Source organism: Canis lupus, chromosome 1 (genome assembly GCF_048164855.1).
Source record: "Canis lupus baileyi chromosome 1, mCanLup2.hap1, whole genome shotgun sequence".
NCBI classification, from domain to species: domain Eukaryota; kingdom Metazoa; phylum Chordata; class Mammalia; order Carnivora; family Canidae; genus Canis; species Canis lupus.
The window spans coordinates 69,411,660-69,692,416 of NC_132838.1; the positions used below are offsets into that span (position 1 = coordinate 69,411,660).

Consider the following 280,757-nt stretch of genomic DNA (forward strand, 5'->3'; position numbering starts at 1 on the left):
TTCTAAGACTTAAAGATTGGGCAAGGAAGAGTTCCTAATAAAGCAGACTAAGAAGAGATGGGAAAGATAGAATGAAAACCAGAATATAGCATACCAAAAAGAGGGAATAGCCAGCTGTATCAAATATAAACTAAGTGAAAGAAGGACCCATTGAATTTGGGAAAACTAAAGTCATTGATTCACTTGGCAAATGCAGATTTAGTGGGCTGCTTGAAGCAGGATTGGAATGTGCTGAGAAGTAATGGTGGGTAAACAAGTTGAGTCTATGAGCGCACAATATCGTAGCAGTGGTAGTTGGAAGGAAAGAGGTTTGGCAGATTTTGTTGCTATTGTTTGTCTGCTTTTTAGTGTGATTGTTTTGTTTTTGTTGTAAGATGTGTGATATCAGGACTGAAGGGGGGTTGAATAGGAGAGAAGATGAATAGGAGAGAAGGAGAGAATTGATGGATGAGCGCTCTAAGGCGTTGAGCAATGCCATCCAAAGGAGAATGGGAGGATTGGTGTCTGACACTTTAAAGAGGCTAAAAGCAGTGGAAGGTGATAGGTTTAGGATGGATAAAGGAAAGAGGCCTCATGGTAGAAAGTTTAAGGGTCAGATTATGGGACGGGCTCATATCCAACTTCTTCCATTTACTAGCTTGCTCAAATCGTGCTATTTCTGGACTTCCAATTTCTTCATCTCTAAAACAGAGAAAAAGTATTCCCTATGTTATAGATTTGTTTTTGCGACTTTTAAGCGAGGTAACATTTTTATTTTTATTTTTGAGGTAACATTTTTAAGAGCACTTAAAAAATATCTGGCCTAGGGATCCCTGGGTGGCTCAGTGGTTTGGCACCTGCCTTCAGCCCAGGGCGTGATCCTGGAGTCCTGGGATCAAGTCCCACATCCGGCTCCCTGCAGGGAGCCCACTTCTCCCTCTGCCTGTGTCTCTGCTTCTATCTCTCATGAATAAATAAATAAAATCTTTAAAAAAAATATCTGGCTTATAGCAAGTGCTGTGTAGGTGGCAGGTAGCACTGTGTTTTGTGGGATGATAAAGAAGGTGCTATTTGATGACTTCTGTATTCTCCATGAAATGGGACAAATATAAAAAACATTATTAACCTCTCTAAACTCAAAGTCATGCAAACAACCAAGAAAACTTTTTTCCTGTTTACTAAAGATTTAAAAAATGTAATATCCACTATTGGCAATGGAGAGTGAATCAGGCCTATCCCTCCGTGTCTGGTGAAAGCAGAACGTATACATCCCCTCCAGGAGGCAATTTGGTCATAGGAATCACAAGATTTTATTATGCCCTAACACAGAGGTCCTCAGAGGAGGCCTGTGTGCCTAAAGAGAGGGTGGGAAGTCCTGCCCCCGGAAAGCTAGTTAGTTACCTCCGTTCCCTGATTGGTGAAAGGCCCAAGTCATCCCCCCTCCTGGTTCCTGTTAATTCCTAGGTTTATGCTCTGTGGTGTAATTGGCCTCGGGCTCCTGTGTTTGTATGCTGTCTTTGTTTCTCTTTCCAACAATTCAGCTTCTTCACCAGTCTCCAAAAGAAATCCACTAAGAGGGAGGGCTCACATCCTTAGAGCACGGAGTCTTACATCTTCTTTCTCTCTTACTCCCCACCCCTCATTACCTCAGGGGGCTCAGAGTGCTTCTCTGCTCTGTAGAGCATTTCAGCTCTTCCAAATTTCCAATTCCACAGTTGCATGGTTGCAAATCCTTCAGCCCATCCACCGGAGTGTTCTAAGACCTACTATTACTGGAAGGCTCATCAATGGCAAAATCTTAATACTACCTCAGCGATTCCACTTCCAGAACTAAATAAATAATCAAATATTTATTTCAATATCACAGTTGCCAAGACACTGTAAACAATTTAAATACTCAATACAAGGGTTAATAAATCATCATATGTGTCATATGATGGAAAGTTAAGAAACTATTAAAATGCTATTTTGAAAAGCATTTAGTATGGGGAAATCCTTGCAATATGTTTTTTTAAAAGACACTAAAGGTACAAAGAATAAAACAACCAAAAACAAGTAGCCTCTAATCCCCCTTCCTGTAACACTTTAATAAAGAGCAATGCATGTATAAGGTTATAAAATTTCAGCAATGCAGAAAGTTACAAAATGGAGAGTAAAAGCTTCATTTCCCTCCTTCCTCTCCCCTATCCTCTCCAAATGAACAATTGCTTATACACTTCCTAATTTTAAAAAAGCATATATCTGCATAAATTCACATCTATATTTTAATTTTACACAAAAGAGTATAAAATTTACATTGTTTTATAACTTTCTATACTTATAATACACTTTAGAGCTCTTTCAATAATCAGCATATATATGTACATATATATACACATTTTAAAATATGACATAGATAATATCCCACATTGTTCTATCATATTGATACATTCTAATTTATTTGACAAGTACCCTATTTTTGGAAACTCTGGGTGCCATATTTTCTTCCATAAGATCGTGCCAATTTACACTCCAATTTATAGAGTTTTCCCACATTTTTATTGCATCCATACCGAGTATCATTAAAATTTACAATATATATTTAAAAGGGAGGGGGGAGCCCAATATAAAAATGTAAATAAAGTCATTCAACTTTCAGTTAAAGAGCAACTACTACGTGAATTTAAAAATCATGACATGATACTACCCTGTATAGAACAGAGATTAGTGAGATAAGGTTCTCAGTCTCTATCTTCGATCTAATAATATGGAGGGGAAGAGAAGATGCAAACAAATGAGAGTAATACAAAGAAGAAAGAACAGGAAAAAAAAAAAAAGGAGAAACAAATGCCCTACTAAAACTAAAGTGAAGAGCGGAGCATGGAGGAAGAAATGATTTCTTTCCACTGGGCTTAGGAAAGTCCTCCCCACAAGTGCCATTTTAGTTGGGATTCAAAAAACATAACAGCGACAATGGGTTGATGCTTAGCATGTACCAGGCGCCATGGTGACTTAGTTTAAGTGCATTTTCTAATTTAATCTCCCTAAAAATCGGAGGTAGCCAAGACGTGCATAGGCCTCGAATAGATAAGAAAAGGGAATCTAAGCAAGATTAATTGCTTAAAGCCCCACAGAAGCTGCCATATACCTTCCACGTACAGCTCGTTTAATTCGCATCATGTTCCTCGGAGGTGAGCATGGTTATTACCCCCTTGTGCAGGTGATACAAATAAGGCACAGAGGGCTTCTTTGTTCAAGGTCACAGGCCACACAGCAGGGACACCCGGGGAGGGATGTGGCTCCCCGTGGCACTCGATGGCTGGGGGAGGGCGTCGGAGGAGGGCTGGCTCCCTACAGGCCGGTGTCGGGATGCTTCTGCTAACGTCGCCATCTTGCTCGGGCCGGGCGCAGGCTTGAGGAAGGACCACGCATTTCCAGGAGGTGTCCTCCATCCGTCCATCGTGCCCGGGTCACGGGGTTGGGAGGTGGGTATGCAGAGGGTTGCAAACGAAAGAGCCTCCCACCTTCCAGCACCTTCCAACCGGGGCCAAGAGACAAGCCCTACTGCACAAGGTCGGGCTATCCTTACGCTCGTTGTGCAGCGTTGGACACACCGGGCTGTTCCCTCTCTGCTCGACTTCCAGCTCTGGGCCGACCGCTGCGCCTCTGGACACCAAGATGGGCTCACCCGTGTCAAGCAGACACCCGTGTCAAGCAGTGACCTGTGTCAAGCAGTGACCTCAGCAGCCAGGGGCCTCACAGCAAGGCTGGATGCAGCTGACGGGCACCCAGAACCGATGGATGAGCAGCAGGACCTGAGGGGGGCTGCAGGGGCCCAAGGCGGTGACACCCCCACACCGGGGGCATCTTGGCCACCACGGTCGGACCGTCCTAACTCTGGCCGGGCCCCCGCCCCCCACGGATCCCTGAGCCCCGCGGAGCCCCGCCCGGGAGCCCTCCACCGCGACTTCCGGGCAGGAATCTCTCCCCGCCGCCGTTGCACCTTGTCAGGGGCCCAACTGGGCATCGCGCATGGCTGGGGGTGACGTCTGTGAGGCCAAGGTGAGTGCGTCGCAAAATGCCGTCCGGGTTGGACTCCTGAATGTGCTTTACGTTAACCCTGGTTTACGACTGCATAAAAGCGCCCCCCTCCCCCCTCCCCACCCCCCCCCCCCCCCCCCCCGGCAGAGGCAGGGCACATGCGCAGTGTGAGGGCCCACTGGCCTCCCCCCCGCCCAGCCGGGGGTTGCCAGGAGTCGCCATCTGCCCTGCACCTGCCGCGGACAGCCCGCCCGCCCAGGTGTGTCCAGCGCCCCCCAGGTGTCCGTCTGTCTGCTTCAGCTGCACTGGCGCATAAATTCCCGTGGAGTGTCTCAACGGCGCGCGCGGAGACAGGAGCCCGGACCTCTCCCCGGTTCTTACAGCTGCAGCAGCTGGTGTCTCGGGAGGTCGCGGGGTCAGCTTCACACCTGCTCCTCTCGGCAGAGCGGATGGCCGCCTGCCTCCGGCCGGGGCCTCTGAGGCGCTGCGCCCGGCTCAGCCCGGCTCCCGTTTTCTGCGACGGTGGCATCACCCGAGGACCCTTATGAAAATACCGACACCTGCCCCCCACCGCGGAGCGCGGATTCAGTTAGGATGGGGGGTGCGTTTCAGACCCCGGATGGTCAAAACGCTTACCGTGATTCTAATGTGCAGCAGATTCGGGAACTACCCTCTTTGGTGATTCCCACCCCCCGTTACTCTCCGGAAGCACTTCGGAAGGACTTTTAAAGAAAAAAAATACATAAATATATGACTTCTGGGTCCTACCTGAGGCCTCCGCCAGTGGAACTCCGTAACCTTTACTTGGTCTTGAGGCTGCAGGTGAGCGGAAGCTGAGACGGATGCCAGGCCGCAGCTCGCAGTGGCCCTTTGTACCTGGGTCGGTCCTGTCTTTATTCGAGTGTTTTGAATGGCACGTAGTGGGACCGGCCCCTATATCCGGAGAATGGTCTAGAGCGTCTGTTCTGATCCATGTTTTGCGCTCAGCTCTTCTCTACTAGATCCCAAAGACATCTGGCTGTCATCCCACGTACACTGCATTTCCAACAACGGCTAAAATTGAACTCATCAATTTGTTTACTTTGTGTTGCATTTCTCTTCTCTGCCCCACCCAGGTGAGCATCACCCCTGTCTACACTGGCCTCCAAGTCCCAAGTCCAGCTTTGGACTTTCTTCTCCTAAGCCCACAGCTAATAGTAACCAAATCTGCTGCGCTAAATTCTGTCCTGCGGGTTCTTTCCATTTTGCAGATTAGAATCCGGTTCAGATCCATATTATCTCCCACCTCCCACGCCGAGTACTGCTAATAACCTAACTGATCTCTGCAGCTGATGTCCTGACTGCTAATCTCAGTTCCCTTCTAATTCTTCAGGGCTACTTGAATGAACTTTAGAAAATGCAAATCTTTTTTTTTTTTTTTTTTCACCAGCTGCTTAAAATCTCTTAATGGCTCTACCTAACCGTTTGCATAAAATCCAAGCGTTTTAGCATACAAAGCCCTTCCTGAGTTTTGCCTCCAGCCTCGGTCCTTCTTCGGGACAAAGTTTCCCTTTCGTGTGAGTCACCTGGGGCCCCTCTCCAGACCTGAACCACATTCCATGCAGGAAGAGCCTTAGAGATCTAATATTTAACAAGCCTTAGGTGATTCTGCTGATCTCGCAAGATTGAGAAACACAGCCCTCAGACACACCCATTCCGCTCCTCGGTTTAGAGAGCCCATTTGGGTGAGCCTTCTTGCGCAGGCTGCACTGTGTCCTAGGCCTGAGCTTTTCCACCTGGCTCGCTTCTACTTATCCCTCAACATTCCTGTTGGGGTGGAGTCTCCTGACACCTCAGGTGCCCCGCTTCTGTGCTCTTCTATTATTTCTAGAACACCTTGTGCCCCTCCCTATTCCACTACTTGCCACCTTGTTATTTTCTCATCTAGCTTCCCCACTAGAATTTGAATTCTTTGATGGTAAATACTGTGTCTTGGTTTTGTTTTTTTATCTTTTTATCCCCAGATTCCAGCACATTGTTCTGCATAATGTTTGTTGAATGCATTACTAGAAAATGAAAACAGAGGAGTCCATTATTAAGTAAACAGGGCTGTCAAAAGCCTAACAGACTTAGCAACACAGACAACTATCAGAATTTGAATTTAAGGCTGCAGGTCCTGTACTAACAATTTAAAACACAAGTAGATCTACACAGAGAGAATCATAGTGTGAGTACAGTGTCAGTCAAAATTTTTAATTGCACGTAGTAGACACTGATACAGGCTGATTGGAATAGAACAGGAATTTATTGAAAGGTTATTGGGAAGCCTGCAGAATTTCTAGGAAGACAAAAATGCCAGGCTTTGAAAACAGGCAGGAACAAAGGAAGGCTAAGCGGCTAGAATCACAGCCACGGCTGAACAATGGAGGCTGCCTGTCTCCCACCTGTCTCTACCAGCACAGGGCGCGATGCTGCCCGTGGCACGGCTTCTAGTAACTGTTGCTGTGGCTGCTGCCTCTAAAATAAATTCTCCACTTACCCTCCTCTTTGCCTCCCTCACTCCAGATTCAAATCTCAGAAGGATTCTAGGGACTGGACAAGTTTAGGTCCAGGCGTGTAGGAGAGATGGGTGCGGCAAACGCATGCCTCTGGACTTCATAGCACCCACGGGCATGTGCAGCAAGGGTTCAGACCTTGCAGGATTTTTCACATAAAGGCAGGAGTTCAGATACTGGGTAGACAATTGAAAAAAAAAAAAAAAGAAACCAAACCTTGTTTCTAATTTTACACAGTATTATAAAATGGTAAAATTAATTAAAATCCTAGGGTTCTGTTAAATTAATTTCTGAGTAAAATAACAACAGGCACTACATGCTGTGTGTGACACCAGACTCACATATTCAGGCAGCAGAAACCACAGCACAGATTCCTTCCAGGACTCCTGAAGAACGAATAGGAACCCAGAGGAAAAAGCGAGGTTCCACATACTGGGGAGAGAGAGGACAGGGGTGGGCTCCAGGGTGTGTGTCAAGAGTTCTGAAGAGTAACTGGAGATGGAATTGAAGCCAAAGAGCGTGAAAAGAAGCACAGGTTGAGGATGATTGCCCCGGACATGGGGGAGTATCCAAGGTTCTTTTGTTCATTTAGAATGTTATGTCTCATTTTCATTTACAGGAAAATTTTCTTTTGTAAAAAGAGTGTATCATCTAAAAAAGGTAAATGATATTGAAAAATGCAAACATGAAAGTTTAAACAATCACTTCCAATCCTGCCCCTGAGAGAGAGCCGTTAACACTAGGGCTACATCATTCTAATCATTTTTCTACGCATGCTTACAGCTAGAAGCACCTGGGCTGCGCATTACACTGCTGCAGGGGTCCCCGTTCGTGTAGGATGCATATGACAAAGGTAGACAACTGGATGGATGGATGGATGGATGGATGGACGATGGACAGACGGACTTCTGTTATGTTAATGAAAGTAACAGGTTTAATTCTAATTAGTAAAGAAAACATTAAGAAATTGATGACTTCAAATATGCTTCATCACAAAATACGTAATTTCCTCTTTCAAAAAATCTAACATTAAAAAAGCAATGGAAATTGTTATTTTTTTTTGTTTCCACTAAGTGTTTGGTTTTAGATGCTGTCAGCAGACTCACTGCTATGAGAGATGAGAACGTCAGCACTCTTACACTTCTTGTAACCTGCTCCTCTCAATTTTGCCATGTCTGTGAGTTGTTTTACGTTTATACTGCCAAAACTTCCTCTAGTTATACTTGGTTGTTATTTTCCAGTATTCTCTATGGAAATGGATTAATTGCTCCACACATGCTCTTTTGCCATCCACTTATCCATGCCTCAGTTTTTTATTTTGATTCGGTTTTTTATACAGTTCAATCTTAGTTGTCAAATAAATATATTTTTCTTTACAAGAAAAGCTAAGCGTGTTATATTCCCTGAGGTCTTTCTTATTTCAATATGTTTGTTTTTACTAACATGACACCATGCCTGGAAAAATGTTCTTTGGTCCTGCTTTCTTTTACTTCAGAACTCTTTATGTTTCTCCATGGTCTCTGGCATTGAATACTGCTGTGGATAGAAGTGTGATGCCAACCTTTTTATCCCTCCCCCCTTTGTAGGCTACTTGTTTTTTTGGCCTAGATACTAGACTATTCATTTTTATACTTTTAAATTCAACAAGTAAACCAGAAGTTTCCTGGAGCTGAGAATTCCTTATCTAATTATTCTCATTACAATTTGAGGTACAGGTATTGCTCTCATGACTTTTGCAGTCGTGAGAAACAGTCTTCCAGCAACTTTGAAAAGTTAGGGATGTGTGTCAAGAAGATTGCCAGATGCTACCTCTGATTCTGATTTTGTGTCTAGCTCCATCCCCTTTGGGTTTTGTTCCTTCTTATATTCAAGCAAGTCCTGTAGCTCTTCTACAGGACTTCGGGTAGCTTGAAGTGATTCTCTGCACTCAACAGTTGCTGGAAAGACAGTGAAGTGAGGAAATAACAGGAGCAGAAAGTATCGTCACTATGGAAGGGAGTGTGTGTGAGGAGGTGGAGGGCTGTAGTGAGTTCTGCACATAGCAAGTGTGGTAGATCAGATGTATTTTCTGGAAAATGGGTTCTATGAGATTCTTTCTACTTGGCCAGTGGATAGAAGGGTCTGAACAGAGTTTTCTTTATAGAATGAGTAGATGGAGTGGATGGGAGTCCATGAAGGCAAAATACTTCTTCATAGACCTCCCATGCAGAAGTAATGTGTGTTGCTTTGGTGAGGGAATTCCCTTCCACCAAGATGATGGTGAACCTTAGGATAGAAAAGGGGAGCAGCCAGTGATAAAATACCTGGTGATATTATCCCCAGAGATGCTTGTGGCTCAAGGGGCTTGAAATAGTCCAGACCCTTAGAACTATTTTCCTATGTGCATGTGACATAGGAGTTTGTGTACTAAACACACGTACACCAAAGTTGAAGTCACCAGAAATTCCAAAGGATCATTTCAAACGCCGTGGTGGCTGCACATGGCAGAAGCACAGCTTTCGTGGGTGTGCATCTCGTGCCAACACATGTATCCAGCTGATTAGGTGAAGAGGTCTCTCCCCTGTCCCTGAACCCTACAGCTAGAGGCTCTGGATCTCCAGCAAATGCTGTGCATATAGGCGTTGGTTGACTTTCCTTGGGTTGTCTTCCTTCACTCTGACTGAGGCTGAAAGATCGCAAAGGGTTTGCATCAGGATGTTTCTTGTGATCGGCTGGCCTTGTGCTTGTGTCTGTGGTTGTCAGAGCTCCTGCCCCTCGTTAGCAATACAGAGTGCCAAACAGAGCTCCCCTCCTCAGAAGCGAGGTTGCCTGACCTACTCACAGCCTTTAAGCGAGGTGTGGGCCTATCTCGGGGTACTGAGCCCCTTTAATTGAGTGGACTGCCGGAGTGCCTTGAATTGTCAGTAGTTCTTTAACCCTCACCGGGGACTTAACCTTGGCTGGCATGAGCTTCCCTGATGGAGAGAAACAGGTCAACTGCGTTGGAATCCTTTTTATGCCCAAATAGTATCCACAAAGATATTAGAAAGTGAATTTAGATCAGAGATGTCAAGCCATAAGCCTATAGTGTGAAATCGGCCCACAGCCACATCTTCTTTGGCCAAGTGTTTGCCTATACATAAAGACTGTGTAAGGGGTGCCTGGGGGCTCAGTTGGTTAAGCATCTCCCTTGGGTCAGATCACGATCCTGGAGTCCTGGGATCTAGTCCTGCATTGGGCTCCTGCCTAGCAAGGAGTCTGCTTCTCCCTCTGCCCTCCCTTCCTCATGTTCTCTCTCTCAAATAAATAAAATCTTTTCAAAATAGACTGCATAATTTTTAAAAATTAGTTACCTATTTTTTTAAAAATTTGGAAATGCCCTGTAAATGTTCATATTTCCATCTTTTCTAATAAAATGAGAGCTATGATAATCACACCAAGTCTACACTTCCAATGGCAGCCCCAGATCCGGAGCTGCTAAGGAGCACAGAGAAGCAGGTGTCCTCCTGACATAGGGCTGTGCTCTCCAGGTATCAGGGTCCCCACCAGTTATTACCCTCTGACACAGTGGCCTGGTGTCAGTTCCCATTTATTGTTTCACTGGAACTTTTGTTTTTCTTGCAGTAGAGTCAAGAGGAAAATGACGTATTTCCTAGGTTTTACCTCCACCATAAGTGAAGACACGCAAGATAAACTGAGAGGACAATGGATTTCTTTTTCTCAGCCTGCTTCATTCATTGACATGACCTGATGGGAACCTCTGAGCATCTGAATTTACAACTGTTGCTTTAGAACCGCAAGGTGGACCAGGTGGGCCAAGATCAGGATATCTGTAAACATGACGGTTAGTTATGGAAAAGCACGGTTCCTTCCCGGTGACCAGTACTTACCCTGGTCACGTAGATTTATTGCTTAGGAGTAGGGATGAGACTCCTTGTGGGGAGATAAGTCAATGGTAATGAGGGACTACTGGATGTCTTTAACTGTTTACAGTCACATACAGCTTTCTGATTTTCCTCCCTGAGTTTTATTATTATCAAATTATGATGTGATTTATTGCAAGTTCCCTGCTTACTCTCCATGCCTGAACTACTATACCAATTAGCAGTTTGTGTGTGAGCCTCACCAATGACTCTAGGCTAAGCATCCTTATGGGCCGTGGTTCAAACTCATCTGAGTTCTTTTTTTTTTTTTTTTTCATCTGAGTTGTATACCAGCCAGCCACTCTGCAACTATGCAGCCATGTGGAATATTATCCTTGTATAAATATGAGTTGTCACCTCACTTTCCTTGGTCCAGCTTTCAAGTTTCTTATGGTTTTGAAAATCATTTTTAAATTTATCTTGGAATGACTAATACATTCCCTTGGTTCAAATTCAAAAAGTAAAAAGGGTATGTAGTGAAACATCTTCCTCCCACACCTGTCCCTCAATTATCCAGTGCTCTTCATTGAAGGCAAATAATATTGCCAGTTTCTAATATATTACTTCAAAAATTATTTATGCAAATATTTCCCAAAGCATGATCTGTGGACTCCTGGGGGTTCCCAAGATGCATATAGGGGGTCTGTGAGAGCAAAACCATTTCATAATGACATCCTTTGCCATGTTCACTGTTGGCATTTTCCCTGGTGGTGCAAAAGCAGTGGCAGGTAAAACCACTGGCACTTGGCGTGAACCGAGGCAGTGCAAGCAACTGTACTGGAAGTCCGTGTTGTCTTCCCTGTCATATCCTCACAGATAAGAACATGCAAATCTCACTTAAGAATGTCTTTGATGAGCAAGAAAAGCTAATAATTTTTAAATCTTGAGTCTGTCAGATGCAAAAGGGAAGTACATATAAAGCACTTTTGCTGCATATCAAAGTACCAGTTTATCCCAAGGAAATGCACTTGCCGGTTGTCTGAGTTGCAAACGCAACTAGCTGCATTTTTCACAGAACACTATTTTTACTTGAAAGAATGACAGACAAACTATGGTTATTCATACAAGTGTTTGGCGAACATTCCCTTAAAAATGAACAAAATGTGCCCGTTACTTCAGGAAAAACAAATGATGGTATGAGCTGCAAATCACAAAATTTTAGCTTTTAAATAGGAATTAGAATTTTGGAAAACTTGTACCCACCACTGTGAGCTCAATAGCTTTTCAATGTCTAAAAACTGTTTTGATGAAATTGGTGGTGAAACAGCAAATGCAATTTTTTGATATTGTAGAAGGAGAGGTATCAACATTTAAAAGATCCGTATAACTCAGTGGACTGATAGTTCCCAAATGATTGAAGCATGATCTTAAAAAAAATATGCATGGGCCAAAGAACCCTCCAAAGTGGAAGGCAGACTGGTGGAATTTAACATAACAGGATACGAATAGCTCTTCAGTAGAGGTTCAGATACTCTATTGCAATTAACCTTTAAGAAACTACTAGCTGTTGAGTTTTGGTGTAATATCAAAGAAGAATAGCTACAATTATCTGGAAATGTTTAAAATACTTGTCTGTTTTCCAAGCTCTTATCTGTGTGAAACTAGAGTTTTCTTCTTCTTCTTCAATCAGAATAATGTATCATAATGGAATGAATGCAGAAGCAGTTACGGGAATCCAGATGTCTTCTATTAAGTCAGACATTCAAGCAATTTGCAAAGAATGCCACTCTTCGTTTCTGTTTTGGAAAACCTAGTGATTTTTCATGAAAGTATGTTATTTATGTTAACATGCAATGGATTTATTGCTGTGCCCTCACGTGACAGAAGTGGGGGTGAGGGAGCTCTCCAAAGTCGCTTTCCTGAGGACACTAGTCCCATTAATGAGGGCTCTGCCTCCAGGATCTGATCCCACTCAAAGGCCCCACATCCTAATAGCATCTTATTGGAGGCTACGTTTTAACATATAAGCTTTAGGGGGACACAAACATTCAGTCTATAATAGCATATATACATACATATATGTTTTAAGACTTTATTTATTTGAGAGAGAGTGAGAGGCAGTGCATGCACAGAGGAGGGGCAGAGGGAGCCGGAGAAGCAGGGAGCCAGATCTGAGGCTTGATCCCAGGACCCCGGGATCATGACCTGAGCAGAAGGCAGATGCTTAACCCACTGAGCCCCCCCGCCCCCGTCGCCCCTATAGTAGCAAATATATATTAAACAAATAACTATCTGCACATACATACACATAGACCTATTCTTTACATATTCTCCCTTTCTTAAACAAAGTGTCGGGATCCCTGGGTGGCGCAGCGGTTTAGCGCCTGCCTTTGGCCCAGGGCGCGATCCTGGAGACCCGGGATCGAATCCCACATCGGGCTCCCGGTGCATGGAGCCTGCTTCTCCCTCTCCCTCTGCCTTTGTCTCTGGTGCTCTGTCTCTCTCTCTGTCTCTCAGTCTCTCATGAATAAATAAATAAATAAAATCTTAAAAAAAAAACAAAAAAACAAAGTGTCTACACTCATGGATGCTGTGCCTTGCTTTCTTTACAACATGCCTTCAGCATTATTCTGTATCACCTTCGTTACTCTTTTTATGGCTACATATTATCTCCTTGTAAGAATTAACCATAATTTTGGGGGGGGACACCAGGGCTCAGTGGTTGAGCATTTACCTTCTGCTCATGGCGTGGCCCTGGGGGTCCTGAGATCGAGTCCCACATCGGGTTCCCTGCAGGGAGCCTGCTTCTACCTCTGCCTGTGTCTCTGCCTCTCTCTATCTCTCACAAATGAATAAATAAAATCTTAAAAAATAACAGAATTAACCATAATTTTTAAAACTAGTCTCATATCAATACATTTTTATTTAAGTTATTTTGTTCTTCTGCAGTAAGTAAGCCTCTACCTATGTGATATCACACATGTAAGGGCATGTCTAGAGGACAGAAATAGAAATGCTGGTCAAAGATTGAAGTGCATTTGTAATCCCAATATATGTTGCAAAACTTATAAACTCATGTTTGTTTTTTTTTTAACAAAACGAGTAATTTATTATAGCTTTATAGAAATAGATTACAGTGTTATGATCAGGTAAATATAACAGAATTGAAAGGTATGCACACACACACATATGCAATTTACATGTTTGGGAGCAAAAATGGATTTCAAAAAATAAAAATTAAGAATGGTGTAATGTCTATTATCTAAAATATACTGTCACTTGTCCATTAATCTCCTATATCATGGAAATAATTTGGGAGAAGTCACATGTTTTTGGCATTTGTTCAGTAGATAGTTGACACAATTTGGCAACTTTTGCCGGCAGCCTGGAGGCAGCTGGCACTAACAGCACCAGTGAATGCGAAGTCCCACCATTTGTAAATTCCAAGTTCACGGTGGCTGGCGATGGAGGTGGTGCTTTGTCATTACAGGGGCACAATTTCAGAGCCAGGTGGAGATGGATTCCAGGCAAAAACTGATGATGATAAGCAGGGTGAGTTCTTGAGTTCTTGTTTGGACACTGCAGGTAAGTGCTTGTAGCTCATACGTACATGCTGGTAAGTGATATAAGAAGCATCTTGGTGTGGGGACGTAGGACTTTTTTTTAAATCTTAACATTTTAAAATAGTTTAAAGAAATGAATGTTCTTAGTTCCTTCCCTTTTGTCCCCAAATAACTATCACAATTTTTATTTTGGTACTTATAGATCCTTTGCTCATTACAGGGTGTCCCATATCTCCCATTCTGTCTTTACATGTCAACTTAAATGCCATCTCCTCCAGAAAAGCCTCACAAATTTCTCTTGAACTCAACAAAATTATTTTCCTTCATACTCCTGTAGCACTTTGTACTTTCTCTACCATAGCACATATTATGATGTATCATATTGTCTATTTATTGACAATATCCACACTACAACTTATAGCCTAGGAGAGTGCTGATATGCATCTTATTCAGTGCTTTGTTCCTAAAACCTAGTATAGTGTCTGGCATATAGTAGGTACTCAATAAGTATTTGTTGAATTAATGAATACATAGAAGGATGAATTCAGCTGCAATACAGGCTCTGGAAATTTTAATTTAAAAGCCCCAAGTCTCTTTCAACAGTGCTACTTTCACATCATTCATTTTACTGCTTCATATAAAATTTCTAGCAAAATAGATACACATAATATCTCTAATGTGGATATTCTATAGTTTGATGTAATGTAGAAAGCTATTTTCTCCTCTGTTTTCTCTTCTCTCCCTAGTGATATTAGTGCTATTTGCCTGATTGGCCATCAGTGACATCTTGGGCCAAGGAGAAAAATGAATTCTCCATGAAGCACTAGGATAAATCACTTAAGAAAAGTAACAGTTAATAAGTTGGTATAATATGCACGTACTGAGCCAGTGAAAACATTCTTTAGATAGTACTGTTAAGTACGAGATTATTTTTTCTATATTGACCAAAATTGATTCATTGTCCTTGGTTTCTCAACTCCCCTAGGTCAACCAAAGAAAACAGAACCTCAAGATATGGGGTTACTTGTTGCTATCTTTCAGTTCCAATAAAGCCTCCGATGTGTCAAATTACAATGATCAAGGATCAAGTGAGGGATACTCATGAAAGGAGGGAGCTTCAGGAAGATGCTTCCTGCCACCTCCTCACTTTTCTGAAAGGCCAAATCCTATTCATTTCTTTTGAGATTTCTCTTGTGTTTCCTTCCTTTCTTTCTTCCTTTCTTTTTTTTCTTTTTTCTTTTTTTTAAGAGAGAGCATGTGTGAGTTGGGGGGTGATACAGAGGGAAAGGGAGAGAGGATCTTAAGTGGGCTCCATACCCAGCATGGGGCCCAATGTGGGGCCTGATCTCATAGGCCTGAGATGATGACCTAGGCCGAAATCAAGAGTTGGATGCTGGATGTCTAACTGACTGAGCCACCCAGGTGCCCCTTGTATTTTCATTCTACTCAGAATTCATTATTCCCTCTTCTGTGTGCTTCTTTATGGTTTTTTCATATATGTTCATAATTTTGTATTCGATCTTGTGTCTTTTGATAGAAAATGCATTCCTTGGGGTCCACCTTGAGTTTTCTTGAGCCATCCAGCACAATGACTTACAAATGCTCATCCTCCATAGGTGTTTGTCAGATGCCTTAGCATCTCTGTAGGAACTTGCCCTATTGTCTACATGGACATATGATGTAGAGAACGAGGGTATGCAGATCAAGTGGAAGGAAATATGAAGCCACTTAAACTCTTAAAATTGCAGAAAAGTTTCAGTGGGTACAAGAAGATTTAAATGAAGAAGGTAAAACTCATTTCAAGAATATTACAGCTTAGCCTAAGCACTGGTGACAGGCCTGGTTCAAATCTTGACGTTAATATTTAGAAATTTGTAATTTTTGGCAGATGACTTAACCTCTCTAAACTTTAGTGTATTCATCTGTAAACTGAGGATAATAAGAGTAACTACCTACGTAAGGTAGAATTATGAGATGGCCCCCAAAGGCTCTGCCAAACTGGTGTGTACTCTCCTGTTATGATCGCCTCTCCTTGACTGTGGGAGGGAGCCGTGATGGGGTTTTCTCTGGTGATTAGAGCATGTTAGGTGACAAAAGTGAAGGGATTTTTCAGATGTAATTAAGGTTCCTAATCATTTAACTTTGAGCTGATCAAAAAAGGAGTAATTCCAAGTGGGTCTGACCTAATCAGGTGAGCCCTTAAAAGGAGGGCCCTGTGTTTTCCTGAAAGGAAGGAGATTTTGCTGCCCTACTTGAAGAAGCAAACTGCCCTGTTGCAAGAGGCCTAGGGATAGGGTCATGTAGCAGAAATTGCAGCTCCCAGCTGACAAGAGGCCATCCCCCAGTGACAGCAAGCCAGAAAAAGGAACCCAGTCCTAATTGGAATCGTGCCAACAACCACGCAAACCTCAGAGAACTCCTAATCTCAGGGGTGAGCTTAGCCCTGGCTGACATACTGACTGTAGCCTTAAGAGACTCCCAACAGGACCTAGTTAGCGATGCCCAGGGCCCTAACCCATAGAAGCTGTACAGTAATGAACATGTGTTATTCGCCAGCAGCCACATTTGTGACCATTTGTTATATAACAATGAAAAACATATATGCTAACTTATTGGGAAGCTTTTTAGGTTATAAGCAACTGATTCTAACATTGAATTTTTTAAAAAGCGGAATATATTGGAACAAAATTTGGTTGGTCAGAGTTGAAGGAAAAGGTTAATGATCAAATGATCAGGCCTTGGGGTAACAGACCAGGGCTACTCTTAGGTTATTGTTCAGGAATTTTGCAGGTGGGGCGGGGCGGGGGGGGGGTGTACTTTGAAATAACCTACCTCCAGCCACCATACTTTTGTCACTTGGCCCATTAATCAGATTCTCCTCACAGTCTAATTGGCCTCACTTCCATTACCCACCCTTCCTTGATGTCAGGAAGTATTAGAACAGACGGGCCCCCAAGACCACATGGAATGAGGCTGGGGGCTGCCTAGGGACCAGGCGATGATGTTAATGGAGGAGGAAGGAAATCTGGGGAAGCCACTCACAAAAGAAATCCACCTTGCTCCCTATAGCGTTGTTGAGAAGAAGACATGAGATAATACAGATAAAGCGTGTAACACAGTTCCTGGCACTCAATAATCACTCAGGGAATTTTAACCATAATTATTAAGCACCAGGGTGCCTAAACCTCATCTTGACAGTAAAATAAAGAACTCTGCCTCTGAAGATGAAAAGAGAAATCCCATCATGATGAGGGAAAAAATTTTCCTAGCACTCAAGAAGACAGGCTTAAGTGCCTGTTACTACCTAGATGATTTATAAAGGGTTATCAGAGGATAGAAAGTTCTAGATTCCTAAGTGCTATTTGTTCTGATTATTGCCATGTACTCAAAACCCAACCAGCTCTGAGGCAGCCTGCTCCAAACCCTGTGGGTCAGGGAGGGAAGCCAGCTGATGGTGGCTATCTCTCCTCACAAAACTCTTTAACGGTTGGCTCAGAGCTCAGATTGTAAATATGCTGCACAGTGTCCAGGCCCAACCATCCACGTTTGAGTTACGGCTTTCAATTTGAAATTTTAGAAAATTAATTCAGAGATGAGATGATAGCCATATTTACTAAGGATCATATGTCAAGTCTGTAACAGCTGTGAGTACCTGGTATTGAGGGATGTAGTGGTGTTTTCGAGTTGGGCTCTGTTTTGATCTTTTAGTTGGCAAATGCCATTGGTTGGGAAACCCATTCTGAGGAAGGCCCGTCTCATCAGGTCATGTCATTTCCAGCCCGGAACATCACTGATGGCTGAATTTACCTTCCATTCCACTCTGTCCTACTCTACAAGTGTTTATTGAGCTCCCGTTATGTGCGATGAACTGCATTAAGTGCTATGATGAATAAAAAAAAAAGAAAATGGATGCATAAGACAGAACTCCTGACCTTAGGTATTTTATTACACCAAAAGAGAGCCAAGAGCTTACAAGGACCAGACACATTACAGAGCAGAATGTGGCAAGTGCTAGAATAGATACAGAGACAGAAGAAAGCTTTGCATTTCCCGTGTAATCACCTGGAGTTTCGCATGGTAGAGGTAGAATTTGAGACTTTCTCAATCTATGCCCCTTGGAGACAGTCCGCACTTTATTTATTCATCTACTATTTGAACTCCCAGCACCTAAACTAATCCCTGGTACTTCATATATGAAACTAAAAATGAATTAGGAAAAAAATAAGTCGTGGTAAAATATACATAAGATTGGCCATTCCTGATTGTACAGCACAGTGGTATCAAGCGCACTCGCGCTGTTGCAAGACCATTACCACCAACCATCTTTAGAACTTTTGTCACCTCGCAAAACCGACGGTCTGTACCCATGAAACGGTCATTCCCCGTCTCCCCCTCCCCCTGCTCCTGGCAACGGCCAGTCTACTTTCTGTCTCTGAATTGGACTGCTCTAGCTACCTCCTATTTGTGGAACCGAATACCGTACAATACCCCTTTGTGACCGGTTTATTCCACTTCACGTGTCTTCGAGGTCCACCTACGTAACAGCGCAGGTCAGAATTTCCTTCCTTTCATAAGGCTTACTGCCGTTCCATTGTGTGTATAAACCACATTTTGTCTGTCCATTCTTCTGTTGAGTCATTTGTGCTGTTCCCACCGTTTGGCTATTGTGGACATGCGGCTAGAAATGTGAGTGTACGAATATCTGTTCGAGAGAGAAATTTTGATAGGTCGAGCAGGGGCGGGGACAGGACATGTCAAGCTTAGGAAACAGCACGAAGAAAAGCAAAGACAAGTGACCATGCACCGCAGTGGCTTGGTACGGCCTCCTCAGGGATTTGTGGGGTGTATTGGCTGAAGACGGAAAGATCGCTCTATTCTGGTGCTTGAAGGGCACTAAGTACCCTACTGAGAAGATCAACTTTTTCTAAAGTTATGAGGAACCACTTAGGGATTGGAGCAGGGGAGTAACATTACCAACGCTCCGCTTGAGGAAGATAATTGTAGTGGAAAGCCTATAGTTAGAAATATAGAGTAGTAATCCTGGCAGGAGACAAAGTAGGGCAGTGGCAGTCAAAATAGTAAAAAAGCAGGACAGGGCGTAGAGGAGAGATTATTACAGAGGAACAATCAATAGGATCTGTTGACAACGGGATGTGGGTGGCAGGAAGAGGAAGATGTCGTTCAATCATTGACTGAGAAAACAGTGACATTACAAACTGAGAGGAGGAATGCAGAAGGAAGAAGCAGCAGACCAAAGACAGGAGTTACCGTTTATCAAGCTCTTACATTCCAGGCATTATCTCATTTAATCTTGATAAGGGCCCAGGGAAGTAGGGATTATTGTAGGTGGGAGGAAACTCAGTGTAGGCAGGTGAAGTTGCTAATATCTGGTTAAGTGGTAGAACTGGGTAGAACTCCCACCGAGCTGGATGGGACTGGATGGGACGGCAAAGGTGAAGCCTTGGCCCTTGAGACCACCACACCGTTCCGTTGTCTTCAAGCTCACCTGGTATCCACGTGGACTTACCTCTCAAGTAATTGGACATGTAAATTGAAGCTCAGGGGCATGCTCACGTAAAAAATGTAGCCCAGGAATCGCTCACACAACGATGAGTTCAACTGATGCTGGGTGAGTACATGAGTTCACTCAGGAGAGAGTGTGGAGACAGAGGGGAAGGCCAGGAGCTAATCTCAGAAGCACTTGTATTTATCAAATGGGTGGAGAAAAAAGGACTAGGTCTGAAGGACTAGAGAACATTGGGAACAGGGAACTGGCAACAAGTTTGAATGAAAAGACAGTTTCAAAGAAGGGATTAGTCAACATTGCCAAATCTAGACTCTTCAATAGGAGGTGGACTGTGGCCACTAGATTTGACATTTAGGAAGTCCTTGGCAACTTTACAGAGAAGAAAGCATATATGGCAATGCCCGTGGGTTGAAGAATGAATGGGATGTAGGGAAATGAAGAAAGTGAGCATAGACTAAATTGTTCAAGAAGTTTGGCAGCAGAAGAAAGGAGAAATTATGGCACAGTATTTAAAATGGTGTAGAGTTGACAAAAGGTTTTCTTTTTCAAGATCGAGCAGAGAAGCATGAGTATGGTTTTTGGCTGTGAAAAAGCCAGCGCAGAATAATGGACCATAAATATTGGGAGAATCATGAAAATTCGCGGAGGACTAAAGAGAGAGTGCACAGCCTGGGGAAGATGTAGGGATGTTTTTCATTGGAAAAGGGAGAGGAGAGAGATTTGTATGTTAAGAGGAAGGGCTGAAGGAGCTTGCATGGTGAGAGAGGAACTCTGGAGCACAATCTGACCTCGCCGTCAGTGAACGGTTGATTTGGCCACAGAAGACACTGTCAGCCGGAGACAAATGAACAGATTATCCAGCTTCACTGGGGACTCCGTTGAGTTAGGGTTTCTTGTTTCGGTATGGCTGGGTTTTGCTTTTTTTTATTTAAATTTTTGAAGTATAGTTGATATCCAAGATTATGTTAGTTTCTGATGGACGGCATACCAGGTCGACAATTACACACATTAAGTGTAGTCAGCGTGGGCCCCCACACAAAGTTATTACGATATCATCGACTATATTCCTGTGGTCAATCAGCTGAAATGGCAACCAAAGTTCAGTATCTCTTTTTTGGTCCAATACATTTCAGCCTTTCTTGAAACTCCACAGGGGCACCTGATTGGATTTTGGTATTTCCCAAATCTCCTTAGGCCTTTTGTAAACCCTTAAATTAGATTACTCTTGACCGATTTCATCAATGGTATACTGATTTTTTCCTCACTTCATTCCTCACTGTCTCCGAATTCTAAGGGCACACATGCAGAAATCCTCACCACATTGACACTAGGAAAGAACTACTGTCTTGAGATTTTCATAGAAAAAGATTGTGCAATTACTGAGATCTTGTGAAATATTTCAATCCTGAATTTCAAAATTTTATTCTTTAAAGACTTCAAACCCATTGAGAAACCTCAGTTTAAAAACCTTTCTATTGATGGTAGTTTCTGAAATAGAACCAAGGGAAAGGCATGGCTGGTGTAATTTAAAGTGACAGATTGTCTTCTTCTCAAACACTGACATTCCATTCGGCATTCTACAAGAACCAAGTAATGTTCCAGATTTTATATATACACACACACACACACACACACACACACACATACAGTTGCACTTACTGTATTTATGCGATGACTTCAATTCCAGATATAGGTATTAACGATTGGAACCATGCCTCAGTTACCTCCCTCAATGAAAGATAACGTAGGAATGTTATAACAAATATTTAGTTAAAAAACTGAAAAGGGCTTTGAAAATGTAAAAGTGTAATATAAATGCTAAATAAAGATAATATATTCCGAACAGCAGGCTCCTTTGAAATAGGGCCTATGAATTCCATTAACACTCTCTGTTTACATGCTTTTAGGAACTTTTAGGAGGATGTTGCCCATGAGCACGGCTGTGACATGGCACCTATGGCCTAGTAACCAGCTGGGAAAGGGGTGAGTAAAAGAGCAGATGTCATAATGTGTGTATTAATATTCCTTTAAGTCATTCGACAAATATTTTTCTCATAGTTAACTGTGTGCAGGTAGAGATCCGAAAGCTAGCAATACCGCAGAAAACTAAAACAGGCAAAAATCCCGACTCCCGCTAATATTTACTGATTGCTGTCACGTGCCAAGGTTTAGTCTTGCATAGGTCCATTAAATCCTCCTAACAACCCTACGAGCTAGGGGCTAGTCATATCCCCATTTTACAGATCTGGAGAGTGAGATAAAATTTGCCTCTAATTTTTTGCAAGTCTAATGGGAACAAGTCAAACTCCTTGCTGTAGGCTGGGTTCTTTTGTTTATCTACTCAATTAAAAAAAAAAAAAAAAGACTCAATTTCCCACCAGGGATGGGGAGTTACTAGGCCAATACTAGCGAAGACAGAAATCCTAGCCGTGTAGTAGTCTTCATGGTGACCACAGAGTGGCCAGGCCTGTCCAAGATTAGAATGACCTTTGGGAACAGGAGGTCACGCAGGGCCCAGTGAAGCCCTGGCACCTTTATCTCTGGCTGGCTGGCGAACTCCTGCTCCGCTCTCTACCTTATGATTTCTATTTATGCATAGTTTCCCAGGCCTAATAGCTAATGAGCCTGCACTCTACCTTGTTCTCCCTGTGAATCGTTTAGTTTTTATAATGCCTATCAACTAACTTTATCTTCAGTATTTCCAGTTCATATGGCCAAGTTTAAGACTATGACTGGTCCATTTCATCACTTTTATTCATATGGGAAAGCACTCCCTGCTGACTCACAGGCCACCCCTTGCTGCTCAATTCAGTCTTGGGATTAAGTGCCCTTTGCTGGACCAGTCAGCTGTGGTCAGGAGGCCAGGTCAAATGGAAAGAACATTCTAGAACCAGGTTCTCAGAATATCCAAGACTATTCTTATAAACGTGGTCTGAAGTCTGGCCTGTGCCTTCTAACATTGTTTAGTCATAAGGCTTTTAGATTTAGGCTTTAGATGAGTAAGTATATTATGCAAAAATATAAATGATCTTTTTCCTTTAAACCTAGAAGGGAGTTTACGGTCCCATATTATTCTACTCTTTTGGATACGTGTGTCACATTTCTACCTTTACTTTTGTATCTAAACAAAATGATAATAAGCACTCACATCTGTCCAGAAGCTCTTTCTATATTAATTTCCTTAGGATGTGGAGCATGTGATACACATTATAATGCTTTACCTGATGAGTAATATACCCTTTCTCTTTCACCCTTAGCATTCCAATGACATTTTACCATCACAAGCCCTGTGCCAGGAATGTATGCAGATGTGTCACAATGAAGATAACCAGGATTCAAATGTGAGTACTTAATAAACATTTCAGTGTTATCTAGAACACTAACAAGAAAATCAAACTCAGCTCTTACAAATATCAATAATAAGAATCTTGGCCAAATCAATGTTAACGTCATTTTCATACTTGGAAAAACATGGAGCACACAATTATGTAGGCTAAAAAAAATCAATAACTTGACTCATACTTAAAAGTAAGATAATACATTAAAAGGATGATCCCAAGTATTGTTCGTTTAGAACATTTCTGTGGGAAGATTCAGTTTTACCTCGAGGCTTGTGACCAGGAGCACACAGTATAACGTGGGGGACTGGTGTTAGAAAAGCGGTTTGTGGCTATGAAGCAGATCAAAACTAACTAGCCGTTAGGGAATGGAACCCATGACCTTGATCTCATTAGTACCAGGCTTAACCCAACTGAACGAGCTATAAACTGATAACATTCGGGTCCCCAGCCGATGGATGGATTTTTCACTCCTTAAAATTCCTTTCTTGGTTCCATAGTATTTGTACCAAAATGTGACCGTGCTCCCGTTCTGTGGGAAAGATGGAGAAGGACATGGATTTCAAAGAGGCCTCAGAAATCAATTACTCTGTTTTTTTTTTTTTTTTTTTTTTTTTGTCTAGCTAGTGAGAGAATTGAAGCCCTGAAATGTGAGGTGACCTGCCTAATGGTTCCCAGTGGGTGGTGGCAGGACTGGATTAGAACGCAAATCTCTTGGACTTCACTCCAATTTCAATTTGTGAGGGCCGGCCCATGGAGGAGGTCACCCTGGAACTGTTCTGGGACAGGAAGAGTGAGTCCTACCAACAGGAGGTGGGACAAGTTTAGTGTTAGGAAGAAGAAGGAGTTTAGCTTTTAAATTGAAGTTCACGCAGAGTGGAGGTAAGACAATGGAGTACAGTGAGAGAGGTTTTATTTTTACTTTTTATTTTCTTTAAATTTTAATTTAAATTCAATTTAGTTAACATACATACATCGTATTTTTAGTTTCCGGGGGTGGAATTTAGGGATTCCTCAGTTGCACGCAACACCCAGGGCTCCTTACGTCATGTGCCCTTCTTCATGGCCCTCACCCCAAAACCCCATTGCCCCTACCTACCTCCCCTCCCGCCGCCACCCTCAGTTTGTTTCCTAGAATTAAGAGTCCAGTGAGAGAGGCTTTACATGACCTTCACTGAGACGTGATAGGATGCCTTGAAAGACCTCTAAAGAATGAATGCGGTGACTTGTTTAAAATGTTTTCCATGTAAAACCATTTTAGCTTCACAACATTTAGGAATGGAGGGATCTGAAGTCATTTGGGGGCAATAAGTTTGGGTTTAAATACATCACTACGAAGGATAATAAAGGAATGAGCTAATACTTTAGTTTGAGGTGCCAAGGAAATTGAAATGCCACGTGAGGGACAGATTTGGTGGTTGGTGGGTGTCAAGAGGGTAGAGCAGGGTGGCCCGGGAAGAGGGCAGTGGTGGAGGGTGATGAGATTAAGTGAAGCTGGAAAGAAGGGATTCCTCATGGAAATGAAGCAGTGACCACGTGGTGGAAACGTGAGGAACAGCGAAGCTTCTACTGGGATGGCCCCCTTTGGGGAGCAGGTGCAGAGAGGTCCCGGAAGAGTACTGGCTTACTGAGCGTCGTCTCCAGTCCAGGACTGCATCCGCCTCCGTCTCGGCTGGGGGCACCGACGGTTTCTTGGCCCAGATACGTGGTAGTGGTCTCGTTTTTACCTGTGAGTGCCCGCGGAAGATCTCCCGCCCTGAACTACAGCTTGGGAACCGCCGACACGAAGTTCTTGAGGCTTCATGGATGATCTCTGCAGGACGAAGGCCAGGTGTTGCTGAGAGCCTCCACCGGTCTTTCTCTGATTGGATCATTTTCCCAGAGGAAAAGTGGAATGACACACCAGGGATGGCTGTCCTTCAAGAATCTGCTAGGCTGTGACTTTTTCTGGAAAACCTGTCCGTATTGCCATAGGGGCTCCTGGCCCGCACTTGCTCGGCCTACCCCACCACGCCACGCCACACTGTAACGCAATGCCCAGCTCGCTAGACTCTTGCCAGACTGAATTCCTCGTGGCCTAGTTTTCCTCTGTTGTTACTCCCCACCACCTTGCAGGGGATTGCTCAGCACAAGTAGGCCATTAACATAAGTTTAGAAATCAGAAATATCCAGAAGTTATCTAGAGAGAAATATCATCCAGAAGTTAACATAAGTTTAGAAATAAGAAATATCATCCAGAAATTATCTAGAGAGAATAAATCTAAAATGGATTTTTAGAAAAAAAAAATCTAAAATTTAAGGGTTGTGGTTTTTTGTTTTGTTTTGTTTTTTTTTTTTTTTTTTTTGCATGGTCTTAGTTTTGCACATAGTTCACGGCCTTTCTTTTCTGCTCCCCTAGTCTGCCTTTGACCATTTCGCTGCTTATTATTCAAGGGCTAAGGAGAAAAGGGGAGAAGCTGAAATTCAGATCAGTTAATTAGGCTGTTTGGGAGCAGCTCGGAAAAGGGTTGGAAGTGGTGGGTGAAATCAATAGTTAACCGGCGGTCTGAGATTATCTATAGCTCTTACCCACCCAGCCTGCTCTTCACACCCCCTAAACCAATGGCTGCCCAGCATATGAGCAGATTTTATTAGCTCATTTCACCTTCATGGGGTTTGTCCCTTTGTTCTTGAGTACGCGGCAAGCCATGTGTCCTGATTTTTGGTTTGGAGAATTTGGTCACTATACCAACGGAAGAAACTGTGGGGTGGTCAGCTTCTCTGGGGGTAATCTCATGGTCCTAAGGAAGGAAATTTAACAGTTTATTTTCTGAAACTGGTTCAAGGAATATTCCTTAAGTAAAAAAAAAAAAAATTCAATCAAGAAATAATATTACTTACATTTTGAAGCAGGATTTTTAATACAGTATTTCCATCTGTGATATATTTAAATTCTAGGCCCCAGGCAGTAATTTCGGAAAAAGGCCTCCTTTACCTTTTACGAGATGCAAAATAAAGTCCACTCTGAGGGCCAGCGGGGCCTCTCCCCGACTTTCCCACCCTTGCCAAATGTTAACACTGGCTCCTGCCATTCTGGAAAGCGCACATGCTACTCTTTTTTTTTTTTTTTAATCCCCCCCCCCCCCGAACTGCAAAGTGTTACTGACCTTAACAATGTCTATCATAACTTCAATCACTCCAATTCTTTTGTGATACTTGTATCTGGTAGGAAAGGAGCACTTGCATCTGATAGGAAAGGCGCTTGCATCTGGTAGGAAAGGCGCTTGCATCTGGTAGGAAAGGAGCACTTGTATTTGGTGGAAAAGGAGCACTTGCATCTGGTAGGAAAGGCACTTGCATCTGGTAGGAAAGGCGCTTGCATCTGGTAGGAAAGGAGCACTTGTATTTGGTGGGAAAGGAGCACTTGCATCTGGTGGGAAAGGAGCATTTGCATCTGGTAGGAACGGAGCACTTGTATTTGGTAGGAAATGAGCACTTGCATCTGGTAGGAAAAGAGCACTTGCATCTGGTAGGAAAGGAGCACGGCGGCGGCCCCAGAGGAGGCCTGCAAGGGAGGGGAAGGCCGTCCCTAGCGCACGCGCATGCGGGCCTCCTTGCTGCAGCCTTGACGCCTTGTGGAGGCAGGTGTCGCCTGGGCTGCGCCTGGGCCTCCTTGCTGCAGCCTTGACGCCTTGCGGAGGCAGGTGTTGCCTGGAGGCCACGGCCATGCAGAGGGGCTGCCCTGGGAGGCCAGGACCGGCTCTGCCCGCCGCCCGGGTCCCGACACGCGCACTCGCAGAAGCTGGTGCAGCAACCGAGCCAGATTCCACAGCAGAGGCCTAGCGCGTGGCAGCTCCCACGAAGGCCGACCCTGGAGGGAAGGGAGGAGCGCGCGGGTCGTGCCCCCTGCAGTCCTCGAGCAGGGGAGCGGGTGGTGGTGGTGGTGGGGGGACGGCTCCAGGAGCTTCAAACTTTATTTCCCATTTTTCGTGACCTGTGGCACGCACTTAGCGGTCCGGGTCGCGTTTGTGCAAGAGCTGGGGAGGGGAGAGGGGAGGGGAAGGGAGAGGGGAGGCCGCGCTCCTTAATGGCTGCACGGGTCCATTTGCACATTTGCAGTGCAGCCTTGCAGCCCGGATTAGCTGCTCCGAGCATCGCCTTCTCCCTTCCCCAAAAAGAGAAAAAAAAAAAAAAAAAAAAAAAGTAAAGTGCCAAATAGACAAAGAGATGCATGACCTGAGCGGCGTTTCCCGGCGGGTTGGGCCGTGGCGGGCGCGGCGGGCGGCGGGCGCGGGGCCCCGGGCGGGATGCACCTGAGGCGGCGCGCGCGGGAGCGGCGGGGGCGCAGCGCGCGGGCAGGGCGGCCGGAGCGAGCCTCGCGGCGGCGGCGGCGGCGGCGGCGGCGGCGGCGGCGGCGGCGGCGGCGGCACCGGCTCCAGCGCAGCTTCCCTCTCCCCGGCCCTGGCTCCACGCGCACATGCGCACTGCGCCCGCAGCCCTGGACCATTTGTCAGGACTACTCGGGAGACGGAGAAAAAAAAAAGCGAGCGAATTTGGGGGTAAGGAGCGGCCGATCGGGTCCCGGCGCCCGCGGGTCGCCAGGTCGGTCCGCGCGCTCGGCCGCCCGGGCCCTCTCCGGGGCGAGGAGGAAAGTTGGAGCGACCTCGGGGGGGCCGGAGGCGCACGCCGCCCCGCGGAGCAGCCCCGGGCAGGGGGGGACACGAGGGGGTTCCCCCCGCCCCGGGCGCCGCCGGGAAACAGCTCAAAACTTAATCCCGGCGAGAAAAAGTGGGCGAGGGACTCGGGGACGGCGGGGGGCGCGGGGGGGCGCCGCCGGGCATCTCCCTGCGCAGGAGTGAGCGCGAGTAGGAAAGAGGAACAAAAGAGCGAGAAAAGAGAAAGGAAAAAATGGGGGGAGGAGAGACTTGTATTTTTCTGCCTGCGCGCACCCGGGGAAGGGTGTGGGGGCCGCGCGGAGGGCGCCGGGCGCGGCGGCGGCGGGGGCGCCCGGGCGGGCGGGCGGGGTGCGAGGGGGCTCCGCGGCCTCCCCGCGGCCTCCCCGCGGCCCCCGCGCGCGCACCGCGCGCCCCGCGCCCCCCGCGCCCCGCACTCGGGTCGCGTTCGGGGGCAGCGGGCGCGCGGCGGGGAGCGCGGCGGCGGCGGCGGCGGCGGGGAGCGCGCCCGAGGGCGCAGGGGGGGCGCGCGGGGGGGGGCGCGCAGGGGGGCGGCGGCGGGGGCGGCGCGGGGGCAGCGCGAGCCCCGCGCGCCGCCCCCCTGCGCCCCCTCCGCCCGTGTGGCCTTTGTGCCGGCGCGCGGGGAGGGCGGGCGCGGGGCGCGGAGCGCGGGGAGGGCGCGGGGCGCGCGGGGGGCGCGGGGAGGGCGCGGGGCCACTTGGCGGCGGCGCCCCCGGCTGCGGGCCCCGCGTGGGTGCGCTGCCCCCCGCCCCCGCCCCCGCCCGCGCCCCGCGCCCCGCGCCCGGGGCCCGCGCGCACACGCACACCCGCACGCACGCACACTCCCGCGGACCCGCGGCGGGGCTCGGCGGCCGAGAGTTTGCGCCTCCCTCCGCGCCGCCTCCCCCTTCCCGGCCGAGCGTGTGAGAATTTCATATAGATCGGCTCCAATTTCCGCCATTTTGGGAAAGTTGCACAAAAATAAACCCTCCGGTTTATTTCTGCCCGAGGCAGGAAAGTGCTCGCGGGAGCCAGGCGGCGCGGGCCCGGCGGGGCCGTCCGCGCGCGCGCGCGGGGGGAGGGGCGGGGGCAGGGGGGAGGGGGAGGGCGCGGGCCGCGGGCCGTCGCGGCGTTGGGTGCGGGGCGCAGGGGCGGCGCGGGAGGGGGGGCTCCCCCTGCAACTTGTTTACGCCGCCCTCCTCCCGGGGAGGCCGCCCCCCCGCCGCGTGCGTGTGCCGTTCCGGAATAATGGGTCTTGCACACTCGCGCCCTGGGCCCGGCAGGGGTGGGGGGGGTGGGGACCGGGAAGCGCAGGAGCCCGGGCATCCGCCGCGCGCCCCGCGAGCTGCAGGGGAGGGGGTCGGGGAGGGAGCCCCGGGGGCGCGGGGGGCGCGAGGGGGCGCAACTTTTGCGCCGGGGCCGAAACTTTAATTACCTTTAAAGAAAAAGGCCTTCGGATCGCCTCCTCCCTCCCCCCCCCTTCTGGCCGCGGCGGGGCCCACAGCGCGACCGTGAGAGAAAGTTTCAAAGCGGGCGGCTTCCTCCCCGCCCCGCCCGCCCTCGCCGCCATCCGTGTGTCCGTCTGCGCGCGGGCAGAGGTGGGGGCGGCGAGCCGGGGCCCGCTCCGCACCCCTGCACGGGCAGACCAAGGTAAACGCCGCTTCGGTTTCCCTCCTCCCCGCCTCCCCCTTCCCCCCCTCCCGCTTCCTTTTCCTCCCCCTCCCCGCCGATTTTTATTTTTTTTTTTTAATTTTTTTTTTGAGGGGGACCCAAAAAACGGAGTGTGTCTCCTTATGCAACTTCCTCGGGCGCTGCGAGCCCGGCCCTTCCCCCTCCCTGCATCCCGAGGCCCCGCTCCTTTCCCACCTCGGCGCCGCCGCCAGACAAATGCATCCGAAAAGCGAAGTCCAGAGAAACAAAAATAGATTTAAAAGGGGGAAAAATTATTTATTTATTTATTTTTTTGTTCTAAGTTTGAGTGAAGGGAACCTGAGATGAGAAATAAGGTTTTTTGGGGGCGGTGGGGAGGGGGGGGCGGGGAGGGCGGCCGGGCGAGCGCGTCCTCCTGTTGGTTTTTCCGAGAGCTGGTGTGCGGCACCTTCCCCGGCCCGGGGCGGGCGGGGGTGGGGTGGGGGGGGCCCGACGGCGCGTGTGCTGGCCGCCTCGGTCGCGTGGATTTTTGCGCAAGTTTTCAGAAAAACACTGACTCGAGTAGAGAGCATTTCTCCGGAAAGTTTCAAGTGCAGCAAAAATAGCGAACGTGCAAAACTGGCCAAGGGGAGACCTCTAGTGGTTACACGCGTCTTTAAGTTAGGGAGGCCGAGAGCAAAGTTTGGCCTTTGCTCGCAGCTACGTAGTCTGTTCAGACGTGGAAGTAATTAGACGACCTGAGCGAGCGGCCAGATGTGAGCGTAGATGCGGCCCCGACCGCGCAGCTGCCGGGAAGGCCCGACCCGGAGCCCCCCCGGGTCCCTAACACGGTGGGGGGGCGGGGGAGGGCGCTTGCCTTGGATCCCCGGGTCTGAGATAGGTCTGTAAGTGGGTTAGGCACCGTTGTTTGCTTTTATGCTCATCATTTTTTGTCTTTGACCAACTTTTAATCGGGGGGGGGGGGTGGTGGAGAAGAGGGGGGTGTCCACAGTGAGTCGTTTCATTTCTGAACGTTCACAGAAATGCAGAGCGTTCAGAACTTGCGCACATAAAAAAAAAAAAAAAAAAAAAAAGATCCTCGGGTTGGAATTTGTCTTTTGTAACAAGCCGGTCATGTTTATCCCCTAATAAATAGGATTAAAGGCCGGCGGTTAGTCTCTTAACCGTGCAGTTACATAGAGTCATAGGATAAGTGGTCCCTCTCTGGTTCCAAGAGTATAATTTTGTTGCGCTGGTGAAAACGTTGTTTCTGGATACTTTGTATCAGTCGTGATTTAAAACGTTCGCCTACGTGGGAAAGAACTGCTTACATAGTATCTATCCGTTTGCCAGTCCGAGTAACTTTGATTTTAAAGATAAAAGCCCTGCAAGAAATTAAAGTGGAGTCGAAGGATGCCTGTAACTTTCACCTGCTGGTCATAGAAAGGGGGAGATCTTCAATTTAGGGATTTAGGATAAGGGGAGGGGATGAATGATAAAACCCTTTTCATCTCATTCAAGACTGGTTTATTTTTAATATAAGGAGTGGTATTGTGTGAAATTATGCCATAGGTCAGTGATTCAAAATTAAAACATATTAATGGGGGATTTGAAGGCTTTTTCTTTCTTTTTTTTTATGACAACGTATTGATTTTTACTTTTCCTCTCTTTCAACTAATGCTGGACCTTTAGGAGACGTCTTGGGGGTGGAAAAACAATCCTAAAGACCACCAGAGAGTTATTTCTTCACCGCCACTAGGTAAGATTTGCTTTTTGAAACAAATTGCTTGGTGTATTTGCAAATGTTGAAAGCTGTGTTTGGAGATCGGGAAGGAGAATGTGGGACAGGGTTGGCAGCAAAGCATCGTTTTGTGGGGGCTGCTTTGGATGCGTGAAAGTCTGGACATGAAGTGTGACGGAGGCTCAGATAAAACATTAGGAAAGGTTCCGAAGATTGTCCCGGATAATAATTTGTGGACTGGCCCTTTTACTGGATCCTTGATTTGCGTTTCAACTCTGTTTTCTACCGAAAGTAAATAGTTTTATTACTTGGAATGGAAAAGATGGGAAAACTAGAACCAAGCACTTGTGAGCTAACATTAACTGTTGTAACACAGTGGTATGGAGGATTCTGGAACTTGTTAAAATTTTGTAGGTGAAATTTACAATGAGAGCTTTGGGGCGTTCAAGTTATTTGACTTTGTGGCTTAAATCCAGCATGGGCTGAATTGTGCCAACCATCATGTCAAAGGGCTGTGGGGACTTTCCAGCATATGAGCATAGGCGTGTCAACTTTTGAACGTATCTCGACAAAGAGTATAGCCATTGTCCGATAAGATCCCTTTGGTGATTTTGGAGGGTGCCGGTTTATCTCCAGGAATTCAAGGCCTCTTTTCGGGACACAGGTTGTTCTCAGGCAAAAGAGGGCAGCCCTCTGAAGGGAAAGCATCTTAGTGATCAAAGTGTATTTGTGCTCCTCTAGTTCTATTTATACCTCCCCACCACCCGCTACTCCCCTACCTTATTTTTTATTTTCCTCTCCTTTTTTTGCTTCTTTTCATTCTGTTTGTTTTCAGTACTAAAGGAGTTGTTGATTCCTGTTTGGCAAAAAAACAAATAAAACAAAATCAATCAGCCCTACCTTTTCCGAGTAGGACTAATAATCCTCCCTGGGCTCCCTTAGAACTGAGGTGGGCATGCCCTGGATGTCAACACCGAATCATTACTGATGTAAAAAACGATTGTTAACAGGAGCTTGTTGTCATTTTCTGCTCGTGGATGGTCTTGAGTGGTGTCATTTGCAAGGTGAATAGAGGGGGGGTCCACGTAGGTGATGCAATGCAAGAAGATCACGCAGGCGGAAGGAGAGGGCAAGCAGAGCAGAGGATCAGGTGTTGCCCGGGATGCTGAGTTTCACATTTACACATGCTGAGTGGAGGGCAGTGCCTGTTTTCCTTCACTTGGGGAGTCCTTGTGGCTGTGGATGGAGCAATCAAAGACAATTCAGCCTCTAAATGTATCGCATTGTGTGAGTCATTTTACCTGGTTCAGCCTGGATTGATCTCCCCATCTGGAAAATGGAGCAACAGTGCTGACCTTACTTCCTTTGTTGAAAGGAGAAAAGTAAAATACGGTTGTGAGAACTATAAAGATGGATTCACGTGTTTGGTAGTCATATTACCATTTTACCTTAGTCAGGTTTCGTGAAGGGCAGGAAGGAGGTTGTCAAGGGCAGAACAGAGTGATTTAATTCCTGGCTAAAATTATTAGATTGGTTTCTGGTATATATATTATGTGGGCTTGTCACAATACTTCAGGGGATATTTCTTTTCTTTAGGAAAAAAATAGTTTATCTTGAATAGCATTAGCTCATTGCAAGAAGGGACCGTGTTTTTACATGACGCTGAATATAAACTGTAATTTATTTATCCCAATCTAGTCATTTAATAGGTAGGAGTAAGTAAAATAAATCAAACTTAAAATGATGCCTAATTGTGGAAATGTGAGGGTACTGAAAGTAGAAGGGTTGGTGTGAGGGGAATTCGTGAGCTGTAATTAATATTTTAGTTGTGTGAGTCTGTTGGGAAATGAGCGTGAGAAAATAGGTAACTGGGGTAGTGATATTTATACTCTAGGGGGTCAGAAAATGGGTCCGCAAATGACTGCGGATTTAGGGAAAGGTCCACGCAGGGCCTGCCTCCCACCCCTCTTATATTTCCGAGACCCCTTTGCTACTTTATTCTAATTATAACCAACTGTCTATGGTCTATGATCTAGACAGAAAAAAAAAAAATCCTCAATTTGCTGATACTGAACTTGACAAACCCTGACAGGGTTTAGTGAGTTGTAGTTCATCTCCGTTCTCCTATAGATCATCCAATCAATGTTGTGAGAATTCAAAGACTCGATAGTAGACGAAAGAAGAAATATGTATCGTGTTGAATTAGTCCTTGAGTAATTGAGGGCTGCTTCTTGAATAATTTTCCACTGCTCTGTTTGGTAGTTTATTTCTAAGAATCTGTGTTTCAACCAAGGCTTTTTTTTTTTTTTTTTTTTTTTTTTTTTTTTTTTGTGGCAGGTAAAGTTAGGATGGGAAATTTATAAGATAAGTTACTTTCTGTGCTGTGGGACAGGGGTGTACCCTGGGTTTCTGGGGATGGGTGCCCTGAGTGATCCCTCTTGCAGTGTGTCTACCAGTTAACTAGATTTTATTGAGCTCTTACAGTGCTGAACACCAAAGGACTAGGCCTCTGCCCTTGAATTCCCTAGACCCAATGCCAGGAGTGGACGCGACTCTCAGCTCTGTTAAGAAGAGTAAAGCAGCTGCACTTGGTACCAGTAGGAAAGAACAAGGGACCCACCCTCTTGGGAGCCAGAGTCAGGAGACGGATTCCTGGGTTGAGTGATGCAGAAATATGCCATTTGATCATATACACATGGCACAATGTATGCCCTCCCTTTTCCAGTGCTTAACCTTCAGAAATTATTCAGGAGCTCTTTACCTCCTATCACGGAATTTCCGAATTGTATATCCAGTGAGAGTGATGGGTTTGGGGCTGATTGTTTTCTTCTTTGACTATGACTTCCTGGTGTAGATTATTCTACTTGCTCCCATTGAGGATTCCTCATGAGAATTTGGGGGACACTGTGTTCAAAGAGGACCATTTATTCAGGAGGCACTTATTTAAAGAGAACTATTTATACCTTCCTACGCGTGTGTATTTGTCTATGACATCTTGAAATTCAGGGCATCCGTAGAAAACACATTTTGTAAAGGACCTCATCATCCAATGGGGATATTCTCAGGTTGTCTCTTCACTACGTTATTTTACTGACACACGAAGATATGAATAAATAGTCGCACACTATGAACTGGCGTGTACTGATCATAGCATTGGCTATGCAGCAAGTGGATGAAAGCAAAGCACCCGGAAAAGGGTCCCCGTGCCATGTAACAGAGTTTGATTGATGAAGTCAGATTGAAGAAGATGTTTAAGAAAATCCCCACTGAGGAGACGGGGTGGTTTGGGGGAAAGAACGAGGACTTTTGAGAGGAACTCGAGTGAAGTTGGGTGATCCTGGATGAGAGAACTTCTGATGAGCGTGGTGGACCTGGAATTGGTTTATTGCATGTGTATTATACACACTAGGAAAATGCTCTCTTTCTTCTCCTTTCTGTACGCCAGTGTTTTGTCAGTCGACAAATATTTATTGAGCACCTCTTTTTTGGAAGTCTCAGTTGAGTGCTTCACCTCATCCACGCTTAGACCAGGGTCGGATGAATGAACCGGTTAGGGCTACAGAGAAAGCAGCAGACCTTGGTCTCCATGTGTCTGACTTCTAGTTGAGGAAATGCCCCCCACACAGTCCAGTAGAGAGGTCATCAACAACACAAAGCCACGGTTCAGTGCTCCTGCTCAGGAAAGGTGGAGGTGAACACAGTGAGTGTCACGGCGGCACCACTGATGTGGCGTTAGCCGCATTGCTCAGGTAAGGACCTGGGAGGTGGGGCGCTCTCTGCCAAACCCTTCCACGTGTTGATAAGTCAACTATAAATGTGCATTGAGGGCCTCCTGAATGGCAGGCATTGAGCTAGCACTTTATATTCATTCAATAATTCATTTATTTATGTATCCAACAAATACCGAGTGCCTTCTGTCTGCCCAGGTGCTGCTGTAGGCCCTGAGTGCTATCTCAAATACTTTCACTAACCTTGAGCAGTTGGTATTCATATTTCACTTTTCGAGCAAACTGGTGCTTGGAGATACTTAGTAACTTGTCCAGGTTCATATCCTGCAGTTTGAAAGGGGTGGCATCAGGGAAAACGATACTGGCTTATGATTGTTTTGTTATGTCTTTAGGTTCCTAGTTTCTTTCTTTTTTTTTTTTTTTTAATAAATTTATTTATTTATTTATGATAGTCACACAGAGAGAGAGAGAGAGAGGCAGAGACATAGGCAGAGGGAGAAGCAGGCTCCATGCACTAGGAGCCCGACGTGGGATTCGATCCCGGGTCTCCAGGATCGTGCCCTGGGCCAAAGGCAGGCGCCAAACCGCTGCGCCACCCAGGGATCCCTAGGTTCCTAGTTTTGAAAAAAAGTAATTCTTAGAATATTTTTGAGAAAACCCACTTCTGGATTAATATATTTGCTCTTATACATTCATTTACTAGGATAAGCAAATAGCAAACAGGTATCAGAAAAAATAATGGCAACACAATTCTCTCTTCACTTTTCTTTCTTTTCTCCCTTCCTTCTTTTCTTTCTTTTCTTTTCTTTTCTTTTCTTTTTTCTTTTCTTTTCTTTTCTTTTTTCTTCTTTCTTTCTCTTTCTTTCTTTCTTTCTTTCTTTCTTTCTTTCTTTCTTTCTTTCTTTCTTTCCTCTCTTTCTCTCTTTCACCAAGAATTAGGAAAAGACCAATTACTGAGTTACTGAAAACAACACCTTGGTCTAGTTTATGGCCTTGACATGATCACAAACTGTTAAGAAAACATAACTCAGATTAGGTTTGAGAGTTACCGGGCTGATTTATAAAGTGGTTTCACTTGTTCTGTCTTTACAGGAGGCAAAGGCAGTAGGGTTAGTTCTCAAAAAATGTAGATCAGTCAGTCAATAGAAATATTGGGACCTAAATTTCTTAAAGTGAACACAAAAGATGATGGGATTTACTCAGAAGGCAGGATTATAAAAGGAAAGAAGAAAATTAAATGGAGGGGTAGAGATATTGGTGGGGAGAAGCTAGGGCCAGGGCTGACTGTAGAGTGCTGGAATCAAAATAAAAAAAAAAGAAAACAGGAAATATGACTAATAATACATTCAGCAACAGTGCTATGGTTACTGTTATACTCCTTAACCAGAAGAGTATGCTCATGCTTGCCAGATGAAGTGAAGAGTCTTTATTCATTGGGTGGTTCCCTGTTGCAGTGGAACTCAGATAGTATCTCTGGTGTGTGAGTTACGGCCCATCAAGCAGAGCTTTAGTGTGACTTAGAAGGATACCACTGCGTGCGTTGATCATTGGGTACCAGACGGTTTCACTTTTAATGAAGCTCCATCACCTTATAAACTCTTTTGAGCACTTAGTGCATGCCAGGCTCTTTGAAGATCGGACCGTAGCTTTATGTTATATGTAATTTTGTACAATTGAACTACTTCAGTAGTAGAACATTTTGAGTAGGATTGTTCAGGCACCAAAATCATTTGATTATTTTCCCTTCATCTGTTATGCTGTCTGAACCCTGAACTATGAATCGAAATTCCCGAGAGGTCAATGTACTGCTCAGGTTGTTGAGTGGTCTAAATAATTCACCTTATTGCTGTGTGTTCTTATTTGGTGGATTTGAGGCTTGGCTGTTCAATCTATTGATAAGGAATTTAGCTACCAATGGTTATCAAGATAAACCTGTAGACTTGACTTGCGCAAGAGAAATAGAATCTGGTCATTTCTACTTTATTAGATACAAAAGAGAAATTGAGTCTAAATCTCTTAATTTTAGCTCTGTGTTCTATAAAAATATGAAGCAGAGTAAGAAAATAGATACTACTTTTAGCTTTCAAAAAATTATGAAATGAAATAAGAGAAAAGAACAAGATACTACTTTTAGTTTTTCTTTTTTGAGTTTATGCCTGTTTTGCATACGTATGGACATATCTGTGTCAGACAGGTTTTTGTTCTTTTTATGCCCTCTGAGTCCCTTTAATGGGTGTAAAATTTCTATTATGACTCTATTAGTGTAGCGATGTTGATGATATGATAGCACTTGTCAGGATATTTTTGCCTCAAACTGAGATATCTTAGACTCTGTACACTGAAAATGAACTTCCAATACAAGCATTTGATGAGAGTATATTAAATGTGCCATAGGCCTGTTAATGTCAGTTTGCGATTTCATTTTGTATGTACGTTTTTTTTTTTTTTCTTGAAAGGCATTATTCATTTTCTGTTCCTCCTTGAGAGGAAGTAAGTAGGTTAGGCCACAGAATCTCAAATAATTCATCCTTCTTACAGTAACAAGCGGGAAGACAGGAAGTTGAGATTTTGTAAAGGTTGCTTGTGGTGACTCCCCCTTTTGTATAATCTCCATGGCAGAAAAGGGAGCAAATGAGATAAGCTGGGGCTGCGTTAATAGGATCATTCTCATTAAAACATGGCCAGGAGATACAGGTTTTGAGAAAGTATCAGTAAGAAGGACCCGTCCTAATAGCTAAGTTCCTGTTTAAAGGAAGCGTAGATTAGCTGCCACTCCGGCGTCTGCTGTATGCGGGGAGATTTGGACAGAAGAAGACCCAGATTCTCAAGGATTTGTTCTTGAGGGGACTGAGATTTCATTTCCCACATTGAAATGATCTGGAGTTTTGCCTGCCTAAAATCTATGTACTTGGGCCCGGCGGCAAAATCCTACATCTCTCGGCCCTGGGATCTCCATCCCTCCGGCGTGTGTGTGTGTAATTCCGAGTCCTTATCAGGAGGGTGAGTAGAATATCAAAGCTGGTATCTGTCATGCTTGATTTGAAAGGAAAATTTTCCTTTGTAGCAATATGTTGAGAGATGCTTCAAGTGTGAGTTTAGATTTTTCTCTTATCCTTATTCCTGCTTAAGAGGTTTGAATTTAACTTCTTCTGATGTGTCCTCCACTGACACTTAAGTAAGGAGAGTTTCTTGGAGCCGCAACGGTCCGTCTCTGCCAACGCGGCGCGTGAGCACTCTGTGGCCTAGCTGGTAGTTAGAATTTCCCTGGGGCCTATGAGATGGGTGGACGGGTGGGTTAGATCTTTTTTTGTGATTTCCCCCCTCCCTCATTCCAACCTACAGCTAGTCTGTTGCATTTCCCCTTCTTTTTTTATTCACTCATTGGATACCTCTTCTCCTACGGTGGATCTTCATAAGGGATAAGGAAACGAAAAAAATCAAGGTCTCTTTCCTCCAAAGCCTTGTATAAGTAGGTGATCATGACGCAGTGTCCGCATTGTTGGGATGGGGGTATTGATTCTCTCTTCCTCGTCCCTCTTCCGGCATGTGACATCCACATCCTCCGGGGCCTGTAAACAGAAGGACTCGTTCTAGTCTCTGTCGGGGAGGAGCCACAGCTTCCACCTCTTTCTCCTACTGACCTTTTGCAGGACCTGGGACCACAGTTGGTATGTGAGGAAGCTCTCCTGCCTCCTCAGCAAGAATATCCATAAGGTAACCAGTGACCTACTCTTGGGTCCTCACTCAGAGATTAGGTCCTTTTGGCTTTTTTTGGTTGCTGTGACGTTCTTTTGTTTATGAGAGTGTGGTAAAACGAATAGCTAGTGAATTTTCCAAATTCATTTTGAAGTTTTATATATCTGTGAAATCCGGAGTCTTCCCATTGTTCTTCACCTCCCGTTTTTACCTTCACCCCTGGACTCCTGAGAAATCATTTAGGGCTTTGTGGTGCAAAGGTCTTGGCCTCTGCAGTTCTCATTCCTCTGCCCTGGTATGCTTCAGATATTGGGTAAACTGGTGCCTGGAGGGAGTGTGGACACTGGAGAGTGATTTTTTTGTTGTTGTTTTCTTCAAAATAGCTGAAGCTCCATGTACTGTCTACCATGTGCAAAACACTCTTGGCATGCACAATCAAATGACAAGTTTTTACGACTTTGTAGATATTCCCATTCCATTTTGTTGGTGAAGGAGCCTAAGGCTCAAGAGAGGTCAGGTACCCTGCCCAGGATTACACAGTAGTTCATAACTAATGAGGCCAGGATTCAAACCCAGGTGCTCTGGCTGCAGAGCCCACGCTTGTCACCATCACACTAGATTGGCTTCTGTGTTGACTAAAATGCGACGTGCTGGGCCCTGTGGAATATAGTCTGAGGGACACCGTCCTGGGAGATAAAACTTTGTTTCTCGGCTGGATGACCTCAATTTTCTTGTCCATAAAATGTGATCAGTCTTAAGAGGTAGTTGTGAGGGTCCAATAGTCTGGTATTGGTGAGATCCTTTAACATGACGACTCATGGAAGAGACCCCTCTGCTCCAGCCTGTCTGCATCCTCTTCGTGTCTTAGGCTTTGTCCCATTTCCCCTTCGTGGCCTTGCATCTGTGCGTGTGTGAGCTGTCCCCTGACAGGCTGTGTACTGCCCCTCTGCTGTCACGAAGGTACAGGCCGTCAGAGACTAAATCAGAAAACCGTACACAGGCCTAGGAGTCAGAGGCTGGATCTCTCAGGATAGCTGTCTCCGGCCTGGACTTCAGGGGCTGCAGGTCCCCAGGGCATCCTCCAGGCGTAGACACTGTGACTCTCAACGCGTGGATGCAGGTTGGGACCTAGGGCAGAAGGCGGCACTTGTAGTTGAATCTAACCTGAGGATGAATACATGTTATTCCTGCGGAACCTTACCTAGGTTCACGTTATTTCCTGAATTTATTTTCCGTGGCTTGGCGTTTTCCCAAAGGTGGGGGGTAGTGGGGTTGGGGAATCCATGGGATTCCGTGTACTGTGATGGAGGAGCCCTAAGAGCCTGGGAAGCCGCTGCCGCTGGGCACAGGTGGCCTCGAGGCCCTGATGCGGTTATTCCACGTCTTGGTCAATGAAAACTTTTCATCATGGAGCAGGAGTAAGAGGGCTCCTAAAAGTGGTGTTTTGAGGAGCAGACTGGGAAACATCACCTGGCCTTTCATCGGGCTCTGTCCCAAAGCTGTAGCCCGGTCAGGAGGGCACCGTCGAGAGCGCGGCCTGCAGGCCCAGCCCCTGCTCCTGGCAACTGCTCCTCTGTCACTTGAGAGGTTTTGTGCTGTTCAGAAAGGGAACAGTCGAGGGAAACAAAAGCAAAAATGAACTATTGCGGCTACACCGAATAAGAAGCTTTTACACAGGAAGGGAGACCATTAACGAAACAGAATGGCGTCCTATCGAACGGAAGGAGATAATTGCGAGCGATGTATCCAGGAAGGGGTTAATGTCCCGTGTGTAGAAAGAACTTCTGCGACTCCACTCCGACAAAACCCATTCAGTTAAAAAATGGGCAGAGGACGCGAATAGACGTTTTTGCAAAGCGGGCGTGCAAGTGGCCCATAGACAAATGAGAGGTGCTTGACATCACGAACTATCCAGGGAATTAAATCAAAACCCCAGTGAGATAGCAGCTCATACCAGTCAGGATGGCTAGAGTAGAAAAGACAAGACATCACAAGTGGTGGGGAGAATGGAGGGCAAGGGAAACCCTCATGCGCTGTGGCGGGAATGGGATTTGGTGCCGCCAGTGTGGAAGACCGTGTGGAAGTTCCCCCCCAAATTAAAAAGAAAACAGAAATGCCATACGATACAGTAATTCCACTACCAGGTATTTACCCAAAGAAAACAAAATCGCTAATTTAAAAAGATGTATGCACCCGTGTGTTTACTTATCATAGCTGAGTTACGGAAACCACCCAAGTGTCTATCCACAGATGATGGAGGACGGAGATGTCCCAATGGACTACTGCTCAGCCAGGAATGAGGTCTTGCCATCAGCAAGAACACGGATGGACCTAAGGGGTATTATGCTAAGTGAAACAAGTCAGACAGAGAAAAAAAAAAAAAAAAAAACATGATTTCACATGTATGTGGAATCTAAAAACTAAAACAAATGAACAAATAAAAAGACTCTTAAGTATAGAGAATAAACTGCTAGTTGACAGCAGGGAGGAGACGGGGGTGGGGGGGTGCAGGCAAAATAGGCAAAGAGGGTCAAGAGTACAAAAAAGACCTGGTCATCTCTCGTGGAGCCATGTAAATAGGAGATATTATATTACTATTAACAAAATATCTGCTTTTATGGAGCGACCTTGAATCTTGCGATATTAAGATTTCGAACAAGTGGCCTACCGTAAGAGCTACTAAAAGCAGAAATAAAATTAAATGAAAGGAACAAAAGTCACTGTCTAATTTTTTAAGGCCACTTGAGCATCTTTCATGAACTCCAGTAAGCCGTCAACCAGGTGATTATCAGAAGCTGACATTTTACCGACTGCTCCTGCAGGAGAGGCCCGGGGCTAAGGAATCCTCTGACTTATCTCAGGGAGTCTTCCCTGTTGCCCAACGAAGAAAGGTTCCATTCTCCAGGCTTTTGGGGGGGGGGTTGGGCCTTCCAGAGATTAACTGGCCTGAGGTCACTGAGTAGGCCCTCATCAGATTGTGCAAAGTGAAGTGGAGAGGGGGAGGGCAGGGGGAGGAGGAAGGGGAGGGTGGGGGGGCATGGTGAGGGGGAGGGCAGGGTGAAGGGGAGGGCATGGTGAGGGGAGGGGAGGGCAAGGCAGGGGGAGGGCAGGGTAAGGGCAGAGGGGAGGGGGAGAGCAGGGTGAAGGGGAAGGCAGGGGAAAGGGGAGGGGAGGGCAAGGGGGAGGGCAGGGTGAAGAGGAGGGCAGGGGGAGGGGGAGGGAGGGCAGGGTAAAGGGGAGGGGGAAGGGAGGGCAGGGGGAGGAGGGGAACTGGCAGGTCTCAAGGGTGACCTTAAGAAGTATTTGATGGGTGGCAGGGAGCAGGGGGGTGTAGGGGGGCGCAGAGCCCCTTTAGAAGCCCCACGAAGCAGGTGGTTGGCCGCACAGGGGTGATGTTACCGAGTAGTGACCTCAGGACTTTCTGTAGGTGGCGAGCGGGAGAGAACATCCCGTTAGCCACGGGCGGTTTCTGCAAAGCAAACAGAAGGCCCTTTCCGTCGGGGGCCGGAGGGGGCCAGAGGGGGCCGGGCGGGCCAGGGCCCTGGGTTCGAGCACACCGACTTTCCCGGGGTGTCCCGGGCATCTCCCGCACAGCCGGCGTTGGTGTCCTGTCGTGGTGCCGATTTCAGGGTCAGCGTCCTTGGCTCTCTACAAAGGGCAACCTACCCTTTGAACCCAAACTGATTAGCACCAGGTGCTGCTGTCTCAGTTGTCATCCGAGGGACAGAATTTTAATCCGATTCTGCGTTCGAGGTGGTGTCTGTCCCCATTTTATAGCCCCGCCCGACTGCCGGCCATATGGTCCCTGTACCTTAGTTTTGGAAGACCTGTGCCTGCTACCTGTGACGCAGTAACCTGTAACTCTGGGAAAGCAACCGTAGGATCATTAAAGCCACTTAACTGCTCTTGGTGAATGTTAAGTAGTCGTTCTTTTAAATCGAACCACTTAACCCTTTAAGGCAGGAATGGCCCGGCGCTTGCTGAATGAGCTTTATTTCCCACCCTGTCTGCAGACCCAGACTCTGGGCTTATAGGGAGGCGCCAGCTCTTTACTGGACTTTGAGCCTCCTGCATGGGGTGGCCTACCTCTCCGGAGACTCGTCTTCGTCTCAGCCCAGCAGGTTCCTCGCCTGGACTCTGGCCTAGGAGCTCAGCACTGGGGGGTCCTTGCGCCTCCCCCGGAGCCACCGCTCGTTCTGCCCACGCGGTGGCAGATGTGAATGAAGGGCTGGTATGAAGGGGGGGTTGTGAAGGACACGCAAACTCTGCTTATCTCTAGTCAAAATAAGATAACGATAGATTCTTGACGTTTGGAAGGATGTAACCCCAAGGCAATTGCCAATTCTCAACCTGGGGAAAAAAAATCATTGTAACGTACAATTTCTTCCTTCAGATTAGTAAAGTACAACCGAGAAATGTAAATGATCTCTCTAGACCTTAACTACTTATCTTGCTTGATGAGCAATTTTTGTACTGTCTGGAGCACTTATTGAAACAAATTCACACATCTTTTCTACTTACTTCCTTTTGGAGCATTTGGTAGTTCTGTTCACACAATGTGTCTGAGTCATCACTGCTTTTGACATTTCAGTCTTTAATTTATCTGAGACTTCTATTTTGTGGCCGGGGCCTATCACTCTCATGAACATTTCCATATTCCCCTCATCCTGTCGTCAATGCGACAGTCAACTAGCAGTTAGTTTTGTTTGTTTCATCTCTTAACATGAAACGACGTCTCCTCTCTCTCCACAGTGGCCGTAGACCCAGAGCTCTTAGCATAGCCGGGCCCTGGCTGGTCCGGGCGACCTGCCCTTGCCCCTCGGCGTCATGGCACGTCACAGAATCGTGTCTCTGCCAGCTGAGGACTTACTAGATGTCATGGGAACTTCAGACGCTCCTCAGGGATGGTAGAAACCATAGAAAGTCTGTGAATACCAGCGATCTGCTCTGTATTTCCCATACGTGAGTTGTACAGAAGAGAACCCGACCCTTCCTCCTCTCCTCTGTCTCTGGGGGCTGATGCATTTGCTTATATAGTTAAATAGTGACTATTAAAATTACCCACGAGCTTTGGGGAGGTTGACGTCCCGTAGTGACTTCTATGCTCTAGCCTCTGTGGTGGGCAGCGATAGCAGACTAAATATCTTCATGGGAAGACCTGTCTTTCGTGATGTGGACTTTTTTAGACAGACAAGAAAAAAGATTTTAAAACATTTTTTTTCATTACCTTTTTTTCTTTAAGAGAAATTTAAACAGTCAACAGGTATGAAGGAATGTCCAGAGAGAAGAGTCTGTCTCATGGCTCTCTTTCAGCAGACTGTTGGCCTTTCCAGGAGGCCGTGATGGATGATCATCTGATGGATCATTGTGGAGAGCATGTACGCATGTATAAATAATACACGTTATATATACATATATACACATCCCCCCCTTTTATTTTATAAAAACGGTAGCACACAGTTTCTAAACCTGGCATAAAATTAGAATATCGGTAGCGTCTTGTCATTTTTAGTCATTAGTAGGTTTTATTGAAGATTTCAGAATCTGCACCTCCCTTTTCAAGCCAATGTCCATTTATTTGGGAGAGAGTTACATTTGTTCTCCTTTCAGGATAGGTTCAGGTAATTAACAGCCATGAAAACATAAAATTTTGGGCCTAACTAATGAGTCGGTTGGTCATTGGAGCTCTTTCTCTATCGGAATGTAAAGAGCGTCCTCGTTTTTTTATGATGGCTTTAGATGCCGTATGGATATACCGTGGTTGTTCTCAGCTGATGGGACTTTTGGATTGTTTCCAAATTTTTGACCTTATAAACCAGACCTGTAGTCCGTGAGTAACATTTTACCTTTTTTTTTTTTTTTTTTTATGTATGTGTGAGTTATCTGTGGAATAAATTTCTGAGGGGAACTGCTGAGTTGGAGGATGTGTTCTTGGAAATTGATCTCCGGAGAGCTTGTTTTCATTTATAATGTCGCCATCAATGCACGAGAGGGCCTGCTTGCCCATATTTGCGTAACAGAATTTTTTAATATAAGATACTAACTAATCTCCTGATTGCCTGATGTTTCTTGAAAACCAGTGGCATGCGGTCAGTTGGAGCTTCCGGGGATTTATTTACATGAGAGACCGGGCAAGTTCATTCATCAGATGTCCCAAGGGAAAAGCAAGCTGCACAGCTTTGGTTTGGAGGCAAGGCATGGTGCAAGGGAGAGAGCCAGAGAAGGTAATTCTGAGGACGGTGGTGCGTGCCGTCTAAGGTCTCCTAGCCCTCTTGTTGGAGGTTTAGGGCAAGAAGATTGTACTAAAAATGAGTAAAAGCTAAAGTAAACTGTTCCATAAAGGTCTAATCTGTTTGAATTAGTGCCAACGGTCATGGTCTCTGCCTTGGGCAAAGCCGTCAGCTGCCGACGGTGGCGTCGGTAGGAGCACATGGGGCTTCCGAACCCCTGACCTCGGCCGCTCCCAGCCTTGTAGGGAAGCCAGCGGGAATTGAAAGATCAAAAGCTGCAGTGGTGTGTTTGCCAGGTATGTGAACCCCACCGTGGTCCTCTCTGCCGTTGGCCTGTCGGTCGGCAGTGGCGGAGATGTAGGATTCAGGGGAGGTTGGGACCCGTCACGGCGCACTTTCGAGATGCTTCCTTGGGAAACCTCAGCACCGTGAGCGACTCTCTTCCCTACCTGCTTCTTATGGTCCGTGGAATACAGGTTACACACGGGATTGTGGAGCAGCGCCAGGTGACAGTTAAAGAAAACATAAAGCAATTCTAAGTTCTAAAAGAAAAAAAAAATGCTTCATTCTCAGGACCCCAGGGGTCGAAGTGGGAGGGCTTGGTGTGTGTGCAAGTGTGCACAGCCCCAGACTGGAAGCTAGGTGGGAAGACTCTAGGTGCTCTGCAGAAGCAGCTTCTGTTAAAACAGCTCTGGTTGCTGGCTGTCCTGCCTGGTGAAGAGGTGATGGGAAACATTCTGGGCGCTCAGACTTCTTGCGAGAGCGCGAGTGGCCATCCGGCTTCAGAATCCCATCATGGGAGACGCAACCTGGTAAATATTCTCAAGCTATGATACTTGATACAAAGTGTTCACAGACCTTAAAGCGAAACAATGGATAGAAAAAAAGTGTCCATAGATTTTAGGTGTGTGCTTGTAGAGTGTTTGTGGAACAAGAGCAAATTCTAAGTATTTCCAAAAAACGTGTCACCTTCTTACTGCAGGTTTCACACAGTGCGAACTTTTAGGTTTCTCCAGCTTTCTGGTCCTTCTCCGAGTCACAGACTTTACTGTTGTGAATTTTATGCATTTTTATGCTTTTTAGGTGGTAAAAGACTGAAATTCTATTTCTGTTGTATATGGGTCTTAATGACACTTTGTCACTAAGCGTATATTTGATGGTATTTAATTTAATTTAATTTGATTTATTTTTTTATTCATGAGAGACACACAGATAGAGGCAGAGACACAGGCAGAGGGAGAAGCAGGTTCCCTGCAGGGAACCCGATGCGGGACTCTATCCTGGGACCCCAGAGTCACGCCCTGGGCTGAAGGCGGAAGCTCCACCGCTGAGCCCCCCAGGCGTCCCTTGATGGGATTTCATTAAAAGGATACACGCTGCTCTGATACACATCAAGAGCTTCGGCCCTAGTAAATTGATTTCTGGATTTGTCATGTCTACGTAGTAACATAGGAAAAAGTAGGTTTAGCCAGATTCTTAGAGAGATGACACTCTGGGACCAGACAGGCCAATGGTTGAGAATGATGCCTGGGTTGGAATCAGACTGACCTGGCTTCACATCTAGGCCGGGCCACCAAATATATTTTTGGGTGAATTATTGAACTCTGCAACTCACTTCCTTCAGTGTAGACTGGAGGGATACCCAGTCTTTTTGTGGGAAAGAAATAAAGGAAATGATGTATGTAAATTGCTGCTCTCAATCCTTCTCTGGAAGAAGGCGAGATTGTATTAATAAATTCAACAGCATACGTATTATGTTTGACACTGAGTACCTGGTGAGTAGATGCGAGTGTAATTAGAGAGAGAACAAACTGTTTTCAGTGGATCACTCAGGTTTTGCTCAGTTTATACACGGGGCGGGGGGGGGGGGCGATTATTCTGTCACTATTGTCTTATCAAGAAAAAGTTGCCACTCCTACCACACTTACTAGGGAAGTCGTGAGGTACAAGTCAGAGGATTTCAGCCCAAGTGTTAATTCACTTAGTATCTTCACCGTGTCTTAGATTAAGCTTCCTCAGGCCTTCACGTCTTCATTCCTGTTTCAAGGATTAAGACTAATGGTACTGAAATCTGCTTCAAATTCAGACCGTATAAATCTTGAAATGATCAGAAATAGACTTACTGTGTGACATTCGAGGGATGCCTGGGCGACTCAGCGGTGGAGCATCTGCCCTCGGCTCAGGGCGTGACCCTGGGGTCCTGGGATCGAGTCCCGCGTCGGGCTCCCTTGCATGGAGCCTGCTTCTCCCTCTGCCTGTGTTGCTGCCTCTCTCTCTCTCTCTCTGTCTCTCATGAATAAATACATAAAATCTTTAAAAAAAAATATGTAACATCTGACATTTTCTCATTTAAAGGGGACAAAGGAGGAAAGAATATGGAAGTATTTAATAAGCTTCAACAAAGCCAGCTATGATTCAGAGAAACACAGGTTTTCTTTTGACTATTTAAAAATAAATGTACATTATGTATCTAAAGAGACTGCACTTAAAACATATTTCTAGTACAGAATTTTTCAAGCACGTACAAACCTAAGATGTAGTATAATAAACTGCTGTGGGCCCTTCCCGCTTCTTGAGAATTACCAGCACGTTGCCTGTTTATTTCACCACTTCAGCCTTTTGACTTCTTTATAGCAAATTCCTAACTTAATCATTCCATCTGTCAATTTCAGTTGACAGGGATGAAGTCCTCTTTTGAAAATACAGGCCATCACCATCAGCGTTTTTGTATATCATCAAATAGCCAGTTGGCATGTATGCTTCCCTTCCTGTCTAACCATTGTCGTCTTTAAAAATAGTTTGAATCAGAGTCCAAACAAATCTGTGAATTATGATATTGTGATTTATTAATATGTCTCTTAAATCTCTTAATCTAAATTTCAGATTTCCTTTTCCATGTATTTTTTTTTTTTACTCCTTGCTTTGTGTGTGTGTATGTGTCCACATGGCAGAAAGCCAAGTTCTTATCCTACACAGCAGAGGCCCTCAAGTCTCTTTGACACTCTCAAGAATTCTTGAAAACCCCGAAGAGCTATTGTTTGTGCGCGTTGTATCTATTAATATTGCCTATATTCAAAATCAGAGTAGATTATTTAAACTAGTTACTTAAAAATAATGGCATCCATCAGAAAGGACAAATACTCACCATTTGCATCGATGTGGATGGAACTGGAGGCTGTGATGCTGAGTGAAGTAAGTCAATCGGAGAAGGACAGTCATCATATGGTTTCACTCCTATGGGGAATATAAGAAATAGTGACAGGGATGATAGGGGAAAGGAGGGGAACTGAGTGGGAAAAATTAGAGAGAAAGACAAACTATGAGAGACTCCTGACTCTGGGAAATGAACAAAGGGTTGCTGGAGGGGAAGTGGGTGGGGGGGTTGGGGTGATTGGGTGACAGGCACTGAGGGGGGCACTTGATGGGATGAGCACTGGGTGTTAGACTGTGTGTTGGCAAATTGAATTTAAATGAATTTTTTTTAAATGGCAGCAAACCTATCATATTAATATATGTCTGCATATTTTTAATGAAACATAATCATAGTTTCCAAAATGGAAAAATGAGAGAGGGGGCACTGTTTTCCATTTTTGTAAATCTCTTTAATGTCTGGCTTAATGGAAGATGACTGGATTTTCATATCTGCTTCTGCATTCAGTCTGTCGCAATATGTTGTTTTGGTCGAAGTGTAGGAAGAAAATCTGCTTCGCACAGATGTGGGGTTGGAAACGGGGAGGAGCATGTTAAGCTTTCTCATGAATGGTGGACATTCTGCTGTGATACTACACCAAAAGTTGACAAGTGGTAGTTTGTTAAAGGTAAGTTGGGCAATTTGAAACTCTGACGATGAATTCTTTATACTCTGTTAAATTAAAAATCCATTGGTCTGTCATGCACTTTGAGTGGATCCTTTCCCTGCATAATTTAGTGACATCAAGCATGGTTATTTGGAAAATACTGCTTCACTGAGTTATGCAAATCTCCCAAATGTTGACATATGTCAAGTATAAAATATTTTAAAAATCTTATTCATGAATATCACCACCCATCTCCTTAGAAGAGTATTTAGCTACTGGGAAGCTGTCAAGCTCATGGTAGTAGATACACATTTTCCCAAATCATGGTTTTTCCCTCGAATGCTCAAACTGTATCTTCAGCAACAAACGCTGTCAGTGTTTTCCTTGACGTTGACAGGCTCACTTTATTTATCTTTGACAAAGTATTTGCCCAGTATCCAAACCTGAGTGAACACAGTTTGTTAAAGAAATGGCATTCCATGGAAAAAGCCGCTTGTTCAGCTTGCGTCGCACATGCTTCACAGGTGCTCTTCCTTGGTGATTTGACACACCCGAGGCTTTATGTGTGCTTCCCGTTTCATCACACAGAATATTAAAAAGAGATGTATTCAAATATCAAGACTTAATGAAAGTTCTGCTTCATCAAGGGATGATCTGTAGCGAAATGGGCATTCGTTTCCCGTACGTACGTGGTGGTAAAGGATGCAATGATGCCCCCTGCTGTGGGGTGCCCCCCGCCACTCCAGGAGTTCCACAAAACCACTATTGCTTTTGTACCATCAGAGCAGAGGTCAGCGTAGGGAAGAAGGCAGATGCTATTTATGAAGATAGTTTTGACTCCTTGGGTCTTTTGAAAGGGCCTCAGGTCCTCCCAGGGTCTGTGAGAAATGTTGCTAAAGAGTTTCTGACTATCTGAATTTTACTACTTACGTATTTTTATGGTGTGATTTCACATGGCCCTTTGTCTCCGGTATTTCCTGTAAATAGATTTGATCCGACTGGGCATGATTTTGTTTTTTTCTCGGCAAGACTACTTCATAGGTGGTGTTGGGTTTCTATTCGTAGTGGTCAGTGGTGGCCATTGCCAAAGCCATGAATTGATCGAGGACTCAAAATGATTCTGTCTTTCCTTCGTTATTTATTAGCAGGAACTCTCTAACTTGACACTTCTCTCACCAGTGAATGATCTGGTTCCCCTGAGATACGGTTCACGTGGGTCTCCTGCAATATGGGGGCAGGGTAAATCCTTATTTATTTTTCCAGGTAATGAGTTGTCTTATCCCAAAAGGTGATCACTTGGTTTGTTTTGTTTTTTATTTTATTTTTTTTTAATATTTTATTTATTCATGAGAGACACAGAGAGAGAGAGGCAGAGACAGAGGCAGAGGGAGAAGCAGGCTCCATGCAGAGAGCCCGATGTGGGACTCGATCCCGGGGTCTCCAGGATCACACCCTGGGCTGAAGGCGGCGCTAAACCGCTGAGCCACCTGGGCTTCCCACTTGGTTTGTTTTCAGTATCAGTATGAACTCCCGGATTTAAACTTATTTGACGTGTTTCAGTTCATTGCAGGAATCCTATCCTTGGTTTGGCCAGCAGGAGCCTCTTCTGCTCTTGTTAGTTGGCCTCTAAGACCTTTTGATATGACCTCCGTTGTCTTTGATAGCTTCCTTGCTTTTGGTTGACAAGATATTCCAGACTCCTCTTGCACATTTCCTGTCACCGAACAGAAATCAGCCCCTTCTCTGAGAAGACCTCAGAAAAATGGTATTTAGAGATCACAGTCCGAGCACTTAGCTACTCATTCCTGTTGACCGGTGGCTATTTCCAGATTTTGTCAGTGGGCAAAGCTAGGAAACATGCATAATTTTTAAAGATTACAGTGCATTATGAATTCATACTGATACTTTCAATCAAATTTTGGACTTATCCATCTTTCATTGCTTATCAGTGACATCAGCGTAATGACTTACTTTTTTTTATCCCATGCCACATAGACAATGGTCTCAGAATGACAACATCAATGTGACTGCTAACAATGTGATCATGGAAAACCATTTTGCAATTTAAAAAAATGCAAATAAAAAGCATTATCACAATTTAGGTGGCTGACTTGGTTATCTTAACGTAGCCTTAGTATTTGCTGTATATTTTAAGACTACTTCCTTACTTTTCAGAACATCAGATTGGCAGGTATCTCAGCTGAATTAAATCAGTTTACTGAAAGAATCAATCACACTGTGAATTCATTGAATTGATACAACAAACCTAATTGACAAAGTTACTGTAGATGACAGTCCTAATGGACTGGAATTTTCTTGTTCTTTTTTTTTTATTATCTGAATGGTTTTATTTTATTAACATTTAATATTAATCCTGTGCTTTATCTATACCCCTTCTCTTTTCAATATCTTAAAGCAGCAATAACAACAAACTACTTAATAGGCAAGAAATTCTATTTTATTTATTTATTATTTTATTTGTTTGTTTATTTATTTATTTTTAAAGATATTATTTCATTTATTCATAGAGACACAAAGAGAAAGAGAGAGAGGCAGAGACACAGGCAGAGTGAGAAGCAGGCTCCATGCAGGGAGCCCGATGCGGGACTCAATCCCAGTCTCCAGGATCATGCCCTGGGCTGCAGGTGGCGCTAAACTGCTGTGCCACTGGGGCTGCCCTATTTATTTATTATTTTAGAGATTTTATTTATTTGACAGCTAGAGCCAGAAAGCATAAGTGGGGGGTGTGGCAGAGGGAGAGGGAGAAGCAGGGAGCCCAATACAGGCTGGGTCCCAGGACCCCGGGATCATGACCTGAGCCAAAGGCAGATGCTTAACTGACTGAGCCTCCCAGATGCCCCCAAGCAATTCATGAGTTTTTAAGTGACTATATTGTGAAACAGTGAATTCGTTTTTAAGAATAGAAAAATTGACACTTTTTAGCTTCTACGTTTTAGTAATATTTTTTCTTCTGTAATTTACCAGGGATTGCACTAGAGAAGAATGATATTTTTGAAGCACGTATTTTTAGATCTATGGATAATGGGGTATTGTGATAAAGAAAATTATGTGGTTAGGGGAAACTGAGGCCACGGCCACTAGAATAAAAACCGATCTGTATGTAGACTATTACATGATCAGCCTTCTTTCCCCTTCCAGTTTCAAAAATAAACCATGACTGAATCTGCGTCTAGCGCAAGTGGCCAGGAGTTTGACGTCTTCAGTGTTATGGACTGGAAAGATGGAGTAGGCACATTACCAGGAAGTGACTTAAAGGTAAGAGGTCTTTATTCAGTACAGCTCCGTCTGTGTGTGCAACTGTGTGTGTTTGTTAAAATAAGTTTGACTGCACATGTGAAACGAGAAGTAAAAGCATCAAGCATAACGCGCTGGGTTTCTACGATGCTGAGATCTCTGCTACAGTAAATTTTCAAGACAATTCGAAATGCTGGCAGATTGGCAGAAGCCTTCGCCACTTGGGGTGGCAGCGTGTGCTTACGCCGCAGGAGCTGAGTTACAGCTTCCAGAGGATCACCCAGGTTTGACTTTGTCATGATGGACAATCAGCACGGAGGCGGCAGGCTTAGAAGGCCCTGCTTCCTGGGTGTTGTAGTAGTGAACTTGATAACTTTAATGAATAACCACATTCCCTGTGCCCTAGTTTTCTTGTTTAAAAACTGGATAATGTTAAAATATTGAATAGACAGGGCTATTCTCCTCCCTTAAATTATTTATACTGTAAATATGGATTTTTTATGTAATCACTTGCTCGAAAGCTGGTCCTTCCTGTAAACCAGGTTGCTTCTATATAGATGAGAACTCTTCTCCAGAGAATGCTGCTTCGAGCTCCTTTACTGCGTGATCACCCAACCCCCTTCCCCAGGCCTCCCGTAAGCCCACCCCAAGACCGCATCCACTGCCCTATAAAACCTAGTTATGCAGGTGCTCATCGGGGAAGCCAATCACCCCCACCTCTCATTTCTAATTTGTTTTTGCTCTGATCCTATCTGCGGGACCTTGAACCCGTCTGTGGCCTTTCAGACTTTGTGTCTGTCCTTGGTCACTCAGGTGTTTGAACGTGGAATCACCCGAGCTGCCTGTCACTTGGCTTTCCTCTGTAGCACTCAGTGCTCTGGCCTATCTTGACTAGCAAGTCCTGCCCCCCTCACACTGGCTGCCTGGAATCCAGTACCTTTTATCTTTTTATTTTATTTTATTTTATTTTTTTTGAATTTCATTAAAAAAATTTTTTTTAAGATTTTTATTTATTTATTCATGAGAGACACAGAGAAAGAGAGAGGCAGAGACACAAGCAGAGGGAGAAGCAGGCTCCATGCAGGGAGCCCGACGCGGGACTTGATCCTGGGTCTCCAGGACCATGCCCTGGGCTGAAGGCGGTGCTAAACCGCTGAGCCCCCCGGGCTGCCCAATCCAGTACCTTTTAGTGGCTACGCCACGAGCATCTCCATCAAGCCCAGTCTAGTTCATCCTCAGTGGTGAGACTTGGACAACCTGTCACGGGGAAAATACTTAGATTTCAGTTGGGTTACGTTGAATTAACTACACTGTGCCAACATATCTATTTATGAGTCTGGCTTAACAAAAAATATTGCAGAGAGGTTCAGTGCAATCTGGAAAGGAGATACGGGTTTTAGTTCTGTATGACCTTGAACAAGTCCGTTAGTCTCTCTGGGCCAGTTTCCTCTTTGGTAAAATAAGGAATTAAATGAATACTAAGGTTTTTTATCAGCTCTAACGTTCTCCAAATGTTCATCTGGATTAGATACGATGGGAATCGAGTGCTGAAAATTTGTGAGAAAGCAAAACTGTTCCAGACGCTCCTAATGTCAGCCTTATAGTAGCTGCATGAGCTTTGTCAAGTTATTTAAATTTAAATTTTCTAAGTTTCAGAATCTTTATCCATAAAATGAGGAAATAGGATCTATGTCACAAGGTGGTTATAACGATAGAAAAAAATAACATATGGAAAGCACTTAACAAATTGTATCTTTTCTGGCTTTGTGATATATTATGTAAGCTGCCTTTTTTTTTTAATGCTTTATTCTTGTATTTCCTTGTATATTTCTGCCCTTCTCAATTGTTTTGTGTGTGTGTGTGTGTGTGTATGTGTGTGTGTGAGAAGGTAGATGATGAAATTTATAACTTTTGTTTTTTGTTCAGTTAGATTTTGAACTCTCCATCCCTAAGAAATTTAAATTGCCTGAAGGTTTTCTAAGCAATGGATTTTAAGAATTAACCTATTACTTTTATTAAGGTAATCAGGCAATTAAGGCACTTAGTGGGTATTATAATCTAGTCTTTTATTTGACTTTTAGGCTCATCTAATTACCTGGGTAATTGCCATGCATCCAATTCACTGTATGTACTGTAGACAGTTTGAAAGCCCACTTCTAAAAAAAAATAAATAAATACATAAATTTTTTTTCTACTTTATAACCATTTTTATCTGCAGAGATTCAGGGGTGAGCCAGTTGATTGTGAGGATTTCTAAGTCGCTTAGGGTTTCTAAGTCGCTTGCTCCTGATACTACTGAGTTGCTTAAGAGGTTCTGATTGAGAAATTGATCTTCCCAAAACCAAGATGTTAAGAAAGAACTTCGAACAAAACAGGTCTAGTCCCTCACATGGTGCCTTGGCCATCGTACGTCACTGAAGCTTGTGTCTCTTCGAGGTGGCGGCATGTGGGTCCCCAGCAAGCGGGGTGCTCTCCTGGACAGGCCGCATGATGGGTGCCCGCCCGGGGGTCCCTGGCCGATGTGGGGACACCTTCTAGGTGCTTAACTCACTGCCGATTTGAGAGGACGTTGCTGCGTAAAAGCCTCAGGCCTGCCGGCCACCCCGGCCACCCGGCCACGGCCCCTCTGTGGTTCCTGCCGCCCCAGTCATGGCATTGGGCCTTGGCCCGTGTGCACTGCGCCATGTCGCCGGGTCACCAGGGCCCTCGCTGGACACACCGACTGTGGACACGTACCACTGACTCCACTCCATCTGCATCGTTCGTTGAATCCCTTGGAGGTCTTTCCTCTCGCTGTCGTTGCTTCATGGAGGGGGACACCGAGGCCCAGGGCGGCTCCGTCGTTTACTCAAGGTCAAGGTGTTGGCAGAACTGGCTAAGGCTGGGCCTTCCTGGCGCGGGAATCCGTTCTCCTGGCGCTACTTGGCCATGGGCTGCAGAGGAGACATCTTCACGGCGGCAGGGATGGCGTCGGGCCTCATCGGCAGGACACCTGCTCGGACCGGCTTCGCAGACGCCACACTGCCCACCACTTGGGAAAACGGCACAAGCTGGTACCGGTAGATTCGTTTCTCGGGCCAGCCTCCTGGTGGCGGGAGGGGCTCGGGGGACTCCCTGCCCCCGCGTCCCTCGCTCTGAACTTCCAAGTGATGTCTGAGACTGACCCACGCAGAATCGTTCCTCTAGGTCACGAGGATTTAGCCATTTGGCATCTGCAGCAAAGCGCGCGTGCGCTCCCGAGAGCGACAGCATCTCGTCCAGTGAGAAGAGTTGCCACTGTTACGCCGAGGAACCGAGTCAGCAGAGGAAGCCTGCTCTCCTACGACCTCGCTCATAGGAGGAACGTGAGGGACAAAACGGAGGGTCCTAGGGGAAGGGAGGGAAAAACAAGACAGAATCAGAGAGGGAGACAAACATGAGAGACTCATAGGAGACAGTGAGGGTTGCTGGAGGGGAGGCGGGGCGGGGGGAGGACGGGGCCACTGGGTGACGGGTACGAAGGAGGGCACAGGATGTGATGAGCTCCGGGTGTCACGTACAACTCATGAGTCACTGGACGCTGCCTCTGAAACTGGTAATATATGTTAATTTGTTGAATTTAAATAAAAAAACAATAGTTGCCGCTTAGCTGAGAGCAAGACCCTACAACAGCAGCGCAGAAACCCAACTGGAACATTCACAGCATTCTTGGTGTACAGTGTTGCCTTGTGATTGAGGCTCCAGGATGTTTAGTTACCAGGTGTCTTTGCTCTTAGACTGGTGAGTAGCACTCACATGTCAACGTTGAAACGAATAAAACAAAGCTAGTGACCTCAGCAGCGTCTCTGAATGATCTGTGATTAAATGGGGGCAGAAATCGGCGCGTGATCCTTGGCCTCCGCGAGCAAAGGTGAAGAGGAGGATGGAATCAACTGAAGGTAGTTCCAGCCAAGCCAGATGAGCGAGACCTCTGCCACCCCTCGCGTGTTCCAGGCCCGATTGTTGTCGGATTGCCCCGGACGCATCCCCCAACAGGGCAGGTCACAGCGGCAGCTGATGTGTTTCATGTGCTTTACTAAGTCTCTTCTGTGTAGTTTATAATTCCCGATGTTCTCCGTCATGGATCGGAGCCACTCGACAAATTTTTATGCGGCTTTTTAGATGTCTGAGTTAAAAGAACTGGTAACTTCGAAAAAAAGAAATAAGGTGGAGTAATTCAAGTTTCTGTGGCTCTAAAACTGTTCATAAAAGTGTTCCCCGTTTCAAAACCTAAGTGTTTTATTGGGTGAAAAAAAAAACGTCAGGGAATGTATCAGTCAGTCTTCCTTGAATTCCGTCTGCGGAGCTCCAGTGACGTGGGCGGCACCTAACGGCCTGTGTTATCCAGTGTTCCTACAGTAGTGACATCGTGGAAGATGATAAATCCCAATTGAGATGCCAGGGAAAAGAAACAAAATTGATCCCTATGTCTTTTTGCATATGGTAGGGTACTTCGAAAATACTTTGAGGTTGATTCTGGAGGTAAAGTCACTTTGGTGAGACTAGATGTTCTTTACCTTTTCAGGGTTATAGGATGCTTTTTGGGATATGATGAAAACCCCATATACCAACCCCACCCCCAGAGAAATATATATGTGCCCGTGACATAATTTTGCAGGTATTTCACGGGATTCACGGATTCCCCCGAAGTCCCAACTGTGGATCCCTGGCTTGCAGGCCCTAGTTTTGTCCCTCATTGTCGTGACAGGTTTACTTCATGCCTTGGCTGTGGGTCAGTTAATGGCAATAAATATTAAATATTAGAAGGAAAAGATAACTGGGATTGGTTGTTGTATTGTGGGAATATTACCTTTTTAACTTGAGAGTAGTTGAGCCTAAAGCTTCCAAGGGTCATAACTCTGAACTGTTACTTAAGGATCCCACTCAGGGGCACGCTCCCGGGGTGCCGGGAGCGCAGGCTGCCTCGCAGGTTTGGAGGCTTCCACCCAGGACAGGACACTTTCAGTCAAATGCAAACCGTGCTGTTTCTCACATTTTGTATTTTTCAAGGAGGTGTATAAATCAACATCAGCGTATAATAAAAGGAAAATCACTCACCTGGACTGAAGGGCACAGTTCATGCCTATCGTTTTGTTGAACTTTCATGCAGAATTGATTTTCTGTCTTGTTTTTTTAATATCATTAATTAGTAATCGTTATGGCTTGTTTTTTCTACCCTTGCCCAGTAGATGGTACTGTCAGCTTTAGGTTGAAATATTCCCTTTTCAGAGTGGATCATGGTAAACTTTATTTTTTTTCCCAAAGAGAAGAGTTACCTTTAGCTCTATTCCTTTCAATTACCTTTTTGCCACTTCCTAGACTAACATTTTTGGGTGTGCACACTAGGTGTAGTACGCACGTGTTACCTGAGAACTCGTATCTGAAATATGTAGTAGGAAACATTGTCACTTTTCTTAAAGCATTTCAGCTTTGTCAGGTCAAAAAGCTTTTAATCATTGTTGAGTATGTGCATAACATTTTTTAAGGTGCTGTGTTTTCCTGGTGGAAAAAATAGTAATTTTCGCTTCAGCTTTTTCCGATGTACATGCACAATGTGAGTGATTAAATGAATTATTTTTTTGGCATATTGACTAAGCAGATATTTTAGACTGGAAAATGGAAGGTCCTAAGTTGACATATGTGCACGCTCACATAGATTTCTGCAAAAGATCTAGAAACTTTAAGCGAAAAGTTTTACGATCTTTTGAATTTCGAGCTTTCCGGTTTTTCACCTCGCTGTCAAAACGCGTGGATCCTCAATGCCATTCTGTTTTATGGAAAGACAGAAGAATATGCGAGACTCTGGACTTCATCAGTAGGAGAGTGAACCTAGTTGTCTCCGCGAGGGTGGGAGGGGTGGTCCCTGCACATGGGTGATGGTTAAGCCTCCAACACGTGCACACTACAGCCAGGCTGTTGCAGAAACGTGATTGGTTTGAGGCTTGTCTTGAGGTGAGAGGAAATTTTTAGTATTTGGGGTCAGAGTTACATCAGAATGTCTGTAACTTTTAGTGATAGAACTGGGCTGTGGCCTACGGGTTTGCTCAGATCTCAGCTCCTGTTGTGGCGGGTGGAGGGGACAGGACGGAGGTTCTAAGGACGGTGGGAGAAAGGGGCGCTCGGGCCCGTAGCTCGGCCTTCAGCCCGCCTGGCCTGGTCTTGGGGAGGCAGGGACGCGAGTGCCGGTCATTATTTCTGGAAGAGGGATTTCCTTCTCTAGGACTAGGTGACCTTGGGGGAGAAAAGTTGATTCCTGGGAAAACAGTCATTCCTCTTTTACTAATTTTGATGGCTAAGCCAGTAGGAACACCAAGGAAGAAAACCAGTCGCCGCAGCAGCTGGTGTTAGAGGTGAGCGAGCACGTGGCGGGCCCGCAGCGGCGCCAAGACCGCGGCTCCCGGGCAGCACTCTGCACGCTCTGTTCCGGCTCCCCCCATCCACACCCTCCCACCCCCGTCCCCATGTCAGTAGACCCGAAGGACCTGGTGTCCGCCGAGGCCTCCCCTAGATGCGATCGCCTCCGCGGACTTGTAGGGCGACCCCGCGCTTTGCTTAACTGCCTGTCTCCCTTGTCGCTAGTTTCGGGTCAACGAGTTCGGAGCCCTGGAGGTCATCACGGATGAGAGCGAGATGGAGAATGTTAAAAAAGCAACAGCTACCACAACCTGGATGGTACCGACGGCTCAGGAAGGTAAGAACGGGTCGTCGGCGGGGCCGGTTCCTCCTCCTGAGTGCTGTGCAGTAAGAATATCTGGGTTTTGTAATAGGCTGGAGCTTTGAAAATCCGGGGTGATTTTCATGTCCCGTGTTCTTAGGTAAATTTCTATGACAAGACTCATATGGAACCAACTTTTGCATTTTAAAGTAACCGTAAACTGTCTTCTTTCCTAATGCCAGACCTGTACTAGCGCAAGGTTAATTGGAAATTACCAAGTAGAGCCAGTGTCGTAATAGCCTGCCCAGGTGATTTAGCCAAACGCCTGCCACTTTTTTTTCTCATCTACTCCGATGGTTGTAACTAACACCTATATGCTGATGACTCCTAAATCTATATCTCCAGCCCCGACCTCTCCCCCGAGTGCCAGGCCCGTATTTCCACCTGCCTACTGGACATCTCCACCTGGATGTCCCACAGGTACCTCAAACTCCACATGTCTGAAATGCGATTCATTTTCTATTTCTTTCTCCCCTTCCCCCAAGCCTGCTCTTTCTTCTGTAACCCATACTTCAGTTGGTGGTAGCACCATCCACCACCCAGTGGACAAGCAAGAAACCTAGGAGTCATCCTGAGTTTGTTCTCCCCCCCGTCCCATGGCCTATATTACTCAGTCCTCTTGGTTTTTATTTCTAAATATGTCTCAGATCTGGCTTTTCCTACTAATAATCACTGCCACTGCCTTCATGTAGCCCCCGACCAGCTCTCACCTCAACTGTTGCAGACTCCACCTAGAGAATCACTCTGCTTCTAATCCCACACCTTGAAATCAGAGAAACTTTGGTAGATCGCTTCTCTGACACTTCACTGATTTCTTACGGTCTCTGTAACTGAACATACAGAGACCCGGGGGGCGTGCCACCCCCCCCCCCCCCCCCCGCCTGCTGTGTCTCTTCGCTCTCTGTTCTGCTCTCTGTACCCCGTGGGCTGGCAGTGCCAGCAGCACTGAGTTCCACGTAATTCTCTCAACACGTCATGTGGTGTCATGCTCCTTTGCCTTTGCTCATACTGTTTTTTTTCTGGCTGGGAAGCCGTTTCTGTCTTTGTCCAGTTGGTAAATTCCTCCAGGCTTCAAAACCCACTTGAGGCTTTATATCAGAAAATCCTTCCCTGATCTCATCCCAGGCTGAGTGAATCACTTCTCTCTCTTTACTACTTCTGGAACTTGTTCATGCTTTAACTGCATGTATCACATTTTATTATAAATACTGGCTTTCTTGCCTGTCTTCTCTTCTAGACTGTGAGCTCTCTTGGGCAAGGTCTGTACTGTCATTATCAGTGTCTAGCATAAATTGGTGCCTAATAAATGTTTGCTGAATGAATGATTAGCCTTACAATTCAGGCAAAAGGAAGTCTGAGTTCCTAAATGGTTTGGATAATTACGATTTAGAAGATCTCCCACCTGAAAAGCCACATAGATGATGATTTAACCAATTTAGTAGAACAAAACCACTCATCAAAAGGTGAATAGCATAGATGATCCTTCTTAAATTTTGTCAAAGATTCATCTATAAAATAGGATTCTGTAGGTTGACAGTTTCATCTTCTGGATTTAGTAATGAAGTTTTCTTTATTTTACTTTGAATTCTGTAGAAAAAGCTTTGGGTGAACTTTTTATCTTTTCTACGGAATATTTTTTCTTATGTAAATGATTTGAGCAGTTCCTGCCCACGCCCCTTTCCTTCTCCCTCCAAGCACTGTAGATTGGTAATCATTCATTCAACAAACATTATTCTCTTATTGTGTCGCTAACAACAAGATTATTAGAAGAAAAAGTTTAAGTGTATTTTGGAATGTTTTCTGTCACGATTCTAATTCTTTTATTTTGTTTTGTTTTCTCCTTTTCATCTTCTAGTCTTTTCAGAGAAGACCGGGATGCCTTTCAGGTTGAAGGATCCGGTGAAAGTAGAAGGGCTTCAATTCTGTGAGAACTGTTGTCAGTATGGCAACGTAGATGAGTGTCTTTCTGGAGGAAACTATTGCAGCCAGAATTGTGCCCGACATATCAAAGACAAGTAGGTTTTTGCCCTGTTCCATCTACAAAATGGGTTTCAGAGTCCAAGGTCATGGTCTTGAGAATACAGAGGCTCTCTGACAGCTGTCACCCATTCATGCCCCTTTTTCATCTCAGAGGCACATGGACCCTGACCCCATTACCGGACCTACGGGCTTCAGTCACATCCACTCTGAGTTGTACTGCCAAAGTCCTGCCTGCAGCTATACCCCCTGCCTCTTTTCTTTAGCCTTTGAGTCCATCCAGCACTCCCTCGCTGAGAGCACTGGAATTTCTCTGAGCTACCTACATTTTAATGATACTGATGTTTATGGAAAAACAGTTTTGTTTGTCCTTGGGGGGTTCTTAGGTAACTCAGCCCAAACTCCACAAATGAAACAAAGCCACCACAAATTGGGAAGCAGCTGAATGAAGATGGCCTAGGGAGTTGTGTAATGAGTTGCACCACCGCAGACCTCAGGGCACAGGGTGGATTATGGGACAGCAGCGTCAGCTCTGGCTGACGGTACCGTGTGACTCGGCCATTTGGGGACTGGCTGACAAAGTTCAGCTAATCATGTGGTGTATTTTTTCATATAATCGTGGACCACAAATAAGTAACCAGCATAGGCCTGGAAATTGTCTGTTTTTGTTGGCCAACGTTTATTTTACAAAGTTACACTTGGCCTTTGTCAGTCGCACTTGTCATTCTTAATAATTACTAGATCTTTGCCTTAAAGTCGCTCTGAAGACCAAAACATCTCTAAATAATTGATTCTTTTATTAGTATGGATGGCAGATGTGAAAGGCAAAACGTTTTAAACTTGTTAGAGCCTGTTTCGCATATAATGCTGATCCCCTTTTGAAATTAATACATAAGCTAATTTCCATTTTCTACTTGGAAGTGTCATATGAGACGGTGGTTTCAGCTGTTCCTTCACTGTGCTATTTAATGCCTACCTACATGCTTATGCTGGTGGTTAGTGTTTTTCCTTTGGAGGATGATTTTTTTTTTTTTTTAATTTGTGAGATGATCAACATGTAGATGTTTGATAGGTATTGTTTCCTGTCACTATTTTGGTTTTATAAACACAACAGAGATCAGAAGGAAGAAAGGGACATAGGAGAAGACAACGAGGAAGAAGATCCTAAGTGTAGTCGGAAGAAGAAACCAAAATTATCTCTGAAAGCCGACTCCAAGGAGGATGGAGAAGACAGAGATGATGAGATGGTTAGTATCCTGTGCACCCAAAGAGCAGAGGGGTGCTTCTCAAGAGAGTAGCACCCTGGTCAGAGGCGCTGGCCCTGCAGCCAGCTACCTGACATCCAGTGCTGGTTCCGTGACTCTGTGTCTCAGTGTCACTGTCCCCATTTCAAAATGAGAATAATAAATAATAGCAGCCTTCCCTTAACCTGAAGAAGTCAGGTGTGTTGAAATTTGTCACTGGAGAGAGAGGGAGGGGTAATAAGAGCAAAATCTTCAGCTTTGCAGATGAATCTTCGGCTCCTCTCGATGCCAAAATGTGAGTCCCGTTTTGGTAGATTGCAGACGGATCTCCGAGGACTATGAGAGTAGGTAGACAATGGCAGATAAACGTCGGGTACATTAGGGGAAACTAATCCACAGTGTGCCAGTTGAAACATAAATATCTTATCCCTAAAGTATATGTTAATGGCCCCATATGAAATGGGAACTTGGAGGTCTTGGAGCGTTTCCCTTCAGATCAGTGTTGAGCAGCCAGTTATTTGCTGGTCTCTCTCCCAGGAGCCAGACACAGGGATGTATGGCAGCAGGACAACAGGGTCTCCTCTCTTAGGGGACTTAGAATAAATAGGAGATGATGCAGCCTGTGGTAAGTGCTGTGCTGAGAAGTACCGTAGGGCGTGAGGACTGGCTGACTTCTTTACGTGGACGCGTCAGGGAGGCCTCCCGGAGAAGGTGGCACGAACAGTGTGATCTGGGTAAGAAGAAGGAATCAGCTTTGTAAAACTAGGACTGAGGAGTCCCCCTGGGGAAGGGGATGGCTAGCGTCATGTCCCTAAGGTCAGAACACATGTGACATGTTTTGTTTGTGGAAATAAAGACGATCTAGTTGAGCCTTACAGGTTGAGGGAGGGTGGAGTAAGAGGTCCAGGCCATGAAAGGCTTTGTGAGAAACTAGGGCAGCGGGGTTTCATGCTGTTTTGTGGTGACAGGAAGCCCCTGGAAAGTTGAAGGCAAGAGAATGCAGTGGTCCGATTGTATTGTTGGCATGTGAGAGCGAGAATGCGGTCAGGGAAGCCCACAGGTGATTGCAGCAGACTAGGAAAGAGGGCTCTGTAGGGTAGATGTCCCTGTATTCAGAGTCGATGTCGGAGGCAGGGTCATCAGGGTGCGCACGGGAGAGAGAAGAATCCGGGGTAACTTGGGTTTGGGCTTGAACAGTTGACTGGATACAGATGCCATTTATTGAGGATGGGGAGGCACGACCGGAGCACAGAATGTGGCGTCCTTTGGCATCGTCAGTTTGAGACGCTCGTCAGGTACCCACGTGGAGATCCCAGGTGGGCAGTCGGGTGTGTGAGTGTGAGTCAGGAGGAGGTCGGGGGCCGCGGATTGGGGATATCTGGGCAACGGATGATGTTTAAAACCCAAGAGGAGGGATTCAGCAGAGAGGAGAAAGGAACTAGGCTGGGGGAGACAGCAGCCAAGGGATGGAGAAACGAGGCCGGTGGCGTGTGGGGAGAATCCGAACAAAGTGGTCAAGGGGCCCTAGGAGGAAAGTGTTTCGAGAAGGCAGGAGCAGTATCTGTGCTGTTGCAGAGTGTGATTCTTGGAGAAGTTCTTGTTTTGTAATGAGCTTAGGCCAAAAGCAACACAGTTCTCAAATGACCTGTATTCTTACTTTCGTTAAAAGTTATGGAGTGAAATTGAAGAAAGGTACAAAAAATAATAACGCTTTCTGACAGCTCTCCAACTTTTCATTGGTGCCAGTTTTGTGAGCCTTTAAATTCCATAATTTTCCTTTCTTGCTGTAGGAGAACAAACAAGACGGGCGGATCCTGAGGGGTTCACAGAGAGCCCGAAGGAAAAGACGGGGTGACTCGGCTGTACTGAAGCAGGGTGAGTTGATGAAGGAAAGGCTTTACTTGTGACTTTGTGAAGTGGAAAATACCTCACGCGGGTAGACGTTTTCGTCTTAATTGCAACGTATGCTAGGGCGGCTAAGGCATTGTTTCGGGGGTTTCTTTCATTAAATTCTGTCAGTAAAAATCAGGGTTTCAAAGAAGTAGACAAGGAAAAAAATGGAAATCAGTAACTTCTGAGTACTGTTGGCGCAAACAGGAAGACATCTGCCTATATTTTTCCATCAAGTAGGTTTTTTTTTTTTTCTACTTTTGCACATTCACTAGAAGCTTTGTTCATTTCCTATGATTCTATGTTTTTAATGTTTCCTCTCAAACCACAACCCCCTGATGTGGAACCTTTTTTGTTTCCTTCATTGTTCCTCAGGCAACACTTTATTTTCCTGACGAGTCCAGTCCTCAGACCCTTGCCTTCGATACTTGCCTGGATGACCTTCCCTCCTTGTTGATCCGGGCGCTCAGGTCTCCTCCAGAGAGGCCTCGGTGTCCTCCGCTGGGTTTTGTCTCGCCGTTCTGACCCGTCCCATGTGCCTGCCAACCCCTCACGTTAGGTGTCTGCCGTGCGTGCGGCTGCCCTGCTGACCCATCCCGTCGTGTTGTCCCTGCAAACGGGGCCGTGGAGCCCGTGCGCCTCCTCCCTTCGGGGACGCGTTCCTTGCTTACTCGTCTCTCAGGTTCTCCTCGGAGAGAGCTTCAGCTCTTCCTACCTGCCTCGGGCACACGGCCTCCCTGTCCTGCCCTCGGTTGTTGGGGGGGTGACCTCCTGTTTGACATCACAGAGATGACAGGGGCGAGTCCCTCCCTCTGCCCAGGGCCTCACGGAGGTCCTGACCATCCTCTCCCTTCCGCTTGTCCACCTTCAGGGCCCGGCTCTTCTGGGGCCTTGTTCCTTCCGTCATTTATTTCTCCGCCCCCTTGGATATTCAGCATTCTTCTCTTCCAGAGCTCCATCTTAGCCTGTTCAAATCCCATTCCCCTCATTTCGCCCATCAAGCTGTTACGCTCTTCCTTTCATGTCTGTTGTTTGTTAAATTAACCCAAAATAAAATCGATCCTGGCTGACTGCATGTCTTTATCACTTACATGTTCTTTTTCTGCTCAAAATCTGGCCCCTGCTAAATTGAGCACCCACTCCGCCCTGCAAATTAGCAGCCGTTCCCTCGGCACCTGGGGCAGTGACCTCTTCTTAGTCCTCCACTGCTTGGTCTCAGGAAACATGTTTTGTTTTCTTGTTTTGTCTTATATATATATTTTTTAAGATTTTGTTTATTTATTTGACAGAGAGCACAAGGAGGGGGAGGGGCAGGCTCACCCCTGAGCAGGGAGCCCGAGCTGGGGCTGGATCCCAGGACCCCAGGTCATGACCTGAGCCCAAGGCAGGTGCTTCACCGACTGAGACACCCAGGCGCCCTCAAGAAGCATTTTTGATCATCTTGTTGCATGGCCCTGTCCTATCTTGTTTCCCGCGTTGTCTCCTTCACTTAGTCAACATTCTGCTGCTGCTCTCTTCTCCCATCCTACCTGGTCATGCACTATAGCTTACGCCTTAGCTTTTGCTTCCTTAGAAGAGAGGCCAGGAAGAGACTGAGCAGTCCCAGCCAGGAAGGACAAGAGGAGCCCGGCATAGTTGTAGTTAGGGAAAGGAGACTCCGCCGGATGCACGTATGACCTCTGAGGTTTGGGAACCCGGTCCTATTAGTCTCACTTGCTTTTCAGGTGTGCCTCCGAAAGGAAAGAAAGCCTGGTGCTGGGCATCCTACCTGGAGGAGGAGAAAGCCGTGGCTGTGCCAGCGAAGCTCTTCAAGGAGGTACGGGCCCTTCTGGAAAGCGTTGTCCCTCGGGGCGAAGGTTCTGGAAATCTGATGTGGAATTAGCATTGCCGTCTCCATTGTTGGTTTAGGAACTGTGACTTGGGATGATTTCTCAGACATACTGTTCTCCATGAGTGTGTCTACGTGGGGGTACGTCCAAGGGCGGCTGACGTGGACGCGTGCTCACCGTCGCCTGGTGCCGCCCGTGTGGGCACACGCCGCCGAGACACACGCTCTTTCCTCTCCACGTTTACTGGGCTTTCTTTCACTCGTTAACTTTAAGAGCAGTGGCTCCACTACTGCCGAGAAGCTCATAGATAAAGAAAAACTGGCATGAAATTTCACGTCCACATTGTGGCTTTGGGAGAAATGAAAAATGAGTTACTGAGCTTTATATGATCTCACGTCAAAAATCTAAAAGCAAGCCACGGTATTACATTAACTGTGATGAAAACACGTTGTCACGAGTGACTTAACATCAGGTACGAGTACAGGGACCAAGGGCCACCCCTGGGCTGGGCCTGGGGTCATTAAGTGCTTCTGTACCAGGACCAGATGGCGTGTAGTTCAGACGTCGTGGGGCATCTGGTCTCGGTTGCAAGGACGCAGCTCTAGCTCTGTTACTGTGTTGAGAGCAGCCGCAGACCAGGTGTAATGGGGGGCCGTGGCTATATTCTGGTCAACCTTTAGTTATAAAACAGGGTGTGGGCTACGTTTGACCCATTGGGTGTAGTCAGCTGGACCTTGTTTTAGATTATTTAATCATATTTAATCGTGGGGTGTAACCACGATTAAATGTACAAACAGATATTTGTATTTCAAGGTACCTCTGTGAAATATTTCAGGAAAAATTGTCCAAGTCTATTCATATGTGTATCTTACTTTGCTGTATATGCATTCGCGTAGGCAGTCTAAGAAAATGATGCACAGTGAATGTTGTGATGGTTACATCCACGTTACGGATATTTAATTTAAACGTAATTGTCATTACATACAAACTTCTTCTATATAATTATTTTCTGCAACTTTGATCCTTGGTAGAACAGACTTTTTTTATTTTTTGCATTAAAGAAAAGTTTAAATACAGCAAATTCCTCAAATCCGTGACACAGGCATGTAGTTCACACCGTAGAGGGACCAGAAGAATGGGAGGGATGTCCCTCAGACCCCTGCCCCCGCCCGGCCCCCCCCCCCCCCCCCCCCACATCCCACATTCGCCTCTCCCAGTAGTAAGTGCCTACTGTCACCAGTTCTCCTCCTGGAAACCCATACGTGCAGATAAGCCTAGACGTTCACAGATCCTGTCCTACCCGACTTCAGCCAGAGGGGTAACAGGTCACACACACTTCGCTTTTTTTATTTTTTTATTTATTATTATTTTTTTTTAAGCTTAGTTTGGAAATGATTCCATCTCAGTCCACGGTTCCCTTCATCGTCCTTTTGTATTAATTCACGACACATCTTTGGTCTCTTCTGTAACAAGTGAAGCTGCTCCCCGTAGGCTGACAGGTGTGTGTTCATATGTGACACACGTATGACACACACACACACACACACAAGTGTTCTGGCAAGTGACCCGGGAGGCCTGTCGTCTTGCACACGATGTGGGCACCTGTGTTTGATAATGTCCTAGAAGTAGAATTACGGAGACAAACAGGACGGATTTCCCGTCACCTGGAATTCCGGTTCATCTTGTTCCCCCGGCATGGGTGCCCCTCAGCCATAATCAAGACCCTGTGCTTCACCGTCCTGATGTCTGCATCTGCTCCCTGCTCTCAAGCTTGCCCCCTCCACTCCACCTGCCTCATCATCTTGAATTAAAAACTTGAGGTCTTCTGAGTACTTACTTTAACTCTGCGAAGGCTCTTTTATATGTAAGGTGGTGGGGCATCTGTAAGAAAGCACAGAATTATTAGATAGATTTGGAGAAAGACCTCAGTGCACACCTGCTAACATCCCACCAACTCACCCAGAGCATCGTTCCCTGCTTTGAGGGTGACACTGAACCGCCGTTAACAATAGCGTAACAGATAAACGAGCAGCTTGGACATCACTGCAGGTCTGTCTCGAGCCAGACTTCTTTGGACTCTTGCATTTATTCGTAAAGATCGATGTGACTTTTAAACCATCGTCTGTAATATTTTTGTGTTTTTTTTTTTAAAGATTTTATTTATTCGTAGAGATGCAGAGAGAGAGGGAGAGAGAGAGAGAGGCAGAGACACAGGCAGAGGGAGAAGCAGGCTTCACGCAGAGAGCCTGACGCGGGACTCGATCCAGGGTCTCCAGATCACGCCCCAGGCTGCAGGCGACGCTAAACCGCTGCGCCACCGGGGCTGCCCATATTTTTGTGTTTTAAGAAAGAAAATTGTATTTCAGTTGACGACCACATACGGTTGATATTCTCAAAATGAAAAGCAAAACAAAACAAAAACCAGGATGCGCTGTTTGTACTGATGTTGCGAGGTCGCTAGAGGCTGTGCCATCTGCTCGTGATGAACGTGTGTCCCGGGGGCCCCCAGAGCCTTGCCCACACTGTGTTGATCAGACTTTTTGATCTTTATGAGCCTGATTAGGTGAAATAACATGTTAGCATGATTTTACGTCAGATGACTCCCATGGGTGAACTTGAGCATCTTTTCAGATGTGTAAAGGCATTTCCTTTTCTGTAACCCGCTCATAGTCTTCGTTCATTTTCCGTTGGATTACCTGGTGGTCCTTTCCTTTTGGATTTTTAAGGATTATGCGTGTATTCGGTTAGTCTTTACTTAAGACTCATAGTCTTTACTTAATTGCTCACATTGTAACTGGGCCTCAGGATCAAATACTAACACTGCCGTCCTTCTGCCTTTCAGTATCAGTCCTTTCCGTATAACAAAAATGGGTTTAAAGTTGGCATGAAATTGGAAGGTGTGGATCCGGAGCATCAGTCTGTATACTGCGTCCTCACCGTGGCCGAGGTAAGCTTTGCCTTGTCTTTATCCTTGCAACAGGGTGATGATGATGGGGTGTTAACAACGGGAAAAGGTCCCATCGGTTGAGTGCTTACCTCATACCAGGCATCATACCTACTGTTGAGTGCTTACCTCATACCAGGCATCATACCTACTGTTGAGTGCTTACCTCATACCAGGCATCATACCTACTGAATACTGTATGTATTCATACATACAGCGCACTGAATCTTTGTAGGAATCCTATGCAGGCCGTGCTTTTTCCTTCCTGTTCTATAGATAAAGGAGCTGAGGCTCAGAGAGCTTAAGTGATGAGTACAAGGTCACACAGCTCCCAAGTGGTCGAACCTCGATTTGAACCCCAGGTCCTTCCGACTCCATAGCTTTGGTCATGCTGTGGGGCTCCTTAATAGAAAAAAACAGACCAACAGATATTTGTGCATTTTTTTTTAGTATTTCAAGGTACCTCTGTGAAATATTTCAGGAAAAATTGTCCAAGTCTATTCATATGTGTATCTTAATCTCGTTTGTTATTGAGAGCATTTCTTAGAATTCTTTTTTTTTTTTTTTTTTTTTTTTTCCTCCTGTGCTGGCCTCCGCCTTCCTCCCTCTCTGGAGTCAGGGATCCGTGTCTTTTACAAATGGGATCGAGACTTGCATCAGGCTCTGCACTCAGGGTGGGGTCCGCTTGAGAGTCTCCCTCTCCCTCGCCCCTTCCCCTGCTCTGTCTCTTTCTCTAAAACAAAATAAATTAAAAAAATCTTTAAAAATTCCCCCCAGAAGCATAAGATGATCCCTTGTGCACTAGTTTCAGTTACCCTGGTCATCTTTCAGTGACTTAGTCCATAAGAAGCTTGGCTCCCATGGAACGCGGAAGCATCTGGTGTGTTCCACCTCTTGTTTTTTTTTTTTTTTTTTTTTCCACCTCTTGGTTTTGAAGATTTTAGTTCGTCTAGCTTTTTTATTGTAACAGTAATGTTTGCTCACCACGAAAACCTCAACCTGTATAAGAGTATATGTTAGAGTCTCTTCTCCCTCTCCCTCTTCCTCTGCCTTTCAGCTTGTGCTCTCACTCAACTCCTTTTTACATGTAGATGGAATAATACACAATTTATGGAGCTTTGATGAGAGTATATCTTATATTTTATGTGCATATTTTTAAGCATTGGCTAGTGTTCCATTTTATGAATTTGCTGTAATTCTTGTACTTTGTCTCATATTGATGAACAGTTGAGCGGTCTTTGCTTTCTCATCATTCTCATTATTACAAACAGTGCCCTTGCGAGCATGAGTAAAATTTAAATTTTTGATGCATGCTACTACTCGTTGCCAGAAAGTTCACCAGTTGTTCTGTTCTTACCAAGGGTAAGGGGGCATTTGCTTGCCTAAGCCTGGGAGACAGTCTTTATTTACTTTTCCTTTACTTCCCTCTCTTTTTTCCCACCTTTTCTCTCTCTTTCTTTCTGTTCTTTTTTTTCTTTTTCTTTTTTCTTTTTGCAATGGGAAGAGACTGGAGAATGCCGTCTGAGAAAGCAGCTAGGGAGTGGAGGATTGGAAGGCTCAGAGAGCAGATAACGGATGTGGAGGGCTGGGGGAAGATGGGATCTGGGGTGTGAGCGGGCAGGTGTCCTCTTGGCCGCCAGCAGGGTGGAGGGGAAGGTGGGGGCCTGTCGGGGCAGATGTTCAGGGAGCTACGTGGCTGCAGAAGGTAAATCCCCGAGAGTGAGGACAGAGGTGCGGGGCTGGCGGCCGAAGGAGAGGGAGGAGGCTTGGAGGCTGTTGTGAAGGCAGGAGTGGGAAGCAGGCAGGGCCTTCTGGAAGGATTGCTGCAGGATGGGAGGAGCCCCTAGAGGCGCTCGTGCTCACCCTGCACCGCCGTGGTGTCCTGCGAACAGCAGATCCTGACCTTGGCTCTACGGACGGACGGACCGGGCTAGGCTCCCGGGAGCTCGGGCTCATTTCTGTCTGCCGCCTGGTCCAGCTCCCTGTGCTCCAGCACCCTAACACCCTGTGCTCCAGCACCCTAACACCCTATGCTCCAGCTAGCTCCCCGTCCTCCAGTGCCCCATGCTCCAGCACCCCACGCTCCAGCTCCCTGTGCTCCAGTGTCCCATGCTCCAGCTCCCTGTGCTCCATTGTGCCCCATTCCCAGCACCCCATGCTCCAGCTCCCTGTGCTCCAATGTCCCATGCTCCAGCTCCCTGTGCTCTAGCACCCTATCACCCCGTGCTCCAGCTCCCCATGCTCCAGCACCTCGTACTCCAGCTCCCTGTGCTCCAGCACCCCATGGTCCAGTGCTCCAGTGCCCCAGCACCCTAACACCCAGGGCTCCAGCTCCCCGTGCTCCAGCACCCTAACACCCAGGGCTCCAGCTCCCCGTGCTCCAGCACCCTAACACCCAGGGCTCCAGCTCCCCGTGCTCCAGCTCCCTAGCACCCAGGGCTACAGCGCCCTGCTTGGAGATCATGTTAATTAGCAAGATCACCGACAGCACAAGCATGAGAAATGTAGCCGTAAGGAGACCGTGCGAAGGACGGGTGGCTCGTGGGAGGAGATGGGCCACAGGAAGGCGGAGCATTGCTGTCCTCCACCTCGTCCTCCACCTCGGCTGGGACGCACACGTGGGCCGCTCCGTCTTCCGCCCTCAGTACCTGCCTCCCTTCCCGAACACCATCAGTCCTCTTCTTGGGCTCCAAGTAAATTCCATCAAGTGGGTGGGTTTGCAAGCAGGGAGTCATGCACAATGAGGGCTAACCGTGTGTCGTCCCTCCCGTCAGTGACTGTCCCCAGAGCAGGGCAGGCGAGGCGAGGCCGGTGGCCAGGATACCGGGGCTTCGTCGGGTGTGAGCTCTAGGAGGGATGCGAGGGCAGCCAGGGAATAGGCCCCTTTGGCCGCCTCTCCCCGGGGTCCCTGCTGAGCTCCGCCTGTGAGGCCCTGGGGGCTCCACGCAGGTGGAGGTGCGCTGGGGGCTGCCCACAGTCCCCTTCCCGGGCCCCCCCCTCTGCTTGGCCTCGGTCTCCCGAGGGCTCTGTCGGCCTCCACACGGCACCCGTCATGATGTGCTCACGGGGGAGATGCGACCTCGGCACGTGCTGTGCCCAGCGCACCCCGCCGCCCGCCAGGGATCCTGGTTAGGGTTTCCGCGTGGGTTCCCGGGCCATCATTCACTGCGAATTTACATTTGTGTAAGTGTGTGCGCACGTGTGTATGAATACACCTGCTGTACGTTGGCAAATTTAATTTAAATTAAAACAAAACAAAAGGATTTCCCATGGAACTCCACCTCAAAACTTGTGCCCTACACGAAGGTGCCTTGCTGTCCTCGGGTAGCAGATGCGTGTAAAATGCCGTGGCTTCCAAGGGGGAATCATGCACGTGCTCACGGGCACATCACACCCTGTCAGTGCGACTGTGATGCCTGCGTGGGTCACACGGACGCTTGGACACGTAATATTAGTCATAAATGGACCCACCCCATAGTTGTGCCGCTTAAAGGTCAACCGTGGGCTTCAGAGGACGTGCCGTGGCGGTGGGTCACAGCTGCCGGGGTCTCCGGGGGGCGTCCACCGCCGGGCTCGGGGCTCGGGACCTGGCTGCCGCCCCAGCTTCTGTAGGACGGGCGCCCCTGGGGTGTCTGCAGGGTGACGAGTCGTGGGCTTCCCATGCTGGCTGCAGGGGGACCAGGGCCGCAGCTGTCCCTGGGAGCCCAAGGCAGGGAGCCCAGGCCTCTGACCCCATGCACCCCTCGGCTCAGAGCTTCCCGGGAGGAGCGCTCTCAGCAGGTGCACGGCCTCAGCCCCGGGCGAGCGCTACAAGGCGGGTCCCCAGGTGCTCCAGGGACCTGCCCCGGCTCCGTGTGGACCGAGGCGGCAGTTTCCCTCTCCCAAGCCAGCTACCGGCAGACGGGGGACGTTGGCGTGCTGTGTGCGCTGTGTCCTGTGTCCCATGTCCCCGTCTGCGGAGCTGCACGGAGGAGGGGGTGGCGTGTCCTGGCGGGGCCGGCGTTCCGTGTACCCCCACTCGTGCAGCCGCAGGATGGGGAGGATGCACGTCGGGGGCCGTGCTTGCCCCGGTGCCGGGGGCTCCTGCTGCCACTGGGAAGGGTGCAGAGCGCAGCGCAGCGCTTCTCCACACGTCGCTGTTGCCTTTGGGTTGTGTCATTTGGTTCACTCGCTTTTCTGTTGCCGTTAATCACGGTGCCTTGATCACCACAGGCTGCACCACATTGGGTGTTCACGGTTATTTTTGCACTTACATTAATGAATTCCGTTTTATTTTGTGAATCCATTCTGCGCACGGACATTTAGATACTTCGGATTTTTGCTTTTGAGTCCGTCATCTTGCTTTACCTGTTTCAGGTTTGTGGCTACCGGATAAAATTGCACTTTGATGGATACTCTGACTGCTACGACTTCTGGGTAAATGCAGACGCTCTGGACATTCACCCAGTCGGCTGGTGTGAGAAAACCGGCCATAAGCTCCATCCGCCGAAAGGTATTGTCCGCTTTTTTTGTTTCGTATTTTAAATTCTGTAAAAACGTCTTTCCCTATGTGGTGATTTGGAATTTTTAAGAATTCAGACTTTATTATGGTCCAGATAGGTCCACATTCAAGCTTATTCTTTATGAAGAAAAAATATGCTCATTAAAGGAAAGGAACGTAAAATGTAAAATTCTATTTGAGAGAATAAATCATATCCATGTATTGTACATAAAATAACATTAGATCTTTATTTGATTTTAACTGCAAATTTCAGCCACAGATTTCTTTCACTTCCACACCCAGAGCTGACCCCGAACAACGCAGGGGTGAGGAGCGCCGTCTCCCAGCACGGTCGAAAATCCACATGTGCTTTTCGACTTGCTAAAAACTTAATTATTCATAGCCTGCTGTTGACCAGGAGCCTTACTGGTAACATAAATAGTCAATGAGCACGTGTTTTGTGGGTTACATAAATTATATACTATTATCCCACAATGAGATAAGCTGGAGCAAAGGAAATGTCATTAAAATCACAAGGAAGAGAAGAAATGAGTAAGTGGACCTGTGCCGCGCGAACCCGGTGTTGTACGGGCTCAGATGTATATACCCTGGAAAAACAGATTGGAAGGTTTAGATCTAAACCATTTATACGACGAAGTTTATTTACTGATATTTTGTTACATAGAAAATCTTGAGAAACCATGCACTTGAATGCATGAATTTTAATATTTAGGAGATCGGAAAGGAGAATATAGCATTAAGAGCTGGTTTAGGGGCAGCCTGGGTGGCCCAGCGGTTTAGCACCACCTTCAGCCCAGGGCGTGATCCTGGAGACGCTGGATCGAGTCCCACGTCAGGCTCCCTGCACGGGGCCTGCTTCTCCCTCTGCCTGTGTCTCTGCCTCTCTTTCTCTGTCATGAATAAATAAATAAAATTAAAAAAAAAAAAGAGCTGATTTAGGTGGAGGTTGAGTTGATGGCAATTAGTTTTTCGTTCTGAGTCCTTGATAGCACAGCCTGCCAGTGATTCCTCCGGCTTTGTGTTTACATAAAGATCCGAGAATAACTGATAACCATCTTTTCCAGTTCATCCCTAATGTGTTTAACAATATCTTATTTCTTTCCTTTTCAACTGTTACAGTCAGTATTGTTGACTTGATGTCAGAGATCCAGGTGACTACTTTGATATTTTTGGCCTGTCTCAGGGCTCTTGTTTTTTTAATGGACTAGCTAGCCATTTGGTTTTACGTGAAGAATTAAAGGCGGAATGGTATCTTCAGATGGCTGAAGGATTAAACAAAATCACATAGAAAAAAATGAGGGTGACAAAGAAAATATATATTTTAAAGATTTTATTCATTTATTCATGAGAGACAGAGAGAGAGAGAGAGAGGCAGAGACACAGGCAGAGGGAGAAGCAGGCTCCATGCAGGGAGCCCGATGCGGGACTCGATCCCAGGACCCTGGGGTCACGCCTTGGGCTGAAGGCAGGCACTCAACCACAGAACCCCCCAGGCGCCCTGAAAAAGAAAATCTACCAGCCTCTATATAAACTGACCTCTTAGATATGGCGAATTATTAGATGTTCTTTTCATGCTGCCTTCTGGACCTCGATGGAAGTAGGAGAGAGCCCAGGAGCTCTCAGATAGGACAAGATGCTCAATTTCCTTTTTTTATAAAGGAAATGTTGGCTTCAACAACATTAAATGTGAAATTGTGAGCATTAAAGCAAGGACGTTTCCATTATTGTAATTTGCCAACGTGCTTGCTTCATAAATCTTCCATTGTCATTCTTACGGTGACAGGCTAAAGAGATTTTATCTGTTTTATTACTGTTTTCTCCAGCTTCCCACTTGTTCCTACAAGTGAGTCTCCCAAAATAGAACAAATGAAGGGAAAACAAAGGTTTTGGCTCCCCAGCTCACTAGTGTACTGCTGAATAGTTCGGCCTAAAACTCATAGAAATAGTCTGGTAATAGGAAGAAGCAGACCTGAGTATAACAGATATTTACTTCCTCTTATCTTTTCTTTAGATCTGTCGTATTCATTCAGAATTGAAAAATCATGCAATTTGTTGGAAATAAATGCAGCCTGTGTAGAAAAAAAGAATCCATAGTTATGAACTATGAGTTAAAGTGCAGAAAAAAAATCCATAGTTATGAACTATGAGTTAAAGCTTGTTTAAAAAAAATCAATTGTTTGATTTCAGCATGTTGGAGTCATAGCTAAAAGTGGGCGTGGAAAATGACGTGTGAAATATTTTGACATTTTACTGAGTCTGTGTATATGTGCTTATCCAAGGTTATAAGGAAGAAGAATTTAATTGGCAGACCTATCTTAAGACATGCAAAGCTCAAGCTGCTCCCAAGTCATTATTTGAAAATCAGAATATAGTAAGTACATCCAAAATTTTTCCTTTCCAAAGAAGTGACTTTTGAGTGTTTCAGAGGATAAAAGTGATAGCAGGAGACCATCGTAAATTCTATTGGTTTGGTAAATAGAAGATTCTTAATTAAACCTTTAAAGCTAGCTTAAAATCATCACGAATGAATATTCCACAGGCAAACCATGGTTATTGGGTTTAATGGAACGGCACAAGGCAATGTCGTATGAAACCCTCGTGCAACCTACCGTAAAAAGTACATAAAAAATTAAATTGACGGGGATAGTTTATTGTTAGCGCCACTTGTTTAGAGGTCTCATCACATGGGAGTCATGCAGTGTGATGTGCGGAGCCCTGCTTGGGTTTGCATGCTAGGGACGACCATCTACCTCATGCCAGCCTGCGGCTGCACTTGCCACATAACAAGGCAGCGTCTGGCTGTGTATGCATTTCCCACTCCTTCGACTTGTATCCCCACTTTCCCTGCGTGTTTCCTGTTGCTTCTCTACAGAGGCCCAACATGTCCCCCTCTTCTTCCTGGTTCACCTTCTGATCTAACTGAAATCAACAGAGCACAGCAGGTGGAAAGCCAAAATACCATCTTTACGACAGATAAGGCCTCAGTTGGAGTGACATGCATGGCCTCTTATCTGTTGACAGTGAGCTTTTTTGATTTTTAAGATTTTATTTATTTATTCATGAGAGAGAGAGAGAGAGAGGCAGAGACACAGGCAGAGGGAGAAGCAGGCTCCATGCAGTGAGCCCGATATGGGAATTGATCCTGGGACCCTGGGGTCACACCCTGGGCCGAAGGCAGATGCTAAACCCCTGAGCCACCTGGGCACCCTGACAAATGAGCTTCTTGATTGTGAGACCGAGGACTCAGGAAGCCCTTCTGCCCCATCACTGAACCTGGACCGGGGCAGCCCTACAGCCCCACAGGCCCCGGAGGAGCAGAGCACGGACTGCGTACACTGTCGGCCAGCTTCCTCTTCAAAGAGCGTAACCAGTTCTCTTTCCAGGGTCCCTGAGTCCAGTAACGATGAGTGAGAATGTAGAGAGAGACAATAATATTTCGAGAATGGGATTCCCTCCCATGGAGGTGAATATCAGGAACAGGCAGGAGCTTTCTCAGCCACTCCAGGTACCTTCCATTTGGGAGATGGTCTACACCAGTTGTTTTGAGCGTTGGTCTGATGGCTCAGCATCTCCGGTCAAATGGATCGTAAGCCAGGTTGAGTCAGAGAACCGAAGAGCGGGGTGTGTGGTGTTCGGGTGACTCGTAGGGCTCATGAGCCGGGTCATTATTTCAAAATCTCTTAATTGAGAGGAGAGCTTAATTACCGAAATATGAATACTACGCCGTTAGTGGGTGTTCTCTGTCAAGACCTGCCCAGGAGGGCGATCTGTTGGGTGGAAAATTCAGCGGCCTGCTCCGAGATTCCTAATCCCTGTCTGGTTCTCTGGAGGATAAGTTTGATCAGGGATTTGATTAACTGCCCTGAACTGTCATCCTAAATTCTGTGTGTTGCTAGCTAGCACATGACTTAATCTGGGCCTACGTGTCTGATAGCCAAGAAGCAAGTAAGTTCATCCATTTCTAGAGCCTTCTACTGCAGAATATTCAAATAGTTGTGGTCAGGACCCTGGTAAATAATTTTGGGGACTGCCACGTATCGTCAGGGTGTCTGTGTGGTGTTCACGCCGGCCCCTGCTGTTCCTATAGGACATGCGCTGACGCTTTTAGGTACGCGGCTGTCTACGTTTCTGTGGTGGTGGCTGGATAATTACGGTAGAATGGACTATAGCATGTGCTTTGCTTAAAGTAATTAGAATGGTATTCTGAAAAAAAAAAAAAAAGAATGGTATTCTGTATACTCAAGTCTGGATAGAGGATTTTTTTTTTTTTTTTAAGAAGTGCAGAAATGGCTTGTGTGTTGATGGGCGTGACTGGTATCCCAGGACATTCCTCCAGGTTAGGATGCTTTTTCTCACACAAGATGCGAAGGCACGTTTATATCTTACGGCACCTCAGGCACTACAGCTTCCTGAGCTGCGGTCTTGGGCGCATGTCCTGGATGGCCGGTAGTGTTTGGCTTTCCTTATATTACAAACATTTTTTTTTCTTTTTTTTTGTAATTAGAAACTATTTTGAATGGCTCCCTGTATTTTGCCATTTCTTTTGGTGCTTTGGTGAATAGTATCTGTCGTGGTAGGTGAACATTGCAATAATCTGCAGGCTTTTCGTGTCTGAAGATGACCTACTTTCAGTGGAGCGCTCTTTAGAGAGAGCTTTCCAGAAATGGGAGTGAACTTGTACTGACTCATTCACATTTTTAACTTGATTAAGTGCATATTTTGCCTGAAATAATTTTCATTGTTCAGTCTGCCATCAAGGGCGAGAAAAAACAAAGAGTGGGCTGTGCAGCGGATTAAACTTGCCCACCTCGGATAGTTGTCTAACCATGGTGCCAAAGCACATCCGGAAATCAGTTGAACTCCATGAGGCTCTGGGTGTTTTTGGTCTTGAGGTCCAGGTTTGCAGATGCACATAGTTCCTCAGGAGTTTAGTTCCTTTTTTTTTTTTTTTTTTTTTTTTACCTTTTTTTTTTCCTTATTGCTGCTCGTTGGAAAGCGACCCTGCTGTAAAACTCATCCATGCTCTTTAAATAATGTGAATGCCGCTGATGGATGCCAGGCCCTCGAGCAGGAGGTGTAGAGAGGGTGTAGAGCTTGCTGTTAAGTGTGTGCTTATCTCTAATTAAATCTGTATGTTTCATAGACAGTGATCCCATCAGGCTTTCGAGTTGGAATGAAGCTTGAAGCTGTAGACAAAAAGAATCCTGCGTTCATCTGTGTTGCTACGGTAACAGATATGGTGGACAATCGTTTCCTGGTACATTTTGACAACTGGGATGAGAGCTATGACTATTGGTGAGACCTTTTCTGTTGCTCTGTTGCTTTTTGTAATGTGTGTATCCAGGTAATAAACCGGGCACGTGGTTCGAAAACAACAATAATGCAGAGCTCGTAGCAAAAAATAACAGTGCTTCGGCCCAGTCTTTCCCACTTCAGACTTTTCACTTGTCACGCATCTCATATGGCACATATTTCTAAATAGTATCCTTTAGTTCGACTTAACGACTTGTATTTTAACTCACTTCCTGCTGTGGAAGTGAGTTGACCGTCCTCCCAACGTATTTCACATGTGAGAACGCAGAGGTGCGCATTTCTTCCCTCCTCCTGGGTCTTGTCTATCGTTCACAGAGAAATTAGCTTAATTTCCCTTCATATTTTTATTCCCAGTACCTAACATAAGCGTTTTTACTTGCCAAATGCGAGTAAATATTAATTGAGGAACACTGTTTTTCATCCTTAGAGTTTGGGGACATAACTGCATCCAGTCGTATGAGCAACCTATTATAAAATATATAACCATGATTATAGTAAAGCCATCGTATTTTGATTAATCAGTGGAAATAATGATTTTGATTCCTAGTTCATGTTTGTTGATCATTACAATTCGGTTTTCAGGTGAAAGGCATTTCTGGAGTGTTCAATTCCTTCCTAGAACAGTGCAATGAGGGCATTTCAGAACATTTATCATGACACGTATCTTGATAAAATCTGGCCAGTGTTACAGTATCAGTTGAATATCAATTTATGTAGGTGTTGCCACATTTCAGGGAAGCTTGTTTCCTGACCTTCCTTTTTAGTATGCATAAATTTAAAAATTCAGTAGAACCATCAGTAATTTCCATTACTCCTTAAATTGGATTCTTCATCACTCATCAGTTTTACTTACGTTGTCTTAAAAAGGAGAGGCATTGGAAGCCATTTGCTATTCATATTTTTTTAAATGCTTTCTATTATACATGTGCTTTTTACAGAATATTTTTTTAAGGGCAGACAAGCAGTTCCATGATTGCACAACACAGAGTCCAGTACTCCTGAATATTTTGGTGTGTTTTTCCTCAGCTTTCTGCAAAGCATAATTTTCCCCATAGGATGTCTTTTCATTCGGTTCGCAGTAAAAATTTTTATTTGAAATATAGACCATTTCAAGCATGTACAAAAGCAGGATAATAGTGACCCGCCTGCAGCCATTATACAGCACCAGTAATTATCAACTCAAAATTCACCTTTTTTCTCTGTATTCCTTCTCCTGAAATCCCAAACCCAGGATCATTTTGAAGCAAATTCCAGATAGCATAGCATTTCGTCTGTATATAATTCAGAATGTATTCTTTAAAGATAGGGATTCTCTCTCTTTAAATACATAATGTTATAAATGCCCTAATGTTACTAACATACTTAAACATTCTTCCCAATTGTCGTAGTTTTGTTTTCTTGTGTCTTTTTTTTAAGATTTTATGGTTTTAAGTCCAAATAAGGTTATGTTTTGTGATTGTTTTGATGTTTGTCTTGATCTCTTTTCATTTATAGATTCCTATTCCTCTCTCTCTTCCCCTTGTAACTTCTACTGAAGTAACCAGGGTGTTTGACCTCTTGAGTCTCCCACAGTCTGGATTCGCTGATTGGATTCTCCTATTGCTTACTGTGTTCATTTGTTCCTCATGTTTCTTATTAATTGGTGATTTTTGTGTCATCCAGCATTATCCATACCTAGTTTGTGTGAGGGAATAGATAAGAAAACATTATTTTTTATTTTTTTAAGAGGTTATTTATTTATTCATGAGAGACACGCAGAGAGAGGCAGAGACACAGGCAGAGGGAGAAGCAGGCTCCATGCAGGGAGCCCGATGCAGGACTCGATCTCAGGACCCCAGGGTCACGACCTAAGCCAGAGGCAGACGCTCAACCACCGAGCCACCCAGGTGCTCTGATAAGAAAACTTTAAATTTAGTAACCGTGTAAATCTGTTTTGAGGTCAAACGTGATTTTCCCCTCCTGTGTTTGATGTGCTGTGATGATGGCAGCACCAGAGTGAGGACTGCATCCCGTCCTCGCTGGCTCAGTCAGAAGAGCCTGTGACTCTATCTCAGCAGGGTCCCAGCTCCATGTTGGATAGAGATATTTTTTTTAAATACTTATTTTTCTTTAAAAGTAAGTGATACTTTATAGCAGTTACTAGAATTTGTTAAAATAGGTGCTTTTTAAAGTTCTGATTCATTTAGGGAGATTTTTACTTTGTAGCTTTTATCTGATTTAAACAAAATTGGTAAATGTTGGCTTGTCAGTTTTGTGGTGTTAGAAGTATTAGAGAGTTTTAAAAGCATAAGTTGTTTATTTGACATAAGATGTGTTTCCTTTAAAAACATTCTTTTGGAAAGAAGTAAAGTCAAGTCTAGAAGACTATCACATTCAATTTTCTTTGATGCCAAATGCCTAGGGAATAGGAAAGATCCTAGGTTCTTTTTTTTAGAAAGAGCAGAGGGGAAAAAAAATCTCTTTTAACGCTGATTTTTGTACTTCTATGAGCACAAACTAATTATTTTTAGGACGGAATGTACTTTGAAGATTTACTTATACTTTTAACTATTGACATGAAATCATATTTTGTTAATTGTCAGAAAAAGTACATGTGTTCTCTTTCTCAATATGCAATTAAGACACATTGAAAATTGCTTAAATGCACTGGAATTTCTCCAGCTCTATTAAATATTATGTTCTTTGATCTTTGAATTTTGGAATGGTTTTTATCTGCATAAATTACTTGTTTAGGTATGTAATTGAGGCTATAAATTAGATTGCTTTCCCAATATAAAATAGTTTGGAAATAAAGTCTTTTTTCCCCGTGGTCTTACTTCTTTTTGCCTTAGTGGGAATTGGAAAATGTGTATGGTTGACCTTTGAACAATGTAGAGGGTAGGGGTCCCCACCTCCAGTGCAGTCACAAATTTGTTAGAAGTTTGGACTCTCCAGAGACTTCACAGCCTACTGTTGATTGGAAGCCTTAGTGATAACATAACCAGTTGACGAACTTGTATATTTTTAATGTTATAAGAATTACATATTGTATTCTTACAATAAAGTAAGCTACAGAAAAGATGTTATTAAGAAAACCATAGGGACACCTGGGTGGCTCAGCAGTTTGGCGCCTGCCTTCAGCCCAGGGTGTGATCCTGGAGACCTGGGATCGAATCCCGCATCGGGCTCCCTGCATGGAGCCTGCTTCTCCTTCTCTGCCTCTCTCTCTTTGTATGTCTCACGAATAAAGAAATAAATAAAAATCTTAAAAAAAAAAACCATAAGGAAGAGAAAACACATTTATCGTATTGGAAAAAATCCACATACTAGTGGACCCAGTTCAGACATGTATTGTTCAAGGGGTCATCTGCGTAAATCCGTGTACGTTTGTGGCGGTACAAACACAATAAAACATTTCTTCCTAACAAAGAGGAGAACTAAAATTTATGCAGAATTGAAATAGGTTTTTAGGAAAGGAAAATAGTACCTATTAGAATGGAATTTGCTTTACCTCTGCGTTTCCTATGTGCTTTTTATTATGCTGGTAATTGCTAGCTGCTTAATTCTGCCCCCTTGACAGTCATTAGACTTATTAATAATCCTAAATAGCCCCAAACAGTAGAACAGGAAAGGACTTGGAAGATGGGGAAGGACGCCAACGAGGTGGAGGTGGTGTTGTCCTTCAGAAAAGTGTGCGTCCAAGGTGTGCGTCCACGGTGTGTGTCTGACATGTGCATCCAAGGTGTGCATCTGCCATGTGCATCCAAGGTGTGTGTCCGACATGTGCATCTGTGGTGTGCGTCCGAGTTGTGCATCCAAAGTATGCATGCGAGGTTTGCATCCAACGTGTGTATCCAAGGTGTGTGTCTGATGTGTGAGTCTAACGTGCACATCTGATGTGTGCATCCAAGATGTGCATCCGATGTGTGGATCCGACGTGTGCATCCAATGTGTGCATCCGATGTGCACATCCAAAGTGTGTGTCTGATGTGTGCATCCAACGTGTGCATCCAAGGCGTGTCTGACGTGTGAATGTGGTGTGCGTCCAAGGTATGCATCCAAAGTATGCATCCGAGGTGTGTGTCTGACATGTGTATCCAAGGTGTGCGTCTGATGTGTGCATCTAACATGCGCATCTGATGTGTGCATCCAAGGTGTGCATCCGACACGTGTGTCAGAGATGTGCGTCTGACATGTGCGTCCAATGTGTGCATCCAACGTGTGCATCTGAGGTGTGCATCCGACGTGTACATCTGAGGTGTGTGTCTGAAGTGTGTGTACAAAATATGCATCCAAGGTGTGCATTCCAGGTGTGTGTCCAAGGTGTGCGTCCGACATGTGCATCCAAAGTGTGTGCCCAATGTGTGCACCTGAGGTGTGCATCCAGAGTATGCATCTGAGGTTTGCATCTGACTTGTGTGTCCCAGGTGTGCGTCCCAGGTGTGTGTCCGACATGTGCATCTGAGCCCTGTGCGTCCAAGCATCCCCGTCCTCCCCCCGGGGGACCAAGGAATCTGCCTGTTACACAGGGTCGTTTGCCCGCAATCTCATCTCCTGGGAACTGCAGCCATGGACGGCTGTCACCGGGTGGCTGCAGCGTCAGTGGCTCAGGGTTTTGTCTGGTGTCCCAGGTCTATGCAGGCGAGAAGCACCGAGCTGTGAACTGAACAGACCGGGCTAGGGCCTCTAGCTCTAGGTGTACTTGGTGGCGGTGGCGTCATGTCATGTTCATAAATTCAGAGTAGTTGTCACATTCTGTGTTTCTCCAAAGTGACGCTGGAAAGTTGGCAGCGTCCCGCCAGTATCTGAGAACAGAGTCAAGGGGACAGGTCGGTCACTGACTGGGAAGCGTGGGTGGTGGTGCTTACGTTCGCAGAGGTGGGGGGACCCACTGGCCCACGCCTGGCCCCGAGGCTGGGGATCCGAGGTGGAGAGGAGCTGGAGGCTGCCTGAGGCCACGTGCTCGGTGACTAGAACCAGGCCCGCTGCCTGGGGCCCGGCAGGGAGGGACGAGGGCTCCTGGCGACTTGCTGGCGGGCGTGGGCTTTGAGCTGGAGCGGGACGGGGGACTCAGTGCTTGGAGCGCGTGTGGTCGGCGGGGGGCGGCGCACCTGCCCAGGGAGGGCGGGAGGGGCCTGCACCACTCTGAGCCCTCGCTGCCCGGTAGCAGGAGGACGTACAGGAGCACGTGGGTCACTGGGCACGGGTGGGGGGGGTTTACAGTGAGCGTGAGGAGCTGTGCGGCAGGTGGTGGCCAGCCTGGGAGGCCTCCAGGCCGGGAGGGGGTCTGCAGGTGCCCGAGGGCTCAGGCGAGGGCTCAGGCATGGGCTCAGGCGAGGGCTCGGGTGAGGGCTCGGGCGTGAGCTCGGGCGAGGGCACCGCCAGCCCAGCAGGTTTCCCAAGCGGGGTTTTCAGGCCGGGGCGGTGAGGTGACCTGACGGGCACCTGGCCCTGGCGCTGGAGCTAACCTGGGGGCAGCCCCGGGACATGGAGACAGTCCGGGACGGCGCTTGACAGCGGCTGCTGTGGGGAACAGGGTTGGGAGGAGTCACGGAGGAGCATGAGCCCCGGCCCGGCCTCTTGAGGCTTGGGGTTCAGCGGCGAGGCCCCCATAACAGCTCCTAAGGGGGCGGCGTGGGGAGGTGGGTGGGCTGCATGGCACGTGGTGCGAGGGCCTCGGGGGCCGGGAGCATCGGTGCCGGAGGGGAGACCCAAGGTCAGCGCTGGGCGAGCTCCTGGGAATGCGGCTCACGCCGCAGGTCCCGCCCAGGTCCTCGCTGCCGCCTGTGCCCCTCGGGAGGGCCGGCTGGGGAGGGCCGGCTGGGCCCGGCTGGGACTTGAGCAAACTGGCACCCCTTTCCCGTCATGGGAAGGCCCAGGGAAATCGACCTCGCTCCCTAAAACAGGTATCTTAGCATCGCTCACCTTCTCCCTTACAAACGTGGGTTTTCCGCGAGTGGTTTCTCCCGTCCGTCCCCGCCCCTCGGTCTACCAGTCTGGGTCTCAGTGGATCCTAGTGGCCTTCGTGGATAATCTGTGCTCACCAGGGCAACGCACCTTTTTTTTTAAGATTTATTTATTTGAGAGCGAGAAAAAGCATATGCACGTGACGGATATGCATGGACGGAGGGAAGGGAGGGGGGAAAGGGGCCCCCCAGAGACTCCCCCCGAGACTCCCCGCTGAGCACAGACTAGACGTGGCCTCGGCCTCGCGACCCCGAGATCGTGACTTGAGCCAAAATCAAGCGTCGGATGCTTAAAACCGACAGAGCCCCCCTCTCCCCCCCCCCACCCCCGGCGCCCCCGTGATGGACTTGAACAGAAAAAAAAAATGTTTGGCTGGGACTTCCCGGATGACTCGTGTGAAAACCCAGACGAAGGGACGGTGATCAGCAGCTTAGGAACTTCCGCGGCCGTTGGTTCAGTCGTTCTGTCCCTCTCTGCTTACATTTCTGCTTTTGGACACTAGATGGGACTAAGAGATGAGCTGTTGGCAGGAGCAGCCGCCGGAGGAGTTTCACAGGCTGCAGCCTCCTTCCGCACGAGGTGCCATGGCTGTGGGGTCGGGGTTGGTGCGACCCGTGGAGCGGGGCTCTTTGTCGTCTCCGCTGGGGCAGCCGCCTGTTGACTGGCAGAGGCGACGCCGGCCAGCACGCAGGACGCTGGCACCTTACGGGAGAGTCTGGTGGTAACGGGAGCAGCAGCCAAGACCCGCCGCGGTGTCTCCCTTGGTTGCAATCTGTAGAGAAACGCAGTGAAATCAGAGAATTAGCGACGTCCCTGTCCCTGGGTCACCGCGGGCCTGGCAGGTGACCGCAGAGACTGCTGGCGCCAGGTCCAGCCGGGAGGGGAGGTGCTCGGCGGGCGTCACATGTGTTTTCTTTTATCACTAATGGGCTACGTGAGCGAACGTCTCTCCCTAAAATAAAAGAACGTCCCTGAAATAGAGGCGGCGCGGCCGGTCACCCCCGCACGGCCTGGCTGTCTAGGGGACGGTCGCAGGCAGCCAGCCGGCTCTGCGCCTTGCTTGGCGCCTGGGATGAGCGTGCCTGCCCTGGCCCTATGCCCGTTCCTGGCCCTGACCCCATCCCGGGCCCCAGGCCTGGCCCTGTCTCTGGCCCCGGCCCTGTCCTTGGCCCCGGCCCCGTCCCCGTCCCCGTCCCTGTCCCTGTCCCCATCCCTGGCCCCGGCCCCGGCCTGGCCCCCGTCCCTGTCCCTGTCCTCAGCCCTGGCCTCGGCCCCGGCCCCATCTCTGGCCCTGGCCTGGTCCCGGCCTGTCCCTGTCCCCGTCCCCAGCCCCGGCCCCGGCCCCAGCCCCATCCCTGTCCCTGTCCCTCTCCGACAGCACTCTGGGCTCCATCCTCAACATCCTCCTGTTTCTCGGTCTGCCTCCATTTCCCCCTTTGTTTCTCTTGAATTCCACCCGTAAGTGAAGTCACGTGGTCTCTGCCTTTCCCAGACTGGTTTACTCTGCCTGGCGAGGTGCCTTCCGGGTCAGGCCGTGCTGTGACAGGCCGGGCTCACCCCTCACGGCTGGGTGTGTCTGGCCGCGCCACCTTCCCTGCTGGGTCTGCAGCGGCGGCCGCGGCGGGTGCTGTGATGAGCAGGGGTGCGGGGTGCCATATGAACCGGTGTTTGCACCTTTTGAGTCATCACCCGCCGGCAGGCTTGCTGGATCGCGTGCCATTTCTGATTTTGTGGTTTTGGGGGACCTCCATGCTGTTTTGCACAGGGGCCGCTGCAGTTTGCATTCCCTCAACAGAATGCATTTTATGGAATCGTGTATTAAAATGACCTTTATGAGGGCACCTGGAGGGCTCAGCGAGTGAGCACCTGCCTTGGGCTCAGAGCGAGACCCCGGGGTCCCGGGATCGAGTCCTGCGTCGGGCTCCCTGCATGGATCCTGCTTCTCCCTCTTCCTGGGTCTCTGCCTCTCTCTCTCTTTCTGTGTCTCATGCATAAATAAATAAAAATCTTAAAAAAAAAAAGAAATAAAATAGCTTTTATGAAGTTACGTCATTGTAAGAAATGTACACGTTTTCCTTTCCCATTTCTAAAACAATGACACACGCACGTATGCGTGAAACTGATACGTAGATTAAGAGGAATAAAAGTGTGGGGCAGGAGATAGCAAGTGAATAAAGCAACAGAAAGGAAGGAGCGTTCAACTGTAAATTTAAAGGTATTTTTCACTGAAATAACCCTGAGAAAAAGCAACGTGAAGTCGGACCTGTGTCAGCTCCCCTTGACGCCGTCCAGGGCTACTGATCTGAAAGTTGGTTTGAAAAGACGCGACCGTGTGCTGACCTCCTTCACGTGGAGCATTTTTTAGAAAGTTCTTTGCCGTTCACTAGTCGTAAGATGCTCTGACCACAGTTTTCCGCCCCCGGGGGGTGGGTGGGCTGTGTTGAGGTGCCCTGACCTTTCAGGACGACCCACTGGGTGTGGCTCTGTGGGGTCCTTAGAGCGACAGTCCCCAGCTGTGTTCCCCGAAGGTGAACTCTTAATGGTTAAATATCCTCAGGGAAAGCGAGGTTGCCTAATTTAAGGCTTGTCTGTTTATAATATAACCTGACAGTCATGAATATGCTAATGATGCATTAGATATTTTGACCATTTGGCCCTGATTTTTTTTAAAATGTTTTTTATTAAAATTTTTTTTTAATTTATTTATGATAGTCACACGCACAGAGAGAGACTGAGAGAGAGAGAGAGAGAGAGAGAGAGAGGCAGAGACACAGGCAGAGGGAGAAGCAGGCTCCATGCACCGGGAGCCCGACGTGGGATTCGATCCTGGGTCTCCAGGATCGCGCCCTGGGCCAAAGGCAGGCGCTAAACTGCTGCGCCACCCAGGGATCCCCTGATTTTTTTTTTTTTAACATTTTATTTTTTTATTCATGAGAGACACAGAGAGAGGTAGAGACACAGGCAGAGGGAGAAGCAGGCTCCATGCAGGGAGCCCGATGTGGGACACGATCCCGGGACCCGGGGGTCACGACCTGGGCCAAAGGCAGCGCTAAACCCATGAGCCACCTGGGCGGCCCCTGATTTTTTTTTTTAAGCTCCATCGTACCCTTTGACTTTTGGGAACGCCAATGGGACCTGATCCACCAGTTTTGTTTTTTTGTTTTTAACAGATTTTCATTGTGCCGTGTCTCTAGTGTCCTAGATGCCGGGACACGTGTCTCGCGCCGTAACTGCTGCCTCCGAACGGTGTCCTCCACTGCCTTGTACTGTGCCCCCGGCCACGCCGCAGCCCCGGTTGGACTCCGTGTGCGCCTCCGGCCTGTGCCCGGCCGGCTGCGTGGGCCCCGGGATGGCACCGCGTGCCTTGGCGGGCCTCCCCACCCGGACTGCCTCCTCACGGGCCCGCCCGGCGCCCAGAGCCGCCCCTGTCTGCCCTCACCCCTGCCCGGGCCTCCGTCTCCACTGGCAGGCTTCTTCCCTGGTCCTCGAGGAGAAAGACCGAGGCAGCAGAGCGTCCGTGCGCTCGCAGAGGCCTGCCCGCTGGGGTGCGGGGTCCCGGCCCGGCCCGCTCCTGAGCGGCTTCTGTCCCCGCGTGAGCAGGCCATCCTGCGGGGCTGAGTTCCTGCTGTCCGTGTCCAAGCACTGGGAGAAGGGGCCTCGGGGCTCTCTGCCGGCCCCTGTAGCCCTGGCCCTAGAACGCCCTGCCCGTGGTGCTGCTCTGGCTCAGCATGGGTGTCCTGGGTAAATGAAGTCAGACTTCCCATCGTTTAAAAGCGTTTTATCTTAAAACAATGCTAAACTTGAAAAATGGTGCAGAGGAGGGTGCCCGGCCGGCTCAGCCAGTACAGAGTGCGACTCCTGGTCTCACAGCTGTGACTTTGAACCTCGCACAGGGCCGGGGCGGGGTGGGGAGGAGCTAGAGTTTACTTAAAACTTTATGTATGTATGTATTTATTTATTTATTTATTAAAGATTTTATTTATTCATAGAGACACAGAGAGAGGCAGAGACACAGATAGAGGGAGAAGCAGGCTCCATGCAGGGAGCCCGATGGGGACTCGATCCCCAGACCCCCAGGTCACGGCCTGGGCTGAAGGCGGCGCTAACCGCTGAGCCACCGGGCTGCCCGCTTTGGTTTCCTCTTAAACCAACTCCTTAAGCGTGTCTCCTCTACCGGCCGGCTCTGTGCGCGGTCCCCGTGTTTTTCTCTCAAACCCGCCGTATTCCGGGGGCCCTGGGCTGGCCCTGGGCTGGCCCCGCATGAGCGTCCGATTCTTGCTTTCAGCTCAGGTCGTGACCTCGGGATCATGGGATGGGAGCCCTGGGTGTGCAGTCTCCTTGCGTTTCTCCCCCTCCCTGTGCCTCCCCACCCCACCTAAAATAAATAAGCGAATGTATGTCTGTTTGTTAAAAAACCAAACAACACCCCACCCTATTCCGGCTTCTTCCCTTCTCCGTCTCTGGCTCCAGCCCCGTGGGAATGCCCACGACTTTTGCATTGGTCCATCCCCGGATCAGGTCTCATTTCTTCTCTTCTCGGATCCAGCGTCCGCGTTGATTTCTTCCTTCTTTCTTTCCTTCCCTTATTTTCTAGACATCGCGTCTTGGACTTCGTTGCCTCCTCCCTCCCCTGCTGTCTCTGCTCATTCTCTGGATGGCCTCACCCCTGCTCACGACTTTAAATATCGTCCCACATGCTCCTGACTCCCACATGTGTGCTTTTTCCCTTGCTCTTGTCTCCGAGCTCCAGATTTTTTATGCTCGTGATCTCTGACTTGTTGACCTGCTGGTCAAACCCGTGTTGAGAGCCAGACTCTTCACCATGCGCAACGCGAGAGACGGCGTCGGCGGCCTGCCCACCTCAGGACGAGGTCCCGCTTCCTCCCAGCGGCCCAGGGCTGGGGACGTCCTTGGCTTCTTCACACCCCTCACCTTCTGCAGCAGATCCACCTGTTGCTTCTTCCTTTAAAACCTAGACCTGAAAACACGATCACTTCTTACCATCTTTTCCACCAACACTTCGGCCCGGGTCACCACCATCAACTCTGGCGAAAGCCTCCTAACAGCCTCATCTCGTCTCCAGTGTGGTTAATTGTCTGCAAAGCGGTCGGAACAATGACTTCAAAACAGATCAGATTCTGCTGCTCTTCTGCCTAAAAACCCCCTGCGTGACGTTCTAGTAAATGTTACTTTATTCTGAGCAAAATCCCAAGACCTCCCTATGCCCGAAGGCCCTTCCTGGTGTTACTCCCTTGGCCGTAGGCCTGCTCCCGACAGCCATGAGACGCCCATCTCGTGGCCTTCCTATCTGTTGTTCCCTCTGCATGGAATGGGCTTTTCTTTTTTTTTAAATGTATCTGAGTGGCTCGGTTCTCTTCCTTCACTTTCTTTAGCCGTCCCCTTATCTGAGAGGCCACCTTGCCTTTCCACTTTTGCTCCCTGCTTCTTCCTTCCACTACCTGTCTGCATCCTGTTGGGCCCCCAGACTGCGTATTTTGTTGACTTCCCGTCTCTCCCGTGTATATCGCGGACCCCACAGAAGCGGGAGCTTTGTGCATGTCGTACGTGCTGCTGCATCCTCGTCCTCGGCATCTGTGCCAGTGCCTGGTGTGCCGTAGGCGCTGTGTTTGCATGAGGGAAGGAGCAAACGAATGAATGAAGTGCGTTGCCTGTGAAGATGAGAGATACATAGATCGAGTTTGATTAGGAGCAAGAAATCAGATGCCACATAGGCAGAGTGATCGAAGGTCTTATGGAAATATGTGCTTGGCCGAAGCAAAGGCGACAGGGAGGAGACGAAAGGGGGGGACAGACGGGTGATGGAGCTTCCAGCCCCTTGCAGGTCTGCCCTTAGACATGCGGAGATAATTTCGGCTTGTTCGTGATGATGACTATTTATGCGCATATTTATTTGTATTTCAGAATTTATCCCGATAATTAACGGTTTTGTGATTTACATGCCCTACAGGTGTGAAGCTTCAAGTCCGCACATCCACCCCGTCGGCTGGTGTAAGGAGCACAGGAGAACACTCATTACGCCGCCAGGTTTGTGCGCATTTTGTGCCTCGTAACCTTCTTCACATACATCAGGAGTCCACGAACCCTTTCTGCCCGGGGCCAGAGAGTTCATATTTTCGGCGTGGGAGTCCGTGCACTCTCTGGCACACCTACTCAGTTCGGTAGCACGAGGGCAGCCCCGAGTGCACGTGGTTGTGCTGGGGTAAGGCTTCATGTGCAAAGCCTGCAGGCCGGGGTCTGCTGCCTCTGATGCCCCTGGAAGTCTACGCAGTGGCTGAGTCCCTGACAGAGTATCAGGGGTTGTCTTCTTTGGAAAATAAGTTCATTCTTATTTGTATGTATTTATCTATTTATTTATTTCAAAGGTTTCATTTGAGATAAAGAGAGTGCACACGTGTGTGAGCGTAGGGTGGGAGGGAGGAGCAGACGCTCCGAGGGGCAGGGAGCCCGACACGGGGCTGGACCCAGGACCCCAGGATCATGACCTGAACCCAAGGCAGACGCTTCGCCGACTGAGCCCCCCCCAGGCGCCCCAAAAAGTTCTTTTTCCAAACATCTTCTATTTCTCAAGTTGAAATTCATTTCTAGACCTTATGTGAATAGGTGAATAGGCATTTAAATTTATCGTCTGGCAGAAGGGCGCTGTCTGAAGCTTTAATGAATAAGGGGAATGGCCTCGGGGGCAGCGTTTGCGGATGGAGCCTTGACCCCATGTGTGAGTCGATTCTGACGAAGGCACAGTGTTCACGGTTAAGGGGGATCTTGAGGCTGCAGGTATGTTCCCTTCGTGACCTGGATGGGAGCTCACATACTCACTCTCCCGTTTTCTTTCGGGTTGTTGGTTCCAAAATAGACCTTGCACATCTGCTGGTAGGACCGCTTCTCTGTGCTCTGCAGGTTCGGCTGCCTCGCCGTCTGCCCCATTCCCATGGGCCCTTCTCAGCTCCCTCCCTCGCTCCCTGGCAGGGAACAGTGTGACTGCTGGTAAATGACGGTCGTATGTCACGTTGAGTGTATCTCCATGTGCATCAGCCTCCTGAAGGCACCGTGGCTGCCACCTGGCCGAGAAGGCAGGGTCATCAGCTGATGCGGAACATCCCTGCACTGCAGGTGGTCACTCACGGGGACTTTTTTTTTTTTATTGGTGTTCAATTTGCCAACATATAGCATAACACCCAGTGCTCATCCCACCAAGTGCCCCCCTCAGTGCTCGTCACCCCCCACCCACCTCCCCTTCCACCACCCCTAGTTCATTTCCCAGAGTTAGGAGTCTTCATGTTCTGTCTCCCTTCTGATATTTCCCACTCATTTTTTTCTCCTTTCCCCTTTATTCCTTTTCACTATTTTTTATATTCCCCAAATGAATGAGACCATATAATGTTTGTCCTTCTCCGATTGACTTACTTAGCATAATACCCTCCAGTTCCATCCACTTGGAAGCAAATGGTGGGTATTTGTCGTTTCTAATGGCTGAGGAATATTCCATTGTACACACAGCTTCTTTATCCATTCATCTTCTGATGGACACCAAGGCTCCTTCCACAGTTTGACTACTGTGGACATTGCTGCTATCAACATCTGGGTGCAGGTGTCCCAGCGTTTCACTGCATCTGTATCTTTGGGGTAAATCCCCAGCAGTGCAATTGCTGGGTCGTAGAGCAGGTCTATTTTTAACTGTTTGAGGAACCTCCACACAGTTTTCCAGAGTGGCTGCACCAGTTCACATTCCCACCAACAGTGTAAGAGGGTTCCCTTTTCTCCACATCCTCTCCAACATTTGTTGTTTCCTGCCTTGTTAATTTGCCCCATTCTCACTGATGTGAGGTGGTATCTCATTGCGGTTTTGATTTGTATTTCCCTGATGGCAAGTGATGCAGAGCATTTTCTCATGTGCATGTTGGCCATGTCTATGTCTTCCTCTGTGAGATTTCTGTTCATGTCTTTTGCCCATTTCATGATTGGATTGTTTGTTTCTTTGCTGTTGAGTTTAATAAGTTCTTTATAGATCTTGGAAACTAGCCCTTTATCTGACACGTCATTACCAAATATCTTCTCCCATTCTGTAGGTTGTCTTTGAGTTTTGTTGACTGTATCCTTTGCTGTGCAAAAGCTTCTTATCTTGATGAAGTCCCAATAGTTCATTTTTGCTTTTGTTTCTTTTGCCTTCGTGGATGTATCTTGCAAGAAGTTACTGTGGCCGAGTTTAAAAAGGGTGTTGCCTGTGTTCTCCTCTAGGATTTTGATGGAATCTTGTCTCACATTTAGATCTTTCATCCATTTTGGGTCTATCTTTGTGTCTGGTGTAAGAGAGTGGTCTAGTTTCATTCTTCTGCATGTGGATGTCCAATTTTCCCAGCACCATTTATTGAAGAGACTGTCTTTCTTCCAGTGGATAGTCTTTCCTCCTTTATCGAATATTAGTTGACCATAAAGTTGAGGGTCCACTTCTGTGTTCTCTATTCTGTTCCATTGATCTATGTGTCTGTTTTTGTGCCAGTACCACACTGTCTTGATGACCACAGCTTTGTAGTACAACCTGACATCTGGCATTGTGATGCCCCCAGATATGGTTTTCTTTTCTAAAATTCCCCTGGCTATTTGGGGTCTTTTCTGATTCCACACAAATCTTAAAATACTTTGTTCTAACTCTCTGAAGAAAGTCCATGGTATTTTGATAGGGATTGCACTGAACGTGTAAATTGCCCTGGGTAACATTGACATTTTCAGAATATTGATTCTTGATTCTTCTCATGGGGACTTTTGTGAGTGATGACGGCTTCTGTCGTCACAGGCAAAGGGCAGCTCCTTGGTCTGGTTGGGGCTGACGCGTGGACGTTGCCAGCAGCATGGAGCAGCAGAGGCTCAGCTTGGGTCTCCAGCACATGCCTGTCACTCCCTTCTGACGGCTCACTTCGTCTGGGGCCTTGTCTCCAGTTCCGTGGTACCATGTCTTAGTGTCTGGTCATTTCCTCACCCAGGGAGCCCTTTCCACCATCCCGGGGATGGGAGAGTCCCTGCTGCTTTCTGAGTTTCCTCCTGCGTTAAAACACAAAAGCCCCTTTTTCTGTACTGATTTATGGAGCTGTTGGGAAGATGCAGGAGCCTTAACGCGAACAGTAAGGTGTTAAAGCAGGATATCAACGCTTTTGTGGCTCAGATGTGGTGCAGCCTGGAAGACTTTTTTCCTGTAGAGCGCTCCTGTGTCCTGGGGTCTGCGTCGCGTCACGAGCCGGTGAATACCGACCGCGTAGTCACCCGTGTGCCCCTCTGGCCATCGAGGTTGCTGTGAGGATTCATGTGCGTTTCCCAATTTGGCATTGATCCTTTCTTTTTTCTTCTTTACCAACTTTATGGCCATAATCAGAGATCTGGTCAGTAAACAGAGAACCAGTGAACAGTAGGTTCCAGTTCCATCTTCATGGCACTGGGAAGGGTTGTGGGAAGGGGTGGAGCAAGGAAGGTGTCATCGTTGCCTCGAGTGTCCGGTGAATCACCGAGTCCTCCATCTCCCTCCACGGACTTCTGTAACTCAGTGGAAGAGCAAAGCCATAGCTTTTTTGACAATTTTTTTTTTTTAGCCATTTTATTTTATTTTATTTATTTTTATTTTTTTAATAATAAATTTATTTTTTATTGGTGTTCAATTTGCCAACATACAGAATCACACCCAGTGCTCATCCCGTCAAGTGCCCCCCTCAGTGCCCACCACCCAGTCACCCCCACCTCCGCCCTCCTCCCCTTCCACCAGCCCTAGTTCGTTTCCCAGAGTTAGGAGTCTTTATGTTCTGTCTCCCTTTCTGATATTTCCTACCCATCTCTTCTCCCTTCCCTTCTATTCCCTTTCACTATTATTTATATTCCCCAAATGAATGAGTTTTTTGACAAATTTAAAAGAATCCAAATGTCACATCCAGAAGTACCAAGCAGGGCAGCATGAATACTTATCACCACTGCTTATACACCTAAAAATGGGTAAAGTGATAAATTTTACGTGCTATTTCACCTCGCACACATACAAAAAAAGCTAGAAAAAAACAAAACAAAACAAAACCCTGTCAAGTAACGGTTTGCAGGGCCTGTACTGAGGTCAGTCTTCGGCCCCATGACAGGAAAGATGCTCTTTCTCCAGTCCCCGCGCTCCAAGGGCGGCCTCCTGGCTGCATTCCTGATGTCCTGTCTGGAAGGCTCCCCGTCACTCTCGGTCCCGAAGAAATGGCGCAGGTGCCACTCTCGCTACTTCATGGGTCAGTCCCCCTCCAGGAGCCCTGCTACACACCCCATGTTCATGCTTTTTTCAAAATATGTAGCATACTTACTGTTCTTTTTCCAAAATTAGAGTCTTCGTGACTTTTTAGATGATCTTATTTTGAATTATCTGGTTGTACATTAATACATGCCTCTTCTGAAAAATTCAGAGTGAAAATGGAGGTAATAGCTATTCTTTCTCAAAATAGTTTGACTTTGTCCCAGAAAAATCTTTTTTTTTTTTTTTTTTAAGATTTTACTTATTTATTCATGAGAGACCCAGAGAGAGGGGCAGAGACACAGGCAGAGGAAGACGCAGGCTCCAGGCAGGGCGCCCGATGTAGGACTCGGTTCCAGGACCCCGGGGTCACGCCCTGGGCTGAAGGCAGACGCTCAACCGCTGAGCCACCCTGGGATCCCTCCAGAGAAATCTTTGCCTTTATGTACACAAACTTCCATGTGTGTGCAGTCAGCTTTAATGTTACTGAAACTGCAGGATAGGGCCCTTAAAAATGTGTTGTAAAAGGTTTGTATTCAGAGAAATATGTGTTTGTATACTTACTCTTTAAACTTTTACTTTGAAACAGCTTCAAAGGTATAGAAAAGTCGCAAAAATAGTACAGAAGTCATCTATGCCCTTGACCTAGAAACCCATTGAAGTTCATCCGTTGGTCAAATGATGCCACTTGTACCAAGAGGGTCAGTCATTGCACTGGGTTGTTCTGTCCCTCTGCTCCCCTTCAGTCAGGCTTTCCTTGACTGTCACGACCTCAGCATATTGGAGGGTAACAGATTAGCCATTTGGTTGTTTTGTTTTTTAGGTATTTTATTTATTTGGGAGAGAGAGAGTGTGGGTGCATGAGCCAGGGGAGAGGCAGAGGGAGAAGCAGGCTCCCCATTGAAGTTGGAGCCTGATGCCGGGCTCGATCGCAGGACCCTGAGATCGTGACCTGAGCCAAAGTTAGGTACCCAACTGACTGAGCCCCCCGGGCGCCCCACAGGTTCGTCGTCTTGTGGCTTGCTGCTTAATTTAGATATGCTTGGCGTCTCTCATGGTTGGATCTAGGTTATATGTTTTGGCAGGAATGTCACAGAAGCAGTGCTGTGTTGTCGCTGCATCTTCTCGGGGACTGATGCCAATTGTCTCACTCCTGATCTTTTTTTTTTTTAATGTTTTATTTATTTATTCATGAGAGACCCAGAGAGAGGGGCAGAGACACAGGCAGAGGGAGAAGCAGGCTCCATGCAGGGAGCCCGACGTGGGACTCGATCCCGGGTCTCCAGGATCACGCCCTGGGCTGAAGGCGGCGCTAAACCGCTGTGCCACCCGGGCTCCCCATCACTACTGATCTTTTACCATTAATGGATCTAGGTGCTGTTGGCCAGGAGCGCCTGGTGGCTCAGTCAGTTAAGCATCTGACTCTTGATTTCAGCTTGGGGCATGATCCCTGGGTCCTGGGATTGAGCCCTGGATTGGGGTCCATGCTTTGCTTGGAGGCTTCTCTCTCTCCCCCTGTTGCCCCTCCGCCCCCAGCTTGTATGTGCAAGCTCTCTCTCCCTTTCTCTCTCTCTCTCTCTCTCTCTCTCTCTCTCAAATAAATACATTTTAAAAATCTTAAAAAAGAAAAAAAAGATGGTGTTTGCCAGGCTTTTCCACCAACAGTCACTTTTTCTCTGTTATTAGTATCTTGTGGGGAGATGCTTTGAGGTTGTATGACTATCATGGACTTCATCCCCATTGTCACTCACTACTTTTTAAATTTTTTTATTTTTAATTTTTTTTTAAAGATTTTATTTATTTATTCATGAGATACAGAGAGAGAAGCAGAGACACAGGCAGAGGGAGAAGCAGGCTCCATGCAGGGTGCCCGACGTGGGACTCGATCTCGGGGCTCCAGGATCACACCCTGGGCTGCAGGCATCACTAAACCCCTGCGCCGCCAGGGCTGCCCGCTCACTACTTTTAACATCCGTTGATATTTCTAGTATGAGTTACTATTTTGACAGCTGCTAAATGCTATTTTTTTTTATTCCTTGTACATAATTAGTTGGTATTCTTCTGCAAAGAATAGCTTTCACATCTTCCCATTTATCCATTCAGTTAATTTATTTGTCTCTTACTGTTTTTATCCATAGGTTATAATCCGTAACCAGTATTATTTATTTTTAGGTCCAGATTTTCTCAGATTTGGCCAGCGGGAGTCCCTTTAAGCTGGTTACTATGTCCTTTGATGTGTTCTAATCATTTTTCGAGAACTTCCTACTTTCTGGCACAGCTAGGCTTATCTTGTACTTTCCCTCGTTTAGGACTCCCATCCAAGCAGTAGATGTGCTCCTTGCTGTGGGCTGATGCTACTTCAGTCTCTCAGAGGATAGAGTTAGGAAGTGCATCCATGCGAAAGTATTAAAAAATTATGTATGTTTCTGTATCTGTTTAGACATTGAAAACAATGAGTTTGTATCATTAGCCAAGACCCCTCAGTTTATTCCGGTTTCATGCTTTCTCTATTTATACTTCTTTTTATGGCCAGTGAGAGACCTGCCTTCCTGTATCTCAGTATATTTACTTATGTTTTCAATCCTCTTTATTGGCCAATTTCCCATGCCTCTGAGCCACTGTTAATTCCTGCTCATGCCTGCCTAATGGATTTTGAACTCAGAGGGAAAACATGGGGGCAGGAGGAAAGAGGAATAGTTATTTCTACATGTTTTATTAATACTCTTACATGACTGGGGCACTTGGGTGGTTCAGTTGGTTGAGCATCTGAGTCTTGGTTTCAGCTCCGGTCATGATCTCAGGGTCATGAGATCGAGCCCCCCTCAGGCTTGGAGCTCGGCACACGGAGTCCCCTATCAATTAGTCTCTCCCTTTCCCTCTCCCTCGCCCTCTGCCTCTCTCTCCACTCACACTCTCTCCCTAAAGATAAAATAAAATCTTAAAAAGAAAATACTATAGCATGACTTGATTTTGGTTGTTTGACCTAACAATATGATGACATTGTCTGGAATATACCATATTTTAGCTTATGTAAATCTGCCTCATTCATTTTTACTAAATGCTTTCTATTCCATATGTACTATATATATTATGTATAATATACATATTTATACATTTTGTATATTATGGTTAATAGACTTGTTTTTACATTTTTATGTTAAGCAGCTGTGCATTGTCTGTGTGCACATGAGATTTTCCTAGATTAGTAGGAGTAGAATTGGACATTACAGGGTACTTTGGTTTGTGTGTATCTGTATATGAGACTTACCTGAGAATATAAATTATACACCTATATGTTATAGGTTAAATTCTTATTTAATGTTAAATTCTATATTATGTTAAATTCTTATTTAAAAGGTAATAGAAGAGGAATTCCTGGGGGGCTCAGTGGTTGAGTGTCTGCCTTCGGCTCAGGTCGTGACCCTGGGGTCCTGGGATCGAGTCCCACGTCGGGCTCCCTGCATGGAGCCTGCTTCTCCCTCTGCCTGTGTCTCTGCCTCTCTCTATGTCTCTCACGAATAAATAAAATCTTTAAAAATTTTTTTTTAAAAAAGGTAATAGAGGAGTCATGATCAAGATGAAAGCAATGTAATTATTATAATTTGTTCTGGGTGTGTTCAAAGTTATGTGGAATACGAACATAATTTTGTAGGTCATAATAACAATATATCATAATTTTACAGGTCCGTTTATAGTTCTCACTATCATTTTGGTTAAACCTGACAGGATTTACTTCTTTCTTTCTTAGGTTATCCAAATGTGAAACATTTTTCTTGGGATAAATACTTAGAAGAAACCAATTCTTTACCTGCCCCTGCAAGAGCTTTCAAAGTGGTGAGTTAATCTGTTTTACACTTTTTGATTAATTTGTGTCGACAAGAGTGTTCATTCATTGACATTTAAGAACAGAAAGAGCTAGTACTAGCGAGCCGGACTAGGAAGGGGAGGGAAACAAGACCACAGGACAGGTTTTTGACCTCTCACAATTTTGAAAGTCAAAATTGTTACTGGGGTTTTTGTTGTTTGCATCCAGAAAGTATTTTCACCTTGGTCTTGTCTCCTTTGAAAATTTTCCCCTTGGTCTTATCTCCTTGGAAAAAGAAAATTCTGCTTGAGTTGTTATGGAATGAGTTGCAATCTTACGACAAACTTCTGTTTTTCCAGCTAGATACTCTGGGAAACTGAAAAAAGACAGGATATTTTCTGATGAAAATTGTTTTAAACAATTGCTTTGGATTTGTTTATGGCAAGCTGAGATGCTAAGTTTCATGCTCTCAACCCACATGTTTAATCATCAAAATACAAGGTCACCTGCTTTTGTTATAGTAACTTTCTAACCAGAGTCATTGCATCTTAACATAAAACTGTTAAGTTTTATAATCTTATAATCTTAACTGTTGTTAAGATTCAAAGTAAACCTCATTTCTTTGCAAGGGAAGAATAAGTAATGAAATGTATTTAATTTTTTTTTTGAATCTCTAACAACTTCCTTTATAATTTCTATTTTTCTGTAAATTCAAGGAAAAATCTTTAAATATCTCAAAGATAGTTTTGATGACGCACAATCTATCATAAACAACGTTTGTCTTTAAAAGTGATTTTCTCGGGTATAAATTGCTAGAGTTTTTAATGATGGAGTTAATTAGAAGTGTGGGCCCAAATATAGAAAAGCACATCAAAAATTTTGGGGAGAAAAAAGTATATTTCATGAAGAAAAGCAACATAAAAGAATGTGCATGAGTCCATCTGATCGTAAACCTAGGAATTAAGAACAAATAGAGTGAGGCACTCTTTTTCCTGGACTCCCTAGAAGACGTGCGTCGCACTTTGCTTTGGACGGGATCCCATCACTCAGTCTCCTGTCTCCCGTCGCCTTGATGCCTCTGCTTTCTCTAGTGTGGCCTCAGGGCCCTTGCACTGTGATTGTTTTTTCTCTTTCACAGAGTTTTCACGCTTCATTTTCAGGGCCCGAGTTTTGTTGCACCCACTTTCCAGAAGGGGGGCAACTTGACTAACCTGGCCGTCACCTTGCCTTCTACAGCTTGTCGCCTTGTCGGAGGTTTCTGGGTTTGTGCTGAGCACGAGGCACAGGCGGCTCAGGTGTAGGACGGATGCTGCCCCCTGCTCAGTCCCGCTCTTACAGGCCGATTCCGTCTTGCGTGGCCTCGTTTCTTTTTCTTTTTTCTTTTGATTTATTTATTTTTCCTATTTATTTATTTATTTATTTATTTATTTATTTATTTATTTTTGTTTCTTTTTTTTAAAGATCCATCTTCTGCGCGGTCTCGTGACCATTTCTTTTTTTTTTTTTTTCGTGACCATTTCTAATCTCTGTGTCATTTCTCTGTGTCACTTTAAAGTTCGTTCCTCTCTCTTTTATAGGCTATTTTTATGCTTGTTGGGTTTTGCCGAGACACCTCCTTCTAACTCATGAGAAAACCTCTTGCCTTCCCTCTGGCTAATCAAGGTTTTGAATTTTATCTGAAGATCTGGTGCTTTCTGTTTGCTCCTGTGGCTGCCGGCTTCTGTCGCCCCAGGCTTTGGCCGGAGCTCGGGATTGAGGTTTCTGACAGGGAGGGTGGGGTCCAGGGCTGCTGTGGGGACTCCAGGTTTGAGGTTGTTCTCTGACCCCCCCTCACGTCTGTGCGGCTCAGCCCACCCTCGCTTGCTCCGGATCTTACCGTGTCGTCTTTTCTCTACGGCAGAAACCTCCGCATGGATTCCAGAAAAAAATGAAGCTTGAAGTCATAGACAAAAGAAATCCTGTGTTTATTAGAGTTGCGACAGTTGCAGACACGGATGACCACCGAATAAAAGTGAGTGTTCCCCGCTGGGGTTTTGTCTGGTCTGTTGCCGCCGAGGTGTCGGGGGCCGTCAGCAGAGCCCGGACTCGCGAAGTGCGGCCGTTGAGCCCCTAAGACCCGAGGCTGCGAGCGGAGCGGTGTGGGAGGCTCTCGGGTTCGTGCCCGCCGTTCCGTTCGGGAGGTCGCGGGTCCTGCCTTCGCCCTCTGGCCCTTGCTCGAGCATCAGGAGTCTGGTCCCTAGTAGCCTGTCGCTGCAGGCCCCGGGGCCGCGTCTTCTTAGCGGTCCCGATGGGGCCGAAGGGGAGGTGACCTTCAGAAGAGCGGCACAGAAGTGCAGTCGAGTCAAGAGCAACAGTCCCGGTGGGGGAAGCCGACTGGGCATCTCGGGGGCAGCGGGGGGGGTGCAGGGGGGGTGCAGGCACCAAGTGGGGCCTCCCTGCTGCGTCTGGAGTCTCTCTGTGAATGACGACAGCGGTAGAAACAAGGTGTCACCTTTCCGTGGTGTTTACGGGTGGCAGTGTCCTCCCGTGGTCTGACACTGGTGGCGATGACTGTGCAGGAGACTGGGGTCACTATTCTTCTATCTGAAGCCGAGGCCCGGGAAGAGGTCAGGAGTTAACGCGGAGCGAAGTCACACTCCTCGGCTCTCGGATTCTAAACTTACGCTCTTAAAAAAAATCACATATTCAGCTATCTCTAATTAGAGAATATATAAAAAATTATAGCATGAAAAATTATAGCATGTGTTGCATAATGTGGAATAATGTGTATAATAGGAATTTCACTGCTTGATTCAGTATTTTGAAGATTATGTAATCAGGGATCCCTGGGGGGCTCAGCGGTTCAGCCCCTGCCTTTGCCCAAGGGTGTGACCCCAGGGTCTCGGGATCGAGTCCCGCATCGGGTTCCCTGCATGGAGCCTGCTTCTCCCTCTGCCTGGGTCTCTGCCTCTCTCTCTCTGTGTCTCTCATGAATAAATGAATAAAATCTTAAAAAAAAAAGATTATATAATCATACAAGATTTTAGAAATTATAAATAATGGAGGGCCGGTTAATCTTCTTGAGTACATTTTCCTGTTACTTGTCCTTGGTGTGATAATGTGAATCATTAAAGCAATTGGAGTATTATAGGACTAGAATATTTTTTTAAGTGATCAAGGAAATGTAGAACTAAGCAAAATATTATTTTTAATAATCAAATTGGTCAGAATAGAAAAAAAAATGTGTGTTTTCATTTGGGTGCATGAAAAGTTTATTCTCTTACATGCCTGGTAGGAACATAAAGCGTCTCAGCCCTTTCTAAAAAGCAGTTTGGTTAAGGGATCAAAAGTCTTGAACGTCGCTTACCCATTATTTCAAGAATTTCGATCCTAGGGATTTGTATTAACAATGAACCAAAGGGGAATTTGCAAAGATAAGGACTACGAGGAAAATAGAGCCGTGCTGCTTACAGCATTTACGATGAGGAACAGCCACAGTAGGATATAGGTGAAATAAATTACTGGTCTATCTGTACGATGTTAAATATTCAATATTGGCAAGTGAAAAGCCCCACATGTACTATTCTGTGTATGATGTCTGGTATTGTGTTTTGAAAGACTATTATGGAAAGAAACTGGCCAAAATAATGACAGTGCTTCTCCTGGGGTCCTAGGATTAGGAGTGACTATGAATGATTTTTTATAATTATAAATGATTAGGTTTTCTTAATTTTTTTTAATTTTTTAAAAAGATTTATTTATTTATTTATGATAGAGAGAGAAAGAGAGAGAGAGAGAGGCAGAGACCCAGGCAGAGGGAGAAGCAGGCTCCATGCAGGGAGCCCGATGGGGGACTCGATCCTGGGACTCCAGGATCGCGCCGTGGGCCAAAGGCAGGCGCCAAACCACTGGGCCACCCAGGGATCCCCCTGGTTTTCTTTTTAATTACCTGGTTTCAGGAATACATGGAATTACTTTCATAAAAAAAAAAAAGTAGATGAGCTCTGATTTTACATGCGAGAGCATTTTGGCCTGCTGAGGGCAAAGACTCCAGAATGGGTAGGGAGGGCAGGGAGCGGGTCAGACAAGCGCAGACTGGATTCCAGCTCTTTTTGCTTCTGGCTGAGTTCTCTTTCCAACACAGCGTCTGGTGGTTTAACACCCAGAAAAGATCTGGTTATAGGGTGTGTAGTTGGCAGTTTTCTTTTCACAGCTCGCGGTGTGAGTTTTATAGCTAAAGGTGAACCACTGAGCAAATCCCTGTGTGTTCCTGAAATCCCCGGAAGGTCAGTGAGCAGGTGATGGTGACCCAGGTGTAGGATTCATCAGAGGCTCCTGAGAATATCAAAAGCTTTCATTAGTAGGACTTTTTCTAATCCTACGGGAGATGATGCAGCAAGAACGTGCCTCTTCGTGTTCCGGGAAGGAAGAGCCTCTAGGGACTGAGGCATTCGCGTACCTTAGTATTTTCTTAGGGACGAAATCAGTTCTTCAGCTGAGCAAGATCCACCTTCTTTGAGTTAGTACAGTTGAAATGTTTAGGACGTTCACGTATTTCATCAGACACTGCAGGAAGACAAGCGGAATGTTTTTGCCCTCCTCCTTACGTTTTGGGGGTCTGTGTCCTGCTATTTCTCAACCCGTCAGTTTTAGGTCTGATTTCCTTCCTTCCCGTTTGGATCATTTAGGATCAAGCTCTTGGCCACACCCGTCCCTTCCCTTTACCCTTTCGGTAGTCGTCTCATTTAAAGAGTTTTTTTCTCAATGTTCCGTGTTCATGTTAGTTTAAGTAAATGAGCATTGTTCACTGCTGAGCAAAGTAGTCTTTTTCTTAGGACATTTGGTTTTCCTGGAGTCGGTAATTTCTTGTGTCTTGATTTTTTTTTTTTTTTAATTTTCTGCGCTCATCGTAACGTTCGTTCACAAGCGCTCCGAGGAGTCTGACGTTTCTTTCTGTTAAAGGCCCAAGTGTATTTTTTAAGCCTTTTTGTCCCCTTGACCTGTTCTTCCTACCACCTAGCACCGGCCCCGGTAATCTGGGCGCTTCTACTTGGGGCCTCGTCCCGACCTTGCATTCTGAAACTGCTCTTTTGCTGACAGACTATGTCGTATTTCATTTTTTTGACTCACGTACTTGTTTTTCTTAACGTATTCTCTTACCTTGTTCAAACACACCTTTCTGTGACTCTCTAAGAGAGGGTGTGTAGAGGCGCCTGGGGGGCCCAGCGGCTGGGCGTCTGCCTTGGGCCCAGGCCGTGACCCCGGGGTCCCGAGATCGAGTCCCGTCGGGCTCCCCGCGGGGGCCTGCTTCTCCCTCGGCCTGGGCCTCTGTCCCTCTCTGTGTGTTTGCTCATGAACAAATGTTGGGGAAAAAAAAAGCTGGGCTGTATGAACCCCATCTTCGACTCCTCGCATGTGCGGCGCGGCCTCTGCCGGGTGTGGCGAGGGCACTGGGGAGCCATGTCCCGTGCGCCCCCACCGTTGTCTCAGCGCCGTTGCCCGGACGCCCCTGCTCAGGGGCCGAGCCCTTCCTCTCCGGAGACCGTGTCCCCAGCCGCGGCCACGTGCTCTGTGACGAGGGCTGGCGTCGCTTTCCGCTCACCGTGGAGGCTCAGGCTTGACCGCGGCTCCCTTGGGCTGGAAGCGCTGCCTGAGGGTCGGTGGGGACGCGGCTGTCGCGCTCTCCCCCGCCTGGCATCCGCCCCTTGAGCTGAGCCCTTGACTTTCTTAAACTTTCTCTCATGCTCCTCTGAATTTTTTTTTTTTTTTTTACTTTTTACTCGCTTAGAGAGATGGACTCTGTTTGCCAAAAGCTATGTTGCATTTTAATGACAGCTCTGCGTTTTGAGGTTTGGGACAGGCCGTCCTCACTTGGCGCCCTTCTCCCCGCTTCCCCCGGCTTCTCTGTCTCCCCCAGAAGCCCCGATGACCTGATTCCCGCGCCCGCGGCGGCTTCCCTGGCCGTCTTCCCACGCGGGCCGGCCGGCTGCTCCCCAGGAGCGGTGCCCACGGGCTCGAGCTGGGCCCACGGTGGCCCGCCCGTGGCGGGAGGCGGGGGCCCCCCGGCCCGAGCCCGCGGGGTCGCCAGTGTCGCCGGAGGACCGCACGGCCTGGGCTCCCTGCCTGCCGGCGGCCCGCCCTGCCCGTTGGCTCTAGGCCCTGCGTGGGTGGGCTCGCTGGAGGGCGGCCTCCGACTCCGGGTGCACTCTGCTTGGGCTCCCGTGGGCTCCCGTGGGCTCCCTGTGCGCTCCGGGTGGGCTCCGGGTAGGCTTCCCCTGTACTCCGTGTGGGCTCCCCATGGACTCCGGGTGGGCTCCCCCTGTATTCCACGTTGGCTCCCCATGGACTCCGGGTGGACTCCGGGTGGGCTCCCCATGTGTTCTGGGTGGGCTCCCTGTTGGCTCCAGGTGGACCCCGCATGGGCGCGCGTGGGCTCCCTGTGAGCTCCTTGTGGGCTCCGCATGGGTACGTGTGGGCTCCCCATGCACTCCGGGTGGGCTCCCTGTGCACTCAGGATGGGCTCCCCCTGTACTCCGCGTGAGCTCCCCATGGGCTCCGTGTGGGCTCCACGTGGGCTCCCCGTGGACTCCCCGTGGACTCCGGGTGGGCTCCCCGTGTGTTCTGGGTGGGCTCCCCATGGGCTCCAGGTGGGCTCTGCATGGGCTCCCCGTGGGCTCCCTGTGTACTCTCAGTGGGCTCTGCGTGGGCTCCCCGTGGGCTCCGCGTGGGCTCCCCGTGGACTCTGGGTGGGCTCCCCGTGCATTCTGGGTGGGCTCCCCATGGGCTTGTGTGGCTCTCATGGGCTCCGCCTGAGCTCCGGGTGGGCTCCGCATGGGCTCTTTGTGGGCTCCCTGTGGGCTCCGTGTGGGCTCCTGTGGGCTCCAGGTGGGCTCCCCGTGTACTCCAGGTGGGTTCTACATGTACTCCAGGTGGGTTCTATGTGTACTCCGGGTGGGCTCCGCGTGGGCTCCCCATGCACTCCGGGTGGGCTCCGCGTGGGCTCCCCATGCACTCCGGGTGGGCTCCCTGTGCACTCAGGATGGGCTCCCCCTGTACTCCAAGTGGGCTCCCCATAGGCTCCGTGTGGGCTCTGAGTGGGCTCCAGGTGGCTCCCCATGGGCCCCCCAGTCCTGCCGGCTGCCCCCGGACAGGCCCTCCGTGGCTTCCATGCAGTGCACCACATGTCCCGTCCTGCCTTATGGGGCACCGGGCCATGCCCCCCCCCACTCTGTACTGCAGGTCACCCCTGCCCCGGCCCACGTTCTCTGGGCTCACGCTTCTCGCGCGTCAGCCACCTTCCGTCTCCTTCCGTGTCCTCCTGGCTTCATACCTTTGCAGATTTAACCTTGATTTCAGAAGAGAGTGGAGATAAGCACCTGGGCCCGAAATGTGCTTTATGGAGTTGCCTTTCACACGGCAGGCCTTTTTCTTTTTAAGAAATAGGCTCGTTTCTAAAATATTACCTGTCTTATTCTTGATTAGTTGTCAATAACATGTACGAAGGCTTCATAGTTTCCAAATAATGCTTCTGGATGAAAATGCAGCCAGTTTCCTAAACTATAATTTTAAATATGTGTGAGTTAACTCTTCCTTACTATACTTTGATCTGTAATTGTCTTTTCTTTCTTTTTCTTTCTTTCTTTCTTTCTTTCTTTCTTTCTTTCTTTCTTTCTTCTTTCTTTCTTTTCTTTCTTCTCTTTTCTTCTTTTCTTTATTTTCCTTCTTCTTTCTTCCTTTCTTCTTTCCTTTTTCTTTTCTTTCTTTTCCTTTCTTTCTTTCTTTCTTTCTTTCTTTCTTTCTTTTCCTTCCTTCCTTCCTTCCTTCCTTCCTTCCTTCCTTCCTTCCTTCCTTCCTTCCTTCCTCCTTTCCTTTCCTTTCCTTTCCTTTCCTTTCCTTTCCTTTCCTTTCCTTTCCTTTCCTTTCCTTTCCTTTCCTTTCCTTTCCTTTCCTTTCCTTTCCTTTCCTTTCCTTTCCTTCCTTTCTCCTTCTCCTTCTCCTTCTCCTTCTCCTTCTCCTTCTCCTTCTCCTTCTCCTTCTTCTTCTTCTTCTTCTTCTTCCCCTCTATCTTTTAGAGAGAGTGAGAGTGGGGGTGGGAGGAAGAAGGAGAAGGTGAGAGAGAACCTTAAGCAGGCCCGTCACCCAGCGCGGAGCCCGGCCAGGACTCTGTCCCACGACCCTGAGGTCATGACCTGAGCGAAAATCAGGAGTCCTTTGCCGAGCCACCCAGGAGCCCCTCATCTTATGTTCTTGAGAATTTTTATTAAAATCAACATTATTGCTGAGTTGTCTTCATATATAAGTGTATTTATAGTGGAACATTTGTATTACAAATATTTTATAGGTCTCTTCAGTTTATAAAAGTCTTAAATACTTCATGTTGTATGTTTATGTGTCTTCTTTTCTTGTTGTTTGTCAGACTTTTGATTTCTTTTCAAAATAGACCCCAGCAAGAGGAAATCTATCACTTAACATTACTAAAGTGCCTGATTTTTTTGTTTAAGACCTTTTAATACGCCAGCAACTGAAGTAGTGAAAGTCATGAAAGATGAACTACAACTATACAGACTTTAATAAGTTATGTTATCTGGACTTCTGGACTTCTAGAGTGAGATTTTGATTAGGGTTAGTATTAATTTTTGCATTATTAATTTTTACGTGAATTCAGATGCACTCTTATGTGTATTTGGCACTCAGCAGACAGGATTTTATTGTTACCTCCATTCATAATATCTTTTTTTTTTTTTTAAAGATTTTTATTTATTCATTCATGAGAGACACAGAGAGAGAGTGGCAGAGACACAGGCAGAGGGAGAAGCAGGCTCCACGCAGGGAGCCTGATGCGGGACTCGATCCCGGGTCTCCAGGATCACGCCCTGGTCCGAAGGCAGGCGCCAAACCGCTGAGCCACCCAGGGATCCCCCGTTCATAATATCTAAACTAAATTTTATCTCTGAAATTGAACCTCGAACTACTAACATCCTCCAATTTGTCTGCCCACCTAGTTTATAGGAGCTATTAGATTTGTCTGTAATATCTGAGGTATATTCGTCCCAGATAGATAACTTCCCGCTGCCAACTGAGGGGTCACTTTCCGCGAACACCGGAAGCTTGTGGTGTCCGCAGACACGCTAGCTGCTAGGTCTGCCATAAACATCCTTAAAGTCATATGGGAGGAAACTTTAGAAAGAGCCCTTTTATTTATGATGATAATTGAGATTTTCAGAGTCCGTGTGGTGTGCAGTAACGTACGAGTCAACGTCCACGGGTCTCAATTCCGAGTGCACAGTACAGTGACTTAGCAGTTGAGCAAACAGCAGGTGTGTGCACAGAACCAAACCCATGGATTAGCAACCTCCTAGGTAGGCTCAGCCTTTCTTTTTTTTTTTTTTTTTTTCTTTCTCTTTGTCATCACAAAGAAAGTTCTGGTGTGTATCCAGAGTAGACATCCATTTATTTGTTAGGATTGAGGACATTTGCTCTAAGAAGATACCTAGATTTTTAAAAATTGAGTGATACGGGACGCCTGGGTGGCTCAGTGGAGGAGCATCTGCCTTCGACTCAGGTCGTGACCCCGGGGTCCTGGGATCGAGTCCCACGTCGGGCTCCCTGCAGGGAGCCTGCTTCTCCCTCTGCCTGTGTTTCTGCCTCTTTCTCTGTGTCCCTCATGAATAAATAAAATCTTTTTTTAAAAATTTAGTGATTCATCTACAACGAATGAAACATGAATGATATGAACATTAATTTCAGCATAAAAGTAATGGAATTTAGGAATAGCAAGGTCAGAAAACAGGAAAGTTTCATGTTTCTAGTAAAATAAGGGTAAGCACTTTGCTAGTTGAGAATTAGGACATTTTAAACTTATTTTAACACTCTTAGTTCTGTCTGTTCGTTTACTGGTTGGCATGGACAGCCTAAACTGATCGTTTTAGAAAATTATCGTGAATGTCACCTCACTGTTAGGTGAACATTGTTTTTGATCCCAGGAAAGCGAAGGGTTATTTTGAGCTCAGTAATTTTCTGTAGGTGCAACTTTTATATTCAAAGTATGCGAATGAGGAACAATTTTATTTGGATCCTTGAATTCAGGCTCGGTTCCTCGTCCTGACTAGCTGCATGGTCCCTTCTCTTCTTTAAGGTGATGCCGGTGATTTCTTCCAGGTGGGGAATTCTGTGGGCTCTGATTCTAGGATTAACTGACTTCTGAGCTTGAGAAAGTGGATTCATTGTGCTATTTAATTCATTGTACTATGTAATATTGTGGGATTCAAGAAGAAGGACATTCTTTTGAACCCGTATATGTGTACTTTGACACCTCTGTACCGTCCGGTCCCCTAGATGTACCGTGATTCGGTTAGCCAGCCTCCTAACGGTGGATCCCCACCTGGTTTTCTACTGCAGACAATGAGTTGAGTTACTGAGATTATCAAGTCAAAGGTGATGTATTTTAAGTGACTGTTCTTGCAGATAACTCTCCAGAAATATCGGTCAATTAATACTCCCGTCAGCTGTCCATGAGAAAGCTTTTTTTTTTTTTTCTTTTTCATGAGAAAGCTTTTTATTCTCATTCTCACCAGCTCTAGGAGTCACCAAAATGGCACATTTTTGACAGGCTGAAAAAAAAAAAAAAAGAATTGCATCTTGTGGTTTTAATTTGTAGTTTTTTAGTTATAAGTGAAATCTATTACCTTTTTATATGTTTACTAACCATTTGTATTTAGTTTCTTATTTATCAGCAGTTGATATCTATTTTTCATCTTTCTTTTGGGCTTTTCTTGTTGGTATATGATATCTGTCTAAATGAAGGAGCAGAGTACACTGTTGAATATGTAATGAATGTGTTTTTCAGGTTTCTCGTGGGCCTTCCATCTTTTTTGTGGTATTTGCCACTCATTACAGAATATTTGCCACTCCCAAGTTTTAAATGTTCATGTAGTCCAATTGAGGAGTCTTGCCCTTAATGGCTTTTGACTTTGGTGTCTTGCTTACAAAAATTATCTTGTTGTAAGATTACAAATACATTCACTCATGCATTGTTCTAGAAATTTTATTGTTCAACTTTTAATGCTTGGATTTTTTAAAATCCAGTTGGCATCTGTTGTCTTGTTAGGGATCCACAGACTTAAGAAGGAAATCTAGCTGGGAAACGATGTAAAAGCAAAATATATATAGGCTTTCGGCATATCATTTTATCCTAAAGATAAAATATATGTAATACTTAAAAGATACAGAGCTGGTCCCTAGTGACCCTGCCTGAAGGACCAGTTGCTCTTTCATGTGGTGGCCACAAACGATGGCGTTGACCACCCTGTAAAACCTCCTTGAGAGGTGCTGTGATTATTTAGGAGAAAAAAAAATCATACTTGGATATGCATTTGATGGAGAGAGATTTTGTAAACTGAGTGTATTTCTAATAGGACACTGAATTTGTTTAAAAATCCTTTTTAGCATAATTCTGAGAGAATTGACATTTACATGAAAGGCCTTTCTGCCTCTCCACTCTCCCCTCCCTCCCTGCCCTGATTTATTCATTATTTTAGTAATATTTACTAGCGGTTTGGTGTTGCTCATTTGAAGATGCTGCGTACTCCCGTTGTTCTAGTGTCGGAAGGTGTACGTAATATATCTGTAGACGTACTGCTGGGATAATGCCTCTGGCCAGACACTTATTGATGAACAGGTCATTTGAAGATAGGTCAAAAGTGCCTTTTTTTTTTCTCATAGTGTAAATGAAGTAATTTAAATAATTGAAAAGATTTATTTGGTATTAAATCTATATAATTTAGAAGAGAATGAAAATGGTAGAACTTTTATTGTGGGAATACTTGTGATCTGAATTGTACTCTGATTTTCTTTTTATTATCCAGGTTCACTTTGATGGCTGGAATAGTTGCTACGATTACTGGGTAGATGCAGATTGCCCTGATATTCACCCCGTGGGCTGGTGTTCAAAAACCGGGCATCCTCTTCAGCCTCCTTTGAGTAAGAGACACAAGGATAACTTAAATAAATGTTTTCATGTTCTTGTGTAGGGCGCTTGACTTTTTTCTCCTACCCTTTTCTTTCTACTTCTTTCTCACTGTACGTTTCTTCTCTGTGTCATCCTTTTCCTCTTCCTACATTTTTAACTATATGGCAGTCACAGAAATCCGAAAGAAAAAATACGATGTTTGAAAAAGCAAAGTTTATATATATATATATATATATATTTTTTTTTTTTTTTTACTTTTATTTAGAAGTACTCCTCACCTTTTAAAATTGATACTGAATTTTGGGAAGACAGGTTGTCAGACTCTCAAAATTCAGTGTATCAGCAGTGATTTTCTACTACAGTTTTACAAAATGTTACCATTGGGAGAAAGTGGGCAAAGTATACAGAGGCTCTCCCTCTGAATCATCACTTCAAACTGTGTGTGATTTACAATAACCTCAGTAAAAATTTCTTTTAAATTCCACTTAAAAAAAAAATAGGCACTGAGAACTTGACATACTATGGTTTTATTTATTTTATTTTTATTTTTAAAATATTTTATTTATTTATTCATTATAGACATACAGAGAGAGAGAGAGAGAGGCAGAGACACAGGCAGAAGGAGAAGCAGGCTCTATGCCGGCAGTCTGACGTGGGACTCGATCCCGGGACTCCAGGAATGCACTCTGGGCTAAAGGCCAGCGTTAAACCGCTGAGCCACCCAGGGATCCCATACTATGGTTTTAACTTTGAAGGAAAGCATAGACATGGTAGCAAAAGATACGCAGGAGATACAATAGATTATTGCAGAGTATTAAAAAGTTCACCCTGCAGTCCCCCATCCAGTGGCTTCACTTCTGGACGCCATCCACAAGCTACACAAAAGTACAGAAACTCACCTGCGTGCTGTCTGTTACTTTATATGCAAAATAACGAACTTGGAGACAAAGATGGGTTAAATTCTGGTGCATTCATAATGCAGACACTATGCAACAGCCATCAGGAATCTTACCATTGAGATGGAAAGATTTACAAGACTTAAAGACCAAAGGATGGGGATCCCTGGGTGGCTCAGCGGTTTGGTGCCTGCCTTCGGCCCAGGGCATCATCCTGGAGACCCCGGATCGAGTCCCACGTCGGGCTCCCTGCATGGAGCCTGCTTCTCCCTCTTGCCTGTGTCTCTACCTCTCTCTCTCTCTCTCTCTCTCTCTGTGTCTCTCATGAATAAATAAATAAAATATTAAAAAAAAAAGAAAAAAGACCAAAGGAAAAATGTTTCAGAATAGTGCACATCTGTGCCGTGCTGTCCCTTGTAGGCAACAAAATGAGACAGAACCAAAACCTGACACCCGTATACATGCACGCCTACCCGTGTATGGGAACGCTTAGAACAAGGTCTGGCGCGTTACACGTGAACATAAGTGGTCGGGATGAGGGCATCTGTGAAATGTGGAGGGGGTAGAGGGTTCTGTTTGGTAGTGTCACAGTACACGAGTATTCCTTTACTAATTATCTTATTTCCGTGATGGAAATTATTTAGAGTCTCCTCATCGGTATACGTTTAGGTGTTTCTGGAATTTGTGACATTGAAAGAGGGGGAGATCAAAGTCTAGCATTTCACTACGGAAGGAAGATAAATCATGTGAACAAAAGCATAGAGAAAAACCTTTAAGAATAAAGGCTTTTAAGATATTAGTTTCTTACGGCCTTCTTGTTAACTTGGTGCCCCTTCTTTCTCTCTTTATCCCCCCCTTGCTTTCTCATAGGCCCCTTAGAATTAATGGAAGCTTCAGAACATGGTGGATGCTCAACCCCAGGATGTAAAGGGATTGGCCATTTTAAGAGAGTGAGGCACCTGGGCCCTCACAGGTATGTGGTGCTGCCGCTCACGTGGGAATTTCTCGCGTGGCCAGAGACCGGGTGCCCGTCCCACATATGTGTAAGATGAGCATTTCCATGTATATACATGGGTGGGAGCTAATTTTATATTTTGATCCATGCAAAATGTGGTTACCATGGTGATCCTGTGGAAACGAAGAGCATGTCCGTCGCTAAGTCTTCCTGGGAGAAAATGCATTCACACTCCAAGGTAGATGTACTCCAGCCATTTGCCTTTCCTTGACAGCCTGACGAGCTCTGCAGGTACTTAGCTCCCGAGAGAGCCACCTTGGGTTGACCGTTAATGATGAGAAGAGGGCAGGCCCTGTGGAAGGTCTTTGTTTTGTAGAATGAGATTTGATTGGGGGACTCGGCAATTTGAATAATGAGAAGTGAGATTATCGTAGATTACTGCGAAGAGCACAAGAGGCATAAATATAAATAGTCAAACTTGGGAATGCATTGATGCGAAACAGTGTTTTTCAGTATTTTTCTTTTTTTCTTTTACCTCTAACTTAAAAAAGAAACCAAATCTGTACATTTGAAATTTGATGTATTGTTTAGGCAATTTGGGGGTCTTTGTAAGCATTTAAAAATAATACTGAAATACCTAGAAATCACCATGATTTTTTTTTTTTTGAAATCCGTATAATTTAACTGAGATCTTTTTAAAGAACCAAAAGTATCACCTGCTCATGGATGTATTAAAATAATCATTTGCCAATGTAAGTGTTCTAACTGTGTGTTAATTGGATTCCCCACTAAAGAAAAGGAGCCGTTGTATATCTCGTTTGCACATGTGAATCTAGGTCTTTTGAAAAATCTAAAGACTGCACTACCCGTTCTAAGAGTTATAGGAACTGTAAAATTGGATAATTAACCTTTGTTTCTTTCTCTTTCTTTTCCTTTTCTTCTTTCTTTCTTTCTTTCTTTCTTTCTTTCTTTCTTTCTTTCTTTCTTTTTCTTTCTTTTTTTTTCTTTTCTTTTTTTCTTCTTTCTTTCTTTCATCTCTGCAACCTGTAATACTGCTTATCTTCCTTTTGCAACACTCCTTCTGAGATTTTTATGGGATTCATTCTGTTCCAGAGTAAATAGTCTAAACACAGGGTGTGATACTATTTACAGATAGCCATTTAAAAAATCCTTTTCAGGAGTGCCTTGTTTGCTCAGTCGGTAGAGCATGCAACTCTCAATCTCAGGGTCATGAGTTCAAGCCCTTCCATTAGGCTATAAGCTCCATAAGGACAAGGACTTTTTTTTTTTTTTTAGTTCATTTTATCACTCTATACCCATGAAATAGAAGGATATCTGGTAGATATAGGGTGCCCAATAAATGTTTGATGAATAACTAAATGAATAAAAAAAACAAATGAATGTATAAATGCAGTCAGATGGAGTTTTGCTTTACCCTTAGACATTTACATTGGGTGTCTGCCTGCTTTGTGTGGAGCCTGCTTAAAAAAAAGAATGAAAGAAAAATCCTTTTCATTGTTTGTATAACTGCAAACCCAAAGTTATAGTATTTTTAACTCCGTTTAAATTATTCATGTATCTTAAAAGTTGCTCAGTGTTGCTGAGTGAAGGCAGCTAGGTTATTTCTCAGACCTTATGTAAGTCTAAATGCCAGAAATGACTCAGTGGCCTGCTAAATTCTATTATATATTAATAAATTATTTCATTCAATAAATATTTTTGAGGAGGTTTTTTTCCCAGTAAGCAGCATTTATTGAGCATACATTTACTCTGTACATGGTATCGCTCTGTTTTATGTATTTAGACGACCTCCAGAACTACCCTATTATAGTACTGTTTTCTTCTGATTCTTGATGCAGCCACTGTGGCCCTGGGGAGGTTTCCTGGTTCCCCCTGGTGTGGGGGAACTGGGAATGGCACCCAGGGTAGCTCACGGATCTGTGCTGGTGACCCGTCCCCTCTCTGCCTCTCAAGGCTCCGCTCTGAGAGTTAGTCGCAGACCCAGCCTTCACGGAACTTGGGGACCAGTGGAAACACAAAGCTGTACATGACTTGGTTAAGGTACAAGATCCAAAACAGTAGCTAATTCCGCACCCTTGCCAGGCATCCTTCCTCCTGGACCAGCCCTAACATGTTCACCGGGCTTGAGGCAGTTTGCTCAGATTATGAAGGAAAAGAATAAAGAAGTTTTTAAAAAAGCACGAATACTGATACCGTGTTGTTGGGCTGCAGGTGAGGGTTTGTTTCGGCCTCCGGGGAAGGGAACCCGCCTACAGCAACGGCCGCCGTGTCCCTAGGAGTGCGTTAGACCTGAGCGGAGAGGTCCGCCGGGCGCAGCAGGGTCTTTGGGAACAGTCCTGCCCGGCCTGGTGGCACTGCTCACTCGGCAGGACCACCCTTTCCCAATTGGGCCGCGTTCCTCCGAGGGTCCCCACGTCACAGAGTGTCAGTGATTATCTTGGGAGCATGTCTTCAGTGATGCAGCCCTGTATTGGCTAAAAGAAGGGGGACTAAAAAAAAAGTGGGGGGGCTATTGTGGGGAGTCATGGGAGATTTCATGGACAGCCGTGGTGGACTGGCAGGTAATTGGAACCAGTAGAGAATCACTCTTTTTTTTTTTTTTTGGAATGAGGGAGGGAGAGGTAGACCTTATGGCCTAAGGACCCGCGTACATGAGGAAGCCGGGGGGTGGGGGGTGGGAGGGGGCTTTAACCAGCAGTGTGTGCCAGCGCGGGGGGCACGGTTGCTGGCTGGCAGAGCCTCGGGCAGGGCCGCGGGCAGCCGGGTCAGCTCCTGACACCCCCGCTCCTCAGCCCTTGCGCCTGCCTTTCCCGGGCTTCCCTCGCTGCGCTGTCCGGCTGGCAGGACACTAGTCCCCAACAGGCGCAGCCTGCTTCCCATCTCCTGGAGACGCTGCAGTAGCCGCAGCATCACGGATGCCCTTTGAAAGGTTCCCTTCGCTGGCGCTTTTGTCCTCACCGGGAACGCTGTGTTTAGGAAAACGTAATGAGAGAATTCTCTTTGGATTAATTTACTGAGAAACTGCATAAATCAAAACACGCATTCTTGGCTTAGATAACAAGGGATGTTGCTCTTTTAGGAAGAGGAATCAATTTTATGCCCACGTAAGCCAAGGGCTATGTTTTGACTAGCAGTTGTTGTTAGCTTCTCTGAAAAATTATAATGGTTGGATTTGATGTAAGAGGTGTTAGAAATAGAACATGTGTCTCAGCGATGAAATTTGAGGCTGCGATGTTTTCAGATGTTGAAATGTAAATAATCAGTGAGTGAGTTGAATGTGATGTTATTCTTATCTCCAGGGATGTTCAGGAGCCAGATTGCTCGGGGCCCCTTTCCAGCAAGGGAGCGTTGATCAGGGTGGTGTCCTGGGGTTTCCCTTTGTTGATTCATCCACTTGGGCCCCTGAAAGGCCACAGAGAGGGGGAGACTGAAGGAGACGTAGATTTCTGTGGAAGTAGGGGTTCTGCATCGCTAGTGCCTTGGAAGTCAGTGTTTTCTATGTGAGATTTGATCGTGGAGAAAATACACGAGGGAAAAAAAAATGGAGAGTATTTCCAGCAGCCTCTAGAAGGTCATCGTGAAATCCGCGGAAAGTTCTAAACATCTGGGCAGACACCCGCAGACTGGGCTCAGCGTCCATCCGTGTTTGCATGGCGAGCACACTTGCAGGGCGCCTGCTGTGGGCCTGGGGTGGGGGTGACGGTCTGTCCCTCCCCCTGGGGAGGCCAGTCTGGGGTAGGGAGACGTCCATAAGGCAGGGATGGAGCAGCAGACCCTTCCCTGAGGGAAGCAGAGAGCCCCCAAAGAGGAAGCCTGTCCAGAGCATTTCACACTACTGTTCACCGTCGCGGCTGCCCCTTCGCACGGTGGCCACCGCGCCCTTCTGAGGAGTGGAGGCAGATGCCAAGGCTTCCTGGGTGGCGGCATGCTCAGGGCTCACCTATGAGGTCTCTTGCAGTCCCCCTGGAGCTGTGGGCTGGCACTGTCCTACCCTGCGGTCCACAGGGCTGCCAGCCTGGAGCCGGTGAGGACGTGCCCGAGCGTCAGCGTTGAGGCCAGGCCCGGACGGACAGCAGTGTCTCCTGAGACTCCTGGACCCGATGGGAGGCCCTGCGGCCTGGCTGAGACTGCCTCGGGGACTTGGGCTGTGGGCTCGTGTGTGTTGCCCAGGGTTTTGTCCTGACAGTGAGCGAATGTTCGGGGCTCACTCAGACTGAAGGTGTCAACTTGTTTGAATGGATCTGTTCAGAATCGCAAGGCCTTGGGAGCTGGCAGTGGGTGTTGGTGGGCCAGGCGGCTCCCCCTGGGCTGGGTGGCCCCCAACGGCTCCCGACAGCCATGGCTGTGTTGTTGAGCCAGGGCTTTGCCAGGAGATGGGCCAGCCCAGTGTGGCGAGGCCCCGTGGAGACAGCCGTGTGGCCTCCGTGCCCCCGCACACACCGTGTCTGCAGCCCCGAGCCTGAACGGCAGGGAGCTGCCCTCATCCACCCGGGTGTGGACACTGCCAGGCTATGAGGTTGCTGCCACCTAAGATCACCTGAGCCCCGAGAACCGAGAATGAGGAAGGCGGCCCCGAGGGCAGCTGTGCAGCTGTGGGATGGGGAGGCGGCACCCTGACGGGTCCGGCTGGGTACACGGAGCTCCCCCTTGGGCTCCTGCTGTCCGGGAAGCGCGTGCCGGCCCAGGGCCCTGCCCACGTGGTGGAACACGCTCAGGCCGCAGACCCGCCGCTATTGCCGTCCTCGCCATGAGGGCGCGGGACGGACTGTCGCAGGCTGTGCCCGGCTGTGCTGTGCGGGGACGGAGCCGCAGAACACGTTGGAGCGGCTGTCGGGCCTCCCGGGGCCGCCAGCCGTCTGTCCACGTGCTGTTGCTCGCAGTCCGTGCCTTCCTGCCGCCCCCTGGTCTTGGTGGCTGCCTGGGTCGGGAGCTGGCTGGTTACCTGCCCTGGCGGCGCTAGCACACCCCCTGGGTGTCTGGGTGCAGAGGAGGAGGGGGTGCCGGCCCGAGGCGAGCTGGCCACCGGCCGCAGCCTCCCCACGGGCCCCTCCAGCGCCGAGAGCATGGAGCACCTCCAGCCCATCTGCCGTGTTGTACCCGCGGCCCTGCCTTCCCTGCACCACCTAAGGTTGGGGGGGGGGAACCCCCAAGAAGTTTCTGTCCTGAACTTAGGCACAAGCAGGCAGACTGCCGTGCCCGCAGCCCTCAGGCCCCAGGGCTTCCAGCTGCGGCGCTCCTGTTGCAAGGCCTGCGAGCTGCTGGTGCCCCGAGTGGCCATGGGTCGGCTGAGGGCGGGACACGGCTTTTGTCGCGTGTGACAACCCTCAGGGCAGGCATGTGGGCAGCTCCCCAGTGATCGTAAAGCCAGGGTTTACAGGCCACGGGGACGTGTGGGTTGTGGCGTTACCGGGGTGTCAACAGCCCCCCCAGAGAAGTTAGCTTTGGCTGCGTCTTGCCATCACATGATGTGGGTAGGTGAGCTTGTGTGGAGGCCCGATGGGGAGAGGGCGCAGGCCGGGTAAGAGGCTGGCAGCGGGAGGCAGAGGCTCCAGGAGCATGGGGGCTCCATTCCTCCCTTGTTGGGGGGTCACGGGATGATGCGTCTGGGTCTAGACAGGGTCACCGCGGGGCGCGGGGGCAGGCCGGCAATGGGAAGGCCGCTCACAGCTGTGTCTGCAGCCCCGGGACCTGGGGATGGAGGGCAGGCCGCGGGGGACCATGTCCAGGGGCCCGGGCCTGCCCCCCCCACCCGCGCCGCCCTCCTCCGCTGCCTTTGCCTCCCCTTGGCCGGGTCCACTTGGGTCTCGTCCACCCAATCTGGACGCTGATGACCAAACAGCCCACGGAAGATCCGCGAGAGGCGCAAGGGATCCTGCGCCCACAGGCAACCTGCGGATTAAGGGGTGACTGCTTGGGAAGCACCCAGCGCGATATTTAGCGAGTGCTCCCGAAGTGTCTATTCTTGTCGGTCCCTGTCGCATGCGTTCACATCCGCACCGACAAAACGCCACGGACTTCCATGTTGTGCAGAGATACAATAAAGATCGTGCAGTCTCTGTAAGACCCAGCCGTTTCGATTGAAGGAAGCGTCCTAAAAGCACAGGGCCAAGGTGGGCGGGTGGGCGGGGTGCTCTTTATGTGCTGGAGGCCTGGGATGCGGGGTCCACCGTTGTCGCGGCCTGGAGAGCCGAGGCTGAGGCAGAGGAGTATACGGACTCAACGTTGCTTTAACGAGTAGCGACCTAGATTTCCTTTGCTTGGATAACAGGGGTGATCCCCGAATGGGACCCGAATAGGACCCAGAAGTCAACCAGGGGTCTAGAGGACACCGACCGGAGGGAAGAGAGCCAGAGGAGTCGTGATCCAAGTTGGCCTCTGGGCTCTTTCGTGTCGGAAGTGGGATTCAGTGCAGGTGGGGGTGCGTTTGACCTGGGCCGGGCCCAGCTGTTCCGGCCAGTGGGGACCCTGAGGCCGGAAGACCACTTCGGGAAGGAGATCTGCTCCATCCGCCCCGCCTCCCTCTCTGCCCAGCACCCCCACCAAGCCTCCTCTGATGTCCTGCGCATTTCTCTCTCTCGGGCTGATTATTCCGACGCATCCGCACAGGCCCTGCCCCTGCACAGAGGGGGCCCTTCAGCACTGGTTGTTCAGGCCCAGAGGGTTCATCACACTACACCTGAACATCTAATGCAGAGACACATTTTCTGTCGGAAGATCCTTAGCTTATGCCCTAGAGAGAAGACACTCCATAGGGTGCGTTTGATCACACGCGTGCGATAGATACGTGCAAATAGATACAACATTCAATTAAATAATTGGGATTTTATATTCCATAGCCTGTCATTTTAGTTAGAAGTGTGTTCTAATGGGAATGTTCTTTTTTCTTTTTCTTTTAATACTTTAGTGCTGCCAACTGTCCCTATTCAGAAATCAATTTGAATAAAGACCGAATTTTCCCAGACCGCTTAAGTGGTGAGATGCCTCCAGCTAGTCCATCATTTCCAAGAAATAAAAGGGCAGACACAAATGAAATCTCTTCATCTCCTGAAATCAGGTAATTAAAGTGGTAATATTGGTGTTATTTAGAAGTACTCTGGTTGAAAGAGGTTTTCTGTCTCAGGCGTTTAGTGTTCTCTGGTTATCTTTTCTTGGACATTATGGGAAACGCATTTGATTTAATGTGAAATGGTGGTGGAGACCAGAGGTCGGACTTTAGAAAAGTTAGGTGGAGGGTTGATAAAAGCATCTCTAAATCAAACAGGCTTTCTTCTGGCTGGCTCATCCTTTAGTTGGACAGTTTTGGTGTTAGAAGTTTAGAAATTCCAGTCATTTTACTTCAAGCCGGTTCATATTTCCGAATGAACCGATCAACATCTATCTAGAGCCTTCCTTTGAGAAAGATGTTGGGTTTTTGTGAAGAATGACCATTATTTCTTCTTCGTGCTCATGTCAAGCACTTGCCTATGTGTTGTTTCTTTTAATTACTAAGATGTTCGTTGCACTACATTTGACCCTTGAGTGACATAGGGGTTGGGGCGCTGACCCCCCCCCCACACAGCTGAAAATGCAAGTACAATGTTTAAGTCCCCAAAAACTTGACAACTAATAGCCTAGTATTGATTGAAAGCGTTGCGCATAACATAGACAGTTGACTAACACATACTCTGCATGTTATGGGTGTTGTATGCGGCATTCTTGCAATGAAGTAGCCTAGAGAAAAAAAAAAAGTCAAGAAAATCCTAAAGAAGAGAGTACATTTTCGATAGTGTACGTCTACTTTAAAAAAAAAAGAAATCAATGCATAAGTGGACCTGCTTGGTTCAAACCCATGTTGTTCAAGGGTCAACGATATAAGCTCAGTCCTCTAGTTCTGATTTCACTCGTTGAGATGAGCCAAAATGTTTTAAGCTCAGTGGATTATCAAATAAGGGACTAGATGTTGTTTGATCTTTCAGTAAAAGGTCATTAACTGAGAATACTCCTGAAAGGAAGAGCGGGTTAGCGGAAACATGTTCCTTCGTGCTTAGGTTTTGGGAGTTTCTTTTATTTATTTAAGATTTATTTATTCATTTGAGAGTGAGCGAGCGCACATGCACGTGCGCTCAAACAGGGGGAAGAGCAGAGGAAGGGTGAATCCCCTCCACTGGGCATGCAGCCCACCTCCGGGGGGGATCCCGTGACCCCAGGACCATGACCCACGCTGAAACCAGGAGTCAGAAGCTCAGCCGACTTACCCGCCTGGGCCTCCCTTTCATGGAAGTGTTTTCAAACCTAAGGCAACACAGTTCTCTATTTAAATACCTTACAACTTCCACTCTTATAGAGAGCCGGGTGGGTGTTTAAATTAATAAATCCGATTCTAAGTTCATAGCAATGCTGTTGGAGTAATAATGACATTTCAGGTGTCAGTATCCTTCTAGAAAAACAATTGTACCCTATGGATCGGGTGAACTGTAACTTCTTTAATTATTAACCACAAGAGGATGATTTTTTTTTTTGACCTTTAAAAACTATGACCGATTTAACATAACTTCGTTTTACCCAACCCAGCCCTCCAGAATGAGGTTGTGCCACGTGAGGAAACTCCAGATAAATCGAGTACTAGCTCATACAGTAATAATTACAGATACAGAGTCCATTGACTCGGACTCAGCAGGTGGTAAGGCGACCTAGCGTTTAGATTTCAGAAGCCAAGATACTGTTTAAAATATCAACAGGATACTCCGAAGAGCCCGCAGGTCTATCTCGCAGGCTTTCTACTCACCATCCGGGCTCCAGGCCAGATTCCTAGGGCCAGCGTTTGCTCACAGCACAATCTCCTTGGGATGATGTCCTGGGGTCTTCCTCAATTCAAAATCTGTGGGGAAAAAAAAAAAATTGTGATGGATTTGACCATTCCAGTGACCTGTCTTCTCCGAGGTGTAGTCATGGTTTTTCGTGAAATCACTGGGATTTAGGGAACAACCACAGGCATTTTTTTTTTTTTTTTTTACCACGGGCATTTTTAGTTTTCTGTATAACCTATCACACACTTTCATCTCTAAATAGCTTTGTGTGTCGTAGATTTTTAGCCCACACCGACTTCTGAGTCCGTGAATGCTGACCTGCCGTTACTTTGAGTGGATATTTACACTTCTTGGTATTCAGGTTAATCTCTTCGAGTGATCTTTCAGTGGGTGAATGAGTGTCCCATTATTCATGCTTTTAGAGACCCATTTAGATTTCTTCTTGTCTTCCTTTTACCAGATTTACTATTTTTTACTTTTTTTTTCCCCCCATAACTAGCAGTAACCTGAAACATTTGATTAGTTACATGCGAAGGAAACATGAGTGAGATGATGAAAATGACCCCTCAGTTTTTAAGGTGAACACTTTTGACCCAGATTTTTTTTCTCGCTGTGATTTTTACACTAAAGTATTTTTAAGACATGACTGCAGACATTTTGACCTGCCAGCCTAAATGCTTCCTTAGGCGTACTTGGAAAAACAGTATGTTTCAAAACAACACGGCTTTATTTACTCTTCAAAATTTTTTTAATTCTTTAAAATTCTTGAAAACTGGCTTCCGATGATTTTTTTCCCCTACTGCAGGCAGGCGCTGGTGCTCAGAGCAATTGCAGTGGCACGGGGTAATTTAGATATAAAGGATCATGAGGTGGCCACATCATAAACGTGAACAAATAAAAAAAAGGTTGTTAATGAAAAAGTGTATCTTACGTACGGCCTGCGGACGGTTGATTTGAGGTAGAATTAACAGGGTCAGCTTCGGCCGGCTTTTCTGCTGTGAGTGAATCTGAAACATGCAATATTTTTTTCATCTCGTAAGTAAATATAAAATATTGGGACTGTTGGTTTCTTTAGCCCGACCGAAGAATGAAGTCATGAGCTGTGCAAAGCCCCGAGAGCAGGGACTCATAATAAGCCCCCAGTAAACGTCAGCTTGTGTTGACATGGCAAGAGGAATGGGTTGCTTGTTGCACGGCGTCCTCTCAATTTTTTTTTTTTAAGATTTTATTTATTCATGAGAGACAGAGAGAGAGAGAGAGAGGCGGAGACCCAGGCAGAGGGAGAAGGAGGCTCCATGCAGGGAGCCCGACGCGGGACTCCATCCTGGGACCCCAGGATCAGGCCCTGGGCTGAAGGCAGGTGCTCAACCGCTGCACCCCCCAGGGATCCCCATGCACAGCATCCTCTTATTCCGGCGGAGCAAAGGAAGGCTGCCCACTTCCGCGCTGCTCCCACGTGAAACTCCAATTCCGCATTCCAGGCGGTTCTTGCAATACCAGGTCTTGGCTTCTCCTCTTATCCCGTAGTCATTGCATACGTGGATGAGACTTCACATCCGGATTTTAACGCATTTTCTCTGCATCCCTTGTCATGATTTACTGAATTTGGTGGCCAGACTCTACTGGGTAGGTGTTTTGTTTTACTGCTCTTCGGCACAGTAAGAGACTGTTTGTAACCCCAGAGGTGGAGTCGGAGAGGAAGGCTGAACTGTGGGGGTGCCTGGGGGGGATGAGGACGGCACGGGTGGGGCGAGGAAGTGGGGGGGCAGGGCCGCTGGGCCGGGGCACCCGGGCAGCTGTCTGGGGGCTGGTTAGTACCGCCTGCCTGTCTAGAGGCACGCGGTGCCCCCTGCCTCCCGCCCCGTGCACAGTGGCTCTCAGGTGCCGGGGGTCCCTGGGTAGGACTAGCGGGCACTGCTCTGCTCCGGCCGCCGCCACGGGACCAGGTCGGTGCGACGGGGCCACAGGCGTGTCCTCCTCTCCCACTGGCTCCGAGCCATCTGCTTGGCCGGGCCTAGGGCAGCCTGTGTGCACAGCCCTGGCTCCTGGGCATGGCCTTGGATCCCCAGGGACCTCCCTAGGCTCTAGGCGGGGGCCCGGGCCAGCCCAGCAGCACCCCCAGGCTGGGGCCTCAGCGTCCGCACTGGAGCACTTGGGGGTGCGGGTGGGTCTCCCTGCTTGGGACTGGCGCCGACTTCCGTTCGTCCTGCAGCCAAAAGGCCCTATGGTGGGCCCGGCCGGCAAGGTCTAGGCTCCTGGTCAGCCCTGCTGCAGCCCCTCGGTCCGCGGCAGTCCCCCTTCTCCCGGCCTCAGGCACCGTCGGTCCCCCAGGGCCGCTTCTTCCTCTCCGAGCTCGCGGGCCTTCCATCCGTTGCACGCGTCCTGAGTTGGGCCTGGCAGGGGCTCCACACGGCGGGGGCCGCGTCCTCCATGGCCCTGAGGTAACAGGTGCACCGAGCGCTGGGGCACGGGTTGCGGGGTGACGGCCCGCGGCCTTCAGAGGAGACGGGCAGTGGGGGTGACCTCGTGTGCTGCTGAGACGCCCGCTCTCCACGTGGTCGCGCCACGCCCCGCGGCACCTACTGAGGGAGAAGGGGGGTCCCCTCTGGCCCTGGCACCCTCCCCAGACCCTGGAGCTTTAGTCCCGCCCCCACGCAGAGCATGGCCCCACAGGAGCCGGGCGGGAGGGCGGGGCGTCCAGGCCCGGGAGCAGGTGGGCTGGGTGCTCGTCAGGTGGGGGCCCGGGCCTCGGAGGAGCCGCAGGAACCACGGCACACATGGACCTGGGGGTGGGGGGTGGGGGGCGTCCTTGGTTCCCCAGCCGCAATGGGGCATCTGTGCTGCGCCCCGTGTTTCCAAGGAGAATACACTTTGCTCACGGGGAGAGCAGCTGTCTCTGTGCGGGGCTCCCGGCCTGGCAGCCCCACGGCTCTGCGCGCCCTCCCCGCCTGCAGGCCTGCGTCTCTAGATCTTGGGGAAACCTGGGTCTCGAACTCTGTGTTGCATCAGAGCCATCAGGTGTTTGTTAAGATGCAGCTTTCAAAGCACCATCTCCAGAGATACTGACGCAGGAAACGTAAGGTGCGTCCCAGTTCTTTTTTCCCTTTTTTAAATGTATCCATGAGAGACCCAGAGGGAGGAGAGACACAGGCCGAGGGAGAAGCAGGCTCGATGCAGGGAGCCCCATGTGGGACTCGATCCCGGGCCCCGGGGTCACGCCCTGGGCCGTACGCAGGCGCCCAACTGCTGAGCCCCCCAGGGGCCCCTGTTCCCAGTTCATTTTTAACAAGCACCCCCAGGAGACGGATGCCCGTGATCTCTGGGTTAGGCTTTAGGAATTATTCCTGGATATAAAGGCCCTTCTCTGCAGTACCACGACGCGTCACCAAATGGAGAGCGTCGGCGTCTGCCCCACGGAGGCTTCTTCCCGGGAAATCTATTCTACAGCTGCTTGTAATTGTGTTTCTAAATTAGGGGCTACCTCTGTTAAAAATCGTGGCACGTTGGAAGCTCCGTGTTGTTGGGCCTTAGACACAACCGCAGGAACCCGGTGAGGCACGTGTCAGGCGTCTGCTCAATGCTAGTGTGACCTTGCGAGGGCCGAGGGCTGTGATTAAGCTAAATCCAACGAAAAAGTTCAGTCTCAAAAAAAGAAAAAAGAAAAAAGAAAAAGAAAAAGTTCAGTCTCTCCGGTTCACTGTAGGCCCTTCAAGTGGCTCCTCAAGTCGTAGGGCGGGCATTTGTGCTGCGAGTCACCCAGAACGGTTGTAGGAATTGCAGCTCTGAACCATCCTACACGTGTTTCTAGGATGAATCCCCTTTGCCAGGCTGCACCGAGAGCCAGTCTGCAGCTGAGGAAGGCTCTAGGAAACGCAGGAAAACAAGCTCACGTAGCTAGGGACCTGCAAGCAGGGGAAAGCCCCTCTACTTTGCAGAGCTGCAGGATCCACTAGAATCCCACCTGCTTAGAGCCGCAAATTCTAAAAGGTCAGAGACGCGAATTGGGAACTCGAGCGAGGACCTTGGTGGTGCTGTAGGAGGCTCCCCGAGCCTGGGCCCTAGGGCTGGCAGGCGGAACAGGTCATTCTGGGGGCGCAGGCGTTACCTGCCCCCTAAAGCCCGTCCACCCCGCTGTCCGCTGCCGGAACCACAGGCAGCTCCGCGCGGCCGCTTGTGCGCGCAGAGGAGCATCCCGGTGCAAGGAGGAGGACGGAGCCTGTCGCCCCAGGGTGTCGCAGCCACCCTCCCACCCCGTCTCGCACGGTGACTCTGTCACACATAGTGGAACAGCACTGACATCTGCTCACTGTCCTCTGACGACACAGAGGGACGCAGTCTTGCTCTTCTTGTCGCGCATGATCCTTGCTCCCCAGGGCGGACGGGAGTGGGTAAGGGCTTGACAGGTCCCAAAGGCATCTACGAAGCAATTGCTGCATTAGCTTTCCCGGAGGGTTTTTCCTTGGAATCTGATAATATCCACGGTGTTGACTCACCGTATGTATCACTTGCCTTCATTAGCATATGTTCCTTATGCCTGAGTTATAATTGAATAGGCTTACCAGTCACTGTCTTATTTTTATTTTTTAATTTAACTTAAATTTTTTTAACATTTTATTTATTCATGAAAGACACACAGAGAGAGAGAGAGGCAGAGACACAGGCAGAGGGAGAAGCAGGCTCCATGCCAGGAGCCCGATGTGGGACTGGATCCCAGGTCTCCAGGATCAGGCCCTGGGCCCGAGGCAGGTGCCAAACCACTGAGCCACCCAGGGATTCCCCAGTGTCTTATTTTTAATCATCAAATAAATAGTAAACCGTATGTACCTCTGAGGCCGTGTTTCTGAAAGTGCTATTAAAACCCCAGGCTCGGGCAGTTCAGGCTCCGGCTCTCTACGTCAGCCCAGATCCTGATCTTGGGGTCATCAGGTCAGGGCCTGCTTCTCTCCCCCTGCCCCCCCGCCCCCCACTGGCTGTCTCTCACGTTCTATCCTCTCTCCCTATACAATAAACAGATAAACCTTCAGAGACTCTATTCAGATGTTAGCCGTAGACATAAAAGTTTAAATCCCACTGGTTTTTATTTGCCATCTTTTCTGTGTCCCTTTGAAGATGGTGACCTCTTCGTACGGAAGCTGTGCAAGCACACCCTCCTCTTCGTTCGTAGAAGGCATTTGCAGACAGTTCGAGTACTCTTTCATAATTCCTCTAAAGTATAAACCCTGAGATTCTCTTTCTCTGATTTTTTTTTTCCCAGTGAGTAACCTCAGCCCAGAAATTTAAGAAAAAAAAAAAATTGCTGGGGTCATGCATGCACAGAAACCTCCTTTTCATGTTCAAAACAGAAATCCCTTCGTGTTTTTGCAGCCCTCACTCCGTTCATTGTGTCACCTCTTGTTGCTGGGGGGGCACAGGTACTTTTGAGCTCTCACGAAACCCCCGTGAGGCCAGAATAAGCTCCGCTGGAGAGAGAAGGTAGGGTTATTTCAAGCCAGGAGCCAAACCAAACTCATGCTGGATTTAGAGAGTTGGCTGAAATCCCTGAATTGAAGCAAAGTAATTGTTTCACTTTTTTTTTTTTTTTTTTCAATACAGTTTTTAACAGACTGGGGACGGATTGAAGCATAAATGGCTAGGGATTGTTTTTAAATGAAAAACAGACTTGAAGAACTATAGCTGTTTGCATTCAAATGCACCCTGTTACTAGGAATTTACCCTTCTGATGTTTGTTTTGCTAATAATTACTACCAAGCGTATTTAGGCTTAGATAGTAAGGCTTCTAAAGCATGGTAGTTAATTACAGAGAAAAAGAGGATGCTGACTCATAAAGAGCACATTTTTTGCACTTGAGTGGATTCCACTATCTTAATTACAAGCCCAAGGAGTATTCTTGAGTAAGATCTTAGCTATGATTATATTTAAATTCAAGCTAAAAAAAAGAAAAAGTTGAAATAAATTGGTTTTTGAAAATTCTAAAATCTCAAGGGAAATCTCTGTATTCCAGGTACTTTTCTGGGTGTTTTTACCTACGTCAGCCCACTCAATCTTCACAGCTCACGTGGGGTGGGTGCTGCTCTTACTACATCCCCCACCCAGAAGTGGAGAGCCCCTCTCGGTCACAGGTCACACAGCTCCTCAGTAGCAGACCTGGGTTCGGCTGCAGTCTGGCTCCTAACTTTGACTCCAAAAAGTATTTTAAGACCTGAAAGGAAACAGGTGACTGTGGATGGTTTTATTCCGAAATAGAAGTAGTTCTTCAATCGTAGAGGCTGCCATGGATCACGCTCCTGCTTGTATGTCTGGCTGCGTGCAGCACGTCCTAGTCCTTATTTTACGGAGTCCTCGAAGTGCCCGTGAGGAAAAGGATTTATTATCCTTGTTTTACAGATGATGCAGCTGCAAAGTGGGGGGGTTAAGTCACTCGCTAAAGATCATTTAGAACTAAGTAGCAGAGCTGAGGTTGGAACAAGGTCAGTTCACTCCCCGAGACCATCCTTGCAGCCCACTTGGGTCCTGATCCCTTAGCCCCCTGCCCATCCCCACCCGGCCAGCTGGCGCCTCATTCCTCAGTGACATTGTTGGAAAGTGTTGACTGAGAGGAGAAAGAAAGTAGAGGAGACTTTATGCAGAGCAAAATTGCAGAGCGTGAAAATATTTTTGGTTCTTTTTTTTTTAACGAGAGCCTGTTCAAGAAGCGTCTCTGGTCCCATGTTCCCGAGGGCTTGGTGAAGTCACCGCCGAGTTTGGCCCCGAGGCTGATGGAAAGGGAAGGCCTGTGCAGCTGCAGTGACTTGGTGCTCAGGAAACTGGCGGCCTACGTCAAGGATTTGGTGTTTGCGCAGAGGAAAAAAGCCATCACGGCGCCTCTTGGGTCAGAATTGGCGGTGAACCGCCGCACCTCCCAGGAGAGGGAAATTTTGGTTGCCCAATTGAGAAACCAGGTTTTGTTTTAAATAAAACACAAAGCAAGCAAGAAGGAGTCCAATTCCCCCCGCCTGACCTTGTCAGGAGAAGACGGGTATGCTGTCTTCTGAAGGAGTGCAAGGGCGAAAACTACGTAATGGTCGGATGTAATCATGGACTTTGGTGTCAGTAGGGCCTGGTGCTACACCTGCCCTACAGACTTGGCATTGACCTCTTTGCATTGCAGCGGCTGATAGTAGGACCTTCTTCCAGTGATTGTTGTGAAATGCTGGATCTGAAGGTCTCAGCCAGCCTTCGGTGCGCAATATGCTCTTGTGACTTTTCTTACTATTAACTGCTCCCACGTTTCTGGGTGTGCTTAGTTAGGATACTGGGCGTGCTTGCTTAGGATGCTCACTTCGTGACTTCGTGGTTCTGTTCATCCATCTAGTTCATGGTGCTTGTTCTAATAGACCACTCAGATGAGCCCACTGCTCCAGCCCTCCCACTTGCTAGCTGAACGAAATATCACGTAGAACCCCCATTAGTCACTTTTAATTTTAAGTTATTAGCAGAATCAATATTTTAATTGGAAATAAAACATTCGATAAACATTTCTTCTAGAGTCCTTTACTTGGATAGTGTGACATGAAGGTAAATACTCATGTTTATATATTCCTTTTTTTTTTCATGTTTATATATTCCCAAGTTAAATGGGTTCAGTGTAATATCATGAGTCCAAGTAGGGAAAATGGAAACTGAACTTTGCTTCTTTGGGGATGGATTATGACAGATACAGGCATGAAGAAACTTTTTGGGTCAGAGGTCTTATTTTCTTTTCTCTGTCTCCATTCTCTCATAGAAAATGGTCCTTGTCTTACATTTCATAAAATAAATCAGGGCATTGTATTTGGGCATATGAAATAGAACTTTCCTCTTACTTAAGTCTTATACTTTTATTTTAATAAAATTTACTGTAAAGGAATGCTGTGCTTCATTAAGACCACAAAAATGTAAAACTGTTATCAGTGGACAATTCTGATCATGAAAATGTAAATATTTAGAAAGTTCTGAGACTTAATTTTAGTCCTTGATCTTACTTTGTCTCCCCGCCCCACCACCACCACCCCTTCAATCATTCATTAAAGCTTTTAGGAAATCTGCAATAACTAATTGGGAAATTTTTTTTGACTCTGAGAAATGCCAGTTTTAAGTTATACCACTGTACTATATGATTTTTTTTTCTAATAAATATTAAGATAGTCATCCCCAAACAACCTTTTTCAGTGGTCGCGATACTTACTGGGATAGATTTGCAGGCTCAAAGAATTTAATATAAAATAAATCCAGAAGATCACATAAGCTGATTTTGGCATGTTGTAATTACCAAAATTACAAATTTAGCACAGTTTTTACGGAGAAGACAGTTTTCAATTAATGTGTTTCCTCCAATTATCAGCAATATTCTTACTTTTTTCCTATACTTCTGTCTCCCCACTTTTAATGGAATAAGAGCTTCCATAGTCATTTAATTGATTATTCTTGGGAAAAGGTATGTTTTTTTTTGTATAAAAAATGATTCGTCCTCGTTCTCAAATAAGCAAGTTTTCTTCAGCATTTGTGTTGTAGGTTGTTTTTAGTATGGACTTGGCCAGAGAGCTCTGATCTCAGTGAAATTTCACATGTGTCCCTGGAAATGGTCTAAAAAGTACTGAGCATGTATTCATGGCATGCTTATGCGCTAGCGTGGTTGTGTTCAGTTATCATCATTCAAATGCAGAATAAATTAGTGCCTTTGTAATTAGGACTGTACAACTTTATATGTTGTTGCGGTATTTGGTTTCAAACGTATTTGCCTTTTTCTTAAAACTTACCAGTAGAAGTATAATCTGGATCTTTAAGGAACCCAGGGTATGTTTATAAAGGTAATAACCCATAAGAAACAACAGGACATCAAAAACACAGAATATTACAAAGCATTGAAGGGTGTAAGGCAGGTACCATGGCCTGGATGGTCCCGGGAAATTGGAGAGTGGAATGTATTTGGAACTCTGGAAATGGAAAAATTAGGTTGAAAAATTTTTAGATATTTGGAATTTAGCTTTAAAGAAAATATAATTAGTCTGTGCTTGGTTCCCTTTAGCACCATTTTTGTCCCTGACTTAAGGGCAAAGCTCTAAATTAAGATTGCAATGATTCCATCCCAGTTTAGAGCATTTTTGGCATGTTTAGATTAGCATCAGGTCATTCCTGGTCAAAAAGAGTTGGAATCAGTTCAGCCTACACATTTGACCTGATTAAGCCAGGAAAAGCTTCCTAGAATTGAGTTGGATTCTTCTGGGCCAATCTCAGGCTCAACCCCAAATCCCAGGACTGAGTGTCATATATATGCTACTTGATTAAATGGTCTAGACTTTGAAAATATGCTCTTACCTTAAATTTAGTACGGAACCAAGTAAAATTCTTCATAAATACATGTCCCAGTTTAAAGTCAAGTTATTCAATACTTATATTTGCCAGAAGAGTTCCCCTTAATACCATTCTTAGCTTTTAAAAAAAATCTCCTTTCTGAACTGTAAATGAAAATTGGTAATGATGAAAATGGGTATTAATAGATGTTATTAATAGGAGTTGCTTCTTAGTAGAACTGAAAATCCTTTCCGACATCTTAGTGGTCTCATGCTTTTATTTTGTTTTTTTTGGTTTAGTATTCCATGTTTTTATTTAAATTCCGGTTAATTAGCAAACAGTATAATACTAGTTTCAGGAGTAGGATTCCGTGATCTATCACTTACATACAGCAGTTGCTGAGATGCAGTGCTGACCCACCCGTTAACGTGCATCTATTACAAAACACTGAAACACCCGTTTTTCTCAGGGACCAGCATGCTGATGACATCAAAGAAGACTTTGAAGAGAGAACAGAAAGCGAAATGAGGACGTCGCATGAAGCCAGAGGTAGCCATAATAATCTCATATTATTGATGGACGTTACTGTTAATACTCAGCAATCAGAACTTGACTAGAATATAGCAGCCCTCCTATATTAAAGATAAACTTCATTTAGTTGGTTTATTCCTTTATCACAGGCTATCAAAGTTTACTGTTCAGGGTAAATATACAGTTGACCTTGAACAGCGGGGACTTGAACTGTGCGGGTCCACTCACAACACAGATTTATTTTTTTCCCTGATAAATACAGTATAGTTCTCTTCTTTATGATTTTCTTAAAGTTCTCTTCTACATTTTCTCTTATTTATGATTTTCTTAATGACGTTTTCTTTTCCCTAGCTTACGTTATTGAAGAATGTAGTATTTGATACATATAACTTATAAAATCTGTTAATCAACTGGTTAGGTTATTGCTAAGGCTTCTGGTCAACCATAGGCTATTGGTAGTTACATTCGGGGGGAATCAAAAGTTACACAGATTAAAAAAAAAAAGTTCTACCCAGATTTTTGACTGTACAGGGGTCTGTGCCCATAACCCCTGCAATGTTCTAGGGTCAACTGTAGTATATAATCCATAATGATATGGATTCATCTGTGACCTGTATTTACAGTCTCTTTCACATATCTGTGCAGTATCATATGTAAGTAAGGTTTGGGTAACATTCTATGTGGTTCTGGGGATATGTTTTCTTTGGTATTGATGATGTCATTTGCTTCATATGTTCAAAACTCACCTCAGCACGTGTATTGAAATCCAAATGGAATTAATAAGGACTTAGTCTAAGACCACAGAACGAAGAGAAAATCCTTGGGAGAAATGTTTTAAGTTGTGTTGGAGAAGTAACTTGTCTGACATTTTTGCTAAAAAGACACTACAAGCCTAACTATGTAATGAAGTCATAATGACTGTTAATCATAGTATATATTATATTTGTAATTCACACATAATTACTATTTTTTATGAGAAATTGTTAGCCTGCTTGTGACTTTAATGATTGTCCGTGGACACTTTGCTTTTTCATGTGTTTTTTTTTTGCCTTAGGTTATTATATAAGATTTGAGATTGGCACCTAATGACTTCCTGCAGTGACCTAGTCCATGAGCGATGCATTGATTTCCGTATCTGATTTCTAGAAAGCAATAATTTGTGATTATGTCAACGGCTACATTCCCTGCTGTCTTACGTCCTCTCGTGTTCTATTAGTGCGATGCCGCATTTGAGCCCTGCGGTGGCCAGGGTTTGAATCCCTTCTCTGCCACCTGCTAGGTGTGTGATTCTGGACACTGCACGGAACACCTCTCAGGGCTCCTGCTCCTTCCCCAAAAGAATGAGGGCAACTCCTTCCCAGGTTGTCATGGCGATTAAGTGCATTTCTAAGTTGTTTCAGAGGGAGCCTGGCTCCTAGGAAGTGCCATGCAAGCGTTTGATTATTTTAAATGTTTCTGGCCATTTAGAAAGAAAGAAAAAAGCATTTACTTTCTGACAGTGTTGTCATCCAGGTGTCCTGGATTCCTAGACAAAGGTTGGGGCTTTCCTTGTGAATGGTAGTTAGGATCACAGCCTTTGTTCCCACCAGGGCCCCACCCCTTCCAGCTCTGCAGCTCTGCAGCCGGCTCTGTGCCTCAGTTGCCTCCTGTGTGAAATTAATGTAGTCATGTGGTCGCATCAGTGGCTGAAGGGTTAGCCGGGGGCGGTAGTAGTAGAATAGTAGGATTGTGGAATAAGTGTGTGTTGCGTGAGATTGTCTCATCCTTGAGAATTCAGACAGATTCAGAATAGAATCCTCTAGACTCTGAACTTTTGGAGGGAGTAATAATTTGCCCAACTTTTCAGTCTCTTCCGAACTTAGTGATTCATTTAACCTTTTATTTGATTTGCTGAGCAGATTTTGATCATTTTTTTCTGGAAATGATCTGGACAATTATTATTCTCTTAATAGAGAATTTGGCTTGATTAACATATATGCACGGTGTTCTTCATCTTTTATTTTTGTCCTGTTGGTCTCAATTTGAATTGCCTGAGTTTTTCTGTTTTATTCTCTCCAGAAACATAATTAGGATTCATATATGACTCTTAATTATTGTTCACACCTACAAAACCTATAGTTCAGTATCCATATATTATTTACAGTCTTATTTTTTATCAGTGAGAGAGAGCCTCACAAAATAAGTTGCTCTGAGAATTTTTGCACATATGTTTGTGAGACTTGACTATTAATATCTCATCCATTTTTAGCCTCTTAAAATGAATTTGATAAGTTTCCTTCATTATCAAAGTTTGGAAACATTTTATATAAAACTTTCATAAAACAGGGCACCTGGGAGGCTCAGTAGGTTAAGTGTCTGTCTTCAGCTCAGGTCATGATCCCAGGGTTCTGGGATCGAGCCCCAAGTCTGACTCCCTCCTCAAAGGGAAGTCTCCTCCTTTCTCTCCCTCTGCTCCTGCCTCCTTACATGTGCATGCACAGGTGCATGCATGCGATCTCTCTCTTTCTCTCTCCCTCTCTCAAATAAATAAATAAAATCTTTAAAAATAAATAAAATTTCATAAAACTAATTTCAATCATGCTATGATTGTCAACTGGTCTTTAAACCCAGGAAACCTCTTTCAGTTATAATTTATTACTTATGCTCTGTTCTCTTGATGACTGGTAATACTTATTATTCTTGAGTTAGAGCCAAGGGATTATGTTTATATTCAAAATATTTAACAATGGGTTTGGCATCCAACCTTGCACAAGACAAAATCAACACTGGTCTTAGTGCTGAAGGAGAGTTTTGGAAGCTCTCTGCTATGCCAAGAATTACTTTTAATTGCCGGACCTTATGGAAGTCCAGTAAGGGCCTGGCTGCCTTGGGGAGGGTGGGAGCGGGATGTAGGGGGCATCATCATACCAACCAACATGGAAGTATTTTAGCTTTCTTTTTCTTCTTCTTCTTCTTCTTCTTCTTCTTCTTCTTCTTCTTCTTCTTCTTCTTCTTCTTCTTCGGAGAGAAAAAGAGAACAAGCATGCAGGTGAGGGGCAGAGGGAAAGGGAAAGAACGAATCTTTACACAGGCTCTACGTGTAGCTTAGAGCCCCATGCGGACTCAGTGTCATAACCCCGAGATCATGACCTGCGCCCAAATCAAGAGTCAAACTCTTAACCAACTGAGCCTCTCAGGCACTCCAGTATTTTAGTATTTTAACAATTTTTATATATTTTTGATGTTCTAGGCATATACCTCAAGCTGAAATATCTTCCTCAGCTTCTTGCTGTGTCAAGTCTACTACTGACTGCCTTGAACTTTCACAGCCGTGATTTTTATTTCCCTTCACTTTCCTACGTTGGCTTGTTCTCTTTCACAGCGTGTTTTTGTTTTCTAGAGATCCTGCCCCCTCGGGCCTCACTAAAACCATGAAATTCTTCTGTCGATAAATCAGTGCTCCTCTTCTGATGTTTTGTAGAACTTTTCATCAGAGGCCCCATGGTGACTGTTTTCTATTTTAACATTTCTGCATTCAAGGATTTTTCCCGGGTCTTTGTGAAGAACACTTATGCCCCAACAGTCCCATTTGGGTCTGCTAACCTGAGCTTGGAGTCCAGGTAGAGAGACTCCACTCTAGGTCTGCATCCTTGAGCCTGGTAAATGCTCACCAGTGATCATTCACAGTAACATCCACCCAGGGGTGGAAGGAGCCCTTCGCAAATCTAGCCTGGCTTGGGGGGCTGGGAAGGTAGACGAGAAAGCCCCTTGCAGTTTGTATATTATTTAGGGTAGAGGAGACTGCAAAGAAGCCACCCTTCTTTGCATTTAAACTTTCTTTAAAATGCCAGTAGGATTTAAGACTCTAGTAGGTCCATGAGAACCATTTTGCTTGGAGTCATGGATCAGATCAGTATTTAAAAACAAAACTTCCTCCTGAAAAAAAGCCTCTCCCTCTTCCTCTGTTTCTTTAGTTAATTCAAGTTAATTCCATGCAATATGTATAATTATGAGCCTTTTTTTTTTTTTTTTTTATGATTCTCTCCATGCAACTGAATTTGACCTTTGGGGACTACTGAATATGATTTATTACTTTTTCTCCTTCCTTCTTCTTCCTTTTTTTTTTTTTTTTTAATGACAACAACTTCTATCTTTTTTACCTGAAAAATAAAATAGCTGATTCCTATCATTGTAGGGGAGCCTATTAATTAAGGATTCTATAAGTTGGCCTTCAAGTTTAAACTCTTGTACTCCTGGGAAAGGTATAATTTTGTTTTCTCTCCTGCAAGCATGCTTTCTCATGGGCAGCTGATGTGCAGCAAGAATTGAATTCTATTCTGTAACCTGCTAGATTTTCACTTGAAAAATCAAGCTTGCTTTTTTGCCTCCATAGCAATTGTGGGGTGGTTTATTTTTTTATTTTCTTGGTTGTTAACCTTGAAATGATCCTCGAGTATCTTTCAGCCTGAGTTAAGTATCTTGAAGCTAATTTTATCTCCATTCCTTGATGCTGTGATTCATTTATCTTACCCAATCACTGTTATTGTTCATCTTTTTATATTTAGTCAGCCATTAGTAACTCCATTAAAAAAAATTTTTTTTTTTTTTTTGGTTGACAGATGTATTCCATTTCTTCTGTCCTTGTTCTTTTTACATTAAGAGCATATTGGAAAGGTATTGAAAAGGTATTGACTCCTTTTCATTTTTGATTTCCATATCCAGTACACTCTCAGTGATATGCCTTTCTTTCAAAATTAGAAATAATTTATGGAGATCCCTGGGTGGCTCAGCAGTTTAGCACCTACCTTTGGCCCAGGGTGTGATCCTGGAGACCCGGGATCCAGTCCCATGTCGGGCTCCCTGCATGGAGCCTGCTTCTCCCTCTGCCTGTGTCTCTGCCTCTCTCTCTCTCTCTCTCCCTCCCTCACTCCTTCTCTCTCTGTGTCAATCATGAATAAATAAATAAAATATTTTTAAAAATTAGAAATAATTTCCCTCATTTGCTGAGTCTTTACTATATGTCAGACCCTGGGATAAGCATCTTAAAAATATCATGTGATCCTGACAACAATCTTGTTATCTTGATTTCACCAAGATACTAGAGCTAGTCAGTGGCGGAGCAGAAATTTGAATCCACGTTTATCAGACTCTCAGGCTCACCCTCTTTTTTTTTTTTTTTTTTTCTAAGATTTTATTTATTCATGAGAGAACAGAGAGAGAGAGAGAGAGACCATGACCCTCTACTCTGTAGGAGGCCAAAGATCCAGGGTCACGGTGTGATGCTGCCCCAGTCTCACGTGTGGCTTTGGGCATGTCAGACTTCGGTTTCCTCACCTTAGGGATGGTTGCCTCCTAGCACTGTTTGGAAACTAAAATGAAACAAGGCAGTTGGAGAATTTGGTCTCACGTCTGTCACTGGCTTAAAGGCATAGGCATGTCAGACAAGAGGTAAGTGGTAACAGTTGGCTTTTATGGCTTTAGTATTTTCAGACTTGGAAATAGGAACCCCCGTCAGAATGAGATCCAAGTGTGAAAGTAGTGGAGAGTGAGTACTTCTTTTTCTTCTCTAGGACTTGCCCTGGGTGGTCATTGTACCATGCAGTGGTTCTACTGGGTCTTAATGGAATGGTCCCACAGGAAGCAGGTGCTTCCTGGTGGTGCTCCATGGTGGTGAGGATGTCTCTTTGAACTAGAAGACTTCATGCTTGGTTTAGATGATCTTCCCTATACTGAAGATTTATTGTCTTGATTCTGTGTGAAACGGAGGATATTTCTTTCAGGGTCACCTTTATCAGAAATGTCTTCTTACAAGGGTAGATCTCCCACTTCACTTTTTCCTACCTTAAGCCAAATCAAGAATTTTAATACCTGTGCTCTCAACCAGAATTGACAATCATAGTGGGCAAATTCGCATTTACAGGTTTCTACTTGGGATTACTTCATTATTAATTATTGAACTTCATTTCAAGGAAGTCTGCAAAGTATAAAGTTTCTTAATCATATTTTACTTTTGCAAGGATCAGTAAGAACTAGGCTTGGAAATCATCCCCGGATAGTTGTGTGAGTAGCCCCAATGAGCCGTGGAAGCACCAAACCGGAAACCAGAGGGGAGAGGGAAAGGTCTTTGGTAAATTTTCATTTCAGGGAATTTCAAAACATAGAGAAAAATCCCATAAAAGTGTTATTTTTCATGTAGATAGATAGTTTGAGGGGACGGCAGTTAAGAATGACCCTAATAAAAAGAAGGTGGCAGCAATGTCTTCCCGAACAAAGGCTTTGTTTTATGAAGCACATTGTACACATTCAAACCTATATTCCTTACCCTTGGCACTGAGCCAGCTACTTGAGCATTTTATTTTAGTTTGACCACATGTTAAAATAAAAACCTGGAGTCACATTTCTGTGCAGTTCAAGGACTCAGATACACATTCACTCAAGTGAAGTTGTTTTTCTCTGTATTTTTGGATTGGGATCATAGCTGACACGCTATTATTTTCCAAAGGGGATGTTCTGTGGCTGGGAGACACTACATTTGCCCCATTTATCAGTAAACGCCATTGGGCCCCAGGACATCCATCAATTGGCACGAGAGAATCAGCAAAAGGAAGGAAAGTCATAAGTGAAAGATGTGAAGTTCATATTAGTTTTAGAATGGTGTATATGTCTTGGCCTGTTTATAGCATCAGCTTCAAAGACATGTAGAAGGCACATGTCCAGAAATATGGAAGCTTTAGGGTTTTTAGTCATTTCTTTAGAATGGCTCAGTTGTTTTTCTAAAGAATAACGATGTAGCAATGTTAGAAATGAGCTGAATAAGACAGCTTTAGCAGGAAATAGAATGGAACCAAGGTGAAGCAGGGAACACTGGCAAATGTTAATAAAACAGAAACAGTTGTCCAAAGTGGTAGGTTTATTATACAAGACTGGCACTTTTGTGGCAAGAAATCAGGGTACGAGCCATAAAGTAGGCTGTATGGTTTCACACTCCTGTGGAGCTGGAAATCTCACCATTTCATATTAGCCTGCCTCATGAAAGATTTACAAATATTATATTTCAAATAATTGCTAAACTCTTGGAAATATCTGAGATTAAGGAGTGTTTTTTTAAGTTACTCCATATTTATGCTAAACAAAAACATCTTGAACTCTATGGGAATTTAAAAAGAATAAAAGAATACAAACAAACTGCTACAGGTTTATACATTTGGCTCATAACAGATATCAAGTAAAACAGGATGAGGAAAAAAAAAAAAAAACAGGATGAGGGCCTGAAACCTTATAACCAGTTATATGATATTCACTGAATGAAATGGGGAAAGAGGCACCATGATGGATTTTTAAAAAATATTCGAAGAGTTGAAATGTTTCATGTGGAACAGATAGATTTTTCTGTATGAGCTCACTCAGGTAGAGCCAGGACCAGTGCATGTTAGCTCCAATAAAATAGATATTTTTTTTCTAATAGTTACTTCTAAGTTACTGTCTAATATTCAGAGCAAAATTCAGATTAGGCTAGCTTAAGAGAAGTTATTAAAGAACCACAATAGAACAGTAGAAAATATTTTTTTAAGAAACTATGTCATTTATAGTAGCAGCAGAAAACTTTGGGTACATAGGAATAAATTTAACAAAAGATGTGTGAGACCTCTGCATGAAAATGACAAAAGATTAAAGGGAAATAGTGAAGCCATCCCAAAGAAATGGAGCCATATCCCTTGTTCTTGGCTTGTAAGACTGGATGTTGTGAGGATGTCATTTCTCAGAACCAAATTGATGTATACTCAGCAGTAATCTCCATCTAAATCCTAGCGTTTTTTAACAAACTGATTCTAAATTTTATATGGAAATGCAAAGAGTTAAGGCTAGCCAAGGCAATCTTGAAGAACTAGACCACAGACGTCAGGACACTTACAAAGTGATAGTAATTAAAACCTGTAGGTTGGTGTAAAGAGACCAGGGGAACAGAATGGAGAATCATGTTTATATTCATGTTAAAGCTGGCATCGTAGTCAAGTGGGGAAAAAGTGGCCTTTTCAATAAATCATGTTCGGGGAATTAGGAATTCATGTGGGAAAAAACATCAGGAATGTCGATTCTTACCTCCCACCATACAAAAATAAATTTCAGATGGATTGTGAGGGTAAAACATCAAGTACTTAGGGGAAAGCAGAGAAGACTAACTTTAGGACCTTGGGATAAGCAAAAATTTCTTCAGTAGACAAGGCACTAACCTTAAAAGAAAAAAAGTAAGTTCAACTTTATCACAATTAAGAGCTGTTTGCCAAAAGACTGTATTAAGAGAGTAAAAAGGAAGTCAAGACTGGGAAATATTAATAATACCTATTTCCAACAAAGAATTCCTGTCCGCAGTGTATCTAGATGACTTCTACAAATCAGTAGGAAAAGGGCGAGATGACCAAATGGAAAAAAATGGGCATAAAACATAAGTATTTCACAAAAGAGGTTCCCACATGGCCAGTTGAGCACGGTAAAAGGTTGTCCACTTCATTAGTCACCGGACAGAGACAATCCTGAGCACAATGTGATACCACAGCAAATTCACCAACATGGCTGAAATTAAAAAGATAGACAACAGCACATGTTATGAGGCTATAAAGCATTTATAATACTCTTACACTATTACTGGGTGCATATTGCACAACTGTTTTGGAAAACTGGCAGGATCTGCTGTTGCTGGATATCCACACACTCTGCAACCTCATATCCCCTCCACGGTCTGTATACACAACAGAACACATCCATGAGCTCAAGAAAGGGCATGTGCAAGAATGTTCTTAGGAACACGGTTGGGGGCAGCAAATGTCCCCTTCATTCCAAATTAATTGTGGAATATCCAGAACAGTGAAGAACCATACAGCAACGAGCAAGTGAGCTACACCTGCAAGAGCAAGCAATGCGGAGGAATCCCACACACGTGCTGTTGAGTGAGAAAGCCAAACACCAAGGTTTTCATTGAAATGTAAGTCAGAAGCAGGCTGTAAAGACCCTGTGGTGCTGGAGGTCAGGAAGGGGTCGCCCTGGCCGGCCGGGGTGCGATTAGAGGGCTGGGAGTGCTGCCATGTTGTCTCTAGATCCCAGTGTTGGGTCTGTGGGTGTGTTCACTTTGTGAGAATTCTTTGAGCTGGACATTTAATGATTTGTCCACTTTTCTGTGAATCTTAACTCTTTAAAGAGAAAAAAAAAAAACCTTGGGTCCCATATTGAACTCGAGTTGGAAGAGGTGAGTCCGGTCTCAAAATGGAGGGCCATGATCCAAAGGAACCAGAGCAGTTGAGAAGACTGTTTATTGGTGGTTTGAGCTTTGAAACTACGGATGATAGTTTAAGAGAACATTTTTAAAAGTGGGGCACACTTACAGGTTGTGTGGTAATGAGAGGCCCCCAATGTTCCAGGGGTTTGGGTTTTGTGACTTACTCTTGAGTTGAAGGGGTGCATGCAGCAATGTGTGCCAGCCACACAAGCTTGATGGCGTGTGGTGGAACCCAAGAGAACGTTTCTAGGGAGGGTTCTATAAAGCCTGGTGCCCATCTAACAGTGAAGAAAATGTTTGTTGATACTAAAGAAGACACAGAAGAATATAATTTGAGAGACTACTTTAAAAAGCATGGCAAAATTGAAACCATAGGAGTTACGGAAGACAGGCAGAGTGGAAGAAAGAGAGGATTTGCTTTTGTGACTTTTGATGATCATGAGACAGTTGATAAAATTGTTGTTCGGAAATACCACACTATTAATGGGCATAGTTGTGAGGTGAAAAAGGCCCTTGCTAAGCAAGAGATGCGGTCTGCTGGGTCACAAAGAGGTCGCGGACGGAGGTGGATCTGGCAACTTCATGGGTCGTGGAGGAAACTTGGGAGGTGGTGGACAATGTTGGCCGTGGTGGAAACGTTGGTGGAAGAGGAGGCTATGGTGGTGGAGGTGGTGGCAGCAGAGGTAGTTATGGAGGAGGTGATGGTGGGTACAGTATTTTGGAGGGGACGGAGGCATCTATAGTGGTGGTCCTGGTTATAGCAGTAGAGGAGGCTCTGGTAGTGGTGGAGCAGGATATGGAAACCACGGATGCGGAGGTGCTGGTGGAGGGATATGATGGTTACGCTGAAGGAGGAAATTTTGGAGGTGGTGGGAACTATAAAGATCTTGGAAATTACAGTGGACAACAGCCATCAAATTATGGACCCACGAAGGGGGGCAGTTTTGGTGGAAGAAGCTCGGGCAGTCCCTCTGGTGGTGGTGGTGGTGGTGGTGGATCTGGAGGTGGATATGGTAGCAGAAGGTTCTAAAAAAAATTCAGAAGGAAAGGGCTGCAGTTCTTATCAGGAGAGAGAGCGAGGGGTTGTCAGGAAAGAAGCAGGTTACTTTGAGGCGGTCGCCCCGAACGCATTAGAGGAACTGTAAAAATCCGCCACAGGAGGGACGATGACCCATAGTCAGAAAAGTTACTGCGGCCTCAACAGGAACCCTTGTTCGGGACCGTCGCAGCCACGGTTTGCAGAAGGTGCAGCTCTTGGTTAATGCAGCGTAGCATCCGTGGGTGGACGTTCCTATAGCTTTGTCTTTATCTTTTCATTACATCAGGCATTTTGCCCTGTAAATTGCGGTAGTGATACCAGGAATAAAAAAATCAAGCAATTTTTAACTTTTAAAAAAACAACAACAAAAAAACCCCATAAAATATTTTTATTTTATTTTATTTTATTTTTTAAGATTGTATTTATTTATTCATGAGAGACACAGAGAGAGAGAGGCAGAGACACAGGCAGAGGGAGAGGCAGGCCCCATGCGGGGAGCCCATGCAGGCCCAGGGACTCCAGGATCACGCCCTGGGCCAAAGGCAGGCGCTAAACCACTGAGCCACCCAGGGATCCCCTAAAATATTTTTAGAGATACAAAGTAGCTTAAAATTTTCTCGGAGATCACGAAAGCCCAGACTCAAAGGATCACTGGAGCAGTGAGCGGGCCTGGGAGTGGAGGGGCATCAGTGCAGGGGGGGGCCTTTCTTCTGGTGGCTTTGAGGAGGTAGTTTCCAGAAAGGGTTTACGTCCTAGAGGACCTTAAGGAGAGGATCGTCGACAAATGAGTCCCAGTGACGTAAAATCATTTGCTAAAAATTGGCTATTTGGGGGAGGACAGCAGTTAAATAGGTTTGGGTGCAGAAGGCCCGGCAGGTGCACGGAAGGCTGTGGCTATGATTGTGACATGCACAGGTACAGGAGTGATGGAGCATGGGCCTGCCCGCCGCCTGGTGTCGCTGCAAGGGCTCCATACCCTGAGCGGGCGCAGAGGCTCGGGTGCTGCCCAGGAAGTGCGGTGGGCGAGGGGGGGCTGGAAGGAGGCAGGGCTGCGATGAGGGGAGGAGGTGTCGCCATGGGGCCAGCAGCATGGCCGGTCACCTCCAGGACCAGGGCGGAGGCCGTGCGCACCAGGAGCAGCATTTCCTTCGTGGGTAGAGGGGGGCGGGTAGGAGTCGGGGACACACGGTGGGAGCTCTGCTGCCGCTGCTGCCTCTCAGCCAGTGACAGTGACGGCATCCGGTGTTTGCGTCACCAGGTGCCCGGGAGGAGCCGAGCGCACAGCAGGCGCAGCGTCGATCGGCCGTCTTTCTGTCCTTCAAGTCCCCGATCCCGTGCCTGCCGCTGCGCTGGGAGCAGCAGAGCAAACTGCTCCCCACCGTGGCCGGGATTCCCGCCAGTAAGGTCTCCAAGTGGAGCACCGACGAGGTACGTCTGCCCTGCACGGGGAGAGAGCCTGGCTTCAGGGGCAGGGGGGGTGGGGATGGGGGGACGGGGATGGGGGATGAGGATGGGGGTATGGGGATGGGGGCACAGGGGGACAGGGATGGGGGGACAGGGATGAGGGGACGGGGGCGGGCAGGGGGCCTAGTTTCCTGGAAGACGGGGAACTGCTCAGAGAGAAGCAGCTGAAACCTGTAGCTTGAGTGTTCTGGGCCTGTAGCACTTAGGTTCCGACTTTTTTCTGAAACTGGAATTCTTATCTGACTTTCGACAGGTGTCAGAATTCATACAGAGCTTACCCGGGTGTGAAGAGCACGGAAAGGTGTTTAAAGATGAAGTAAGTGGCCCGCGGCCCTCCGGACGGCCTGGCAGGGCTTGGGGGGGAGGCGGGCTCGCTGTGCGCCTAGTCCCAGAGGCAGCCTTGGTCGTTCGCGTAAAGGTGTTTTCATACAAGATCCGATGCCCTGGACACGTCCGCACCATCCTACGATGTTCCACAGCCGGGGCCTAGACGCTTTTTTTTTTTAATGGGGGTGGGTGGGGCCCGGGTGACCCGGTGGCCAGGGATCCAACTCCCGGTGTCGGCCCAGGCCGTGATGCTGGGGTTGCGGGTCCGGCCCGTGTGCAGCCGGTCACGCGCCCTCCTTACCAGCGTGCGGGTGCGTAGCCCATAGGAGCCAGCAACGCTTTATTTTAGTAGTGTGGAATTAGCTCCCTTTATTTCACTTTCAAACGCCACGTTACCAGCGCCAAGATTAAAGTCACTGAACATCGTCATCAGCACTACCGCTGTCGCTGGAGAGCCCCGCGGGTCTGACACCCGGGTCGGCTCCTCAGGGCAGGGGGAATCGGCCCTACGGCTCCTGCGGGTAACCTGGCCTGAGGACGCGGGGGCACCTGTCACCGGCCCTACAGAAGCCCTGGGCCCGCCAGCGCCTCCTCACGAGGCCCTTGGGTCCCGGCGCCCCGGCCACCGCGTCGCCTCGAGGCCCGGCCAACCCAGAGCCCCGCGGGGGTGTCGTTGGCGCTCACGAAGCCGAGCGCCGGGCCTGGACGGCCTTTCCCCATGAGGCGCCGCCGTGCCCCGGCCGGGTGCCCTTTAAGACCCGCGAAGGCCTGACGTTCCGCGTCCTTGTTTCGGATCCTTGTTCAAAAGAAGAAGGTTCCCTTCCCCTTCTCCGCTGACCTATCACTGGTTACTCAGAGTGAGAGTCTCGTGACTCCTAAAGTCCCAGCGTCTTCGCGGACAAGGCTCACCTGATTTTCAGTCGCTGAGCAGATCCAGACGCCCCCCAGCAGCCGCCGTCCTGGCTTTGGAAAGAAGTCGTGTCGTCATTACCCATGAGAAATGATAAGATGTTTTTAGAGATAAACACATGCTACATCCATTTTGTAGATTGTGCTTTTGGTCGTGTTCATAGCCGGACCACCCATGTGGATTTGCCCTGTTACTTACTTTTAGTAAGATCTTCATATTCAAAATTCCAAATTCAACTATGTTGTCTCCCAGACCGCGTTTTCTCTCCGTGGTGTCTTGTGTCTGGAGATGTTCCTCAGGCACCGGTACCCTCGGCGTCCTCCCTGTGAGCTCGCGGTCCACCTGTACCAGTCACAGCTTCGTCCCTTTATTCCTTCGTCCTCTAAATTCTTGTGGAAGTCATGTCTCCCAGGCTTAGCAGGTGTCGGTTTTAAGGTCTGGAAGCAAAGCATGAAACCCGCCCAACTAACGTCTAGTGACATCTCTAGGAGGCCCCGTACGGGTGTCAGGATGGCTGTTCTGCGAGCCACGCTTGGCTTCCCTCCAACACACTCCACGTCTAATCTGTTGAAGAGCCTATTGAGTGTACTTTAAAGACGTGTAGGGATTCGGGCTGTTTCCCTGCTGCACCAGCAGCACCCGCGCTCGGGTCTGAGCCGCCGTCCTCTCCCACCAGGGCTACTGCTGCAGCCTCCTCACCAGTCTCCCTCTTTCTGTCTTTGCTCCCCCACGATCCGTGACCTCTTCCCAGCCTCGCCGGAGTCATCCTGCCAGAGAGGTGCAGTCGTGTCAGCGTTCCATCCGTAGCGCTCCAGTAGTAAGTCAGGATGAAAGCAGAAGCCCTCCCGGGCCTGCGGTCCAATGCCCCGTGCCCTCCAGAGAGGTGGGAACCTCCTGACCTCTGTGTCCTCCCTTCCACACGCTGGCCCCCTTGCTGTTCTTCGATTGTCCGGGCACACCTGGCTCTTCCTCCGCATGGTCACGTGGTGCAGTCCCTCTTCTCAGGGGCGGCTCCTTCCCAGTTATCCATCCTTGCCCCTGTGCCCCGTCATCCCCACCGAGCTGTGTCCTCAGTGCGAGCACCAATCACCTTGTACAATGTATTAATGTCACCTCATTACTGATTAATTTGCTTCTCTCTTGTATGTTCTGCTTGCAGTCTTCCGCTTCTAGGATGTGAACCTCACAAAGAGTTCTGGTTGCCTCCCTTGCTTGTTTTTGCCTGTATCTGTTGTAGCCTCTGCTGTGTGCCCAGCCCCAAGAAGAGTGTCTGGAATAGGATAAACGTCTAATAAGCCTTTGTTGAGTGAGCATGCTCGCACCTTTACTCTCTGAGGAAGACTCCCAAACGGCATGGCCCTGTGATCTGCAGAGCTACAACCCTGGGGAAGGAACCAGGGTGCACGGTGCAAAGAGCAATGAGATACAAGGCCAGGACCCCAAGCTCCAAATCCTCCTTCGGAGATTTGGGCCTTTAGCAAGATACTTCATCTCTGGAGTTAGACCAGTTCATATACGTTACAAAAGCAAAAAACAAAATAACAACAACGACAAAAAACAAGCCCGTTATTACCTTGCAGTGATCGCTGTTCTTAGAATTTTCTCAAATTAAGCTTCCTTCCTTCCAACGCGGCGTGCCGGTGTGGCCGCACGCTGGAGCAGCCTGTGTGAGCTATAGTGGCCTCAGGGTGACCTTTCCTTCCTCGTGTAACCTTGAACACCCTCCCTTCTCACCCGACTCCGGTGTTCAGATTCCATCGTTGCCTCTCTCAGACTGTTTCCTGTCATTATTCGTCTGTCATGATACATTCTTACAGGGTTTCCGCGGGAAGCTCAGTAGGGCCCAGGGTTCTAGGAGACAAGTCTGTCTTTGTGATGGGCTCTTTGGGAACCCGTCTGTCAGTCAGCATTTCCATTCATGACTTGGAGGACCTCAGCCAGACCGTTGATTCTGTGCGCGGCTTTGCTTGATGAGAGGGTTGTCACAGTGCAAGCGAGGAGACCAGAACATAATGCTCCCTAAAATACGATGGAACATTTCCTATCCCTGCCACTGAGCTCGTGTTTGCTTGGAAATTTACAGGGGAGTGCCTTCTCTTCCTTGTTGAAGACGGCAGGCTGGATGTTTCCTTACTGGGAATTAGACAACTGTTTCCAAATGATTCTTAAAAGTTGCATCGGATGACCCTAGTTCTTTTTTTTTTTTTTTTTTAAGATTTTATTTATTTATTCATGATAGTCACAGAGAGAGAGAGAGAGAGAGAGGCAGAGACACAGGCAGAGGGAGAAGCAGGCTCTATGCAGGGAGCCCGACGTGGGATTCGATCCCGGGTCTCCAGGATCGCGCCCTGGGCCACAGGCAGGCGCCAAACCGCTGCGCCACCCAGGGATCCCTAGTTCTTACTGATGAAGAGAGTTGACAGATTTGTCATATCTTTAGAGAAATGAAGAAAATCTTACACAGCCACTGAATTATTTCAGCCTTTGGTGAACTGTTCACAGAATTGGCTTGCCCCGGCCGCCATGACCAAGAGCCACCAACCTGCAGTTTAGGCAGTGGAAATGTATTATCTCCCGGGTCTGAGGCCTGGAGGCCCACAGGCCAGGAGTCTGGGTGTTGACAGGGTAGCTTCCTTCTGAGGGCGGGAGAGAGGATCTGTTTCAGGCCCCTCCTTGGCCTGTTGCTGGTTTTCTGTCTTTGTCTTCACATCATCTTCCCTCTACATGTGTCTGTCTCTGCGTGTGAGGCGGAGGGCAAATGTGTGTTTTCCTTTTCCTTTTTTTTATTTTTTAAATATTTATTTATTTATTTATTTTACTTTTTGTGTAAAATGGGAAAACTGAAAGAAACACAAATTATTTTTTTAAAGTTGGTGGAATACTCCCAAACCTGAAAATTTTACGGAAAGACCATTCCTTTGTTCTGTCCACTAAACCAGACATCATCTTCTTCAGAGCTGTACCTCTGAGCCTCAAAGCTTTCTCTTGTACTAGCACAGAATTTTAATCTCAGACCAGAGAAGGGAAGGATGTTTCCCATGGCCGCCCCACCTAGTAGAACCAGCACAGTCTACATTTCTTCACACCACATTTGCCACTTTCACTGATGCGTTTGCTTGCCCTTGTTATAAAATTTTAAAAATAGTCTGATTGCCCTTGTTAGTAGCTGCTCTTTTTCAGTATATGAAGAGTAATCGTGGCCACTCTAAAAATGAATGCTATTTATCACTGGTTTTTTCTTCATTATGGAAAGCTAATTAAAAAAAAATGTTAGCATGCAGCCAACATATCTGCCTGAATTCCTTTGTTTATATCCACAAACAGCTGTGTGCTGCTTCTCATCTGTCATCCTAAAATCTACCAGAATGGGAACTGGATCTGAGGCATCCAGAGTCTTCCAAGTTCTTCTTGACTCGTTGCCTAAGTCAGGGTAATCACAGGGAGATATGGGCATCTTCCATTTCCTGTGGGCCGATTTTTCAGACAACTGAGTTTTTACTTTGCTTCCAGTCCACATTTGGTTATTGTAGATAAGAAAGGTTCATTACTCAGGAAATGTTCGCACACGTGAACTCTTGTCTGTGCCGTTCTCGCGTGGCTCTCAGAAGACAGCTGATAACTCAACTTTGGCTATTTGTCACGACACCACATGCAATTAATTCATAATCTTTTTTTGTCTTTTCTTCCCATTTTAGCAAATCGACGGAGAAGCCTTTCTGCTTATGACCCAAACAGACATTGTTAAGATTATGAGCATTAAGTTGGGCCCTGCTCTCAAAATTTTCAATTCTATCCTGATGTTCAAAGCTGCCGAGAAGAACTCTCACAATGAACTTTGAAGATGGTGAATTTTGAATACCATCAGCTTTTCTGCTTTAAAGCTCATGTTTTATTCAAAGCACAAGGACAGTTATAACTCCTACGCGAGAAGTCTCCAAAACTCGAGAGCGATGCTATCAGATTATTTATATTCCTCAAGAGACAGTATATACGAATCCTTATGAAAATGCTTCGGCTTTTAACCAAGTACTGTCTAACAGCGGTCATCCTTCGGTTCTGTTCACTGAGCTAAATTTATCTTTGTACATCTTTTTGAGGCTGGGGGTGGGGTGGGGGGGAAGGGGACTTCGTTAATTATTTATGGTAAAAGGGGGGATCAGAGTAAGAACTTTTGGCATTTTGTAAACATTGTTGAATTCTCTTTCATGCACACTGTTTCTTTTTCAGTACTTTCAGAAACCTTTTTATATAATCCAACTTCAACTTATACCAAATTAGTCAAAACCTGGCTGACGTTGGCCAGTGGGACTGTTACCTGTATTGTTCATTCTGTGCCATATTTTGAATTGCAACATTATGCTGACAATAACTTTGCAAGTCATGATACTGCCTAACTGCTTGTCATAATTTGTTGGGGCCGAACGGTGGTAGAAATTACTTTTCCTTAAATCAGTGTTTTTACTTTTGCACGTATTATGAAATGTTAAACAAATTACTTTTCACCAGCATCTTTACTATAATTACCAAAAACGTGTATATAAATAATGGAACTGAAAAATAAAATATATAAATAAATTAGGTGATGTATTTGAATGGCATCAGTCTTCTACGTTGTGGTGCCCTATGTATTTACAAGAGTCCAGTGGTATCAAAGGAATATGCAGTTCTATTGGGGGGGGTGTCTTTGTAAGAATCTTGAACTATTTATGAGATGATCTTGAGCTTCTCTCTAATTGTAGGTGAAGGAACTGTGGTGCTTTGTGGAGCTGAAGGGGTCGTTCTGTTGCTGGAAACACTAATCCGTAAAGCTCTGTCCCGGATCTTCTTCCTCCAGACCCAGAGGTTTTCTTGGGGTTGGCTGTAGAGAGAGTATATGGATTTTACTGAAGAGGCAGGGTGTTGTGAGCGAGCAACACCAGTCAACACAAAGATTCTAAATGCTCACAGATCCAGGAGGCAACTTCCCAAAGCAGTTATGCAAGAACCTCCGTTTTAGAAAGATTCCTTTCTCTAGAAGGGTTCACCGAAGTTTTATAAATGTACAGATGCACTTTAGATGAAAGCCCTTGATTACCTATGAACTGATAGCAGTCGTGTTTCTTTTGTGAGAATGCCTTTCCAACACAAAAGGTCAATGATTTTATCAGGCTTTGGATGTAACGTCCACTTCTAGGATTGGCCATTTATTCGAGAGCTATTATAAAAGTAGGAAGCACGTTTGTAGCATGCTGTCTGAATTCTGGGGCAAGTCCCACCTCTCTTCTTAGTTGCCCTCATTTTTTCTGATGTAGGACTTCCTTTGATGTACCCCGTAGGAAGTCTATTAGCAGGCCTTTGCATTTGTTATAATTCAAAAGGGCATGGCATCTACAGTGTCCCTTTCATTTCTTTGCATGAATCCACTTAGATAAATTTTTCATTGTTGGGTTTTTTTTTAATGTTTTGTTCAGAATTTGTACATTCGAGTTGCACTGTTATATCTGACATGAATGAAATAAAATCTTAATTGCAGATGCTTTTTTTTACATACGTATGTTTTTTTTGTTTTTTTGTTTTTTTGTTTTTTTTTTTTAGAAAGCTTGTTAAACAGGCAAATGAGAGCAGAACCAATGTTGAAGATTTGGGCATTACCTCGTTCTGTAATGAATTCACTGGATTCAAAATTGTCAAACTATGTCCCAGGCGATGGAAAGAATGGCAGTACATAAGTAAGTAAGTAAGTAAATAAGAGATTTTTTTTTTTAATAAGAGATTTTTTTAAAGATTACAAACACTGTGTAAGTCAAATTGGACCTGTCTGCAGGTTGAAATATAACCACAGGCTGCCATTTTGCAACTTCTGGATTCAGTAGACTCGGCCTCCAAAGAAAACAGACTTAGGTGAGTCAACAATAGGAGTATTTACCAAGTGGCAGGGCCATCGGAGCCCTGGGGACAGATGTGCCACGGAGAGACAGTAAAGCTTACGTGTATTTGCCCTCACATTCCACTCCTGTCTGCTGCTGTGCTTAGGGCCAAACCTCTCTGCGATGTCCCTGCAGCACCACCCCTGTCTTTCCCCAACCTCTGGGAATGGAGAGGGGCTCTCACTGACCTTTAGCTGCAGAGAACGCGTGCTTCCCAAGGAAAGGAAGCTTTAAGAATTTGGTAAATTCAGTTGGGAGAGGGAAAATAAGACAGATTATGGAACTAAAGGGAGAGTAGAGAAATAAAGAAAGTTTGTAAGGAACTAAAGGCACATTCTAATGAAAGGCACGTCCCAGGACTGGTTTGAGTGAGGTTGACAGTGCACCGACCCCGCCTGTCCCCATCATGCAAGCAGTTAGTGCACAGTCATTGTGGGGTGGGCAGCTGATCGAACCTTCATTTTTTTGTCTCACTGACTTACCATTTTAAAGATCAGTGCTTACGGAGAAAGAGGCATTAGAATAAGTATTTGCAGAATAAGTATTTTCAGAGATATAGGTCCTGAAAAATAGTTTTTCAATAATTCCTGTGAGCTCCTTTCTTCTTAAACTTAAAAAATTAATTTGATGATGTACCCCCAGAAATGCCCACTGCATTGTGATGGACGCATTAGGACACTTAAAGCTCTTTGGCCTCTACACCAATCTGTTTTGTCTAAACTGATAAGTCATGTGGATATTGTGATGATGATTATCAAGAAGCGTCTCAGAACTGTAGTGTTGTCATTGTTGTCATTGTCTTTATAAAATACTTAGAGTGCACTGAGTCTTGTCAGACCTAAGAAGTACTTAGGTACTGTCTCTGGGAACAGAACAAATGGAATTTCAACATGAGATTCTGAGCTGGGTGCATGAGGAGCCAGGACCTGGGCTTCTGAGATAGCAGGAGAGCAAGTTGAGGAAGGGGCTAAGCCAAAAACTAGAAACTGGTGCCCATGGGCAGCCCCAGTGGCCCAGCGGTTTAGTGCCACCTTCGGCCCAGGGTGTGATCCTGGAGACCCGGGATCGAGTCCCACGTTGGGCTCCCTGCATGGAGCCTGCTTCTCCCTCTACCTGTGTCTCTGCCTCTCTCTCTCTCTCTCTCTCCCTCTCTCTGTCTCTCTCTCATGAATAAATAAATAAAATCTTAAAAAAAAAAAAAATTAGGAAACTGGTACCCAGAAGGCTCTGGGACTGACAAGTCAGGTCCATATTTACAGACCAAACACACCTGAGCAGCAGCGAGGGCACATCCCCCACACTTCACATCAAAGCCAGGGGAAAGTAGAAACGGCATGAGGAGATGAGTGGGACCATCACTGTATGTCAAGGGAGGGAAGACGATCAGGACCTGTGCCAGTGAGATCCGTCATCAGTGAGGAGACCTCAGGAACGAGGCTGCCTTTGTTCTCAACAAATGTGATTGAAAGAAACCAAAAAGCTTGGCACAGGCAGGTCGGCTTAGGGCAAGAACTAGGGAGTATGTGTATCTCCTTAGAATGTTCGAGATCAAAATGTTTCCAAGCCATGTTGAGACCATAGAGGAGCCCATAGGCCACAAACGTACAGCCCCCAGGTATTACGTCTCCCAAGGGTAGGCACACTGGGCCAACTGCAAGGGGTCATATGCTAATCAAAGGAGTCGAGTGTATCTGAAGTGTAGGGTTTTTCAAAAACTAAAGCACTCTTGAAAGTGTAGCTTGGGAGGCCCCTGGGTGTCACAGTCAGTTGAGCACCAACTCTTGGTTTTGGCTCAGGTCATGGTCTCAGGGTCATGAGATCGAGCCCTACATTGGGCTCCGTGCGCAGTGCAGAGTCTGCTTGAGATTCTCCTTCCTTCTCCCTCTGCCCCTCCCACTTATGCACGTGCTCTCTCTCACTCTCTCTCAAAATAAATAAATATTTTTTTAAAAAGTGTAGCTTGAACCATGGAATTTCTTAGAACTCAAACAGCTCTTTAACATAGTATTTTATTACAGGATTCCACAAAGAATTTTCAGTATCTAATCATAAAGATAGAAGGTATGAGATTCATTTGCATCTTGGAGACAATTTTCTAACAACTACTTCTATGACAATGCTAAGTCAAAACAATTTTTTCAATAAAATTTTAGCTGTCCTAGAGATCAATTCTGATTCAATATTTGGCATGCCATTACGTAACTGGATGTTGAAATCCTATTGCCTTTATCTTTTCTTTCGTAGAAGGAAAGTAGGGACGATGGATATCAAAAATAAGTGTCTCTAGGAAGTTGAGAGTTTGGGACAGTCTTCTCGGACACTCAACTCCAAATACATGGAAGGCAGCTATGAGTGCAGCCAAGGCTGTAACACAGTCGTCTACCTTTGTGAGCTTCTCTTTTTCTAAATACAAAGAAAATTCACAGACATCAATGTTGAAAGGATTTTTGACTTCTAACACGGGTGTGGAAACTTGCACCTGAGAAAATGGATAATAGAGTCACCACTGTCTGATAAGGAAAGTAGCTAAATACTAAAAGATGCTTCAACCACAACATTACAATAAATGAGCTTGTTGTACTGCAGCATATTTGTAAATATGACCAAACAATATTTCAAAAGAGACTATCACCCTGTTTTCAAATAAGCTGTCTTATGAAGATGTAAAATGTCAAACCCAGTGATCACAGAAGTACTGCATACCTTCTCATTCACAATGACAAACAGGCTGGGATCATCCCCAAAAACATCTGGTAGGAGCAAACATGTGGCTGTCATCTTCATATCTGCCAAAACAAACGTGCTTAAAGTCCAAGTAAAAATAAGGTTTTGCCAACTAATAAGCAAAAGCCAGTCTTAAAACATGGTGTTGTTTTTTTAAATCATTTGCTTCTACAGATAATAAACCAGTCTTCTTGCATCAGTGTTTCACAATCGTTTAACCAACATCTCGTGTTCTGCCCTCCAGGTCATGACCAGGAGAAGATAAGAGTCCTGTAGTCTCTGTCCATCAGCCAGGAAGATTTTAGTATGCTTTACCTTGTGATTGGTATTATGAAATTAACAGGTTACTAGTTTTCTAAATATAATTTTATAATATCAATTGTACTTTTAATTCTATACCTCAGCTCCTCCTATTCGAGACATTTTTTTTATCCTGCATGTTGTTTCACTGAATTACTTATTTCCAAAACAGAGCTTTTCTAATTATCCTAAATTATACAGATAACTAAGATGAGATTGCCCCACCCCCAGGTTTACTAACGTTTCAACATGTCTTCATCTGTGTGCTGTTTCATTTTTTCTTGCAATGCAATACTGATTGGATTGTCCACCACTGAAAAAGAAGTCAGTATCTTTTCTGAATAGGATTCCAAAATGTGCTTTGTTTTTTTATAAATATCTGTTCTTGTAAGAAGTTGGAATTCTCTGAACATCTAGAAAAAAGAAGAAAAAGATTACAAGAAAAATTAATGTATAGAATGTAAGGGAGTAAATAACTCTTTGGGATTATATTAAGCTTTTAATGCTAGTTTAAAATGTACACAAGATATTTGAGTAGCTGTAGAGGAGAAATAAAGACTTAAAGACAGAGGAGGAAGAAAGAATAAAAGCCTGAAATGGATAGGATAAACAAGATAAATAATGGACATAGCAAACTTCTATACCTCAGAATTAAAAATTTGCATGCAAACTCAACTGAATGGGGGTTCCAATGTATATATGCATATTTTGGCTTTTTGGTTACCAGCTAAGATTCTAGGACTTTATATTTCTTTAGGTGGTACCCAACAAGAGGCAAAATTTTAAAAAACTGTTAGGTTTTCGGAAGCAAACCTTCAAAAATACCTAAACATAGCATCCCAAAGGGATCCCCAAAGGGAAAGGGGAGAGCCTTAGAGACAAAGATAAGTGGTGAGCTAAAAAATTAAGTGTAGGAGATCTGACAGCAAAGTAGAAGCAAACCAGTTTACCCATGTGGAAACCCCTTTACTCAAAACCACCATTTCCTGCCAAGTTCTCCTGCTCCAAGAATTGCACCACCACTACTGCCTCCCCACTTTTTTTTGACCAAGTGGCATTATAAGAATTCATCATCACTTGCACTGGTAGAAATTAATGTAAATCATCACTTTCCCTAAAACTCTGTAAAGCAAAGTTGGGTACTACCCACAGGGTCTCCTCATTTCTTGAACACTTAGGTAGATCATCTCGGGGTCCAAAAGTAGTTATCAGAAAACTGGAACCCACATTACACTGCTGCCCTTCTATTCAATAGCTTTAAACTTACTTGAATGGGTTCATTACTTTTAAAATTTCTTGCAAATTTGAACATTACCCAAATATGTCTCAACAAAACAATGAATGTTCTGATTCTCAATTACATGAAATAGACCACTAATTATTAATTTCTAAGGTCAAGAAGGAGCTAAAACACAGGGTGTATGTGTACATGAATCACAAAGGCATGGCGGCTCTCTATAATAAGACCACTCATCTAGGATTGTGGTTAAGACCAGTGAATTCCATGTATCATCACTGGGGAATCTCAACGGAGAAATGGGATAAATATTTAAAAAGAGCCAAATTGAAAATCGATTTGAGAATAATATCTACTGAGATGAAAACATCTCTGAATAGAGAAATGCATATTGGGAAATACAAAGAAAAGTTTCATGAACTTGAAGATAGATCAATAGAAATTAATCTGAATAACAAAAAGGGGATGAAGATAAGAAACCTGTGGGATGAAACGTGGAGTATGGAGAGAGGGGCTTTTCTGTGACTGATCATTCACCGCCAGGAGTTTGGCTGTGTAAAGTCTGGGGAAGGCAGCACAACTAAATAAAGACGTTGAGGATAACGGGTGCCTGGTTTCTCGCTGTTGAAGAGAGTTAGAATGTATGGAAAGGGGGTTGATTGGAGTAAGCCCTCTGGTTTGGGTTGGAATTGGAGGTACAATTGTGAATTCATGGTTTTTAATACTTGATGTGTGGATAATGGACCGATACAGATCTGCGTGTGCGTGTGCGTGTGTAAAGGTATGTATCCCGGGTTGGTTCTGTGGGAAACCATAGAGCAATAACACCTTTGTAGCAATGAGCACACCTAGGGCTGAAATCTTAGTTTCTAAATACCATTCTCATTTTCTGTTGAAAGTGTTTTGAAGGGAGGAGGTTGATGAGTGCAGGTGGTGAGCAGGATCCATGTAGATTCCGTGGTCCAGTGTCCCACCCTGACTGCTCCTCTGCCACACCTGTGCCCACAAGCGCCCTGGGCTTGCCAGGCTTCACAGTGGGAGTGGTTTGCAGCGGGGGCAGCTGTCCTGCTTAGGGATTGTTTGTCAGCTGTGTATTTGTAAGTGAGGTCAAGCTTGCTTTTATTCACAATAAGGTTTTTATAAATTGTAAATCCCAGCTGGCTCTACAAGGCTTAATTACGGAGGTACTTCCAGCAAAAATCTAAAAGATTCAACTCTCAGGCTTAAAACGATAGATAGGCGACTTTATTTTTAGTACAGTCCTTACAAAAACCATATCCCAATCCATATTTTTGATAGGATGAAATGCCTGAGGGAGTGGGAGAAAAAGAGACTTAAGACAAAGCATGAGAGACACTGCCTTAGGTCTAAAGTCTCTCTCCAACCTCCCCCGCCCCCAGACTCATGCTCAGCTAAGGTTCTTTGAAAGGCTACTGAACCACACAGCTTGTCTGTTTTAATCACTAAACCTGCACAGACCCCGCACCCCTGTGAAGACCCCTAAGGCTGCAACATCAGTGTCCACACAGCCTCACCAACAGCTATGAACTGAATATTTATGTCCTCCCAAAATTCGTATGTCACACCTAATGCTCGGAGGGATGGTATTAGGAGGTGGGGCCTTTGAGAGGGGTCTGGCTATGAGGGTGGAGCCTTCATGAATGAGAGTCCCGCCCTTACAAGAGAGACCCCGGGCAGCTACATCGCTCCTTCAGCCATGCGAAGTTACAGCTAGAAAGGCCCATTCATGACCCAAAAAGCCAACTCCCAGACACCACATCCGCCAGTGTCTTGGTCCTGGGCTTCCCCACCCCTAGAACCGTTGAATACATTTCTGTCCTTTAGAAGCCACCCGGTCTATGGTATTTTTGTTACAGCAGCCCAGACAGACCGAGACCCCAACCATCTACTAACTTAACCAGCACTCTGAAAATTAAGATTTCACTCCTGTGGCCTGCGCAGTGTTCTGCAGGGCATTTGGAAAGCTACTAAGATGTTTAAAATATGCTCTTTACCCTTAAGGAGTTTATAGGCTATCCATTTGACAAGGTTTTGCTTTTTTTTTTTTTTTTAAGATTTTTATTTATTTGATAGAGACCATGAGCTGGGGGGAGGGGCAGAGGGAGCAGGAGAAGCAGGCTCCCCCCAGAGCAGATTGCCGGATGTGGGGCTGGATCCCAAGACCCTGGGATCATGATCTGAGCTGAAGGCAGATGCTTAACTGACTGAGCCACCCCGGCGCCCCAAGGTTTTGCTTTCAAACAATATATTGCAGGTGTGTCAGTGTGGCCTACTCTTAATAGCCAAAGCCTCCTGGCTATTCCTGTCCCTAGCAACCCAAAGATGAAGAGAAAGTAACTAATAACCAAGGTAGTGTTGCTGAGAGACGGATAGATAAAATCATCCACGTGAGGCCCTGAAAATATAACTCCTGCCTAGTAAGCACTCAGATGTTTGCTAGAGACTATTATTAAGATAAAATATGCAGGCAGGTTCTTTTTCATTTTTTGGAGGAAGAATAACATATACAACTTATTATTTTCAAAATAGTTGATGGCACCCACAGAAGTCTCCCACGAAATGTGTTCCCAGGTAAAAACCTTGATGAATCTTATTATATGCTTCGGCTAACATTCCACTAACATTGTAATAGGAGCTTCTAATGGTCACCGTGAGTAAACTAAATGGAAGGATATTTGATTTGCCTATTTAACTTCATGTATTAGAAGACCACTTTATGAAGTTATTTGGGATCATAAATAGATTTTGAGTAATGCTGCATACTAACAATTTCTGAGTAGACTCTCTTGATTGTCTAAATGCACACAAGGCAAAATGTTTCACACTGTCAATATACCCCCAAGTAGTGGTCCCCCCACCCCCACCCCCCTCCGGCCTCCACAGTGTGTTCAATGACAGGGAAATCTTTAAATCTGAAGACAGGCAGTGCATGTTATTAGAATATGCTTCCAGAAATCCTTACCAAATGGTCCCAGTTGTAGCCTGTGGAACCTGTGCACCCTACTGAGATCCTCACCCATCATTAGTACTGTTACATTCCAAAAGAAAAGAGAAAAAACCATTTGGACATTAAAATCAGAGATTATAAGCAAATAAAGGTACCTGATAAGGGCACTTCAGGAAAGGAAACATCTTAAGGATGTCCTTGAGAGGTGCTCTGCTGCCAATCAACTTTCTTCTTATTTCCAAAGTCTGACTCCTCCTCTTATCAATTTCTCTCCAGTCCTTTTCTGTTTTCATATATTCTTGCTGGAACCAGTTAATATGTTCATCTGCCTCAGAATCTAAACAAACAGTTTCTTCCTGAAAAATATTGTTGAATTATCAGTATGTTCCATTTTTCCAAGTGGCAGTTTAACACTCCGTGAGAAATTGAATCATAGCCTGTTGTTACTGCGCTCTCTCAATGCACTCCTCAGGTGAGTGTCACCATGTGTGATTACACCTGGCCTTGGATGTGGTTAACAAATGGACAGTCTTTAACAAAACAGATAGTTCATTTCTTACTATGGAATTACAATCTCTTCTCCTGACAGATGTAAGAGTTACTTCATTTCTACATACTCTTTTAGTGGAAACCTAGATTATCCAGAAGGTTCACACCTACCAGGAATTTTTTTATTTCTATTCATTTAAATATGAAAAGAGATAAGAAGGTTTTAAATTAAGATCTTGTTATTGCTATTGTTTTATTTTTCCTTTGTAAATCTATTTATAGCTGCACTACCATGTGATAAAATCCAAATTCAAAACAATAACTGGGTATTTAGTGACAATAATCAAACTGTCAATTATATTTACTCTAAATTTGAGTAAATTGGGTGAGGTGGGATGGCTAGGAAATACCTCACATACTCATTAAAAATCTAAGACATTAAGTTTGAGAGCCAAAAACAAAAAAACAAAAAAGTGTTTCTAGAGAAATTTGTTGAGAGGCAATCAGACAACAAAAAGAAATAAAAGGCATCCAAATTGGCAAAGTCATCAACCTTTAACTATTTGCAGATGCCATAATACTCTATGCAGAAAACCTGAAAGACTTCACCAAAAAATTGCTAGAACTGATACATGAATTCAGCAAAGTCGCAGCATATAAAATCAACATACAGAAATCTGTTGTATTTCTAAACACTAATAAGCAAGCAGCAGAAAAAGAAATCAGAGAATTGATTCCATTTGCAATTGCACTAAAACCAGTAAGATACCTAGGAATAAATCTAACCAAAGAGGTAAAAGATCTGTACTCTGAAATCTTCTTAAAAATTATGAAAGAAATTGAAAGGAACAAAGAAATGGAAAAACAATTCATGCTCATGGACTGGAAGAACATTGTTAAAAAGCCTATACTACCCAAAGCAACATACACATTCAGTGCAATCCTTCTCAAAATACCGGGATCCCTGGGTGGCGCAGCGGTTTGGCGCCTGCCTTTGGCCCAGGGCGTGATCCTGGAGACCCGGGATCGAGTCCCACGTCGGGCTCCCGGTGCATGGGGCCTGCTTCTCCCTCTGCCTGTGTCTCTGCCTCGATCTCTCTCTCTGTGTGACTATCATAAATAAATAAAAATTAAAAAAAAAATACCACCAGCATTTTTCACAGAACTGGAATAAATAATCCTAAAATTTGTATGGGACCACAAAAGACTCTGAAGAGCCAAAGCAATCCTGAAAAAGAAAAGAAAAGCCAGAGGCATCAGGACTCCAGACTTCAAGCTCTATTGAATTTGAACAAAGCTCTATTGAACTAAGAACAAAGCTATAGTCATCAAGACAGTGTGGTACTGGCACGAAAACAGACAAATAGATAAATGGAACAGAACAGAGAGCGCAGAAATGGACCCACAACTATATGGTCTACAAATCTTTGACAAAATTGGAAAGAATATCCATGGAAAAATGACAGTATCTTCAACAAATGGTGTTGGGAAAACTGGAAGCAACATAGCCGAAGAAAGTAACTGTACCACTTTCTTACACTATACACAAAAATAAATTCAAAATGTGATCTAAATGTGAGACAGGAAACTATCAAAATCCTAGAGGAGAACCTAGCCAGCAACCTCTTTGATCTTGGCCACAGCGACTTCTTATTAGATGTGTTGCCAGAGGCAAGAGAAACAAAAGCAAAAATGAACTACTGGGACTTCATCAAGATAAAAAACTTCTGCATAGTGAAGGAAACAGTCAACAGAACTAAGAGGCAGCCTATGGAATGGGAGAAGATATTTGCAAATGACACCAGATAAAGGGCTAGTACCCAAAGTCTATAAAGAACTTAACCAAACTCAACACCCAGAAATCAAATAATCCAGTTAAGAAATGAGCAGAAGACATGAATAGACACTTTTCCAAAGAAGACATCCAGATGGCCAACAGACTCATGAAAAGATGCTCAACATCACTCATCATCAAGGAAATACAAACCAAAACCACAATGAGATCCCACCTCACACCTGTCAGAAGGGCTAAAATTAACAACTCAGGAAACAACAGATGTTGGAACGGATGTGAAGAGAGGGGAACCCGTACACTGCTGGTGGGAATGCAAACCGGTGCAGCCACTCTGGAAAACAGTGTGGACTTCCTCCAAAAGTTAAAAATCGAGCTACCCTCTGACCCACCAATTGTACTACTAGGTATTTACCCCAAGGATGCAAAAATGCAGATTTGAAGAGTACATACACCCCGATGTTTATAGCAGCATTATCCACAATAGCCAAACTATGGAAAGAGCCTAAATGTCTATCAACTGATGGATGGATAAAGAAGATGTGGTGAGTGTGTGTGTGTGTGTGTGTATGTGTGTGTATAATGGACTATTACTTGGCCATCAAAAAAAAAAAAAACAAAATCTTACCATTTGTAAAGACATGGGTGGAGCCAAAGTATTACATTAAGTGAAATAAGTCAAAGAAAAATAAATATCATATTTTTCACTCATATGTGGAATTTAAGAAACAAAACAGATGAACATATGGGAAGGGAGATAAAAAGAAAGAAGGAGGCAAACTGTAAAAGAGACTCTTAATGATAGAGAACAAACAGAGGGTTGATGGAGGGAGGTAGGCAGAGGATGGGCTAAGTGAATGATGGTATTAAGAGGGACATTTGTTATGATGAGCCCTGGGTGTTGTACGTAAGTGATGAATCACTAAATTCTACTCCTGAAACCAATATTGCACTGTATGTTAGCTAACTAGAATTCAAATAAAATATTTTTAAATTAATAAATAATCTGCCTCCTGCTACCAAAAAAGAAAAAGAAAGAAGAAAGAAAGAAAGAAAGAAAGAAAGAAAGAAAGAAAGAAAAGAAAGAAAGAAAAGAAAGAAGAAAGAAAGAAGAAAGAGAAAGAAGAAAAGAAAGAAAGAAAGAAAGAAAGAAAGAGAAAAAGAAAGAAAGAAAGAAAGAAAGAAAGAAAGAAAGAAAGAAAGAAAAGAAAGAAAGAAGAAAGAGAAAGAAAGAAAGAAGAAAGAAAGAAAGAAAGAAAGAAAGAAAGAAAGAAAGAAAGAAAGAAAGAAAGAAAGAAAGAATTTGGTTGAAAACTTCAGGTAGACCTACTTTCTATGAACACAGGATGACTAGCAAGACAGACTAAAGTGAGCAAATCTCTAGAAAAGTATAACTTATCAAAACCAACTAAAAAGAAATTCCCATAATCTTGCATAAATTTAATTAGAAAATAGAAGTCTTTCCACAAAGAATATAAAGCCAGGACCTAAAGGTTTTATAGACAAATTCTACACTTTCAAAAGAGAGTGTTCCAAATTTATGCAAATTATTTCACAAATTCAGGGGGGTGGGGCAAGGAATTCTATGAAGGATTTCAATCCATTCTATGAATCCCCAAACTTGAAAGAACATCATAAAGGGGACATTACAAGTCAGTCTCATTCATGAAGAAATTCATAAATACTGAGAATAAGGAACAACTAACTTGAGCTTATCCCAGAAATACCCTGGCCTGACATTACTAAGGGAACTAAGGTAAACTAAAGGGAAGTATGATTCACTTGCCCATTATATTTTAGGCACTTTTCATATTGAAATCTGAATTTTTTTTAAAAAAATGAGTTATTTATTTTAGAGAGAGAGCATGAGCGGTGGAGGCTGGACAGAGTGAGAGAAGCAGACTTCCTGCTGAGCACAGAGCCCCATGCAGGACTCAATTCCAGAACCCCAAGATCATGACCTGAGCTGAAATCAAGAGACAGATGCTCAACTGACTGAGCCACCCATGCACCCCTGAAGTCTTAGAGCCACTGTGACAGAAAGATTTGGACCAAAAAGAAATAAGTCTTGAGAAATATGACATATAACAGTTCTATAATTAACCTGGATTATCTAAATAGGAATAAATATCATATATTGCATTAACCAATTAAAGTTCTTTTAAATGACCATATTTCAAATAATGCAGAAATATTGTATAAAATTCAACATCCCTTTAAAGAAAAAAAAACTGTCATCAAAATAAGAAGAAAAATTTTTGAAACTTATAGTTATTTACCAAATACTTAGAGCTAACATTTTTAATGGTGAAATTTTAAAAGAATTTTCCTTAAAATCAGAAAGAGGACAAAGATGCCTACTATATTCTTATTCAGCCTTTTACAAGAGATCCTAGCCAGAGTAGTAAGATAAGAAAGAGAAACAAAAGGCATAAAAATTGGAAAGATAGAAACAAAACTGTCATCATTCGTAAATTATGTGATTTGATTAAGAGAAAACTCAAAATGGCATACATGTAATTTATTACAATTAAAGAGTGTTTTACAAAGCAACTGAATGTAAGATAAATATACAAATTTGTTAACAAACAATATGTAATTTTTTACAGTTGCAACAAAAACTGTAAAGCACCTAAGAATAGAACTAATAAAAAATACTCCATAAAGGTCTTTATGGAGAAAATTATAAAATGATTAGAAAATATTATCAAGATAAATAAATAGATATACCTACCATGTTCACTGTGAGAAAAACTCAAAATCCTAAGGAAGTCACCTTTCTCCAAATGGAACTGTAGATTTAACAATATTTTTATCAAAATCCCAAAAATCAATGTTTTAAGAATTCAAGCTGATTCTAACATTCACATAAAAGATTTAAAAACCCAAGAATGACCAAGGCACACCTTAAAAGATAATAATTAGGCTGTGATGGAAATTGAAAAGTATCAAGGCATTTTACAACTATGTAGATGAGGAAAGTTGATGTTCATGCAGGGATAGATAACTGGGGCAACACAGCAGAGCTTCTAGATGCAGATCTCTAAAAAGAACAGAGGTAACATCACAAATGCCTGGGAAAAAGGACTGTTTTATAAAAAGTACAGAAAACTGTTTATCCATATGAGAAAAAAGGAAGAAGAAAACAGATCATATCACACACCTTATACAAAAGGAAATTACACTTGGCTTAAGAACTTAAATGTTAAGGTAGGACTTTAAATTTTAAGAAATATATAAAAATGATTCTTAACATTTCAAGGTAGGAAAGGAGTTCTTTAAAATATTAATCACAAGAGAAACGATTAATAAATCTCACTCCATTGAAATCATAAACTTTTGGTCAAAAGATTTCATAAATTCAAAACGGAAGGCACAAAGTAGAAGATATTTACAGTGATCCAACCGGTGGAGTGGAATGCAACATGTAAAGAATTCTTATGAATAAATTTTTTAAAAAGGGCAACCCCAAGGAAATAGGTAAAAGGCATGAGTGGGCATCTCACAGAGAGGGAAAGGTGAATGTTTTATGAATGTGAAAGACGACGAACCCCATAAATGATGACAGTGAGAATAGGAACAAGTCGCATTTTACTCTGGATCCACTGGCATCCTCCCTTGGGGAGGGGGAGGTACCCGGTTCCTTGTCTGAGCGGGTCTCCCTCGGGGCGGGACCGGGGGACACGGTGACAGGTGCGCCTGGTGAGTGTGACTGTCTGTGTTCACCCGGGGACAGACGGGGGCTCCGACTGCTGCATGTGTGCAGGCCCTGTGTGTCGGCCTCTTCCCACCTCCATGCCCTTGGCCAAGTGCTGGCACCCCTACCCCAGCCGCGCAACAGGAATGCTGGGCAGCCGAGCTCAGGACGCAGGAACTGGAAACACGGCAAATGCCATCAGTAAGAGGACGGCCGGGTAAACTGTGTTTTGCTGTCACAGTAGATCTCTAAGCGAATAGAAGAGTGAATGGACCACACACCAAAGGGAGCCTGGGTGCATCTCAGAGACCGTATGTTGTGGGAGGAAAAGGTCAACGTAGATGACCGTCTGCATCCTTGTGTAGGCTGCCCACCAAGCAAATCCCAATAATATGAGATACCTGGCATAGGTGGCAAATTCACAGGTTTCAAAAGCAAGTGAATGAGAAACCTAAAATTCAGAGTCCAGGGCAGTGGTGTTAGAGCAGGTGATGGGACGGGCGAGAATAATGGGCAGACACACGGTGTGGACAGTGTTCTCTCGAAGCTGCAAGTTGGTGTTTGTTTTGTCATGAGTTAGACATATGCTCTGTATGTTCCTTTACAAGTCTCAAGTGTATGGAATGAAGGTTTTTAAATAAAAAGAAAAATCTTGATTTTTAAAAAGGAAAAGGAAACTAATTATAAGCAGCTTTCATTTTCTTGTAAGGTAGTGGGAGCTCTCTAACGGGTAACGTGGGCAGCCCGAGGCCAGTATGCATGGCCTACAGTGTGCTGAATGGTGCCCCCAACACCCGTGCCCGATTCATGAAATGTCACGGAGCGTCGGGCTTCTGGAAAGCTCCGACCTGGCTGGACTAACATAATGTCAGAAGGTCGTAGCCTAGATGCAAGCACTGTATTCCAAGGAACGGCTGGTGGCATCGGAATTTAAAATCCTCACCTTTTCATGATTTATGTACCGTTAGAGCCAGAAGGAACCTGGAAATTGTCTGGTCTGTGCTTCGAGGCTTAGTGACAAGCACTTTGAGGCCGTTACAGGGGAAGGACTGTCGCCAGCACGAAGGGGGGCGCAGGGTGGCTGTCTTGGGGTAGTGCCTGCTGTCTACACAGACAGGCGGCCTTGCTAACTGCTGGCGAGCTGGCGGCTGGGCGTCTGGTCTCAGGGGCAAAGACAGTGGGAGGGGATGGGGGGAGGTGGCGGGGGACATGCCCCAGAGGTCAGGGGAAGGACAAGGCAGGAAGCAGGGACCAGATTCCATGTGGCCATGGGGACGGACGAAGGGACACTGAGGGCCCGGGTGAGAGCTGTGACTCCGAGGGAATCAATAACTGAGCTGGAACAGTAACTGGAGTTGGATGCAAACTGGACGATTGTTCACGCGGGTCTCCTCCTCCTCTGCAGGGTCGCGGAAGGCCGCAGTGGGCCGCGGGGCCCTCAGAGGGCCGCGGGGGCTCAGTGTCTAAGCTGACGGCTGGAGCCCACGCAAGGACTGCCCCTCTCTAACCTGGATTCTGCTGGAACACAGAGGCTGCTTTCACGGTAGGAAGGCCCAGCAGGGCTGCAGCCCTACAGCTGTGAGGGGAAGCCCGCCTGGACGCCTACTACACATGATGCCGCTCTGCATCCTGCAATCTGAGCAAGCTCACAAAGCTCGTGTCTTGTCCCGGAACTTCAGTGGTTCTTACATGGACAGCATTAAAACTCTACCTTGGAGGCACAACATAAAGGTCCGATCCCCAGGTCTGGGGATGGAGCTCTGCCAATCGGCAGCAAGTGATGGCCATGCTCCCTGCCACTGTGGTGTTCCCTCCAGGGCGTTGTCTCGCCTTCTGATTCCCGGCAGGGCATCCTTCCCCGAGTCACCCGGCTGGTGGCCACAGGAGCCTACCGAGCACCTGAAATGAGGCCAGTCCAAAAGGAGATGGAGGCTTTGAAACACTGGATTTCAAAGACTTTGTGTACAAAAAAAGAAAAAAAAAAAAGGTAAACCATCTCAATAATTTTCCATAATGATGGCATGTTGAAATAATTTTGTGGACATATTGGGTTACATAAAATATACTAGTATAATAATTCCACCTGCTTCTTTTTGCTTTTGTTTTTTATGTGGCCACTAGACCATTTGAAGTCACACATGTGGTCTGTATTACATTTCTGCTAGACACAACCGTGTTAGAGGCTAGGCTTTTCTGCATATCACCTTCCAATCATCCTTGTTTTCAATTCCGTTGTCTTCCAGTTGACGGTGGAAATGAGGTTTCTCTAGGTACCTTGAAAGGTCTCCCTGTGTAGCACTCAGTTGTGTGGCCCAGTTGGCCGGCAGGGAAACGGCAGCGACTCTGCCCTGTGCTGGTAAGACTTCACAGCATTGGGGCATTTGCCACCTGCCAATGGCAGTAATTGCATTATCTCCAGCATGCAATTAACTGTCAACATTTCTCTTCAACGTTTGCTGTTTTGCTCAGTTTTGCACCATGAGAGAAACATCTGTGCAAAAGCCTATGAAAATGATTAGGGTTTGTTCAATAAATCATTATGTGTCAGGTGCAGTAAGAAGCAAACAGTAATGAAATCCAAAGGAGCCTTTGAGATAGTCTTAGCATTTGGCCCTCTCAGCAGTTTTTGCAGAACTTTTGATTCCATCTCACTTCTAGCGCAAGGAAAGGTACCACACAAAACTTCTTCATGACTTTCAAAGTTATGAGGTACATATATACCCAACAAGGAGGAAAAGAAAATGTCTTAAGATGGAAATAAATCGTAAGTATCGTGTTAGTAATTAGTAATTAGTAGTAAACAGCAGTTTGTCGATTTATTTATTCACTTAGCGAGTGTTTGGAGGACTCTGGGATACAAAAACAGCCTACAGGATTTATTAAATCCCTGCATCAGTGTCTGGGACATCATGTAGGTTGGTTTGGTTTGGTTTTTAAAAAGCACAAGTTAACCTCTTGAAAGAACCTGCCACAGTATGTTTGATAGGATATTTCGCACTGGGTGGGGCAAGATAATAGTTTGGTTTCCTCCATGTTTCAGACTCTGAGAAATGTTCTTAACTAAAGTCACAATGGAGATGATGTGCTCTGTACTGAGGAAGTAGAATCTCCAAGGGGATTAGCTGAAAAAAATAAAGCTAGGTATTTTCTACATGAAGCAAAATAAAGTTTCCCTATGTTGTAAGCATTTCTATTATAACAAATGGTGATACTTTTCATAGATCTCCTCAATCCAGATAAAGGACAGAGACACAGACTATGAAATCCCTGGGGTAAGGATGGCAGGAGCAGCTAGATCCTCCAAAATGCCTCTGTCACGTCACGACGCCAACACAAAGAGGATCCTGGGACATGGATCCGAAGCCGGACATGCCGTGCTGGGAGCCCCTGCTATCCCTCAGGGTAAGGAGAATCAGGCTGCTGTACCCAGCAACCCCCAAGCCTTCAGCAACAAAAGTTTATTTGTTGCTCACGTGACACGTCCGTCTTGGGGCCCAGCTCCTCATCCTCCTCGACCAAGGACCTGGCTTCACCACCTAGAATGTTGGGAGGCATCACTGATAAAGAATCAGTGGGGAGGAGGGCGCACTGCACACTGGGTCATCACTGCATGTGTCACTTCTTCCACTTCTTGGCTCAAGTCAGTTTCACGGCCACACCTAGCTTCAAGGAAGTGGAGGAGCAACACCCCTACGGATTGTCTCGAGGAGACAAGATGGTTAAATTGGTGCGGAGAGATAATGTCCACATTGCTCTATCTCTGGGTTCCGTGTCACGTGAGAGCATAGCTCTCCTTCTAATTTTGGCCAGTTTTAGATAGGGCTCTCTGTTGGCTGCGGCCAAAAGCGTTTAACTGAGATATCAGTGTTATGAGAACACCCAATTCTCAAACCAGAAAACAATGAACTAAATGAATTCTATAGTCAGCAAAACACCTTTCAAATATGAAGGAGAAATTTAAGATATTCCCAAATAAATAAAAACAGAGAACTGGTCACTAGCTGATAAACAGAAATTAGATTGTGACTCAAATCCACATGAAAAAAATAGAGCACTGGTAAAGGTCATTACTAGGTAAATATAAAAGACAGTATAAATGTATTTGGGGTTTGTAACTCTTCCATCGTATTTTAAAGACAATTTTATGAAGCACTAATTATAAAATCTGTATTGATGGGCATACAAGGTATAAAATGTGATTTATGTGACAATAACAGCACAAAAAAGGGAGAGGGATAGAGTTATATGGGGACAAGGATTTTGTATGCTATTGTTATTAAATTGATACTAATCCAAGCTAGATTATTAAAAATCAAGATGTTAGTTCTAATTCTCAGGGCAACCACTAAGAAAATAACTAAAACTGTATATGTACTAAAAGAAACAAGGAGGAAAATTGAATTAGTACACTGGAAAATATCTACGTAACACAAAAGAAGGCAGTAATTAAAGAATAAAATAAAAAACAAATGATGAGTAAAAAACAAATAATAAAATAGGAGACATAAATTCTATCTTGTAAGTCATTATATTTAATAATTGGAAGAATAGATGGTAAAAATGATCCAACTATATGCTGTGTACAGGAGACACACTTTAGATTCAGACACAAAGTGTTTAGGGTAAAAAGATGGGCAAAGATATGACAGCAAACAGGGAGAGGGAATAGCTATCCTAACATCAGACGAAATAAGCTTTATAACAAAAACTGTTCATAGATACAAAGGAAAATATTTTGTAATGGGAATAAAGCCAATCCATCAGGAAGATATAACAATATGAACTTATATACACCTAACAACAGCATCCCAAAACTCATGTGGCAAAAATGGACAGAACTACAGGGAGAAAGAGACAATTCAATAATAATAATAGTTGGAGACTTGGAAACCCCACTTTTAAAAATGAACAGAACCACTGAGCAGACGATAAATAGGGAACTAGAAGACTAGAACAGCTGCTATTCCTGGATAAGACAACACGGATTGTAGGTATTCAGAACGGATATAACAAATACATCATAAAATGAAGACCCCTGAGAAGATGGTATCAAAGGCAGTTTTGAAGAAACTGAGTTATTGAAAACTCTTAAAAAGAAACTAAATGTAGGTTCAATTAGCTGACAAAGATAAAATAATCTATGCATCTATAGATCATACTAAAAGCCTCTCAACTAAGAGAATTTCATTGCAATTAGAAAAAAAAATCAGAGAAAAGCAAAAGCTCCTATAGAAATGTCAGAGTCCTTTCTATACTGCTTCAAGAAAACAGAATAAATTTTCACCCCCAAAAAAAGTCAAGCCAAATTTTTTTCAGAAAATTTTGAAAGAGGGACACCTGAGTAGCTCAGTGATTGAGCTTCTGCCTTCAGCTCAGGCCATGACCCTGGGATCCTGGAATCGAGTCCTGCATTGGGCTCCCCACAGGGAGCCTGCTTCTTCCTCCATCTGTGGAGGGAGACAGTCATGGGACTTGACTTCTCTTCTACTTGGTAGTTTGGACATCCTTCCTGAGGAGTTCGTTTACTTTATTAGCAGGGGACATTTGGGGCTTTAACCATATTTGGGGGTTTTGAGGAAGCTAAGGAAATTTATAGGATCGCGATAATTAGACCTACACGTGCATTACTTATAGCAAACCTGCTGCTGAGGGAGGTACCTGTAGGCCTGCAAGTCCTCACAGGCCACCTCTGGGTTGGCACGAGACACTGCCTTCTGGCAACAGAAGAGCAGGATGGGGTCTGTATCCATGCCTGTGGGTTACATTCTTCCCTAAAACTTCGAGGACACGGGCTTCCCTACAATATGAGTGCTAACGTCTGTCTGTAGCAATAAGAACAGCAAAAATACAAGCTATATTTCACGATCAGAGGAAGAGACATTTATCAAAGACCCAGAACAGAAGGGTGTTTCCAGGTTTTTCAAAGGTTGTGAAAGAATAAACACGAGATGATGAATAACGCATCCTGCTCAAACGGTTTCTGGAAGCCCTCTTTTGGAAATAATATCATTCATTCATATTTTTAGCCATGCAAAACAGATTTCCCTGCCTCCCAGTTTTCAGAAAGAATATCTCATTGCATTTTAGTGATTTTAGATGCTATTACTTATTATCCTTTAATAAATCAATCAACACAGTATCAGAACATTTAAACATCCAAGCTTACTTTTATCCGGACAATTTTAACCTTATCAAAGCTTGTATCGGTACGAGATTTCTTTGGCCTCTTCGGTGTCCAAATTTACACTTATTTCTCATCACTTGTTCATCATCTTCTATGGGTCTCCGAACATATTTAAAGCGATCTTTGAGAGCTCGTTTCCATAAAAACTGCATAAAATGTAAAAAATAAACAAAAAATCCCCCACAAAAAACAAGACTTAATCTTCAAGGAGATTGGAATGATCTCAGACAAACAATAAAATCTTTATCACTCTTGGGCTTGAAATTACTTTCACATCAGAGTAGTAGAAATAACATAACTATCCTTCCACTTACCTTCACAACAATCTTGTGATGCTGCTGTAAAAATCATAATCCCTAAATGATAACTAAGGAAACAGAGCCAGAAAAATAAAAATTAGTTCCCCGATGCCACCTAGTTATTGAGTGAATATGCTGGCTCTTAAACCTGGATTTTTCTAATTCCCCACATTGGATGTTTTCAGCCATAGTTGCTGTCTCTGCAGCACGTTCCACTTTTCCTCTGGGCTCTAGGGAGGAACCGACAACTGGTTCAAGTGGATATTCATTGATGCATTTTCTTAAAATTGTTTTCTCTATCACCCCCTGAAATCCCCTTTGGCGACGACTGCGGCGTTCCTTCCCCAGGTAGGTGCAGGGCGTGGACTGTTTCACACAGGAAGGCTGGGCTTGCCTAGGAAGGAGGGGACGCGGGAAGGGCCCATTGAGCCGAGGCGGGTCATTGCTGTTCCGGAAAGAGAGTGTCCTAACGGCAACAGAGAGCTTCCTGTTGCGCTGTGCTGGGGCCGCAGACCCTTCCTGCAGCAGGTGCATCTGAGCAGCAGTGGGTCTGAGGGTGGGAACACCAGGCCAGGGCGTAGGGACAGCCCTGGGAAATGGGGGGGCGGAGGCAGGGGTCCCAAAGGTCGCGGGAGACAGGAGCCCGCCCCGCTGTGGGGGCGTGGGGAGCGCAGGGATCCCCAGGGAGCTCCGCTGCGGTCCAGTGTGGATTGGCCACGTCCCGGCTCACGGGGAGCTTCTGTCCTTGGCTCTGGCCCTAGGGCAGAGGTCCTCTGGCTCTCTGGGCACCCCTCCTCGAGGCGCAGAACTTCGGGCGCTGGCCTGTCTTTGGGAGGCTGCGGCTGGAGCTGGCCGTGTGGCCGGCGGGTCCTCCCGGAGCCCAGAGGGTGCGGCCTTCCGGGTGAGCGGGATTGGGGGCCAGGCCAGGAGGGCCTCTGGGCTCCGATGGGCGAGGAGAGCAGGCAGGCGGCTGGGCTCCACGACGGCGTGGACCGCATGGGCCGCATGGGCCGCAGCACTGGGCTCGGTGGGCAGTCGGGCCAGCGTTGGCCTCCTCAGGGCCGTGGGGCCCCAGAAGCTCCACCGCCAGCTTGCCTGGCCTGGTACCCGGCGCTTGGGCCCTGCCCTGGGTCTCAGCTCAGATCGCTGCCCCGGCCAGGGCGCCACCCTCCGTCTGCACTGAGCTGTCCTCATCCGCCCTCATCGGCCCTCACTGGCACTCTCCCGCTTCTGGGCTTTTCCATTCTGTTCCCCCCCCCCACCCCCCCACCCCTGCCCGCCCCACTCCCGCCCTCCGGCGTTGCCTTCTGCTGCTGCTGCCCGCCCCACCCTCACCAGGCCTCAGGCACAGGGGCAGGCTCACATCCGCCACCTGCCAGCCGGGACCCCAGGCGTCTGGGAAGCTGCCCAGGGGATGAGGCGTCAGTCCCTTGTGCATCAGCGGCCCTGGGCCATCCCCTCCTGAGCCCCAGCGCCTTGCAGAGGGGCGGGGAGCAGCCTGGGCGTCCCTGGGTCCCCCCTCCTGAGCCCAGCGCCCCGCAGTTCTGCGACCCGAGGACGGGGTGGCAAGGACCGTAGCTCTCCGGGAGCCACGATGTGGCTGATCCAGCGTGGAGCTCCCCGGGGACCCCCACGGCTGGGCAGGCTCCTGTCTCCCATGACCTTCGGGACTCCTGCCGCTGTGCCCCATTTCCCAGGCCACACCGGGTCTCGGAGCCCCTCCTGGAAGCCGCTGGCAAACTGAAGTGTTGCTCAGGCCCCTCTGCCCTGAGGGGACGGGCAGCAGGTGGACGCGGCCCAGGGCTGAGTGTGGGTGGCTCAGGCGCCCTGACACCTCCCTCGGGCTGTGTGGTGCAGGTGCCCTTGGTCTCCCAAATGTGAAGCTGTGCACATCCCTCGCCCTCCTGCCCGGCTGGGCCTGTGGATGTGGTGGGCAGGCCGCAGCCTTCCCGTGGCCCCGGTGCCAAGGCCTCCCTGGCCTCCCTTTCTCCCCGCATTAACCGCCGGGGGGACACCCACCGACGGGGGGGCTGTGCCCATGAGCTCTGCACACAGAAGCCTCAGACACAGCCCCACCCCCCTATGCCCTGCACCTGGGTGGGCAGCGTGACCCCCTGAAATAAATAGGCCGCTGACCCAGGAGCTGCCCGGGGCCTTCCAGCAGGCGGGGCTCTGCCTCATATTTTAAACCCACACATGATCCGTAGGAGCCGTTCGGCCAAACCCAGACTAGGAACCCTCTCCTACGTTAACTGGACCAGACTTATCCAAAGAATCAGAATCAGGAAAAACCAAAAAGGGCGCAGAGACTCTGAGACCAAACGAAATTGAAGAGACAGTGAAACGCCGCGAATGATCCTTGGCTAGATCCCATAGCAGAAGCTCCATTTCAAGGACATTTTTGGAATAATTGGGGACATGGGCATATGGGTACATCTATCCTCCTGCAGTGGTTGTGGATGACACCACGTAGGCGCCGCTAGTTTCCTTGGGCAAAACAGCACTATTGTGCTACAGAGGAGGTGCCTCCTGGCACAAGGCCGCCCAGGGAATGGTCTCGGAAACTTGTTTTCTATTGCCACAGGCTCAGCCAAAGCAAATAAGTATGAACCACAAAAAATAACTGGGGCAAAATATCAACAGTTAGAGAATCTAGGACGGGGACTCCTAACCATCAGGATTTTGCCCTCCTCCCAGAGGGCACATGCGAGGTTTGGAGAGGCTGTGGTCCTCGTGGCTGGGGGCAGGGATGCACGGAACCTCCCGCGGTGCGAGGACAGCGCCTCCCTGCCTCCACCACCTGGGCCTCGGTGCTGCCAGCGTGGGGAGCCCTCACCCCAAGGCTTCGGGTGGGGGGCGGCGTGCATGGGGCATTCCTGCAACCTCGGTGCCCACATGACGATTCCCCAAATAAAAGCTGAGAAGACAGCCCTAAAAATGACCAAGAGCTTGCTTGCTTGCTCTCTCTTTTTCACCCACAGACGGACATTCTCAGACATCATCTACGTCTTCCCTGCCACAAGAGACACAACGTTCATACACCCTTGCTGGGGGAATCGGGGTAATTATCTACCACGGGCCTCAGTTTCCCTCCCACCTGTGTGTGTGAGCACGGGCCAGGGAACGCTAAGCGACTTCGCGGGTCTCTTTATCAGTTAAGCGTCTTTCATGAACACATCGGGGGACACAAGTGCGTAAAGTGCACACACAATCCAGGTGAGCATTATCCACTACGTTCTATTTGTCTCACTTTCATAACCATAAAACCAAAGGTCAAAATGTAACTGGATAAATACATATTTGCTTATATGTATGTGAAGAATCTCCGGAAAGAATCTTTAATAACATCAGCGGCTTCTGGGGAGGAAGATTAGGTACCGAGGTAGCTGGGGGATGGAGGCGGGAGGGAGACTTCCATTTATATCTTATTGTAGCTTTTGAATTTTGAACTATGTGAATATGTGACTTGTTCAAACAGAAAATGTAAATTATTATTTTAGGAAGGATGTCATACTAGAAACAACAACAATGCTTAAATTCCAGTCTGGCTTTCAATGGTTACTAGCTCCAGACACAGAGTACTATCCCTTTTTGAGTCTGGGTGGTAAAAAAAAAAAAAAAAAAAAAAAAAAAAATATATATATATATATATATATATATATATATATATATATATATATATATTCCCTCTTCCACTCTGGAAATTCTGATTCTATCCACATATAATAAACATTTCTTGAAAATACAGAAAGAGAATGGAAGGAGGGAAAGGAGGAAGGAAGGCAAGCAACGCTCCAGTGATGATAGCAGTGAGGGAGGTGTGGTCACATCCTTCTTTCTGCACATTACATCCCTTAAAGACTCAACAGGACACATAAGCTTCCAAACCACTTTGAGGGAGACACAGAAAGATGATGGCAGAGAGACATAGAAGACCTCAGAATGTACAGCTGCAAGTGTGAATCCTAATGGAGACTACGGGCTTTGGGTGATAATGATGTCCATATAGGTTCACCCACTGTAGCAGGTGTCCCACTCTGGTAGAGGACATTCACAATGGGGGCGGCTATGCCTGGGGGGGGGCAGGGGTTCATGTGAAACCTCTGTACCTTCCTCTCAATCCTGCTGTAAACCTAGAACTGCTCTAAAAAGAAATATATTTAAAAATATATTTAAAAATGCAAAGGAACACACAGAGAGTCAGAGAAGGCATCAAAAAAGAGCAGAGACAGAGACAGAGAAGGAGAGAGATGGAGGGAGAGAGGGAAGAAGGAGGAAGCGGGGTTAGAGAGAGACCAAAGATAAGAAAAAAAAACAGGGACTGACAGATGAGACAAAGCTAAAGGAACAAAATCAGAGAGAGACCAGCTAGAGACAACGAGACAGAGAGAGAGAAATAGACATGGGTGGATAGAGAGACTGAGGGGAGGGGAATGGGGCATACAATTACCGGACAACTCAAAGCTATTATTTTAAGATGGGTGGAGGTGAATGGCATGGCACCATGTGGTCACTTACAAAGCCACAGCCGTCCTCGTCCAGGAAGGGGTAGGCCTGCAGCAGCGCGTTGACCACATCATTGTACTGCTGGGTGCTGGGATACCTGTTGTGTGCAACGAGGACATTTTTCACTTCAAGCAGCCTGCATTCCTGCCTAGGAGTCCAGATTGTACTCCCTTTCCTTCATAACCTTCTGTACAACAATGAAGACCTTCAAATACAATGTTGACAATTGTAATTGATCAATGGGCAACGTTGGGCTTATTACCAACACGTCATCCAAAATCTGAAGAGTTTTGGCTCCCAATGAGTTCTACTCCACTCTGAAAACAGAGCCCCTCCCAAACCAGCAAGGATAGCCCGTTATTACTCACAGTGAGCCTTCCAGATACTTAGTCATGTCGGCTTGGAGAAACTCAATGATCCTTATCCTCAAGCTGTGATCGGGACATTTGTGTTCTGTTAACATGCATTTGACATTATAGGGAAACTCTGGCAAAACGTAAGACTTAGTCCACTGCAATGCTTTATTCCTTGCTAGAACATGTTTCACATTCCTTCTGTTAAATAAAAACAGAGAGTGAAATTCTATTTCAAATAGATGCAATTTGTGAGTTCTCTACATCCCGAGAACTTATAATATAAACCACTTTCCTGAGGTCTAAATATGGAATTCATCAATCCATCTTGCCTCTACTCATCTATCCACAAATGTTTGCGGGCTCAGTAGGTATCTCTGTTTTCTTTCCCTTTGTACACACATAAATATTTGTAGTTCTGGAAAGAAAATGTCTTAATAAAAGAGACTGCGGAGTAAGGCCTAAAGTTGGAAAGAAGATTGAGCCATACATGTTGAAGAGGGAATATGTGACGCAGAGCTCAAACGGAACAAGATATCCAACTAAAAGAGTTAGTTGCAACTGAGCAAAGCAGATGAGGCATACAATTAAAGTCTCAGCACCTGATTAAGAAAATCCTTTTAATTGATGTACTCTCTTGCTGTTTACAGTGAAATACAAGATCTGCTTAATTTAGTTGGTCTTTGGCCATGTTAATAAGGTAAACTGAGTTTCTAAATTAAAAGTACATATCAGATACTTACATTAGATGAAGTTTCTACAAAAGGTTACAGAAAACTATGGCTACAGAAGGCAGATGAAGCTGATCAGTGTTTTCCTGGGGCTGGAGATCGGAGTGGGGACCGCAAAGGGGGGTAAGGGAGTTATTCAAGGGGATGGAAGCATTCCCAAATGGACCGGGACAGTGGTCATGCAGCTGTGAAATCTGCTGAAAAGAACTGAGCTGTGTATTTGAAATAGATGAACTACACGTTAGGTAAATGATACGACACTAAAGCTATTTATAGAATTAAGTATCAGAACCACTTTGAAAACCTTAAGGCTAGCTACTGATGGTTAAGTGTGTAAAAAGAAGAATCTATTGTAAAATTTCCACACAAGTTACCAGAGGCAATAGGCTTGCCTTGGAAGGGAAGCGAAGTAGTAGAGGCAAGCCAAGTAGAAGACAAAGAACAGAAGGATTTCCGGAATTAGCCTAAGTAGGTTCGTTTTCTGGCACACCAATCCTTAGTTGTCCAAACAAAATTCTGATGAGTTTTGAAAGGCCAGGCTTCCTTTAGAATCTGAGGTCCTATATTATCAGAGTGTGTGAGGCGTTAGGAAGCGTGGGGGATGAAGAAGAGAGGAGAAAGCCCTCCCCTTCCCTTTCATGATAAGCTCTCTCCTTTAGGCCTCTTTGGCAGCCCCACGTCAGCGGGGAAACGGGGAAACGTCCTGGCTAAAATAAGCACGTGGGTAATTTCATACTTGATCCAGGGCAGCAGCAGGCAGTTCCCCGACGGAATCTGTGCTGCAGCCCGAGCTACTCCCAGGATGTTTCTGTCTCATTTTGTTCGGTCGTTCGGCCAACGGTGAGCGCGACGACGTCTACCAAAGGCCACTTAGTCTTCTGCAGGTTTCCTTTCCTTTCTCCCATGATCTACCCTTTACCAAGGCGGATGTTGTCGGCTGTGTTTTGTGCCTTCCCATGTTTTTAAAAGGTGCTGTAACTGCACCGGTGTTAAACTCAGTTTTAGTACATTTTATCTCCTTTTCCCCAGGAGTTTCTAGTAGCTAAGTTAGCTGCCCGACACCTTTACGCCTTTGAGGTCGCTCTCTCTTCTTCAGTCCTGCATCGGGGTAACTTTAGTATTCCCGTGCGATCAGAGAGGGCTTCGTACAATGTTCACCTTCTTCTTCTATGTGTTTTTTCTCTATGTCTCTTCTCCTCAAAGTAAGAGTAGCGACTACAGCGCATGGTGTTATGTTTGTCAAATGCCCTAAACGTAGCGAGACACATCCAAGCTCTGTCAAACCTAGATATTCCATCTTCCTTTTAACAGCATCATTAGGCAAAATCAAGGGACATCCCATTTTTTTCTTTACATTACAGCACTTTAACAAGGTTAAGTGGAAGTGAGGGGAATGCAAGTCAGGCTAACTAATCCAAGTCCAAACAAATACAGCACAAGCAAAGGAACTCATCAGAAATTAAAAATATGCTCCAGTTTGGGAGCAGATAACTGCTCGCATGCTCATTTCACATCCACAAAATGGCATTTGCATTGGATCAAAAAATCTTTACTGTGAGGTTAAAATTATTTATCTTGTCTTTACTGAGGTACGGTTGAGCAGGATACCAGCAGAAGTCACCCTACAGCAAATGCGGGGAGCAGAAAGCATTCCCAAACTGAGAGGACACTAATATTTCTGTTCCCACCTCAGTGTCAGTGCTCTTCGACAAGATCCACCAAACAACACACCACCGATCCAAGGGATCTCAATCCTGGTATCCAATAAAATCAACCAGAAAGATTTTAAAACAAAGTTAATGGCTAGGATTGATCCGAGTTTAAATGAATCAAAGTCTACTGAACTACTCAGCTTATATGTAGAGTTTATATTTGTAATAAAAAAAAAACCTTATAATACAGTCGACACATCTGATAAATGACAGTGTCATTATTGCAATATGCCCTAGTTTTTAAAAACTGAGATGAGGTTCTCATGAAAAGGCTCACTGAATCTGAAATTTTGTCTAACTTTTTTAGTTCTCTTATCTTTAAGATTGTTTTTTATCTAAAATTGACTTAATTAACATATACTGTAGCATCCGTTTCAGAGGTAGAATTTAGAGATGCATCGGTTGTATGCAACACCCAGAGCTCACTACTTCAAGGAGAATGAAAAGTTATCTTAATTTTGCAGACAGTAGTGGGGGGGGGGGGGCATCACCTACCATAAGGAAGATAGCTCCAGTAAGAACAGGTGAGGATGAGCCCCAGCTCTCTAAGGAAAGATTTCAAGACACAGAAGACAGCGGTGGAGCCTTGGCAGTGAGCACAAGAGACATAGGTGTCACACAGGAGAAGGGACTATTTCTTTTATCTCCAGCATAGATAACTTTGCCTTAATGGAATCACTGCACAATGACCGGTGGAAGGGTGCGTGGACAGCTGAGTTCTATTTGGTCTCAACAGTATTGTTAACATTTCAGTGGCTCCTCACTGCTTTCGTACCCTGGGAATCCAACTCACCATCTGTGCTCCACGTATGTCCCTCGTGTCACACCCATCCTAGCCTTTCCTTAATCTCTTGCACATTAATCTCTTCCCCGTCACTTTATAAGACTGCTTCCTCGAAAGTTAATAATGATTTCCTGATTTAAAAATCCACAGCGTTTTAAGCCTTTTTCAAGACATTTCTGACCACACTTAGCACAAATGACCACTTCTGCTCAGCCCCCTTTTCTCTCTCATTTTCCTACACACTATTTTACTTGCCTCTTCTCTTTCTATCTCTCCCAGAACCCATTTATTTTATTTGCTGACGGGATCCCTGGGTGGCGCAATGGTTTGGCGCCTGCCTTTGGCCCAGGGCGCGATCCTGGAGACCCGGGATCGAGTCCCACATCAGGCTCCGGTGCATGGAGCCTGCTTCTCCCTCTGCCTTTGTCTCTGCCTCTCTCTCTCTCTCTGTGTGACTATCATAAATAAATAAAAATTAAAAAAAAATTATTTTATTTGCTGACTTACTCGTCCTTTATCTTCTGTGTGAGTTTACACATGGCTTGGTCTTTGCCCTCTTAAGCCTCAGTATTGATCTATGCTTTCTCCCTCATAGAGCTCGTCCATCCCCCATGGCCTCAGCTCTGAGCTATACGTGGAAGGATTGTAAATCTATCATCAATAATTTCTTTTCCATGTGTATTCCTACTTCTCCAGCAATTTGTACATTATTAATTTCATGATCAACATGTCTGAAATAATTTATAATCTTTTCATTTCAAAGCCAGTTTTCCATTTGCTATCGACTGAGTTGTGTCTCCCCCACCAACCTTCTGTATGTTGAAGCCCTAATCCCCAGTGAGGCTGTAGTAAAGATGGGACCTTTATAAAAATAATTAAGGTTAAATGAGCCCCTGATATATAGGTTCAGTGTTTTTGTAAGAAGAGGCATCAGACTGCACACTCTCTCCATTGTATTGGCCATCTGCAAGCCAGGAAGAAAGTTCTCCCCAGAAACCAAACTAGCTGGCACCTTCATCTTGGACTTTCCATCCCCCAGAATGTAAGACATGACTCTGCTGCTTAAACCACCCAGTCCATTTGATTATGGCAGCTGAGCTGACCAAGATACCATTCCAATTTCCCAGTGTCTTTCATTGTATCTTTCCCTTAACAACTCAGACTTAACCCTTCAGTGTCGTCATTCTCCACATCCGGGCATTGTGAAAACTTCTTTACATCTTATCTCTTGTATTTGCCTCCACTGTTCACATGACCACATCTTTCCAGGCATTCACCACTCAAACGTGGACTACTTTGATAGTTGACCAGCAGAGTTCTGCTTCAGGAATGCCCTAATTAGCTCCGACTGGACGAACTATCCCATGAATAATAACTGTTAGCATGGACAAAGTACAAAAACAAGCAAACAAGCAAACACAAATTATCTGAAAACGCCAGAAAGCAGAAAAAAAAAAAAAAAAAAGCAGGCAGATTCTAAAGAGAATCTACACTTGGAAGAAAAGGAAGACGTGGAATGTGTCTCGTTTTTATGACTTTTGCCCTGAAGCCAGGCCTCTGGCAGTGCTGCTCAGCGTCTGATAGAAAACCTGCTGTCTCCCTGGACTACCCAACTACTGGACGGAGTTTGGGCAACCTCCTGTCTGGGGAGGGAGAGGACAATCTTAACTAATATGAGGGAACTATAAATTCTGTGGATAAACCGTCCAAATGTTTGGCTGATCCAGAAGCACCCGTGTCCACAGCCCAGCTAAGAATAAGAGAACTAAACTTGGTTTTGAGCTGATCCTGGAGACAGTTTTCAATTCGAATGCAACCAATTTCATTGCTTTCTTCAAACAAACTAACCAGCAATCAACACTGTTTGAATATACAGAATCAAGTCACAATGTCTAAAATACAATCCAAAGTTATGTAACATAAAGAAACAAAGGAAGACTCCAGAAAAGTGCAACCCAGTCTCAAAAGTAAAAACAACGAACAGAGCATGATGCTAAGATGATCCAGATGTCCATGAGGACTTTAAGACCGCTAGTATAACAATGTTCAGTGACTTAAAGGAAAATATGCTAAAATGTTTAAAATAATAGGACATTATAAATTTTGAAATAAAAGAAAATGTACTAGAGAGGATTAATGTAGAATTGAAATTATATAAAGAAGACTCAGCGAGCTTGAAGGCAGAAATAATCCTATTCAAAAAATAAGCAGAAAAGAGAGTGAAAAATAATAAGGTAATTGTTCATTTTTAAAATTCTAAATTTGTCCCTCTAGATAGTCATAAAGCCTTCTCCTCTTGATCGTCTATCTCATTTTACATAAGCACTGAGATCACCATGTCCATCAGCAGAGCAGCCAGCTGGAGCTGGTTAATGGCTTCCGTGTTTACTCTTTGACCTAAGACATAACCCAGCTACCCAGTATGCTGGACCAGTCATGCTTGACATAGTAACCATGCCCGAGAGGAAGAAGCAAGTTGAGTCCTAGGCCCATGGCTCCTGGTCTACTTGAATGGCCATAGTAAACTATGCCAACTCCGAGCTGGCTATCTGAGGTCTGGACACATTCAAAAAGCTGTCGACAATGCTATGTATTTTTTTTTTTTTTTTGACAATGCTATTCAGAAGTAACAACTCTTTGTAGTTTGCAGCTCCCAGATTCCTATAGAGAAGCTCTTCCTAAGACACAATTGTCCTGTAATGACAATATAATGGACCCCCAGGTGGAGTATCCATAAGAAAACTCTCTCCAGAAGGGACGTCTGGGTGGCTCAGCACTTGAGCATCTACCTTCGGTTCAGGGCGTGACCCCGGGGTCCCAGGATCGAGTCCCACATTGGGGTTCCCACAGGAGCCTGCTTCTCCCTCTGGCTGTGTCTCTGCCTCTCTCAGTGTCTCTCATGAATAAATAAATGCAATCTTAAAAAAAAAAAGGAAAAAACTATCTAGAGAGAAGACAAGATATATAAACACAAAATAGAGCTGGGAAGGAAGCACATGGCGTGGATAGTGGGCTATTGCTGGCCTCCTACATTTGTCTTAATCACATAACAAATTTTGCCCTAATTTGATGAACCCTTGATCTATCCACTTCAATGGTTGTCTTTGAAGCAGTTTCTTCTAAAGGACACTGACTTGTCTGTCTGTGACTTAACGGCCACCGTGGCGTCTACAATGGAGCTCAGCTGTCCCTGGGCTAACATGATCTGATAACTGTACGTCATGCATGAGCCACATGGAGCTCAAATACCCAAGAACCAGCATTTCTAGGGACTATTCTGTGTCTGTAAAAGAATTAGAAATACCTCAGGGACCGAAAGCCTGCTGCCATTAGTCATAAGCCACTGTGGAAATTCCGCTGCAAATCTAAAAGTCCCATGGTCTAAAGACCAAGCGTGTGGGAAAGGTGAGGCTTCGCCTTCAATACCTGACCATACTAGATGTTTTGCCTTTTGTGATTCATCATGCGAACTTCACCCTGTCTCCAACTGTTGGAGGCACGATACTCTCCCTGTTTCCTTACAGTGCAACCCGTATGCTGCGTGTCGTGGGTGATTCGGGATTCTCCCGATCCTAGCAAGCAGATACTATGCATTGCACATGGTAGTAAGGCCAGCGGGGACTGTGTTCCTCTCTTTGACCAATAACATCTTCAGTATCTGCTCTCCCTGAGGATAGAGTGACTACTGCTTCTTTCTAAGGGAAGGTCTGAGCCTGGCCCATCCTTGAATAATCAGCCCTTTGGTTTCCTGGAACTCTCCAAGAAGAGGAAAATAACTATGATTTATTAACATATCTGAATGTAAAAATGTAAGCTTGGAAGGAAAAGCCTGGAACTAGTCCCTGCAATAAAGCCCCATCCAGAGCTAGTGAGCGTTGGCAGTTCTTTTTCCCCCTGAAAGCAGGTAGCCTTGCTTTAGGGAGAATGTAAACTCTTGAACCCCCAGACCAGAAAGCTTCAGTGTTTCTTTACAAATTAAAAAATCTTAAAAGTCCCAAACTGTTGCTTCCAGTGTAGGTGACTCTCATATTCAAGGACATTTTTTCATTCTCCTTTTGTTCGTCTCCACAAATAAAGCAGGTGACGGGGTTTTTAGATTCTGTGAACGAAAATAAAATTCACGGTGTTTAACTTCTGAATATCCCAAATCTGAATTCATCATCATAATAATGAGGACCACTCCTCAGATGGTCCAATTTTGTGCTGTGTTATCAGCTATTATCAAATGTGAATTCTCAGATCCAGCCAAAAATCAAGCCTTCTGGATTTCCAGAACACACTACCCATGTGTCCGCGGTGCTTTCTCTCGCCCAGAAAGCCCTGTTTCCCTCATTCTTCTAGGCTCATCTTAAGCCCTCTCTTCAGCTGGACTCTCGCCCACCTTCTGGCTTTCAGCTGGTCTTCCTTGTCCGAATCCCCCACACGGCCCTGAGAATTTGTTGAGTAGAACAGTTTGCAACAAAAATGTTGTAAAAAAAAAAAAAACAACAACAACTTAGAAGCATTTGAGAGAGAGATAAAATATTAAATGTAATGTTCTATGACAGATAAAGATGGTCTTTTGTTCCATACACTTTTGTTTTCCCACAGAAAAGTGATAGCTTTCCAAGAGGAGAGTTCCATTATATTAAAAATAGCCCACTGATCTCAAAGGAACCATGGACTAGCAAGGCACCAAGCCAATGTGCCAGCAAAAAGAAGCGCCGTGTCACTGGGTCCTGATGTTTGAGATACGAAAACCAGTGGGGCTCAAAAGCAAGAGGGACAGACCTGGGATAGAAATAGAGTCCTCTGTAAACACAGAATGTATCTGAGATTAGACTGAGGCCCTGGAGAGTCAGCAAATGATCCAACACACCCCTCTTCCCCCAACCGAGCCTCCCACAGAAGCTCTTCTGGGTCTCACCTGGCTTCCGCTGCGTCCCATGTGGCTTCTCTACAGAACCAGGGGCAGAGTTTGCACCACACTCAGCTGAATCCTGGTTGACTTTCAGAGCCATGGTCATTTCATCCATCATCCCTGCTTTTTCAGACTTCAGAGCCAAATGGCACCCTTCTCCAAGCGCACCTGCCTACGGATAACCTGCTGCCTTCAGGAACTGCGACGGCTGTCAGTCTTATGAACTACTATGGCTCCCTGGTGCTCAATTAAGATCAAGGCCCAGATGGGCCACTCTTCTGTGAAGGATGTCCAGTGGGGCTGCAGGCCTGGGTCTTCACATCTGCGGTACCCCCAGGGGTAGTAGTGCCCCCATTGGAAGAGAAAACAGTGGCAAATACTATCCTCTCCAGGGACTGGAGAACAAGAGTGGGCCCCACCGACCACTTTACACTGAGATCTCCTCTTCATCCCCTTCTTCTCCATACCCAGGCTCACAGACTCCACCGGCAGTAGAGGTGGCCGGACCAGCCTGGTGGGATCAGCTTCGAACCTGGGCTGCACGGGCCGCAGCAGCATCTGAAAGCTGGAATGTTCTCGGAACATAGAAGGACAGAAAGGAAGCCAAGAACCTACTGTCATCTTAGCCCAGAAAAGAGAAGGATGTGCTAACTGGACCTTTCCCCGAGTCCAAGAGGACCAGAAGCATCCTCGGGGGCCTTAGCCAGAACCCTGGAGCCCCCCTGCCTGGACTTGGGCGAGCCGCTCGTCCGCCGGGAGCAGAGGGCACCACGGGCGGGGAAGCACAGGCCTGGGAGCCTGGCAGGTGGCCCGCACTTGCCCTCGCACCTGGCCCTGCACCTGGCCCCGCACCTGCCCCCGCACCTGCTCTGCACCTGCCCCCGCACCTGCCCTGCACCTGCCTCCGCACCTGCTCCTGCACCTGCTCCCGCACCTGCCCCCGCACCTGGTCCACGCATGCCCCCCACCTGCCCCCCCACCTGCTCCCCCACCTGCTCCCACACCGTCCCTGCACCTGCTCCCGCTCAGCCTGCAGAAGGCTGGCTCTGTGTTCTTCGTGCCTGGCGGCAGCTTTTCCTGTTTTCAAGCTGTAGTCCCCACCCCTGCCGTTTAGAGGGCCAGGCCTCGGGGGGTTCGGGCAAAGCAGACCCCAGAGGGCATGGAGAGAGGCGGCAGGAGCACAGGCAGTGGGACGGACCGACGGGCTCCTGCGACATCCTCCTACCTCCGGCAGCCACGGTGACAGAGGCCCAGGGCCTTCGGGCCCCGCTAATCACACGACCGTATGCCACGTCCTCCCTGTGCTCAGGTCCTCTGGGCATTGGAAGACACACAAACATCCAGAAACTTCCAGCCTCGACCTTTAAGGTTTCTCCTCACTGGCAGGACTGTCCCAAAAACTCCCGATGATCCCACAGGGCTCCCCCGTCGAACCCCTCCTCTGCGTGTGTGTCCCTCATTCCTACAGAAGCAAAGGTCACGACACATCACCCGCTCGGTGGCCGCAGATGGGCCCAGACCACGTACAGCGCTGAGGCGGCGGTGACTGCCACCCGGGACTGGGGGCTCAGGGCGGCTTTAGGGACGTGCCCTTGGAGTCAGTGGCTTCGGGAGCCTGGCAGCGCACAGAGTAGCGCACGTGCCCAGGGCAGCGGCAGTGGCGGCGGCTTCTTCTTCTTCTTCTTCTTCTTCTTCTTCTTCTTCTCTTTTCTTTTCTTTTTCCTGGTGGGGCTGGGGGAGTGGGTGAGGGTATGAAATTCATTTCTCCCAAATGCCGGTTGTACGTGCTTCGTGGGCCGCGACCTGCGGTGACCGGTGCTCCCGGCCATGCTCCCCGGGGCCTGCTGGGCCAGGTCCACGCCGTGTAGCTTTACAAAATAACCATCTTCCACCTGTAAGGACCCGGGCCACCCGACTTGTGACTGTTGCGGAGGGTGAGGCTCAGCAGCTCCCTGGGAGCAGAGAGAACTGGAACTTCCAACAAAAACTCTGGGTTTCTTCCTCAGGTGGTTGTGTTGCCCAACTGCTGCTCTCCTGGGATGCCTGTGACCTTAATATGTAAAGTATGGGAGGGCCTGGGGCTGGAGGGGCAGGACCTGGGGCTGGAGGGGCAGGGCCTGGGGCTGGAGAGGGAGGGCCAGGGGCTGGACGGGGAGGGCCTGGGGCTGGAGAGGGAGAACCTGGGGCCGGGGTGGGGGGAGGTGGGCCCCAGGGGAGGTGGGCCCGGGGGTGGTGGGCCTGGAGGGAGGTGGGCCCCGGGGGTAGGTGGGCCTGGACCCCGGGGGAGGCTCAGCTGCTGGGGCTGCAGGCCGAAGGCGAGAGGGCAGCCCAGGGGAGGAGCCCAGTCGAGGTCTCCTGCTGGGAAGCGCAGCTGCTCCTGACCTTGAGGGCTTGCAGGACCCTGGCCAATGGCCGGCAGCTGCTGCCCTTGGTCCCTGAGCTCCTGCCTGATGGCAGTAGGCAGCGACGATATGGCCTATTCAGGAAAACTGGCTACACATGTCTGGGCTCCTGTAAATCTGTGTCCCTCATTACAAAACAGAGAGACTATGCCCCCCGGGCCGGCAGGCCTGCTGTGACTATAAGATGAGGATATTGAAGCTTAAAGACACTATAAAGGGTCCACTCTGGCTTGACTATGGCCTATTTTCTTATGAGAGTGGACATCCCTCCTCTCGATGATGGGACATCTTAAGAAAAGCACATGTTGCTGGGCAGCTGAGAAGCATATTCATGGTCACTGTTGCCTGATGCACGCAGGCCGGGAGGCCGGGCAACACCGTGTGGGCTGCCACAACTCTCGCGCCACATCCTACATACGACTGCCCTCAGGACTTTGTCTGACCTTCATATTTCTGGGTCTAGTTCTCCAGGTTTACAGTTTCCCTTCGTCCCAGTGTAACCCTATGCCCCATGAATCCAGTAGGAATACAAGGAAATGTCTACCAAAGTAGTGTCTCCATCAGGAACGATCAATTTAAAACAACCATGACTACAAAATTTGAAACAAAAGCCAAGATTCCACAACACGCATACTCCATGGGACATCATGATGCACTGAATAAATCCGATTTTTGTGGCTGCTGCCAATCACCTCACACAGTTTACGACAGAGAAACCCTCTTTCTCCTTAACGTGTACTTGAAAGACGCTTAATATCATCTCAAAACTTCACTTTTCCAATACGACGGTCACAAATTTTAATCTTCCTTTTTGTACCAAATCTCTCCGTCACCTGATCAGAGTCCCTTCCAGCAAAACAAAAGGTTTCCACTTTAGACATACACTTAACCACAGGACATCTCGGAGAAAATAAAGACAAATATAATCGTTTGGCTTTTAAACGCTTAGAAGCTAGGCACCCCACCTCTGTTTCAGGACTTTGCGGTCAATTGGTCCGTGATCCAGGTTTGCAGCTGGATATAAAGGCGGCGTCTGCCTCCCACAGCCAGCCGGACGGGGGGCCTGCCCATCCCTGTCACCAAGAAAGAAGAGTTGGGTTAGGGGCTGCTCAACGGGAGCCTCGGCTGTTGCATCTGCGGGCAGCTCTGAGGACAGAAGACAGCCCACGGTGCCCCCATATCCTGTGTCCACCGTTGAGCTCTACACTAAGGTGCAACTAAGAAAACTGGAACAAAAAAAAAAAGGTCATTGTGGAGTCATCTCACGGATGTGTGCCCGGAGGTCGGCTGACGCCTGTTGACAGCGCTATTTGCACTGACCGGTCACGTTATAAATGGTGCGGCAATCCTCTCCTCTTTGAAATGATGATGATACTAGAATATATCTCTGCGGGTTGATATCCTTATTCTGCAAACGACAAATGAATAAGTAAAGTGATTAACTCTGTCAGGTTCCTTTTCCCCTCCCCGCCATTCTGGGGGGAACTTTATTATCCTGGGAACCTACTACCCGTAGAACCACGGTCCACTGACTCCGCTTCATGGGTCTACTTTACGAGTGGTACAACTGAGGCCCGGAAGGAAGAGCAAGTCGCTCACGGCCACACGCTACCCAGTGGCAGAGCCAGGGCTGGAGCTGACTTTCTGTCCCGTGATTTCTCTATCAGCTCCCGCAAGAACGACAACCGAAAAGCAACGGCAAATGCTCCTATTCCATATTCCTGTGATCCGCTCGGGTCCGAATAGGATGCCACACATTCCGTCCAGAGGTGGCCTACAAACACTCTCCGAGATCACATCCTAGGCAACCATTACACATGAAAAGAAATCTGCACTCAGGTTGAAACCCGTCTGCAATCTCCGACCTAGAATGCCATCCTCTTTAGAGAGAGTCCTAAGCATCAGTCCGTCTACCTACTTCATTTTGCGGTTGAAGCTAAAAAAAAGCCAAGCAGATCTCCGGGGTTCGATGAGTAGCTCTCGTCAGAGCAGAGGTCTGCGATGAAGTGTCTTGATACCTCGCTTCAGGGTTCTTGCTGCTACACCCAGTTTTCCGTCTTTATGAAACTCTTCCTGAAAGGGTCTAATTAAATAGCATAGTCTCATGCCTGTTTTCATCATCATGATGCCCATGTGACCATATATTGGACCATAAGCAAATGTAGCCAAAAGGAATTCAAACCAAGTATCACTAATACTCTACCTGCAACTGTGGCTTTGTTCCAGATTAAGTCAACCAGTCCTGACAGTAAATGCGCTACTTACTGGGTAAAGTGAAAAGCCACGCCTCCTAAGTCCCCGGACCACCAATGCTCCAGTCTGGGCTACATTTGAAAAGGGCTTTATTAGCCAGCTTAACGAAGCTTAATATTTAGCACCAGACTCCTCCGAAGGAGGAAAGATTTTCTCGAAGATTATGACACAACCAACATCAGTGTGAATCAACATCAGATTAGGTCCTGCATTACTTTTCGCAACTAGAGAGGAAGCAACAGGAACGTCAACATTTAACATAATCAATCCGAGGCAGCGGTAGAACCAGGAATGACGCCCGGATTTCCTGGCAGGCCAGCTGGTTCTCGTTTACTGGAGAACATCGTAAATGGATTTGCACTGGAAACGAGGTTGTGTGTTTCCTTCCAGGCCGTGCCTGATGCAATATCAAGATTGCAGTAGACTGGAAGGGGCTTCCAGCTAGGACGTCCAGCTCATCCGAGAACGCTGGGAAAATACTTCCAGCACTGTTTGAGGTTCGCACCCGCCCTTGGCTGAAAAGGAGGGAGAGCGTGCAATGGGAACTCCATCAAAAGTCACACATTGAAGAGTTTGGTTTTACACAGAAACGTCAAAACAGTGTTTAGGAGAAATCCTTCAAATAAATGAGATGGTGGGCTCTTTGGGCCAACCAAGGGCCATTCCTTTAAGACTAACTGTCCCCCTTCTTGTTCCAGATATCTAAACATTCTGGAAACTACGTAAGCCAAGTCTCTCTAACATTGCATTGCTTATTAAAGAGCAGGACAGGAATATGTGTTATTATAGGTCTATAATCTGAAAGACAAAAGACATAGAATGGATTTCGTCAAACATCAGACTCTAAAAATGAATGAATAATTGGTCTGCAGCAATGATTTGACCCAAGAACCTTTGTAAAAAGTCTCAAAAATGGGAAAACCAAGTCAGGATGCCTGAAACTGTCCTGGGATATAGACTTGTAAAGCGAACATTTTAATTTCGTAATTCCTGCTATCATTTCCTTTTCGTTGCAGAAGTTAATGATTAAAAGAAAAACAACAACAACAACAACAAAACCCATCCCTAAACCTCAAAGGCACCACAGATTTTTCTACATGATTTTTGTGGGATGTGATCATAGCATTCCGTATTCTAAGAATACCCCCAGAGAAATTAGAAAACTCATTGTGGCAACAGTCTTTAGCAAATTATACTGTGAGAGCCTCCGGAGGAGAATATGAATTAGGTACTATAAGGAATTCTTGGCAAATAAATAAATACATAAATAAATAAACAGTGTTGGGGAAAAAGCAAAAGAGCAGTACAACTTGCCTCCCTTGAAACCTGATTCTAGAAAGACCTAAGCTGCAGGAGTCCTTGGCCCGTGTGCTCAGGTTCACTTGAACCACTTGCTCCAGAGCTTTCTATACAAGAACTCCTGTTTTGTAGGACTTGCCTAACAATCGAGGTCAGTATTTAAAAACTGGCGCATTTAAAATATATATATATCTTGGCTCATAAAGCTTGGCATGCAGATATTAGAAACACCGTCCACACCATCTGCACAAAGTGATCACAGTTTTCCCAGAGTTGTAGTCCCGGTGTCCTGCTGCCGCCACTAGTGGGGAAGCTGGGCGTGAAGGCCGGGGCCCTTGGGTGCAGACTTACCGTGGGGCGGCTCCTGCTCGTGCGGCAGGGACTGTGTCTCTGGGGCTCCCGGGGGGCCACACTCTTTGACTCTTCTGCTTATGTTTTTTAATTAAATCCATCAGAACAGACTGGTACCCAATTTTCTTTACCAGTTGCTGAACCATGCAGTCATTAAGCGCTAGAAGAGCGGCCCCACTCACTTCTTCCTCTGGGGAAAAGGAAAAAAAAAACCCACAAAAAAGCGTCTCTTCATGCTTGCCTGCTGAGGCTCCGCACACTCAGCACTCTGAATGGGCGGACTCACTTGTAGGGTCAAAGGGATCGTCTACACTTGCGCCCTGAAGTCACGAGCCGATCCCGTTTCTGCCCAAGCTGGAAGCCTGACGTCCCATCGCCCCCAAACCCCATCTGCACCTCAGGAGGTGCCAGAGTGTGGAGGCACCATGTAGGTGTTTAGCTCACGTGTGAGCCTCCCCCCCTCCCCCCGCCCCCTGATTCTCTGAAACAGGCAGTTTTTACAAGAAATAGCACCTCCCGGGCGACCTGGAGCCGACAGGCCCCGTGCTGCGTGTTCCCCAGAGACAAAGGCGGCCTCAAATGCACGGACGGCATGGACCTTAGCCTGGTCCTGCCGTCAGGCTCTGTCCGGGTCCCGTTCCCTCCCTGGGATGCGAGGTCCAGTGCGGCCTGGGGCTGGGGGGCAGCCGCGCATCCTCGGTCACCTGCGTTAGGCTCGCCGGGGAGGACGCCTGGGCCGGACAGGTGGGCCAGGTGTGCGCAGCTCACCTTGAAACCTCCGAACGAGCTCGCCCAGGTTCTCCTCCAGCAGCCAGCTGCAGACCTCGTCAACCGACCACGTCTCCATACCCGTGCCCCGCAAACGCAGCCGGAGATGAAAGGCCGGGACGATCCTTCAGCTCTCTCTGTCCCTGTCCTCCTACTTTTATTCTCCGCCCCATCGCCCACCCCCATCAGCTCTCATCCTGCTCCTCCCTTTGCCAGACTCTCCGCGACTCGGTACTAAGCTGTCCCCATATCGCTCCTTCCCCGAACACCCGTGCAAAGGCTGTTAATGAAACAGACACCTGTAAAACATGGGGCCCGTTCGAACCTATTCCCTCGTCTCAGTTCTCGAATGTCCTCACCTTCTTCTGCTGTTTTGCCCCCAGCGCCCCTCGGCTTTGCTGACAGCAGCCGCGCCGCCCAGCGGGACGACCTTGTGCCATTCACGCCCGGCTCCCTGCCCCCTGCGCCAAGGGAAGGCAGGTGTGAGATGCGGCTCAGCCGCGGTGGAGGTGAGGGCTGGGCGGGGGGACAGGGAGGCCAGTAGAGCCCAGGAGATGCGAGTGAGCCCGGCCGGTTAACCCTCGTGGCCCCAGCCAGGAGGGAGGGCTGGTCGCCCCCGGTGACTCCCTTTGGCGACACGAGGGACTGGGAGGCAGATTCTCAGAAGAGCCTGGATGTTCCTTTCCGCCCTTCCACGAGTCCTCTTGCGTATCCCATTCGGGGCCAGGACGGTGTGGAACAGCACTATGATTGGAAAGCCAATCAGGAAAAATGGGCACGTTGATTAAAAATTTAAAAAAAAATTAGTTGGGCAGATTCAAAATGGGAAAAGAATTAAATATGTAAATAATGGTTAGGTGGAGACGTGTATATAAAGTTTGCAAGATACATTCTTTGGCTCTTAGTTTTCCCAAGCCACTGTTCTTCTGCAACTGCTTAGAAAACTTTAAAAAGTATACCAATTTCAGTAATTTTTAGCAAGTCATTCCCTGTTTTTGTTTTTTAAATAATTCAATTCAAATTACTTTAAGTGGTTGGGGGAGGCAGCCCCAAAACTTAAAGCATTTTCATCATTCAGCATGACTTTCTATATCTGCATTTCATCCACACGACGCAGGTTTGCTGGAGCAGCGGAAGGACGCGGACTTTGCAAGGACAGCACAGAGCCACTCAGAGAAATGGGGTCATAAGGAAGGGTACAAATATTTATTAGATTGTGTCCTTGAGCTTCATCGGTGGAGGTTCCCAGAATTAGCATCACTGTACTCCTCACTGTTGTGGGTTCGAGGCCGCGAGAAGGCCCAGCACAGCCTTTAGCACGGCTGGGGGCACCCGGTCGCCTTTCGTGCCTCAACGGTCTGAACACATAACTGGCTTCCAGATTCTTTTCCTAGAGAGCAAGTGGACGGCTCCTGCTCGTCCGTGTTCGCAGGCCGCAGGAGCGCAGACAAGGGTTAAAGGGAGAAGAGCGCCGGCGGGATTGCACAAGCTGGGCTCTGCTCACACGCCGGGCCTGGGAGCCCGGGCTTCCTCCTGCAGGCGAAGCTGCCACAGCGCCCTATGAAAAGCCATTATTTGCGAGGCTCTGGTGTAAATTAAAAATCACACCTTCCTGTCACACTTCTGGCTTCCTTGTGAAGAGTAAGACTTAAAAAAAAAAAGTAATAGAAAAGAAAAGAAAAAAAAAACACCCACAATTCTCTAAACGTCCAACATTAAAAGGTATGCAGAGCAGGCGACACAGCCCTGCAGCCAACGCAAAGGAGGGAATTCGAAAATAAAATAAGTACTTGGAAACCGCCTCATATTTTTAAATTCCCAGATTTTTACCTGATTCCACTTCTGGGAAAAGCAAAACAGTCATCAAATTATAACCTCATACATACACGATCAGATTAAAGAAGCATGGTGTGTGACCATTCGTTTTTCTGGATTTTTAAGAAAATAATATTATTTCTGAGACAGTGTGACATCTTTGAGTCGCGACCGTGCAGCTTCCTCCCACATAAATAATGGATATGTTATTTATGACCTTCTACATCATAAAGGAACAGGAGATATGTCAAATGATAAAATACGTATCCAGCGGCTTCACTGTGTATCTAGCAGTTGCAGAAACATCTGAGAAAATCTTGAAATGTGAGGGCGAGTATTCTCATTAAATATTTTAAGGCACAATAATGAAGGGAGAATAACATAATGACGTTATGTGTGAACACTCCAGCCAAACCATTTTCATTATGCGATTAGATTACACTCTCATAAAATAAGTTTGTAGTGAATAATAAAGGATCGCATCTAACTGACGCCAGGAAGAGGTAGGACTTCAGCTAAAGCAGCCTAAGGGCAAGTTTTATTCAAGAAACTTTTTAAAAGCTCCAGAGGAAGATAGTGCAAGCTGCCGCCAATGTGGTGTGCGATCTTCAAGAGTAATGTGGCCTATAATGACATCAACGACAAACAGGCACTTTTAAAGAAAATATGAAAACATTTTTTCACTTTTTTCCTGACATTTGCATTTTTTTTCTTTTTCTTTTCCCAGGGTCCCAGAGCTGAGGCAACAAAGAGATTCTTAAAAGTTTGGCTGGTGGCCTGAGTCCTCTCCTGGAGCCACGCCTTGTGCCGCCCCGGCCAAGGACACCTGTCACCGTGCCTGTTCTTGAAGGAACAAGCCAGTTAGCAAAAAATCAGGTCCTGTTAGAGAAGAATTAGGAAGAATGTTAGGAAGGCGGGGGTACTGATCTAGGTCTAAGGCAGTGACGTGGAGCAATGTCCAGACCACCCTGTCAGCCCCAGCCTTGCGATGACCTCAGTGCTCTCCACTGAAGCGAGCCCTCTCCTCCGCTTTGGGTCGTGGTGCATCCCGGCCATCACCGGACCAGCAGGTATGAATCTAGAATGGCCAGCTGGGACACCTGGCCCACCTTGGTCATCAGCATGTTTCCTGCCTGGGTAGCTCAGAGCCGGGTGACTGGTGAGGAGGGACTTGGAAGCCTTGCCCAGAACGTAAGCCGGCGCATGAGCAGAGTCAGTTGTGGGGGTGCCATGGAAAGCCCACTGGGCTGGGTTTCCAGGTGGATGAGCCTGGGAACCTGCAGGTGGATGAGACCCGGGGCCTGCAGGTGGATGAGACCCAGGTGCCTACAGGTGCATGAGATCCCAGGGCCTGCAGGTGGACAAGCCCCGGGGCCTGCAGGTGGATGAGACCCGGGGCCTACAGGTGGACAAGACCCGGGGCCTGCAGGTGGATGAGACCCAGGGCCTGCAGGTGCTGCAGATGGATGAGTCCAGGGGCCTGCAGGTGGACGAGCCGGGTTGGAAAGGCAAGCCCAGGGGAGGGAGGAAGAGCAGACAGGACAGGAAAGCTCCCCGAGAACAGGGGGTCCTGGTTCCCAGCCTACAGATAAAGGGACGCTCGGGGAAGTCGTGGTCGTGTAGTGCCTGTGGTAGAAGGATTATTTGCCGAGCCAGCCACACAAATTCCAGCAAACTGTTCTTACCTGAGGTAAATCATGTATGACAAGGAAGGGTTAAGTTTTTACTAAACTTTCGTATATGCATCAATTTTTCCTTCATTTTAGAAAGATATTAATCTCTCAAAAAATTATGGATATAGGGGTGCCCAAGTGGCACAGTTGGGGTTGGGCTCAGGTCACGACCCCAGAGTCATGAGATGCAGCCCTGAGTAGGCTCTGCACTCAGCGCTCAGTCGGTTTGGGATTCTCTCTGCCGCTCCTACTTGTGCGCTCACTCCCTGTCTGAAATAAATCAATGGATAAATCTTTTTTTTTTTTTAATTATGGCAATAGGGATCCCTGGGTGGCTCAGTGGTTTGGCGCCTGCCTTTGGCCCAGGGCGCCATCCTGGAGTCCCAGGATCAAGTCCTACGTCAGGCTCCCAGCATGGAGACTGCTTCTCCCTCCTCCTGTGTCTCTGCCTGTCCTTCTCTCTATCATAAATAAATAAATAAATAAATAAATAAATAAATAAATACATCTTTAAAAAATTATGGAAATAAAACTATTTTTTTCATGAATCACTGGCAAAACGGAATGAGATCTACAGAGTTAGCTGGCGGCGAGCCAATGAAACACACTGACAGAGGCTCTCTGGGGACATTAAGCTGAACCACGTGCAATTGTCATTTTTGTACCTACAAGAATCTAAGATCAGAGATTTCTTATGGTTGAACTTACTGATTAAAATCTTGATTTAAAAAAAAATAAAATCTTGATTTTTGTGAGAACTACTAGGTCTTTCTCGGTTCCTTGTGTCCCACAGAACTTACCGGAGGTGTCTGCAGTTTACACCACCCCCAAGAAACGCGAGGGAGAGAAATGGGGAACACCATGATGGGAACTTAAATTTTATATTTTTTACGTTTGTAAAGAAACTAAAGAGCAATTTATCTGGGAGGTTCATCAAACTAATGAGAAAATAGCGATGGATCAGAGTCCCAGGACTTTCGGGATTTTTGAGTCACAAACACCTAGGTCTTTTGGCCTTGGAATCAAACTTAGGGTCCATCCTTGCTTCTGCTCAGTTGACTGTCAAAGCCAATGGGTCAGCAACGCAGACCGCAGCCCTCTGGGTTCTTGCCAGAGAAATCTGCGAGCCCGTTAACTTCTATCAGGAGCTGACTGTATAGCGGACAAGTCTTGACAATCTGAAGATGTCAGTTCTCTCTGAATTAATCTATGAACTCCAATTACTGTTCAAACCCTGTTCGACGTTTTTACATAACTATGGTGCTCATATTCATCTGGAAGGACAAATGGGCAGAAAAAGATAGAAATTCTTGGCTAAAGGGTTTTCATTCCCAGATGTTCAAAAGTCCTATAAAATTATAATAGATGTAAAAGCGTGGCACTGGAGCAAAAGAGGGTCAATCACTGGAACAGAATAGAAATCTGAAAACAGAAATATACACATGGAAGTACTAAAAAGACGTTGGTTATCAAATTGGTAGTGAGAGGAGGGATTTTTCAACAGATTTTGTTAGGACACTATCTCCTATCATCTATGAACTAAATTCCTCAGAGGAGTTAAATAATTAAATATGAAAATTAAATAAAAAGGAATGAAAATCCTCTGAAATAAAATTATAAAATAAAAATAAAAGATTGATAGATTTGACTACTAAAAAGTAAAAATATTTATGTATACACATATAATGTATAATTATAAGGAATATGATATTTTGTGTGGAAGTGTTGAATCACTAAATTGTACACCTGAAACTAATATTACACTGTATGTTAACTAACTGGAATCTTTAATAAAAACTTTAAAAAGTTAAATAGGAAGGGGCAATTCATGAACAAAATTTTAAATCTGTTCAACATTCTTTGTAATAAAAATGATTAAGTGCCATTTTCATTTACTCTTTTGGAAAAGGTGAGAATTAAAAACAGATTAGAAAGAATGTGAGGTCTAACATTCTCTTACATGTTGCTAAAGAGTATAAATTGCTACGACTCATTCTGTGGTATTATTCCCATTTCATTGGTCAAAAAGCTGAGGTTCATAGATGTAATTCAGCTAAAGTCCCATAGCTTATAATGGAAAGAGTAGCACTGAACCCCAGTCTCTTCGAGGGCCACTAATGTAAATGGAAAATCATCAAAAAACTCCTATAGTTTGACCCGAAAATAGCATGTCTAAGACTTTACCCTAAGGACATTACTAGAAAAGAGCATGGATATGGGCTGCCTCGCAATGGCTAGAAGAGCAAAGGGATTGGACTTACTAAGTTTCCAGAAATAGGAATTGGCTACTGAATTATGGTAACTTATATTTAAATGGAATATTATGCAGTAATTAAAGATACTGTTTTAGAAAAAGAGCAATCCAGGGAAACAGTCATAAAGTACAGTTAATTGAAAATAAGCCTATAATATGCTTCAATGGTGTAGGAAGTATGAAATAAAAATACAACTAAATATATGGGCAGCACAAAGACTGGGAAAACATGCACCAAAAACTGAGAGTGGTTTCCTCGGGTTGGTGGAATAAATGCATTTTGTTTTCTAAACTTCTCAAAACTTTGAGGCTAATGAATTAGAAAACAACATTTTATTTTGGGGTAAGTTGGGGTTTTAAAGATAAAAGATAAAAAGTGATATTAATGGATCATTGCTGGAGAGGCGTCAATCCACCAGGTCTATACCAGAAGATTGAAAGAGCGAGGGCTAGGCCAGATCCAGCCAACAAAGTGGTTTGATTTATTATATTTTAAAAAGGGAATATTTCAATAAAAATCTGGAAATCTTGATTTGTTTTGAAAAATCAGGAGTTCTGGCAATGCTGTGCTTTTATTTCTGAGTGGCAACGGGCAGAGCCGTGGCCGTGTCCTGAAAAAGAGGAGCGAGATGCCCTCTAGGATGTGCTGCAGATGCCCGGAAGCAGAAAATGACATGGAAACAGGCTAGATTTCAGAGAGTTAAGGCTCGTCAGCTCTGACAGGAAGCAGGTCATGAGAAAAGTGATAGGTACCCATGTAGGTGGATGTGCACAATGATGAATCTTCAAATAGATTTAATTCCTTATCAATTAACTTTTTTTTTTAACTCCTAGAAGATCTACTGATCAGGAAACCATTTGCCACAGCGATGTCAAGGCAGAGATGGTAACACGGATGTTAGGATGCAGGTGTTGATTCAGGGGCTCAGAGCTTGTGCCCAAGAAAGCCCTCGAGTGTGGGGCTTGCCTTTCCTGGTGAGCCCCTAGAAGTAGAGTGCATGATCCTCTACCGAGCACACACACGGCATAGTGTGACTTTACCGCACAGCTCCACAATCTCGTGATGGTGCAGATGCCCGTTCTGTATTCTGAACGGTAGCAGGAACTCGTGTGATGGAGATGCGGCAGTTGCTGAACTGTTCTTGGGAGCCTTTCGTGTGTCAGAGCGCGGGGCAGCAGCTTGTTGCGTCCTTCCAGGAGGCTCAGCTTCTGAGGCAGGCTGGGCTCTCTTCATCCGTGTGCTGAGTACCAGTTGGGCTTTACAGAACCTTCTCTAGGGAAAGGCCACAAGGTGGTGGCTCCTCTCAGTGCAGTGAGACACACAGCACAGGTGGGGGGCAGGGGTGAAAAAGGCGCAGGACACTGTAGTTCCCCCACAAGACTGGGACTGGACGGGCCTGGGGGCTCAGCGGGTGAGCCTCTCCCTCGGCTCGGGTCGTGATCTCAGGGTCCAGGATCGAGTCCCAGGTGTGGCTCCCAGCTCACTGGGGAGTCTGCTTCTCCCTCTGCCTCCCCCGCTCATGCTCTCTCTCTCTCTCAAATAAATAAATAAATAAATAAATAAATAAATAAATAAATAAATAAAATAATCCTAAAAACAATAAAAAAAAATGATACTGGATGAGTGACAAATGCTCCTGCCTCTGTCAGCCCTGGATTCTTCTGGAGACAGGCAGGGATGTTCAAACTTTTCATTCATACAGAGCTAGTCTTTAAAAAAAAAAAAATCGGTCCAACAAAGTAAAAGTGGTACCGACTGGTCGGCTGTCGTCTAATTTTAAGTCCGAGTGTGTGTGCCTCAAAGTGTGTGTGTGTGTGTATGTGTGAGAGAGAGAAAGAGAGAGAGAGAGAGAGAGAGAATGAATGAGAGACAGAGACAGAGAGAGACAGGAGGACCGAACAAGTGAGCGCAGGGAAAACAGTAAGGTGCCCAGGGAAAGATCATCACAAATGATAACAAATAAGTGGTAAGATAATCGTACTGGAAAAATAAGGATGTAAGGATTCTAATAAAATACACTTTTCCTTTTTAGATTCTATCACAGCAAACAAATCTTTAAAAATCTCTACAATCAAGAAAAAAAGAATTTCCGTCTGACTGTCTTTCAGCACAGTCGGAATGGGTTTAATCCCATTCGAGCACAAATGTGGTGCCCCCGGGTAAACATTAAGGGTCGTCTGGAAGAAGAGGAAAAAAACCAAATCTGGTTCAGAACTTAGGTCTTCCAAAAACCTTAAAATAGGACCCCCCAAATAAGTATTTACGTAACCAGGCCTAAAACTAACTCATTGTTTAAAATCTCTTGGCACCTAGAACACAGCTCCAGAAGTGCAGCTGCAGGCTCAGCTCTGGTGCCAACAGGGGCCCAGGCTCCGGGGCATCCCCCTGCTGCAGGCTCTATCCCGGCCTCCGTGTCTACCGACCTCGCTAAGCCCTTTCTCCACCTGCCCCATCCTCCGCCAGTTATCCTCACCCTCGTACAGTCAGTCTTCCCTTTGCTGCTGCGGGAGTGTCCACAGGAGCCAGTGGGGCCTCAGCCTCCTGAGGACGGGGTGTTAGCAGAGGCCGGGGGTGGCACCCGAGGGGCCGCCCAAGGGGTGTAGGGCTGCTGCTGATTCCCTGCCTCTCTCTCTGCTGAAGTCAGGACTCCCAATTTTATCCTAAAAAAATGTGTTTCCCAGCTGATCTAATATAAGAGTCAACTGGAGGAGCTTCAAGAACATATGGATCCCCACACCTTGCCCCAGAAGACCCTCTTTCAGGTGGTTTGGGTGAGTTCCTGCAATAAGCATTTCACATTCTTTCCACTGAGTCTTCTGAGTAGCTAAGTTGGAGAAGCAATCGAAATATTCATGATGACTTCCTTCCAGTTTGTGTGGCCCAACACGTCGAAGTTTGCAAACTGCCCTAAAATGTCATTATGTCTAAATGATACCATTGAGAATTTTTTTTACTACCTTTTTTTAATGAATTTATTTTTTATTGATGTTCAATTTGCCAACATCTAGCATAACCCCCAGTGCTCATCCCGTCAAGTGCCCCACTCAGTGCCCATCACCCAGTCACCCCCACCCCCTGCCCACCTCCCCTTCCACCACCCCTGGTTCGTTTCCCAGAGTTAGGAGTCTCTCATGTTCTGTCTCCCTTTCTGATATTCCCACTCATTTTTTTCTCCTTTCCCTTTTTTAAAAGTGATCGTGTACACGCTACTGAAAGTAATGTAGTCATGTTGTATTTGTGATGATTTTTTTTTCATAAAACTGAGAAGGTGAAAGAAAGCACCCTGATGTTTATTGATGTTTCTATTGCCATACAATATCTATTAAAGTAAAATTTACCATTTTAACCATTTTTGTGTGAGCCACTCATGGCATTAAGTACATTCACGTGGTTGTGCAGCCATTGCTACTATCCAGAACTTTCTCACCATCCCAAACTGAAACCCTACACCCACTAAGCAATACCTCCCATCTGCTCCTCCCATCCTTGTCCCCTGATAACCACCATCCTACTTTTCGTCCCCAGGAATCTGACTAGTCTAAGTACCTCATATAAGTAGGATTGCATTCTGTTCATCCTTCTGGGACTGGCTTTTTTCACTTAGTGTTAACTCTTCAATGTTTTAGCGTGTGTCCGAATCTCCTTCTTTTTTAAGGCTGGGTAATATTCCTTGGTATGTTCATACTGCATTTTGTTTATCCTTTTATTTGTTGATGGACATTGGGTTGCTCCCACCTTTTAGCTGTTGTGAACGATGCTGATACGACACATGATCTGTTCAGGTCCCTGCTTAAATAAGCTGATTTTCATGATTACAAAAGTTAGAGGAATAATTCAACATATTGTGATTTCCTGCTACATCATTCGTAGATGTGGAGGTTTTTTTTTTTTTTTCATGATTCATTCATTTATTGAGGGAGAGACAGAGACGGAGAGAGAGAGTGAGGGACGGGGAGGGCAGAGAGCATCTCGAGCAGACTCTCCACAGAGTGTGGAGCCCAAGGAGGAGCTCCACCCGTGACCCTGAGATCGTGACTGAGCTGAAACCAAGAGCTGGATGCTCATCTGGCCAAGCCCCGGGGCGCCCAGGACGGTGGGAGCTTTGATGGAAAACTGTGTGTCCAACAGCCAACTGTCAGATGGGCCCCCTTCCAACCTTCTGCCCTTACTGCTTTGGTGGTGCCCGTTTCGTGAAATCCGGGGCAGAGCCCTCAGGGGTGAGAGTCCTGACTCTGGTGGCACAAGGACTCAGAGCCTGATATGGAATTGCTGGGAAATAGCGACACATCGGTATCGCACTGCTCACTCGACAGAGATTTATACCTGCGTGCGGAACACTTCTTAAAGAATTAAGTAAGTCATAGGTATTAACAGGAGGGGCGGCAAACACGAGTCAGGTGCCCCACGGCATCGTGTAGTGGCTCTCCGATGGCATCACACGGAGATGAAGTGCACCATAAGTCTGTGCTTTCTCTACCCTAATGACCCCCTTGCGACGAGGACCCCAACTTCTCCAACTGTGTGGTCCTAGCACCGGTCCCACGTGTGGCGCGGGGCAAGCCGTTCATCAGTGACGAGTGAATGAAGAGCTTCTGGAGGCAAAGCACAGAGCCACGGGACTCCACGGCTGCTAAAGTGCGCGACAGGCGATCGTTCTGGGGCATGGGCCGCCTGCCTACCAGACAGGAGCAGCCACTGTGCAGGCGTCAGCAAAGCTCCACACCGTGGCCTCAGTGGTCGTCCAACACACTGGTGTAGACTCTGGGGCGTAGGCGAGTTTCATGGTTGCAGAAAACCATTTTTCTCCTCTCATGACTCATTAGACAAGTACTTCCTTATACAGGCCCGTCAGGTTTTGCATGAAGTCGTGATTGTCTTTCAGAAGCGACGTCTAAGACAAAGAAGGGCTTGATGCTGCTGTGCCGTTGCCCCCAGGTGCAGGTGTGATGCACGATGGCGTGGACCATGTGGCTAAGGGAAGGAAGGCGTGTTCATTTCCCCCGAGGTCCCTGAAGAGACCTTGAGAACCTAAAGGGCGAAGCCAGTACTGTGAGCCCATCAGGGAACGACATTCTACCGAAACCCTTTGTGCTTAAAGCATTTTGTCACGACCCAGAGGACTTTGTGGTGGGAATGAATAGTGGGCTGGGACCACACAGGGACAGGGGACGGGGAGGTGGTTGGGCTGCTCTCGTCATGCCCAGGACACGGCATCTGCCAAGCTTCCAGCTTCACGGCTGTCTGTTTGCCTCCCGGTTGCACGACCCTGGGACCCTCCCCACGCGAGGGTGGCTCCTCGGCAAATGTTTGTCGATGGATCCAATGAACAAATAATTGTGTCCTTGGGGAAGCGGTCTTGTTACCATCTCGTTGTCAAGATGAAGGAATATGGACTGGGCACTAAGCCAGGAGGATTGAAAGCTGGTCGAGTAATCAAAGCTGAAACATTCTGGTAAGAGCTTGTGGGAGGGTCCTCGGTGTCCTGCTCCCCAGCTCCACCTGCACTCACGCTCTGTCCTGGAGCACTGAGGCGGCTTGGATGAGAAAACCAAGACTTCAAAGACCTTAAACATTGCATGTGTGTACATTTTTCTCTTTTCTTTTCTTTTCTTTTCTTTTCTTTTCTTTTCTTTTCTTTTCTTTTCTTTTCTTTTCTTTTCTTTTCTCTTCTCTTCTCTTCTCTTCTCTTTTCTTTTCTTTTCCTTTCTTTCTTTCTTTTTTTAGAGAAAGAACATGTGAGAGCAGGGGAAGGGACAGAGGGAGAGAATCTTAAGCAGGCATATATATATATATATATATATATATATATATATATATATACACACACACACACATACATATAGGGTTTTTTTTTTTCCCAGTTTCTTCCTAGAAGCGACAGCCCTGATCCGTCTTCCATAACAGCATAGCCTGGTGCTGAAAAATAGAACTTTAATCATTTGTAGGAGTATATTTTCCATTAGCATCATCCAATTCAGGAGCGCCTGGCCACACACAGTTACTAAATATTTGAAATATGGGGGAGTAAATGAAGTCTTAATTTTATTTAATTTCAATAGATTGCACCTGGTCCCGCGGGGCTCTGGAGCACCATTTTGGGTAGGGCACAGGTTGTCTCGTGCTGTGTCACCAGACCCTGAAGTAGGAGAAACGTGCCCCCAGCCAGCAGCGCTGCCCCAGAGCCCCAAGTTCCTACCCCGCTGGGGGAAGCCCTCTCCCACTGCCCACGGGCTTTCTTGGCCAGCACGCACCCAGGGCAGGCCAGGATGGCCCCAGACCCACGGGACTGGGGGAGAAGTCACCTGGAGGACTGGGAAAAGCCGCTGAGGTTCCTCAGGGACATAAGCTGTCCTCTGACTTCAGGAGTCGCCGGGTGGGACACAGAAGCAAGCTGGTGGGGACGGGTCCTCCTCTGCTCTTCGGGCTGTCTTGCCCGCCTGTGGCACCCTGCACCCCCTCCCGTGTCCCGCTGCACTCAGAGCGAGAGCCGTGGGTGCTGGTCACTCAGTCGCGTGGGGGTGGGGTCCAAGGCCAAGGGCGCCAAGCGAGGCTTGTGGTGGTAGGGGACAGCCAGCGTTCACGTCTGGGCCTTCCCTAGTCCTCAAGGAGTGACCTCGGGCACACACATGACCCACGTCTCTGGTTCCTCTTCTGTAGGGAGGAGGGTAACTGGGGAGTCCAGGTGGCTCAGTTGGCGAAGGTTCCCCCCACCCGGACTCTTGGTTTCAGGGCCAGTCACGACCTCAGGGTCGTGGGTTCGAGCTCCGCACAGCACCTGCTGGAAGTCCTCCCTCTGCCTCTGCCCCTCCTCATGCTCTGTCTCTCTCCAAAATAAATACTTAAATTAAAAAAAAAAAAGAATAAGGCAGTGACTGGGCGTCTGCTCCTCTGACTGTGGTGGTGATGACAGGCAACCAGCTAATGCCCCCCTCTGCACTTAAGGTTATTACACCAAGCCCGGACTTGGTAAGGCTGGCCTGCTCCTGGCGGAGGGTCAGCTGGCCTCACTATAGAAGCCTTTCCTAACGGAAGAGGCGGCAGGTGGGAAGACAGAGGGTGTTCCATGGGGTGACACGGTCTCGGGGTGTCCACTGTGGTGCCAGCTGAGCTCATGGTGCTGAGTTCCTGACCGGCCAGCGAGGCAGTGGGGGGGTGGGCAAAGTGGTCGGTGAGGCTCCCACACCTCACAAAGCTGACCTCGCCTCAGGCCCGCTGCAGGGGCAGAGCTACCCTTGTCTCAGACCAGCTAGCTGCCAGCACGGGGCCTCACGACCATATTAGGGTCAGTCAGTCGCTAGAGAGACTCACTGCAATGGCATGCATTTGATTGACCAGAGCTGAGGGAAGGGGGACAAATCAGAGCTGAGGGAAGGGGGACAACAAATCAGAGCCAAGGGAAGAGGGACAAATCAGAGCTGAGGGAAAGGGGACAAATCAGAGCTGAGGGAAAGGGGACATATCAGAGCTGAGGGAAAGGGGACAAATCAGAGCAGAGGGAAGGGGGACAAATCAGACCTGGGGAAGGGGGACAAATCAGAGCTGAGGGAAAGGGAACATATCAGAGCAGAGGGAAGGGGGACAAATCAGACCTGGGGAAGGGAGACAAATCAGACCTGGGGAAGGGGGACAAATCAGAGCTGAGGGAAAGGGGACATATCAGAGCTGAGGGAAAGGGGACAAATCAGAGCCCAAAGAAGGGACCTAGAGGGGTCGTCCGGGAGGGATCCACACCAAGCCTGCAACCACTCTCAAGGCACAGGCCCCTGTCTGTGTCCTAGGGTGCCTACACTCAGAGAACTCTCTGTGACCGACAGAGAATCTCACTGGATTTGGCCTCCACAGATGCCCCAAGGACCCATCACACAGACAGGCCTCCTGAGGAATCACAGCAAAGGCAATTCCATCACTTGACAAACAAGGGCCTAGGTGGCACCTTCTGGGGACAGAGGCCGTGAACCCTTCGGTCCTGGTGGTAACTGGACTGTCCCTGAGGGCAGCGTCACCACGAAGATGGATGTGCAGCCCTGTGCCCTCACCCCCTCTCTCTGATCCCTCGGAAGCCTCGGGTTTCAAAGCCTGGCAGGAAGGGACCCCAAAGGGAACCCAAGGCCAGGGCACGGCGGACCAGCCCAGGCTCCTCAGCAGAGACTCCCCTGAGTGTCGGGAGCCACATCCCACCAGCCACGCCGCGCAGACACGGGGCGGGGGGAGGAGGGAAACCCTCAGTGATATCCCACAGCCCAGTTTTTGCTTGTACTTCTCTGCAGCCAAAGGCGGAGACAGAACAGGAGAGCCACAGAAACAGCAGAGAGCAAAGTAGGAACTTTTTCTCTCGTCTGACCTTTTTTTCAAGGAAACGAACACCTGCAGCCAAATCCGTCTATTCATTTCTAAAATCCAGCTGAGGTATTAGCTGAGTTAATGGGGCGACCCACCATCCTAGGTCACCCAGGGTTCACGCTTCCCGTTTCGGTGCCAGGAGCCACGCCAGCACAAAAATTATTCTCGTTTAATTTCTGGCCTCATGTGGGAGGTGACACAGGCTGGTTGGGAGTTCTGATGTGCACTCAGAGACCTGCTAGGAAAGGGAAATTTCCCCTAAATGGATTTGTCATCTTGTATAGAGCCCCTGATTATTAGACAACCTTAACTCTCTGACTTGATTGTTAACGATCATTGACACTTTAAGTTTCAAGCTCAAAATGGAAATGACTTGATTTAATTTCCAGACTAATGAAAGCTTCACACAGACCTCCCCGCAATCCAGCGATGTGAAAGGAGACTAAATGAGGCCATCAAGGATTCAGAGTTGAGTGCGAGGATAAATGTCAAGTACCTGCTTGAGTTTCTATTCAGCTGCCATTTCGTTAGGAAGGAATCGCTTTAAAAAGCAAGACTGGCTGAAAGGTGACCTTGGCATTTGGGGTTTACTGGGTTTTCTTTTTAAAATGAAAACCCCAAGTAGAATCACTTGATTGCTATCACTGTGGAAGCTGACTTGCTGAATATAAGATTAATCTGGTGCTTGAAATGTAAAAATCAACTTATTTTAAAAGTTAATTTTATGGAACATCACTCCCTGGTATGAGCTAATCGCTTCTGAGGTGAAAACCAAATTACTTCCCTTTAAAAAGTGGGGTTGGTGGGTAATCTTTTCGTGTGGCTCTTCCACATGAAAACAACCCTGTTCATTCGTAGGGTCACTCAAGGGTAACTCGATAAATTTTTGGAACCAAGTTTTCTTGTTTAATTACATTTAGATAGGAATGTAGGTATGTTCCTCCAAATACCTAAATTACTAGAGTATCTTTGGGACAGAAATTTTTTATTAGGGATTACAATTGCATGAATTTTGAATCACTGTTGATCAATAATCCCTATTTCCAATAAATCCATTCAACAAACATTTGACATAAAAAGGCTGACCTGTTCTTTTTTTTTTTTTTTGGTTTTAGATAAGTAAAATTATATTTTAATATTTTCAAATTAGAAATATATTCACTTAGAAATTGAAATTATTTTAAAAGGAATATAGAGAAATCTTTTTTCCCATTCCTATCTCTGTCTACCAAATGTCCCCTTTTTTTTTTTTCTTTTTAGATTTATTTATTTATTCATGAGAGACACAGGCAGAGGGAGAAGCAGGCTCCCTGCTGGGAGCCCAATGTGGGACTCTATCCCAGGACCCCAGGGTCACGGCCTGAGTCAAAGGCAGATGCTCAACCCCTGAGCCACCCAGGCATCCCAAAGATCCCCTTTCTGCAAGCGACCAAGTTCATTTTCTTCCACTACTCTTTCATTATGTTTGTATGCAAATATGAGATAATATAAATATATAATCTCGGGTTCCTTTATTTTGGTAGAAGAGGTACACCAAACACATTTGTTTATGTTTATTACTATTTATTTTTATTAGTCATATCACTCTGCCTAGAGATTTACAACTTTCAAAGCACTTTCACTGTCTTCACAAAATTCAACTATTTCACATCATTTTTAAAAAAGAAACAGAGTTTACAGCATGACATATTACATAATAATAATACAGTAACTTTATATATATTTATTTACTTATTTTTAAGGCTATCTTGAGGTATAACCCGTATGACATAACATTTGCCTGTTGTGAGTATACAGATCGTTGCGGAGTTGTACAGCCGTCATCACAATCCTACGTTGCTGTTTTTATTAAAAAATCCATTTCGGAAATATTTCCCTGTCAGAGCAGAGAGCGTTCGTCTTTTTCTCCATAGCCGTGTGGCACATTGTGTGGCACCATGGCTTCGTTGGCCAGGGTGGCAGTGATTCACACAGCTGTTTCCAAACTCTTGCTAATAGACTGCACGTTATGTAATTACATTATGTAATGATAATTACTCATTTCCTGCATATGTGTGATATTAATGTATGAACGGTACACACCATTTATTGTGAGTAAAAGGATCTGTTGAATATATTTCCCAGAGAATGACTGTTGGATCAAAGCTAAATGCATTTGCCATTTTGTTAGAAATTTGGGGGAAATTGCCAAATCGCCCTTCATAGGATTTTTATCATATTTTTCTTTTTTTAAAATTTTTAAAATTTTTAAATTTTATTTTATTTTTTTATTGAAGTTCGATTTGCCAACATATAGTATAACACCCAGTGCGCGTCCTGTCAAGGTTTTATCATATTTTTCATTTCTTTTAGTAACGTGGGAAAGTGCTTCCTCACCCCTCCCCTCCTGTACCATCGTGTGTTGCCAAACCGTGGGGATTTTGTCACTGTTGCGTAGTTAGCTGAGGTTTAGTTGATATTTCTCTTATATGTACGGTTCATCATTTCTTCATGTCCTAGATGCACTTGTATTTATTTTTATATGAAGCTCATATTGCTCTATTAGAGTGTTTAACTATTTCCTCTCAATATCAAATAGGCTTCTTTAAAAGCAACCCTGTTAAAGTCTAATTGATGTTTACTATATTACGTGTTAAATTAATTGATGTTTATTAAAGTTTCATTGATAAGCCACACATATTTAAAGAGCACAGCTTGGTGGGTTTTCATATGCCCACGGACACCTGTGAGTGTAAGTCACCGTATACACACATACGCAGACATGTATACATAGATTTGAATGAAACTGTCACCGTAATCAATAAAGCAAACGTTTCCATCACCCCAAAGCTTCAGTCCCCTGAGTACTACAGAATCTGCATAACAAACTTGACCTAAAGCTGGAAGATGGTTGCTCCCGAGGGCACAGGACACGGCCTGGACTCTAGCTGTTGGTTCTCCCGTCCTGCAGACGAGTGTGCGCGGTCCAAGCCTCGTACTCACTCACTGTCATGGGATTGCAAGCTTGTTTTTCTTCAAACTATAATCTTTATATATTTTTCTAGACTGTTTGAAATGTTAATAAGTTTTAAAAACAAGTGGAGAAATTATCGTCACTTAAAATAAGGAATTGAATTTCTCTTTTGGCTTTATTTATAATAAGCATGGAAATACTAATGTTTCTCTCTAATGAGTTAAATGAGCTACTGTTGGAAAAGTATGTACGTGTTCATGCCTGGCGACAATGTATATGACGTCATGAAATGCAATTTTTGCACAAGCTATCTAACTGGTCCAGGACTCTCATCATTCAACCTTAATAAAAGGCTGATATTTCTACAAATGCTTTTTACAAACCAATTCCAAATGTTTGCATTGAGTTTGAATACAATAATTTGATTTCCTATTAAGTTTGCACATTGTGGCGAGTTTTAAATTTAATAATGGCTTCTTTAATGATATAATCTTTCTCTTAAATTCCCATTCATTGATCTAAAACCAAGATCTGTCAGTATAAGGTCACTGTTAGAATGAACACAAAATGTCAGGAGTCAAAAAAATTAAAAGGAAGATTTTCTACCTGGACCATGTCCTGAGGTTTATAAAACAGACAGCTAAAATTACATGCTTTTAGACTCCCGAATAGTAAAAGAACACTTGAAGCAAATCAATTTCCTTACAAATTAAAAGACAAAGTAATCACATCTTGCTATTTGAAAAAGTCTGAAACACAAGTAAATGTGACATTTGGTTAAAATTCAAATTCTGCAGTAGAGGCTATTTTTTTTCAGTTTGTACTTAAGAATAATGGTAAGAGTAACAAGTGTAACTTTATTGAATAATTTCTAGGTTTTAAGAACTGTACAAAATGATTTACAGGCATTGTCTCATATAATTATCAGTCTGGTAATCCTATGTTCATTTTGTAGTGGAGAGTTGTAAACAAGCTTAACTTAATAGCCAATAAGTAGAGTTGCTGGCTTTCCAATTCAGAGGTCAAACTCTAATACCCAAATAGAAACAAATTTTTAAATTATGAGACTTTAATTATACTTTCAAATGTCCAATTACTTACATATATTACAGATTTTTAAGTGAATGCATTAATTCCACTTTCTAAGCCTATGAAACACATTTTTTTGTGAATTTTACTTAATAGCAAAACATTTTCAACCGTTTAGTTTTAAAAGTTGTGTTGCAGAACTTCTTTTTGCTCAAAAATTATATTTATTTATTCATGAGAGACACAGAGAGAGGCAGAGACCCAGGCAGAGGGAGAAGCAGGCTTCCTGCAGGGAGCCCGACGTGGGACTCAATCCCGGGACCCCGGGGTCACACCCCGGGCGGAAGGCAGATGCTCCACTGCTGAGCACCCCAGGGGCCTCATGTTGCAGGACTTTCAATTAAATATGGTAGATTACATGTCTGTGTTAACCTTGGCTCCTTTTGGAAAACTCAATAAATAATAGTAAATGAAGAAAAAGGCTTAATCTCAAGAGGTCAAAGAGAATAGAAAAGTAGATGCAGAGCCCACAGGACTCTCCTGCATCTTAAAGGATGGTGGATGTTCAGGAGGAGGGGAATCAGAACCCAGGGGTGCAGGGCTTGGGTGCCAGATGGGGACAGCAAGAAGCCAGCTGCTGGCCACTGCCGAGGAGACGAAGGTCAGAACTGGATGTGGGGTGGAGCTGAGCACGGGGGACCTGCTGGAAGCCTACCATGCAGGCATTAGGCCTCCCATCTCTTTCCCCACCCTAAGCTGAAAACAAGAAAACGAGGGACTTTAAAAACTACCCGAGATATTATGTCCAGCTTATGTTAGGCAATCAGTACTTCCAGTGATTTGCCTATTTTTCTGGATCAACACAGTGGTGCTGTCATTTACATAATTAATAATATTAGTCTGATATCTTTTATGTTTTTTTTTTAAGTTTGTGTTTTTTTTTTCTTGATGTAAACATTATTTTGGAGGACTTTTTCCCTTGTATCAACTTGATATGACCACAAGCAAGAAAGAGAACATTCAGTCTTTTGTATTACATCACAACCAATATAATATTGCCCAATTTTATCCAGCCCTAATAATAAGGAGAAATGAATAAGCTCAATTTTAATATAAAAAACTTCATCATAATTCTATTTTACTATGGTTTTATGATAATTAATGGTTAATTAACATACATTAGCTTATTTTTTATGTAGTCATTTTTTAACATGTATGCCATTAAATACAAAATAAGCTATGTTGATTTTTAAAAAATAATTTTGCTTTTATGTTTTGTGGATACACGGATGCCCTAAAAAATATTCTTCTCTGTGGACTAAGATTCATTCATATTAAGTGTAAGCTATGTTGGTTTTTTAAAAAAGATTTTATTTATTCATGAGATACACACACACAGAGGCAGAGACACAGGCAGAGGGAGAGGCAGGCTCCATGCATGGAGCCCGATGTAGGACTCGATTTTAGGACCCCGGGGTCACACCCTGAGCCAAAGGCAGATGCTCAACCACTGAGTCCCCCAGGGGTCCCCAGCTATGCTGTTTTTTTTTTTTTTCTTTTAAAGAACTGTTTCTATCCCAAGCACTTCAGGAATAATCTGTTGATTACAGACTGTGGAGGGCTAAAGGTCAAGAGGTCTGGGTAGTGAGAATAAAGTAAAATAATGTATGCAAAGAGTCTACTACTCTGTTTGACATGAAGTGTCTCAATGATAACTTGTACTATTATTATTCAAAATATTTTTGAACACATGTATCAGTTGCACGTGTTAGAGCACCTCCTGCCAGTCGTACTTGCATCAGCCCTATGCATAGCTCTTTCCTAGCTCTTTCTCATTCTGGAATCCCTGATGCCTGGCATCTAGTACTTGGTGAATTTTGGGTTGATCTAAACTTCTGAGCTGCCTGGAATTGTTTATTTTTACCTAAAGCTGAAGCCCAATGGCCATCATGGGATAGAAATGATACAGGTATGTTTTGATAAGGATCAGACTTTTTTATTGCTTAAAAAACCACTGGCAGCAAGCACTAAGAAGAGCGGTTGGCATTACTGATTGCCAGACACTACACACATGGATGTATTTACACTTTACCACAATCCTTTCAAGTAAACACAATCACCTTTATTGTGTCGACAAGGAGGCAAGGTTCAGAGAGGTAAGTGACGTACTCAAGTCAAACAACGTGGATGTCCTGAGCCGAGATTTGATTCTGATTCCCCACGAGTACCGCCTCTAAAAGCAAATTCAACCTCTAAATCAGTGATTTGGGTGATATTGCAGGTTAGTTTATTAGTTGCGAGGACTGGAGGATTTAATTTTTGTAAAAATACTCAGTACAAGAAATGCAATTAAGTGTTCAAAAATATGTAATAAAGGTTCAATTTTAAGTCCGCAAAAAAAAAAAAAAAAAGAAAAGAAAGAAAGAAAGAAAGAAAGAAAGAAAGAAAGAAAGAGAAAAAGAAAAGAAATCCCAGCTCAGGTGATTTTTGCCAACAAAGGTCACAATGAGAATTAATTAGTATTAAAGGTGCAAGACATTCTAAATCACCACAATTTTACCTTGTTTTATGGTATAAAGTGCACTATAATCATGCATATGACTATGTTTTATATGTACAAATACAACCAAATTGTCAACAATCTCAATATTTGCAGTTGATTTTATTCAGCTAAAACCACATGCACAGAAACAAAATCCCAACAGTCTTAAAAAAATTAGAGACTTAATATTAATGTGACCAAAGTTGACATTTAAGCCAAATAACTGATATTAAAAATGGAAATATTTTTGGAAGATGGCAGGTGGATCATTTTATCAGTTACTATTTCTTCTGTCCTTATAAAAGATAGTAAGAATAATTACTTTTGTTGTACAGAAGGATGTGGGGTGGGGAGAGCTTTCCAAGGAAAGACATGATGCTAAATGTGGTTAGGTAATAGAGAAATGATGGTTTTAGAGATGAGACTGGACAAAATTTTTAAAAAGCTATATTGGAGAATTTAGCCCTTATTCTCATGATTAATTTATAACCAGTGGACTCTGACAGAGCATGAATGCATGCCTTCACTTTTTATTTTTGTTTTCTAAGCTCATTATTTAGAGGAAGAATTCTAGGTATAAATCATAAAGTAATTATTTAAAGAAAAAAAAAAAAAGAATGATTACTTTTGGTTCCCTCAAATCCATTCTTTAGCCAAAATAACTAATGTGAGTAAAGAGGCACGAAAGCCAGAGACCATGTTTAACTGTTTAAAGAAACAGAGAGGGTCAAATAAATAGATGAAATCTTAAAAAAAAAAAAAAAAAATCAGAGAAGATCATTCCTTGGCCTTGGTGAAGAAAGATCCAAAGATATGAACAAGGACACAGGCACACAGAGCTGCTGTAGGAACCACAAGGCTCTGAGGGGCCCCCAGGAAGGACGTGGGCAGCCTGAGCCTGAGCCTGAGCGAGGCTGCAGAGCTGGCCGGGAGGTTGGGGTGAGACATGCTCCCCCTGGTTTCTCAGCCACCAGGAGGGGAGGCGGTGGCCGGGAACCCCTGGCAGGTGCCGCGGCCCTGCAGCACCTGCAGCCTCTCTGTGCGGATTCCCACCCTCTCGTCCTGGTGGCCGCTCTCTGGCAGTCGGGCTCTGCCGGCTCTGCTTGGTGAGCGTAAACCCAGGTGAGTGTGAGCCCAGGTGAGCGTGAGCCCAGGTGAGCAAGCTGCAATCCAGCCCGGCGGGCACCTGGCGGTCGCTGTGCTGCTTCCCACACCCCTCCAGGCTAGCCTGGTTACTATAAAACCTGGAGGGAAATTTTGACTATTACGTAATTAAGGAACCTTTAGCAGTGGAAGCATCTGAGGTTCCGCTGAGGGGATTTCAGGCCATCACAGAGTGATGGATGCGTAGCAGTTATGTCCGGGAAGGGGCCTGGGATCCATCGGGTCATCTAAGTCCTGCTGTCATGAGAGTGTGGCAGAGAGACAGACAGACAGACAGGAAGAGGCTGACCCGCCCAAGGCCTTGTGGTCAGAGGCAGAGCAGAGCCTGGCCGGTAGCCGGCACGTGCACTGTCCACGTGAAGCCTCGCAGTCAGACCCAGGTTGGTTTAGGCTGCAAGGGGGACACTGGGCTCCCCAGTCCCTTCACTTCCACCGGGCGACGTCCGGGCCCCAGGCCGGGCGAAGTGCACCTGCTGCCACCTGCTCGGCATGGGCCTGGCCCTGCGACAGGCAGCTAGCACCAGGGGCCCCTGCTGTCAGCGGATCCGCTCCCCGGAGCACGAAAGCTCCCCCACCCCCGGTGCCCAGCGGGCGCGCAGACACCCGTCCAGAGAAGCTGTTCCTCCGGCATTGGCCCGGCATGGAGGCAGAGCACTGTGACCTGGTCCCCCGCGGTGAGCGCTGCTGGCATGGAGCCCGGCCCCTGCAGGGGCGCCCTCTCCGGGGGAACCTGGGAGGAGACCCGGATTCTCTCTGCATTTTCATCTCTTGCTGCTCTGGGCTCCTGAAATGTCCTCTTCCCAAATAGAGTTCTTTCTTTAACCCATATGTAGGCGGCACGGAATCCTCCAGAGCCCCAGCACCAGTGCCGATGGAGCTACCTGGTGGGACAAGCACTACAACCAACACCTGAGCGGCAGTGTCTCAAAGCGTCTTCATAAAATGATCATGTGACCGAAGGGGGTCAAAGAGGGAGCACTTGGAATGAGCCAAAATGCTCAGGTGCTCAGAGACCTGAAAATGTCAGGGAAGGGAGTCATCGTGGACATCGATGGGCTCCGAGGCAAAGGAACATTCTAGCATTAAAAAAAAAAAATTATTTATTTGAGAGAGAGAGTTGGGGGGTGGGGACATTGAGGAGGGAGAGGGAGAGAGACAATCCCAAGCAGACGCCCAACGAGCACGGAGCCTGATGCTGGGCTGGATCCCATGACCCTGAGATAGTGACCTGACCCGAAATCGAGAGCCATACACTCAGTGGACGGAGCCCCCCGGGTGCCCCTGTGTCTAGCCTTTTAAGCCAGTGGTTCTTACATCAATTTTTAAAGTAATCTAAACTTGCTTATGCAGAATGGGGCGCCCGGCGGGCTCGGTCGGTAGAGCATGAGCTTCAAGGTGAGGGTAGAAATCACTTGAAGAAAAATCTAACCATTTGCAAAAGATTCTAACAGTCAGTAACCCCCCAATAAAGCATTCCATTAAAAAAAATAAACTTACTTATGAAGAGTGAATAGCTGCACAGTGTTACAGTGGGCATCTCGTCCGTTGGCAATCTCCTCTCCACTGTGGGTAACACCACCTCAGTGTTTGGGGGCGCACTTCCTCTTTCCTACTGCACCCACCCTTGGTGAGCTGTCCGTTAAGCCAGGTAGGGCCTCCGGGGATGGGGGCGCCGGGAGGGGAAGCCCTAGGGCTCTGCTGGGCCAGTGGGGCCTGTTTGCCTGGAAGTTGAACACTGATCAGAGGGACGGGGCCTAGAAACGGGTGCAGCTGAAGAGTCTGTTCTGCTACATAAACTTCCCTTTGATACTATTTGCTACCCCCATTCTTCCTAAGACATTTCATTTTTTACTTAAGCCCTTGCTTCTTTGTTTCTGTCGCTTGCAACTGACGAACCCTTTCTAATGCACACAAAAATATCTTCTAGTTTGTTTATTTTTTTATTTTATTTATTTATTTATTTATTTATTTATTTATTTATTTATTTATTTATATTTTCTAGTTTAAATCGAAAATCAAAGCCGAAAGATATTCACGTTTAATAAAAACGCAACTTTGAAAAACTCCTATCTGGAGTGAAGACGGCAAAGGAAAAGCACTGAGGCCGTCAACGTCTGTGTTTGACAGATGGGATCGGGGTAATTTTTTCCTCGTCCGCATTTTCCATAATGGACATACATCATCTTTTAAAAATGACTTTAAGCTGGAGGGAAATAATTATATTTAATAAGCCTGATGTAGTCGTGGATCGAATCCAGTTCTTTTAATGTGGATCTGAAATTAAGGTAGGGAACGGTCCCGAGCCCCACCAGGCCACCACGAACACTGCAAGAAACAGTGGGAAAAAGGTTAAAAAATATGCATAACTGTCACCTGTTACGCTTCTGCAGCTGCTTCCAGTAACAGAACCCGCCGAGCAGCAGCAGCCCAACAACCAGAGGGGCAGTGGCCCCTGCAGCGGCCTCACTTTTCCCTCAGTGTTTACTTATTCATTCCTCAGATATTACCCAGTGTCTGTTGCTACCAAGCGCTGCTCTCTGCGAGGAGAACAAGGAACCCAACGACCAGGGGCCAGAACGCAGACGCTTGGGGCCTCCAGGCCGGGCCACCCCCCGTCCCCACCCTGTGTCCCCAGTGCCTGGGGCCCCCACAGGAGCTCCGTCCACGCCTGCCCCCGCATTTCTGGGAATGCACGTTCGCCGAAGACAGGCAGTGGGTCACAGTGGACCACGGGCAAGGTCGGCTGTGGGGAAGCGTGCGCAGAAACCCAAGCAAGTGACCAGGGCGCCTTGGGCAGGTGCGGGGCCACCTGTGCGCGGGCCGCGGGGGAGGCGCGGGGCGGAGCGCGCGGCAGGGAGGGGAGGGAGGCCCGCGGGACGGGGAGGCCTGGCTCGCATCCGGGCCGGGGGCTGCGGGGGGCCGGGAGGGGCGGCCCGGACCCGGGAGGCCCTTGGAGGGCCTGAGGCGCGGCAGGGGGCACTCGGGGTGCAGGGTGTCGGGTCCCCGGGGTGGCGGGTCCCCAGGGTGCAGGGCGTCAGGTCCCCCCGGGGTGTAGGGCTCCAGGTCCCCCTAGGGTGTAGGGCTCCATGTCCCCAGGGTGCAGGGCGCCGGGTCCCCCAGGGGTGTAGGGCTCCATGTCCCCAGGGTGCAAGGCATCGTGTCCCCCCAGGGTGCAAGGCTCCAGGTCCCCAGGGTGGAGACCTTCGGGTCCCCCGGGGTGGAGGGTGTCGGGTTCTCGGGGTGCAGGGTGCCGGGTCCCCCCAGGGTGTAGGGCACCAGGTTCCCCCGGGGTGTAGGGCTCCGGGTCCTCGGGGTGCAGGGCGTCAGGTCCCCGGGGTGAGGGGCGCCAGGCCCAGGCAGCCTCAGGCTGTGGGTGCAGACCTGCTGGGCTCCGGATGCAGGGGCCCTGGGGGACACCATGCAGTGCCACATTCCCCACCCTCTGCCGCCAGGTCCCAGAGGTGGAGAACCAAGGGCAGGGCCCCTCACTGTCCCCGCCGGGTCCCCCCTCCCCGCGCCCTGGCCACTTGGGTTGGGATGTGTGGGAAGACACTGGGAAGCCCCTTTCCTCTCTGCCCCAAATGCAGGACTGGGGGTCTGGCCCTGAATCCTCTTCTCTGAGCCCACCCAGCCTGGCTGGCTCTCCTCAGAGAGGAAGGTTCCCTAAGCAGGTGGCCCCTCTGCCGCCCACCTGTCACCCGAGGCCACCACTGCTTTCTGGGGATGAGGGCACAGACCAGAGGGGATGGGGGAATTGGAACCCACACTTACCATGTTAGACGCTGTGTGCTTTACACAGAGTATCTCCTATAGGTACAAGACACGTAGCACCCCCATTTTTTCAGGTTAAGAAACTGAGGCTCAGTAAATTTTAATAACTAGCACAAAATCATGAAACTGTTGAGTAGAGAACCAAGATTTGAACTGAGTTCTTACCACATTCTGGGTTCTTTCAACCACGGAAAATACTGACTGTGCTAGACATTATATAATCCCACTATGTCTTTTTTAAATGTTATTTATTTGAGAGGAGAGAGAGAGAGACAGAGAGAGAATGAGCAGGGGGAGAGAGGGGAGAGGAAGAGGCAAGGGGAGAAGCAGGCTCCACACTGAGCAGGGAGCCCGAAGCAGGGCGTATCCCCAGGACTCCGACATCATAACTGAGCTGAAGGCAGATGCTTAACCAACTGAACCATCCAGGCGCCCCCACCCTGCCCCCACTATTTCTTTTAAAAATCATGATGAGGCTCAGTGAAGATTAGAAATTTCCTCTGAGGTCCAACAGTTGGGGAAAAAGTGGTCTCCTGTCCACGTTACACACACACAAGTGCACACACATGCACACACTCACAAGCACACTACCTGCTGTGTAATAAGAATTTTAAAAATTCATCTGCTGCTACTTGTATTGTTATTTTACTCTCTGACGGTCTCATGAATATATATTGTCTGCAACTTGATTTTGGATTCTTTGTTTATGACCTTAGATAAAAAGAGTAGGTAACCATGAAATTCTCATTAGATAAATGACTAACAAAATTTTAATCAGTTTGCAAATACCCAATAGAAGATAGATATCAAATAATGGCTCTTTGCCTATATAAATAAGGCTGTTAAAATTGCTCTTAATAAGTTGGAAGTATATTTTAATTTGGTTGCAAATTTAGTTTTATTGGATGATTTGATATAGAGGGAAGTATTTCATGCCTCTGACAAAGAATAAACCTTCTACACAATAGACAATTTGAAGCCTCACTAACCTTATGAGATGAGTCATAAAAACATAGAAATGATTGAGATGCTTCTCTAGCAGCATTTTTCTTTTGAGGGCAGCAAGTGTAGCAGTTAAGAATGGCCTCAAAACTCATAATGTCTAGTTTGATTCTTGGCTCCTTCATTTATGATATAATGTACGTTCAGTTGTGTACTACAAAGGAAATTATTTAATATCTCTGTGCCCCAGTTTTTCATCTGTAAAATAGCACCAATTTGATAGGATTGTTGTGATTCACCAAGATGATGCTGTAGAACAAAACCACAGGACTGTGCTTGGCACCATGTGAGTCCTCGGTAAATAGGCCCTATTTTTACTCCCATTCTGTTTTCTAGGAGAACGGTGAGAGGAAGAATATTAGCATATATGCCTGGAAGGCAGCATTGGGCCTGAAAGGCTCCGACGTGCTCAGGCGCTATGTGAGTTCCCATACAGGGTAAAGTCTCTGTAGAAGTTCCCAAATTCATTTGACTTTGGGATATTTTGAGTGCATGTGTATGAAGGCCTCTAGGAAAATGTTCCATAGGATACTGGGAATTCCAGCCTCAGGCATAGTAATTTTCTATAAAAACTCAGGTTGTGTGGATGGTGCTAGATTAGCTTGAAAAGTAGTCACCAAGTTTTTCTGCTGCCAAGGAACAAGTAGAAAATACACACTATGATCAGAAATGTCTAGAAATTTTTAGGATTCTTAGCATGGAAAGAGAAAGTAATGCTATTTTGATAATAACATCTCTATATTTCACCATCAGATCCAACCCATAGTGCTCAAACCTCCCACTGTTCTTCAGTTACCGGGTGTTCTAAGTATAGATAAGAGAACATGCACGCTTTCACTTCTCTGTGATAACATCTCAGTTCAGACTTACACCAGACTTGAGGAAGGAATTGATCTTCTGTTTAGATCGGAAGGTCACTGTCACCTGCCAGGAGGAAGGGCACCACGACACCTGTGGTGGCCACAACACGGGAAGTGGAGACTCTTGATGAATATAAGCTTCTCAACCTTCCTTTGGAGCAGAGCCACGAGCAGGCCTCAGGGAATAAGATGAACCTCTGGAAATGTGTGTAGACCTCAGAGTGAGGCGGAAATCACATAAGGTGACAGGTGGAGTGAATGCCTCAAATTCAGGCCAGCCTCTCCCATGTCTGGAGTCTAGAGCTGGAGTTCAAAGGTACCCTGAAACATTTTTTTTTTCTATTTTGTGGCAAATCACTTGAGTGCAATCTCTTACTGACATGAATCCAGGGCAAGGTAGGAGAGGGGAAAGAGTGTAATAGACACTTGAGGAACTCTCGGGTCTGACACTTGCTGAGATTTTGTTCATGCAAAGCTAGTCTCAGGGAAGTGTGGATCAATCTACAAATGGAGCTGGTTGCTTGCCCCACAGCCATTCTCCAAGTATCAGGCAAGGTTCTTAGTTGCAAGCAGCAGAAGCTAATTTTAGTAGGCTATGCAGAAAAAGAGATCAATAAAAGAATATTCAGTAGCTCAAAGAACCACTAAGCATCTTGGAGAACCATGATCAAGACTAAGCTTCTAGAAAATACACAAGAAATTAGGACACACAAAAATTTATATATATTATATAAACTATATATTATAGTTTATATATATAACTATAAATAATATATATTATGTTTTGTAGATTTAACTTTGAAACCATACAAGTATGTTACATAATTATGAAACAAAAAAATTCAAAAGCCATCTCTAAAAACTGAAAAAAAGTGAAACGGAGGAACATCATAGTATGTCAAGTTGGTTGCATTAACGACACGCAAGTGGCATTATTTCAAATGGCTTTAATACACCTTAATTTGACCATACGGTACATCACTAGTGGATACACTCTAATGACAAAAACAGTTTAAAAATGTATAAGCCATATCCAGTAATCATATCTTTGGTGGTGGTCGTGGTACTTTGTTTTGTAAGGACTGTTATGGGTATATTGAATGAGTAATTACACTAATGTTGGAAAATAGGATTTCAGATGTAGGGGGAAAAGTGGATAAAAATAGGAGATTGGAAATGTTAAGTAAAATCCCTCTACTTATAAATTTGAATGTGGAATTCCATTATGAGCTCACAATTTATTACACTTGTGTATAATTTTGACCACTGGAAAGGCCTAGAGACGCTGAGGGCTCCTAGCACCCAGATTATCACCTCTAAGAACTCTTTCCAAAGGAACCAGTTCTCCCGGAGGAAATGACTGGTTCCCCACATAGGGCACAAAGTGAATAAAGTGAGCCCGAGTCTTCCTGTCGTATCACAAATTGAAGGAACTATTAACAATTATTCTTGTCATATCACAAAGGCTCAGGAATCAACTTGGAAATGCTCCCAATGAACAAAGATGAGACAATTTGAACACGAGTATGAATAATACCTAGAATAGATTGAAACACATCAAGTGTATCTAAAACCACACATTCTCAGTGATCAAAAACCCCCCATGGGCTCAGTCATCTCCAAGAGGCTTGGAGAACAGCCCATTATTCTGGAAACTGGTTAATAAGGGAACAACAACAGCAAAGTCAGATGTGTATCCCGTCTTCCCTGTACTAAATGCACGTCAGGATAAGGTGCAGCAGCTACGTTAGTTTCCACAGACGTGCTTGGTGAATACGTGGCGAGCAGCGTCTGGCTCTCCTACGTTCCTGTGTTGGCTATTGAGCCGCCGCATGGTGAGCGCGCTGCCTGGGCCAGCCCTGTGGCACGTCTGTGTTTTTCTGCTCGGATCTGGTCTCTTGTATGATTGTTGTGGCTACAGCCCTTGAGTCATAAATAAGCACAACATATTCGGTGTGAAGTGCACCCTGTGGTGGCACCAACGGCCCTTTGTTGTGTCGTTTCGTATTTGGGGCCACGTTTCACCCCTGCTGACACTCGGAGTCACCTAGAGGCGTTCACGTTACTGGCATTCGCGTGGTCTACTTTTGAGGACCCTGCTATTTTGAGCTGCTGTGAATCATTTGGTTTGGATGCCTTTTGTGAGGCCATCCGAAGATTTTGATTTGATTTGATTTTACTTTTTTTTTTTTACCTTGATTGACAGAAAGTCACAGTCATACTTTACAATGTATCACAACACTGTCGCAGTCGTCCCAGCAAGTGACCACCTATGTCCGGATCAAAGTTGTCCAGCAGGGCCCCCTGTCCCCTCCCGTCTTCCCCTTCAGCATCCTAACCTCTTCTACTTCTCACTAAAGCCCTGGGAGGACAGAGTGTGTGGAAAGAAAATCAAGGTAGCGTGGTTGGCGCCCACTTTGTGCCTGAGGAACACACAGGCAGCGCCCCGCTGGTCCCCAGTGGAGGCTGAACTACTCACTCCTGATCTGCCACCCCCACCGACCCCCACCACCCCCACCCTACCCCACCCCCACCTGCCCACCACCTGGCCTGGTAGAGACTCGGGGCCCAGAAAAAGGCAAGGAAGAGACTCCAAGCCCGGCAGTGTCTGGCGCTGAAGATTAAGGTGACCCAACCAAGGGTCCGACTGCAGCCACAAGCCACCTCTCCTTGGGGACGAGGAGGAAGGAAGGGAAGGATCTAGAGAGAGGATATAGGCACGATTTATGAGCGGTTTTGCTAAGATGCCTTCTGGAAGCCTTCGCAATGCATCCTGCTCTTATTCCTGGAGCAACAGGAAATTTTATATTACTAGGTGACTATCAGGGTACAACTGGATCAAAGCCAGCCCACAGGGCAAAAATACCATCTGCGGCTCCCAGGGCATCTGACATAGAGCTCAGTGCCACGTTTGAAAAACAAGACTGTGTTGGGGACTTCTGAGAAGATAAAATACGGATCGTTCAGGAGTGAATTATTCAGACATCTATCCTTCCGGACCTCCCTCCCTGTCCTGGAAAGCCTGGTAATGCAGCTGGGGCGCGGGCCAGGTGTGCGCCCTGCAGCCTGAGTCTGGGCCACACTGGTTATCAGGGGCCCCAAGGGAGGAAATAAAAGGGCCACAGGGCCGACTTGGTGCGATTCGGACATGAGGCCCTGAATTTAGCTCTTCCCCGTCTTCACGGCACCCACATAACTTACTCTAATTGCCCAAAGACGATCTCTTCTGACGCCATTTGTCTTTCTCTGGTAAAACACAGATTTTTCCAAATCACCTTGTTTTAATTCTTTCTTGAGTACGTCTGAACCTCATCTTTGGGAGGGAATGGTGTCTGCAGACTTGGAGGGGGACACGGTGGTGCTGTCACTGACTTTCCTACATTTTGCAGCGGCGAGCGTCCTGAGCTAGAGTCTTGCGACCCCGCGCTCTGTACTCCTAGTGGCTGCAGACACGCCTGTACTTCAAGGTGCGTGTTTTTATCCTTCCTCTTACATGGGCCGAAGGAACACAAGTGAGACACCAGCAGGAGAGACGTGCTGGTGAGGCACAGCCCTCCGATGGGTGCAGACCACACTGGACACAGCCTGTACTGGTAGGTTCCACGCCCCAGCGGGGCTTGAACTCACGACCCTGAGATCAAGAGTCAGAGGCTCTACGACAGCCAAGCGGGTGCCCCAAGTAGGATTTTATCCAATACCGAAGGTTTTCCAGGGGGAAAAAATGGAAGAAGAAGAGACCTCTGTGGTCATTTCACAGTCAAAACAGTCTCCCCGGGACCCACAAACTCTGTAGGAAGCCCAGACACCAGCTGTGGGGCCACAGGGCAGAGCAGGGCTTCGGACTTGGGCCCCCGACACCGGGCAAGTGCGGGCCAGACGTTGGCGGAGTGCGGCCCGGGCCCAGGTGCACCTGCCGAGGCTCCCCACGGCCCACGCCACGCCGGCCCCGCCACGGAGACGGCTGGGTGGAGGCAAGGCCGGGGGGGCACGAGCTGGTCCTCACTGCAGGTGCCCGCGCCGCCCCTCGTGCCCTGGCTGCCCACCGAGCCCCCAGGTGCTCGCACGAGGCCCAGGGCACGCGGTGGGGGGGGAGCGCGGGGAACGTCGAAGCCCTTATGCCCACGGAAGCCGAGCCCCCCTCCTGTCGCATCGCGCGGCGTTCACGGGACGCTGAGCTCCCCTCTGGCCCTGGGACGCGGCGCTGCGGGTGCCGGCGGGGGGGAGGGGCACTGCGGTCCCAGCCTGCGGCACCTGTCCCGCCCCGCCCGACGGAGCTGCACCCAAACCAGCCGCCATTCCCCGCCCGCGGCCCAGGCGGCCGCCCACCTGCCTCCCGCCCCCGTTCCCCATCCTCCACTCCCACCCGCGGCCCAGGCCACCGCCCACCTGCCTCCTTCCTCTGGACGGACCTCTTGTGAGCGTCCCACAGAACCGCTATTGCGGGGTGCGCGGTGCTCTGGGGCCACCCCCGCCACGTAGAGTGTCCACAGGCCCACGCACGTTGGCGCACGGATGTTATTTTGCCTTACTGGGGTTCTGCGCTCCCGCAGCATCGCCTCGGTTTCCCGCCCGGCGGGGAGGCCCATCAATCACTAGAAGCCGCCCTTCCTCCAGCCTCAGAGGCTTCCAGGGAGCAGGTGCCGTGTCCACGTGCGCCCTCAGTTCCTCACCCGTGGAAATGGTTCCAGGGCGGCGGGCACCAGGCCCTGGCTGGGCGCTGCGCGTCCCTCCCCACGAGGCTGTGCCTCTCTGGCCCTTCTCACCTGGAGCTGCTGGGTTCCCCGGGGCCCCACGGCACCTTCTTTGGTGCTGCTTCCTCTCCACCCTTTCCCGGTGACGCTTGATCCCCCTGTTCCTGATCGCAGCCACTCTCAGTAGCTCTTACCTCTACTTTAAAGTCTAGAACATTTAACATCTCCTACTTTCATAAAAAAATAAAAAGGTAAGTAAGTCAGCGTGGACGCAAGCTCTAAGGTGATTTCCAGGAGCCGAAGGGAAGAATGTTGAACTCCTGCCACCACGTGTGCACTAGAAGCCAACGAGTGACATTAGTCGTATTAAATGGGGTTGTGTTCGACATCCTTACTGTCCAGCTGCAACGTCCAGCTGCCCTGGGCTGCCGGGACACCTAGAGGGAAGCATTATTTCCTGAGCTTGTTCCAGGGTCGGGGCCCCAGGAGGCTGGTCTGCCCTCTGTGCTCGTGGCACGTCCTCTTCCATGGAGGCCCACGGGGGGATGCTGGCCCCCCACTTCCTGGGCCAACAGAGCGGCAGCCCCCGGTGGGTCACCTGACCCTCGCCCGCTCCTCACCGGTCTGCGGGAGTGCAGCAGGCCTGGACTAGTAAGGCTGATGACACCCCATCAGCCAATCCAATCCATCAATCTTAAAAAAAAAAACCCAAAAACACAAAAGCCAAGACCCAACAGTGCACAGTAGGAAGTGCTTCCATTTTCTCAGCCACACCTGGGTCTGTGTGTTTGGGCCGGTAGCAGCCGCTTTGCAGCCATGAGGGGAAGTTGGAGGCACCACGCGGAGCAGCTGCAGGCACCTGGCGCAGAGGAAGAGGGTTTAAGGCCTGGGCTTCTTCCATGAGCTGTGGCGCTGGGCTCTGTTCTTCAGCACAAGCAGGAATGAGGTCCTCGTACCAGCTTCTCCTCCGAGGCTGGTAGTCATGACGCAGTGACAGGGGAGGACTTGCTATGCATCTTGTTTATGGCCTTTACAGTGGAATCCAAGACAGTCAGTCGACTGTACTTCAGAAATCCCTTAAGACCAGTGATGACGTGGCCCTAAATCTCACTATTCACTGTCACGTGAAAATGAAGGACTGTTTTCCCTCACACATACCTGTCGTCATTTTTTAAAAAAGATTTTATGTGTTTATTCATGAGAGACACAGAGAGAGGCAGAGACACAGGCAGGGGAGCCTGCAGGGAGCTGGATGTGGGACTTGATCCTAGGACCCCGGGATCACACCTTGAGCTAAAGGCAGATGCTCAACCACTGAGCCACCCAGGGGTCCACCTCCCCCTCCAATTGTCATTTTTCAAACCACTTTCTGGAGGTGTGACCCACATACCCAAAGCTGTATGTATTGTATTTGTGCAGCTTGACGAGTTTGGAGATGACTGTACACCTGTGAGAGAATTGCTGCCACCAAGGCCACATCACTTCCAAGAGTTTCCTTCTGTCCTACGTACATGTGTTTATTTACAGTATTTTTTTTTTCTTTTGCTTTACGGGCACTTAATGTAAGACCTACCCTCTTAGTGAATTTTAGTTGTACATGGCAGGGTTGTGAACCAGAGGCTCACTGCGTAATCCCATGTTTATGAGAAACGTGAATTGTCAAACTGTGGGGCGTCTGGCTGCTTAGTGGGGAGAGCATGTGACTCTTGATCCCGGGGTCATGAGTTCAAGCCCCAAGTCAGGTGCAGAACCTACTTTGAAAAAATAAAAAAAATAAAATAGTCAAACGGACAAAACCAGAGAGGGAATAATAGCTCCCGGGGCTGGCAGGACAGGGGAGTGGGGAGCTGTGAGCCACTGGAGACAAAGCTTCAGTGACGCAAGACCAATCAGTCTGGAGACCTGTACACTATTATTTTTCGTAGGATTTTTTTGCCTGCTATGATTCTTTTCTTCTTTCTTTCTTTCTTTCTTTCTTTCTTTCTTTCTTTCTTTCTTTCTTTCTTCTTTCTTCTTTCTTTTTCTTTTTTTTTTTTTTTAACTCTCCTGGCTCAGTGATCCGTCTGGTTTTCATTGCTTCCTGCCATCCCGTTTATGAACTAGGGGAGCCTTTGTCCGCTGCGTGTCTGTGGTTGCATGTTTTGTCTATGTGCACCCCCCCTTCCAGTGTTCCTGGAAACAGATGTGGCCTGTGCTTTCCACAACATAATAAATGAGACAGGATTGGAATAAAAAATAAAAACCTTTCTGGCTTCAGATTTATTTAAACATCCAACCAGATGTTCCAGCTGATTCACATGCTGTCAAATGGATGAGTCCGCTTTCCTATCGCTCTGTAAGAGGTTCAGCTTGGCTCTTGGTGGCGTCAAACAAAGGTGTCCTGCAGGCTCTCCGTGTCTGGCTAGCTCACGGCATTTGGAGACAGCTGCTCCACAAATAATTCCATGAAACTTTTGTCTTTGTCCTGGTGTACGTCCAGGACGTCCCCGTGCTGCGCTGGCCTGACCTCAAGTACTTGGAGAGCAGGAGCGGAGCTGAGTTAACAAATAGTTGCCACTCATTTCATCTGTTTTCAAAATAAATTGGAAGAATATTCGCGCTGCTGACAGATCAAGAAAAACCGTGTCCCATCCCTCAAGTGCTCCTCCTTCTGCCTCCACTACCCCCTCCACGCTGGTTGGAGCAGACGTTCTAGTGACCAGTCACGCCTCATTCATCCAAACCGTCACAGAGTGATTATTTTTAATTTATAAAATCCTGCGTTTTCACTCTTCTTGTTGAAGCTATCCCACAGCAGGATGTACACATTGCACGTGTGCAGGCTGATGGACTTTGACACGAATAGACAAACCGAGGACTCAGCATTGAGGCCGAGGCATAGGACACGTCCAGCTGTCCGGGAGGCTGCGTGTGCCTCACTGTCACCACCCCCCAGGTAACCGTCGCCCTCAAGTGCGCCACCGCGGAGTGAGCGGTTTCCCTTCTCCCTGGACATCGTGTAAGTGGAATCGTACAGTGTCCGCCCTGATTTCCATGAGAGTCACCTCTGCTGCTTGTAGGAATGCGTACTATGGCTTGTTCGTGCTCATCCGTGTTATTGCATTGGCCTACTTTGTCCTTTTTATTATCATTGTTACTGCTACTGATCCATAGACTATATACACAGCAATTTATTTTTTCACTGGGCTTCTCTAATGGGCATGCGGATTCTAGCTTTCGCCTTTTATGGACAAAGCTGGTTTGAACATTCTTATATACGTCTTTTGATCTACTTTGATATTAATATAGTCACACCAGCTTTCTTATTTTTATTTTTTTTGTGATATATTCTTTTCTGTCCTTTTAGCTCTCATCACTTTCTCCCTGAATGTTTAAAGTTCTCCTCCACTCCTAAGTCTCAGAATTTTTCTCATGAATGCGTGTTTCATGTTGTCAAACACTTCATCAGTATCAGTTGATATAATCCCATGGTTCTTCTTCTGTGGCCTGTTGATACAGTAAGTTACACGATAGACTTTCAAATGTTGAACCCAGTCTTGCACACCTGCTTAGTCACAGCGTATAATTCTTTTTATATATTGTTGGATTCAATGTGTTAATATTTTGTTGAGGATTTTTATATCTAAGTTTAAAAGAGATATCAGCTTGTGGATTTATTGTACTGTTTTTGTCTCCTTTTGGTATAAGGGTAATATTGGCCTCATAAAATGAGTTTGGAAGTTTTCCCCCCTCTTCTATTTTCTGGAAGACATTCTGTAAAATAGGTGGTGACTTCAAATGTTCGCTAGAATTCTCTAGTGAAACCATCTGGGACTAGAGATTCCATTTCTGAGAGCTTTTAAAAAATGTAACTTCATTTTTTAAAATGATTCTGGGACTTTTCAGATTATATATTTCATGTTGGTTGAGTTTTAGAGCTTGTGGTTTTTGGAACTTTATCCATTTCTCCTAAGTTACTGAATTTATGAACATGAAGTCGTTTGTAGTATCACCACCTATCAGTGGCTGAGCATTGGTAGCAATAGCCTTGGTTTCAATCCTGATATTGGTGACTTGTGTTTTCTCTCCTTTTAGTTTGTCATCTTGATAAAAGTTTATCAGTTTATTGATTTTTTTTTAAGAACTAGCATTTTGCTTATTCTTTTCTTTATTGTTGTCCTGTTTTCAATTTAAGTAATGTCTATTCTTAACTTTATTACATCCTTCCTTTGGTTTGCTTTGGGTTGATTTTGCTCTTTTTCTTCTCTATTGAGGAGGGAACTCTTATTATTAGAGACCTTCTCTCCACTCTAGGAGAAGCGATTAGTGCTATAAGCTTTCCTCTTGGTAGTGCTTTAGCTGTACCTCGTGAATTTATGAATTTCCACCGTGATTGCTTCTTTGACCAGTGGGCTGTTTATGAATGTGTTGCTTAATTATCAAACATTTGGCCACTTTCTAGTTATCTTTCTGTTCTCAAGTTTCATTTTCATTTCATTGTGGTCCAAAAATAAATTCTACATGATTCCAACCCATTAAAATTGCATTTTTAGAATTTTTGAAGCTATGAAAATTCTTTACAGTAATTTTGTGCAAGGCCTTATTTTAAAATTGAGGGACCCGACTTTTGTAATTAAAGCAACAGAGAAATAACAAAGAGACGAAAATAAAGGTTAAGTCAGTTTTCGAAAGTCTCACTGAATTGATCAGGTTGGAATCAGATCCAGAAAGCAAATCTCCTGAATCTTTGGCCAAAATATTTTCCATTATCCCATGCTTCATCTTCTCCCTGGTTGAATTCACTCCTTGACTCCTCTGCTAATTCTAGTCTCTCCCCCAAGCTGTATGCGACTGATTCAGCCTTTCCTGCCACACTTTTTCTTTCATATTCTATTGTAGATTTTATAATTAAAATCTGTGGGTTAACTTTTAGTTATCAATATTTTTTAATTTTTAAGTTTGATCATATCCATCCTGTATTTTTTGAGAAGGACTGGCTTCAGGTGTTTCAATTTTTTTGTTTCTCCTTTAGTATTGAGTTTAGTGCTGAGTAGATAACACTCCATATGTATTTATTTATTAAGTCCTCACACTATTTTTTTCATTTGTCAAATCAAACAACTTACTTTTAAGTTTAATTCATAGCTAAGAATTTACAGTTAAAATCTTTGTTAAAATTTTGAATCAAAAGTAACTCTTAAAAGTTCTTAACTGGAGGAGTGTCTGGGTGGCTCAGTGGGTTGTGTCTGACTCTTGATTTCAGCTCAAGTTATAATCTCAGGGTTGTGAGACTGAGCCCCGAGGGTGCTCCATGCTTAGTGGGAGTCTGCTTGAGATGCTTTCCCTCTGCCTCTCTCCTTGCCCCTTCTCCCCACCTCTGCTCATGCATATCTGCTCTCTCTCTAAAAATAAAAAAGTTCTTAACCTGAATGTCAATGAACATAATTTGCAGATTTTCCTAGTTATCCTATAAGTTATTGGTAGGAGGGATCCTGTAAAAAAGAAACAAACCTAAATATAGTAATAGAAATACTTTAAAAATGTATCAAAAGAAATTTATACTGGACGTAAGTAAGACAGTGGCTAATGTCATCTTAAATTGGCCATATAAATAAAATAAAAAGTATTATATAATACTACTACTATTAGTACTCCTAGCTAACATTTACTGACTGTTTTCAATGTGTTAGTAATTATTTTAAAATTCCAACAACCTTAGTAAGAATATCATAAGATATTACATAATTTGGGTATCACTATATATATTCTATTTGATGGGGATTTCACTTTGAGCACAAGCTGTCTACAATCATATTTGAAATATATGACAAAGTGGTTATATGGGCCAACACAAGTCTGTTTTAATGGAGCCTGAAATGTTTTCTGAGAGAAAAAAACTTCTAAGGGAAGGATAAGCCAGTCATACAGAGCCAAATCTGTAATAAATACAGCTGACCTTTATATAGCATAAGTTTAAACTGAGCAGGTTCACTTATACACAGGTGTTTTTTTGTTTTTTGTTTTTTTTTTTAGTAAAAATACATGTAGTACTGGAAATGTATTTTCTCTTCCTTATGATTTCTTAATGATATTTTCTTTATCTTACTTTATTGTAAGAATACAGTATATATATATATTACATTAAATATACAAGATATGTATTAATTGACTGTTAATGGTATGGCTTCTGGTCATCAGTAGGCTATTAGCAGTCCATGTGGATTTTTTGGCTGCACAGGATTAGCACCCCAAACCTCATCTTCCATATTCTTCAAGGGCCAACTGTAGTTAGTTAGAGAAGGAAAAGGAATTCTGAATACAATATGAGGTTCATCACTTGACACTAACTTCTAGCACAGCCTCTGTTGAAGTCTTAATCTTCCAGAGAGCAGAAGGTGTGTAAACTAGGAAGAGAATGGAGAGATGGGGAAGAGGGAACAAGGAAGGAAAAAGAAGAAAGGAAAGAAAGAGAGAAAGAAGGGGTTCTGTTACTGGCACACAAAAGCACCACGTTTGGGGGAACTCTCACAGGGAGTGCTGCCCTGGAGAATCCTTCCCTACAGATCACCAAGCAACTTTGCGCCTGTGAGCACAGTCGTCTGGGCTGGCACCTTGGGAGAGCCGCAGATGTTTCTGCTGGGACCAGAGGTGGAGTGGTAGCAGGGAGAGTAAGCACAAGGGAACTGGGTAAGTTCACAATGTTGCTGAGGTGCCCAGTGTAGACAGAAGCAGGGCTGGCACCCAGGAGAGCAGTAGGGCACAGCAGAGAGTGATGGTGCCCACAGAGCAAGGCAGTATCCAGAAGGAGAAGCTTGGTATGCAAATCCTTAAGGATTTCTGGAAACACTTTAGGAGAGGCGTACAGGATACCAAGGTTATGAAATTTGCAGGTGTGGAAAATGAGCCAGTGAAGTTTAAGTGACTCTTGTTAATGAAATTTCATTTTTGTCCAAAATGGCACAGTAAAAAAGTTGGTGAAGCCAACTGCTATCCGTAGAAGAGAAGGCCGACTTGCTCTAAATCATCACAATCAGTGAATAGAAGAGCCAGAACTGAGATCCAATTTGTCCCACTCTGAAGACCAAGTTCTTTCCACTTGGTCCAGTCTCCTTAAACAATCAATTCCAGTATTTATTGAACACCTGTTAAGAGCAAGATTGCATATTAAACTCTGTGAGAAGAGACCCAGTCATTGAGAAACAAACGATCTGCCCTGTGCTATTGAAGATTTATTTGTGGTCCTAAGTGGAAAGAGATGGAGAGAATAGAATGGATTACTTCCATTGGTGCCTTCCAAGCCTGGGTTTCTATATTTACAGATATGTTGGTGATCTTGAGATTTGACCTTATCACTGCAATTCATAGAAAAGAAATTTAACAACCATGGCAACCTGGACTGTGTACAAAAAATAGTTGTCATCTTGTCCAGAATAACTTGCAGGTGTGAGCAACAAGTCTGTGATAATTAAAACAACTCTTCTTCAAAGTGTTAATATCATTTCATAGCAAAATGCAAATCAGTCCATGAATTATACATGTGGTACTGCCTTTAAAGTCAAATTAAAACTAGTTTAAAGTATATCTCCTTTAAGATATGTTAACTCTCTGTTTAATATGCAAATGAGCACCAAATATTACTGGTTCCACAAATATTTTTGGACCTCCAATTCTACATCTGTAAAGCCTGGAGTTATTTTAATAATTCCAATGAAACTTTGAGTCAAACATATGGATTAGCTCCAGATCTCAGGATGTTTTCTGTGACTTTTTTAGCCTGAAGCAATCTCCTCTTTCTGCTTCAACTTCAGCATTCCTCCCAAGGATTTTAAGTAAGAAGGTTAAATAAGCAAGAATTTGCCTATGTAGCTACACCTAAACCAAGATGGGATCACTTGCCAATGTAAACCATGGATAGTCTAAAAACCATTTTTTCAGAAAGTCCCTCCCCCAAATATTTTCATATGGCCCTCAAATGATCTCGTAAATTACATTAATACACAGGCTTACTTTATTCATTTTAATAGCTATATAGTATTCCATTGTATGAATAAATAATAATTTATTTTACTAGTCTTTTACTAATGGATTTTAAGATGTTCCCAGGGTTTTGGGTTTTTTTAGAAATAAATAATGCTGCAAGAAATATTCATGTACATATTCCTTAAACATATGTTTGAATATATCTATTGAAAATTCCTAGAAGTGGATTTGTTGGGTTCAAAGATCATGAGCATTTTAGGTATGCTAAATACTGCCAAATTTTGTTCCTGTCAATAGTATACTAGAATTTGCATTTCCCCTCAACCTCATTAACACTATATATTAAAAGTATTTGATGCTTAAAAATTTGATTGGATTTAAATGATTCATTTAATGACCATTTAAATGGCCATTTAATCTCATTTTAATGACCATTTTTAAGATTATGAATGAGCTTATTTTCTTATGTTTTAAGACTTTTTTAGTTTATGTTCTTTCCTCCATTTTCTATTAAATTTTTTTATTACTTGGTTTGTAAAAGATCTTCATATTTTTAGAAAATAACCTTTAGTCTGTCATATATATTACAAATATTCTTTCAGTTTTCGTCCTTTGTATTTGATTTTGTTTGCATTTTTTTCCCCCTGAGTCGAATTTAAAAATTTTACATGGACACATTCATGTATCCTTTTCTTCATGGTTTATTGCATTTTGTTATTTGTCCTTAAAAAATCCTATTTTTTCCAAGATTGTAATTCTCTTGTTATGCTTAAAGCTTTGATCTGTCTGTAACTTATTTTTGTGAAAAGAGTGAAAGGCAGTTATATTTATTTTCCAGAAGACTGACCATTATCCCATTTTTGTTTGTTTAATCATCAATCTTTTCTCTACTTTGAAATACCATCTTTATCGTATACTTATATCCATGTCTATTTATCAATATTTTATTTAATGGATTAAATCTGGGGGTATTATGCTGAGTGAAATGAGTCAATCAGAGAAGGACAAACATTATATGGTCTCATTCACTTGGGGGATATAAATAATAGTGAAAGGGAATAGAAGGGAAGGGAGAAGAAATGGGTAGGAAATATCAGAAAGGGAGACAGAACATGAAGACTCTTAACTCTGGGAAACGAACTAGGGGTGGTGGAAGGGGAGGAGGGCGGGGGGTGGGGGTGAATGGGTGACAGGCACTGAGGGGGGCACTTGACGGGATGAGCACTGGGTGTTATTCTGTATGTTGGCAAATTGAACACCAATTAAAAAATAAATTTATTATAAAAAAATAAAATCAATTACAGTCTAAAATCAATTACTTTTCTGAGATTTTCTTAGAATCAGAGATCAGATTGGAATAGCCACTTCCTAAAATGATTTACTTTTTAATCTACTCATTGTTTTAAATTATTTCACACCCAAGTTGTAATTTTACAGTGTCCTGGAGAAGCCAGAGAGAGAGAGAGAGAGAGAGAGAGAAATGCTCCAATACTTCTGATTTTTATAAATAATAAGGAATAACTAGGGAGCCAGGAATGAGAGCCACAGACTAAGGAATATAGGTGGCCTCTGGAAGTTGGAAAAGGTGAGAAAACAGACTCCTCCTAGAGCTCCCAGAAGCAATTCAGGCCTGCTGACACCTTGATTTTAGCTCACTGAAACTGTTTGCAGGATTCTGACCTTCAGAATGGTAAAATCACAAATTCATGTTATTTTAGGCCACTAACTTGACAGTAAGAGTTGGAAACTGATACAGGAATAAAGCTTTCAACAGTTTACTAATTTTAGCTACTGAAGTTTCCCTCAAAGAATAAATAAAAAGTATAGTTAAACAGTAAGTGAAATAACGAGAAAGAATGTCTCATAACTGATACTAAATGTTTTGTAAAGCTATAATGGTGAAAAAAAGGATGTTGTTTAAACAAGTCTGGACACAAGTAAATAAAATAGCACAAAATAAGAACCATGTGTGTACGTGTCTATTGACACTCAATGAGCCACCATGTTCTCTGGGTAGGCCATCTTGCTCCTTGGTCTGTGGTTCACCCTCTACCTGCCCTCCTTGTATTTGCTCTACTTGTTGCCTATCTAACCCCTGTTCATCTTTAGGAATAACTTCTTTATCACTCTTTTCAAGAACCTTTTAATGAATGTCCCAGGTAGAGACTGGATGCTCCTCCTCAGTTCTGCTGTAGCAGAGGTTTGGTTTGTAACATGGTAACAAGCGAACCCTAAGTACTAGTGGGTTAACACACTACAGGCATATTTTTGTGCACAATAAGGCCACTGCAGCTCCCGGCCAGCTCTTCAAAGCTGTTGCCCTCCATACAGTGAACGTGGGACATAGACCCTTCAGTCTTTTGGCCCTGCCACCTCAACTCAAGACTTGCCTCCACAAGTGGCACAATGGCACAGGGGTAAAGGAGGAGAATCATGCTTTTCACTGCCTCAGCCCCAAAGCACCAGTTACTTTTGTTCACATTTCATCTGCTTGAACTCTGCACCCAACAACAAGAGACGGATTGGCCCACTTGTCCATGTGCTTAGAGAGGGAGGAGGCCTGGCTGTGGGTGGACCACAGGAACCATCAGCTTAGCATCACTGATGAGAGAGAAGGTGGGGAAATATGGGCATAAGCATATTTTTTGCGACTCTATTGAATATTTTGCCTTGTGAGGGCCAACCTAGCCCAGCGGTTGGAGAATGAGCAGAGGAGCCCCGTCAGACGTGACTCCATAGCTAGCCGTCCCATGTAACTAGCTGTATGACCAGGGCAAGTTGCCTTATCATCCAGAGTCTCAGGCCTACATCATAAAACGAGCTCAACAATAGCTCCCTAACAGTATCGTAAAGGTCACGTCGCTTAGTGTATGCACGTTCTAGGTGGTGTACAGTAAGCAGTAAGTGAAAAGTGCCCGCTAGTATATGTGAGTCTTTGAGCTGCTATCCCTCAGGGACCCTATTTTATTCTCCCCTTCCTTCTCAAATTTCAATCTCTTTCTCTTTTTTTTGACTCATCTTTGGTTGGGAATCAAAACCAAAATATCAAAATTAGATGTATTCTAAATATATATTTATATACAAATCTATATATAAATAATAATTTATTGAATTAATAGTATAGGCTATTTTGCTAAAAACAAAACCAAATCAATCAAAACAAACTAGAAAGTTTGACCCTTAAGCCCATTGGCCCTTTAAACTATTCTTGCATTTCTCTCTTTCTTATCACCAGACTCCTCAAATGTCCTGTTTTGTGAGGCAGTGTTTTTCTTCAGTGGCTTCTACTTTCCAATTTCCCATTTACTACTCGACCGACCATCTTCTCTTCCTATTTACTGAAGCCATCCTCTTGCAGATGATGTAACCAGCCTCATCACGACCGAGTTATGAAACTTCACAACATTCTGCTTTGTAGGTCTTCCCTCTGGCTTGACATTCTCATTTCCTTTGCCTCTGATGACAGTGCACCATCTCACACCTCTTCCCCTTCTCACCATTCCCAAGCCTCCTTTCCTGACTGGCTCCTCTTCCTGTCCCTTATAGGAGCATTTTCCAGAAGGCTCACATCTTGGTTCTCTTCTGTTCTTTCACATGCCTCTCTTTGGCACCTGCATTTAATCTCAAAGCTTCAAAATACCACTCTGAGATGGGCAACTTCCAAATCTAGCCTTGAACACCAACCTCTCATCCGAGCTCTGTTCCAACTTCCCAGGTGCCTCATCAAATTTTCACATGAATTTTTTTCCTGCACCTCAAATTTCCTGTGTCCTAACTTGGATTTTGCACCCATTTGGCAATTGTTCATGTTCCTATTTTGACACATCACACCGTGTCCTACACCCTACACCGTAGTTATTTGGAACATTGTATTACAGATCGCAAACTCCTTGGGACAATAATTGCAATCATATAGTCTTTGTCTTCTCACCTCATCTTTGACTTCTTTCCTTATTATACTATAGAGATTTCATAATCATCCATCTCCATGTCCATCAAGCATCTATTTGTTAATTATAATACATGTAAGAACATACTTGGCCATAATGGTTTGCACTAAAACTGTGCTTTAACAGAATTGAGCACAGTCTAACAGAATTCAAACTAAACCACAGTTCAAACTGAGAGAAGAGGGAAAGTCTCTACCTTACTGATTTTACAGTACAAGATCATGATTTCTCCTTTATTTAAATTTCAGGGCTATCAGGCATGCACCTCTGTGGATATTTAATTAGGGTTAGAGATGCACTGCTGCCAAGATGGGGGAAGGCACAGCCTGCATTTCCCAAAAGAACACAAAAGCTAGATAAAAGCAGTTGCTTCCCTGGAGCAACACCAGTTAGAGCTCATCATCTGGGATAAAGTGGGTTTTGTTTTAAATTTGGAATATCACGTCGTCATGCTGTTTCTCTCCTGTTGGAGTAGGAATGGAGTAATAAACACCTGCCAGGCACCCAGAGCTTTGCCAGATTCCTCTGACAGGGCAAATGGGAAATCAAGACAGCCCAGATTGTTTCTTCTGGCAGGAATACATCCTTCTTGCCCCATATGATATTTCTATGCCTTCCTCGTAGATATACGGCTACAGCTACAGTAAAGAGTTATTTCTCCCTGGTCAATGGAGTGTCATACATTATTGACATATCACTATGTTTTCTCCTGCTTTTATTGTGGATTGTATTTAAGAATGAATTTTTAGTGATGCTGATGAACCAAAGAGATTCAGTAAGAAAGACAGTAACATTAAGTAGGAAGCATGTCCGTCTATTCTATGAACCAGTGAAAATGCACATCTCCGAAAGCTTCACCACTGCTAACCGAAACATCCCCTAACTGACGGCATCAAACTTTCATCTTGTTCTCACCATTTCTCTAATTTGGTCTGCATTTTCCTGGCCTAGCTTCCCTTGTACCTTAACCAAACTTGGATATTGGCCTCTACTCCAGTGTAGGCCACCCTCATGAATCCCCTTTTGACTTTCTTGAACTTCAGGACCTCGCCCCAGGCCCCCGGGTCGTTCCTTTAGCATTTGTATTGTGGTATCACATATCTCTGCTTGGCATCCTTTCTCTGTATTTCCCTGCTTTCCCAATACCCTGCCATCCCCTGGCCCCAGACGCCCCTCTGTAGCATGGAGAATCAGACATGTGGATTAGTGCAAGGATCTCCTGTCTCCCTGCTTTGTTCTTCATATTGACATTCTATAGAGGGAATCAAATCCTGTCACTCTCCTGCATCACCCTCAAAGGCTTTCAGTTGTCCTTAGGATAAAATCTAAGCCTCTTAGCATGGAATTAATGTGGACTTTTATTATCCAGTCTTACACATTGACTGTTTGTCCATGTTCTGTTTATGCTTCTGTTGAATGGATCTTCTTAAAGATCTCCAAATCATCTACATTCCCTGATGGCTTTGAGCATTTTGCACATGCTGTGCCCTCTGCCCCAAACAGGCTGACTGTGCCTCACTAGCAAACTCCCCTTCTTCCTTCAAGACACGGTTCTTCAGCAGAGTCTTCCCTGACTGAGGCCTATTTTTACACAATACATTCACACAACCCTTGCTGGTAAACACACACAGACACACTCAGGCTTGACTTTGCTTGTTGCCTTAAAGGTAGCTCCTATAACTGGGGAAATGGCCTTGTTTTTTAGCCTTACAGAGATTATCACAGGCTCAATGGAAAACAAAGAGAAGCAGAAATTCTCCTACTACCAACACCTAGTAAGTGCTAGATATATGTTATTTAAAAAAAACTCTTTTTCAATGTGTAGTTGAGCATATAAGGAAGAGCAGACTGCTCCGGTGGCAGTTACACTTGTGAGACCGTGAGCTGCTGGAGCTGCCCTGCCGTATTCTTGGTCTCTGTAATCCAGAGGCTCAGAGTTTACCATTCTCATCAGGCAGAAATTGGAGCTTTATATTCAAAAGAAGAGGGTGATTGAAACTGAGAATTTTGAATAAATATAGGACCCTGAAAGCTCTAAATCTCAGAGAACCCCTCAGAGAAAGTATTATTAAAACAAAAATCCATCTATTGATGTAGAAGGAAGACAAGGAAGCTGAAACATAAGAGCCTTTTCTGAGACTCCAACTCCAAATGCGTGTCTCATGAAGGGTTAGAGTTCAAAATAATACTTTTTACAAAGCCTGGATATCTTGAAAGAAAGCAGTTTGCATTAAGATTGGACCTAGCAAATAAAATCTTTTTTTAAAAAAAAGGGCAGCCCCGGAGGCTCAGCAGTTTAGTGCCGCCTTCTGCCCAGGGCGTGATCCTGGAGTCCCGGGGTCGAGTCCCATGTTGGGCTCCCTGCAGGGAGTCTGCTTCTCCCTCTGCCTGTGTCTCTGCCTCTTTCTGTGTGTCTCTCATGAATAAATAAAATCTTAAAAAAAAAAAAAATTGGACCTAGCAAGGTGATACCCTTAGGGCATGTACAAGAAGCAAGTGCAAAACTGCTCTGGAGAGGCAACCCTCAACCTAAGCTACAGAGAAACAATTCACTGGGAGCAGCAGTCACCAGATTCAACAGCGAGGAGGAGTGGAACCCTAAGAATTTCAGCTCCTGGAACACTCCAGTAACATCTATCAATTGTTTGTCCAAAATGAATAAAACATAAACTGTGGATAAATCATAAGAAAACAATAGGACACTATGAAAGAAATTGTACATCTGTAAAAGAATAAATACAATTTCTAGATATAAAAAGCCAATAGATATGCTAAGCAGGAAGTAACTGTTAATCTAGAATAAATTAGCAAACTGTCTTTTGGGAAGGAAGTTTAAAAAACACTTTTTTAGACAGAATTCAGAGGATTTACCACTCACAGATATCTGATGAATAAAAACGTTTTAAAAGGATGTAAGTAAGGAAAAAGACAGAAAGAAATCCAGATTTCAAGTAGCAATGGTAGGCAATTAGTAAAAATGTGAGTCAATATAAAGAAGCATTTCTTATGTAGAATAATAACAAACTCTGTCTTGAAAGTTACTAATTTAAGTAATAAAAAAACCCAGGATGTAATAAAACTCCAAATACCTACAACATTAAATAAGGAACGTGAGTAATTACTGTTTAGGAGAAGGTTAGAATATATGTTAGCAATTTCAACATAATCACTTAACAAACAAAAATCGATTGTATAATATTTAATTAGAGGATAAAAGAGATGAAGTTACCTTGGCCAATCTTAAGGAAGTCAGACAAAGATAAAGGCATTTTGAACAGAAAGCAAAAAGAGAGAGAGATAAATATAAAAATTTTAGTAATTAGAAGAAATGTCAATGGACAAAATTCTACAGTTGAAGAATAGAGGCTATAAATTGGGTTTTGAAGATCCAATAATTCTCTTTATATAAGAACATAAACATAATGACACCAAATAATTCACTGTAAAGGGATGAAAAAAATAGCCCAGCTTAATAAAAATCATCAGTAAGCTAATATAGCTCTATTAATATGAAAAATACACTTGGAGGGAAAAGCATTATTAGAATTACAGATGGTCCCACACACTGAGCTAAGGTTCAAGTCACAATTAGTGATACCATTTCAAATGTTTATGCCTCCAACAACATACAGAGAGAGCATTTGGCACAATTAGAAGGAGAAATGGACAAATCAACAATTAATTATACCAGGAAGTAAATGCTCCTTATTCCATAACAGTAGATCAAGCAGACACGTAAAAATTCTTTATCTAGCTTTGTTTTATGTAGCTTTGTTTATAAGAGCAGAAAGTAGAAACTGTCTCAGGTCAAGGAAATAGAAAGCTAAACTGGTTTATTTCCACATTAGGTTAGTACTCAACAGTTAAAAAAGGCTTTGCTCTCATGGATAAATGGATAATTCTCAAAAACGTGATGCTCTGGGGCTCGTGGATGAGAAAGAGAGACAGAGCTTGACGTACAGTCACTTGACAATCTGGAAACTCACTATCTCTAGAATTTTGTTTTGGGAGCTAAACATCTATTTCGCCTCTTATGTTTTCTCCTCCTTGAATCCAAGAGCCTCTTACTCTATCCTAGTGCATTGAACAAGCCAGTGTATTTTGCAGATGAAGGAAGGTGGTGTTGAATAAATGAATTAAGCTGTTCACTGGGGTTGCAAAGATGACGAAGACAGGTTCTTGGCCCAGGAGATGGGCCTAGGAGAAAGACATTTACATTTAAATGGTAAGAAATAGCAGGCCCTTGAAAGCTTTTGGTCATAGATGTAAAATAATAAAGGCAGCGTTTTAGGAACATTAGGTTGGTATCCTAATAAAAATGATTGAGCACCTTGAGTGGATATAGCTGTCTGTAGAAGAGATTCTATTTCATTCGAACCTTGTATCAAACCCTTAAAGAGGATAGTGTCTGTGTTTTATGGATGAAGAAATTGCGGCCCATGGAATTTAAGTAACTTGCAAGGTCAGGCAGCAGTAAGATTAAAGCCAGGCTTGCTGGATTCCAGAGGCCAGGCCTTTGCGCACTGTCTTCCATGCTGCACCGTCCCTCCTGCGCCGTCTGCTGCCTTCTCCTCCTCACTCATCATCCACCCTGGAGAGCCTCCAGGGAGGGGAAACGGGAGTCAAGGGGACCAGTTCAGGTAGGAGAGAGGCGAGCAGAGGAAGGGAAAAGGAGGAATCACGATGGAGGCATCTGGAAGAGGAACAGTGAGCCTGGGAGACAAACGGACGCGGGATGGGGAGTAGTGAAGCCCTGCTTAGGTCCCCACTCCTTGAAAGAAGACTCAGGATGCATTTCTTCCAGCCCTTGCCCTCATCCTTAATGCATGATAATCCAGCTGCTCCAACTCTTGTCTTTGAAATATTCCCTATATATTGACTGTTAGCCTATTAGTTTAAAATATATGCACATATATTTCTTCTTTTTCTTCTATTCTCCTTGACACCTCTTGGCTCTCTTTAAATTTTCTGCTTCATCAGCCTCTCCATAAAACTAGATTTATGCCTAGGAAAGCTCCTTCTCTATTTATTTATTTGATTTAAAATCAATTCATTACTGTTAGTGTATTATTAGTTTCACAGGTAGAGTTTAGTGATTCATCAGTTGCATATAACACCCAGTGCTCATGATGTCACGTGTCTCCTTCATGCCCACTGCCTTGGTTACCCCATCCGCCCCACCCACTTCCCCTCATTCTCTCTTTAAAAATCGCCCTCTCTCCCCCCACCTTTTGCCTACTTCCAGGATTATTTGGGCCTCACTTCATATCTATCTTTTTTGTTGACTCTAATTTTTTCCTTCTGTTTCCTAAATGGCTCTTGGAGTCTGTCCTTCACCACAATGATCTTGATCTAAGTTCTAGCTCCTTCTACAAATCTTCTGAAGAATCTCTACTCTTTATACTTTGTCTCTATACCTCCCTCCTTATAACTATCAGGTAGTATTATATTAATTATATTGTATTATATTAATTATATTATATTATATTATATTATATTATTTTTATTGGAGTTCAATTTTTTTTGGTTATCTTTTTAAAAAATTTTTTATTGGAGAAGAAGTAATTTTTATACTTTTACATTTTTGATACCCTCCAAGTGCCTAGGATTTTTGCACCCAGAAGATTCTCCTTTCATTGAACAAATAAGTGAGTGAGAAGCACACAAGGGGGAAAAACAGAATAAACGACTGTGAAAAGTGTGAATCAGAAAAGAGAATAAGGTGGTCATTTAACGATGCTGTGGAAATTCATATTTTATTTTTTTGACCTGGTAGGTTGGGCTTATTGAAGAGTCAAGAAAATATAGGACATATAGGGAGAGAAGTAAGCAAAGAAGGTAGGCAAGGATTCCCTTAAAGGGTATGCGGCTAAAAACTACAGGTGTGCTGAAGTCATGGTGTCGTTAGCTCTGGATGGCAGGGCCTTCCAGCTATAAGTAAGAATATTTTACAAATATTATTATTTTTATATATCCCATTTTGTAGAAGATACATGGGGATCCTGTATTAGTCAGAGTTCTCCAGAGAAACAGAAATAAATAGGAAGGATGAGAAAAGGAGAGAGAGACACAGAAAGAGAAAGAGAGAAGGAGACTTTTCTATGTCAGCTCGTGGAATAGTGGGGGTTGGCCAGTTTGAAATACACAGGGCAGGCTGCCAGCCTGGAAATTCAGGCAAGACTTGATGTCCTAGTCTTGAGTCTGGAGGCAGAATTTCTTTCTCATCTGGGGACTTTGTCTTTCTCTGAAGGCCTTCAACTTCCCTTGGTGGGGCTCAACACATTGTAGAAAGATAATCTGTTTTTACTCAAAGTCTACTGGTCTAAATGGTAATCACTTCTTTAAAAAACCACATTCACAGCAACCTAAAGACTGGTATTTGACCCCAAATTGTGTCCCGGAGACCACAGGATGGAAGCCAAAGAACCAGATAAAGGCCTATTTTTAGAAGAAAGGAGAGTCAGCTCCTCCATTTGAAATGGGAAATGACGACGGGTACCCATGTGGGTGGTCCGGGAGTTCCTATCAGGTGGCTTCTATTTCTCTGTAAAGTAGGATGAGAACTTGTGGGATGGAAAGAGGATTGAACGTTGGAAGAAAGTCAATAAGGTTGGCACGTTCACTGAAGTGAGTGGGAGGGTGAGTTGCCAAGTGAAATAGAATCGAATTGCTGAGCAGAGCTAATCACGATCTTATGCATAGTACAACCTCCTCGGTAAACACTCATTGCACAGCCGTTTCACGTTGTTCACGTGACCCCCTGACAAGTGTTTACACAGTACTGCTCTTTCCTTTCTGCTGGAAAACCCCACTCGTTGGTTAAGCACTGTGCATTCTACTCACTGCGCCTCTTAGACCCAACTAGTGTCAACTCTGGTCTGCTTGTTTGACAATCTTACTATTGTTTGCCTTTAACATTGTGCGTATAATAAATATTGCAATTTGGAGTGGTGCACAGGTGACTAGTGTGTCGGCTTAGATGGATACTAATTTAAATGTCAGAAATACTTACTAGGCTTTAGCATAACCCCCCCCTGCTCTATGACTCAATACTGACACACTCCTCTTGCCGTCTTTCAAAGGACAAGCTTATATACCGGGCCATCGGCACTCCATATTATCTGAATAAGTGAAGGAAGATGTTGGGTTTTTTAATTCTATTTTCTACATTTTTGCCTCTTTTGCATCCCAAGCCTCAGAAAGTGGCTGAGAGCAGAATTTACCTAAAGCTCTGGATTCAATATTCTCTTCTTCCTGTTTGCTTGAATTATCTGATAAATGTACTTATGTATTTGAGAGGTAGTGTGAGGTGGAGGAAATATTTTTAGACCATGGAGTCAGAAGAGCCAGGTAGATGGTGGCAAACTCAAATCCCTACAGAAATATAACACATCTGCTGTAGCCAAACATCACACATCTGCTGGCAGATCTTGTCTTCAACTTGTTTTAATTCAGGCTCATTTTCTTACTAGTGCTATGATTTAGATAATCTGTTCTCTATTGGCTTATTTTCTTTAACGTGTTAATAATAGTTTGTTTTACTTAGGGCATGAGGTTATAGTGAGGATTAAATAAAAAGTGCTATATAAAAAAAAACTAATATACATGAATTGATCAAGACTCCCCATTGAGACAGAAACAGAGAGAAAGTAATTTCTATCAGAGAGCTCAAGAAAAAGAGAAATATATTTTAAAGAATTGGTTCATGCAGGTATGAAGGCAGTATGAAGCTATGAAGTTCAAGTGTGAACTCTGTAGAATAGGCTAATAGTCTGGAAATTCAAGGAAGGGCTGAGGCTTCGGCCTTGCGTCCCATACTGGCAGGTGGGAAACTCAAGCAGGGTTTTTACGTTTGCTGTCTTGAGGTAGAGTTCCTTTTTCCTGGGGAAACCTCAGTCTCTGCTCTAAGGCCTTCGATGGATTTGAGAAGGTCCACCCACATTATGGGGGATTTTGCTTTACTTAAAGTCTACTGATTTAAATTTAGGTCACACGTGAAAAATGCCTTCAGAGCAACCTCTAGCCTGGTGTGGTTTTTTTTTTTTTTATTTTTTTTATTCATGAGAATACACAGAGAGGAGAGAGAGAGAGAGAGAGAGGCAGAGACACAGGCGACACAGGCAGAGGGAGAAGCAGGCTCCATGTAGGGAGCCCGACATGGGACTCGATCCCGGGTCTCCAGGATCACGCCCTGGGCTGCAGGCGGCCCTAAACCGCTGAGCCACCGGGGCTGCCCTCTAGCCTGGTGTTTTAACTAATAACTGGGCACAACAGCCTAGCCAAGGTGACACGTCAGATTAGCCATCACATTGACACGTGCCTCTTGAGTTGGGCTGCCGAGATTTAATTCTAGCTCTGCCTTTTGGGAACTCCCGTCAGCATCTCCATATCCTATGTTTCTATCCTGTGATTTGGCCTCTTCATCACAGAGGATGATAAACCACCTTACAGAGTTGTTCTGAGATTGGATGATACATTTACTGTGTTGAGGATAGAGTAGCACACAGTAAAGGTGCAGAAAGTTATGGCAATGATTGTGAAATGTTCATTATTATTATCATTGTTCTAAAATCCGAAACTATAGCATACAAATTTTAAATGGAAAATCAATTTCTATGTTAATTAGTAATGTTGCTTTTTTTCCCCTAGGGTTCAGGCAGGAACCAGTCATCCCGGATTTACCGCAATTTCAATACTCTGCCCTAACATCTCCTTTGGCACCCTCTATTTTTCAGACCTTTCATTCTGATGTGTGATTTGCACAATATTCCTGCCATTAATGTTGAAAAAATTGACTTTTTTTTTTAAAGATTTTATTTATTTATTCATGAGAGAGAGGGGCAGAGACACAGGCAGAGGGAGAAGCAGGCTCCATGCAGGGAGCCCGATGTGGGATTCGATACTGGGTCTCCAGGATCACACCCCAGGCTGAAGGCGACGCTAAACCACTGAGTCACCCGGGCTGCCCACAATTGACCTTTTTAAGATGGTTGCTAAGCCTTGCTCTTCAGGTGCTTGGTTTATTCTATAGTTGAATAGAGAACCAGCCATCTGTCAGCGAAGAAGTCTCACTACTTTGTAGGCAGTGTCTTGGTGGTGGAGCCTTAATATCATGCAAAGTTGTTGACTTTTTGCCATCATCTCAGATGGGTTATAGTTTACTTCTCTGCATCTGTACATACCAGCAGCATCTAAAGCAATTTGTTGGTATGTGACTTTATCTGCTAATGCTCATGTGATTTCCCATTTCCAACCCTTATTGGTTTTTCAGAATTATTTAATTATCTGTGGGCTTTCCTTTAGTCACATAAGTGTATATTTAATGAGTTCTCTAGCCCATTAAAAGAAATATATGTGGACAGATCTAAGAGCTCTTTTTTTTTAAAAAGATTTTTATTTATTTATTCATGAGAGGCAGAGAGAGAGAGAGAGGCAGAGACACAGGCAGAGGGAGAAGCAGGCTCCATGCAGGGAGCCTGACGTCGGACTGGGTCCCAGGTCTCCAGGATGCCCTGGGCTGAAGGAGGCGCTAAACCGCTGAGCCCCCTGGGCTGCCCTCTATGAGCTCTTAATATGTCTCTACAACAGTTGTGTTTAGATGAAAAGTAATCTAGCATGGGAAAAGAAAATAGAAATTTAGAAAGGAATTCAAAATTTTAAAAGGTCAATTAGGTGACCTTTATTATTAAAAGTTTATCATTAAAACAGTTAAGATTCTGAGACATAATTTACATCGAATTTACTAAATTACGAATAGGATGTTATTTTTGCTGCATTTACAGAGATGAGATTCAGAACTGGGCACAAAATGGGGCTCTCTCCTCAGTTGGCTGGGAGTTAGCAGGGCCTCTCTGACCTAGGCCTAGATCTTGGTTTTTCACGTTTCAAACCTCTTTTCATAAGGTCCTGATTCAATTCCATTCTCAGAAATGACTCTTAAGAATCAAACTCACAAATGATAGCTGTGCATTTCAGAATGTCTGTGTATTCACTTACACTGCAGGCTGTTTCTTTCCAAGGATCGATCTAGAGTACCGCCCTCTCCTGGTCTCAAAGTCTCTGAAAGCCTGAGTCAGTATTTGAAATTATGTTTAGGGTCCACGGTTAGGGCAAAAGGAACTGGACTGTTGCATCTATGCTAGAGGAACAGCTTGGTTTTATATATGTCCCTACTCTTACTTGAGGTGTCAGGTTGAAGAGTATTTTGAGGCATTTGAGAGCTTTGCAAAGAAATGCTCTGTGATGAATACAGTGTCTTACATCTGCCCAAGATTGCTGCCATGAGCCAGGCATCCTGTGTTTGATCATCTTTGATCTGAGCGATTGAGAAAAAACTCACAAACATCCTTGGCCCAGAATACATTGCATCGCTCTAGTCATTAGGATACAGATGTCTTACAGACACATTGCTCATTCCCTTAGACAAAGACTGAAAACAAAATCTTATTAACCAAACAATCCCTCTCTTTCACAGATAACCGTATGACCATGTTTTCCTGGCAGGTGACAATATCCCTAAGTAGGATATGGCTTTTCTTAGTTATGTCACAGTCCTAAGAATGGCCTCATAATTGTTATGTTTTCACAAATAACATTTTTTAAAAAGATTTATTTATTATTTATGATAGACAGAGAGAGAGAGAGAGAGAGAGAGAGGCAGAGACACAGGAGGAGGGAGAAGCAGACTTCATGCTGGGAGCCCGACGTGGGACTCGATCCCGGGACTCCAGGATCGCGCCCTGGGCCAAAGGCAGGCGCCAAACCGCTGAGCCACTCAGGGATCCTCTACAAACAACATTTTTAAAAAGGTCATTCTCTAAAGATTAGGATTAATATGTGATATTGACATCTTATTAGTTCCGTGACGACTACCCCAGGTCAGAAGTGAGTTTGCTGTATCTTCAGGTTCAGGAACATTCTATGTCACTTGGTAATGAAAATTTGTTTTCGGTGCTTCATGCTACAGAAGACTGCAGCATTTAGCTCTGAAGTCTCTAAACTGTTCCAGGTAAGGACTGACTTGGATTTTTGTAAGTCTTGGGCTGGATGGGCAAGGAGAGAAACTCAAGGCCTGGGCTCTGCATGAAGTTCATAGCAGCAGGAGCTAAGCCTGGTTGAACTTCAAGACTGACCAGAAGAGGGCAGACAACCTTTGGGTTACCTCCATTTAAGCCACCCTCCGTGTTCTGTAAGGAGCGCAGATCATACTCCCAAGATGGATTTCTTTCTTTCTTAATTTATTTGGGGCTGGGCGGGGGGGCAGGGGGAGAAGGTAGTGTGGGGAGGGGCAGAAAAAGAGAAAGAATCTCAAACAGATTTCCCATGAGCGGGAAGCCAGAGGCAGGTCTGGATCTCTCAAGCTCTCCATCTCACAATCCTGAGATCATGACCTGGGACCAAATCAAGGGTCCAGCACTCCACTACCTGAGCCAGCCAGGTGCCCCCTCCCACGACATTTCTTTGGGAGTGTCAGTAGACATTGATGAATACGGATTTGCAGAGCTGGTAAGCAAGAGTAAACTATTCATTTTTAAATTGTATATATATATATATTTAAGGAAACTGATATATATAAATTATATATATAATATAAATGTAATTATATTATATATATAAATATATATAATTTAAATATATATTTTATATAATTATATATATTATATATATTATATATAATTATATATAAATAAATTGTATATATTTATGTATATAAAAATAATATATAATAATATATATAAATAAATTGTATACATATAAATATATTTAAGGAAACTGATTACTTAAGAGAAAAAAAATATATGTATTGGATTATCCTAAAGATATCATATTATACATACTAGGCTCTAGAAGGCTTTAAGCATTCTACACAATTCTGAAAATCATTTCAGAGAGTGTTGAATAAGCTTTTCTTTAGGGTATTTCAGACTAATCTAAGAAAATCTTTGCCTGAACAGTTCCTGTGTGTACTTCTTAAGAAAGAATTCTACTCAGTCTCTAGCTATTAACGTTTATCTTATTTGTGAAGCTCTTTAAGCACTTCAGAAAGAAGGATTAATGATTAAGTGCCAAGGTAAAATGTTATTATTCCTTTTTTTGTTCTCCCATTTTATTCAACTGAAGAACATATTAATAATTATTATTATTACATATTTATTAAGATTTCTAATTCCAAGTACTTATTTTTCATTTTCCAATGATTTATTTTTCCAATATGACTATTAAGATGGTCTCAGAATTCTATAACTCCCTGACTTTTGGTTCTGCAGAAATCTGTACACTTTTGAGTACCCTGCATGTCCCAAACGTCTCCTAGTCCTTTATCTAGCATCAATTCTCTCTTTAGTATCCAACAACTACAGTACAATCATTCATCTAAAACTTTTGCAGGTAGTTCATCTCATTCTTGGATTTCTTTCCTTTAATATTTTTGAGCTTCAAGAATGTTAAATTTTCCCATAAATCCTCCTGATGATTGTGTACCAACACTTGATTCAGTTAAAATGCTTTCAGTTTCAACTAGCATGAAATCTGACCCCAAAAAGAGCTTTAAAAGTAAGGTGTGTATCGACTCACATCAGAGTAGTTCCGGGGGTAGGGTATGCTTCAGTTTGTTGTTGAAAAGAAGGTTCAATCTTTCTTTTCCCACTACATCCACCAGATCAGCTTTATCCCAAATTTCCTTTGTGGCCACAAGATGGTAGTTTGTAGCAAATGGAACTATAGGGTTCCATTTTCAAGTCTAGGGAGCAGGAAGTTGGCTTGTTATAGCTTTCCCTTAAAAGTCAACACTCCAGCAAACACTCTTCACTTCTCACTGGTGTCAACTGGCTTAGGTATTTACACCAACAACACGCAAAGGAGCTGGGACTAATGTAATGGCTCATAGGAACCAGGAACTCTTGCCCCTTCCCCCCCAACCCTGCCTCAAGGTAGAAGAGGGATATTGGCTAGTCAGCTATTCCATAGTGAGCTGCTACAAAATGATGTTCTGTGCTCTCCTACTGTTACCCCCTATCGCATTATACCTAATTCTCCAGGCTGCAGCTAATCTGTTCACCCATTGGTCCTCACTGTGAGCATATCAGGAATCTTAATTATCCCCCACACAGGCAGGTAAGTGAAAACATTAGAAGACCTGGGAAGAATAACTTAATACATAATACATAATACATAATAATACATAACTTAATAATCTTACTGTTCCTGGAGCTGATGAACGAGTATTTTCTCTGGGACATCTACTGGACATTGCTGTTTTTAGTACTTTTCCCTCCTCCAGCATCTGGGGCAGCGTGTCCTCTCCAGTAGGGGTCCTCTTTGTCTTAATTCCCCAAAGTCAAAGATCACAACCTTCTCTGTTTCAGGTGACAGCCTAAGGGGAAAACATGAGTACTCTCCCGCCCGTACATGGCCAATGACCTCCTAATTAATCTTTTACGCTTGATATCTCTATTGAGGTCTGAGCTCACGCAACCAGTGTCTATTTTAATGGAGCCAATATTTCCATGTAGATATCGAATAGGCAACTCAAGCTTAACATGGCCCAAAGGGAACTCTTGATTTCTCCTCAATGCAAAACTTTTCCTCCCGTAGACATCTCCATAAAGAGAAATAGATGTATTTATTTATAGAAACTATTGATCCAGTTGATTGAAATATAAATTATATTAGAATTAAATTTGAATCAAATTAGAAGTTTTTTTTTCTTTTTCTTTGAAACACACAATTTGTCAGCAAGTTTTTTTGGCCATACATGCAAAAATCCACCTTGAACCTGTCTATATCTCTTCTCTCCACGGCTACTACCCCAGTCCAAATTTCTATTATTCACAGTTAACTGGCCTCTCAACTGCTCTCTCACTCTTCACTTTTGTACCTGTACAGTTTATTGAACAAACAATGGCCTGGTGAGCTTCTAAAACCATAAACAAAATCATGTCACTTGTTTCCTGAATACATTCTAGATTTTAATTCTTATTATTTATACGTGCGGCAAGTAAATTCTCCCAGTGTGGTTTTTCATCTTTTAAAAACGTTTTGATTAATATAAAGCTTTAACTTGAAAGCAGTGGACTCTACCAATCATTTCCTTTAAAGTGTGTTATCTGTTTTCCTTTAATAAATTCTAACGAGTGTCTAAATGCATTTCCCCAGAACATTTTAATGTTTTTTTTCTTTAAAATTTGATTTCTTGATTTTAAAAAAAAATCCTAGGATTGATTTCTGTGTATCGTGTGAGGTAAATATCAATTTTCTTTTTTTCCCGTGCGGTTGAACAACTGTTCTGTCAACGTTCTTAAATACTCTCTCGTTTCCCCTCTCATCTGAAATGTCAAATTTGTTCATAAATCAAGTTTCTGAAAATGTGTGGGTTAGTTGTGGAGGCTCTATCTTCAGTTCCTTGACCAAATTCTCCATCTCTATGTCAATATCATATTTATCTCCTAATTAGTAGAGCTTTATAACCATTTACTGCAGTTAAAGTAAATCTCCCCAATTTATTATTTTGCTTCAGAAGAATTTTGGTCCTTCTCAGGACTCTTTGATCTTCGGTGTATAAAATCAACTTACCAAGTTCTACACACACAAAAAAATCATGATGAGCTTCTAATTAGAATTCTATCTAAGCTTTAAGCTAATGAGATTAAAATTTATATATATTTTTTATTATATCGAATCTTTCCAAGAAAATGGTATACGGATCTGCTTATATGAGTATTTAAAAATACCTTTCAATAACATTTTATAATTTTTCTACAAAATACTTGCACATTTTATGATTTTTTTTGTTGCTACTATAAATAGTAAAACTGCATTTTCTGCTTGTTGCCATTATAAAGAAATGAATCGATTTATTTACATTGACTGTTTTCAGTAACTCTGCTAACCTCTTATTAATCCTAATAATTTTTTTACGGATTCTTTGGGTTTTCTTTCTAGACAAATGACTGTGTCATCTATGTCATCTAAGTAATTACATATTAATTCTCAATTTTCAACACTCTATTTACTTATTTTTTCTTTCTTTTTTTTATTTACTTATTTTTTCTTACCTTATTTCCCAGCCTATAATCTCAAAAAAAAAAGTTTTTCTTGATTCTAAAAAGAATATTTATAGCATTTATAGCATTTTGGCATTAAGAAAAGTGATAGCTAGAAGTCATTGTAAGTTTTCTTTATCAAGTTATGGAATCCCCTTCTATTCCCAGTTATGTAAGAATCTTAATCATAAATGGATACTAAATTCTGTTAAGTATTTTTCCTGAGCTCATAAAGAAAATCATATGGTTTTTCAGCTGTCCAATATTATCGGTGAGAAGTGTGTTTGATCTGGCAAGATTCAAATAATCTTGAAATCTTGTAAGAAACACAACCTGGCAATCACATAGTATGTTTTTTAACACATTGCTAAATTAATTTGCTAATCCTTTGTTTAGGATTTTGCACTTATGCAATGTATTCTTTTCTTTCTCAAAGTATTATCAGATGGTTTAAGTACTGAATACATTAGCATCCAAGCAGGAAAAAATGAAGACCATTCTAGATTATTGCAAGAAGAGGCCACAATAGAGAGTGAAATTAGTTACAACGTTATGGGATGAGTTAGAGGGCACACCAGGAATAGTTACCCGATGAAGGCAGCGAGGGCCAGGAAAAGGGGAGTTACCTGGTACTTAGGACTACCGTGGTCCTGAGGCTGCTGACAGGTGGAAGGGAGCTGACTAAGCAGTCCCGGCCCTGACAGGAGGCTGCTACGGCTGGAGTTGCTGCCAGGAATGAGAAACAAATCATTTCACCATTAGTCTCGTTTTCCAGACTCTTGTCAGTGCCTCACGTTAGCAGAAACTGACGGGGAGCCAGATGGCAGGAGGCTACGAGATGGAGTTTGCTGCCTTCTAACCCCAGAGGGATAGAAAAAAGCCCAGAGGATAATTGCGGAGCAGAGGGAAAACGCTATCCGTCAGGGGTATCGAGATGTCTGCTAACCTCATAAAATGAGCCACGGAATGTTCTTTCTTTTTCTATTCTCTGGAAGACTTTGTGAACATGAAACCGTTGGTTCAACTGAATATTTGGTAGATGCAACAGATGAGCCCTCTGGGCCTGGCGTCTCCCAGTAAAGATTCTGAACTACTGATTTCTGAACTACATCTGAGATGGAACTCTTCAGCCTCACGCTCAACTGCTTTTATCAACGTCAAAACACATAAAAATACAGGTCTTAACTGGCATGTAGAAACGGACTTTGCATAAATCCTTAGTTTTAAAACAACTATCTCATATTTGACAGATGCTAAGCTTTGTCAGGCTAGCATCTATCGACTCATATAAAAAATGATTAGAATGATCCAATTAAATAGTGATCGGCATGCTATTTGTTGGAAACGGAGCTATTCAAAAACTTGCCCTAACTTGTGGACATAATCACAAGTTTAACTGCTGATTCACTACTGAGGGCCCATCGCTGTGGTGTGGCATAGGACGTGGATAATCGAGCTATGGTTCTGACTTACTGTCTCTTTCATTCCTTCTCTTAACTTTTTTGAATTATTTTACTCCTTCTTCCCTTGTATTTTCTGTGTTTCCGGACACACTTTCATGGATCTAAAATATTCTGTAATATTTACTGATTCAGAAAGATCCACCGATACATACAGTGAAAAGCTGAGTATCCTGTGGGAAAGGAAGTAGCCCCTTGACCACATAGAAGCTGGACACAACTGTGAGCAGTGCTGGCTTTATGCACCTGAGATTTATAGTTAGCTCGCTGCCTGGGGCTTCACACCAAGAAGGACGTGGTCACGTTTTATTGCTCTGCTGTCACTGTCTTACAATTCTTCATAGCTTTCAAAAGCTATGAAGGGGAACCTCACATGTTCTTTTTGCATTGTGCCCTACAAATCATGTAGGTAGCTGGCTCCGTTGTGAGTGTTGGCTTGGTCCGGAATTACACTTTCTTTGTCTTCTTTTATTTGCTGAAAAATATTCATTAACTGTGAAAATCAGTATTTTTCTAAGGCCTTATTAAAACTCCAATTCAAATATCCTTTAAGAGAGGAATGACAGCATTGGTTTAGGAAACCCAGGTTTATAATGTAACAAAGGAGAAATGGGTTTAATATTTAGTTGGATTGTTCCACAAACCATAGAAGAAACAGAATTTGCTGTTGAAAATTGAATGACCGTGATCCTCAGTGCATTTTTTTTTTCCTCAGTGCATTTTTATAGGATTTTACTATAGAATTAATTTAGGTCAATTGGCTGTTAGTGATTATGTCCACAAGTTAGGGCAAGTTTTTGAATAGCTCCGGTTACAACAAATAGCATGCCAATCACTATTTAATTGGATTATTCTAATCATTTTTTTATACAAGTCGATAGATGCTAGCCTGACAAAGCTTAGCATCTGTCAAATATGAGATAGTTGTTTTAAAACTAAAGATTTATGAAAAGTCCACTTCTATATGCCAGTTAAGACCTGTATTTTATGTGTTTTGACGTTGATATAAGCGGTTGAGCATGAAGCTGAAGAGTTCCATCTCAGATGTAGTCTGAGAGCATCCCATCCCAATATTTAAATGTAAATTTTTAGAGAACACATACAATTTGGTGGGTTTATATACAATACATTCCTGGGAGTCTTTTCTCAAATTCTGCTCTCTATTTGGCCTTTCTGATCAAACAAGACTTTGTTTTGTTTTTACTTTATTTGTTTGAGTATGCTTGGTTTAGCTCTATGCTAATCTTGATCAAACCTGAAGCTGGAGTACACGGCCAAAACATTCCTGAAGGGGCTCTCTCAGAATGTCAAAATAAAGTCCCAGAAGATTTTTAGATGTTTATAAACCTTGGAGAAGTCAAGAGGCTCTCATTCCATTTCCACCTCCTTGACCTGCCAAGTTCACATATCCATGCTACTTTATTTTCTTTGTTTATTTGTTTGTGTATAAGAAGGTCTAGGAGAGAAACCTCATCTGTAAACCAACCCCAGGGGCTTTGACCAACCTGGAGAGATTCCCAACCCCTAATTTTGATGGCATCTCATCAGACCTTGTGAAAGATGTCAGTGGAATAAATTCTGGGGCTGGTGGGTAGGTCCTAGGCTGCAAGATTAAGACTCTGGAACAAGGGAATGATAAAATCTGCCTCAAGTCAAGGTAAAGACTCCTTTCTGAGAAATGAAGTTACTCTGATATAGAAGAAAATCAAGTGCTGAAAATGCTTCCCATATGCTGGTTCTCAATTGCCTTTCGACCCAGCTCCAAGTAAAGATGTGCCAAGAGACTCGGGAGGAGATTTATGAGGCCACCTTTCAGATGTAGAAGAACCAATATTAGTATTAGGATGGTCAACATTTACCGAGAGAATAATATGAGTACACACTGTTCTTTTATGTTATAACTCTCAATTCTCTTAATAACCCATGAAACAGATATAATTATTGTCTTTATTTTGGTAATAAAAAATTATAGGCCCAGAGTTTAAATGACTTTACAAAGTTAGTGAGCAGCAAAATCAAGACTCATACTGTAATCTTTGTCGTTGACACGTGGCTTCCTCAGCAGTCTTACCATGAAATTTCGACCTCTGTGGGACGAGAGCCTCCTCCAGGGTCACGGAAGGAGAACCAAAGTGTGTTCCAAGTGGGACAGTGCTTGTGGCCAACTCGATATCATGCCTGGCATGTTGTAAACTGTTGGAAAATATTATTTGTTGTGATGCTAGAAACCAGAAGGTAAGGCCGAGAGCCTAGGCGTTAGATTCTAAATTCTGATTTGTAACCCAGCTCTAGTTTGTTGTGTGATTTTCAGAAATTTTCCTTTTCCCGACTTGAAAAACAGGGAGCCTATCCTTCCCCACCTTGTGGGGTTGTGGTGGTAATCAGAGAAGCGGCCACTGCACTTAGCGCAGTGCCTGGCACATAAGAAGGGCTCCCGAAACGGTAGCGATCGTTTTTAAACGTATTCCTGTCCTTGTCGTCGCTTGTGGTTTGGAGTCACAAAGCCATGTCAGTGCCTTTAAGCTCATGGAAGTCAAAGCCACAGAGTCAGAGAATCAGACCTAGAGGTCCAGGTGTGGTCCCCTGGCCTGGCCGAGCCGGAGTTCGCACAGCCACCGGGCAGGACCTGGAAAACACGGAGCATAGGAGTGACAGGAAGGGTGATCCCCGGGTCCCTGCGTGAAGATGGAAGGCGACCCGAGAGTCGGAGTCCCGGCCGTCTTGCCGCCATCCCCCGTGCTGACCGAGCTCCTTGACTGGCCCCTAAGCCCCTGCGCCCCGGGAACTAGAAGCTCCATCCCTCACGCCCTTGAATTCCACTCTTCAGCCTTCTCGGTGTTCTCCTTCGGCTCAGAAAGCAACCACTGATAGTGCCATGTGAAGGGGGAAACGTCTTTCTCCAATTGACAAAATTGCAGGTAATTCTGTTATCCACTTAAGATAATACCCTTCTCTGAGCATAACCTCCCGTCCTAAGCTGCAACTCTAAATGGGCTGCAGACACATTAAAAAAAAAAAAAAAAAAGACAAAAGAGGGACACCTGGGGGCTCAGTGGGTGAAGCGTCTGCCGTCAGCTCAGGTCAGGATCCCGGGGTCCTGGGACCGAGCCCCACATCAGGCACCCTGCTTTGAGGGGAGCTGCTTCTCCCTCCCCCTCTGCCCCTGCCCCTCTTGCTCTCTCTCTCTCTTTCTCTCATAAAATAAATAAAACCTTTTTTATACATGACAGGGGGGTAGGGCACCCATGGTTTCTCTATTCTTATATTAGAGAATAATATCCTCCTGGAATTTTCTGGCATGCCTATCCATTTGAGTCACAGTGTGTTCTAATGGCTTCAAAGAATGTAAAAGAGCATTACCATAATGCCTCCATGTCTTTATAAATATAGCAATATCGATAGGGCGAGTGTAATCTTCGTAAAACCTACACTGTCTTTTGAGAAGATTCCATTTCATATCCAGAGCTTTAGAACGTGGGTAGAATTTGTATTAATAGAAATACTTCGTGTATTTTATTTCTTCATTGACCAAAGAAATGAGTTGTTTTCCAAGACTAATGAACTCTGTCTTCTAAAAATAATTTTTTGGGAGGGGAGTCCGGGTGACTCAGTGGGTTAAGTGTCCGATTGTCGCTGTGGGCTCAGGTCCAGATCTCAGGGTCCTGGATTGAGCCCCGTGTTGGGCTCTCTGCTTAGAGGGGAGTCGGCTTGTCTCCCTCTCTCTCTGCCCCTCCCCCTGCTCTCTCTCTCTCTCTCAATAAATAAATAAATAAATCTAAAAATATACTTTTTGGTTAATAGAAATATTTAAATTCTTTTTGCAAAAAGCAAGGCACAACATACCATGTCGTAACAAAATTTCAATGCACTGTGCGTCCACACACAGTTCTGGTTCTGAGCTACAGAACACAGTTTCCCTGAATGTTACAGGTTTTCTATTCTAAGAACTATAATTGTTCCTGGCAATAAATAAATGTGCTTCTATTGAATTCAAAATTATAGTAAATGTGCTCCGTGCAGATAATCTAGCTCCTGTAAATTCCCAAGCCCTAAGATTATAGATTGCGTACCTGAGAGACTTAAGGGCTTGAGTTATATGGCAAAATAATGAGTTGAAGACTGATTGCGAATGTGTATCTATTAACACAGCCATGAATTTTTTGTGCTGCACTGGATAGATAGATGGGGTGCGGGGCACTCAGCCACCGCAGCAATACGTCGTGTGTAGCAGGTTCAGATCCTTAAAACATTCACAGCCATGGCTCGTGTTCCTCCCGGGGCCAGAGAGGGGCGAGTGTGGCAGAGGTAAATGGGGTGCTGGGTGCCAGGGAGCCTGACTGTGGCCCCAGGCTGAGCCGCTGCGACACTGCGTGAGCCGGTCGCAGGCTACCTGGGCCACCGCGTCGCGCAGAAGAAGCCGATGGCGTGTCAAGTGGCCTCACCCTCCTCCCTGCTCTCCATCTCCCATGGTTGAATGATTTGAACTGGACCTTCTGTTTTCATTGAATTTTTTTTTTCTACTCTGCACATCAATGTTCTTCATCCAGCTACCAAAATAGTGCTTTATGTATGTGGCCAGGATCCCAACACGGTAGGGCTGGAAGGGGATTAGAAATCCTTCACATTGTATTAAAGGCACGTTTTACGAGAGACGCGGGCACTGGGGCCTCGAGGGCCGGGGACATTGCTGCAGCCACCCATCCTGTGTTGGGTGCCGGAGAGCAGTATTCCGAGCCTTCCTAACAGCAACAACAAAACCCCCAAAACAAAACAAAACAAAACAAAAAAATGCACAACTACAACAACAAACCGATGGGAGAGTCTTCCTGTGGCTGCTTATCCTACCTTTTTTTTTTTTTAAATTTGGCTGGAATTTAGAGTAAGGGGAGCACCGGAAGTGCTCCCATCTGCTGCCTGGAACACGGGCCTGCTGCTCGCAGGCTGGAGCCAGTGGGCCCGAGAGCTGGAGCATTCAGTTGGGAGATCCTACGGAACCCCCTTGTCTTCAGCACAGCCCCCCGCTCCATTTGCACCTAGAACTCTCTCTGAAGATAAACCCCTTCAACAGGGCTGAGAGAGGGCCAGGGTCCTGGGGGGCTGGGGCCAACCCACGCACAGGAACTTCCCACCGGCCTGCGGGCAGTGTTGCTTGGCGGCTCTGCTTTCAGAACAGCCTGGCGCCCCTAGGACGGAGTCCTCCTGAGGGTTGGCAGGGCTGAGCGGCTTCCTCCCCCCAAGCCCACACGTTCACTTTCCCTGACCTGCTGGAGCGCTTGCCATTCACCCTCCTGCTTCACCAAGTCCAAGGTTTTGTTGACGTCTTTTATCCGCTGTTATCTCTTCACCCACTGTCTTTGCGCTTGTGGATTTATGCCCTTTCATGCATTTGTTTTCATTTTGGACCATTGCAAAGGAGGAACAATGACATGTGTGTTTAGCCTGTTGTGTGTGGACCAGAATTCCCAGCTTCAGGGAAATTAGGTTTGGGCAAAGGGGAGCATAGAAAGGGCATAAAAGTATATGAGTTGGGAAAGTGTTACTAATGATTTTGGTTAAAAAGGAAGAGAAGAAGGTGTAAGATATATTCTATTCGTATTTCGATCTTTTTTTGACTAAAGCCCTGATTGTTATACTTTATCACCTGTTCAATAAAAACAACATTTGAGGTAGAAAATATAGCCCCTAAGAGACTCTGAAATATTGAGCAAGACAGTATTTATTAAAGCCCTTTATAAATGTCAAATGTATACCTATGTAGGTTATAATTCCTCACTTAAAAATATAAAGATTATAGGCCTTCATTTTACCAATAAAATCAAAGCAATATAGTCTTACAATAGAGTTGCTCTCTGCTTTGAAAATAACACTGGCACTAACTCAAATCGCTTAGAAGTGAGACTTAAACCCCTTGAGGCATTTAGAAGTGGGGTTTTTTTTTGGTTTATTGTTGTTATTAATATTCTAGTCAGTGGAACCACTTGGCTGCTCCCCCAAATATTAACAATCTGAAGTCGGAATGCAGTGTGAAAGTGAGATTTAGGTATTAGTCAGACCTGCTCACGGGTAACTCTTCTCGCCGTTGACAGAGAGCCCAGTGCGTGACTTTCGGGGATCAGGTGGGATTTAGCCGTAAGTAACCGGATGGGAATAGTGAATTCAAAATCAGTAATTAACAAGATGACAAGCAAAAATCCTTCACAAACAAATATCTAGCTCTGAGGAAATGACCAGGTCCCTCAGGAGTAAACCTGTCTTGGCAGGAGAATTGTGAAAACACTGCAACTGAAATGGACTACACGTTCTATGAATCAAACTTCGTCTTGGCGGTTGACTTCTGCTGAGCTTGCTCCAGGGCACGGCCACATGTGACAAAGTGCCCTCCCGCTACTTCTAGAAGTGATCCCAGTGCTTTTTGAACGCTAGCACCGTGAAAGATTTCGGTGGGCATGTGCTCATTAGATAGAAATGCATTCTTTCCATTGCTTTGTGACTTATTCGAATCCCAATCTATAGACAGACCACAAGATTTCTGCCAAAATTGTGTAGTATATGGTGCTTCCGGGCTAATGAGAGCTAAGAAATAATATGGGGTTCTTACCCCTGATTTTCACAGCCCCCGTTGACTTACAATGCAGATTGCACAGCCTGAGTGCGCTAAGATGGAAGGAACGTCAACAGAAAATGTGGGACGGGGAAGTCACGGACATATCCTCGTATATCAAGAGTATATCCGATCTAGATCTGGGTGTATTAGAATATACATATGTGACACAACATATGTAAGAATAATATATAAGACATGCATATATATCAAAAAGAAGCCAAATGCAAATATGGTTTACAGCGTCAATGAAAACTTGGAAACGAAGAAGGTATTTATGAGAACAATTTGTTTGTCAGTGAAGTATAGTGGCATGACCTCTAGGCTAGGCATTTGGAGATCCAGTTATGGTGACCTCAAATATAAATCATCTGGCTTCTCTAAAATTACATTTTTCCCTCTGTGAATACAGTGAAGATAAAATCTGTCTTAGCGCTCAAAAGGTTTATGAGGATTTATTGAGATAATATATGTGAAATCACTGTAATAAATGTAAGTTGTTAACAAAAACAGAATCATAGAAGAAAATAGAACTAGTTATGTCCTTAGGAGGTTTTTGGGTTCATTTACCTGCCTAAGCCACTCAGAAGAGTAGGTTACCTATATATCTCTTTTACACATTTTGTGGTGTTTCAACTTTCTCCAAACATTGAAAAATTATATCTATTAAAATAAGGCATAGCATTTTTTTTAGTAGGAAATAGTTTTGAAAATAATTTTAAATTATTTCAAAGTAATCATCTATCATGTAAATGGGATTCTTCTTACACAGATGATATGACTTAATTCCAGTAGGGATGAACAATAGGGATGAACTCCCCAAAGTAGGGTCCCTTGATAGACTTTGGGGGACTTTGTGGTTTTCCAGAAAGTACAGTGAAAGTGTGTGTATATGTGCTAGGGAGTGGTTTTCTCAGAAGAATATACATCCCTGGGAACAGTGTGCTATAGGTTGTTTGTGTCCATCCAAAAGGGTGAAGAAAATGTCTTTTTCTGGGAAGACGTTAAAATTTAGAAATAATAACGTACTTTCAGTGAGGGCTCAGCACATTCAGGCACTGCGATAACAGCTTTCGGCAACGCCATTAGAGACGAAAAAATCCACAGCACCTTTTAGGAAATCCTTGAGTCCAAGTATATGTCATATTAAGGTGTGTGTGTTGGGGCCAGAATTTTTAAGTTTTTAGAAAGGTGAGTCGAGGCCTTTACCAAACATTAAACAATACATCCAGGTGGCTCTGAGAGATTGTTTCATAATTGTAGAGGGACAAATAAAAGGTTTAAAATTCACATTAGTTTATTCCATACAAGTCAGATTTTGATACCCAAAAAGCTATGAAAAAATGTTTTACTGTCATAGCTTCTGGATTTTGGAATTGCAGATAAGGGATCGTGAACGTATATTATTATCATCCCCACTTAATAAGTGAAAACATGGGTTCAGGAGGTTAGTAAGAGCCCTGGTTTGCACAGCTAGCAGGTGACCAAGCAGACTTAAATTCAGGCCTCCTGAGTTCGGGTCTATGATATTTTAAGAATTCAATGCAAAGGGAGTTCATCCCTATTGTTCATTCCTACTGGAATTAAGTCATATCATCTGTATAAGAAGAATCCCATTTACATGATAGATGATTACTTTAAAATAATTTTTTTTTACTTTAAAATAATTTAAAATTATTTTCAACATTTGTGGTTTCCAGCCTTGTTAATGTTCCCCATTCTCACTGGTGTGAGGTGGGATCTCACTGTGGTTTCGATCTGTATTTCCCTGATGGCAAGTGATGTGGAGCATTTTCTCATGTGCGTGTTGGCCATGTCTGTGTCTTCCTCTGTGAGATTTCTGTTCATGTCTTTTGCCCATTTTATGATTGGATTGTTTGTTTCTTTGCTGTTGAGTTTAATAAGTTCTTTATAGATCTTGGAAACTAGCCCTTTATCTGATACGTCATTTGCAAATATCTTCTCCCATTCTATAGGTTGTCTTTCAGTTTTGTAGACTGTATCCTTTGCTGAGCAAAAGTTGGAGAGGATGCGGAGAAAAGGGAACCCTCTTACACTGTTGGTGGGAATGTGACCTGGTGCAGCCACTCTGGAAAACTGTGTGGAGGTTCCTCAAAGAGTTAAAAATAGAACTGCCCTATGACCCAGCAATTGCACTGCTGGGGATTTACCCCAAAGATACAGATGCAGTGAAATGCCGGGACACCTGCACCCCGATGTTTCTAGCATCAATGTCCACAATAGCTAAACTCTGGAAGGAGCCTCGGTGTCCATCGAAAGATGATGGATAAAGAAGATGTGGTCTATGTATACAATGGAATATTACTCAGCCATTAGAAACGATAAATACCCACCATGTGCTCTGATGTGGATGGAACTGGAGGGTATGATGCTGAGTGAAATAAGTCAGTCGGAGAAGGACAAACATTATATGGTCTCATTCACTTGGGGGATATAAATAATAGTGTAAGGGAATAGAGGGGAAGGGAGAAGAAATGGGTAGGAAATATCAGAAAGGGGGACAGAACATGAAGACTCCTAACTCTGGGAAACGAACTAGGGGTGGTGGAAGGGGAGGAGGGCGGGGGTGGGGGTGACTGGGTGACGGGCACTGAGGAGGGCACTTGATGGGATGAGCACTGGGTGTTATTCTGTATGTTGGCAAATTGAACACCAATAAAAAATAAATTTATTATTAAAAAATAAAGAAAAAATAATAAAATTATTTTCAAATGGACTATGAGAAACTCTAAAACACACAATTTGGTCTTAGCTCACAGCTTCCGCCAGCCATCCACCTTATTGTGCCTCCTGCTTCTGTGGGTTGTCATTTTCCCTAGCGACCATAAGGAAGCAGGTGATGAGAGAGTAGGGGAAGGATGAGAACCCATTCCTAGAATCCTGAAACGCTGATGGGAAAGCTGACTGTCCAGATTTAGGCGAGTTGGTAGCCAGGCCATGAGATCTTCCCAAGAAGAATTAGGAAGAGTTCACAGAACGTTCATAGAAGAATTTCTTGAAGACCTGCTATGCACTAGGTACTATTCCAGGCATTGGCGACGCCATGAAGTGTATGGAAGTCTCTACCCTGGAGATATGGGAGCAACCACATACCTAGAGTACCCCTGACAGCTTCATGTTGAGTTTGGAAAAAAGTTCAGACTGTAAGATGGGTTCTCCCTAGACAAGAAGAGTCTCAGACACATGCAGGTCTCTACTGGAGGAGGGAAGCTTTCATGGGAAACCGGAAGAATGAGAAATTCTTTAAGCTGCTAGGTTCCATTTTTCCTGTGATCGGGCAACCATAGTATTCATTTATCAGGCTCTCAAGATATTTGGGAAGGAGAAATAAGTAGGGAAGGATACTTCTTGGGTCTCGAGGAGCCGCGAGGGCAGGGTGAGGATCACAGACGGGAACCCATCAGTGAGGATCCCACTGAGTCATCAGCAAGGCAAAGCCAAGGTAGGGGTTCAGGTGGGCAGGGCAAGGGTAGACGTGGAGGGGACACCCTGCGGGCCACCCCAAGCTGGGGCGGGGCTGGGGGGCTGGGTCCTTCTGAAGCTTGAGGCACAGCATCAGTGATCGAGGGCGGGTTGAGAGAACGAGACTGAGCACCAGTGGGGTTCCTCTCTTGCCCAAGGCCAGACTCCAGGTTGAGTCGGCTGGAGGGGAGGCCTGGCGGCCAGGGGTTCTCCCAGGGACTGTCAACGGTCAGGGCTGCAGGAATGTGTAAGGTGACACAAGAACATACTGTGAAATGGTGCTGACAGGTGGGTCGCCTCAACTGGAAAGCGTTCAGAGCTCATTATGGGATGACTGATTTCAGGAACAAGCTGCAAACTCGCTAACGACTCATAATACCGTTTCCATATTAAAATGAGTTGTGTATTCCACGCAACCAACGTGAAAACAGAAATTTGAAAGCATCGTGGGCCGCAGGTCCTTGGATAACGGGTTGTGGGTCGTGGCGCAGCCGGCCGGGCCCGCTAGGTGGCAGTGTGGTCGTGACTTGCCGGGAGCGGGAGCACAAGACCTCAGTCTGCAGCTGCTGGTTTTTTCAGACATTTAGAAATTCCCATAGAAAATCCCGGTGGAAGAGAGGATGGCAAGTCAAACAACGAACCACGTGAGCATCACTGGCGTGCAACATGGAGCTGTTTTACTGTAGTTAACCATGGAGCATCTCATGAAACATCAGAGCAGCAGCGTCGTCTGGTTCTTCCCATAGGTGAATGTTGAACGTATGGAACAGATAGAAAAGGGATGGGAGCGGACGGTGGAGACGTCTCCCCAGCGCTGACACACGCCAGCCCCCCTAGCTGGGCCTTCATGGGTTTTCTGTCCCGGGCTTTACTTCGTCCTTACTGGTAGGTCCGAGTTCCCTGTTGCCCTTTGAGATGCCCCTGGGGCCCAATCCCTGAAAGTCACCTCATGGGACTGTCCTACTTAGTCGGAATTCCCTGAAATGATGTATGAAGACCACCGACAGCGTGTGTTGTCAAACGTCCCTCTTCTTCCCTGTTCCTTGGATCAGCACTTGCTGGCTGTGTGATGTAGGACACACGACTTAACCCCTCCCTGCTTCAGTCTCTTTACCCGTAAAAGGGAATGATGGTGGTATTCACCTCTTAAGGTTCTTGCAGGACTTACACGAGTTAGTGTAAGAAGTGCTTTGATGGATGGGTGACATGGTAACCCAAACCCAACACCACATAACAGTTGGTTTCCAACTGGAAAGTAAGACCAAAAGGAAGAAACTGCATTCTGGTTCCCTTCTATCTGTCCCTTTTAAGCGCTGGATACATAGCACTTATGCTTAATAAATATTTAAATCAACGAATGAATAAATCAATGACTAAAACCATGATGGTGCTCTGGGGCGCACAGGGATGAATTAACAAACACAGTCTGGCCCCTAACATCTGGAACATTTCTTTTTTTTCTTAAAGATTTTTATCTTGAAGTGATCTCTATGCTCAACACGGGCCTCGAACTCACAACCCCAAGCTCGAGAGTTGTTGCGGGCTCTACCCACTGAGCCAGCCACACGCCCCTGGGACATTGAAAGAACATATTCTTCGTGAGGAAAGGTGGGACACTTCATAAATAAGCCTAATAAGCCTTTAAAATATTTTTTTACATTTTAGATTGATCGAATTAATTAAATGATTAAATATCAGGATGATAGTTAAGAAATATAATCTGAATTCCAAAATATGGATTTAAAATAGAGGATATTTTCAGTTAGAAGTTACCTTTGAGACGAATAGGTTAACCCTCTTATTTGGGGGCTGGAAACCAGGCCTTTAAGTTGAATGTGCTTTTCTTTCTTTCTTTCTTTCTTTCTTTCTTTCTTTCTTTCTTTCTTTCTTTCTATTTTTACTTATTTATGATAGTCACACAGAGAGAGAGAGAGAGAGAGGCAGAGACATAGGCAGAGGGAGAAGCAGGCTCCATGCACCGGGAGCCCGACATGGGTCGGGGTCTCCAGGATCGCGCCCTGGGCCAAAGGCAGGCGCCAAACCGCTGCGCCACCCAAGGATCCCCTGTTTATTTATTTTTTGACTTAATATTTTGCTTCCCCGGTTTGGCAAAAACCATAAGGATGAGCATATTAAGTGCGGTTGATTTTGCTGTTAAAAATGCATGTGACACTTGACATCCTATGTTTTTGTGTGGTTGTATTCATTTATATAATATTGAAGCATACTTGTTGGAACTGGCTTCTTTACCATCAGAACATAAAAATGTATTCTTAGATCCATCCTTAGCCTATTTCAAAATTATGAAGCACTGACTCAGCTGTTTGTGCCAATTTACGGTGTGCGTTCTTCCCCTTTGACCCTGTTTCTCTTTCCTTGAAGAAACTAGGTTAAAACTCTACTTATCAGAAAAATCAGGCTCAGAGCAAAACAAACACACTCCTTTGAATATATCTCAAGTACAATTTTATTTTATTTTTTTTAAAGATTTTATTTAGTTATTTGAGAGAGTAAGAGATCGCTCAAGCACGAGAGGGGGAGGGAGACTCGGGGAGCCCAGAGGAGACGGGCGCCAGCCCCGGACCCCCCCCACCCCGAGATCATGACCCGAGCCAAAGGCAGACACGCAAATGACTGAGCCACCCAGGTGCCCCGTCAAGTAAGATCTTAAATTCGAAAGATCTGAACGTTATTCTTGAAAATAGCTGCAACTAAAATAACATACGTTACATCTTAGAGAAAATTCTCTGGAACAGGAAACTCTTGATTCATGCCCCAAACTTGCCCAGACGCCATCACCCAGCGGCCCAGGGTGCGGCCTGCACGCAAACACTAATCCCTTGCTTTTGCCCCACGGCGGCCGCACCACGCAGGCCTGGCAAAGAATCAGGGTGTCTCCTTTGTCGTTGTTTTCAATTATGGTCTTGCCATTTTTAAATCAACTATATTTTTATTGCCATGAGCATCGGTGTGACCTTACGTGAAACCGCGGGTACTCTTGGCCACGGAGAACGGTGTGTGCTCACCAACAGGCGTTGTGCAAGGCTTTCCATGTAGCAGGAATCTCGCTGCCGTCCCCTTTCGGATCTTTGAACCGTTGGCCCAGGCCGGTGAGGAGACTACTGTTTCGATGGCCTGGTTCGAGTGGGTTTGACACGCGAGGGGCACTGAGGTCTTGGTGTGCGAGGACCGAGTCGGGGTCCAGAGCCCCGTGTGCTGCAGAGAACCGGGGGTAGGACAAGGCAGGCCGGGGGGCGCCCAGGTTCTCATACAGAAAGCCTGCCGAGGAAGGGGGGCCTGGCCGGGGGGCTCAGCGGGGGCTCTGAGGTCCCAAATCTCGGGTGGAGAGAGGCCACGGGATGATGGCGAGGTGGGCCCCGGGGGGCTGCGGGCCACATGCACCGGGGCTCCCCTCCGGCAGAGGAGAAGCAGGAGAGAAAGGCCGGGTGCAGCAGGTGGCACGTTGGGCCCCGACCCCGGGTCTGCTGTGTGGGATGCACCTGCTGCGTGCACGTGGTGAAAGGCACCTGCCAGGAGAGCCCCACGCCCCAACCGGCACCAAGAGCTCCCGCCCTGCAGCTTGGCTACAGCCCCTCGCACGCCGTGTGTTCTGTCCTCGTCCCGCGGTCCTGGCTCCTCCCCAGGAGTGACCAGAGTCTGGAACGTGTGGCAACAGGAGCGAGAAGGGTGGCGCGTCCTCGTGCTTCCTGCGCGGCTGTGCCACGGGGCACCGGCAGTTGGGGCGTCGACCGGGCCGGGGCCCTTCGCGGGCCTCGTGGATGCTGAGCATGAGTTCATGCAGGGTTTTGAGCCGCTCATGTTGAATTCCTTTAAAATGTCACCATGAGAAAGGGGCTGGATGAGAGACTATAAACCAAAGGAAGGTGGGTCTGAATAAAGCTCCCACGCACTTGACTCTGGTTGGCGTCACCGCCCGGCGCTGTCGAGCAGGTGCGACTCAGTCTACAAGCTCTGCTGGCAGGAAACGTCACATTTATTCATTATTTTAAATCCACATAAAATCTGCTCTGAGCTCCTACGCTGTCAGACAGGTGGGAAGTCAGGCTTAGTCACTAGGGCTGCAGAAGCCTCCAGAAGGCACGTGTGGTGCCGACAGGGTAGGGGGAGGCCGCTCCGCCTCCAGCATCTTCCCGCTACAGGCTGCGTGGAGGCTGGGACGGTTGGAGCCCGCTCTGGGCCTTGGGCCCGCAGCCCCACAGGCCTGCTCGCGGGGCTCCCTGCTTCTCCTTGGCCGCTGAGACCTCTCCACCTCCCTCTGCAGACCTCAGCCCCCCCCCCCCCCGGGCCTTTCCTGCACCCCGGCTGCACTGGGCCTGATAACGTCAAGGACTCCAGGCTTCCACAAAGCCCAGGAAGGTTCCGTGGTACTTCGGGTGGCTTCCACTTTTCATCCTGCCACAATTATACCCTGAGCTGTGCTTGAGGCTGGCAGTGGGAAGAGAGGAGGAAGGAAGCGCGTTACAGGGGCTGCTCTCTCACTGAATAGTCCTGCAGTATTTCTATATAATGCATGGGCTTATTAGTAAAGTGTTTTTTTTTTTAAAAGAAAGAAAAACAGAAAGACTGTGGCCTCTGTGGTATTACATGTTGAGCTGTGTGGCTCTCTATTGAGAAAACGTGGATGCCCCCCACCTGGCTCATCTCCCCCATTTTATGAACAAAACATGTGAGTTCCAGAGGCCGCACGGTGTAGTGGAGATGGCAAAGGTCTTGCAAGTAGCAGGGTTGGGCTAGCTCCCCGATTCTGTGCCTTGTGGGCCCAGTGTTGTTAGATAGTGTGTATACAGTCTCTTCGAGACTCCAGTTCTTCGTCGCTGGAAAGGGGCCGCCACATGTGCCCACAGGGCTGTCAGGAGGTCTGAAGAGCTTGCCTGCACACGCAGCAGGACGGGTACACAGAAGGCGCCCACCAGTGCTGGGCTCACCCCCTCCTCGAAAAGCCACATTCGCAGCACGTGGCAGATCCAGAGGGAACTCCCGGTTCTGCAAGTCCCCGTGCACGTCCTTTCATGCGTGCTGTCGGGCAGGGAGACGTGGAGGACCAGGCCCCTGACAGTAGGCAGACCTGTTCCAGCAGAGCCATGGTGTGCACGCTCACCGTGCACCGTGCACTTCCCAATCAATCCGTTTGATTCAAGAGTCATAATATTTGCAAAAGCGTGTGGCAGCACCAACCACCCTTGTCTCCGAGTTGCAGGGGATGCGCCAAGGCCTGACAGTAGCAAAGGGTCAGGCCCAGGCTCCCAGCTGCCACTGTTCTCAAGGTGGCTGTCCTCCTTCTTTTATTTTTTTTTTTAAGATTTTATTTATTTATTCACGAGACTCACAGAGAGAGAGAGAGGCAGAGACACAGGCAGAGGGAGAAGCAGGCTCCATGCAGGGAGCCCGACGTGGGACTCGATCCCAGGACCCCGGGGTCACTCCCTGGGCTGCAGCACATACTCCACCGCTGACCCCCCAGGTGCCCCTCGAGCTGGCTTTCCTGTCCCCAAAGATGGGCCAAGTGCTCGGCAGGCAGTTGATTAGCAGCATTTGTCACGCCCCAGGGTGAACGGAAACAGGGCCAGAGTTGTGATTTCTCTCTCCCTGTGAGTAGGGAAGTTCCAGAAAGGGAAAGCACGGCGCCGCGGCTGAGGAGTCAAGCCCTGCTCGTGACCGAGCTGCTCCCCGACCCGTGTGGCCCACTGCCACAATGAGCACACCTGCGAGTGTGAGGGCTCAACTCCGGCCAGTCGCCACCAGGGAGATAACTCCTGATGCCCCCTTCCCGGCAGAGCACCACCCGCGTCCTGCTAACCCCGGGCTCCTTCTGTTGCACATTAGGGACGCAAGTGAGTTGGATACGTGATTATTGACTCATCATGTCCCTCAACCAGCATCATCAAACCTGAGGTGTTCTCTTCATTTTTAAGATTTTACTTATTTATTTATTTATTTGAGAGACAGAATGTGTGTGTGAACAGGGGGCAGGGGAGAGGGAGAGACCCTCAAGCAGACACCCGGCTCGATCCCATGGCCCTGAGACCAGGGTCGGCTGCTCGACGGCCTGAGCCGCCCAGGCGCCCGTCACCTGAGGTCTCCTCAATCAGCGCCATCAGGTCCATGCTCCGCACCGGTGGTGGCTGTGGCCGGGCTGTGAAGACGGCAGCTGCCCCTTGCTGAAACCACGCATGAAACATGTTACCTGTGTTGCATCTCTCATCATCTGTAAACAAGTAGGGGGGACCTTCTGGTATCCAGGTCATGGGCGAGGCCAGTGAGGTCAGACGGCTGGGCCCGGGAGCAGCTCGGAGGCCGAGCGGCCAGTCCCGCTGCCCGAGTTCGGTCCCGTGCGGCCTTGCAGCCCGGGGTCCAAGCCAGTGCCGGGACGGTCTCCGGGGAATTTCCATTCTAAAAAATGAGGAAGGGACCCCAATGCCAAGTGTAGAGGGTTCCCCGGGTAAGCAGAAGCAGCATCTTCGACACGGGGTCCTGGTCGTGTGCGAGCACCTCACCCAGGCGCCCTCCCGTAGTCTGACGTGAGCGCTCGTCGCGTGTGGCGTCCCTTCCTGCCTGAAAATGCAGCAGTCGCCCTGCTGGGGGGACGGTGCTCCCTCAGCGGCTGCAGCACCCACGCAGTGTGCGGGCCTCCGAAGCTGGCGGACCCGTCGTCTAGCACGCTGCTCAGAGCCCCTGAAAGCTCGGCGGTTCCCCTCCGAGCTGCGGGAGCACCTGCTCGCTCCCGTGCCCGTCTGTGTTGTGACCAGACACCCGCCCCCGCCCCGCCTTCGAGGAGTCTGGGGTTCTCTATGCCGAGAGGAAGGTTCATTGCTACAAATGAGGTGGCGTTGAGGGGACCCAGTGTACCCAGAACTTCCCTGCTGGTCAGGATCTCGGGCCCTCCACGCGAGATGGGGGATCTGCGGCTCGCTCTGGGATCCGGTGGCGGGCCGTGTACCCGACTGGTTTCCTGCCGCTTCCTAAGTGCACCTCAGGCCATGTCTGTTCTCGTGAGGGTTTGCATAAAATGTTAGGACTCTGCTATCTAGTCCTGACTAGGCTGTAATCCAGCCTTACCCAGACCTTCAGATGCAGACCACCGCCAGCGCAGGCCCGAGGCCGGCCTCAGGCAGACCACACGATGGGGACCGTTAGTCTTCGGTGCTACCAGCATCCACCACCTGCCGCTTGCACGGAGTACAAACCCTAAATCCTAGATCCACAATCCCCCTTTCTCCTTTCCAATCTCTTCTTTCAAAAGAACAGGATTTCTAAGAATTAATTCCCACTGTTACCCTCCGTAACAGGTGGTCGGGTGTAGGAGAAAGAACGTCAGTAGTGCAGACATCAGCTCTGATTCAATGGAAGATGTTGGTCTTTCTTTCTTTCTTTCTTCTTTTCTTTTTTAAAGATTTTATTTATTTATTCAGGAGAGACACAGAACGAGGCAGACTCACAGGCAGAGGGAGAAGCAGGCTCCCTGCAGGGAGCCTGATGTGGGACTCGATTCCAGGACCCCGGGGTCATGACCTGAGCCAAAGGCGGACCCTCAACCACTGAGCCCCCGGGCATCCCAAAGTGTTGGTCTTTCCATTTCAAATATTCTATATAAGTTTCTAAGTCGATTTTTCTCAGTTTACATGATCAAGTTTATCCTCCTCAAGTCGCCCCTCAAAAGTCAGAGGATTCTTAATATTGTGAAAATGTCCCCTGGAACTCAGTACATGGTATGCAGAGGAGATACCCAGGGCATGCAATCTCATCCTGCACCACACTTACTAAGGGTCCATGATTCCTACCGCCACATGCACCCGTCTGCGATGCAGAGGTGGCTCAGTAATTCTGTATTTGTTTTCCACTGCTGCCATTTTGGAGGTTTAAACAACACAGGTTTATTCTGAGAATCCTGGAGGTTGGGGAGGCCCCTGGGCAGGTGAGTCAATTGAGTGTCTGACTTGATATCAGCTGAGGTCTTGATCTCAGGGTCGTATGTTCAAGCCCTGCATCGGGCTCCACACTCAGCATGGAGCCTACTTTAAAAAAAAAAAAAAAAAAAAGAGGCCAAAAGTCCAAAGTGAGTCTCCCTGGGCTGGAGTCAGCGTCTTGTCAGGGCCAGTTCCTTCCAGAGGCTCTAGAGGAAAATCAGCTTCCCTGCCTTTCCTGGCATATCTTGGCTTTGTAGTCCCTTCCTTCTGACTTCAGAGCCACAGCCTGGCAATTTCACATTTCTCCCCAAGTCTGACTCTGCAGCCTTCTCTTCCACTCACAGGGACTCCGGTGATCATGCCCACCTGGAGAGTCCTGGATTATCTCCCCACATCAAGGTCAATGGATTAGCAACCTTAATTCCACGGACGGACGACTTAATTCCTCGTTGTGATGTGACATATTCACCATTTCTGGATGTTTGGGGCATGGACATCTTCGGGGAGCTGTTCCTCTGCCCACCACAAACACTAATCAGTTAAGTGAACACAAAAACGGTTAAAGTAAAATCAGAATGGATTTTACTCAAAAATCTTGTGTTTTAATTCCATGAGAATTTTCTGGAAATGCTAAAGGAGGAAAATACTAAATAGGTCTGGTCCAATTTGATATTCTGATCATATTTCTGTTTATATCATTTGAGACTTTTTTCCCCCCCAAACACTTTGGTGTAAGGTTTTCTGCTGTTGTAGGCAGCCATCTGGTGTCCTTTATGATGAAGTCCAAGGTTATTCTGCTTCTAATTGTCTCTTCTTGAACCATCCCCCCCCCGAACCCCGATGATGTTTGATTCCCCTGCTGTAGTCAGACCGCTGGACATGGCGCATCGTCATTGAGTGAAATCTGTCTGGAAGCAAAATACGATGTCGGGAGCATTAAGACGTTTTTAATATATTTGGGCCGCATAAGGTTTTTCGGTGCCTCCAATGATTGATCCCTATTGACATTAGGTCGCACAAACTCTCAGCGTTAAGCCAGGGGGCCGCATGATGATAACCAACGTGGTCGGTCGGTCACTTTGCTGCTTTCACGCAACACACGATATCAGGATTCTGCAGCTAATCCACACGTGCGGCTCCTCTACGGACAATGCGAAATGGTCAGACATTAACAACTTTTAAGTAAAGATGCAGTAGGAAGACCTGGTTTTATTTATTTATTTTTTAGACGGAGGGAGGGGCAGAGGTAGAGGAAGAGAGTCTCAAGCAGACGCCCCACTTGAGCACGAAGCCTGGTGACCCTGAGATCACGACCTGAGCCGACACCAAGTGTCGGATGCTCAACTGCCTGAGCCACCCAGGAGCCCCCGCTTTTTGTTTTTGATTCAGGTTTCCGTGGTCTGTTTGTTGTTTTCTTGCACTTAAGAAGCTACAGAGATTCAGAAAGAAAGAAAGAAGGAAAGAAAGAAAGAAAGAAAGAAAGAAAGAAAGAAAGAAAGAAAGAAAGAAAGAAAGAAAGAAAGAAAGAAAAAGAAAGAAAGAAAGAAAGAAAGAAAGAAAGAAAGAAAGAAAGAAAGAAAGAAAGAAAGAAAGAAAGAAAGAAAGAAAGAAAGAAAGAAAGAAAGAAAGAAAGAAAGAAAGAAAGAAAGAAAGAAAGAAAGAAAGAGAAAGAAAGAAAAAAGAAGCTACAGAGATTTGTTGAGTGGGAAGTGGAATAAAATCTGGCTGAAAATTAAATGCAGCCCACTCTCGGTGGTTGAAGCCCATGCTGAGTAAATATTCCAATAATGTCTTGATTATCTACAGGTGAGTGAGGCTGCTCCCGGGCAGCACGCTCCTGGGCACACGTGCTAGAGGCCTGGTGGCCGTGCAGCCAGCTTTCACCTGTTCGTGGACAAAGACCGGGAGGGTGTCTTGGGATTGTGCACCGTGAGTGGTGTCCACAGCAGCCCTTGTTAGACACCTTGAAACATGCTCCTGGAAAGCCTTCTGGAAAATAAATGGGCAAAAGATGACATTCCGCTATCTTCTCTACACTCTCTAGCTCCGGTAACTGAGTGAAATGTTGAAATGTGTGATTATGTGCTTTCCACACCCAGGCGTATTTGCAAATTCAGCTCAATAAATTTCAGATATTCATAAACTATTCTTGTTATCCTATCAACAGACTAAACTTGGCAGAGAAATAAAGTTCCTACAAACCCAAACCACAGACGTGACTCTTGACCAAACATGAAACATTGACCCGGTTTGTGGACAGGCATTCCTAACTCCAGGCTTATGAATAACTGGATGGTCCAAAAGGATCACAGGCCAAGGGTGAATTTCTCTACGAGCATAGGAAAGACTTGTGGACGTGATGGCAGTAGGTTTTTTTCTGGGATGAGGAGCCGTAGCTTTCACCAGGTTCTCAAATGACGTTGTATCTAAAATATAATAACCAAGAAAAAAAATGGCTAAGGACCAGAAATTTAGAATCTCCCCCCCACCCCGCAAGATGTTGCTTACAAATCCCAGAAAAAAAAAATAGTTCAGGTTCATCACGAGATGTTTTTTGGCTACCACGAATAAACTGAGCAGCAGCCTTGGAAAATTAATGTGAAAACATGAAAATGTAATTGCTGAGCAACCTGTGCATTAAGCATCATTTTCAATTAATTTTAACTAAGAATTGGAGGATTTATTTTAATATCTTACCATCACATTTATGATTAAAGTTAATCACTTTAAAACTCACTTTAGAGGCTCTCCAAAACATTGCATGTTTTTGCTTATTCAAGGATTTCTCTTTTAAAAATATGAAACACCCTATTGTCTTGACAGACTTCCAGAATATTGGGAATGTACATATTCGTTTCTTTAATGATAGCTTAAAAAGTGAGACTCTATCGTTAAAAGAAACAAAAATAAGAAAGTCAACCCAATATTCAATATATAGTAAGTTTCATATGAAACTCAATATTTTAATACATTTTAGCTATTTTGGGTAAGAAGTAAGAAGGTAAATAGCTTTCTTGAAAAGCAGCTGTAACAAATATTCTTAAAATATCATAAAATTATCAGTGGCTTTATCTATAGTGTGTAAAAGAAAATGTTGACCCTGTTTTGATAAGAGCATAGCTGGTGAACCTAGAAAATTCAGACTATATTAGGAGGCCTTGATTCAAAACTATTAGGAAAAAAACCTGATTTTTCTAGAATGGAGTCATCTCAGTAATTTTAAGAAACTTCTTGAAAAAAAAAACAACTTTTTGGAGATTGTAATGGAATTTGATTACTTCTGTGATTATTGTTATTGATTTTTTTTTAAAAATGTACTTGTAGGGTTTTGAGGTAATTTTATTTTGAATCCGGTATAGAATGCAATTTCGGGGATGTCTTATCAATAGCTCTCAGAATCTTCTTCAAATAACCCTTTTGGCTTAGAAGAGACTTCATTTCACTGAAAGCCCAGACCTTCTCCCTGGGGTGGGGAAGGCGACCGCGTGCCCGAACCCCCCACCCGGGGCCGGCTCCGGGGCAGCACAAAGCACCTGCCTGCTGAGCCCCCTCCTGTGGGGCAGCAGGCACCTGCCGTCCTGTCCCCAAGGGGTCGGGGCGGAGGCAGGTGCCTGGCTCCACAGGTGAGCAGGGGCCCTGGAAGGAAAGGGGGCATGGCGGAGGGTACTGTCCTCTCGGGGGGTGAGAGGTGGGCTGCTGGGAGGGGGCCTGTCTGTCTGTCGGCGCTTAGACTCTTAGAGATCAAGCCCGGGAGCTCGGAACCAAACCGGGCGGCGACGTACTCAGTAGGTCTGCATTTCTCTTATTGCAAGAAGCAGCCATTGAAGTTTTTAGGCAAGAAAATGACTTCATTAGGAATTAATCTGGAGGTTTTATGAAGGAAAAAGGGGGGGAGTCAATTCCAGTCAAGGAGCTGCTTTTTTTCTAAGAAGCTGTGCTAATGAATAAAGATATTAAGGCCTTAGGAGTAAAAGCCCGTGAGAACCAGCTCGGCAGACGGCTGTCCACACCGAAGCTTAAATTTTTTTTTTAATTTTTTTATTTATTTATGATAGTCACAGAGAGAGAAAGAGAGAGAGGCAGAGACATAAGCAGAGGGAGAAGCAGGCTCCATGCACTGGGAGCCCGATGTGGGATTTGATCCCGGGTCTCCAGGATTGCGCCCTGGGCCAAAGGCAGGTGCCAAACCGCTGCGCCACCCAGGGATCCCCCCCTCTCCCCCCACCCCCGCCCCTGCACCGAAGCTTAAAACTCCGGTGTGACTCCCAATGCAAGGGCTTTGAAGGGGACCCTCTTCGCTGACTTTTCCACGGATGCAACTTCGCTCTGCCTCCAGTCACCACCAGGCCTCTGTCCGGGCCGCCCTTACCTGCACCCACGGCCAGAGCACCTGTCGCCCCAGCGCCAGCACCAGCACCAGGGCAGCAGGACGGTGGTGCTGCACGTGGACGGGGCCACTGAAGGCCGTGGGATGTTCCCGACCTCGAGACCTACCGCTGGGCCTGGGCCTCCGGCTCACTGCGCCCCACATCCAACATCCTGCGGCGTGGGTCCCTATCCCAGCGAGCCTCGGGGAGACGGCGCCCTGACCTCGGTCTGCGACCTCGGGGCGCTGTTCTGCTCGGGGAGCCTCGGCCCAAGGCTGGCTGACTGGCCCTCCTTCAGAGCTGTGAGGCTGCAGGAAGTGGGGACGCTGCTCTTCTTCCCATGTCCCCTCCTGTCTGCTTTGATCAAGGGGTGCCCGGCTCCGGCCCTGGAAGGTCCCGGGGGGCGACGCCACCCCCTGAGGTCCGGGTGCCTCACCGGGTCCACCAAGTCTTGGCTTTTCTGATGACCAGGACTTCTGAGAGCCGGCAGTCCCTGACTTCCAAGGACGGGTCAGTGCTGCCCTGGGCCCCAGGGCTTCTTTGGGTAACTGCAGGTTCCTTCCCCCTGACCCCTGCACCCATTTCCTCCCACCCACATCCATTTCCTCCCATCCCCATCCATTTCCTCCCACCCGTGCCCACTTCCTCCCATGTGCACACACTTCCTCCCACTTGCACCCCTTTTCCTCCCACCTGCCCCACTTCCTCCCAGCCGAGCCCGTTTCCTCCCGCCCACGCCCACATCCTCCCACCCACTCTCACTTCCTCCCACTTGCACCCCTTTTCCTTCCACTTGCACCCACATCCTCCCACCCGCGCCCATTTCCTCCACCCGCGCCCACATCCTCCCACCTGCGCCCACTTCCTCCCGCCCGCACCCCTTGCCCCTGCCGCCCCCAGCCTGCCCTCTGGGTGCCCGCACTGCTCGCCTTCCCAGCTTCTCTGTGGACGTGACAGCTGGGGTGCCCACGTCCTCAGGTTTCCGTGGGCCAAGCAAGCGGGGACGTGTTGGACAGATGGGCGGCCTCTCTCCTGACGCCCGTTGCCTCAGCGTTCAAGGCTCCCGGCCCACACGCCTTCACCCTGAGATGCCCTACTGCGGCTGCGGGCTCCAGCGAGGGAAGCAGAGCGCCCGACCCACGGCTCTTCTCCGGGCCGTTTGCTCAGTGGGGCCGTGCAGCCGTGGCAGGGCCAACCCTCCGCTCCTTCATGGGACCGGCTTTTTCTGGGCAGCTGCCCTTGCTCAAACTCCAGGGAGGACAGGAGCCTTCTAGAACCTAAGCACCTACACATCTAGTTTTGTTTTATTTATCCAGGTTAGGAACCTCCGTATTTCAATAGTTTGAAATGGGTGCCCAGAAATAAGATCGCAGGTTCTGCTTTTTAATTTTTCTTGTATTTCTTTTCGAGTGGGCTCCGCACACTATGTGGGGCTTGAGCTCACAACCCTGAGATCAAGAGTCACATGCTCCACCCCTGGGGACAGCCACGTGCCCCTAAAATGCAGAATTCCGTCGTGCTCGTCGCAGGGAATGAGGGTACTACTTAAAATGATGGGGTTTGCAACGGGAGCTTGAGTCCCCCAAGGCCCCGCATGCCCAGCCCACACTCCTCCTCTCTGGTCCCTCATGGTTCACCTTCGGCCCCTCATCTGCCGGCCACCCTGGCCTTCTGGGGGCCCCACGCGTGCCCAGGACATTGCACCACAGAGCGTCTTTGCATCTGCTGGTCTGTGACCGCGGCACCTACTCCTGCCGCCGTGCCTCTCCCCGTTGGAATAGTCGCCTCAAATGTCCACTGTCAGGGAGGCCTGTGCTGACGTCTCTATGTTAATCAGCTCTCCTGCTCCAGCTGCGCCTCGGCCTCCCCTGCTTGAGGTCCGCAGGGCACCTACCACCTCCCTTTGCTGTTCTCTAACGACCTCCTGCCCCTGGGGGGTTCGAGTCATTAATGGCAGAGCCGCTGGGCCCAGAACAGCGCCTGGTGCACATGAGCAGTAGGGGCTCGTGAGAAATATGCCGAATAAAAGATCAAACCCCTGTTACCACAGTTTATAGTTTCTGACCCTCCCACCGATGGCACCAGAGGCCCCGCCAGCCTTCTTGGTTTTCTTCTTTTATTCTCCTGAGGGTGGAGTTCATCACAAAGTGCTCTGCTGGCTCTGGGAGGTTCCCTTGCCCGTGGAACTGCAGGGAGGAACTAAGCGGACGATCAAATACTCACTGGTTTGCCCTAAAAATTCATATTTCATATGCTCTCAAACCCGAGCGACTCATCCCAAGGTTGCTGAGCCTCTAATTTTGCAAGGGATTCACAAACAATTTCATCAAAATATTCGCTTGGCTGAGGAAAGTGGATTTTTACCTTTATACCTACTGTGCCATGAGCCAGGAGCCTACGTCAGATCATTAGATGGAGATTCATGACTTCTTTGCTGGACTGTGTTTTGTCTTTACAAGTCCCTGTGATTTTAAAAAATTTTCTCATGGGTCCTCTTTACATTTCAATAAAAAAAAAAATCTTTCCTCTGCTGCCCAGCAAAATTGCAGATCCGGTAAGCCCGCCTTCGTTAGCCTCTGGGTTTGCAGGAGCCCCTTGCACACTGATCCGTCTCTCCCCCCATAACCACTTCCCAGAAGACCGTATTCTCGCACAGGAGAGGGCTGAGGAGCCAGACGGGAGACCTGTGGCCTCGTCCCGGCCCCAACGCGGGTGGGTTGTCAGGTCCTGGGCAAGTTAGACTCTTTGAGCGCCAACACTCCGGCGTCTATCTTTTCTCTCAAGGTTGAAAAAGTAACCTCGAACCCTCTAGCGGGCGACGGATTGGTCCGTGAGCAAGAATCTACAGGAGCACCGCACACTTGATAAGACGTCGTAGAAGAGCATCGTTCATGAGTGCAGTTGGGTAAACATCGTAAACGCGTTGCTCTCGGATTTTTTTGGTTGGCACATGTCAACTTTTGTCTAAAATAGTTAATGAGGAAGCTGGCAGGAAAAGAAAAAAGCTTGATTTGACATGTATTTGAGGAATGAGGACTTATTTTGTCAGTCGGAAAAAGGAATGCTATGTTGGACTCCAAGCTAGTTAACAAGGCTAATTTCTCTAATGGCAACAACGTGTCACTTTTTATTTTTTACATCATCTGAAAGTCTCTAATCAAATCCATTTATAGAAAAAAGTTGCGCTCTCCCATAGAGGCAGAAGAGTTTAATCAGATAATGCTCCTGCTAGCAAGGTCTCAAAGAATCAAGCCAATATGTCCTTGCCTTTTCCCTCATTTTGAAGTGAATTATCCTTTCATACACTGAAAAGATGGAAAGACAATGAAACGGCAGATTGGTTGCCCTTGCCAGAAGATTCCATAGAACTTTCTTTCAGGAAGGTTTTAATTCAGATTCCACATATCCAGTAAGGATTCCAAAAATTCTGTATTTTAGTTAATGAATTATAAGGTGAAACCTGGTGTTTAAATTTGTTGTTGTGCGTGTATATGCCAGGTTCGAAGAAAAAGTCTGAAAATATGCACAGGAGCTTCCTAAATCGACCATTTATCAGTAGGATCTGTCTGTTGCCAGGTCCGCATTCTTAATGATATCGTTATTTTAAGAATATTATTATAAAATTAATACACAGTGGTGAGAAAAAAAATGGAAGAACAGAATTGTTTGTATAAAATAAAAATTGGAATGATTCAGCCTCATGCCCACTGGTGGTCTCCGTTGGTAGTCGTACGCGTCCCTCTGTGCCTCCCACCCTATACGCACCGGTGCTCACGCTTTAACACAGATGGGGTCACTCTGTACAAGACCTTATACACCTGCTTTTCGCACTTGCTAGTACCTCTCTGGCGTCCACGCATATCCCTAGGGATGGGCCTTTTCTGTTTAAGGCTCCGTGATTTTCTACTGCATGAGCATACGGTGACCTGACTGGTCTCCCATGGAGGAGCACAGAGATGCTCTCCTGGTTTCGCTGGGAGGCGGCTAAGAGTTCTTTTTTTTTTTTTTTAAGATTTTATGTATTTATTCATGAGAGAGAGAGAGAGAGAGAGAGAGAGAGACAGAGGGAGAAGCAGGCTCCATGCAGGGAGCCCGACGTGGGACTCAATCCCGGGTCTCCAGGGTCACGCCCAGGGCTGAAGGCAGGCGCTCCACCACGGAGCCCCCCGGGGGGTCCACGGCTAACAGTTCCTGAGAACGCAGCCTCCCGCAGCAGCCTGCGTGGCTCTAGCCGGTTCCTCTCCTCACTCACTCGTGTGAGCTGCGGAGCCTCCGTGGCTCTCAGGTAATTCAGCATATGGGGGACGGGGTGGGAATTTAGTACTCACTCTCGAAGATTCTCATGAAGAATTAACACATATAAAATGCTTAGAATTGTGCCTACCTCCTAAGTACTCTCTGAAGGTTTGCTGTGATACTTCTGTTCCTATGGACAAGACCGCAATCCGTTGCTTTTATGTATATATCTGATTTTTAACTCTTAAATAAATAAATAAATAAAACTTAAATAAATCAGATGTTTTTGAGGACACAGAATTAGACTGTAGTGAAAATAGACAATGAACCCTTAGTCTTCATTTCTTATTTAGCAGAAAAATAAATAGAAAAGGCAGTGCAATGCTCCCCTCACTGAATACCAGTGAACAGAAATACATATTTTTCTGAATTTCTCCAAATCATCGTTACTCCCAACGTCCTGGTGCAGTCCACCATCCCCCCTTACCTGGGCTATTATAAACATTATACCATTTTTGCCTGCCTGCTTCTGAGTTTCTCACCCCTTCCACAAAACCTCTACCCCTTCTGTCGAAGGGATATTCCGATGTTCCCTAATTTCTCCAGGACTAAACCTAAACTCCTTAACCTGGAGTGGAAGCCCCTCTGTGAGCTGGTCCCTGTCTATCTGTCCAAATTCCCCTTTACAGCTCTGGCTTATTTCCACGCCCCTCCCATGCTGGCCTTACCTACACTCCTCTGAATGTGCCACCGTGTTTTCTCCTGTGGAAATTGCACACACAGTTCTACCTCTTTGAATTCAGTCCCCCGTGTCCGCCCTTTGAAGCCTCCTCATCTCTTCAGACCCAAATCTTGTATCCCCATGTCTTTGAAACCTCCTTTGAACTATAGCTCCCCAAAGGATTTCTGACAACCCCTACTTTATATCATCATTTTGTACCCGTTAGGGCAGTTTTCATATTGTGATCATATGCTTATGAAAGTGCCCAAACACACCAGACCACAGAAAATATATCCTTTTTGTGTGGCCCTAACTGAATATAATGTCCAAGGCATTATGTGAGTGCTTTCTGAATTAAAAAAAAAATGAACAATCTAAAACTGAATTTCTACTCATATTTTATTACAAGCCTGTTTCCTTAGATGTGGAGGTGTGGTAGGGCTGGGGGAAATGCATCTACTTTTGGGGATAGGCTAAAATCTCTCAAATAACCACCTGGGACTTCAAAGCAGCTTAACATGAATCATGTGAGTGAATGTTGAATAAGCCCTGAACGAGGGATAAAAAGACACGGGTTCTCGTCATGCCTCTGCTGCTGTCTAGTTGCACGACCCTGAGATAGGCACTGAACCTGTGTTCATAGATGGAAACATGAGCTGAAAGGACTGGTATTTAAAGAACTCAAAGGTTATTTTTCCAATAATTTTTTAAAAAATGAATACAGTGTCTTCAAGAGAATTTGGCCTGCTTACATTCATTATAGCTCATTCCCGCTTAGAAACAGGTGTTTCCAGATTAGAAGCGGCACAGTAAGCAATGGTCCCAAGTGTCAAAACTCATTAAATGACTATTGTAATAGAACAGATGATCAGGCTTGACATTTCTTTTGAAAAATGAATATGTCAACATTTCCTCATGTTTTGAAATAAGCATGTGAAAAGGTATTCCCAGGGCTCCTAAATAGCACGATTTAAACCACATTCTATTTTACCAACATTGTGGCTTTATGAGAGACTATATACATAAGTGCAAATGGTTACTATTTACCAAATCAGCCTTACATGTGTACAGATTTTTGTTGGTAGTAAAATTAAGGCATCTAAATATTTGTAAACATATTAGAATTCAAAATACCAAATCTTCTTACTCTAATTTAATAAAAACAGATCTCATAAAATTGTCAAGGAAGAACTTAATCTTCTTTGCTCTAGAGCATAATTATGGGTGGAGAAACAGCATGCTGGAAGAAGATTTGGAGGGTATTAAAATCTTATTTTATTAACTAATTTTAATGCGATTTGATTGAGCGGAAATTATTATTATTTATTTATTTATTAGGAAAAGAGAGAGAGAAAGGACAGAGGGAGAGGGAAAGAGAATCTTAAGCAGATTCCATGCCCAGTGTGGAGCCGGACGCAGGGCTTGATCTCACAACTCTCTGAGATCATGACCTGGGCCAAAAATCAAGAGTTGATTGCTTACCCAACTGAGCCGCCCAGGTGCCCCAAATGAGCAGAAATTAAAGACTAAACTGTTTTACAATATATATTCACCGTGCCCAAGAGCGTGACGCCGAAAGGGCACCCCCTCTTTGGTAAAGGATGTAGCACTCACAAGGTGGTTGAGGTGCTTGTTGAACATTGGATACATGCCAGGCTAAGAGCTTTGCAAATGCTGTTTATTCTCATTGGATCCTTGAAACGGCATTATAGGGACATATCGCAACCATTGACACTTTATGGGCGAGGAGATGTGAAAACCAGTTTGAGATGTGGAAACCAGTTGTCTGATTCGAGAGCCTTGCTATCCCTCTAACACCGCACTACCATCACTAAGTAAAGCAGCCGCGCTGCGGCATGCGGGTGCGCCTCCGGGAGAGACTGAAACGAGCTGGGATAAAAGCAAGTAAACGGTGTCCTTGGGCAGGACAACTTCTCAAATTGTAACACGCCGAGTAATCACTCGAGGATGTTGTAACTGCAGAGTCTGACCCCGTGGGTTGGGGCTGAAGCCTGAGATCCTGCTCTTCCAACAACATGGCCGTGGAAGGTTTCCGTCCCCGGACCACGCTTGGAGCAGCCAGGCCCGGCCGCCCTCCGGTTCAGTACCACGGACAGTGGAGCAGGTGCCTCCGTCACCCCCTTCTCCACTACTTGGGTCAAATGCCTAATTATCTTTTGTGGGTAGATTCTGGTAACAAAACAGTCAGGAACTTTCTGAGAAAGTACTTCCTGGACTGCCAGTGGCCATGAAGCGATCCTCCGCACCTATAAGTACGAAGCTGTTCAGAGGAAAGAATTGGGGCGTTAGAAGAAAACCAGGTACCCCCCCGCTTTGTATTTTTAGAAGGTATACTGCTAGTGCTCCTCGGGTAAAAGTAATCTAATCATCAGGTGTCTCATCAAATAAGGAGGTTAATACAGAATTTATAAAATATTTAGGTAGTAGTATCAGCTGCAAAGTTATAAAACCTCTATTTGAGAAGGGTTAGTAGTACTCTCACTTGCATGTTTAATAAAAGGAAATTAGCAACATCTTTCTGCTGCTAAATATAGTGGACTATTAGTCAATTTCACATAATGAGAAAGAAATATTAAAAATGTGGCTGAATGCTATTCAGAATCACAGGGAAATAAAATGACATTACAAATTTACTTATAAATGTATTTCTATTTTCCTTTTCCCTGTATTCCTTCTACCTAGTCCCAAATTTTATTTTACTCTTTAAAAATTATTTGAGGTTCATGTTTTTAAGATTTATTTATTTATGTATTTATTCATGAGAGACACACAGAGAGAGAGAGGCAGAGACACAGGCAGAGGGAGAAGCAGGCTCCATGCAGGGAGCCGGATGTGGGACTCGATCCCAGGACCCCGGGGTCACGCCCTGAGCCGAAGGCAGCCGCTCAACCCCTAAGCTACCCGGGCGTCCCTACCTCATTTCAAATTTTAAAGATAAAATCACATAAATCATTTTCTTTAATTGACTTTGTCCTTTTTTATGCCTTATTTTGAAACAGCAATCATGGCTTCCAGCAGAGACATTGATAGCCTTAAGACTATCACTCTATTTCACAGCTGGAGCAAAACAATTCAGATAAAAATCTAGCAAGCAATTGCATTTGTTTTCCATTGAAGTTATTTTTTTAGTTTTTGGTTGACGACCTCTTCTCAGGTCTGGAGATGCTATGGGCTACATTTATGGCAAATGAACATGGGCGTAATCACACAGAAACTTACTTTGTGACAGGCCTTCCCTTAGCCTTGTTACATGATCTACTTAACATACTTATTCTTTTTATTCCAATGTGTATTTCCAAAGCGAATTTGCTAAAAATGTGTTGCCACCCATTGGGCTTACATTTATAGATACCAGGAGCGAAAATTTAGATCTTCATATTTCAAATTTTTTTCTCAAGTTATTTCTTGATTCTAAAGGAAGAATCTTTTTTTTTCTTTTCTTTTCTTTCTTTCTTTTTTTTTTTTTTTACTTTAAAGCAAGTTTGGGGTGTGTGCGTGTTTCAATATGTATTGCCAATCTATGTCATGAGGGAGAAATATCTTATGTGTCGTCCCATTCGATTTGCACAGAAACACTTTGAAATAGGTCCTTTGTTCCTACTTAAGGAATGAAATGAGGTTCAAAGTTCCTCTGCCAGTAGTGTTTGTAGGTAGGTGAGCTTGAACCACAGAGATGCGTGCTGTCTTCTCAGGATGCTCTCATAAGATGGGCTTGTTCTAGTGCCAATTCACCAATCTCGTAAGGACGGGGCAAGGATGGTGTGTGTGAAGTGCAGTGCAGGCTGGCGGTGAGAGGCCCCAACCGCTACTTCAAAAGCAGATTTGGAGCTAAAT

The 280,757-nt window shown here is 45.6% G+C and overlaps 3 protein-coding genes across 12 annotated transcripts; 1 reads left to right on the top strand and 2 right to left on the bottom strand.

Annotated features, from left to right (window-relative positions):
- Positions 1–23,713: 23,713 nt before the first annotated feature.
- Positions 23,714–27,087, bottom strand: LOC140637356 (uncharacterized). Of its 3 annotated transcripts, XR_012034524.1 has the most exons (4): positions 25,950–27,087; positions 25,684–25,777; positions 25,448–25,583; positions 23,714–24,982 (listed from the first exon to the last, which is right to left on the bottom strand). XR_012034524.1 is itself a non-coding variant. In XM_072833832.1 (3 exons), exons 1-3 carry the CDS (start codon positions 26,508–26,510, stop codon positions 24,288–24,290), a joined length of 1,026 nt encoding a protein of 341 aa, XP_072689933.1. In that variant the 5' UTR covers positions 26,511–27,087; the 3' UTR covers positions 23,714–24,287. The 3 variants fall into 3 exon arrangements, 1 of the variants encoding a protein (XP_072689933.1); XR_012034523.1 differs by lacking the exon at positions 25,684–25,777; XM_072833832.1 differs by lacking the exon at positions 25,684–25,777 and having other exon boundaries at positions 23,714–24,616.
- A 105-nt stretch (positions 27,088–27,192) lies between these two features.
- L3MBTL3 (L3MBTL histone methyl-lysine binding protein 3) lies at positions 27,193–147,987 on the top strand. 8 transcript variants are annotated; one of them, XM_072833856.1, is made up of 23 exons: positions 27,193–27,341; positions 30,777–30,843; positions 51,436–51,552; positions 58,129–58,240; positions 58,610–58,684; positions 60,120–60,279; positions 61,356–61,488; positions 63,276–63,360; positions 65,100–65,191; positions 68,047–68,151; positions 72,505–72,640; positions 74,929–75,020; positions 77,793–77,944; positions 89,877–89,953; positions 97,918–98,003; positions 99,875–99,985; positions 109,818–109,932; positions 111,688–111,790; positions 118,698–118,847; positions 130,358–130,437; positions 141,967–142,136; positions 142,426–142,488; positions 147,105–147,987. In XM_072833856.1, the coding sequence occupies exons 3-23, from the start codon at positions 51,451–51,453 to the stop codon at positions 147,246–147,248; spliced, it is 2,343 nt and encodes a 780-aa protein (XP_072689957.1). In that variant the 5' UTR covers positions 27,193–27,341; positions 30,777–30,843; positions 51,436–51,450; the 3' UTR covers positions 147,249–147,987. The 8 variants fall into 8 exon arrangements, with proteins under 8 accessions (XP_072689957.1, XP_072690015.1, XP_072689976.1 ...); XM_072833875.1 differs by having other exon boundaries at positions 27,236–27,384; XM_072833893.1 differs by lacking the exon at positions 27,193–27,341 and adding an exon at positions 28,360–28,378.
- Positions 147,988–151,315: 3,328 nt separating this feature from the next.
- On the bottom strand, positions 151,316–189,158 carry SAMD3 (sterile alpha motif domain containing 3). Its single transcript, XM_072833922.1, is given in 11 exon segments — positions 151,316–151,794; positions 152,019–152,101; positions 152,581–152,752; positions 156,700–156,900; positions 168,689–168,741; positions 168,744–168,852; positions 173,524–173,608; positions 173,880–174,065; positions 185,359–185,466; positions 188,297–188,486; positions 189,065–189,158. Coding segments are annotated over 11 exon segments (1,551 nt in total). The 5' UTR covers positions 189,144–189,158; the 3' UTR covers positions 151,316–151,509.
- Between the last annotated feature and the right edge of the window lie 91,599 nt (positions 189,159–280,757).

Excerpts from the sequence above, each read along its gene's own strand:
- LOC140637356 (XM_072833832.1), bottom strand. The coding sequence starts at position 26,510 with ATGGCCGTGGCCTCCAGGCAACACCTGCCTCCGCAAGGCGTCAAGGCT. Across the intron at positions 25,584-25,949 it reads TTATGATAGACATTGTTAAG|GACCATGAGATTACCCCCAG; the intron begins GTCAGTAACACT and ends TTCCTTCCTTAG. Across the intron at positions 24,617-25,447 it reads AAGGGACAAACCCCATGAAG|AGATCATCCATGAAGCCTCA; the intron begins GTGAAATGAGCT and ends TTCGTCCTGCAG.
- L3MBTL3 (XM_072833856.1), top strand. The coding sequence starts at position 51,451 with ATGACTGAATCTGCGTCTAGCGCAAGTGGCCAGGAGTTTGACGTCTTC. Across the intron at positions 65,192-68,046 it reads CAGCGAAGCTCTTCAAGGAG|TATCAGTCCTTTCCGTATAA; the intron begins GTACGGGCCCTT and ends TCTGCCTTTCAG. Across the intron at positions 111,791-118,697 it reads AGGCACCTGGGCCCTCACAG|TGCTGCCAACTGTCCCTATT; the intron begins GTATGTGGTGCT and ends TTAATACTTTAG.